The sequence below is a fragment of the Mya arenaria genome, chromosome 14 (genome assembly GCF_026914265.1).
Source record: "Mya arenaria isolate MELC-2E11 chromosome 14, ASM2691426v1".
Classification (NCBI taxonomy): domain Eukaryota; kingdom Metazoa; phylum Mollusca; class Bivalvia; order Myida; family Myidae; genus Mya; species Mya arenaria.
In genome coordinates, this window is record NC_069135.1 from 57,189,395 (window position 1) to 57,477,752 (window position 288,358).

The 288,358-nt window shown below is 37.0% G+C and overlaps 14 protein-coding genes across 18 annotated transcripts in view; 2 read left to right on the forward strand and 12 right to left on the reverse strand.

Annotated features, from left to right (window-relative positions):
• LOC128216284 (uncharacterized) overlaps window positions 1–3,971 on the reverse strand; it is a 4,883-nt gene extending 912 nt beyond the window's left edge. The window contains exons 1-3 of the mRNA XM_052922849.1: window positions 3,895–3,971; window positions 3,331–3,398; window positions 1,144–2,159 (exon numbers count right to left, since the gene is read on the reverse strand). Coding sequence (XP_052778809.1) covers window positions 1,144–2,140 — 997 coding nt within the window. The 5' untranslated portion in view covers window positions 2,141–2,159; window positions 3,331–3,398; window positions 3,895–3,971. The remainder of the gene's footprint in view (window positions 1–1,143; window positions 2,160–3,330; window positions 3,399–3,894) is intronic.
• Window positions 3,972–21,067: 17,096 nt separating this feature from the next.
• Window positions 21,068–26,478, reverse strand: LOC128217330 (uncharacterized). Its single transcript, XM_052924417.1, has 3 exons — window positions 26,378–26,478; window positions 25,956–26,072; window positions 21,068–22,390 (listed from the first exon to the last, which is right to left on the reverse strand). The coding sequence occupies exons 1-3, from the start codon at window positions 26,418–26,420 to the stop codon at window positions 21,528–21,530; spliced, it is 1,023 nt and encodes a 340-aa protein (XP_052780377.1). The 5' UTR covers window positions 26,421–26,478; the 3' UTR covers window positions 21,068–21,527.
• A 53-nt stretch (window positions 26,479–26,531) lies between these two features.
• On the reverse strand, window positions 26,532–28,679 carry LOC128216285 (transcription intermediary factor 1-alpha-like). Its single transcript, XM_052922851.1, has 2 exons — window positions 28,593–28,679; window positions 26,532–27,350 (listed from the first exon to the last, which is right to left on the reverse strand). Exon 2 carries the CDS (start codon window positions 27,336–27,338, stop codon window positions 26,532–26,534), a length of 807 nt encoding a protein of 268 aa, XP_052778811.1. The 5' UTR covers window positions 27,339–27,350; window positions 28,593–28,679.
• Window positions 28,680–58,670: 29,991 nt separating this feature from the next.
• LOC128217328 (uncharacterized) lies at window positions 58,671–181,843 on the reverse strand. 3 transcript variants are annotated; one of them, XR_008258221.1, is made up of 6 exons: window positions 181,690–181,843; window positions 179,907–180,906; window positions 179,483–179,599; window positions 179,246–179,364; window positions 176,064–176,188; window positions 175,214–175,316 (listed from the first exon to the last, which is right to left on the reverse strand). XR_008258221.1 is itself a non-coding variant. In XM_052924413.1 (4 exons), the coding sequence occupies exons 2-4, from the start codon at window positions 70,267–70,269 to the stop codon at window positions 59,381–59,383; spliced, it is 1,452 nt and encodes a 483-aa protein (XP_052780373.1). In that variant the 5' UTR covers window positions 70,270–70,711; window positions 181,690–181,843; the 3' UTR covers window positions 58,671–59,380. The 3 variants fall into 3 exon arrangements, 2 of the variants coding, with proteins under 2 accessions (XP_052780373.1, XP_052780372.1); XM_052924413.1 differs by lacking the exons at window positions 175,214–175,316; window positions 176,064–176,188; window positions 179,246–179,364; window positions 179,483–179,599; window positions 179,907–180,906 and adding exons at window positions 58,671–60,228; window positions 62,659–62,775; window positions 69,783–70,711; XM_052924412.1 differs by lacking the exons at window positions 175,214–175,316; window positions 176,064–176,188; window positions 179,246–179,364; ... (1 more) ...; window positions 179,907–180,906; window positions 181,690–181,843 and adding exons at window positions 58,671–60,228; window positions 62,659–62,775; window positions 69,783–70,711; window positions 71,603–71,755.
• LOC128217326 (E3 ubiquitin-protein ligase TRIM33-like) lies at window positions 84,499–99,632 on the reverse strand. The gene is made up of 4 exons (XM_052924410.1): window positions 99,475–99,632; window positions 97,757–98,685; window positions 88,167–88,283; window positions 84,499–85,844 (listed from the first exon to the last, which is right to left on the reverse strand). Exons 2-4 carry the CDS (start codon window positions 98,682–98,684, stop codon window positions 84,976–84,978), a joined length of 1,914 nt encoding a protein of 637 aa, XP_052780370.1. The 5' UTR covers window position 98,685; window positions 99,475–99,632; the 3' UTR covers window positions 84,499–84,975.
• Window positions 103,465–103,992, forward strand: LOC128216286 (uncharacterized). The gene has a single exon (XM_052922852.1). It carries the CDS (start codon window positions 103,465–103,467, stop codon window positions 103,990–103,992), a length of 528 nt encoding a protein of 175 aa, XP_052778812.1.
• LOC128217329 (uncharacterized) lies at window positions 106,200–113,307 on the forward strand. Of its 2 annotated transcripts, none has more exons than XM_052924415.1 (7): window positions 106,200–106,286; window positions 107,320–108,061; window positions 110,394–110,459; window positions 110,955–111,044; window positions 111,643–111,687; window positions 112,043–112,062; window positions 112,604–113,307. In XM_052924415.1, exons 2-7 carry the CDS (start codon window positions 107,323–107,325, stop codon window positions 112,784–112,786), a joined length of 1,143 nt encoding a protein of 380 aa, XP_052780375.1. In that variant the 5' UTR covers window positions 106,200–106,286; window positions 107,320–107,322; the 3' UTR covers window positions 112,787–113,307. The 2 variants fall into 2 exon arrangements, with proteins under 2 accessions (XP_052780375.1, XP_052780376.1); XM_052924416.1 differs by having other exon boundaries at window positions 106,203–106,262.
• Window positions 118,121–135,433, reverse strand: LOC128216287 (germ cell nuclear acidic protein-like). Its single transcript, XM_052922853.1, has 10 exons — window positions 135,316–135,433; window positions 132,974–133,069; window positions 130,224–130,366; window positions 129,984–130,062; window positions 128,895–129,127; window positions 127,110–127,278; window positions 126,625–126,833; window positions 123,905–124,016; window positions 120,576–120,811; window positions 118,121–119,010 (listed from the first exon to the last, which is right to left on the reverse strand). The coding sequence occupies exons 1-10, from the start codon at window positions 135,431–135,433 to the stop codon at window positions 118,906–118,908; spliced, it is 1,500 nt and encodes a 499-aa protein (XP_052778813.1). The 3' UTR covers window positions 118,121–118,905.
• LOC128217325 (E3 ubiquitin-protein ligase TRIM33-like) lies at window positions 150,598–161,235 on the reverse strand. The gene is made up of 4 exons (XM_052924409.1): window positions 161,086–161,235; window positions 154,383–155,386; window positions 154,044–154,160; window positions 150,598–152,113 (listed from the first exon to the last, which is right to left on the reverse strand). The coding sequence occupies exons 2-4, from the start codon at window positions 155,377–155,379 to the stop codon at window positions 151,257–151,259; spliced, it is 1,971 nt and encodes a 656-aa protein (XP_052780369.1). The 5' UTR covers window positions 155,380–155,386; window positions 161,086–161,235; the 3' UTR covers window positions 150,598–151,256.
• Window positions 181,844–217,584: 35,741 nt separating the features above from the next.
• Window positions 217,585–218,487, reverse strand: LOC128216288 (uncharacterized). Its single transcript, XM_052922854.1, has one exon. It carries the CDS (start codon window positions 218,485–218,487, stop codon window positions 217,585–217,587), a length of 903 nt encoding a protein of 300 aa, XP_052778814.1.
• A 4,784-nt stretch (window positions 218,488–223,271) lies between these two features.
• LOC128216711 (uncharacterized) lies at window positions 223,272–237,194 on the reverse strand. 2 transcript variants are annotated; one of them, XM_052923356.1, is made up of 4 exons: window positions 237,044–237,194; window positions 229,743–230,757; window positions 229,336–229,443; window positions 223,272–224,752 (listed from the first exon to the last, which is right to left on the reverse strand). In XM_052923356.1, the coding sequence occupies exons 2-4, from the start codon at window positions 230,743–230,745 to the stop codon at window positions 223,896–223,898; spliced, it is 1,968 nt and encodes a 655-aa protein (XP_052779316.1). In that variant the 5' UTR covers window positions 230,746–230,757; window positions 237,044–237,194; the 3' UTR covers window positions 223,272–223,895. The 2 variants fall into 2 exon arrangements, with proteins under 2 accessions (XP_052779316.1, XP_052779317.1); XM_052923357.1 differs by having other exon boundaries at window positions 223,274–224,752; window positions 229,749–230,757.
• Window positions 237,195–244,369: 7,175 nt separating this feature from the next.
• LOC128218360 (E3 ubiquitin-protein ligase TRIM33-like) lies at window positions 244,370–256,483 on the reverse strand. The gene is made up of 4 exons (XM_052926020.1): window positions 256,347–256,483; window positions 250,012–251,015; window positions 249,590–249,706; window positions 244,370–245,737 (listed from the first exon to the last, which is right to left on the reverse strand). The coding sequence occupies exons 2-4, from the start codon at window positions 251,006–251,008 to the stop codon at window positions 244,866–244,868; spliced, it is 1,986 nt and encodes a 661-aa protein (XP_052781980.1). The 5' UTR covers window positions 251,009–251,015; window positions 256,347–256,483; the 3' UTR covers window positions 244,370–244,865.
• A 7,896-nt stretch (window positions 256,484–264,379) lies between these two features.
• LOC128216289 (uncharacterized) lies at window positions 264,380–265,824 on the reverse strand. Its single transcript, XM_052922855.1, has 2 exons — window positions 265,743–265,824; window positions 264,380–265,098 (listed from the first exon to the last, which is right to left on the reverse strand). The coding sequence occupies exons 1-2, from the start codon at window positions 265,822–265,824 to the stop codon at window positions 264,380–264,382; spliced, it is 801 nt and encodes a 266-aa protein (XP_052778815.1).
• Window positions 265,825–269,600: 3,776 nt separating this feature from the next.
• LOC128216290 (KIN17-like protein) lies at window positions 269,601–273,732 on the reverse strand. Its single transcript, XM_052922856.1, has 3 exons — window positions 272,736–273,732; window positions 272,330–272,440; window positions 269,601–270,457 (listed from the first exon to the last, which is right to left on the reverse strand). The coding sequence occupies exons 1-3, from the start codon at window positions 273,730–273,732 to the stop codon at window positions 269,601–269,603; spliced, it is 1,965 nt and encodes a 654-aa protein (XP_052778816.1).
• Window positions 273,733–288,358: the final 14,626 nt, after the last annotated feature.

A 288,358-nucleotide genomic window follows, 5' to 3' on the forward strand; every position in this document is an offset into this window, starting at 1 on the left:
TTTTAAAATGAATAATAATAATAATAATAATAATAATAATAATAATAATAATAATAATAATAATAATAATAATGGTGGGAGGGCAGCATCAAAGTCACCTTATGTATCGAATAATCTTAGTTAGGTTTGACATAAAGAGACCAAACTTGGTATTATTACATCGTTATTGTATTCTAAGTCAAAGCGGCGTAGTCGAGCGCGCTGTCTTACGACGGCTCTTATTGATAAATACATTTGCTTTTTATTGCTTCATATTGACCCTAATCAGTTTATACCATCACTGCTACAGCAATGATGATTCATATTTTTTGTTAAACCTATTTTAAAAAGTAAAAAAAAACATAATGAAAGTTCATATGTATAAAAGTTGACTGATTCAAACATATTTTATTGCCTTTTTTCTTTCAACATAATCGGTATTTACAACAATAATATAGAGTATACAAAAAGCAAATGGTTTGGACACAAGTTCTAACAACATAAGAAACGTCTTCCCCTGTATAAAAGTTAATAGTCCACAGAACACATTCCAAAAACAATTTTACACTGCACAAAGTGAATGTTTATAGACCATTGCGCTATTGTAAGAAGGTTTCGTTGAAATGAATTGTTGGATGAATCGTTAAAAAGAGTGCTAACTATTTCCCAAAATAATGTAATGTTATAGATATTTTTCAGTAAAATGATCAAATAGATACCTTATATATCATATGTCCTCGACTGACCAGTGTGCTTTAAGATGTTTTTTAATTACATTGTATTCAATGAAAACTCGTTATGCGAAAATTGACGCATACTTTTATTATTATTTTTAAAATAGATAGGCAACTATTTATAATTTCGCCTGGAAATATGACGGTTGTATATTAAGTAAAATATTTATACCGTATTGTTATACCTAAACAAGTATATATCATTCGAAATTATATTGCTTAAGTTTATTTGAATCTTAATTTATATAAGAAATATCATTTGTCGAAGTATTTCATTCTGCCATTTTTGTAAAGCACTTGGTGAACTTTACAACATAGTTTTTAACGTAACGTTAACGTGCTTGGTTAACTTGAGCGACGTAAAAAAACAACAGACTTATAAACTGCATTACTAAGGAAATGTCAAATTAGTTAGTGGTTGTACGCAAACCTTTTTGTAACACAGCTTTAATCTGTTTTTGGTGTTGTTGCATCGTATCCTGTTGCCGTTGTTCCTGCTTCGTTTGCTGTTGTCGGTGTTGTTGCCCTAACGCCGACGAGGATTCGCCCTCTTCCAACCGTCCTATTGCATTTTCAGCAGCTTTTATCTGCTCAATTACGGGGTCCCTGTGAAACTTGTATCGGGGAACTTTACTCCTCCTGCTCACCTCTCCCAGGGCTGCCTGGAGACTTGCCAGTTCTTTTATAGCTCGCTTTCCTACTATTAATATCTGGTTGCTGTTGTCGTTCTGTGCTTGTAGCTCTGACTTTAGTTTCTCAATGGATGATTTCATGTTTGTGCATTTTGATATCAGTTCATTTAGCAGTGTCTTGGATGTTCGTTTCTTCTGATCAATTTCTGCAAAGAGTTCATTTTCCCTTTTATCCAGGTACTGGTTAATTTCAGTCCTGAATTTGCGAAGTTCATTTATATTGGTAAGGCTTTCTTCATCAACTGATTTCATGATCGCCTGCATGTCGTGTGACAGTTTGCCAATGTCAGTGGCCGTCTGGACAAGTCCTGTTTTCAGGCTGTTGTATTCTGCACCCTCCTTGTACCGCTTTGAGACTTGAGAAACCCTTTCAATATTACATAATCGATGAGCTTTCTCAGCCAAGCAGTCTCCACACAGAATTGCCTCATGATTAAGACAGTAATATTTTATGAAATCTTGAGCATGACGATGACACGTTTCATTAAATTTTTCATCTTCACTCTCTTCGCGGAATGAGGAAGGCATACTGTCCTTGTCCTGGAGGGCGTGAGTTTTGGTTATTTTCTGGTTCCGGTGTACTCGTGCACAGGTGGAACAAAGAAACTCCTTACAGACGGGACAGAAGGCCTCGGGGACGATTTTCTTGCCGTCCTCCGCGCATGGCTGGCAGTAGGTGAGGTCAGGCGCCGATCCAGATGTCACTTGTGCCTTTCGTCCGGGAACTGCATCCATCCTTCCGAGTGCCTTAAATCTTTATAATACAAGAACCATGAAGTTGTTAATACGGAAAAGAAATTGATTCCATAACTTTCACTTCTCTGTCTGGCTCTCTAGCTCTCTCTCCCTCTCTTTTTCTCTCCCCATCCCCTCTCCGTCCCTCTCCCCTCTTTTTTCTTTCTTTCTCCCTTGCTCTCTCCCTCTGTCTTTCTCTCTTCCCCCCTCTCTGTCTCTCTCCCATCTCTTATTATTTCGCTTCCCATCATATTTCATCCTAACTATCTCTCCAACTGTTTCCCTCTCTGAACCCCCCCCCCTCTCTCTTTATTCCGTCTCTCTCTTTCTATTTATCTCTCTGTGTCCCTTTGTCTCTCTCCCTATTCCCTCTCTCTTTCTCCCTTTCTCCTCTCTCACTCTCTCTCTCTCTTCCTCTATCTATCCCCATCACCTCTCCGTCCCTCTCCCCTCTTTTTTCTCTCTCTCCCTGTCTTTTTCTCCCCCCCCCTTTCTCTCCCTCTGCCATTTCATATCTTTCTCTCTCGCTCTCCATCCATTTTCATCCTATATCTATCTCCATCCGTTTCTCTCTCTGAACCACCCCCCTCCCCTATTTTACCCCTCTCTCTCTTTCAATTTATCTTTATGTGTCCCTCTCTCTATTCTCTCTCTCTCTCTCTCTCTCTCTCTCTCTCTCACTATTTTCAATTGTTATGCTTTATTATGTTCAACTTTTTTTGACTTACTTGACTTTCAGTGGAAGCCTTTATAAAGGAATTTTTAGTTTATAGGTACGTGGCCACAATTTCCCAAATAGGGCTAAAATATCGCGAATAGTTTTCATACGTTTACGGTTTGATAGCTGCGTGGTCGATCTGTATTGATTTAAGTTTGGAATGTAAAAGGTCGAAGTCAAATATCCTTTTGTAAGAATAAACAAATATTGGTTGGACTGTTGGGTGGTCGTATGATACGGTAGGCCATAAATAGTTCTCCTCATTCACGGTATTACAACGTATTTACAGTATATGTTTTTTTGTAAAACAACGTTTTAAAAAATAAACTTGAAAGTTAATTTAACCGGGAAATCCAGTCACCGTTTTGTATTATTCTGACAAATACGATTAAGTTGAATTCAATATTTCAAGAAATAACTGAACAAATTGTAGAGTATATATCTTCTTTACAATTTGGTGAAAACTGTTTACTGTTTTGTCCAATTCCCGTTTTTCGACAGATTTTGTTCGGTGTGGACAGGCTGCCAAATCAATTTTGTCTGAAAGACAGAACACAGGTCATTAATAGACCAAAAATTGTACGTTTACGGATTTTTTTTTTCGATTTTTGATATGGCAAATGTAAGGGATTGGAAGAATCCCGTATAACACGTCTAATACTTTAGACTAGAAAGTACCTAAACAATCAAAGCGACCAGCTTTGAAAACACAAACTACAATATTTCTATTTAAAAATGAAGATGGCCAAAATGTTTTAGGGCGGTCCAATACCCCAAATAGTTGTGACCCTTTTAATTCGTTTCTGGTGAAGCCGGGCTGCACATTCTTATTTTTGACCCCAAAATCAGGTCCATATAAATATATGTCAATAGTCTTTATAAGATATTTATGATGGCCACATATAAACATAACAATGCCCACTGCCATGATATAAAAGTATTTCGGAACGCCAATTATTGTGGCTATCCCAAATGTGCACTCAATAACTTTAAATCCTGGCACCGCCCCGCAGAAAAAATACTGTTTTAAACTTACTTTTGTTGACTGTTGAAAGCCAGTCCGTTCCCATAGTTAATCGAATATCTTAAGTACACAACTTATTCCTTTCAAATGTGGTTGTCGCCTATGATTTTAATATTCGCTGTTTGGAGAGATAAGGGCCAACGTATTTCGTGTGAGTTCAAAAACTAAAGTAGCAACTTTCTTGATAAGAAATAAGGGAGGTTATCATTGGTAGTGCTAAAACCCGGTATCCGGTATCCGGTTATGTTGATACCGGGCTGAGTGATCAATAGTTTTAGCATGGAATTATAACTATTCTGGTTTCCCAAAGCTAATCCTCCGATTCAAACAAAATTATGCCGTTTTAATATACACACGTTACTTCGGAAATAATAGAGTCATTGGTCTGTTATATGAATTTCAATATGAGCTCAAAATTCACCTTTATTTTCAATGTCAATATTATTTTTATACTCTACATTGTATGCATTTCTTAACAATCCTTCTTTGTGTATTGGTTGTGTACGGGGTTCTACCAACACATTATTATAACGGAAGTCTATAATGAAGAATTATTGTTTGGTATATGTTACGAAATTTTCCCGTTTATCTGATGCCATTAAAGTTAATTACATTTATGTGGATTTACTAATGACCAGTATGATTTACAATTTATAATTTCTTTAATTTCATAAAAAAATAGAGTTATACTTTGCCAGTGAATTTTAAATTCAGAGTTAAGCTTCAGCCGGCTATTAATAACTGTTCATACAAAACTTGTTCAAGCACCTAATTTAGCTCGTAAATTATTCACTGGAAAATGTGCTTATTTTGGAAATAGAATATGAGATAGAATACTTTAAATAGGTTGTTTTGAATAATTTATGTCATTAAAATATTATATAGTAACTTACCTACGGGCTTGTTATAAAATTGTTTAGCTTTGTCTTCTAATTGATTTAATAACCAAATTGAACTGTGCTATGTATATTAATATTCATATTTTACAAACTATTCTTGGGTCGACGTACAGCGGAAGTCTATCCTGAAGACTGATTGGCTGAAGGCCGCGTCATACCTAAAGACGTTTAAAGTAGCTCCCTTGCCTGACGCTCGGCATTTAAATGGTAGTGCTAAATGGTAAAATGGTGTATTCAACCCAGGAATGTTGTATCCCGTGTATCGGTGCTTTACATCGAGCACGTTAAATAAACCAAAGGGTCTCTTTGCAAAGAGCTAGGGTATCGCAACCCGGATCTCTTGTATCTCACTCTGTTTCGTTAAGTCTTCCAGTGTCTGGATTTGACTGTGAATTGCTATCACTTTTATCTCATGTCACTTATGGCAATAAAACACAATTTAAGTCGTGATTGCGCCACGGCGGGGACAATCCATAATGCAGCCTATAGGCACGGGCAGACCTTGATAAACTCAAATAAACTAACAAAAAACATACTTGGACCTGTTTTTTATATCTTTTTAAAAACCGAATGAATCATTTTCTTGAAAGTATCTGTCCTCAAACGATTTCTTCACTTTTTTATTTCCGACGTCAGCTTTGTTGAGTCAGTGCGTGGATTCCCCAAGGACCATTCACGTTTTTTTTTACAGTTGGTTCTCTATTTAAAACTATTGATTGTTCCTGAGATTTGAATTTTCTCTGTTGATCAAGTTTATAGAGTTAGAAATCATTTACTTGTCTTAAGAGGTTTTATTTTTATTTTATGATACTCAACTGTTGATTGTGAGACTCGGCGAAATTATTTGAAGCTGACAAAGGCACTTATAGTTTCCTATTAATACAGTATTTTTGCCATTCAAATGACTTGAATTAAGAATTAATTGTATTGAAAATGAACACATCTCAGTCGATATTTACTAACAACCTTTGCCCTTTGTCGAACCTGGGAATTCATGTAACCGCCCGTGCGGCTACCACCACTCGTTAGATAAGACGGTTCGGTTACAGTTACAGTTGCACAGAGGGTATACCAATGCCTGTTCTAATTGGTTTTACTGTTTTAATATCAGGTCATATAAGGAAAAGGGTCATGACAACATCTGTACAGTTTAAGGATGTGAGGATCATATCAATCCCTGAACAATTGATGTCGATGGTGCGGGGCGTATAGTCTAAAATAAAAGACGTGTTATACGCAATTCTTTCAATCCCTAACGTACGTAAAGGATTTTCCATATAAAAAATTGTAATAAATCTGTAAACGTACAATTATTTAGACTTCGGAGGTGAATCAGCGCTAAAAGGCCTAGTTGAAGCCTTCTATAAGTCCCCCTCCCTCCATAAAAAGAAAAAGAAAAAAAAATATGTGTACAATACACAACTTCTGATTATTGATCTGAATCCTATTGCCTTGTGCCCTCTTACCCCTAATGCGATCTGAGTATCCTGCTGTGCAGTTTTGGATGTTTAATTATAAAAATCACACAAATGGACCCTTAATGGCCCTGAGCCAATACACAAATGCACAGGAAATTGGCCCCTACTGTGACACCAGTGCAATTAGCAGGAGATGCACAGCAGAGGATTATCTTGCCAAACATATTACAGTGAGGGTATGCCAACATGTGTTTAGAGCAATATCTGGGATACTTGTTAATTGTCAAAGTTGATTAATTATTCGACGTGTTTTTGTACTGAGCGGGCACGTTACAGATATTAAAAAATACCGTAAATACGAAATGTACGTATGATTAACATCTCGAAAACACCCCCTATAATGACAAGTGAACACATCTTTTTATGATAAATGTACAGTAACTTACTCGTAGTATTGAACGATCTGTTTACGGATGAATGCCCGTTTTCTTTGAGCGTTTTCGTTTCGTGTAGACTTAATTCTGCCGAATATGTTTTTCGTTCTGCAAAGCGAAACAGGGGGAGTAGACCCGTCACGTGAATAAACAGACATTTAAAACGAAACTATAAACTTCCTGTCAAAGGGAACTTACTGTGTAAGGCAACATATGTTCTTGTTTTTTCGTTGTTTGCCCTTGACGGTGTTTGTGCAATTATTTCTATGATTACAGATGTGGAACCCACTTAGAATGATAATATATTCTTTAAAACAATAGTCAGATGACATTAATTAAAATCCTAATGATTTTAATGGGTGGAGTGAGCGCAGCAAAGGGGACCTTCCTAATCATTAAGCTATTAGATCTGACTTCGAATACAACATCTTTTGCTGATATATTAGTGTCAAAACAAAATCTGACGCAAAGATTGTTTTTTGGATAAATGGCAATGGTTGGACCTTCATTCATCCTCGAAAGTTAAAATGCTTATAGTGACCATTTTATTCAAAATCAACGCATGCACTAGTATTAAAAACAAACATTTTGAGTGATAAAACTTTACCTACTTTCTGAATAATGCATTTATGGAAAATATTATTTACTGAAAACCAGATTGTAATTGTGTATTTAACAGATGACAACGCAAAAATATTAAATGATTGGTGAATGCTAAAAGATTAACTGTGATCGACTTTGGTCTCAAAAGGTAGAAATAACGTGTTATCTGCACCTTAATTTCAAATTCAAGTCGGTATCCTTCATAAGAACAGTTGTTTTCGACATTTATTCATTCGTTTTAGTATATTAAAACAATTGTATTAATTTTGATTAATAGTGACACTGTAATGTAACATTAGGGCTCGTAACGTCATTGCTGATGCAGAAAATATGGGGCGTAGTGTCACTGATGGTGTAGCATTAGGGCTCGTAATGTCTTTGCTGATGCAGGAATAATGGGGCGTAATGTCACTGATGAAGCAGCATTAAGGGCTCGTAACGTCATTGCTGATGCAGGAATTATGGGGCGTAATGTCAATGATGTTGCAGCATTAAGGGCTCGTAATGTATTTGCTGATGTAGGAATTATGGGGCGTAATGTCAGTGATGATGCAGCATTAAGGGCTCGTAATGTATTTGCTGATGCAGAAATTATGGGACGTAATGTCACTGATGATGTAGAATTAAGGGCTCGTAACGTCATTGCTGAAGCAGGAATTATGGGGCGTAATGTCACTGATGATGCAGCATTAAGGGCTCGTAACGTCTTTGCTGATGCAGGAAATTATTGGACGTAATGTCACTGATGATGCAGCATTAAGGGCTCTTAACGTCTTTGCTGGCACAAGTGTTGCTTCAACACCATGACAATACACAAGTGATGCTCCAACACCTAGCCAATACATAGTTAATTTTCCAAGACCAAGGCAATACACAAGTTATGCTCAAACACCAGGGTATTACAAAAAGGATGCTCCAAGACCAGGGCAATACACAAGTGATGTTCAAATACCCAGGAACTGCAAAGGTGATGCTCGAACACCATGGTTATTCGGTATAGATGCTCAAACACACTGGTGATGATCCAACATCAAGACAATATACAAGGCATATTCCAGATCAAAAACACATGATGCTCCGACATAAGGGCAATACACAGCTGTTACAGTCCTTAGGATTAACAAACTATACATGCCTTTTACCAGGTGCTAAATATACATACAAGTCGCGTATAACAGAACTTAGCTGAAGTTTAAAGACTTGCGATCGAAATAATTTTATGATAGTTAAGATAATTTTTTCTTATTTCGTACAATAAATATCAAATAACATTTCTTTTGCTATATCTTTTGTAAGTGGCTAAAGCTTGATATGATTTAGTTTTTCAAAATATGCCTATACATTAAATGAATGACATGCAACCACAATGTGGGATTCGTTATTATAATTTGTATGAAAAGCTTATTAAAACACCGCAAACAAAGTAAATGCATTTAAATATTCAGTTTAAAACTTAAACAGGTTATTGATTTACCACTTTTATAATGTGTTTGATTAAACCGCCGTCACAGAGTAGATGTGATTTATATATTGCTACCCATAGTAGATTATCGATAAAGTTGAGTTGAGGTTTAAAGCCGTCCTTCTGAACTTTACCAATTTCAATTGAATTCGGAATGAAAATTGACAAAGTGTGCAGGTAATAAAGATATCCGATATAAACGTATGTTGAATTTTGTTTTGTGTTTTGTTTTAGTAATGTTTAAATGTTATAAGTATTACTTTTCCAAAATAAATTAACCTGTAGTGTCGCAAGCGTTTTGCACGTTTTATTGGTAAATGCACACTTTTAACTTTTTAACGGCAGCATAGGGTTTGAGATTATATTTTGTCGAGTGACAAAGCCTTAGTATAATTATACTGATTCTACTTATTTAAACCAATAATGGCAGACTGTCTATTCACGAAAATAATTGTACGGCAGAGATGAACAATTGTGTCATCTCATTATACAAATAACGATCATTTTGTAACTATTAACGTGTCTACCAATAGAAGATGCACCTGAATAAAGTGGGAGTAATTGGAAAGCTTAATAAATTCGTGAAAATATTTCAATCTATAGTTCTTTCTCTCCTCCCCCCCCCCCAAACTTTGACCTTACGACTGATCCGATCAACAAGTGATCGATGGCAAAGGGTTTGATTTTTTCCCTTGGCCGTTACTTAATAACTAGTTCTCAGAAGTAAGAACGGCTTTATTTCGTCGTAGGCACGACTTGCTAATCTCGCGGCCACGACATACCAAATTGTGGAAACGAGCTAGTAAATCGTGAAATTATGCCACGAGATTACTAAATCGTTGGATCGGAATAGAAATCCAGCCATGACTAACTAATATGTTGAAACGAGATATGTATTCACAAACGTCACATAGGACTATGCCATCGAAGCTTGTATATCATTTCTTTGATAGACACTTGAAGGTACATATTAACAAAATCAATTGATACATTTTATATGTGTATATTAATTTTTGCATCATATATATCTTTTGATAAGATAAAGAAAAGTATATTAATCAAACAAGTGTCTATCAGAAAGAAATTGAATTGGCTTCAATTGCCAATCAATAATTTTTGCTCAAAGTCTAGAGTCTATCACAGATTGTTCATTGGCACATTGAAGTTTTAAATGAATATGTTCAATGAACAATTGTAATAATCAACTGTTAACACTAGCGGATCCAGGGGCCAGGGGTGGGGGGGGGGCACATCCGGCACATGCCCCACCCTTAAATTATCAAAGTTTGCTTTCTATTTCAAAGGAGTGGAACTTAATAAACTACACCTTTCAAATTCAATCATGTGCAGGCCACGTGAACTCATAAAAACAACAAATTCAAACAGCACAACTTCGTTTAATTACGTCGTCTTGATGTTTCTTCATCCGTAAATAAACAACAGTTTCCTCGTCTTCAAATAATTTCTAATACTGATGAAAATGTATCGATGATCATCCGTGTGATATTTGTTGAAAACAAGAAAAGCATACATGCCATAAAACTGAGAAAAAAAGTTCTTTTCTCCAGTCTTGTAGCAGAACGCAATACTTGAACATGTGTAAGATATGCCATGAAGTCAATATCACCACTACTTGTAGGCCACCGATGTGTTACGTCCACTTTTATGTGAAGTATTTTCTTTCCGATTTATCCACAAATTGCTTTGAACTAGTGGACCCTGGGGGGGGGGGGGGGTACCCTTAGGTATGCCCTTTTTAACGTCTATTCCAGAATCCTCCCCTGCTTTTTAGATAAACTTTCATAACCAGTATCACTTATTTATGGTGGCATACTTCTGCCACCAGATAACCATATAGCTAAATAGTTAATTAAGTGGTAAACTGGTTACGTAATTAGTTAACCACATGTGACTAACTAGTTAATAATGGGGTTAACTAACCACTTAACATTAAGCTACTTAAATAATACAAGAATGGCAGTAGGAGGCACAAACTAACGTCGGACGTTTATGACGCAATTTATCACTAGGTATACATACACTGTATATGATACATCTAAGTGTTCATTTTCCTTAAGTTATGCTTGTTTATTATTCATCGATTGATGAACGCAATTGCCGAAAGGCAGTTCGTTTAAGGAGTGGAAGTTGAGGTGTAAATATTGATTGATTGATTGATTGATCGATCGATGATTGATTGATTGATTGATTGATTGATTGATTGATTGATTGATTGATTGATTGATTGATTGGTTGGTTGATTGATTGATTGATTGATTGATTGATTGATTGATTGATTGATTGATTGATTGATTGATCGAAAAGTTGCTTACCTCTAGGTAGTCCACATAAATGGCCGGCAACGAGTCTTTTGACGATGTTTTTACTATGTCTGACAGCGATACATAAGAAATGTCAAAATAATACAAACGTAATCCTGATCGCTCGTTTTTGTAGCTATGAGAGGATGATGCATTTCAAACGGTTAAGCTATTAAGGCACAAGCCTGATCAAGCATCATCCTCGATCCGCCCCTCCTTTCGCATTTTTTGCGTATTTTTCCAATTCGAAATTCACTGGGTTTTTTTACCACGGTACACGTGACTTTCGCATACTAAATATACATACTATAAACTGGAAACCATTATGCGTAACTTTAAACGGATTAAATCACCTGAGACAGCGACGGAATGTGCTTTCAATCATGTAAATTGTGTTATAAATTATCGGCCTCATACTAGCTCATATTGGCAACTCTAGGCATGTCTTGTGAAAGTAATGTACTTGCCGATTTTGAAACTATCTGGTTGTTGCTCTTTTATTGGCATTATAAAGACATTGTATGCTAGTCCTGGAGGCCGTTGGTTTTGACTGTTTTCATATTCCTGTGTACCCGCCCACAGTTGGTACACAGGCACTTTTTGCAGGCGGGACAGAAGGCATCGGGAAGGATCTGCTGCCAAGACATGCTGAACGCGAGGCCAAAAACTGATCTTGAAGCCTGTGGTGCCTTCTTTCCGGGGACTGCATCCATCCCTAATATGCAATTACAATTGTTAGATCTACATCTGCATACGCTTTACAAAGTTTTTATCCGTCCGGCCCGATTTCGTGTCCATTCCATAACTGTGTCTTTCACTTAATGTGTGATTTCGAAATATTTGTTATTATTAAAACCAATAGAGAACGTGTTGCTTATGAAAGCTGTTCATGTCCAGTCCATAACATCTTCATGGCTGGATTTAAATCCACTGTAAGATGACGACGGACCGCACACCACACCTTGGTCCTTAGCTACATATTCAAGGTCTATACGTGCCTCTGAAAAATGTTAGTTTTTCTATATAAGCCTAACTTATAATAGAGGTTTGTGTCCAGTCCATAGCTGTCATGCAGAAATAAATTCCAAATAATGTGGCATAAGTGACCGCTGTTAGACGACACTAGAGTTATTTTGATTCAAGGCGAATGCCAATCTTATGACTGGGTCAATGTCTTTGCGCGAGACTTAGTGAGGTGCCCTTGAAGCGATGTTGTTCTAAAAAAAAGGAAACATGTTTACCTATTGTCAATCGGCAAATTACTTGCTAACACGTTCGACCTTTATGAACATTATTTAAAACTTTCATTTAATAAATGACGGTGTAGTAATTTGGACATGTATTTATACCCCGTTTAATCAAAAAGTGCTTTCGTTCATTTACTATATTTTTTGGAAACAAAGATGCATTAATAAAAATTCATTTCTGAATGTTCATAAACGTTTGCACTAAACGATATTAGAGAATTTTGTGTCCATGAGCGAGAAATAGAAACATTAACAGCTACGTCATCAGCGCCCAACAGGTAGCGGCGAAGAAAACACTATTTTCAAACAAGGGGTATTTAGAAAAAATAAAATAAAATACTGATAAAACTCCGAAATAAGCATAAAAGAAAGGTAAATTTTGTTGATTTCAGTGAAAGATCGTATTTCATTTCACTCGTGTTCATGAAAAATCCATATTTTCATGAGTGGCGAGGTATCCTCTATTTATATTAATAGTAGAATAATTAGGAATAATAGTAGTTGGTGAGATTTTAACCTATATGTGCTCACATGCAAAACCTTGACCAGAATTTCTAAGTCGCATAATAAAGGGACAAAAACTATATGATATGCAAGATAGAGTTATTGTACTTCATTAATTAAGAAGGTTGAATGGTTTGGAGCCTGTCTATAAAGTTTCAATGCAATACGTTATGTAATTACTGAGGTATTGACTTAAAAGTGGTTTGATGCAAAACCCTGACAAGAATTTCTGTCAAATAAAAAGGGCCATTTTTTGAATGCAATGCCAAATAGAGTTATCTTACTTGATTTATTAAGTAGGTTTGATGGTTGTGTACCATTGTATAAAGTATCAAAGCAATATATCAAGTAGTTCTGGGATATTAACCTGTATGTGCTTACATGCAAAACCTTAACCAGAATAACCAATAATAATAACTCTGGGTGAAAGCGTTCTTTGATATTGAATTGAAACCATTTTCCAGGTTAAGGTCACCGACAACATATTGTTTTTTTTACCTGAAGGTTACTGCGACCATAACTTTTAACCTTCTGATCTCAAAAAGTTTTTTTAAAGGTTATGTCTAACTTGCATACTAAGTAAAAAGCTCCTGGGCCGAAAAGATTTTCAGTTATTTGGCCGAAATCGGTTTTTCACATCAAGGTGACCTTTAACCTTCTTATCTCATAATCAGTAGGGTTTATCTACCAGTCATGGCCAAACTGCATACATAGTATTAAGTTCCTGGTTCTAAGTGTTCTCAAGTTATTAAGCGGAAACGAAGTGTGGCGTACTGACTGACTGACAGGGCTTAAGCAATAATAATAATAAGAAGAAGAAGAAGAAGAAGAAGAAGAAGAAGAAGAAGAAGAAGAAGAAGAAGAAGAAGAAGAAGAAGAAGAAGAAGAAGAAGAAGAAGAAGAAGAAGAAGAAGAAGAACGACGACGACGACGACAACGACAGCAACGACAACAACGACAACAACAACAGCAGACAAAACTTAATTAAGTAATGTCCTTGTCTTTCTTTATATTCCCTTAAAATAAGTTTAAACTTCATTTATTTTTTACACTGACTATGACGATTTTTTTTAAATATGCCAAGTCACTTTCGTTGGAACGACATTTGGAGAGATTATGGTCTTGTATAGGCCCATACTTACAATATTTTAAAGTGTTCTACATTATCTTGTGTAAACTACCCTCTTACTGGGCTAGCCAGTTTTTGAATCTACAGCTTCACCTGATTAAAATAAATAACGGCTGATTGCAGATTTAGTAAAATATATAAATTTGAAATCTCTAAGAAATACCGTTTTTTATCATCATGGATCATGGTGACCACTAACAATGATTAGAAACAATTAAAATAATGTCCTCCGCCAAATTGTTCGTGGATCAAAATGGATAATTATTATACATTCATTATTAAACAGGTTGCATATCTTATTTCACAAATCATGACTGCAATAAGAATTAGATAAAACAAAAAGCAGTCTAGCAAGCAAAATGGCACTGAAAATTATTGTAAACGCTTTGTTAATGTTGTGTTCTGGACAGAAGGGCTTTTATTCACAATTAAAAATGAGTTGAGCGTTTTATAAAGAATATAACTGAACGGTTTAGAGATAGCATTAATGTTACTTATATACTTATATTTCATTCAATAACTTATATATAGAATATCAATGTAATAATTCAATCACTTATTTATAAAATGTCAATGTAATAATTCGATCACTTATTTATAAAATGTCAATGTATTAATTCAATCACTTATTTATAGAATATTATTGTAATAATTCAATCACTTATTTTTAAAATGTCAATGTAATAATTCAATCACTTTTTTATAGAATATCAATGTAATAATTCAATCACTTATTTATAAAATGTCAATGTAATAATTCAATCACTTATTTATAGAATGTCAATGTGATAATTCAATCACTTATTTATAAAATGTCAATGTAATAATTCAATCACTTATTTAAAAATTGTCAATGTAATAATTCAATCACTTATTTATAAAATGTCAATGTAATAATTCAATCACTTATTTATAGAATGTCAATGTAATAATTCAATCACTTATTTATAAAATGTCAATGTAATAATTCAATCACTCATTTATAGAATAATAATGTAATAATTAAATCACTTATATAAATATAATTACAATGTTATTTTTCAATCACTCATTTATAATGTACAGTTGAATGATCAATTTTTTGGAAATATAAAAACGTATGATAGAGTGTCTACTGTTTAAGATATAAACACTATAAGACCACAAGTTTTTGACTCAATGTTCGGATATAAACTATATTTTTTAAATTTTAAACATCGGTAAAACACTGATTTTTAACATATACCATGTACTTGATTATAGACAACAAACCACTTATGAGTGGTATTTTGAAAAAAAAAATCATCACAAAAAAAAGCTTATGTAAGATTAAAACTGTAGATTTGTAAAATGCAGTAAACCAATACTTCTTTTTTTTATTCTCATGTCCCTATATTGGTAATTTTAATCCATATAATTTATTCAGATAACTGCAGCCATACTTGAAAACAGCATGAACTGGTGGTAGATATATTATTATATGTGCATTGATATTGGATGATATTAAAACCATTTAGCTGATCAAACTACCAGCCTACATACCACAGATAGTCATATTACAATTATTACAGAATCAGCTCTTTAAGAATCACTTGAAAACATTCATTTTCATAAAAGCATATACCACATTTTAACAATGACATCAATTTATGTCAAAGTGGATGCAGTTGTCACGCAACTTGGACAACTTTCACGAAATTCTCGTCACGTCTGTTATCAGGTCTGCAGGTGACAAACATCATCTTCTTCAGTGGACAGTAAGCCACACAGACTGGCCTATCTATCCCCTCCTCCTTCCCCAGCAGTTGGGTTATCTTGCCGGTGAGCGTGTCTAGTAACAGTATGTTGTGACTGTCCTCCCCACACACGAGCAGCTGGTTGTCCCCCACGGCTGTTAGACCACGTGGTGATTTCAGTATCGGGTCTTGGTATGTATGGAGCACCTCTAGTGAGATGCTCAGCTTGGTAATTGTGTTGGTGCGCCAGTCTGAGAAGTATATGACCGGAGGAGTGCGGTTCTCCCTGGTCACTGTCAGATATGACGGATAATGAAACAAAGGTTTTCCAGTGCTGTCTTTGTCAGCACTCTTCTTCATCTTTCGCTTCATGTCCATCAACACAACCTTGGCTGGGTTGGTAGAGGACACTATCAGGTTGTCATCACAGTAATCTATTCCACGACATTCTCCATCTACTTTCACAACATCCTGTAGTGTGACATTTCCCTGAGATGATACGAACTGTATCTTCGTCACCAAAGGCAGATTGATCGAAGCCCTGTCCCCGGGCAGAAGACACTGGTCCCACGGCTCACCTGGCAGTTTCTCCTGGGACACCATCGTGTTGGTAGTGGTGTCCTCAAGCTTTACTAAGTTATTGTTGATGTCAGCCAGTAGGAGCCTGTCTCCTGGCAAGAGGGCCAAACTGTTCAGGAAGCAGTCCCGGTTGTTTGTTGATGCCTTCAATGGGATGTAAGGCAGCTTGCTAAACAGGAACTGGCTCAGGTCTGTACGGCTCTGTTTTGCTGGAAGATCGCAAAAGAACTGTTGTTGATGAACAACTACTTGCACTAGTGTTTCTTAATTGATATCCACATCACTATAATTCAACATTTTGCAAACTAAGATCTGTTCATAGTAAACGCATGTATTATGATCTTGATGGAACTTAGATGCATAAACAAAATATAGCATGGGCATGTACGCAAAGAGATATTTTTGAAGCTTTATAATACATATTCATGGGTCGTTTTCAAATCTTAAGTAAGGTAATTGTATGAACATAATTAATATAATAAACTACACATGCCGAGTGTTGTGTTTGAAACTTATTACTTAGTTTTGGTGATAAAAATGTTGTTTACTCAAATGATATAAAATAAAATCATACTTAAAAGCAAATTCCGATTAAGCCTCTATTTTGAACATGAATTTGAATTTAAACCCACGTTTTGAATGAAATCAGAATACCGTAATTATTTTACAAAACAGTTTGATTCCGATCCCCCCCTTCCCTTCTTTTTTCCGCCCGTCATTTTTTTTTCAATGATCACACAGACTCTAAAATACTTTCGCCCTCTCTCATGACTTTAATAATCACAAACAGAGTATTTTTATGAAGAAACAGTCTTCAAAGGGGAAGTATCAGCCAGGGAAGTATACGGCGTCATCATCGGGGACAGTACCAGTCAGAGAAGAAATTCCTACTTAGTTCCGCCCATGATTCCTTTTATTTTTTATGATTATCAGCTGCTTTTTCTAGATGGGCATCTAAAAAGTGATAATAGGGGGTAGTATCATTCAGAGAAGTACATGGTGTAACCATAGGGGGCAGTATCAGTCAGAGAAGAATATAGTGTAATTATAAGGGGACAATCGGTCAGATAAATATATGATGTAATCATAGGGGACATAATCAGCCAGAGAAGTATATGGTGTAGTCAAAGGTGGCAGTATCAGTCAGAGAGGTATATGGTGCAATTATACGGGAAAAATCGATTAGAGAAATATATGGTGTAACCAAAGTGGGTAGTATCATTCAGAGAAATACATGGTGTAGCCATAGGGGGCAGTATCAGCCAGAGAAGTAACCAATGTAGCCTGTGGGGCATTATCAGTCAGAGTAGAATATGGTGTAACCATAGGGGACAGCACTAACCAGAGAAATATACAATACAACCATACGGGGCAGTATAAGCCAGAGAAGTAAACGATGTAGCTTAGGGGGCATTATCAGCCAGAGTGGAATATGGTGTAACCATAGGGGGCAGCACTAACCAGAGAAATATACAATACAACCATACGGGGCAGTATAAGCCAGAGAAGTAAACGATGTAGCCATAGGGGGCATTATCAGCCAGAGTAGAATATGGGGTAACCATAGGGGGCAGCACTAGCCAGAGAAATATACAATATAACCATAGGGGGCAGTATAAGCCAGAGAAGTAAACGATGTAGCCGTAGGGGGCATTTTTAGCAAGAGTAGAATATGGTGTAACCATAGGGGGCAGAACTAGCCAGAGAAATATACAATATAACCATACGGGGCAGTATAAGCCAGAGAAGTATACGGTGTAACCATAGGGGAAGTATAAGCGTAGAGAAGTATACGGTGTAACCATAGGGAAGTATAATACAGAGAAGTATACGGTGTAACAATAGGGGGGCAGTTACAGCCAGTGAATAATACGTTTTAATCATAGGGGACAGTCTCAGTCAAAGAAGTACATGGTGTAACCATAGAGGCCAGTACCAGTCAGAGAAGTACATGGTGTAACCATAGTGAAGCAGTAGGCAGTTTCAGCCATGGAAGTATATGGTGTAACCATAGTGGGCAGTATCATTCATAGAAGTATACGGTGTAACTATAGTGGTCAGTATCAATCAGAGAAGTATATGGTGTAATCATATGGCATTGTATCAGCCAGGGCAGTATACGGTGTAACCATAGGAACAGTATCAGTCAGAAAAAGTATACGGTGTAACCATAGGGGCAGTATCAGTCAGAGAAGTATTCATTTGACCAAAGGGAACAGTATCAGTCAGCGAGGTATTTGGTGTAAGCATTGGGGCAGTATCAGCATGGGAAGTATACGGTGTATCAATAGGGGGCAGTTTTAGCCAGGGAAGTATTCAGTGTGACATTAGGTGGCAGTATCAGCCAGGGAAGTATTTGGTGTAACCATAGGGAACAGTATCAGCCAGGGAAGTGTTCGGTGTAACCTTAGGGGAGCAGTATCAGCCAGGGAACTAAACAATGAGGCTTTGTGCATAATAGTTAATTATGAAAAAACAGCTATGGTAAATAAAAAAAAACGCTTATATGTTAATAAATATAGATATAAAATGCTTAACAACCTCTGAGTGATACTGCCGCAAGCAATGAAATAAAACAGGGACCTTCATACTTCAAATCGTACAAATACATCTCAAACAATCTCTTGTGAAGAGCTATCAGCATATTTAACAATATCCTGCCTAAAACGATTTGTGAGCCGTGATCTCTTTGGATTATTTTGAACCGAGATTACATCCTTAACTTTTTGGCCATTTCCGCAACGCATGAGATGTGTCTCAGGCGACTTATCAAGCTGCTGGATTTCGCCTTATAAATTATCCATGAGTACGAGATTTTTACAGCTGATTTGTCCAGGGTATCATATATGTTACGATGCGCTGGGTTGCCGAGGATGCCAAGACAGATTAAACTAAAGCGCAGACATTTATTTATTTTTACTCTTGTGTCGAAAACTGCATCGTTTGCTATTAGGACGGGGTGGTTAAATTCGTTCAACCACTCGGAAAATTAAGACAGGCCAGTAAACACGACCGTAGACTCAACCAGTGTCTTGTAATAAAACATTTGCTCTCTATGTATCGTGATTCCGGTAAGCTATTTGATGGATGTCAGAATACGGCCACCTGCGGGTATGACGCCTTTACCGGTTTTATTGAGACGGTTCACATGAACGAGTCCCTTTCAATTACACATTTTTTAAGCTAATGGAGTTACATTTTTTGAGTCAGTTAGATAACATCAAGCTAAATCCAAATGATTGAGAATGGCTTTATCGCTGACGCCATTACATGTTGCGTGCATTTCCATGTGCGATAAAGCGAGTTCGCAGATGTGCGAATATGTGCGCGAGTCACAGGGGTTGGTCCGGCAGTGTTTTCGAGCTACACCGAAATCTTGCATTGGTCGCAGAGCAATGTTTTCACAAAACCAAATCAATCAATGTAAAGCGGCAGATACAAATTGAAAGAGATTTAGATATGTGATCAATAATCAATAAAAACCTCAAAATGAAAATGATTTATTTTCAGTTGACACCGCAACATTAAAATATTAAATCGGTGGCAAAGGCCGAATAAGCGTATCGAATTCAACGTTAAAAATACATTTTGAACGCATTGTTTTCAATCAATTGCTAAATTAAATTAAATAAAACTTACCCTGAAAATTCATATATTTTATTGCATAACTCGAAAGGCTGAATTTCAGACTAGAAAATAGTACACAAAAATATAGGAAGTGCCAGGCATTTAACGAAGAAATGTTCACCCTATTAAATGTCAGTCGATGGGCGTAAAGAAACGCACAATTATCCAAAGACACACATCTTATCTTCCGCAATCTAGATAATTTACCCACGTTTTTAAACTTGGTAATGTTATCGCTATATAATTTAATTTAGGCACCTCTAAACCAATTTCTTTTACTTTATGATGAAATATCGGTGGTCGAGATGCGCCAAATGTATCTGTCAATGTGAAAAATCGTATGGTGCTAGATAACATCTTTTTGCACTTACCGAAGTGTAGAAGGTGTTTTAGAAAAAATGGGGGGGGGGGGGGAATCTGACACTTCTCTCTTGCAATTTACAAACAAAATGAAATATATTTTATGTTGAACGTCAATTGGACATAGGTAATGTCTTCCATGCCGGTCAATGCCCGTTATGATACGCAGGACACACAATAACAGTTGTTTTTTAAAGGACTTGTGCATGGTTTGGAGAATGCACTTCTTCGGATTTATGTTCATACGAATTTAAGTGTTTGCTATCATCAGGAGTATTAAACTATGACAGCTACACCTCTTAAACATATGTTGATATATACTAAACAAATTGTCTTTGAATTCAACGATTTCCACACCCGTTACAAATCAGCTAAAGGCTGTTGTGAGATTGGTTGATTGATATTATCACGCGAAGCTTTCAATTAATTTAAGAAAGGTTCGGATATCCCGAAACTTGAGAATCAGTTCGAGTGGTCGAGTTATCGATTTTCTAAAAATATTTGGGCCTTGCCAGCGGGGGATTTTCACATTAATAATGCTGCCTAATAAGACCAGATGTTCTTTATATACAGTCAAACCCCGTTGGCTCGAACTCACAGGGACCGTCGAAAATACCTCGAGCCTCGAAAATTCGAGCCAAGCGGGAATGCTTATCTTCAGTATAATGAAATCGGTCGTTTACATCAGTTCGAGCTAACAAGGAATTCGAGCCAAGCGAGTTCGAGCCAACGGGATTCGACTGTACTTTGATTGTATCCTTTGCTGTAATTAAGGTTTCAAACAGTAAACTAATAATACGATAACTCATTTCAGATGTCAATGTCTATAGAATTATTCATTCAATAAACATGCATAAAGATACGAACTTGTATGTTTTTAATTTAATTTTAATATAAACACTTAAACATCGTATTTACTAACTACAAACTGTATGAAAAAGACACATCGTGTCTACAACTCTGTAATCTATATTCTGAATCATTCTATTACACAATTACATTGTTTAATTAAACATTCACAAGTAAGAAACCAACTTTTTGGTATATTTCATACACAATCAGCTACAAACATTTCAATTAATAATACACATTCTCAAACTCGTATATTATTCTCTGATAACACATTACTACACTACTTGTCACTAATGATAACTGTTAGAATTCAAAATAATTTAAAAGTCAAGTTTCCGTCAAACACTCTCACAGTAATTGAATCGCTCGATATGTGAAATAAAGCATTGTATAAGCGTATTGTCAGTATGATACTTTATATTAAAATTATTCTTAAACATTACAATTACTTCACACCTGATACAGATTTCACTCATATTAATTGGTAGACTTGATCTATACTGAGTAGAATACTTTTACGATATTATCCGAATAACATCTGCCATAGTGCCAGCAGGTGACAAACAACATCTTCTTCAGTGAACAGTAAGTCACGCTTTGTGGCATCTCTATCTCCTCTTCCTCTCCCAGCAGTTGGGTTATCTTGCCAGTGAGCGTGTCCAGTAACAGGATGTTGTCACTGTCACTCCCACACACGAGCAGCTGGTTGTCCCCCACGGCTGCCAGACAACGTGGGTATTTCAGTATCGGGTCTTGGTACGACTGGAGGACCTCTAGTGAGATGTTCAGCTTGATAATGGTGTTGGTGTCTATGTCCGAGACATATATGACCGGTGGAGTCTGACTCTCTCTAGTCACTGTCAGATACTCGGGTTTCTGAAACAAAGGTTTTCCACTGCTGTCTTTGTCCACACTCTTCTTCACCTTTCCCTTTATGTGAATCAACACAACCTTGGCTGGGTTGGTAGAGGACACTATCAGGTTGTCATCACAGAAGAAATCTATTCCATGACATTGTCCATCTACATTAACAACTTCCTGAAGTGTGATATTTCCCTGAGTAGATACGAATTGTATCTTCTTCACCCAAGGTAGAGTGACGGCTGCTCTGTCCCCGGGCAGGAGACACATGCCCCATGGCTCACCTGGCAGTTTCACCTGAGACATCATATTGTTAGTAGTGGTGTCCATGAGCTTTACTGAGCAATTGCGGCAGTCAGCCAGTAGGAGCCTGTCTCTGGACAGGAGGGCCATACTGGCCAGGAAGCATTCACTGGTGTCGGCTGCCGTCTTCACTGGAATGTAAGGCAGCTTGCTAAACTGGGATTGGCTTAGGTCTGCTCGGCACTGGTTTAAAGCTGAAATATCGAAATAAAACTTAAAATAGTGTTTATTCATGTCCGCTTCGCTTGTATTTAACATTTAACAAACGAAGATATGTTCATAGTAAACGCATGTATCTAAAGATGTGCTTATGACCTTGATGGAATGTGCATGTATGAAACAATATAAAAACTGGGCATGTACACAAAGAGATATTTGAAGCTTTAAAATACATTTTCTTGGACTGTTTGCAAATCTATAATTAAATTGTATAAACATATATTTGAAACTTAGTTTTGGTGATAAAAATGTTGTTCACTCAAATGTTTTAGAATTATACTTTAAAGAATATCAAGATTAAGCCTCTATTTGGAACATGAATATGTATTTAATCACACTTTCTGAATGAAATAAAAAGACAATTACAGGAAATATCAGTATCAGTCATACATATATTATGTAACCATAGGGGGCAATTTAAGTCCGAGACGTATACAGTATAACCATAGGGGGCAGTATCTGGAAGAGGTATGCTGGGCAACCCTTGGGGCAGTATCAGTCAAAGAATATACGTTGTAGCAAAAGGGGACAGTTTCAATCGGAGAAGAATACGTTGTATATAGTATGTATACGTTGTATGCATAGAGGGCAGTATCCGAATGAGGTGTATACAGTGTAACCATAGGTAGCAGTATCAGCCAGAGGAGTATACGATGTAACCATAATTAGCAGTATAAGCCAGAGAATTATACGGTGTAACCATAGGTAGCAGTATTGGCCAGAGGAGTATACGATGTAACCATAATTAGCAGTATAAGACAGAGAAATGTACGGTGTAACCGTACGTAGCAGTATCAGCAGGGGATATATACGGTTTAACCATAGGTAGCAGTATCAGCCAGAGAAATATACGGTGTAACCATAGGTAGCAGTATCAGCAAGGGAAATATACGGTGTAACATAGGTAAACGCTAATATGTTCATAATAATATATAAATTACTTAACAACCTCTGACTGAAACTGGCGCCTGTGCTAGATATGATATAATACAGGACCTTCTTACCACAATTTATATAAATATATATAAACAATCTTTAACTAGTACTGCCGCCTATGATAGCAATGGTGTAACACAGAGACTGTCTAATAAATATATCAAGCAATCTCTGACTTATACTGTCGCCTATGACAACAACAATATAACAGTGAGACCTTCTAATAGTAGATTTATATCTCAAACAATCTTTAACTAGTACTGCCGCCTATGATAGCAATGGTGTAACACAGAGACTGTCTAATAAATATATCAAGCAATCTCTGACTTATACTGTCGCCTATGACAGCAACAATATAACAGAGAGACCTTCTAATAGTAGATTTATATCTCAAACAATCTTTAACTAGTACTGCCGCCTATGATAGCAATGGTGTAACACAGAGACTGTCTAATAAATATATCAAGCAATCTCTGACTTATACTGTCGCCTATGACAGCAACAATATAACAGAGAGACCTTCTAATAGTAGATTTATATCTCAAACAATCTTTAACTAGTACTGCCGCCTATGATAGCAATGGTGTAACACAGAGACTGTCTAATAAATATATCAAGCAATCTCTGACTTATACTGTCGCCTATGACAGAAACAATATCACAGAGAGACCTTCTAATAATATAAACATCTCAAACAATCTCTGACTGATTTTGTCTCCAATGATAGCAGCTATGTAACAAAGGAACCAACTATATCAAACAATTTCTGACTTAAAATATCGCCATTGATGTAACACAGAGATCTTCTGATAATGTCTGAGGATGTTAAATGAACCAGTTCAGGTAAAAGACTTTCATAATTCATTGATTTTTATTGCTTTTTTAGATTGATTTGGATTTTTTTCTAAAGAGCGAGAAAAATATTGTTAATTTAGCTTTGGGAATGAGTCCGATAGTCGGACCCGTTGGTACTATAGAAAAAAGCCTGATATATACCAAAATATCACATACAAATACTGCCGCCTATGATGTCATCGATGTTTGTACCATCTTAAAAAGTGTGATAATGTAAAATATTTCTTTTGATGTTTCAAACGAACAAAGTTTGTATTTACACCAAGACCTGCGCTAGTAACGAAACACCGTAGATAAATATTTAAATATTGAACAAAAACTAACAGCCGATGAACCTGAAGAGATGTTTGGAATGATCAATTAAACTTGTTAAAAAAGTTATTTGTTCTTGTAGATAACCAGTCTATGCTTTGTAAAAATTGTAAGGCTGATTTGAAAATGATGTCATTTTGTTCTCATTTCCTATATTCACATAACGTTTTAATCAATACATACACACAGATTCAGTTCTAAGTAAAATATAATAACAATTTCGAGAAGTTACTTTAAGAGTACATACACTGTAACACAAGAAATGCACAAACACACACTAGTAAAAAGCTACAGAAACAAGCTCAGTAGCAAAAAGTTTAAACATAAATCCGGTTTACTGGCACTGTGTTAACGCCAAAGACATAGAACATAAAATCACAAACAAGAAGTGATATTCATGTTTCGCCAGCGCTCCGTCAGACGGCCGTATTGTGAAACTGAATGAAACTAATCACCCTATCAAACTTCGGTATTAAAATGAAGGCGGGGCTCTTTAAGCGGCACATACTGCCCTTTGTTTTACTTATAATGGTGTAGTAAAATAAAAGTTATCTTTGATTGTATTCTTTATTTTAAGCAAAATGTTGCCTTCCGACGTAGCATATATGACGTAATTTATCATGTGGTATGCACACACTGAATACGATATTCCGGATAAAAGAGAAATATAAGTTAGCCTTTTATTAATTATATTCCTGCCTAAATGTCACATGTTTTCATTATAAATGCAATTTTAATTACGCAATATTGTGTTTAATGACGTCATTTCAACATTCTCATATTTCTTTCATTTGGAGATCCTCGTTTTTCCCCCTGAAAACAACCTCGGATGTATGCTGGTATATCAGTAGAAGAAGTTCGTATTTTTTAATTAAATAATCAATGAAATTCTGTGATTCAGAGTTTTATCAATTATCTAAGTTTAAATTGATTGCCAGTGAAGTGTATTATTGCAAACAAAGTAAAGATTCCCAAGAGTCTTAAGTCATTAACTGCTAAATTAAATAACTACTCGATCTACTTGCAGCAAACATTCCAATTTTGAGTATGTTTACAGTCGATATACATCCGAGGTTGTTTTCGATGAAAATGGCCGAGGAGTTCCGAATGCATTTTTGTGATCTGACGTCAGCAGAGTAGAATACAGCCATGTTGTACTGACAGAAGTGGAATACCGTATAAATACCGTATTGTAATTCCCCCAAAATATGGTTTACAGCATAAAATATATGCCTTAAGTTTATTTGGATCGTTATTTATTTGCGCAATATTATTTGTCGTAGTATTTAATTATTTTGCTTTTGTTTAGTACTTTACAACATATTTTTTTAACTCAGCGTCAACGTGCCTGGTTATCTTGAGCGACATTAAAAGGCTTTTGAAAACAGACTGTACTACATAGGGCAATGTCAAATTTATCTGTGGTTGTACACAAACCTTTTGGTGATAACTCTTGCATGTGTTTTTGTTGTTGCTGCATAGTCTCGAGTTGCCGTGGTTGTTGCTCCTTCTGTTGTTGTTGTTCTTGCTGCCCTGCAGCAGCAGTTGATTCGCCTGGAATTATGATTGGTACAGCTAAAGAATATACACTTATTATTTTACCTTAACAATAAAGTATATATCATTCAAAATAGATGCCTTAAGTTTATTGGTATCTCAATTTTAGTTGCGAAATATTATTTGTCCACAATATTTCATTATGTCATTTTTGTAAAGCACTTGATGAACTTTACACCATGGTTTTTAACGTAACGTTAACGTGCCTGGTTAACTAATGCGAAGTCAACAGTCTTTTGAAAACAGACTAATCAACTGCATTACTTAGGAAATGTCAAATTAGTCATTGGTTGTACCCAAACCTTTTTGTGATACAGCTTTCATCTGTTTTTGGTGTTGTTGCATCGTCTCCTGTTGCCGTTGTTCCTGCTTCGTTTGTTGTTGTCGGTGTTGCTGTCCTAACGCCGACGTTGAAGCTATTATCTTCTCAGTTTCGGGGTCCCTGTGAAACTTGTATCAGGGAACTTCATTCCTCCGGCTCACATCTTCCAGGGCTGCCTGGAGACCTGCCAGCTCTTTTATAGCTCGTTTTCCTACTATTAATAGCTGGTTGCTATTGTCGTCCTGTGCTTGTAACTCCGACTTAAGTTTCTCAATGGATGATTTCATGTTTGTGCATTTTGATTTCAGTTCATCTAGCAGTGTCTTAGATGTTCGTTTCTTCTGATCAATGTCTGCCAAGAGTTCATTTTCCCTTTTATCCAGGTACTGGTTAATTTCAGTCCTAAATTTGCGAAGCTCATTGATATTGGTAAGGCTTTCTTCGTCAACTGATTTCATGATCACCTGTATGTTGTGTGATAGTTTGCCAATGTCAGTGGCCGTCTGGACAAGTCCTGTTTTCAGGCTGTTGTATTCTGCACCCTCCTTGTACCGTTTTGCAACTTGAGAAATCCTTTCAATATTGCATGAGCGATGAGCTTTTTCAGCCAAGCAGTCTCCACACAGAAGTGTCTCATGATTAAGACAGTAATATTTTATGAACTCTTGAGCATGACGCTGACATGTTTCTGTAAACTTTTCATCTTCACTCTCTTCGCGGAATGAGGAAGGCATACTGTCCTTGTCCTGGAGGGCGTGACTTTTGGTTATTTTCTGGTTTCGGTGTACTCGGGCACAGTTAGAACACAAGAACTCCTTACAGACGGGACAGAAGGCCTCAGGGAGGATTTTCTTGCCGTCCTCCGCGCATGGCTGGCAGTAGGTGAGGTCAGGCGCCGATCCAGATGCCATTTGTGCCTTTCGTCCGGGAACTGCATCCATCCTTTCGAGTGCCTTAAATGTTTATAAATATAAGAACCATGAATTTGTTAATACGGAAAAAGAAATATTGATTCCATAATTTCCACCTCTCCATCTCTCTCTATCCCTCTGTCTCTCTCTCTCTCTCTCTATCCCCATCCCCTCTCCCCTCTGTTTTCTCTCTCTCCCTCGCTCTCTCCCTCTCTTTCACTCCCCTCCCCCACCTCTCTCTCTCTCTCTCACTCTCTCTCTCTCTCTCTCTCTCTCTCTCTCTCTCTCTCTCTCTCTCTCTCTCTCTCTCTCTCTCTCTCTCTCTCTCTCTCTCTCCCATCTCTTTCACCCCATCTCATTTCATCCTATCACTCTCTACATCTTTTTCACTATCTGAACCGCAACCCCCCCACCCCCTTTATCCCGTCTCTCTCTTTCTATTTATCTCTCTGTGTCCCTCTCCCTATTCCCTCTCTTTCTCTCCCTTTCTCTCTTTCTATGTATCTTTCTGTGTCCCTCTCCCTATTCCCTCTCTTTTTCTCCCTTTCTCTTTCTCTCTTATTCTCTCTCCTATCCCCCTCTCTCTCATCCCCTCTGTACCGCCACCCCCCATTTCCCCCCACTCTCTATTTCTATCTGTGCCTCTATCCTCATCCCCTCTCCGTCCCTCTCAGTCCTTCACCTCCTATTTCTTCTCTCTCTCTCTCTATTTATCTCTCTGTGCCCCTCTCACCATTCTCTCTCACCAAACCCCCTCTCTCTCACCCTCTCTCTCTCTCTCTCTCTCTCTCTCTCTCTCTCTCTCAAATTTAAAACATGTTTCAATTGTTATGCTTTATTATGTTCAACTTATTTGACTTACTTGATTAAACCAAATAAGGCTCAGAGTTGTGTACCATTAAAACAGTTAAGCCTTTATAAAGGGATTTTTAGTTTATAGCTACGTGGCCACAATTTTCCAAAAAGGGCTAATATATCGCTAATATTTTTCATACGTTTACGGTTTCATAGCTGCATGGTCGATCTGTATTGATTTAAGTTTGGTAGTAATGGTGGAGGTCAAATGTCTTTTTGTAAAAATATACAAATATTGGTTGGATTGTTGGGTGGTCGTAAGATACGGTAGGCTATATATAGTTCTCCTCACTCGCTTTATTACAAAGTATCTATATGTTTTTTGTTAAACAATAAACTTGAAAGTGAATTTAACAGGGAAATCCAGTCACCGTTTTGTATAATTCTGATAAATACGATTGATTTACTACTGAGTATATATCTACTTACCTAATATGGAGAAAACTGTTTTCTGTTTTGACCGATTCCCGTTGTTTCGACAGATTTTGTTCGGTCTGGACAGACTGCCAAATCAATTTTGTCTGAAAGACAGAACACAGTTGATGAATAGACCAGCCTTTTGAAATCGAAACGAACATCTTTCTGTTTATAGTTTCATGATTGTGTTGAAAGGGGACTTATCGCTTAAGCTAAGTAAAGTTGTTCTTTGCTTTACTTCCCTTTTATAAATGACAGTTTAGCACATTCATGATGGCAGGGGACATTGTTTTACATATTTACCCGATGGCTGAAGTAATACACACAGATGATAGTTCCGGATATTGACTGAATGGCAGAGCCTCTATGTGTTTATGGAGACGAAGTGCGGGTGCGCGTACGTGTGTGTGTGGGGGGGGGGGGCAGGTATAGCTTGTGTTCGTACGTGTGTGTTGGGAGAGGAGGTACGTGTGGGCGTGCGCGGAGATGGAGTGCGTATGCGCATGCGTGTTTGTGTGGAAATAGAATGCGTTGTGTGTGTGTGTGGAAATGGAGTGCATATGTGCGTCTGTTTGTGTGTAGAGATTGGGTGCTTGTGCGCGTACGTTTTTGTATGTGAGTGTCGAAATGGAGTGCATGTGCGCTTACATGTATATGTAGCGATGGAATGCATGTGTGCGTAAGTGTGTGTGGAAATGGAGTGCGTGTCCGTGTACGAGTGTGTGTGTGTGTAGAGATGCAGTGCGTGTGCGCTTACGTGTGTGGGGAAAACTGAGCGCGAGTGTACGTAAGTTTGTTTGTAGAGAGGGAGTGGGTGCGCGTACGTGTGTGTGCGGAGAGGAATTGCGTGCTTGGGGAGGGGGAGTGCGTGTGCACGTACAAGTGTGTGCATAGAGGGAATTTGTGTGCTCAAACGTGTCTGGGGGAGAGGGAGTGCGTATGCGCGTACGTGTGTGGGGAGAGGGAGTGCGTATGTGCGCACGTGTTTGTGTGGAAATAGAATGCGTATGCGCGAACGTGTTTGGGGGGAATTGAATGCATATGCGTGTTCGTGTGTGTGTGTGTGTGTGTGTGTGTGTGTGTGTGTGTGTGTGTGTGTGGAGAGGGAGTGCGTACGCACGAACGTGTGATGTATTACGCGTGTGTGTGTGGAGATGCAGTTCATGTGCGCTTACGTGCGTGGGGAGAGGGAGTGTGTGTGCGCTTACTTGTGTGTGTGTGTGTGTGTGTGAAGATGGAGTACATGTGCGCGAACATGTGTCTGGAGAGAGGGAGTGTGTGTATGCGTAGGTGTGTTGGGTTAGAGTAAGTGTGTGTGCACTTACGTGGGTGGAGATAGAAGGCATTTGCGCGTACGCGTGTTGGGGTAGAGGTTGTTAGTGTGTGTGGGGAAAAGGAGTGCGTGTGCACGTACGGGTGTTCGGGGAGATTGAGTGCGTGTAGGCGTACGTGTGTGAGGGATAGGGACTGTTGTACGCGTACGTGTGATCGGGAAGATGGAATGCGTGTGCGCGTACGCGTGTTGCGTAGAGGGAGAGTTTATGCGCGTACGCGTGTTTGGGAGAAGCAGTGTGTGTACACGTCCGAGTGTTCGGTGAGAGGGTTAGCGTGTGCACTTATGCTAATAACCGTCTTTTTTAGTTCTTATGCGAGTACTGGTATATATATGTTTTCAATACTTACACGCATGCTAATCTGTATTAGATTTTAGGTTCCCATTTTGGCCTGGTAAATAATAGTGTTCCTTCCGGTATTGATGAATGTTTTGAATATATATATCATAGAGCATTAGAGCTAGTGTACTCTCTTTGACTGTTCTTAATACCATTGAATATATGCGTGTACTTAAATTGATATGAGTGAAACTACACCGCTTTAGGCAATAACTTACTGCCGTATATGATTTTAATGCTGGTATGCTTGTTTATTTATCACACTACAGTGGTACATGTGACATGACGATTGGTGACCGATATCTTTAATATTTATACTTATCACAAGATACAAGTTACATAATACACTATTCTTTATTTAAAGCCGGGTATATGACAACAAGAAACATTAACTGAATTAGCTATTATCCGATTAAACATCTCACCTAAGCCATTGTTAAACGTAACTTAAGCCTAAAAAGAAATGTGTGTTTATCAAATGCTTTTACAAAAGTTTAGATAGGGTCGGCTTTAGTTTATAAATTATTTAACACAGAAGTTAGTCATATTAATATTACCATTAGTTTAATCGAAACTTATTTATTTTACAACGATTGTAAAACAAGCAATTGCAACTTATATTAATCACGATCGGAACGATGTTGCGCGAGAGTGTGGTGTTGTGGGGGAAATCGGAGGAAACCTACTTGTACGACTTTGTAACCACAAACCAAACTCGCATGTGGCCAAGCCGGGAATCGAAACATAGTCGCCTATGTGAGAAGCGAGTGCACCAACCACTGCGCTAACCGGACAACCTAATTGGTATTAATATTAACATTCGCACTTCAATAAAAGTTCGTACATATAATAATCTTTAATAACGAATTTCAATTATTTCCTGAACTGTGAAGTTCTACAAAGAAAAAATGCAATAGTCAGAATATTTAGTTGTTAGGGTTACATTCACTTTATGTGATAACTAAAATTGATCATACGAAAGGTAGCGCCTTATGATTTCAAACAAATTTTATGCCACGTTTTCTTATTGAAATGATTTTTTTTTAAGTATCGGAATTATTGTAAAACAGCGAAGCGTGGAGACCGTATGTGTTACGCGAGGTAAATTATTTATAAAAATTCATGGCCGCAATTATGTTTTGCCTACGTTATCTAACTAACAAGAGGCGAGTTTCAACAGTTAAGCGACTTCATAGCTACACGGTCAATCCGTTTTATCAGAGTTTTGAAGGTCAAATATCGAGTTTAAGTGTCAACATTGAAGGATAAATCATAAAGAAAATGTTTGTTTAGGTAATCCGACCCGGTCGACCAACTAAAATTAAATGTCATTAATTTATGACATATTAAAGCTCCATAACAACAGCAATATATTGATGACGTTTGTAAAAGAGAGCACTATTTGCAAGAAAATAATCTTTTTTTATTCATAAAAAAGTATATTTGAATAAAAAAGGTGAATATATACCTACCAAACAAAGTGTTTTTTATACCTTATCCTAATCAAATATTTGTTTGACCTAAGCAGGTATGTGTTGGTTTAAAGGATGCTTATAAAGTACTTTTGACCAAATATTGTCCGCTATGGCCGCCCACAAATGAATTTTGTCTGAAAAAACAGAACATAAGTCATGGATAGACAAGCATTTTGAAAACGAAACTAACAACTTCCTGTTTATAACTTCCCGATTGTGAATGGAAGGGAACTAACCGTTAAGGCTAAGTTATGATGTTATTTTGCTTTACTTCCCCTTGATTAATAATAATAATAAAAGTATTGTCGCCAAGGTCATAAACACAGGTGAAAGTTTGCATCTCCTTCGATGGACGAGGTCACACATATAGGTGGTAGTTTGAATCTCACCCGATGGACGTGGTCACACCAACAGGTGGAAGTTTCGCAATTTAAACCGACTGCCGAGGCCACACACAAAAAAAGTGGCAGTTTTATACTTTCACCCGATAATCGCGGTCATACAAACATGTGGCAGTTTTACACTTTCCACCCGATAATCGTGGCCATACAAACATAGAGTAGTATCGCAATTTCAGCCGATGGCCGAGGTCTTACACACAAGAGCGGCAGTTATTTTATAATAATAACTACAGTAAAACTGCGATCGCTCGAGGTCGCCAGGGACCGAGCCAAAACCTCGAGGGAACCGATGTTTCGAACGACCCAATCTTCAATTTTCCAGTTTGATATGAAATATCTTTCAGTGTATTTTAAGTTTGAAGTCGTCAAACAGACTGTTTACCAAGACACCGATTATGTGTTGCGTTGTAGAAATCGCTAATATGTTCAAAGTTTGTCTTAAACTAAATGTAAAACGCAAAAGAAAAAAAAACAATAAATGAATAAATAGACATGTTTATTTTAACAAAAAAGCACATTTTCGTAACAAGCAACATTTGTATCACAGTACATATTGTGGCATTAGTCAGATTTAAGTTTCGCAAAATCAAGGATTGTTGATTGGCGCATCTTGTGACAAGATGTCGGTTTCGCGAAACTGTTCAATCCGATGTTGAATTGATATGGTAGTGTTTTATTCATATTTTTATTACTCATTTAAATTTCTCACAATTAACTTCTTATCAGTAACTTCTCATAATTATCATCTCAAATGCCCATATCAACAAATATCGGTCATGCGTTAACAATGAAAAACGGTTTTTCACACCTTATCAAATTGCCTTTCAACTGTCATTGCAATGTTTACAACATGCGAAAATTTTAACACCTAGCAAATGTTTGTTTATTTTGGAACACGCGTTCGGGAAAAAGTGTGAAATTATGTCCTCGAGGGAGCCATCAGGTTTTGTGCACGATTTGTGTACTTGGGACCGAGGATATTGCTCGACTGCTCGACATAATTAGGTTTCGAGGCAGCGTGGGTATATTTTATATGAAAATAGAAGGAAAAAAGTTCGGGACCAAGCTCCGACCTCGAGGGAACGCCGGTTCTCGAGCCACCGCTTGTTCGAGGGAACGCAGTTTCACTGTATATTTAAGTATATTTTGTCCTGTTCTGTCATTTTCTTCAACTAATATTCCGCCTATTATACTATATTGAATGATCTGCCTGTTTATGTAAATAAATGTCCATCTTTCGCTGATTTGTATTGTATATGTAAACGTTTACGTTTAAATTCAGCATAAAGCCATGCTTCACCTTGTTTTAAGCTTATGAAGAATTCTTAAAGAAACACGACAAGGGGGTACATGCAGGGGGATGCTCCTACATCAGGGGGCAAAACACACGAGATTACCTGACATCTGGGCTTTACACAGGGGACAATATACAGGCTACTCTCTGATATCAGTACAATATACCGGGAACTCTCCGACACCAGGACAATATACCGGGAACTCTCCGACACCAGGACAATATACAGGGTACTCTCCGACATCAGTAAAATATACCGGGAACTGTCCGACATCAGTACAATATACCGGGGACTGTCCGACACCAGGACAATATACAGGGGACTGTCCAACATCAGTACAATATACAGGGGACTCTCCGACACCAGGACAATATACAGGGTACTCTCCAACATCAGTACAATATACCGGGAACTGTCCGACATCAGTACAATATACCGGGATACACCACGACAATACAATAAAAAGGGGACTCTCAGACCTAAGGGCATTGAATAGGACATCCTCTTACACCAGTGGGAAAATAAAGAGAATGCTCAGACGCAATGGCACTTCAAAGGGGATGCTGTGAAACAAGGGCAATACACAGTGAATCACCGACACCAGGGCAATACACAGTGATTCACCGACACCAGGGCAATACACAGTGATTCACCGACACCAGGGCAATACACAGTGATTCACCGACACCAGGGCAATACACAGTGATTCACCGACACCAGGGCAATACACAGTGATTCACCGACACCAGGGCAATACACAGTGATTCACCGACACCAGGGCAATACACAGTGATTCACCGACACCAGGGCAATACACAGGGGTTCTCCGACACCAGCGCAATACACAATGGGGTTTATCCGACACCAGGGCAATACATTGTGATTCACCGACACCAGGGCAATCCACAGGGATTCACCGACACCAGGGTAATACACAGTGATTCACCGACACCAGGGCAATACACATTGATTCACAGACACCAGTGCAATACACAGTGATTCACCGACACCAGGACAATACACAGTGATTCACCGACACCAGGGAAATATACAGTGATTCACCGACACCAGGGCAATACACTGTGATTCACCGACACCAGGGCAATACACAGTGATTCACCGACACCAGGGCAATACACAGTGATTCACCGACACCAGGGCAATACACAGGGGTTCTCCGACACCAGCGCAATACACAATGGGGTTTATCCGACACCAGGGCAATACATAGTGATCCACCGACACCAGGGCAATACACAGTGATTCAACGACACCAAGGCAATACACATTCATTCACCGACACCAGGGCAATACACAGTGATTCTACGACACCAGGGCAATCCACAGTGATTCACCGACACAAGGGTAATACACAGTGATTCACCGACACCAGGGCAATACACATTGATTCTACGACACCAGGGCAATACACAGTGATTCAACGACACCAGGGCAATACACATTGATTCACCGACACCAGGGCAATACACAGTGATTCACCGACACCAGGGCAATACACAGGGGATTCACCGAAACCAGGGCAATACACAGGATTTCTCCGACACCAGGGTAATACACAGGGGTTCACCGAAACCAGGGCAATAGGAAAGGGTTCACCGAAACTAGGGAAAAATACAGTGATATTTGGACACCAGGGTAATACACAGTGTTTCTCGGTCTCCAGGGCAATACACAATGATTAACCGACACCAGGGCAATACACAGGGGATTCTCCGACACCAGGGCAATATTTAGGCGATCTACGCCACCAGAGCAATACACAGGGGTTTTCCGACCCAAGGGCAATAAGGAGGGGTTTCTCCGACACCAAGGCAATACATAGTGATTCACCGACACAAGGGCAAAACACAGTAATTAACCTACACCAGGGCAATACACAGTGATTCACCGACACCAGGGCAATACACAATGATTTACCGGCACCAGGGCAACACACCGGGGATTCTCCCACACCAGGGCAATACTTAGGCGATCTACGACACCAGAGCAATACACAGGGGTTTCCGACACAAGGGCAATACGGAGGGGTTTCTCCGACACCAAGGCAATACATAGTGATTCACCGACACCAGGGCAAAACACAGTAATTGACCTACACCAGGGCAATACACAGTGATTCACAGACACCAGGGCAATACACAGTGAATCACCGACACCAGGCCAATACATAGTGAATCACTTACACCAGTGCAATACACAGTGATTCACCGACACCAGGGCAATACACAGTGATTCACCGACACCAGGGTAATACACAGTGATTCACAGACACCAGGGCAATACATAGTGATTCACCGACACCAGGACAATACACAGTGATTCACCGACACCAATGCAATACACAGGGATTAACCGGCAACAGGGTAATAGAGAGGGAATCACCGACACCAGGCCAATACACAGGAATTTTCCAACACAAGGGCAATAGACAGGCGTTCTCCGACACCAGGGCAATACACAGGGGTTCTCCGACACCAGGGCATTACACAGGGGTTCTCAAACACAAGGGCAATAGACAGGCGTATCCGACACCAGGGCAAAACACAGTGATTCACCGACACCAAGGTAATACACAGGGATTCACCGACACCAGGGCAACACACAGGGGTTCTCAAACACAAGGGCGATAGACAGGCGTTCTCCGACACCAGGGCATTACACAGGGGTTCTCCGACACCAAGGCAATACACAGTGATTAACAGACACCTGAGCAATATATTGTGATTTCTTGGACACCAGGGTAATACTCTAGGATTCTCCGACACCAGGGCAATACACAGTGATACTTGTACACAAGAGCAATACTCAGAGATACACCGACACATGGGCAAAACACAGGGATTCACCGACACCAGGGAAATATACAGTGATTTATGGACACCAGGGCAATACATAGTGATTCTCAGGGACCAGGGCTATACACAATGATTTAAGGCAATGCATAGTGATTCACCGACAAGAGGCCAATACACAGTGATTCACCGACACAAGGGCAATACACAGTAATTCACCGACACCAGAGCAATACACAGTGATTCACCGACACCAGGGCAATACACAGTGATTCACCGAAACTAGGGAACTACACAGGGGTTCTCCGACACCAGGGTAATACACAAGGGTTCACCGAAACCAGGGCAAAAGGAAGGGGTTCATCGAAACTAGGGAAATAAACAGTGATTTTTGGACACCAGGGTATTACACAGTGTTTCTCGGACTCAAGGGCAATACACAATGATTAACCGACATCAGGGCAATACACAGGGGATTCTCCGACACCAGGGCAATACTTAGGCGATCTTCGACACCAGAGCAATATACAGGGGGTTTCCGACACAAGGGCAATACGGAGGGGTTTCACCGACACCAGGGAAAAACACAGTAATTAACCTACACCAGGGCAATACACAGTGATTCATCGACATCAGGGCAATACACAATGATTTACCGACACCAGGACAACACACCGGGGATTCTCCCACACGAGGGCAATACTTAGGCAATCTATGACACCAGAGCAATACACAGGGGTTTTCGACACAAGGGCAATACAGAGGGGTTTCTCCGACACCAAGGCAATTCATAGTGATTCACCGACACCAGGGCAAAACACAGTAATTGACCTACACCAGGGCAATACACAGTGATTCACAGACACCAGGGCAATACACAGTGAATCACCGACACCAGGCCAATACATAGTGAATCACTTACACCAGTGCAATACACAGTGATTCGCCGACACCAGGGCAATACACATTGATTCACAGACACCAGCGCAATACATAGTGATTCACCGACACCAGGGCAATACACAGTGATTCACCGACACCAGGGCAATACGCAGTGATTCACCGACAACAGGGCAATACAGAGGGCAATATGCATAGGTTGCACTGTCGCAAGGGCATTACAAATGGTATATTTGTACACCAGGGCAATAAAAGGGGGATTCTCAGACCCAAAGGCATTGTATAAGGGATCATCTGACACCAGGATAATACAAAGAGGATCCTTAAACCCAATTACATTAAATAGGGGATGCTCCGAAACCAAGGCAATTACCAGTGGGTTTTTCGAAACCAGGGCTTTACTAGGGGATGCAAACGACACCAGGACAATAATACACACAGTTTTAAAAAAGGCGTATAATTAATATGAAACAATATGCCAACGTTTTTCTTTGTTTGATCCATAGGAAATAAGTATTTAACAAATAAGTGTTTGTTCTTTAATAGTTATATTACTGATATATTTCTATCCTCTTAATACATGGTCAACATTGTTATATCTAAATTGTGACGCATTCGATAGGAAAAAAACACTCCAAGGTCCGGTGGATGTGTTGTACGGCTCCCGCCTATCATATAAAATATATAGCACTACTCTTATTCTTATTATAAAGCATTGCACAGGGGACTTCCGACACTAGGGCAATATACAGTGATTGGCCGAAACCAGGGCATTACACAGGGGTTCTCCGACACCAGGGAAATATACAATGATTCACCGACAACAGGGCAATATACAGGGGATTCTCCGACAGCTGGGCAATACACAGGGGTTCACCGCCACTAGGACATTGCACAGTGACTCACCGATACCAGGGCAATACTCAGCGATTCACCAACAGACGAGCAATACACAGGGGTTCTCCAACACCAGGACAATAAATAGTGATCCACTGACACTAGGGCAATGCATAGTGGTTCTTAGAGACACGGGGGATGCTTCGACGCCAGAGCAATATGCATAGGTTGCACCGTCGCAAGGGCAATACAAATGGTATGCTCGTACTCAAGGGCATTTAATAAGGGTTAATCTGACACCAGGATAATACAAAGGGGATCCTCAAACGCAATTACATTAAATAGGGGATGCTCCGAAACAAGGCAATTACCAGTGGGTATTTCGAAACCAGGGCTTCACTAGGGGATGCATACGACACCAGGACAATAATACACACAGTTTTTAAAAAGGCGTATAATTAATATGAAACAATATGCATAGCCAATGTTTTTCCTATTTGACCCATAGGAAATAAGTACTTAACAAATAAGAGTTTGTGCCTTAATAATTTTATAACTGATATATATCTATCCTCTTAATACATGGTCAACATTGTTATATCTAAATTTTGACGCATTAGATAAGAAAACACCCTCCAAGATCCAGTGTATGTTTTGTACGGCTCCGCCTATCATATAAGACGTATAGCACTACTCTTATTCTTATTATAAAGCATTGTTATCATAGTTTTTTTTAAATATTGTTTAAAATAATGGACCAATATCAAACTCAGACAATGTCATTTGCTTATTTCTAAAATGAAATCCCCAGAATTGCACAGCAGGACACTAAGAACTGAGATCTGATAGGCAGCAGACAGCAATAAAGATTAAGATCAATGCACAGAAATTGTGAAATATACACGGGATTGGGAGAGGGTAAGTCACTTTATAAAGGCTTACACTAGGTCTTGTATTTGTTTTTGTTTTACGTTAAATGAAGGTGTCTACTTCAACGAAGGGATCAAACAGAACACAATGCATATCTTGGTCGTTACATTGACAAGCCATAGTGTTAAATTATCAAATATAACCCCGGTTTAGAGACAAAACCCTTTCAAGTATTGTCACCACAATCATGTTAGAGCGAATCAATCATAGGCGGATTAATTACCATGTAAAGCTGACTGTAGCTGCCCGTCACAAGTAAGTTTTGGGGGATCAGAAGGACGGAAGATCATGGCAAACGTTTTGCTGACCTCTTACCATCAGCGTTCACATATACAAGCTTGCGGTCAGTAATGCTTTTGGAACCAGAATGTTAGAAGATATCAGTGTTCACAAATCGATTTCAATACACTTTGGAAAATACTATCATGAACATTCATGATCCAAGTTTCTCGACAATTCTCTGGTATATATACACAACTGAGCTCGTTAATGTTAAGGAAAAGGAATTAAACGTTTCTTATAGCAGAGTGATGTTTTAATATTACGTATATAACCAATATCGTGTGTACTTAGTAATGTCCTTTAATATACAACACAAAACTGAGCACTCAAGTACATTTCTTGCGCAAAATACAGGTTGATGAAAAAGCATTATTGTTTTTAGTTTTAATGCATTATCGTGTTAAAATCATGTGAATTAAATAATAAAAAAGATTAAGATACAGATAAAAAAATTGGGAAAGTTTGATGATTTTAAACTAGGTTATTTATGGCCACTTGGTTAATAATTGAAAACAATAAATCATTTATTAAGCTACTTTTATATCTGTACCTAAACCTTATGCGATTATGTTTTAATCATTTAAGTTACATAAGTTGAACATAAACATGCATTAATCTTGAAAATATATTTTACATCAACCTATATTCAGCTCTTTAAACCTTTATTCATTTCTTTACCTAAAGATTCATCAAGATGACCCAGAGAACATATTTATACCAAAATATGATATCTTAAACCATGCTACGATATTAACGAATTGAAATGATTTAAGGTACTGATTGAATTCTTTGGCTTGCTATATTTAAATAAACGGTTATCATATGCTATAATGCCCATGATCAGTACATACTGTATTAAAAACCAGCCAAGAATAATAGTGTGTTTAACATTGTGTCCATAGATAGTATCCTGCGGATTGCCTTTGTCAGTAGACGTTAGGTATTGTTTGTGTGATCGTGTGAAGTTTCGTCAATTATTAACATACAATGATTTTATCAAAGGTCATGAAACTAATAACATCGATTAAACTATTTGTTATGAATCAGTATAAAAACAGTGTTTTTTTTCTAAATATTCCTCTTCAAAGAAACTCATGGTTGGATATAAACGAAGGCCCCCAGTTGCATTTGACTAGTAGCTGACCAATTCTATTGTCACGGGCAGTAGGTCGAATGTTAAGGTTATGGCCAATCATTATGAATGGCAACTACGTCAAATGTTAGGGTCACACTGACTTAGTGACAGATTGTTTACACAAGCTCTTCAGCGGGTTGGTTTTGATCAATAGATGACTCTGGGTAGGAAGGTCAAAGTTCAAAGTCGCAGACATCGTATTTGTGAATATTTATGAATATATAGAGTAACGATAAATTGATATTAAATCTGAGGTATATTTGTTTAACTTTTTACAACAAAATAAACATATATTACCTATAGTTAGTCACTGTAAATGAAAGTATGTTGTACGAGAGTGTGTTGTCTTGGGCTGCAGAAGAAACCGGATAACGCAGAGATAACCGACTTGTCCGGCTTGGTGACCATCAACCAAACTCACATACGCCCAGGCCGGGAATCGAGCCAAGGAGCACTAACCGGTCAACTGAAATAAAAAAAAAATGTCCAAGTGTAACATTTACCAATGATGATATGTTCATAGGGGTTTGGTGTTTGTTTTGACTCGACCATCGTGTCTTAAACAGGATTCTGGCTACATTTGATGTTATGGGGTTTATTTCGTAGCAGTTTGTGTCTCTAGTTTGATGTTTGTTGGCCTCGATCTTGTGTTTTTAATCAGGATCTTGATCATGTTTGAGACTACGGGGTTGTCTCTGTAATTTCAATTGTTGTATTGGACGCAGGAATAATATACAGTTTGTGCTTAAGAATAATGGTGCTCCAAGGTTAATGTTCACTACATAAAAATGACATCATACACCTGTGTACTCGTGCATATAATCGTAAAGTATGTGTTTGATACGAGTTCTACTTCAAGTTATAAATACACATGCTTCAACTATTGGGCATACTTTAACGTATGTTAAGGTAGCACACACCTAATGAAAACTTTAACTTGAAACTCTTAAATTTGTTCATCACATGTCTATTAATCGTTTGAGGGTTTCAAGGTAGAGGTTAGAATTCACATAAAAGCACAAATATCATTGTTTTAATTCTTTGTTCTCATTTACTATCTATTTTACAAAAGATGATGTGAATAATGCCTTTTTGTACATCAATACATTTTACTTCTTGCTGCCTGGCTAAAATAGGTATTTCGCAATTTCAAACCCTATGCTATCTAAAACGATACCTTTTTAGCATAATGCTTCCAAAAAGTTAAAGTTATTCATTTATGAACAACAGCTCATGATTATTTCTAGAACTGGTTGATTTTGCAACAAGACGTTGATGTTCCAATCTATACGCGGACAAAACAGTATGTAAAGACTGAAATGCCATTAGGATATTTTCAGTGGAGTTTAAATATATTTGTTGATGATGTGATAAATAAAGTATTATTTCTTAAGCAAAATTATATTTGTTACTATGATACCAAAATATTACCAAAATGTTGAACACTAAATAAAACAAAGGATTTTAATAAGAAATTATGAAGCTTATCACAATTTGAAATGATGTTCATTAGGGTCTTTTTACCTAATGGTTTATTTACAATTTTACGTTTTCCCTTAAAATGTAAAATGCAATGACTTTGATAATACATATTTCGACTAAAGTCTTTCTTTTCTCTAACATGAATTTGAATGTATGCGATTTAATTACTGATTTGATATCAAAATCTTCCACCGTATTAATTTAGTCTGCTATATCTCCATTCAATTCTTCAAATCACATTCGTGAGTATAGAAATTGTACGATCTACCAATTGCGTGAATTGTTGAATAATCATTGTATTAGGTTTTGTTCTAAATAATTGTATGTAGTTTGAAAGACCTGTGGTTCAAATTTCATTTGATATTGAAAATCTTATTTGTACATGTTAAAACTTAAATCCAAACATTCATCATTTATATATTAAGAAAATTCACACAAGTAAATCAATGCATTAGACACAGGTTGTAAAAGGATTTGAATGACGTTTATGTTTAAACGTTCGTCTACTTGTCTTGTTTCTGTAGTTTTTCATACACAAATATTGATGTTAAAATGAGCGCAATTTTTCGCGCCACGTTTGACGTACGCCCCTCCTTCATAATTATATAAATGAAATGCTGCATGGGGGCATGTCCAATATTAACTTAAAATATTCATAGTGGCAATTATTGATAATGGGGGCGTCGGGAACCTCCTCATCTCTGAAATAGCTAATTCTTTTAGGAGATACAGTGTTCTTTCAAATAAAATATTATCAAAATGCATCGCCTCATATGACAAAACCATTTATTTCGTTAAGCGCAAAAACATTTATTTATTAATTTTTATTAAGTTTTAATCATGATGTGTCAGACACGATCCCGCCTTAAAGCTGCACTCTCACATATTTACCGGTTTTTCCAACTTATTTTTTGTCTTGGAATTAGCCAATGTTTGCGTAAATATCTGCAAATTAGTTATGAAAGACTGCTGGCAAAAGATCAGATATCAGATTTTCATTATTTACATTTTAAGTTTAATGTTTTATGGCTTAAACCGTTACTAACGGTTTAAGAAAAATGTATTAAACATCACTTTTGGAGCGGAAATACGAAACTCTGTGATCTGATATTTTGTCACGAGTCTTTTATCACTGGTTTGCATATATTTACGCAAACATTTGCTCTTTTTAAGACAAAAAATAAAAAAAAGTTGTCAAAACGTTCAGTCTGTGAAAGGGCAGCTTTAAGGACAAAAAATAATAATATTAAGCGCATGATTTCGAACATTTATTCCGACGTCCATTTTGATATTAAATTTCCTATTTTAAATCGAATAATACAATTTGAAAAAAATCTAAACAAAATGTTAACTAGAATCTTAATGTATAGTATACTTACAAATGGTATGAGACAATCTGATGACTGTCCAATGCCAGAATTTATTCGGTGTAACCTTTTGGTTCTACTAAAAACTAACTTCTGTCACTAAACAGATTGTAAACATGAATGGGCAAATCTTTCGGAAACGAAACTAGTAACTTCCTGTTTCAGGGTAGAGATTAACTTTTAAGCTAAGTAATGTGTTTGCTTAGCCTTACCTCCATCTAATTATTGTTTTAAACTAAGTATATTGGGTTAGCGCAAACAAATACATACACACATAAGCACTACTTACTTCTCTTTGCTTTAAAACATTGTTACCATTCAGTTAACAAGGCGCGCTCATAGACAGTGCTGCCTGCTTTGCAAGCTCCACCTAGCGTGCTATATGTATTCAATGGAACCTTAGAACTGTTTTCTAATTAGCCATAACACATTATGATGTGAGCTAATATGTAACAATGGAAATCTACAACAGGTCAATAATAGTTCATTATAAAGTACGTGAAAGTCAGTAATTTTCGGCCGTTTTACAATCTTCCCACATACTTTCACAATACGAAGCACAGGGCAGCTGTATATGGACATCTCGACAAATTGAAGCTGGCAAGTAGAGTAATGTTTCGTGCGTTGAACGGAAAAACCTCTGTATGATGAACCTCAGTTGCAGTTACTGTTTTGCGGATGATGAGCGCACAGCAATCATTAACTCATCCTGCTAACTAATCGAAACGGACAACACCTGTGTTCCGGGATGGGACAGTATAGCCAAAAAACACTCCCGGGAAGCTGACCTGGGCTTATGACTACTGCCCATCCCCATTTTCCTGGATGCCCATGGTCGGCCTCGTTCTGTACCTCGTCACCTTTACCCCAGGTCTGCAGATGTTGAGCTTGTCTTTATATAACTAACCACATTTGAGTCATGTTTTGTGTGTCGAAGTGTAAATTGTCACTCTTAATCCAGATCTGCATGTTTATTTGTTTGCCTTCAGTTAATCTATTGCTCTAGATTTGCAGATGTTGCATATCTTTGAGTACCTTGTCATATGTTGTCTAAGTTTGTGTCAACCTAATCACCATATCCAGATCGGCAGATGTTGCATATCGGTATAAACCTTGTAACCGATGCACTAGGTCTGTTCATGATGTGTGGCTAAATATATCTTGTCACGTGTACACAACTGTGGCTGTATTAACCTTCTCACCTGGTCACCAGGTTTGTAGATGCCGTGTGTGTTTGTCTGTATATACATTGTCACCTAAATACCTTGAATGCAGATGATGTGTGTGTTTGCATATACCTTTTCTCCTGAATACCTTGTATGCAGATGATGTGTGTGTCTGTATATACATTGTCGCCATACAGCAGGTCTGCATATGTTGCGTGACTGAAAACACCTTGTCAACTATACACAAGGTCTGCAGATGATGTTTGTGTCTGAACATATTTTGAACTGTTAACCATATATGCAATGTATGTGTGTGTCTGAATATACCTTATCACCATACATCATATCTGTATATGTTGTGTGACTGTAAACACCAAGTCAACTATACCGAAGGTCTATATTGTTCACCATAAATGCAGATGATACGTGTGTTTGAATCTATCTTAAGAACTGTACACCACATATGCAGATGACGATGATAACCGTAAAAGTATGCGTTTTAACCCTTATAAAACAGTACTATTTTATGATTTCCATGCCGGTATGGGTCCAATGCCTTGGACTATAAACTTCGAGATTTACCCTCTCTGGTGTCGTAGTTCAGCTTTCTCAGTGGCAACATTCACAAACTTGATCTTCAACCTTCTCGTCTCCATCACATTTATAACTCTAATGGAAAACCTCACGCGATTCGATTACAATGATATCACAATTATGTCTTTAACAAAAACACTCACACGATTTAGTAATGATTAAATAATCTTCATTCTCTCCAGGAAATCTTTTAAACTTTGGTAAACAAAATATCACCCTCATTGCTCTCACTGGAAACATCACCGATTTGATAACAATAATATAGCCATTGAAAAATATATCCTCCATGTAAATTATTCTTAAATTCCGTTTCCACGATAAATATATACACGTAAATGTATTTGTTTGAGGCACATGTATGCTGTATGCGGGTCGGGCAGAGTTGAGGGGCTAAATTCTATACAAGTTCTCATTTCAGGCACTGTTTTGGTGTATACTTGGGTGACAGTGTTTGGGGCCTTAGTTCTATATATCTGGCTACCGGAAACCACGGGGAAAGGTCATGAGGAGGTCGAAGGTCTTTTTGCCCAACCTTGGTGCGGCACTGTTAATGGTGACTACAATACCAAGACGATACAATATGTACACATCCGGGAACTCAATAGAGACGGCCGAGAGTCGGAACATGACTCGCCAGAGTGTCATGTCCATCCAAAGTGTTGCGCGATGAAAGTCACGGGCTAAAACAACAAATTGATAAAGTATGAATCTTACAAGAGACGCATGGAAGCCAGAATTTGACTCATAAGAGTAAGCTAAAGGAAATATAGAAATGTATAGCAAACGTTAAAACAACCTGTAAAATGACTAGGATGTTTCCACTTAAGGTTTTATCGTTTTTATTTAGTTTTTATTATTCATATGATATGGACAATAACATATTCCAAATGTGATAACGATATTTTCAAGTTTGACATTATGACTGTGGATATATATGTATGTAAATATATACAGGAGTGGTCATCTAATAAGAAAATAAATTACCAAGTAAATTCGAATACATAACAGATATTTGTTGATTTCAGTGTAAGATCGGGTGTTATTTCACGAGACATCAGTGTCATAGAAAACAATTTTTCACCTGTAAAAAATAATGTATTTTTTCTATGATCACGAATGAAATGAAGTACGACCTTACACTGAAATCAACAATTTTCTGTTTCTTATTCCGGAATTTTATAATTATTATTATTATTTAATTTTCTAAATACCCCTTTTTGAAGAGTGTTTTCTTCGTCGCTATCCGTGGGACGCTCCTCACGCAAAAATATAGCTTATGACGTATCTGTCAATTTACTTTTAACAAACTGTTAATTGATTTTACAAAGTATACATTTATTTTTCCTTATGCTACCTTTTTAAAAACACAATGGGTTTTTAAAGTAGTTCTTAAAGTTGATATTTTAAGTCCTTAATACGCAGGTGGATAGTTTTAATGCCAAATGATTTAATGTAATAATATGTTATTGTTAATTGATATATATTATTGTTTTATTTCCAAATCATTGAATGCTATTTTATGCTTCAAATGCTGTAACGCCTTTGTTATGATTTTCAGAAAATTGTGACTGTTCAAGTAAAATATAGCATGTACAGTTTATAATAATTCTGTTGTTTAAGACTTCTTTTTCCTTTGGAAAAGGCCGTATCTCTTTTCAACATATTAAAATCTATTATCCAGTTTTGTTTTGTCTTTTCCGACTTGTTGGGGGAGAAACCAGCATATATTGTTTGGTATTGAACTGAAAAATGGTAAACAACTTTTTAAGTCATTTCCTACTTCTAAAACCTACTTGATTTTTTTGTGAAAAATGGTGATTGGGTAGATATTTTTTCTTTATTCGATAACTCTGTTCACAAATTCCCTAATTAGACTAAAGAACTGCTTATCCATAATCAAATGAATCGTTGCGGACGACTTCAGATTGTCTGATGGTAATTAACATTTAAAAAAAAACCTTAAACTGTAAACTATCAACGAGAATGTTAAAAAAAACACAGACCAGAAATTATGTTGACTTCTTTCCTTGATGCAATAACAATGTGAACATGTTGTAATGTTTATCATTTCTGATTGAAAAAAGAAGTTCATTGTCTTTTAATATGAATATGTTAACTTGATGAATAAACATGTTTAGGTGTCTTTTGTCTCTAAATGTGAACATGTTGAGATTCTCCATTTCATTATGAAATACGCATGTTTAGGTGTCATTTTTGTCTCTAAATATATATATATATATATATATTGAGATGCTCCCATTGAAAATGTAATACGCATGTATAGGTGTCACTTTTGTCTCTGAATGTGAACATGTTGAGATTCTCCCTTTCACGATGTAATACGCATGTATAGGTGTCATTTTTGTCTCTGAATATAAACATATTGAGATGCTCCCATTGAAAATGTAATACTTGCGCATAGGTGTCACTTTTGTCTATGAATGTGAACATATTGAGATTCTCCATTTGATGATAAAATGCACAAATATATATGTTTTGCTTGTCTCTGAATGTGATTATGCTGATATGTTCCTTCTCACGATAAAATACTTGCGTATAGTTCTTTTCATTTATTTATTCCTTTTACGTTATAATGAGCGTCTATTAAGAGCATTATCTTCGTCTGCTGTACAGCTTCGACTGTTTAACGCAGTGCTCCGACGGCGGCAACAACAACATCCGAGCATTTAAGAAATGAAGTTCATATTCAATATATTTTGGAAGATAAAAAATAATTTCTAGCTCGTACTTCCAGGAAAGATTACTTAGCATAGCTTTAAACTATACTTGAAGCTATAAATGTGAAAATGGCTTACACTACAGCTTAGTAATTTGCCTCTTGAGTCAAAAGATGCATTTTGTGCAATTAAGACGGGGTGGTTAAATTTCTTCAAACACTCACAAAACGATGACAGGCTAGAAAACACGTCCGTAGACTTAACCAAACAGTTTTTGTCACGCGACTGACCGTAATTGTGCGTGCATGTCGGCGAGCGATAAAGCAGGTTTCATAGAAGTGAGTTTATGTACATGCGTGCACGTGTTTGTGCATGAGTCTCAGGGGATGGCCCGGAAGTATTTTCGAGATACACCGAAACCTTACATTGAACGCTGCCATGTTAATCAATTGATAAATCGACAGATGCATATTAAAAACTATTCAGGTATGTTATTAAAACCAAAATCAATAAAAACTTGACAGGTGACACCGGAACATTAAAATATTTAATCGGTGGCGAAGACCGAGTGGTAAGCGAATCAAACTTATGATCAGAGAGTCCCGTGTTTGATCCCCGCTCGGAGCATCATTATCATAAATGAATGTTATAGGGGATATTTGTACATTTCAGTGTAAGATACTCGTATAGCATATTTTCACGAGTGGCGAAGTAAACATATAGCTTTTCTATGATCAAGATCTTACACTGAAATAAACATATTTTCTGTTTCTTTTATTCACTTTTTTGGAGTTTCATTAGTATTTTAATAATTAGAAAAAGGGTGTTTCCACTCTGCCACCCGGACGCTCCTCACAAAATTGTAGCTGCTGAGGTGCTGTAAATTTTCTTATTTCAAGTTTGTTGAGAATTTTTTTTTTTTAAATTTTAAATGTATTTTACCAACATATCTTTCCTTTTTGTTTGCTTTACGTTACTTCAACATTTCGTAAGTAACTATAATACATGCCATTCTCTTGGCATTCATTTCTTTAAAATATCACAATTTAACGCCGGCATTAACGTCAATAAAGTTAACAATACATTTTTGAACGCATTGTTATAAATTGGTTGCTAAAATATTTAAAACTGAGCCCGAAACCCTATATATTTTATTGCATAACTCAAAAGAATGAATATTAGGCTAGACTAAAGTATACAAAAATAAGAAAGTTCCAAGCAATTAAATAAGTTATTTTCACCTCAATGCCAGTAGGTGGACGTAAAGAAACGTGCACAATTATCTTAAGACACAGAGCTTATCTTCCGCAAACTCAATGATTTACACAAGTTTGTGTATATTAGGTTGTTCATAGTTATATATCTATATTGAGGCATCTTTAAGCAATTTACACCTTTATGATAAAAAACGTTAGTCGAGTGTCGCTAAATGTATCACTCGATGTAAAAAATGATATGGTATTATATGTCGTCTTTTTGCACTAACCGACGACGCGTATGTAAGTTATTATAGCAATAATGAGGACAAATATCTGACATTCTGGCCAATTTACAAAAACAATATTTATATATTTTATGTTGAACGTCCATTAGACATAGGTGATGCATTCGACGCCGGACAAATGCTCGTTATGATACGAAGGACACACAATAACAGTTGTATATTAAAGGGACTCGTTCATAGTTTGGAAAATGCACTTCTGCTAATGCATTTCCTTTCATACGATTTAAAGTGTGTCAAATCATCAGGACTGTTTAAACTATGACAGATGCACCTCTTTAACAATTGCTGATATATACTAAACAAATTGTCTTTGAATTCCACGATGTCCACACCCGTTACAAATCAGCTAAAGGCTGTGTAGCTAAATTGATTGATTGGTATGTACTTCAGGAAGAATAGAAAATGCAGAAACTTATTTATGAATTCGAGTTGCCGAGTTATCGATTTTCTAAACATATTAGGTCTGTCTTGGGCTGTACCAGCGTGGATTTGCTGCCGAATAAGACCAGATTATCAAGTGTTTATTTAAGAAAGGTAAGATTGGCCAGAAATTTACATACGCGTCCAAGTTGCCGAGTAGTTAAGCTGTTGATAATCTATTTATTCTTGGCTGTACAAGCGTAGGTATCATTCAGACTAAAAGCCCATTTTTCTTACCAAACTTTAATTATATTTTTGCTGCAATTAAAGTATCAAAAAGTAAACTAATTAATACGATAAGTCAGTTTAGATGCAATACTTGAAAACTATTTTTAGTCCAAACACTTTAGCTAGTCCTCTTTTTACATCTGTTTGTGTCTGTTTAATCATTTAATCAATATGTTAGGAAACCACTTTAACTTTGGTCACTGTCTGTATAATTAATTCACTCAAAATGATTGAAAACAATTCACACTGAGGTTAAAGAAATTTTCAATCGATATACATGCACGAGGGATGCGTATGTTAACTTTAAATTAAACACATAATGGACATCAAATTTACTGAATACAAACTGCGTGAAAAAATGACAAACCGTGTATATTACTCTTTTTACATGTGTACCTTAACATTCAACAACGCAAAAACAATGTTTGATTTAATACAATTATTCACGTTTTGAACAATATATACAATATTGATTTCAGGAGATTGGTTCAAGTACCCGTGATACTTCAGTATTCAGGTGGATTAATTTGGCGGGACACTAGTAACATGATTTCCTCGTGTTTTTGTTGGTTATATGGGGAAAACTATTCTGTTTTCGTAACTCGAGGTTTTGTATTTGGTGACATTAGAAGGTATTTTACGATGTCTGAAAGTGAAGATATAAATTTGATCATATTATCCGCCCATCCCATCCCTATTTTCAGGTTGAATTTGCTGTACCATGTGTTCTATTAAAATGTATATTTATTTCATTTCACTGTGGGTGTCATAACATAAGTTAGTAACTTATTTGTTACGTTTATGATTTGAGATTCACCGTATATTCAGTTTCGTTCCAGTTGCTTCATGATGTTTTCCAAGATTCCGTTAAAGTTGTTACTGACTCTAATGGCAACGTGGCCACGATTGACCAAGGTTACGATCCAGATGTGCTTAGACGCTATTACCAATCTTCCAGCATCCGAATACTGTCTTTTCCTGTGTACATGCTCACCAAATACATTGCCAATTCCTAAACTGTTTGTGTTGTTGTATTTTGAGATTAGTGAACAATTAGTTTACTTACGTATTGAGTGAGTCATTCACATGTTTTACCTAAACTGCTCGTGTGAAAAGAAGCCAACTTGTTGGTATATTCCATACAATCAGCTACTTACATTTCAATTAATGATGCACATTTCCATACTCGTATATTTATGCCGTATAACAAATTACTACACGACTTGACACTTATGAAAACTGTGGGAATTCAACATAATTTAAACGTCAAGTTCCATCATAAAATTATACTTTCACAGTAATTGAATTGCGCGATATAAGAAATTAGGCATTGCATAAACGTATTGTCAGTATGATACTATATATTTGAATTATTTTTTAACATAACAATCACTTCACACCTGATACAGATTTCACTCATATTAATTGACCGTCTATACTCAGTTGAATACTTTCATGAAATTATCCAATTCAGGTCTGCCATACTGCCTGCAGGTGACAAACACCATCTTCCACAGTGAACAGTAAGCCACACTGTGTGGCCCTTCTTCCTTCCGAAGCAGTTGGGTTATCTTGCCGGTGAGTGTGTCCGGTAACAGGATGTTGTCACTGTCCCTCCAACACACGAGCAGCTGATTGTCCCCAATGGCTGTCAGACCATATGGTGATCCCAGTATCGGATCTTGGTAGGTCTGGAGCACCTTTAGTGATATGCTCAGCTTGACTATTGTGCCAAAGTCCGAGACATATATGACAGGGGAGTCTGGCTCTCCCTGGTCACTGTCAGATACCAGGGATTCTGATACAAAGGTTTTCCATTGTTTTCTTTGTCTACACTCTACTTCACCTTTCGCTTCATGTCCATCAACACAACCTTACAAGGACACTATCAGGTTGTCATCACATAAATCTATTCCACGACATTCTCCATCTACTTTAACAACATCCTGTAGTGTGACATTTCCCTGAGTTGATACGAACTGTATCTTCATCACCAAAGACAGAATGACCGAAACCCTGTCCCCGGGCATGAGACACAGGTCCCATGGCTCACCTGGCAGTTTCTCCTGGGACACCATCGTGTTGGTAGGGGTGTCCACAAGCTTTACTGAGTTATTGTTGAAGTCAGCCTGTAGGAGCCTGTCCCCAGGCAATAGGGCCAAACTGTTCAGGAAGCAGTCCCGGTTGTCTGTTGATCCCTTTACTGGAATGTCAGGCAGCTTGCTAAACAGGGACTGGCTCAGGTCTGTACGGCTCTGGTTTAAGGCTGGAATATCGCAAAAGGACTGTTGATGAACAATTACTTGCATTAGTGTTTCTTAATTTATATGCACATCACTATAATTCAACATTTTGCAAACTAAGATCTGTTCATAGTAAACGCATGTATGATGAACTTGGATGCATTAACAAAATATAGCATCGGCATGTACGCAAAGAGATATTTGAAGCTTTATAATACATATTCATAGGTCGTTTTCAAATCTGAACTAAGGAAATTGTATGAACATAATTAATATAATAAACTACACATGCCGAGTGTTGTGTTTGAAACTTATTACTTAGTTTTGGTGATAAAAAAGTTGTTTACTCAAAAGAGATAAAAAAAAAAATCATACCTAAAAGCATATTGCGATTAAACCTCTATTTTGTACATGAATTTGAATTTAAACACACGTTTTGAATGAAATCAGAATACCGTAATTATTTTACAAAATCTTGGTTTTATAGTAATTGAAACACACCCAATAAGACGTAAAAAAGCAGTTTGATTCCGATCCCCCCCTTCCCTACCTTTTCCACCCGTCATTATTTTTCAATGATCACACAGACTCTAAAATACTTTCGCCCTCTCTCATGAATTTAATAATCACAAACAGAGTAATTTTTATGAAGGAACAGCCTCCATAGGGGGGAGTATCAGCCATGGAAGTTATACCGCGTCATCATAGGGGACAGTACCAGTCAGAGAAGAAAAAAGTAAATATTTTGCAAATTCTTGGTTTTATAGTTCGTTCAACACCCAATAAGATGAAACAAAACAGTTTCTTTCTGGTTTTCCACCCTTACTTAGTTCCGCCCGTCATTACATTTATTTTTTATGATTATCAGCTGCTTTTCTTGATTATCATCTAAAAAGTGATAACATAGACACGAAAATACTTTCTTCCTCTCTTATTTGTTTCTCAATCACAAATAAGTCTTATTAAAGTTAGTTTTATAAACAAAAAGCCACCATATGGTACATAGAAGTAAAAGGTGTCATCACAGGGGGCAGTATTAGTCAGAGAAGTATACGGTGCAACCATAGGGGGTAGTATCATTCATAGAAGTACATGGAGTAACCAAAGGGGGTAGTATCATTCAGAGAAGTACATGGTGTAACCATAGGGGGCAGTATCAGTCAGAGAAGAATATGGTGTAACTATAAGGGGTAGTATCATTCATAGAAGTACATGGTGTAACCAAAGGGGGTAGTATCATTCAGAGAAGTACATGGTGTAACCATAGGGGGCAGTATCAGTCAGAGAAGAATATGGTGTAACTATAAGGGGAAAAATCGATCAGATAAATATATAATGTAATCATAGGGGACATAATCAGCCAGAGAAGTATATGGTGTAATCAAAGGTGGCAGTATCAGTCAGAGAGGTATATGGTGTAATTATTAGGGAAAAAATCGGTTAGAGAAATATATGGTGTAACCAAAGTGGGTAGTATCATACAGAAAAATACATGGTGTAACCATAGGGGCGCAGTATCAGTCATAGAAGTATACGGTGTAACTATAGTGGTCAGTATCAGTCAGAAAAGTATAAGGTGTAACCATAGGGCATTGTATCAGCCAGGGAAGTATCCGGTGTAACCATAGTGGGCAGTATCAGTCAGAGAAGTATTCAGTTGACCAAAGGAAACAGTATCAGTCAGTGAGGTATTCGGTGTAACCCTAGGGGGCAGTATCAGCCAGGGATGTGTTCGGTGTAACCCTAAGGGGCAGTATCAGCCAGGGAAATGTTCGGTGTAACCCTAGGGGGCAGTTTCAGCCAGGGAAGTGTTCGGTGTAACCCTAGGGGGCAGTATCAGCCAGGGAAGTGTTCGGTGTAACCCTAGGTGGCAGTATCAGCCAGGGAAGTGTTCAGTGTAACCCTAGATGGCAGTATCAGCCAGGGAAGTGTTCGGTGTAACCCTAGGGGGCAGTATCAGCCAGGGAAGTGTTCGGTGTAACCCTAGGGGGCAGTATCAGCCAGGGAAGTGTTCGGTGTAACCCTAGGGGGCAGTATCAGCCAGGGAAGTGTTCGGTGTAACCCTAGGGGGCAGTATCAGCCAGGGAAGTGTTCGGTGTAACCCTAGATGGCAGTATCAGCCAGGGAAGTGTTCGGTGTAACCCTAAGGGGCAGTATCAGCCAAGGAAGTGTTCGGTGTAACCCTAGGGGGCAGTATCAGCCAGGGAAGTGTTCGGTGTAACCCTAGGGCCCAGTATCAGCCAGGGAAGTGTTCGGTGTAACCCAAGGGGGCAGTATCAGCCAGGGAAGTGTTCGGTGAACCCTAAGGGCAGTATCAGCCAGGGAAGTGTTCAGTGTAACCCTAGGGGGCAGTATCAGCCAGAGAAGTGTTCGGTGTAACCCTAGGGGGCAGTATCAGCCAGGGAAGTGTTCGGTGAAACCATAGGGGGCAGTATCAGCCAGGGAAGTGTTCGGTGTATCCATAGGAGGCAGTATCAGCCAGGGAAGTGTTCGGTGTAACCCTAGGGGGCAGTATCAGCCAGGGAAGTGTTCGGTGTAACCCTAGGGGGCAGTATCAGCCATGGAAGTGTTCGGTGTAACCCTAGGGGGCAGTATCAGCCAGGGAAGTGTTCGGTGTAACCCTAGGGGGCAGTTTCAGCCAGGGAAGTGTTCGGTGTAACCCTAGGGGGCAGTATCAGCCAGGGAAGTGTTCGGTGTAACCCTAGGGGGCAGTATCAGCCAGGGATGTGTTTTGTGTAACCCTAAGGGGCAGTATCAGCCAGGGAAGTGTTCGGTGTAACCCTAGGGGGCAGTATCAGCCAGGGAAGTGTTCGGTGTAACCCTAGGGGGCAGTATCAGCCAGGGAAGTGTTCAGTGTAACCCTAGGGGGCAGTATCAGCCAGGGAAGTATTCAGTGTAACCCTAGGGGGCAGTATCAGCCAGGGAAGTGTTCGGTGTAACCCTAGGGGGCAGTATCAGCCAGGGAAGTGTTCGGTGTAACCCTAGGGGGCAGTATCAGCCAGGGAAGTGTTCGGTGTAACCCTAGGGGGCAGTATCAGCCATGGAAGTGTTCGGTGTAACCCTAGGGGGCAGTATCAGCCATGGAAGTGTTCGGTGTAACCCTAGGGGGCAGTATCAGCCATGGAAGTGTTCGGTGTAACCCTAGGGGGCAGTATCAGCCATGGAAGTGTTCGGTGTAACCCTAGGGGGCAGTATCAGCCAGGAAAGTGTTCGGTGTAACCCTAGGGGGCAGTATCAGCCAGGGAAGTGTTCGGTGTAACCCTACGGGGCAGTATCAGCCAGGGAAGTGTTCGGTGTAACCCTAGGGGGCAGTATCAGCCATGGAAGTGTTCGGTGTAACCCTAGGGGGCAGTATCAGCCATGGAAGTGTTCGGTGTAACCCTAGTGGGCAGTATCAGCCAGGGAAGTGTTCGGTGTAACCCTAGGGGGCAGTATCAGCCAGGGAAGTATTCGGTGTAACCCTAGGGGGCAGTATCAGCCATGGAAGTGTTCGGTGTAACCCTAGGGGGCAGTATCAGCCAGGGAAGTGTTCGGTGTAACCCTAGTGGGCAGTATCAGCCAGGGAAGTGTTCGGTGTAACCCTAGGGGGCAGTATCAGCCAGGGAAGTGTTCGGTGTAACCCTAGGGGGCAGTATCAGCCAGGGAAGTGTTCGGTGTAACCCTAGGGGGCAGTATCAGCCATGGAAGTGTTCGGTGTAACCCTAGGGGGCAGTATCAGCCAGGAAAGTGTTCGGTGTAACCCTAGTGGGCAGTATCCTCCAGGGAAGTGTTCGGTGTAACCTTAGGGGGCAGTATCAGCCAGGAAAGTGTTCGGTGTAACCCTAGGGGGCAGTATCAGCCAGGGAAGTGTTCGGTGTAACCCTAGGGGGCAGTATCAGCCAGGGAAGTGTTCGGTGTAACCCTAGGGGGCAGTATCAGCCAGGAAAGTGTTCGGTGTAACCTTAGGGGGCAGTATCAGCCAGGAAAGTGTTCGGTGTAACCTTAGGGGGCAGTATCAACCAGGAAAGTGTTCGGTGTAACCCTAGGGGGCAGTATCAGCCAGGGAAGTGTTCCGTGTAACCCTAGGGGGCAGTATCAGCCAGGGAAGTGTTCAGTATAACCGTAGGGGGCAGTATCAGCCAGGGAAGTATTTGGTGTAACCCTATGGGACAGTATCAGCCAGGGAAGTGTTCAGTGTTACCCTAGTGGGCAGTATCAGCCAGGGAAGTATTTGGTGTAACCCTAGGGGACAGTATCAGCCGGGGAAGTGTTCAGTGTAACCTTAGGTGGCAGTATCAGCCAGGGAACTAAACAATGAGGCTTTGTACATAATAGTTTATTATGAAAAAAACATCTATGGAAAATGAAAAGGCTCTGGTATGTTTATAAATATAGATATAAAATATTTAACAACCTCTGAGTGAAACTGCCGCAAGCAATGAGATAAAACAGGGACTTTCATACTTCAAATCATACAAATATATCTCAAACAATCTCCTTTGTGAAGACCTATTAGCATATTTAACAATATCCTGACTGAAACGATTTGTGAGCCGAGATCTCCTTGGATTATTTCGAACCGATATTACATCCGTAACTTTTCGGTCATTTCCGCAACGTGTGTCTCAGGCGACTAATCAAGCTGCTGGATTTCGCCTTATAAATTAGTCATGAGTACGAGCTTTTTACAGCTGATTTGTCCAGGGTATCATATATGTTACGATACGCTGGGTTGCCGAGGATGTCAAGACAGATTATACTAAAGCGCAGACATTTATTTATTTTAACTCTTGTGTCGAAAGCTGCATCGTGTGCTATTAGGACGGGGTAGTTAAATTTGTTCAACCACTCGGAAAATTAAGACAGGCCAGTAAACACGACCGTAGACTCAACCAGTGTCTTGTAATAAAACATTTGCTCTCTATGTATCGCGATTTCGGTAAGCGATTTGATGGATGTCAGAATATGGCCACCTGCGGGTATGACGCTGTTACCGGTTTTATTGAGACAGTTCACGGTGTCGACAAAAACTGCGCGTTGAATTTTCTAAACCATGAACGAGTCCCTTTAAATTACATTTTTTAAGCTAATGGAATTACATTTTGAGTCAGTTAGATAACATCAAGCTAAATCCAAATGATTGAGAATGGCTTTATCGCTGACACCATTACATGTTTCGTGCATGTCGATGTGCGATAAAGCAGGTTAGCAAATGTGCGTGTATGTGCATGCGTGCACGTATATGTGCGGGAGTCACAGGGGTTGGTCCGGCAGTGTTTTCGTGCTATATCTAAATCTTGCATTGGTCGCCGAGCAATGTTTTCACAAAACTACCTTATTAATCAATATAAAGAGGCAGATGCTAATTGAAAGAGATTTAGATACATGATCAATAATCAATAAAAACCTCAAAATAAAAATGATTTATTTTCAGTTGACATCGCAACATTAAAATATTAAATCGGTGGCAATGGCCGAATAATAGGCGTATCGAATTCAACGTTAAAATACATTTTGAACGCATTGTTTTCAATTAATGGCTAAATTAAATTAAACTAAACTTACCCCGAAAATTCATATATTTTATTGCATAACTCGAAAGGCTAAATTTCAGACAAGAAAATAGTACACAAAAATATAGGAAGTGCAAGGCATTTAACGAAGAAATGTTCACCCTAATGTCAGTCGATGGACGTAAAGAAACGCACAATTATACAAAGACACACATCTTATCTTCCGCAATCTAGATAATTTACCCACGTTCTTAAAATTGGTAATGTTATAGTTATATAATTTAATTAAGGCATATCTAAACCAATTTCCATTACTTTAGGATGAAATATCGGTAGTCGAGATGCGCCAAATGTATCACTCGATGTGAGAAATCGTATGGTGTCAGATAGCATCCTTTAGCACTAACCGACGACACGTATATAAGTTATTTTAGCAAAAATGCGAAAAAAAAACTGACACTTCCTTCTGGCCAATTTACAAAAATAATGAAATATATTTTATATTGAACGTCAATTAAAACTATGACAGCTGCACCTCTTAAACAAATGTTGATATATACTAGTAAACGAGTTGCCTTTGAATTCCACGATTCCACACCTGTTACAAATCAGTTAAAGGCTGTTGTGTGATTGGTTGATTGATATTATCACGCGAAGCTTTCAATTAATTAAGGAAAGGTTTGAAAATCCAGAAACTTGTGAATGAGTTCGAGTGGTCAAATTATCGATTTTCTAAAAATATTTGGACTGTGCCAGCGGGAGGGTGATTCACATTAAGTATGCTGCCAAATAAAACCAGACTTTCTTTTTATACAGTCGAACCCCGTTGGCTCGAACCCCCAGGGACCGTCGAAAATACCTCGAGCCTCGAAAAATTCGAGCCAAGCGGTAATGCTTTCCTTCAGTATAATGAAATCGGTCGTTTACTTCGAGCTTACAAGGAATTCGAGCCAAGCGAGTTCGAGCCAACGGGATTTGACTTTACTTTAATTATATCTTGAGCTGTAATTAAGGTTTCAAACAGTTAACTAATAATATGATAACTCAGTTCAGATGCATTACTTTGGAAATATGTTTTGGTCCAAAAACATAAGCGAGTCCATTTAAACACTTTTTTGACATTAGTTACATCTAGAACACCAATGTTTGTATAATTTATTCAATAAATATATGAGGAATCAAGTTGCACATTGGTCAATGTCGGTTTAATCATTTAATTCATATATGAGGAAACAATTTGAACTATGGTCAATGTCTGTTTAATTATTCAACTAATATTGGAGGAAACTATTTTAACTATGGTCAAAGTCTGTTTAAACAATTCAATCCATCTTTTTGGAAACAATTCACATTAAGGTCAATGTCTATAGAATTATTCATTCAATATACATGTATAAGGATACGTACATATATGTTTAATTTCAATATAAACACATTATAAACTTCATATGTACTAAATACAAACTGCATGAAAAAATGAAACACCGTGTCTATAACTCTATAATCTATATTCTGAATCATTCTTTTACACAATTACATTTTTTGATTAAACATTCACAAGTAAGAAACCAACATGTTGGTATATTTCATACACAATCAGCTACTAACATTTCATTTAATAATACACATTCTCATACTCGTATATTATTTTCTTATAACACATTACTACACGATTTGTCACTAATGAAAACTGTTAGAATTCAATATAATTTAAAAGTCAAGTTTCCGTCAAATACTCTCACAGTAATTGAATCGCGCGATATGTGAAATAAAGCATTGTATATGCGTATTGTCAGTATAATTTTATACATTAGAATTATTCTTGAACATTACAATTACTTCACACCTGATACAAATTTCACTCATATTAATTAACTGACATGAACTATACTAAGTTGAATACTTTTACGAAATTAACCGAATCAGGTCTGTCATTGGCATAGCAGGTGACAAACAACATCTTCCTCAGTGAACAGTAAGCCACACTGTATGGACCCTCTATCCCCAACAGCTGGGTTATCTTGCCGGTGAGCGTTTCCAGTAATAGGATGTTGTTACTGCCCTCCCCACACACGAGCAGCTGGTTGTCCCCAATGGCTGCCAGATCACGTGGGTATTCCAGTGTCGGGTCCTGGTACGACTGGAGCACCTCTAGTGAGATGCTCAGCTTGGTTATGGTGTTGGTGAACCTGTTTGAGACAAATATGACTGGATGAGTTTGGCTCTCCCTGGTCACTGTCAGATATAAGGGACACGAAAACAAAGGTTTTCCACTGCTGTCTCTGTCCACACTCTTCTTCACCTTTCCCTTCATGTTCATCAACACAACCTTAGGTGGGTTGGTAAAGGACACTATCAAGTTGTCATCACAGAAATCTATTCCACGACATTCTCCATCTACTTTAACAACATCCTGTAGCGTGACATTTCCCTGTATAGAAACGAATTGTATCTTCTTCATCCAAGGCAGAGTGACGGCTGCCATATCCCCGGGCAGGTGACACAGGTCCCAAGGCTTACTTGGCAGTTTCACCTGGGACACCAGCTTGTTATTCTTGGTGTCCACCAGCTTCAACGAGCAATTCATGTGATCTACCAGTATGAGCCTGTCCCCGGTCAGGAGGGTCATATTGGTTAGGCAGCATTCCCTTCTATCACCTGATGTATTCACTGAAATGTCAGGCTGCCTGCTGAACTTGGCCTGGCTTAGGTCTGCTCTGCTGCTGAAGTGGGCTGAAAGTAAACCTTACCATAAATAAAAAAAATGTTTTTTTCATCACATTTTAAAATGAATAATAATAATAATAATAATAATAATAATAATAATAATAATAATAATAAATATTTTTATTCAAAATTTTATGATAAATCCTATTGTCGATAGTCTATATATTTCACCGCAATGATATACAAAATGACGTATAATATTATAAGTAGTTGCCTATCTATTTAAATAAAAGAAAAAAAGTATGCGTCAATTTTCGCATAACATATCATTGAAAACAATGTAATTAAAAAACATCTTAAAGCACACTGGTCAGTTGAGGACATATAATATACAAGATAACTATTTGATCATTTTACTGAAAAATATCTATAACATTACATCATTTTGGGAAATAGTTAGCACTCTTTTTAACGATTCATCCAACAATTCATTTCAACGAAACCTTCTTACAATAGCGCAAATGTCTATAAACATTCACTTTGTGCAGTGTAAAATCGTTTTTGAAATGAGTTCTGTGGACTATTAACTTTTATACAGGGGAACACGTTTCTTATGTTGTTAGAACTTGTGTCCAACCCATTTGCTTTTTGTATACTCTATATTATTGTTGTAAATACAGATTATGTTGAAAAAAAAGGCAATAAAACATGTTTAAATCAATTAACTTTTATACATATGAACTTTCATTATGTGTTTTTTACCTTTTTAAAAAAGGTTTCAACAAAAAAATATGAATCATCATTGCTGTAGCAGTGATGGTATAAACTGATTAGGGTCAATATGAAGCAATAAAAAGCAAATGTATTTATCAATAACTAATTGGTTTATTAGTGATGCGCTTTGGTCTGGAAGGTTGTATTAGAATGGAGCGGATATTTGCATATTTGGATTTCATGAGGCGCAAGGCCACTGAAATTAATATCTGCAAGAATCCACGAAAGTCGAATACGATATACCGGATCAAAACGCTATATTAGTTACCCTTATCATGTATATATATATATTTATAATATATTAGTGGCTTAGTCACTTAAAAGACACATATTTTTATTATAAATGCAATATTAATTACGCAACATTTTGTATTATGACGTAATTTTAGCAGAGTCTCATTTGTTTATGATGTGACGTCAGCAGAGTAGAATACAGCCGTGCTGTACTGACTGAAGTTGAATACGGGTTACCGAATTTTACGATATGTATAGCGCCTGGAATTATGACTGTTTTGTAATACCAACACACCACAGTATATAACATTCAAAAAGATACGCCTTAATGTTTGTAAGTGTGCTATAACAACCGTTAACAAAATGAGCTTATAAAAACCATTTAAAGTGTTCATTTATAAACAGTGCTATACTGATAAGATCATGTTTACTATTCAGATTTCAACATATTTTTTGCGAAAATGCATGGAAACCAGTTACATAAGACTGCTGACTTAGATGGCATATTTTTATATTGAAATTTAAAAAATTAAAGTTTTATGCATTTTTCTTAAACCGTGAGTAACGGTTTAAGCCATAAAACCTTAATTTTCGAAAGGAAAAATGAAAATCTGCGATCTGATCACCATTGGTTTGCAGGTATTTACGCATATATTTGCTCTTTCCAAGATAAAAAAATAATAAAATAAAAACGATAAATCTGTGAGAGTGCAGCTTTAAACAAAACTTAACTCTTAAATTACATTAACAGTGTTTCGTAACGTCATGGTTAACGTTTCAATACAATACGTTTAAAAATACGTTAGTTTGTTTAATATTGGGCAAAAACGAAGTCGGTAAGGTACACTTTCGTTATCAAGCGATTTATAATAAAACATTGAATGCATGCATTTATAACAAGAAAGGCGCACTTGTTTCAGCGAAACACGATGGCGTTTTTCCCGCAAAAAGTGACGTTTTATACGAAATTCAAATTAAAAACGTAAAACAAGAGAAAGAAAAAATATATGTCCGCGAATGTTTTCATAATATGTACTTGAGGTGGAAATTTCATAGCAATGAACGAACAATTGATGAATATATCGGTTGTTATAGCTGGAACGCCACAAAAAATGACAGACGTCTCAAAATTAACGTCAGTGGTATTTTTTGAAGACTCGTAGTTTCAAAAGATTCCGAATATTGAAAAAGTAAAAACAGTCCCTTACTGGACATATGTTCTTCTATTCGTATACCAATTTTCAGACACTAACTCGAAAATTCTCGCAGAGTCGCGTTACACCTTAGATTATTTGGATCTTAATTTTATTTGAGGAATATGATTGTCGTAGTATTTAATTATTTTACTTTGTTAAGTACTTTACAGCATAGTTTGTTAATGTACTTTCATCGTTCCTGGTTAGCATGAGTGACGTCAACACGATTTTGAAAACAGATTCATCAACTGCAATAAAGAAATGTCAAAATTGTCTGCGGTTGTACACCGACCTTTCTGTGATACACCTTGCATGTGTTTTTGTTGTTGCTGCATCGTCTCTAGTTGCCGAGGCTGCTGCTCCTTTTGTTGTTGTCGTCCTTGCTGCCCTACCGCCGAAGTTGATTCGCCTGGAAATATGATGGGTATAAAATTTAGTAGAATATATATATATATATATATATATATATATATATATATATATATATATATATATATATATATATATATATATATATATATATATACCGTATTGTTATACCTAAACAAGTTTGTATCATTCAAAAATGTATGCCTTAAGTTTATTTGTATCTCAATTTTATTTGCGAAATATTATTTGTCGAAGTATCTCATTATGCCATTTTTGAAAAGCACTTGGTGAACTTTACAACATGGTTAACGTGACTGGTTAACTTGAGCGACGTCAACAGGCTTTTGTAAACAGACTAATAAACTGCAAAATTTGGAAATGTCAATATTTTTAGTGGTTGTACGCAAACCTTTTTGTGAAACAGCTTTCATCTGTTTTTGACAGATGTATACAGTGTAATCGTAAGGGGAAGAATCAGAGAACTACACAGTGTGATGGGGCAGTTTCAGTCAGAGGAGTACAGAGTGTAGTCATAGGGTGCAGTTTTAGTCAGAGAAGTATGCGGTGTAACCATAGGGGGCAGTTTCAGTCAGAAAAAGTATAGGATGTAACCATAGGGGACATTTATATTCAGAAATGTATATTGTGTAACCATAGGGGGCAGTTTCTGTCAGAGAAGTAAACGGTGTAACGATAGGGGGACGTTTTAGTCAGAGAAGCCTTCGGTGTAACCATAGGGGGCAGTTTCAGTCAAAGAAGAACACAGTAAAAGCATTGGGGGCAGTTTCAGCAAAAGTATTTTACCATGTTACTACTAGTGACAGTATAAGTCAGAGGAGTTTAGAGTGTATCAATAGTAGGCAGTATCAGTCAGAGAAGTATTCGGTTTAACCATAGGGGACAGTGTCAATTAGAGATGTTTTCAATGAAAGCATTGGAGGCAATTTTAGTCAGAGTTTTTAGCGGTGTAACCACACATGCCAGTATCAGTCAGAGAAATTCACAGTGTATTAATAGGGAACAGAATCAGTCAATATACATAAATGGTGCAACCAAAAGGAGCAGTATCAGTCAGAGAAGAATACGGCATAACAATAGGGAAGACAGTGTCAGTCAGTGAAGTATGCTATGTAACCATCTGGGCAATGTCAGTTAGTAAAGTGCGTAACTATAAGGGAAAGTATTAGTTAGAGAAGAATACGGCGTAACCAAAAGGGAAAGTATCCGTCAGATAAGTGTACGGTGTACCCGATAAGTATACGGTGTAACCATTGGTGACAGTTTCAGGGAGAAAAGTATAATGAAGAAACCATTTTGGGCAGTATTAGCTAGCTAATATATAAAATAGTGTAACCAGTGGGCGCATTGCCAGTTCAAAAAGTATACGATGTAATCAAAGGGGCAGTTTTAGTCAGAGAAGTTTAGGCTGTAACAATAGAGGACAGTATCAGTCAGAGATGTATATTATTTTACCATAGGGGGCATAATCAGCTAGAGTAGTATAACGGTGTAGCCATAGGGGCAGTTTCATTCAGAGAAGTATAGGTTGTAACCATAAGGGGCAGCATCAAACAGAAAAGTATATCATTTAATCATAGGGGGCAGAATCAGCTAGAGAAGTATAACAGTGCAACAATAAGGGCAGTTTCAGTAATAGAAGTATAGGTCGTAACTATAAGGGCAGTATCAATCAGACAAGTTTATCATTTTACCATAGAATCAGCTAGATTGATATAACGCTGCAACCATAGGGGACATAATCTGCAGGAGTAGAATAACGGTGTAACCATAGGGGGAAGAATCAGCTAGAGTAGTATTACATTGCAACCATAGGGGGCAGAATCAGCAAAACTGTATAACTTTGTAACCATAAGGGGGCAGAATCAGTTAGAGTAGTATAACATTGTAACCATAGGGGCAAGAATCAGCTAGAGTAGTACAACGCTTTAACCATAGGTGGCAGAATCAGCTAGAGTAGTACAACGCGTTAACCATAGGGGGCAGAATCAGCTAGAGTAGTACAACGCTTTACCAAAGGGGGCAGAATCAGCTAGAGTAGTACAACGCTTTGACCATAGGGAGCAGAATAAGCTAGAGTAGTACAACACTTTAACCATACGATGCAGAATCAGCTAGAGTAGTACAACGCTTTAACCATGGGGGCAGAATCATCTAGAGTTGTACAATGCTTTAACCATTGGGGCCAGAATCAGCTAGACTAGTACAACGCTTTAACCATAGGGGCCAGAATCAGCTAGAGTAGTACAACGCTTAAACCATAGGGGGCAGAATCAGCTAGAGTAGTAAAACGCTGTAACCATCTGCCAATCAGCTACATAAATTTATCGGTGTATTTATAGAGGGCTGAATCAGCTAGATTACTAAAACGGTTTAACCATAGGGGGCAGAATCAGCAAGAGTATTATAACGGTGTTGCCATAGGGGGCATAATCAGTCAGAAGTAGAATAACGGTGTAGTTATAGGGGGCAGAATCAGCTAGAGTTGTTTAACAGTGTAACCATTGAGGGCAGAATCAGATAGAGCAGTATATGGGTGTTAACATAGGGGGCAGAATCAGAAAGAGTAGTAGAACGGTGTTACACAGGGGGCAGAATAAGAAAAGTAGTATAACAGTATAACCATAGGGGCAGAATCAGTCAGAGTAGTATAACGGTGTAAAAACAGTCAGGGTAGTATTACGTTGTTACCATAGGCGGCAGAATCAGCTAGAATAGTATAACGATGTAACCATAGTGGGCAGAATCTGCAAAAGTAGTATATGGGTGAAACCAAATGGGGCAGTTTTAGCCAGAAAAGAACTGCGTACCTAGAAACCATAGGGGGCAGTGTCAGCCAGAGAACAGGGCTTTTTTGCCCATTTCGGAAAAAAGACTCTAGACATTTTGGGGAAATTTGCATTGTGAAATATGTCCAAATTGTGAAATTTTACAGTCAAAGAACAAGCTTCCTTACAGTCTCCTGCGAATGTGGAAATTATTAAATATGAGTTTCTTTTCCCTTTTAAATGAACTGAAAGGGCTGAAATATCAAACCTTGTGGTGAACATATCTATTGCAATAAATTATGGCAGATAATAATTCACATGATCTCTGAATGTGACGAAATTCAATGATTTCTTAATTCTGATAATTATCCCCAAAACTTTACATCACATGATTTTTTTAGGATTTTGAATGAACCAGTAAAGATAAAAAACTTTCATAAGATATAAAAATTTATAAAAAGGATTTTGATTTTTTTTTGGCAGATTGGGAAAGATAATATATTTTGCATTGGGAACGGGTCGGATAGTCGGACCTGTGTATACTTTAGAAAAGGTCCCAGAGATGTACTCAGTGTTGCCATTGTGGGCAGTATTAAATACAAAAATATACGGTGTAACCTTTGACAGCAATATCAGTCAGAGAAGAATACTGTTTAACCATAGGGGGCAGTATCAGTCAGAGAAGAGTAATGTTTAGCCAAAGGGGGCAGTTCCAGTCAGAGATGTGTACATATGTTGTTATCATAAAAATTGCATCCCATGATACAGATTATGTAAAAATACAGTAAAGATAACAATATAATACAAAACAAATAACAAAAAGGCCCTGATATGTTTATAATAATAGACCTTATATAATTAACAATGTCTGACCGAAACTGTCGTCTATGCTAGCAATAAAATGATGCAGATACCTTCATATTATAATTATACTAACTATATGGAACAATCTCTTAAGAGTATCAGTCAGAGAAGTAAACGGTGTTACAATTGTGTGTAGTATAAGTCAGAGAAGTATACGGTGTAACCATTTGGGCAGTATAAGTCAGAGAAGTATACAGTGTTACCATAGGGGGCAGTTTTAGTCAGAGAAGTATACGGTGTAACCATTGGGGGCTCTATCAGCTTGAGAAGTATACGTTGTTACCATTTGGGCAGTATCAGTCAGAGAAGTATACGGTGTTACCATTGGGGACAGTATCTGTTTGAGGAGTGTTCAGTGTAACCATAGGGGGGGCAATATCAGTCAGAGAAGTATACAGTGTAACCACAGGGGACAGTATCAGTCAGAGACGTATACGGTGTAACCATTGTGGGCAGAAGTAGACAGAGAAGTAGATGGTGTAACCATTGTGGCAGTAACAGTCAGAGAAGAAGGCGGTGTAACCATTGTGGCAGTATCAGTCAGGGAAGTAGACGGTGTAACCACAGGGGACAGTATCAGTCAGAGACGTATACGGTGTAACCATTGTGGGCAGAAGTAGACAGAGAAGTAGATGGTGTAACCATTGTGGCAGTATCAGTCAGAGAAGAAGGCGGTGTAACCATTGTGGCAGTATCAGTCAGGGAAGTAGACGGTGTAACCATAGGGGCAGTATCAATCAGAGAAGTATACAGTGTTACCATAGGAGGCAGTATCAGTCAGAGAATTATACGGTGTTACCATTGGGGGCAGTATCTGTCAGAGAAGAATACCGTGTTACCATTGGGTGTAGATTCTGTCAGAGAAGTATACAGAGATTACATTGGGGCAGTATTAGTTAGAGAAGTATACAGTGTAACCATAGGGACAGTATCAGTCAGATAAGTATACGGTATAACCATAGGGGCAGTATCAGTCAGGGAAGTATACGGTGTAACCATTTGGGCAATATCTGTCAGAGAAGTATACGGTGTTACCATTGGGGCAGTATCAGTCAGAGAATTATACAGTGTTACCATGGGGGACAATATCAGTAAGAGAAGTATACGGTGTAACCATAGGGGACATTATCAGTAAGAGTTACTGGAAATATATTGAAGTAACCACTGATGGCAGTATCAGTAATGGAAGTATACGGTGTTACACTTTCGGCAGTATAAGCCAGAGAAGTATAACGAAGTAACTGTTGAGGGCAGTGTAAATCATAGAAGTGTACGGTTTTACTATTGGGGCAGTATCTGTAAGAGAAGTATAATGAAGTAACCATCGAGGGCAGTATCAGTCAGAGAAGTAGACGGTGTAAACATTGGGGCAGTATCAGTAAGAGAAATACAATGAAGTTACCATTAGGGCAGTATCATTCAGAGAAGTATACGGTGTAACCATTTGGGCAGTATAAGTCAGAGAAGTATACGGTGTAACCATTGGGGCATTTTCAGTCAGAGAAGTATACGGTGTAACCATTGGGGCATTTTCAGTCAAAAAAGTATACGGTGTAACCATTAGTGCAGTATCATTCAGAGAAGTATACGGTGTAACCATTGGGGCAGTATCATTCATAAAAGTATACGGTGTTACCAAAGGGTGCAGTATCAGTAAGAGAATATCAGTATACGATGTACCCGGTTACCATAGTCAGCTAGAGAAGTATAATGTGGGCATATTAGGTAGAGATAGATAATGGTGCAACCATAGGTGGCAATGTCACTCTAAAACGTAAACAGTGTAACCGTAGGTGGCAGTAGCATTCAGAGAAGTAAGCGGTGTAACAATAGATGGCAGCTTCAACCAGAGAAATATATGGTGTTACAATGGTAGACAGTGTTAGTTACAGAAATATACGGTGTAACCCTAGGGGGGCAGTATCAGTCAGAGAAGTGTACAGTGAGGATTTAAGGCATATATACATGTTTGTGGTTTTTTATCTTATAGAAATTGCATACTGGTTATGATAACAAAAGGATACCCAAAAGATATAAAAAAAAACTGCTGATATGTTTAAAATGATAGATATAATGTATTAAATACTCTCTACCTGATACTTCCGCCTATGTCAGCAATGCTACAACAAAGAAACCTGTTATCATAATAAATATCAATATATATATATATATATATATATATATATATATATATATATATATATATATATATATATATATATATATATATATATATATATATATATATATATATATATTGCTACAACAAAGAAACCAGCTATCATAATAAATATCAATATAAAATAAATATCAATATAAACCAATCTCTGACTGATATTATCAACTATGATGCAACGATGTAACAGAGAGACCTTTTGATAACAGATATAAATTTAGCATACAATCTCTAACTAGTATTGTTGCCTATGACAGTAACGATAAAACACAGAGACCTACTAATGGTATATATAATATTGCAAAGAATACTATATCAAACACAACGCACATTACAAATTCGTGCTTAAGCTGAAAGTAACATACTACACGTACACACAAGAGCAAGCACACACATACCCAGGGCATACATACAAGCAAACACAACAACACACAAATCACACAAAACATACAAACACACCCACGTGCACGTACTAACATGCATATAACTCAACTATAAACATACACACCTAAGCACACATTGCACAAAACATACAGACACAGACACGTGCACGCACTCACATGCACACAACGCAAGTATAAACATACACACATAAGCACACATCGCGCGCTCGCACACACGTACGCACACACACGCACACACACACAAACAAACACCAAACACACGTTCAAGCAAACACACCCACATATTGCATACATCGCACAAACCCAATATGCATAAATATTCTAAAAGGCACATAGCACATGTTCACACATACAAACCCATGGCACAATCGCACAAAATGTACACGCATAACAACCGTACAAACATACACACCAACGGGTCACTCATATATCTTTTAAAACGCACTAACACATACTCGCATGAATTCACAGACACAACATACCTTTAAACATATTCACTTACGAAAAATTCTTACAAACCCACATTCGTACATGCATTTGAATCACACACGCGCACACGCACACACGCACACACACACACACACACAATTGTGAAATAACTTCTGTTAAGGAAACTGATATAATATATAAAATCCCAATTTATTGGGGCATTGAAATCGGAAACAACATGTTTTATATTATTTCAAAATATATTGAATTAAACCTGGAGTAAGGATGGCAATAAAGTAACATGGTGTTAACTGAAACAAAAATTAAACGTGAAACCTAACTGATATCGTAAAACCTTACTGTGATATGATTGCTTTGTGTTGCTTACCTGGCCGCTGAGGTTGTTTCTGCTGGTCTGCCAAATCTGACGCCACCTGGTCCACTCTGCCAACTGCTGTGTTTGAGTACAGCAGCTGTCCCGTTGCTGGGTCCCTACTGAATTTGGAGTGTGGAACTTTATCCCTTCTCCTGATGTCATCAAGTGATGACTGCAGACCGACTAACTCCTTGATCGCCCTTGTTCCAGATACAAACAGCTGGTTGTTGTTGACCTCCTTAGCTTGTAGCTCGGCCTTGAGCTTCTCAGTGGCAGTTTTCATGTCTAGACAGTTTGCTTTCATTTCGTTTAGCAGCGTCTCGGATTCCCGTTTCTTCCGATCAATTTCTTCCAATAACTCGTTCTCCCTCTTATCCAATAACTGGATGATCTCATGTTTGAATTTTCGAAGCTCATTTATATTGGTAAGACTTTCCTCTTCAACTGATTTCATGCTCACCTGTATGAACGATAAATAGTTCTCAATGTCACTGACCATCTGCACAATACCTGTTTTCAGACTTTTGTATTCTGCACCCTGTTTGTATTGTTTTGCCAATTGAGAAATTTTCTTTACTTTACAAGAGCGATGTTCTTCATAATCAACTACGCTTTCTCCACACAGAAGTGCTTCATGGTTGGGACAGTAATACTTTATAAACTAATTCGCATGGAACTGACATGTCTCTGTAAACGTCTCATCCTCACTTTCAGCATGGAATGAGGAAGGCATACTGCTCTTGTCCTGGAGGACGTGGCTCTTGGTCAGCTTCATGTTCCTGTGTACTCGGGCACAAGTGGAACACAAAAACTCCTTGCAGACGGTACAGAAGGCATCAGGAAGGATCCTCTTCCCATCCTCAGCACATGGCTGACAATAAGTGTGGTCATGGGACGACCCTGTAGCCTCGGGCGCGATTCTCCCTGGAACTGCATCCATCCTGTGTTCAAAAACATATTTTCATTGTCAAATATACTTTTTGCTTATTTAGTTCTTATTGAGGAATGGTCTTTAATATAAAAAAACAACATTTTCTCATTGTCAAATTAACACTTGGCTAATCCAGTTCTTTACGAGGTATAGTCTTTATTATAAGTAAAAAAAACTTCTATTTGATGGTAGAAAATGATTATTAAATTGGAAACACTAGCGGTTCCTGAGGCGTTGCTCCATCCATCTATTCATCCATCCCATCTATTCATCTATCCATCCATCCATAATCCAACCATCCATCCATCCATCCATCCGTCCGTCCGTCCGTCCATCCATCCATCCATCTATCCATCCATCCATCATCCATCCATCCATCCATCCATCCATCCATCCATCCATCCATCCATCCATCAATTAATGTCAAACACCTACTCTGGGGTCCTAGACATTAAGCTGCAAGAATGTCAGTAAAAGTTGTGAAAGAAACAGAACTTTTTTAAAAACAAAGTTAAAATAAGGATGTACAGATTAGGTATAAAAAATACCTAAACCATCAAAGCGACCAGCTTTGGAAACACAAACTACAATATTTTTATTTCATAATAAAGGTGGCCGAAATGTTTAAGGACGGTCCAATACCCAAATAGTTGTGAGCCTTTTTATTCGTTTCTGATGAAGCCGGGCTGCACGTTCTAATTTTTGACCCCAAAATCAGGTCCATATAAATAGATGTCAATAGTCTTTATAAGATATTTATGATGGCCACATATAAACATAACAATGCCCACTGATATACAAGTTTTTCTGAACGCCAATTATTGTAGCTATCCCAAATGTGCACTCACTAAATTTAAATCCTGGCACCGCCCCTGAGAGAAAAATACTATTTTATACTTACTTTTGTTGACTGTTGAAAATCAGTCCGTTCCGATAGTTACTCGAATATCTTAAGTACACAACTCATTACTTTCAAATGTGGTTGTCGCCAATGATTTTAATATTCGCTGTTTGGAGAGAGAGGTAGAGTCAACGTACATGTAATTCATGTGACTTCAAAACCGAAAGAAGCAACTTTCTTGATAAGAAATAAGGGAGGTTATCATGATGTATTGCTAAAACCCGGTATCCGTCATCCGATTATGTTGATACCGGGCTGAGTGATTAATAGTTTTAATCCGGAATAATAAATATTCTGGTTTTCCAAAGCTAATCCTCCGATACAAACAAAATTATACCGTTTTAATATAAACACGTTACTTCGGAAACAATAGAGTAAGAGGTATGTTATATGAATTTTGACCATTTTTGTGACAAAAATCTTTTTACATTTGTATTTACAGAATATGCTTTTTGTAAATTCTGACGTATACGCCCAATTGAGACCGCGAAATATTGACCGGAAGGAACGTCATCCTGGTGCACGGGAACGGAATTCTAACAAGCGCCAACGTTTGCAAGACAAACGTAAATTACCACCAGAGAATGCTCCAAGGTCACGGGCAAAAGAACCTCAGTTTCACCCAACTTACAGTCATGACTCAGCAGTGAAGGATTTCGGTCGACATGAGACCTGCTCTGAGCAGAATGAACAACAAAAAGTGACGTCATATTACCAGGAACTCTCAACCATTGAGGCTATCCGAAAAAGTATTGATAAAACCTCACGTGCAAAGTCTGCACCATCAGCTAATGTTCCAAACTGGATGCTGAATTTAGACATTAATCTTGATATATCTTCAGTTGATATAATTCCACCATATGTTGACGATGTAACGTTAAAATCTCGCGCGTCCGAAACTTTTTCAGAGCGCGCCTCTTTGACATTTGTTGACAATAATTCAGAAGACAATATCGACAATTTAAGTGATTCTGAAAAAGATTATCTAAAGGCAGTCCCAAACGAAAACATACACCAAGAAAAGGCTAAAATTGTTTCAGTCCCCAATAACAGAAAGAGAGAAGTATACGCTGACACCTCAGTTTGGCCAAGACAAAACAAGAGTGCTCGCCCCTTACCAAATACGTTCAGAATAGCGACACCATTTTCCACTGGGTGGACAAAGTCGGAAGATACAGGTATATTTTTTTCTTATTAAGATACAGATCCGATGTTTAAAAGATATATCAAGTGCAATATATTCCGTAATTTAAGATTCTGATGTCGGAATTCAACAACACCTTATACATAGTATACCTTTAGGCTACTTAAGAGAATTAAACAAAAGTTACAGAAATATGTAATAAAATTCGTTTTGTACAGAAGCTTGTTTCTATCTCACATAATAAATGACACGACAGAAGAGTTATCATTGTGTTAATCATGACTTATGGCAGGCTTCCAGAAGCTATGCTGGAAAGGGAGACCTCTATCCAGGAAATAGTGTTTTAGAAACATATATTGATTAGATATGACCCATATCATACACATACGTATTTTTACGCTAATACTTTGAACATCTTGACACATAGCAGGCACGCAGACGCTTCTATAAAGTATTTGTCAGACTTGACCCATATTATACACATATGTGTTTAATTTCTATCTCATAAAGATAAAAAATATACTGAATATTATGAGTGATAAGGAAAAAAGAACAATGTGGCCTCTGTGTAGAGTGTCAATAAGTACTTTATCTTATATGTGACCTCGTTCCAGAGGGTTTCGCCCGACTTCAGTCTCTACCAAACTTGTTTCCAAGCAGTTTGCTTATCTCTGATCATCAACTTGATTTATAAATGCCAAATATTGAGACTTAATTTCAAACAACGAATAATCACGTATTTTACCAGACATGACTCATATTGAAATCTGGCATACGCAACATAAACACATCATTTCGGAAGTATTTATTGTAGACTTTTACCTTAAAGTATATATGAATACAAGATACAGTACGAGTATCTGAAGAAATATTTTGCATTTTTAATACAAAAAGGGGAATTTAATCAATAGTGTTCACTATTTTATTGAAATATTTCATATTAGATTCTGTAGTCTTGAGCATTTGACACCAAACCATATTTATATTGTCGACAAACTTTAAACAGCAATTGATAAAACTATTTATTATTGTAGGTATATTCTTACAATCTTTAACTACAACAAAGAAAGTAATTGCGCTTTTTTTCGTTAAACCTATCAATCTTGTATACAATAGATTTCCTTTTATTTACAAACTGTGTATCGAAATGTTTGTATTTTTATCAATGTTATCAACTATTCAAACTGAATAAACTGATTTCCATCAAACAGCTTTTCAATATTTATCTGTTAGTAAAACAAACTCTTTTGTGAGCTATCAGCAGCAAACTATTGACGTTTCAAAAGTTTGCCATGTTTGTTTTTAGCACAAGTGTTATCACCCGTTTTTAATTAATTTCGCCCCATTAGACTTATCCTGGCAGCGAAAGCCAAGAGTAATACAATTTGGCTGACGATAAATACAAAATTATCAACTTGTATTTGAACATGCTGGAGGCAATGGGTTTTTTTAAAGGGATTTCGATTGAACAAATTGTGGATTAAATTTTAAAATATTTGCTACAGATGTACATGCATGAGTAAAACTTAATTTTATTAAAACGTGCTGACATTCTTCAAAGAAAATGCTTATTAAGTTTTGCTTTTTAAAAAAGGATTACGCAAATGGCTCAATTTGCATTGAATGTTATAAATATATGAGACTTCTGAAAACGATGGGCATTTTCTTAATGTCATGTCATATGTTGTTTCTTTATTTATTTCAGCTATGCAGCCGAAAGCTAAGAAATATATTAACCAGATGTTAACTTTTCACCATATGAAACACCATGAAAAGAAAATAAGGCTGGCAAAACGTAAGCAAACCAATTGTGAAAAAAGTGAAAAGGCTTAGTGGCGAACATTCTGTATTGTAGCAACATAACTAAAATGATAATTACTTCTGCCTCTACAGATGAGCAGAATCAAGAACCATTATATTAAGTTCGTTAACTCAAATCATGATAAACATATTTAACAACGGCAATCATAATAACAGTTTAGTGTTCGAAATTAGCTTTTGTTCAATGGAATGGCCTTTTTTATACAACAGGAAGTTGGGTAAATCAGCAATTAGCCGTTATTGATTTTACTCAGCTAAATCGGAAGATTTAAACAGAGTCATGATAAGTTAAACTAGAATCTTAAACACCAAGTTGGTTAAAGGGTTGTAAAATGTATTTACCGAAATAAATAGGTCAAATAACTTAATTATTGTTTTAATCTATGTTTCAAGTTAAAATAGTATGCATGTGATCACACTTCGTTTTTTATATTGTTTTATAACAGCATGAATTTGTAAGATTTGTAATAGTTTTCATTTGTTATATAACTATGTGGGTTTTTTTTTTTCCATTTTATACACAGCCGCCATTGACAGCAAGATGCCGAATACCTTTAAATATGCATTAGGTACATATTTATTTACTTGAGGTTCCGTACAATAACAAGAGTAATTAATAATTTTAAAATATGACTTAAGGACCCAACAGAACCGTTATTTAAGGCACTGTGTATAAAAATGTTTCTTATTTCATATGGATATAACTCATACCTATACGAATTATTTGTTCGTTAAAATTTAACACACGGCAGTACATTACTTACAATACAAGTATGGTATATACATGATTACTGGTGAACCCTCGTCTTTACAAGATAGTAAATATTTGTCTGTTGACCCTCACCAATATGCCCTACAGTGCTTTGATTTTCCTGATGTCTCTTTTTCAGACCGGAAGCGGTTGATTGATGTAAGTTTAAGATCAGATCATTAACAGCAATGAAGTTTTTGTTTGATAAACAATTCAAGGTAAACCTTTTGGAATACATTTTGTCATAGATTTGTTTATGATTTATGTTTCGTTCAGAGGATTTAACCAACAATCTTATATCATGGAAATTGTGAGGGATTTGCTTTAAAACTCCATATAATAAGTGTATTATGCCCAAAATATATAACAATACGTTGACACACTTAGAAGTTATTAAAAGATCCCCTAACATTCTTACAGCCTTCATTATTTTTGACTGGCTTTCGAGACTCTTTATTTTACAAAAAAACCTGAGATTATGAAAGAAAGCAAATAAAAGTCAATTAATTGCTAGGGTAATTCTACTGTGATATGTTATATCCTTAGCAACGGATAAGCGACTGTTGAAGATATTTAAGAAATACAACATTTTACAGCCTTCATATTTTAGCTGGCTTCGAGTACATTTGCATACAATAAAGAGATAATCATACAAACCAAAATGAAATCATATCACTTTTAAGGCAATTTTACTTTGTTTTTATTTGCTTAGCAACGGAAAAGCGACTCTTGGAGCAAATCAAGCAATTCTCCTACGCCAATGCCTCAGAGGAGTTTCAATGACGACAAGAACGTGACGTCATCCGATTCGCAAAATGTGACGACACGAAGAAATATAATAAATGAAGACACAAGCGAACCAAAACAAACTAAATACGTTTTAAAGAACAGATAGCATTTGTGACGTTTATTACATTAATACTATTTGTGGAAAACCGTAAACCATCGCGACACTAGATAGAGTGACGATTTTCTAAAGGATGCTTTTGACCACTATAATATTAAAAACACTACTTTATATTGAAGTGCATACCAACGGGAAATATGAAACAAATATTGCAATGGCATGCGTTATTTTGTGGGTCATTTTGGCCATATCCTTGTGATTCTAGAATGGTATTCAATATGAACGTAAACCTTCCTTATGGTCATAAAGGATTGATTTGTTTAACGGTAAAGGTCAGTTATTTATATCACGCAATCCGATTAGCTATATTATTCTGAGATCCAATTAAGATCAATATTGAATAGCGTGTTTGATTATGTGCCAATTTAGTAGTTATGTTCAATTCGTCAAATTTCTTTTTATGTTTGGAAAGGTTATCATAATGTTGTTTAATAACTTGGCGATTGTTGATATATATTTTATCTGTTTATTATATTCAGAAATATTTATTTAAATCCCATAAAAAGGTTTTGGTCGATTACAAACTTATGATTGCAAAAAACAAACCAGCGATATTGTCCTGTTTGATTGTGAAAATTTGGAAGTACAGTAGCTTCATCCGATTTTTTTCAAAACATTTTTCGTTTTCTACAATGTAGAAACCAATGATAGTGTCGTGTTTGAAATGTCAAGAGAAGATAACCCTGGTGGGGCTGGAATCCATAACCTCTTAGATGAGAGGTCAAGAGAAGATAACACTGGTCGGACTGCAATCCATAACCTCTTAGATGAAAGGTAAAGAGAAGAAAACCCTGGTGGTACTGAAATCCAAAACCTCTTAGATGAGAGGTCAAGAGAAGATAACTCTGGTCGGACTGGAATCCATAGCCTCTTAGGTGATAGGTCAAGAAAAGATAACCCTTGGGGGTGGGGGCTGGAATCCAAAACATCTGAGATGAGAAGTGAATCCATAACCTCTTAGGTGATAGGTCAAGAGAAGATAACCCTGGTGGGGCTGGAATCCATAACCTCTTAGGTGATAGGTCAAGAGAACATAACCCTGGTGGGCTTGAATTCAAAAACCTCTTAGATGAGAGGTCAAGAGAAGATAACTCTGGTCGGCTGGAATCCATAACCTCTTAGATCAGAGGTCAAGAGAAGATAACCCTGGTTGGGCTGGAATCTATAACCTCTTAGATGAGAGGTCAAGAGAAGATAACCTTGGTTGGGCTGGAATCTATAACCTCTTAGATGAGAGGTCAAGAGAAGATAACACTGGTCAGGATGGAATCCATAACCTCTTAATTGAGAGGTCGAGAGAAGATTACCCTGGTCGGGCTGGAATCCATAACCTCTTAGATGAGAGGTCAAGAGAAGATAACTCTGCTAGGAAGGAATCCATAACGTCTTAGATCAGAGGTCAAGAGAAGATAACCCTGGTGTGGCTAGAAACTATAACATCTTATGTGAGGGGTGAACTTCTTAGCTTCAATACCACTTTCATTATTTGTAAGCTTTATTTTTACTAAAGCAAGCTAATTGTAAGCCGATTTTTTTTCACATGTATTATTTGAACATGGCAAATATTAGCTATGTATGCAACACGTTATTAACACTAAAAGTGATTCATTTTCCTCAGCATCCCGATTTCTTCAAAACTTATTGCTTTTCATAAGGAGCCATTGCTCTTCAAATTACAGGATTTAATAATTTTCCCTGAGTGGCACATAGGGGCGGGAATATATTTTCTCTACATAACTTCAGACCCATTTATTTTGATAGTGGGGCTGTTATATGGGTCAAATTTCGCCCTTTGCAACGGATTTTCCATTTAAAAGATTTGAATTAAACACTTGATCTTTAGTGTTCGTTCCAAATAGTAACAACAAAGGAAGCATAAAAATAAAGCGTTAAATCAGATAGAATCATAAGCTAAATGTACAAATACAATAAAAGATGGTATATTGTAAAATTAAAAATGAAGTGATAAGTTGAAAAAAATATACAAGTATATTCAAATTCAAATTCAAATTTTTCATTTCGTACATTTTTTTGGTATTTGAATGCTAAAATAAATACCCAAAGCATGAATCCTAAATCTAGAATTAATAAGACGATGAATTAAACTGCTTTTTTGTGTTAAACTCATTTTATTATTTGTATTTGTTTTTTTTAAAGCGAACAGAAATGACATCGCTAGATTTAAAACACGTTTAGAGTTGGATTAGTGAAGAATCGTAACTGTTCGTTGAAGAAGACTCTTATAGATTAAGCTTTATCTGCACATATGCATCTAGCCACGCCTTTTGTTTTCATATGCAAGTGCACAATTTTAGTGTCAACACTGATTTAAACACGTCACAATATCATGGGGGAAGGGAGGAGGGGGTATGCAGTGATTGACAGTCGGACGGCATAATTTTAGTGATGCAATTTTGGAGTGGCAAACACTAAGTCAGAAAGGAGTTATTGATTAACGTCTCCGTAAATAAGAAAAGATGAAAGACATAAATAAAATCAAACCTAAATTTAGTATTTGATTTTTAGACTGATGATTTGTAAACGGCATCCTATTATTGCCTTGACATGACAAGTCGCTTTCGACATGGCATAATGTTTATATTTATAATGGCAACGGCAAAACTACTCTAAAGTTATTGGTAAGGAATGCATACTTTGTCCCAGTGACTTAGTTAAACTGTTTATACCAAATATTATAACTTAACTTTGGCTTGTGACAAAATTTGATAGGAATTCGATAAGCAGAAATCCAACTCGCCTGTATTACTTATCCGATTTTCTGTGTTATGAAATGAATAACACATTTTCGAGTTTGATATAAAATCTTTTCTGCCTATCAATGATGACAATAACTTGTTATGTATACATTGGGATGACAGAGTGTAAAGAATAATATTTTCTGGATTGGCCTGATGGTCTATTAATATCAGATGATTCACAAATTACTTAACCTACATATTACACAAACAAACAACGTTCTAAAGATTCATTTCTAGTTTGGTTTAAATACAAAAATGGAACGGATTGTTCTTGTTTTTGATCAAGTTTGACCTTCAATTAAAACTATTGTTGATAGTAAAATCATACATATCGGGTAAAATAAGCTTGCTATAGTAAAACAAATAAACATTAACACAGGATGACAGTGGTTTGGTTGTTAAGAAGACCACCTCGCGCATATAAGGTCGTGGGTTCTAACCACACCAGGGGTATCTTCTCTTAGGCTTTTATACAGGACAATATCACTGGTTTTACCAAGAAAACAGACTGAAGTTTGAGGTATAGTAAAATTCTTCTCCAAAGTCTATTAAGACAATTAAACACAGCAAGTATGTTGAGTTTTTTCCCTTAAAGTGAACATGATGAGATTTTCCATTTCATGATGAAATACACTTTTCTCTTTTTTCTTTGAATGTGAACATGTTGCGACGTTCCCTTTTCAGGATGAAATAAAAATGTTTAGGTGTATTGTTCACTTTTTACATTCGCTATGACAATAAACTTGGAAAAAAGTGTCTTTTTGTCTCTGAATATGAATTGTTGTAATGAGAATAAACATGTTAAGCGGTCTTCTATATACCTGGAAGTAAACGTGTTGAGATTATTCATTTTCTATGAGAATAAAGATGTTTAGGTGTCTTTTTTCACTTTTTTCCTTTCACTATGAGAATAAATTTGAATAGGTGTATTTTTGTCTCTGAATGTGATCATGATGAAATGAGAATAAACATGTTCAGTGGTCTTCTTTATACCTTAAAGTAAACATGTTGAGATTATCCATTTAACTGTGATAATAAAAATGATAAGGGGTCTTTCTTGTCTCTGAATGTGAACATGTTGTGATGTTCCCTTGCATGATGAAATGTATATGTTTCGGTGTCCTGTTGGGCTCTGACTCTAAATATGTTGAGATTATCTCTTTCATGATGAAATATACATGTTTATGTGTCCTTTTTGTCTCTGAATGTCAACTTTTAGAGATGTTTCCTTTCGCTATGAGCTTAAATATGTTAAGGTTTCTCTGTTGTCTCTAAATGTGAACATGTTGTGATATCCACTTAGTTTCTAAAAATAAGATGTTATCTCCCAATGAACGAGGAATGAGAATTTAATTTAAAGATTTTTTTTTCGTGCGTTATGCAGTATGAACGCTCGGCCGCGAATTTGCAACTCCATAGAGTGTAACATTGTCCATTTCCTCTCTGATTGTAATGGGGTTAGATTGTCCTTTTCGATTCTGAGAACGATAGAAATGCATCCCCTCTGAGTGTGTTTTATTTATCCCATAGTCTCTGATTGTGATACTGCTGTTTTGTCCCTTTTGTCTCTGAGTGTGAAAATAGTAGATTGTACCCTTTGTCTCTAAGCGTGGTAATGTTAAAATGCTCCGTTTTTATCTCTGAGTGTGAGTGTTGTATTTATTCGAAGTGTGATTCTGATAAATTGGCCTCTTTCTTACTGATTGTGACAATGATTAATTTCCCTTTTGTCTCTGCTCGTTTCCGTTAGTCACTGAGTTTTTCTATGTGAAACGATGTTAAAATATTTCCTTTTATATATTGGTGTGATCATGTTAAACATTCCGTTTGGTGTCCGTGTGTGATGATGTTAAAATTAAACTCCCATTTCTGAATCAGATCATGTTGAATAGCCCCCTGTGTCGGATTGTTAGCATGTTGAATTGTTATTTTGTTTCTGAGTGTATTAATATAGCGTTTTCCTATTGTCTCCGAGTGCGATCATGTTGAAATTAAACACACATTTCTGAGTCAGATTATATTTAATAGCCTCATGTGTCTGATTGTTTACATGTTGAATTGTTCTTTTGTTTCTGAGTGTATTAATATAGAATTGTCCTATTGTCTGCGAGTGTGATCATGTTGAAGTTAAATAGCTCCCTTTGTTTCTGAATGTGACTGTTGTTGAATTGTTCCCATTGTTTTGGAGCGTTATAATATAGTGTTCCCTTTCCTATGTCTGAGCGTGATTATGTTGATGTTTTTCCAATTTTCTCCTGGTATGATTGACATCTTGATATGTTCCATTTATCTGCATCCCATTTGTTCTGACATTAGTTTGTTATGATATAATTTATTGTTTGTTAAAATAAATTTGATTAATTAGGAGATGTTCAAAATTGTTATAACTGCAATATTTGTGTCTGTATCTTAAGATATTGGTTTGTCATCAAGTATAGAAGAGTACTGTTAATGTAGATAGACACCATACATGTAAAAATAAAATAAAAAATAAAAATGAAATACTTGAATGAAGTTTTATCTCCCCAAACTTCATCTTAAAATTTAAATACATTGTAATTGTGATTCATCTGATGAGATGACCTGTGTTTAAGCGTATGCTTAGTGTAAAAAAATCAAAATGCTTATCAACCATTGTTTTGCTATTTTTGGAATAAACTGTTGTGAATTTTGACCATCATTTGGTTTGTGTGTTCGAGTTTAGCTAAATGTAGTGGGAGTATGTTGCTCATCACAATTTCGTGGTCAATATGAAATATTTTCTAGATGCACTTAAATGGGCAGCATAAAGTGGTAGGCTTGCTTTAATCATTGATGTGAAAAAAATAGCTTACCGATGAAGTTTGTGGAAAACATCGTTATCATAAAAGGCACCATAATTTCTTTAATTTCATCCTGAATGGTGTCAACAAATATTGAAATTTTATCGAAAACCCCATTGATAAAAGATATTTTAATATTTGCAAACAGAGGTAAGATAAATCTTAAATATCAAAATAACTCGCATTTTTCATATTTTGTTTTGTTCAACATCAAAAGATGAACAAGCTAGTAGTAAATATTCGACTCAGAAAGTAAATGGTGAAGCTACGGTTGGTTTTGTCGATTTACTCTTATATGTGTTTTAAAACTTCTGGCTAAAGACTACATTTATCTGCCCCCCCCCCTCCCGTTGATATGGATGTTAATGCAGAAAACACAGTATCAATATTTTGTTAAAGTTGTATGAAGGAAAAGAAAGGGATGCTCTTTTTGCATAACGCTGAACATAATTTGACACTGTTTTGCAAAAAATGATAGTATCCAGTGTGAAAATCTCTTTGCTGGTGGAACTGTGTTAATTGGTTGAATGTAGCTCTTTTATGTCTTGACCTCAGGGTCATGTATATCTACTCAATTTTGTGAGATATGGCAAAAGTTAACCTTATGTTTTCTTGTGATTAAATTTTGTGTCTTTGATTGTTCTTCAGCAGCGTTACTTGTTCATTTGGGGCTGCTTTAAAGTGAAAAGCCAGGTTAATATTTATATGAAAAATATAGTAAAAGAACTGTGGTCTTCTAACAATCCATCGCACCCGGAACCATGGTACGCTACTTGGAGCCACTTCCCGCCCAGTCAAGTACAGCCCTTATTGCTTCAGCTATTAATACTACTGTTGCAGTTATATACATATGTCCAAAAGTAGTTCTTTTTATTCTTTATTCTTTATTCATGTAACGTTAAAATGAGCATCTCCTAAGAACGTAGTCTGAAGCTTCTGCGGTAGAACGTCGACTGTTCGTAGCAGAGCTCCAAGAGTGGCAACATCAACGTCCGTACCGTGAGCATTTTTCGACCAATGAAATAGCCGATAACAAATGGATCGAATCGCCTTTGTGAAAAGCTGTCAGCATATTTAACAATATCCTGCTTAAAACGATCTGTGTACCGTGATCTCATTGGATTATTTCGAACCGAGATTACATCCGTAACTTCTTGGCCATTTCCGGATTTCACCTAATTACTTATCCATGAAGACGAGATTTTTACAGCTGATTTTCCCAGGGAATCATATAGGTAATGATACGCTGGGTTGCCGAGGATGCCAGGAAAGATTAAACTACAGCGCATGCAGACATTTATTTATTTGTACTTTTGTTTCAAAAGCTGCATCATGTGCTATTAGGACGGGGTGGTTAAATTTGTTTAGAAACGAAGACAGGCCAGTAAACATGCCCGTAGACTCAACCAGTCTCATGTAATAAACATTTGCTCTCTATTCATCGCGATTCCGGTTAGCGATTTGATGGGTGTCAGAATACGGATACCTGCGGGTATGACGCTGTTACCGGTTTTATTGAGACAGTTCACGGTTTCGACAAAAACTGCACGTTGATTTTTTTAAACCATGAACGAGTCCCTTTAAATTACACATTTTAAGCTGATGGAGTTACATTTTAAGGCTGTTATATAACATCAAGTGAAATCCAAATGATTGAGAATGGCTTTATCGCTGATGCCATTGCATGTTGCGAGCATATCGGTGTGCGATATAGCGGGTTCGCATATGTCCGTGTATGTACATGCGTGTGAGAAATCGTATGGTGTCAGATAGCATCCTTTAGCACTAACCGACGACGTGTGTATAAGTTATTTTAGCAAAAATGCGGAAAAAAATCTGCCACTTCCTTCTGGCCAATTTACAAAAATAATGAAACACATTTTATATTGAACGTCAATTAAAACTATGACAGCTGCAGCTCTTAAACAAATGTTGATATATATTAGTAAACGAATTGTCTTTGAATTCCACGATTTCCACACCAGGTACAAATCAGCTAAAAGCTGTTGTGAGATTGGTTGATTGATATTATAACGCGAAGCTTTCAATTATTAAGGAAAGGTTCGAAAATACAGAAACTTGTGAATGAGTTCGAGTGGCCAAATTATCGATTTTCTAAAAATATTTGGACTGTGCCAGCGGGAGGGGGGTTCACATTAATTATGCTGCCAAATAAGACCAGAATTTCTTTTTATACAGTCGAACCCCGTTGGCTCGAACACCCGGGGGCCATCGAAAATACCTCGAACCTCGAATAATTTGAGCCAAGCGGGAATGCTTTCCTTCAGTATAATGAATCGGTCGTTTACATCAGTTCGAGCTAACAAGGAATTCGAGCCATGCGAGTTCGAGCCAACGGGATTCGACTGTACTTTAAATGTATCTTTTGCTGTAATTAAGGTTTCAAACAGTAAATTAATGATACGATAACTCAGTTCAGATGCATTACTTGGGAAATGTGTTTTGGTCAAAACATGAGCGAGTCCATTGAAACCCTTTTTTGACATTAGTTACATCTAATGTTGTACATTGGTCAATGTCTGTTTAATCAATCAATTCATATATGAGGAAACTATTTTAACTATGGTCAATGTCTGTTCAAACAATTTAATCCATCTTTTTGGAAACAATACACACTTAGGTCAATGTCTGTATAATATTCACTCAATATACATATATAAGGATACGTACATGTATGTTTAATTTCAATATAAACACATTATAAACATCATATTTATTAAATACAAACTGCATGAAAAAATGACACATCGTGTCTATAACTCTATAATCTATATTCTGAATCATTCTATTACACAATTACATTATTTTATTAAACATTCACAAGTAAGAAACCAACTTGTTGGTATATTTCATACACAATCAGCTACTAACATTTCAATTAATAATACACATTCTCATACTCGTCTATTATTTTCTTATAAAACATTATTACACGACTTGTCACTAATGAAAACTGTTAGAATTCAAAATAATTTAAAAGTCAAGTTTCCGTCAAATACTCTCACAGTAATTGAATTGCGCGATATCTGAAATAAAGAATTGTATATGCGTATTGTCAGTATAATGTTATACATTCGAATTATTCTTGAACATTACAATTACTTCACGCCTGATACAAATTTCACTCATAGTTATTGACTGACATGATCTATACTAAGTTGAATACTTTTACGAAATTATTCAAATCAGGTTTGCCATAGTAATTGCAGGTGACAAACAACATCTTCTTCAGTGAACAGTAAGCCACACTCTGTGGCCACTCTATCCCCTCTTCCTTCCCCAGCAGTTGGGTAATCTTGCCGGTGAGCATGTCCAGTAACAGGATGTTGTAACTGCCCCACCCACACATGAGCAGCTGGTTGTCTCCCACGACTGCAAGACCACGTTTGTTTTTCAGTATCGGGTCTTGGTACGACTGGAGGACCTCTATTGAGATGCTCAGCTTGGTTATGGTGTTGGTGCCGCAGTCCGAGACATATATGACGGGAGTTCGGCTCTCCCTGGTCACTGTCAGATAGTTGGGATACTTAAACAAAGGTTTTCCACTGCTGTCTTTGTCCACACTCTTCTTTACCTTTCCTTTCATGTCCATCAACACAACCTTATCTGGGCGGGAGAAGGACACTATCAAGTTGTCATCACAGAAATCTATTCCATAACACTGTCCATCGACTTCAACAACTTCCTGTAGTGTTAAATTTCCCTGAGTAGATACGAATTGTATGTTCTTCATCAAAGGTAGAGTGACGGCTGCCATATCCCCGGGCAGGTGACACAGGTCCCAAGGCTTACTTGGCAGTTTCACCTGGGACACCAGCTTGTTATTCTTGGTGTCCACCAGCTTCAACGAGCAATTAGTTTGATCTACCAGTACGAGCCTGTCCCCGGTCAGGAGGGTCATATTGAATAGCAAGCAGTCACTTCTATCACCTGATGTATTCACTGAAATGTCAGGCTGCCTGCTGAACTTGGCCTGGCTTAGGTCTGCTCTGCTGCTCAAGTGGGCTGAGAGTAAACCTTACCATAAATAAAAAAAATGTTTTGTTTAATCACATTTTAAAATGAATAATAATAATAATAATAATAATAATAATAATAATAATAAATATTTTTATTCAAAATTTTATGATAAATCCTATTGTCGATAGTCTATATATTTCACCGCAATGATATACAAAATGACGTATAATATTATAAGTAGTTGCCTATCTATTTAAAAAAAAAAAGAAAAAAAGTATGCGTCAATTTTCGCATAACATATCATTGAAAACAATGTAATTAAAAAACATCTTAAAGCACACTGGTCAGTTGAGGACATATAATATACAAGATAACTATTTGATCATTTTACTGAAAAATATCTATAACATTACATTATTTTGGGAAATAGTTAGCACTCTTTTTAACGATTCATCAAACAATTCATTTCAACGAAACCTTCTTACAATAGCGCAATGGTCTATAAACATTCACTTTGTGCAGTGTAAAATCGTTTTTGAAATGAGTTCTGTGGACGTTTCTTATGTTGTTAGAACTTGTGTCCAACCAATTTGCTTTTTGTATATTCTATATTATTGTTGTAAATACCGATTATGTTGAAAAAAAGGCAATCAAACATGTTTAAATCAATTAACTTTTATACATATGAACTTTCATTATGTGTTTTTTACCTTTTTAAAAAAGGTTTCAACAAAAAAATATGAATCATCATTGCTGTAGCAGTGATGGTATAAACTGATTAGGGTCAATATGAAGCAATAAAAAGCAAATGTATTTATCAACAACTAATTGGTTTATTAGTGATGCGCTTTGGTCTGGAAGGTTGTATTAGAATGGAGCGAATATTTGCATATTTGGATTTCATGAGGCGCAAGGCCACTAAAATTAATATCTGCAAGTATCCACGAGAGTCGAATACGATATTCCGGATCAAAACGCAATATTAGTTACCCTTATCATGTATATATATATATGATGTGACGTCAGCAGAGAGGAATACAGCCGTGTTGTACTGACAGAAGTTGAATACGGGTTACCGAATTTTACGATATGTATAGCGCCTGGAATTATGACTGTTTTGTAATACCAACACAGCACAGTATATAACATTCAAAAAGATACGCCTTAATGTTTGTAAGTGAGCTATAACAACCCTTAACAAAATGAACTTATAGAAACCATTTAAAGTGTTCATTTATAATCAGTGCTATATTGATAAGATCATGTTTACTATTCAGATTTCAACATTATTTTTGCGAAAATGCATGGAAACCAGTAACATAAGACTGCTGACTTAGATGGCATATTTTTATATTGAAATTTAAAAAATTAAAGTTTTATGCATTTTTCTTAAACCGTGAGTAACGGTTTAAGCCATAAAACCTTAATTTTCGAAAGGAAAAATGAAAATCTGCGATCTGATCTTTTGCCATCAACCTTTTACCATTGGTTTGCAGGTATTTACGCATATATTTGTTCTTTCCAAGATAAAAAAAAAATAAATAAAAACGATAAATCTATGAGAGTGCAGCTTTAAACAAAACTTAACTCTTAACAGTGTTTCGTAACGTCATGGTTAACGTTTCAATACAATACGTTTAAAAATACGTTAGTTTATTTTATATTGCGCAAAAACGAAGTCGGTAAGGTACACTTTCGTTATCAAGCGATTTATAATAAAACATTGAATGCATGCATTTATAACAATCAAAACTTAAACGAACCTTTTCTTCACAAATTAAGAAAGGCGAACTTTTTTCAGCGAAACACGATAGCGTTTTCCCCGGAAAAAGTGACGTTTTATACGAAATTCAAATTAAAAACGTAAAACAAGAGAAAGAAAAAATATGTGTCCGCGAACGTTTTCATAATATGTACTTGAGGTGGAAATTTCATAGCAATGAAAGAACAATTGATGAATATATCGGTTATTATAGCTGGAACGCCACAAAAAAATGACAGACGTCTCAAAATTAACGTCAGTGGTATTTTTTGAAGACTCGTAGTTTCAAAAGATTCCGAATATTGAAAAAGTAAAAACAGTCCCTTACTGGACATATGTTCTTCTATTCGTAAATCAATTTTCAGACACTAACTCGAAAATTCTCTCAGAGTCGCGTCACACCTTAGTTTATTTGGATCTTAATTTTATTTGAGAAATATGATTGTCGTAGTATTTAATTATTTTACTTTGTTAAGTACTTTACAACATAGTTTGTTAATGTACTTTCATCGTTCCTGGTTAGCATGAGTGACGTCAACACGATTTTGAAAACAGATTCATCAACTGCAAATGAAGAAATAAAGAAATGTCAAAAGTGTCTGCGGTTGTACACCGACCTTTCTGTGATACACCTTGCATGTGTTTTTGTTGTTGCTGCAACGTCTCTAGTTGCCGAGGCTGCTGCTCCTTTTGTTGTTGTCGTCCTTGCTGCTCTACCGCTGAAGTTGATTCGCCTGGAAATATGATGGTTATAAAATTTAGTAGAATATATATATATATATACCGTATTGTTATACCTAAACAAGTTTATATCATTCAAAAATATATGCCTTAAGTTTATTTGTATCTCAATTTTATTTGCGAAATATTATTTGTCGAAGTATCTCATTATGCCATTTTTGAAAAGCACTCGGTGAACTTTACAACATGGTTAACGTGACTGGTTAACTTGAGCGACGTCAACAGGCTTTTGAAAACAGACAAATAAACTGCATTACTTAGGAAATGTCAAATTAGTTAGTGGTTGTACGCAAACCTTTCTGTGAAACAGCTTTCATCTGTTTTTGACAGATGTATACAGTGTAATCGTAAGGGAGAGAATCATTTAGAGAACTACACAGTGTAAGGGGGCAGTTTCAGTCAGAGGAGTATAGAGTGTAGTCATAGGGTGCAGTTTTAGTCAGAGAAGTATGCGGTGTAACCATAGGGGGCAGTTTCAGTCAGAAAAAGTATAGGATGTAACCATAGGGGACATTAATATTCAGAAATGTATATTGCGTAACCATAGGGGGCAGTTTCTGTCAGAGAAGTATACAGTGTAACGATAGGGGACAATTTTAGTCAGAGAAGCCTTCGGTGTAACCATAGGGGGCAGTTTCAGTCAAAGAAGAAAACAGTAAAAGCATTGGGGGCAGTTTCAGCAAGAGTATTTTACCATGTTACTACTAGTGACAGTATAAGTCAGAGGAGTTTAGAGTGTAACCATAGTAGGCAGTATCAGTCAGAGAAGTATCCGATTTAACCATAGGGGGCAGTGTCAATTAGAGATGTTTTCAATGAAAGCATTGGGGGCAATTATAGTCAGAGTTTTAAGCGGTGTAACCACACATGCCAGTATCAGTCAGAGAAATTCACAGTGTATTAATAGGGGACAGAATCAGTCAATATACATAAATGGTGCAACCAAAAGGAGCAGTATCAGTCAGAGAAGAATACGGCATAACAATAGGGAAGACAGTGTCAGTCAGTGAAGTATGCTATGTAACCATCTGGGCAATGTCAGTAAGTAAAGTATACTGCTTAACTATAAGGGACAGTATTAGTTAGAGAAGAATACGGCATAACCAAAAGGGAAAGTGTCCGTCAGATAAGTGTACGGTGTACCCGGTAACCATAGGGGCATATTCAGCCCGAGAAGTATACGGTGTAACCATTGGTGACAGTTTCAGGGAGAAAAGTATAATGAAGAAACCATTTTTGGCAGTATTAGCTAGCTAATATATAAAATAGTGTAACCAGTGGGCGCATTGCTAGTTAAAAAAGTATACGATGTAATCAAAGGGGCAGTTTTAGTCAGAGAAGTATAGGCTGTAACAATAGAGGACAGTATCAGTCAGAGATGTATATAATTTTACCATAGGGGGCATAATCAGCTAGAGTAGTATAACGGTGTAGCCATAGGGGCAGTTTCATTCAGAGAAGTATAGGTTGTAACCATAAGGGGCAGTATCAAACAGAAAAGTATATCATTTAATCATAGGGGGCAGAATCAGCTAGAGAAGTATAACAGTGTAATTAAGGGCAGTTTCAGTAATAGAAGTATAGGTCGTAACTATAAGGGCAGTATCAATCAGACAAGTCATTTTACCGTAGAATCAGCTAGATTATCATAACGCTGTAACCATAGGGGACATAATCTGCATGAGTAAAATAACGGTGTAACTATAGGGGCCATAATCAGCTAGAGTAGTACAACGCGTTAACCATAGGGGGCAGAACCAGCTAGAGTAGTACAACGCTTTAACCATAGGGGCCAGAATAAGCTAGAGTAGTACAACGCTTTAACCATAGGGGCCAGAATCAGCTAGAGTAGTACAACGCGTTAACCATAAGGGGCAGAATCATCTAGAGTAGTACAACGCTTTAACCATAGAGGCCAGAATCAGCTAGAGTAGTACAACGCTTTAACCATAGGGGCAAGAATCAGCTAGAATAGTACAACGCTTTAACCAAAGGGGGCAGAATCAGCTAGAGTAGTACAACGCTTTAACCATGGGGGCAGAATCAGCTAGAGTAGTACAACGCTTTAATTATAAGGGGCAGAATCATCTAGAGTAGTACAATGCTTTAACCATAGAGGCCAGAATCAGCTAGAGTAGTACAACGCTTTAACCATAGGGGCCAGAATCAGCTAGAGTAGTACAACGCTTTAACCATAAGGGGCAGAATCAGCTAGAGTAGTAAAACGCTTTAACCATAGGGGCCAGAATCAGCTAGAGTAGTATAACGCTTTAACCAAAGGGGGCAGAATCAGCTAGAGTAGTACAACGCTTTTACCAAAGGGGGCAGAATCAGCTAGAATAGTAAAACGCTGTAACCATAGGGGGCAGCTGCCAATCAGCTACATAAATTTATCGGTGTATTTATAGAGGGCTGTATCAGCTAGATTACTATAATGGTGTAACCATAGGGGGCAGAATCAGCTATAAAAGTAAAACGGTGTAACCACAGGGGGCAGAATCAGCAAGAGTATTATAACGGTTTAACCATAGGGGGCAGAATCAGCAAGAGTAGTATATCAGTGTAACCATAGGGGTCAGAATCAGCTTCAATAGTAAATTGGTGTAACCTTAGGGGACAGAATCAGCAAAAGTAGTATAATGGTGTTACCATAGGGGGCAGAATCAAAGAGAAGTATTACTGTGTAACAATTAGGTGCAGAAACAAAGAAACTAGTATGACGGTGTAACCAAACGGGGCAGAATCAGGAAGAGCAGTATGACGGTGTTGCCATAGGGGGCATAATCAGCAAGAGTAATATAACGGTGTGACCATAGGGGGCAGAATCAGTCAGAAGTAGAATAATGGTGTAGCCATAGGGGGCAGAATCAGCTTGAGTAGTATAACGGTGTAAACTTAGGGGGCGGACTCAGTCAGAAGTAGAATAACGGTGTAACCATAGGGGGCAGAATCAGCTAGAGTTGTTTAACTGTGTAACCATTGAGGGCAGAATCAGGTAGAGCAGTATATGGGTGTTAACATATGGGGCAGAATCAGAAAGAGTAGTAGAACGGTGTTACACAGGGGGCAGAATCAGCAAAGTTGTATAACTGTATAACCATAGGGGCATAATCAGCCAGAGTAGTATAACGGTGTAAAAACCATAGGGGGTATAATCAGTCAGGGTAGTAGAACAGTGTTACCATAGGCAGCAGAATCAGCTAGAATAGTATAACGGTATAACCATAGGGGCAGAATCAGCCAGAGTTGTTTAACTGTGTAACCATTGAGGGCAGAATCAGGTAGAGCAGTATATGGGTGTAAACATAGGGGGCAGAATCAGAAAGAGTAGTAGAACGGTGTTACACAGGGGGCAGAATCAGCACAGTAGTATAACAGTATAACCATAGGGGCAATCAGTCAGAGTAGTATAATGGTGTTAAAACAGTCAGGGTAGTATTACGGTGTTACCATAGGCGGCAGAATCAGCTAGAATAGTATAACGGTGTAACCATAGTGGGCAGAATCTGCAAAAGTGGTATATCGGTGTAACCAACGGGGGCAGTTTTAGCCAGAAAAGAACTGCGTACCCAGAAACCATAGGGGGCAGTGTCAGCCAGAGAACAGGGGTTTTTTGCCCATTTTGGAAAAAAAGACTCTAGACATTTTGGGGAAATATGCATTGTGAGATATGTCCAAATTGTGAAATTTTACAGTCAAAGAACAAGCTTCCTTACAGTCTCCTGCGAATGTGGAAATTATTAAATATTAGTTTCTTTTCCCTTTTAAATGAACTGAAAGGGCTGAAATATCAAACCTTGGAGTGTACATATCTATTGCAATAAATTATGGCATATAATAATTCACATGATCTCTGGATGTGACGAAACTCAATGATTTCTGAATTCAGGCCAGCATTTTTTAATAATATGGTTTACGGGAGCACCGACCCTTTTTTGTCAAAACCAAATAAAAACAAGAGCCGTCGTAAGAGCTCGACTGCGCCGCTTTGACTGAGAATACAATAACGATGTAATAATACCAAGTTTGGTCTCTTTATGTCAAACCTAACTAAAATTATTCGATACAGAAGGTGACTTTGATGCTGCCCTCCCACCAGCCCGCCCAAGCAATGTCACAAGTCATTCAAATAACTTGATTTCCAATTACGAAGATGTGGTTAAGAATATACAAATATGCCTTTCAAAAGAAATTTAAAAAAAACAAGGGCCATAATTTGTATTTAGGCTTAAAAAGGAGTTATGTTTCTTGTTGTTAGATGGTCGTAAATAATTTTGAATTTTGTTAAGTGCATTAAATGAACGGTATAGAAGTTTTTTATTAAAATCCCAACTTGCCCTTAACTTTTACTTGCCTAAAACTTTAACTTAAGTCAATCAGGAACCATAACTTGTATTAAGGATATGGATTTATGTAACCCTTATGGGTGATGGTCCTGAACAATTGTGTGAAGTATTAAGTCAATTGAATTAAGGGTATAGAAATTATTCAACAATATCCCAACCTGCCCTAAAACTTTAACCTAAGTTCCATAGTCAATCAGGGGCCATAATTTGTATAAAAGATAATATGGAGTTATCTAACCTCATTATGTGATGGCTCTGAACATTTGTGTGAAGTATTAAGTCAATTGAATGAATGGTATTGGAGTTTTAAGTGAAAATCCCAACTTGCCCTAAAACTTTAACCTGCCCTAAAACTTTAACCTAAGTCAATCAGGGGCCATAACTTGTATTTAGGATAATATGGAGTTGTGTAACCTCACTGTGTGATGTGCCTGAACAACTGTGAGAAGTATTAAGTCAATTGAACAAAGGATATAAAAGTAATTAATAAATATTCCAACTTGCCCTAAAACTTTAACCTAAGTTCCATGGTCAATCAGGGGCCATAATCTGTGTAAAGAATAATATGGAGTTATCTAACCTCATCATGTGATGGCCCTGAACAACTGCGTGAAGTATTAAGTCAATTGAATGTAGGGTATTTGACTTATAAGTGAAAATCCCAACTTGCCCTAAAACTTTAACCGGACGCCGACGCTGAGGCGAGTAGAATAGCCCACATATTCTTCAAATAGTCGAGCTTATAAAAGGGCTAACATATCATACCTTGGGGTGTACATATCTATTGCAATAAATCTTGACAGATAATAATTCACATGATCTCTGAATGTGACGAAATTCAATGATTTCTTAATTCTGATAATTATCCCCAACACTTTACATCACATGATTTTTTTTTAGAATTTTGAATGAACCAGTAAAGGTAAAAAAACTTTCATAAGATATACAAATTTAAAAAAAAAAGGATTTTTTTTTTTTTTTTTTTTTTTTTGGCAGATTGGGAAAGATAATATATTTTGCATTGGGAACGGGTCGGATAGTCGGACCTGTGTATACTTTAGAAAAAGTCCCAGAGATGTACTCAGTGTTGCCATTGTGGGCAGAATTAAATACAAAAATATATGGTGTAACCCTTGGCAGCAATATCAGTCAGAGAAGAATACTGCTTAACCATAGGGGGCAGTATCAGCCAGAGAAGAGTAATGTTTAGCCAAAGGGGGCAGTTCCAGTCAGAGAAGAGTAATGTTAAGCCATAGGGGCAGTTCCAGTCAGAGAAGAGTACCGTTTAGCCATAAGGGTCAGTATCAGCCAGAGAAGAGTAATGTTTAGCCAAAGGGGGCAGTTCCAGTCAGAGAAGAGTAATGTTAAGCCATAGGGGCAGTTCCAGTCAGAGAAGAGTACCGTTTAGCCATAAGGGTCAGTATCAGCCAGAGAAGAGTAATGTTTAGCCAAAGGGGGCAGTTCCAGTCAGAGAAGAGTAATGTTAAGCCATAGGGGCAGTTACAGTCAGAGAAGAGTACCGTTTAGCCATAAGGGTCAGTATCAGCCAGAGAAGAGTAATGTTTAGCCAAAGGGGGCAGTTCCAGTCAGAGATGTGTACATATGTTGTTATCATAAAAATTGCATCCCATGATACAAATTATGTAAAAATACAGTAAAGATAACAATATCATACAAAACAAATAACAAAAAGGCACTGATATGTTTATAATAATAGACCTTATATAATTAACAACGTCTGACCGAAACTGTCGTCTATACTAGCAATAAAATGATGCAGATACCTTCGTATCATAATTATACTAAATATATGGAACAATCTCTTAAGAGTATCAGTCAGAGAAGTAAATGGTGTTACAATTGTGTGTAGTATAAGTCAGAGAAGTATACAGTGTAACCATAGGGGGCAGTATCAGTCAGATAAGTATACAGTGTTACCATAGGGGGCAGTATCAGTCAGAGGAGTATATGGTGTAACCAAAGGGGGCTCTATCAGCTAGAGAAGTATACGTTGTTACCATTTGGGCAGTATCAGTCAGAGAAGTATACGGTGTTACCATTGGGGACAGTATCTGTTTGAGGAGTATTCAGTGTAACCATAGGGGGCAATATCAGTCAGAGAAGTATACAGTGTAACCACAGGGGACAGTATCAGTCAGAGACGTATACAGTGTAACCATTGTGGGCAGAAGTAGACAGAGAAGTAGATGGTGTAACCATTGTGGCAGTATCAGTCAGAGAAGAAGGCGGTGTAACCATTGTGGCAGTATCAGTCAGGGAAGTAGACGGTGTAACCATAGGGGCAGTATCAATGAGAGAAGTATACAGTGTTACCATAGTAGGCAGTATCAGTCAGAAAATTATACGGTGTTACCATTGGGGCAGTATCTGTCAGAGAAGAATACCGTGTGACCATTGGGTGTAGATTCTGTCAGAGAAGTATACAGAGATTACATTGGGGCAGTATTAGTTAGAGAAGTATACAGTGTAACAATAGGGCAGTATCAGTCAGATAAGTATACGGTATAACCATAGGGGCAGTATCAGTCAGGGAAGTATACGGTGTAACCATTTGGGCAATATCTGTCAGAGAAGTATACGGTGTTACCATTGGGGCAGTATCAGTCAGAGAATAATACAGTGTTACCATGGGGGATATTATCAGTAAGAGTTACTGGAAATATATTGAAGTAACCACTGAGGGCAGTATCAGTAATAGAAGAATACGGTGTTACACTTTCGGCAGTATAAGTCAGAGAAGTATAAAGAAGTAACTATTGAGGGCAGTGTAAATCATAGAAGAATACGGTTTTACTATTGGGGCAGTATCTGTCAGAGAAGTATAAAGAAAAAATCCTTGTGGGCAGTATCAGTTAGAGAAGTATAATGAAGTTACCATCGAGGGCAGTATCAGTCAGAGAAGTAGACGGTGTAACCATTGGGGCAGTATCAGTAAGAGAAATACAATGAAGTTACCATTGAGGACTGTATCATTCAGAGAAGTATACGGTGTAATCATTTGGGCAGTATAAGTCAGAGAAGTATACGGTGTAACCATTGGGGCAGTTTCAGTCAGAGAAGTATACGGTGTAACCATTGGGGCAGTTTCAGTCAGAGAAGTATACGGTGTAACCATTGGGGCAGTTTCAGTCAGAGAAGTATACGGTGTAACCATTGGGGCATTTTCAGCCAGAGAAGTATACGGTGTAACCATTAGGGCAGTATCATTCAGAGAAGTATACGGTGTAACCATTGGGGCAGTATCATTCATAAAAGTATACGGTGTTACTAAAGGGTGCAGTATCAGTCAGAGAATATCAGTATACGATGTACCCGGTTACCATAGTCAGCTAGAGAAGTATAATGTGGGCATATTAGGTAGAGAGAATAATGGTGCAACCATAGGTGGCAATGTCACTCTAAAACGTAAACAGTGTAACCGTAGGTGGCAGTAGCATTCAGAGAAGTAAGCGGTGTAACAATAGATGGCAGCTTCAACCAGAGAAATATATGGTGTTACAATGGTAGGCAATGTTAGTTACAGAAATATTCGGTGTAATCCTAGGGGGCAGTATCAGTCAGAGAAGTGTACAGTGAGGTTTTAAGGCATATATACATGTTTGTGGTTTGTTATCTTATAGAAATTGCATACTGGTTATGATAACAAAAGGATACCCAAAAGATATAAAAAAAACTGCTGATATGTTTAAACGAATAGATATAATGTATTAAATACTCTCTGCCTGATACTTCCGCCTATGTCAGCAATGCTACCATAAAGAAACCTGCTATCATAATAAATATCAATATATATAGATATATATATAAAACAATCTCTGACTGATATTATCAACTATGATGCAACGATGTAACAGAGAGACCTTTTGATAACAGATATAAATTTAGCATACAATCTCTAACTAGTATTGTTGCCAATGACAATAAAACACAGAGACCTTCTAATGGCATATATAAATATTGCAAAGAATATATCTCAGACCGATACTGCCGTCTATGAAAGCAACAATCAATCATTCCGAAATGTTTGTACCATCTTAAAAAAGTGATAATGTAAACTACTTGGCATTGATGCTATGTTTAAAACAAACACATGTTGTGTGTATACAAAGACGCTTCAATTGAAACACCATAGATGATTAATTTAATATTTAAAAAACCGCACAAATGATTCCTCACAAACACAACGCACATTACGAATTCGTGCTTAAGCTGAAAGTAACATACTACACGTACACACAAGAGCAAGCACACACATACCCAGGGCATACATACAAGCAAACACAACACACAAATCACACAAAACATACAAACACACCCACTTGCACGTACTCACATACATATAACTCAACTATAAACATACACACCTAAGCACACATCGCACAAAACATACAGACACAGACACGTGCACGCACTCACATGCACACAACGCAAGTACAAACATACACACATAAGCACACATCGCGCGCTCGCACACACGTACGCACACACACGCACACACACACAAACAAACACCAAACACACGTTCAAGCAAACACACCCACATATTGCATACATCGCACAAACCCAATATGCATAAATATTCTAAAAGGCACATAGCACATGTTCACACATACAAACCCATGGCACAATCGCACAAAACGTTCACGCATAACAACCGTACAAACATACACACCAACGGGTGACTCATATATCTTTTAAAACGCACTAACACTAACACATACTCGCATTCCCAGACACAACATACCTTTAAACATATTCACTTACGAAAAAATCTCACAAACCCACATTCGTACATGCATTTGAGTCACACATGCAAACACGCACGCACGCACGCACGCACGCACACACACACACACACAAACACACACAATTGTGAAAAAACCTCTGTTAAGGAAACTGATATAATATATATAATCCCAATTTATTGGGGCATTGAAATCGGAAACAACATGTTTTATATTATTTCAAAATATATTGAATTTAACCTGGAGTAAGGATGGCAATAAAGTAACATGGTGTTAACCGAAACAAAAATTAAACGTGAAACCTTACTGATATCGTGAAACCTTACTGTGATATAATTGCTTTGTGTTGCTTACCTGGCCGCTGAGGTTGTTTCTGCTGGTCTGCCAAATCTGACGCCACCTGGTCAACTCTGCCAATTGCTGTGTTTGAGTACAGAAGCTGTCCCGTTGCTGGGTCCCTACTGAATTTGGAGTGTGGAACTTTACCCCTTCTCCTGATGTCATCAAGTGATGACTGGAGACCGACTAACTCTTTGATCGCCCTTGTTCCAGATACAAACAGCTGGTTGTTGTTGACCTCCTTAGCTTGTAGCTCGGCCTTGAGCTTCTCAGTGGCAGTTTTCATGTCTAGACAGTTTGCTTTCATTTCATTTAGCAGCGTCTCGTATTCCCGTTTCTTCCGATCAATTTCTTCCAGTAACTCTTTCTCCCTCTTATCCAATAACTGGTTGATCTCATGTCTGAATTTTCGAAGCTCATTAATATTGGTAAGACTTTCCTCTTCAACTGATTTCATGTTCGCTTGTATGAACGATAAATAGTTTTCAATGTCACTGACCATCTGCACAATACCTGTTTTCAGACTTTTGTATTCTGCACCCTCTTTGTATTGTTTTGCCAATTGAGAAATTTTCTTTACTTCACAAGAGCGATGTTCTTTATAATCAACTACGCTTTCTCCACACAGAAGTGCTTCATGGTTGGGACAGTAATACTTTATAAACTCATTCGCATGGAACTGACATGTCTCTGTAAACGTCTCATCCTCACTTTCAGCATGGAATGAGGAAGGCATACTGCTCTTGTCCTGGAGGACGTGGCTCTTGGTCAGCTTCATGTTCCTGTGTACTCGGGCGCAAGTGGAACACAAAAACTCCTTGCAGACGGTACAGAAGGCATCAGGAAGGATTCTCTTCCCATCTTCAGCACATGGCTGACAATAAGTGTGGTCATGGGACGACCCTGTAGCCTCGGGCTCGATTCTCCCTGGAACTGCATCCATCCTGTGTTCAAAAACATTTTTTAATTGTCAAATATACTTTTTGCTAATTTCGTTCTTATTGTGGAATGGTCTTTAATATAAAAAAACAACATATTCTCATGGTCAAATTAACACTTGGCTAATCCAGTTCTTTACGAGGTATAGTCTTTATTATAAGTAAAACTAACTTCTGTTTGATGGTAGAAAATGATTATTAAATTGGAAACACTAACGGTTCCTGAGGCGTTGCTCCATCCATCTATTCATCCATCCCATCTATTCATCCATCCATCCATCCATCCATCCATAATCCATCCATACATCCATCCATTAATGTCAAACCCCTACTCTGGGGACCTACACATTAAGCTGCAAGAATGTCAGTAAAAGTTGTGAAAGAAACAGTACTTTATTAAAAACAAAGTTAAAATAAGGAGGTACAGATAAGGTTTAAAAAGTACCTAAACCATCAAAGCGACCAGCGTTGAAAACACAAACTACAATATTTCAGAATGAAAGGTGGCCAAAATGTTTTTCGGACGGTCCAATACCCCAAATAGTTGTGAGCCTTTTTATTCGTTTCTGGTGAAGCCGGGCTGCACGTTCTAATTTTTGACCCCAAAATCAGGTCCATATAAATAGATGCCAATAGTCTTTATAAGATATTTATGATGGCCACATATAAACATAACAATGCCTACTGATATAAAAGTTTTTCTGAACGCCAATTATTGTGGCTATCCCAAATGTGCACTCACTAAATTTAAATCCTGGCACCGCCCCTGAGAGAAAAATACTATTTTATACTTACTTTTGTTGACTGTTGGAAGCCAGTCCGTTCCGATAGTTACTTGAATATCTTAAGTACACAACTCATTACTTTCAAATGTGGTTGTCGCCAATGATTTTAATATTCGCTGTTTGGAGAGAGAGGGAGAGTCAACGTAATTAATGTGACTTCAAAACCGAAAGTAGCAACTTTCTTGATAAGAAATAAGGGAGGTTATCATGTCATGGGTATTGCTAAAACCCGGTATCCGGTATCCGATTATGTTGATACCGGGTAGAGTGATCAATAGTTTTAGTCCAGAATAATAAATATTCTGGTTTTCCAAAGCTAATCCTCCGATACAAACAAAATTATACCGTTTTAATATACACACGTTACTTCGGAAACAATAGAGTAAGAGGTCTGTTATATGAATTTCAATATGAGCTCGAAATTCACCTTTTATATTTACCGGCATAGCAAAATTCAGTTACATGAATTCCTTGCTATATATATTAGATCAGATGATCGATACCGGTATCACAAGGTCCGATACTTATTCTTAATAAAAGTCATGGTTATCGGATAACGATCGTTGGTATTATAGGCATATTTTAAGGTTTTGAAAATACTATTTTAAACTTCATTTTGTTGACTGTTGAAAGCAAGTCCTTTTTGATAGTTTCTCGAATATCTTAAGTATACAGCTCATTTCATTCTAATGTGGTTGTCGCCAATGATTTTAACATTTGCTGTTTGGAGAGAGAGAGAGAGTCAACGAATTTTAGGCGTCTTCAAAAACGAAAGTAGCAACTTTATTGATAAGGGAGGTTATCCAATTTAAATTATTTGAAATGAGGTTCTTGTCATTATTTAAACAAAACAAAAACAATCGATTTTGTTTTAATTCTTAATTAAAGCAAAATTCAAAGTAAGAGTGAATAATCTATTCTTCACTTGACTTAAACCATACACATAATAATGTATTGATTTAAACAATAAAATTGCAATGTCATTATTATTCTTCATACTCTACATTGTATGCGTTTCTTAACAACCTTCTTTGTGTATGTTGTATGCAAAGTTGAAAACCCTTCTTTGCCAATGTTGTATGCGTTAGTCTATTTCTTTGTTGTATGCATTTCATTCTGCACCAACGCCGTGAAATACATGTATGTTAAACATTATTATTAAGATTGAAATTTAGAATGCAAGATTGGTTGTGTACGGGGTTCTACCAACACAATATAACGGAAGTCTATAATGAAAACTGATTGTTTGATATATGTTACGATATTTTTCCGTTTATCTAATGCCATAAAAGTTAATTACATTTATCTCGATTTTACTCATGTTTAGTATGATTTACAATTGATAATTTCTTCAATTTCATAAAAAAATAAGTAATACTTTGCCATTGAATTTTACATTAAGAGTTAAGCATCAGCTGGCTCTTAATAACTGTTCATGCAAAACTTGTTCAAGCATCTAATTATCCATTGGGAAATGTGCTTAGTTTGAAAATAAAATATGAGATAGAATACTTTAAATAGGTTGATTTGAATATTTATGTCATTAGAATATTATATAATTACTTACCTACGGGCTTGTTATAAAATTGTTTATCTTTGTCTTTTAATTGATTTAATAACCAAATTAAACTATGCTATGTATATTTATATTCATATTTTACAAACCATACTTGGGTCGACCTACAGTGGAAGTCTATTCTGAAAACTGATTGGCTGAAGGCTTGCCTGACGCTCGGCATTTAAATTGTAGTTCTTGGTAAAATGGTGTATTCAACCCAGGAATGTTGTATCTCGTGTATCGGTGCTTTAAACCGAGCACGTTAAAAAACCAAAGGGTCTCTTCGCAAAGAGCTAGGGTAACGCACCCGGATCTCTTGTATCATATTCTGTTTCTCAAAGTCTTCCAGGGTCTGGATTTGACTGCGAATTGCTATCTCTTTTATCTCATGTCACTTATGGCATTTAAACACAATTTAAGTCGGGATGGTGCCACGGCGGGGACAAGCCATAATGCAGCCTACAGGCACGGGCAGACATTGATAAACTCAAATGATCAAACAAAAACCATACTTGGACTGGTTTTTTATCTACTTAAAAGCCGAATGAATCATTTTCTTGAAGTTATCTTTCTTCAGACGATTTCTTCACTTTTTTATTTCCGACTTCAGCTTTTTTAAGTAAGTGCGTGGATTCCTTATGGACCATTCACGTTGTTTTACAGTAGGTATTCAATATAAGACAATTAATTTTTCCTGAAATTAGATTTTTTTCTGCTGATCAATTTTATACTGTTTAATCATTTACTTTAGAGGTTTTTTTCATTTTATGATACTCAACTGTTGACTGTGACACTCGGCGAAATTATTTGCAGCTGACAAAGGCACTTATAGTTTCCTATTTACATAGTTAACTTATTATTGCCATTCGAATGAATTGAATTTTCAACTGACTGTATTGAAAATGAACACATCTCAGTCGTTTTTCACTCCCAACCTAAGCCCTGTGTCGATGCTGAGGGTTCATGTAACCGCCCGTGCGGCTACCATAACTCGTTAAATAAGACAGGTCGGATACAGTTGAAAAAAGGGTATAGCAATGCCTGTTCTGATTTTTGTACATGTTTCACTGTTGTAATATTAGTTGTTACCAATACACATGTTGTGACATAGATTGAGCATGGTCATATAAGAAAAGGGTCATGACAAGATCTGTACAGTTCGAGGATGTGAGGATCATATCAATCCTTGAACAATTCATGTCGATGGTGCGGGGCGTATAGTCTAAAATAAAAGACATGTTATACGCGATTCTTCTAATCCCTAACGTACGTGAGGGATTTACCATATCAAAAATTGTAATAAATATGTAAACGATCAATTAATTTGACTACAGTGGATTCAATCAGCGGTAAAAGGCCCAGTTAAAGCCCTCTATAAGTCCTCCTCCCTCCAAACAATGAAAAAAAAAGAAATAAAGAAAAAAATCTGTATACCATGTCCTCTTACCACTTATGCGATCTGAGTATCCTGCTGTGCAGTTTTGGGGGTTTTATTATAAAAAATCACACAAATGGACCCTAAATGGCCCTGAGCCAATCCAAAAATGCACAGGAAATTGGCCCCTATTTTGACACCAGTGCAATTAGCAAGAGATGCACAGCAGAGGATTATCTTGCCAAACATATTACAGTGGGGGTATTCCAACATGTGTTCAAAGCAATATCTGGGACATTTGTAAATTGTCAAAGTTGATTAATCATTCGACGTGTTTTTGTACTGAGCAGGCACGTTACAGATATTAAAAAAATACCGTAAATACGAAATGTACGTATGATTACTATCTCGCCCCCTATTATGGCAAGTGAACACATCTTTTTATGATAAATGTACAGTAACTTACTCGTAGTATTGAACGATTTGTTTACGGATGAATGCCCATTTCCTTTGAGCGTTTCCATTTCGTGTAGACTTAATTCTGCCGAATATGCTTTTCATTCTGCAAATCGAAACAGGTGGAGTAGACCCGTCACGTGAATAAACAGACGTTTAAAAACGAAATTATAAACTTCCTGTCAAAGGGAACTTACTGTGTAAGGCAACATATGTTCTTGTTTTTCCGTTGTTTGCCCTTGACGGTGTTTGTGCAATTATTCCTATGATTACAGATGTGGAACACACTTAGAATGATTAGATATTCTTTAAAACAATAGTCAGATGACATTAATTAAAATCTTAATGATTTTAATGTGTGAAGTGATCGCAGCGAAAGGGACCTTCCTAATCATTAAGCTATTAGATCTGACTTCGAATACAACATCTTTTGCTGATATAATAGTGTCAAAACAAAATCTGACACAGGGAATTCTCGGTTTTCAACATTTATTCATCCTTTTTAGAATATTAAAAACATTGAATTAATATTTATAAATCTTATATTAGGGGCGTATTGTCGCTGTAATGTAGCATTAAGTGCTCGTAATGTCTTTGCTAATACAGGAATTATGGGACGTAATGTCACTGGTGGTGCAGCATTAAGGGCTCGTAATGTCATTGCTGATGCAGGAATTATGGGGCGTAATGTCACTGATGGTGCAGCATTAAGGGCTCGTAACGTCATTGGTGGGGCAGCATTAAGGGCTCGTAATGTCACTGGTGGTGCAGCATTAAGGGCTCGTAATGTCACTGGTGGTACAGCATTAAGAACTCGTAATGTCACTGATGATGCAGCATTAAGGGCTCGTAATGTCACTGATGATGCAGCATTAAGGGCTCGTAATGTCACTGGTGGTGCAGCATTAAGGGCTCGTAATGTCACTGGTGGTGCAGCATTAAGGGCTCGTAATGTCACTGGTGGTACAGCATTAAGGGCTCGTAATGTCACTGCTGGTGCAGCATTAAGGGCTCGTAATGTCACTGCTGGTGCAGCATTAAGGGCTCGTAATGTCACTGATGGTGCAGCATTGAGGGCTCGTAATGTCACTGCTGGTGCAGCATTAAGAGCTCGTAATGTTGTGGTGGTGCAGCATTAAGGGCTCGTAATGTCACTGGTAGTGCAACATCAGGACTCGTAATATCACTGTTGGCGCAGCATTAATGGTTCGTAATGTCATTGCTGATGCAGGAATTATGGGGCGTTATGTCACTGATGGTGCAGCATTAAGCGCGCATAATGTCACTGAAAGTGTAGCATTTATGGGGCGTTATGTTCCTGAGGATGTAACGTACAACAACATATGTTGCATTATTCAGGTGGCCATTTTGCAGATTCACCAGATGGCTGAGTTCATACACATAAAGGTGTCCGTTTCGCATATTTATTCGTTAGCCGAGGTCGTGCAAACAGGCGGCCGTTTTGTACATTCACCTAATGGCCGAGGTCATACAAACAATTGGCAGTTCCGCACGTTCGTCCGTTGGTCGGGGCAAACACCTAGATGGCCGTTTCGCACATACACCCGATGGCCGAGGTCAAACAAAAAGATGGCAGCTCAGCACATTCACCAGGGCAATAAACAGGTGATTTCCGTCTTAATAGTGATACAGATGGAAAAAAAAAACTGACACCATGGCAACACACATGGGATATTCCGACACCAGGACAATACACCAGAGAATATCCTACACATCGGATTCACATGAGGGATGCTCCAACATCAGGGCTATAAGCAGGGGTTTATCAAACGTCAAACAATACAAAGTGGTTTCTCCGACACCAGAACAGATCCAAGATGATGTCTTGTAAAGAGGACAATACATAGGGCATTCTTCAACCTCGAGCAATACAAAGGGGTTTTCCGACTCCACCTGGGCAATCAATACAAAGATTATGCTCCAACACAAAGGCAATACACAGGTAATAATCCAACACAAGGGCAATACACAGGTGGTGCTCGAACACAAGGGCAATACACAAGTAATGCTCCAACACAAGGACAATACACAGGTGATGATCCAATACCAGGGCAATACACACGTGATACTCAAACATCAGGGCAATACACAGTAGATGCTCCAAAACAAGGGCAATATACAGGTTATGTTCAAACACAAGGGCATACACGAGTGATGCTCAAACACCAGGGCAATACACAAGTGGTGCTCCAACACCTAGGCAATACACAGGTGAAGCTCCAACACCAGGGCAAAACACAAGTGATGCTTCAACACCATGGCAATACACAAGTGATGCTTTAACACCATGGCAATACACAGGTGATGTTCCAACACAAGGGCAATACACAGGTAATGCTCCAAGACCAGGGCACTACACAGGTGATGCTCCAACACCAGGGCAATACACAAGTGATGCTCCAATACAAGGGCAATACAAAAGGGATGCCCCAACACCAGGGTAATACACAAGTGATGTTCAAACATCTAGGCAATACACAGGTGATGCTCCAACACCATCGGTTTACAGTGTAAATGCTCCAACACCTGAGTAATATACATGTGATGGTACGATATCTGGGAAATACACTGGTGATGCTCCAACACCATCGGTTTACAGTGTAAATGCTCCAACACCTGAGCAATATACATGTGATGGTACGACATCTGGGAAATACACTGGTGGTGCTCCAACACCATCGGTTTACAATGTAGATGCTCCAACACCTGAGCAATATACATGTGATGGTACGACATCTGGGAAATACACTGGTGATGCTCCAACACCAAGACAATATACAAGGCATATTCCAAATCAAACACACATGATGCTCCGACATAAGGGCAATACACAGTTGTTACATTGCTTAGGATTAACAAGCTATACATTTCTTTGGCCAGGTTCTAAGTATTCATACAAGTCCCGTATAACAGAATTTGGGTGAAAGTGACTTGCGATCGAAATTATTTTATGATAGTTACGATTAACTTTTCTTATTTCGTACATTAAATTTCAAATAATTTTTTTTGCCTATATGATTTGTAAAGGGTTTAAGCTTAATATGATTTAGTTTAAAAAATGCAACGCAACTATAATGGAACATGATCAATTCAATTTGAATAACATACAACCACAATGTTGGATTTGTTATTTAAATGTGTATGAAAAGCTTATCAAAACACCGCAAACAAAGTAAATGCATTTAAATATTAAGTTTAAAACCTAAACATGTTATTGATTTACCACTTTTATAATGTGTTTGATTAAACCGCCGTCACAGAGTAGATGTGATTTATATATTGCTACCCATAGTAGATTATCGATAAAGTTGAGTTGAGGTTTAAAGCCGTCCTTCTGAACTTTACCAATTTCAATTGAATTCGGAATGATAATTGACAAAGTGTGCAGGTAATAAGGATTTCCGATATAAACGTATGTTGAATTTTGTTTTGTATTGTGTTTATGTTGTAATGTTTAAATGTTATAAGTATTAATTTTCCAAAATAAATAAACCTATAGTGTCGCAAGCGTTTCGCACGTTTAATTGGTGAATGCATACTTTTAACTTTTTAACGGCAGCATAGGGTTTGAGATTTTATTTTGTCGAGTGATAGTATAATTATACTGATTCAACTTTTTTAAATCAACAATGACAGACTGTCTATTCACAAAAATAATTGTTCGGCAGATGTGAACAGTTTTGTCATTTCATTATACAACATAACACCATTTTTGTACAATTATTAAAGTGTCTAAAACTAGAAGATGCAGATTCATTCTTCCAAAATGACATGTGAATAAAGTGGGAGTAATTGGAAAGCTTAATAACTAACTCCGTGGCAATTTTTCAATCTATAATTCTCCCCCCCCTCCCCCTAGCTTTGACCTTACGACTGATCCGATCAACAAGTGATCGATGGCATAGGGGTTGATTTTTCCCTTGGCCATGACTTAATAACTAGTTCTCAGAAGTAAGAATGGCTTAATTTTGTCATACCCACGACTTGGTAATCTCTAAGTCGCGGCCATGACGTACCATGTTGTGGGAACGAGTTAGTAAATCGTTGAATTATGACACGAGATTACTAAATCGTAGGAACTAGGTAGAAAGCCGTGGCCATGTCGCACTAAGTCGTGGAAACGAGATAAATATATATTTCACAAATGTCACATCTATGCCATCGAAGTTTGATGTGAAAATGGAGGAATGTCCTTTATATCGTTGCCTTTTAGTTGCAATAATGACCTATAAAGCACTCAAATTGATTTGTCCTGTGGATAATGTAAATGATGTCTGTCATTTTTACATTTCATTTGAAAAACTTCTATAGCATTTATATTAACAAAATATGCTAATTGTAACATCTGAAGTATACGCCAAACTATCGAGGGGATATTTAGTGTTTATGTTATTTGCTCTTTTGACAATTCTTATGACAAACTTCTTTTACGTTTGTATTTACAGAATATGCTTTTTGTAAATTCTGACGTATACGCCCAATTGAGGCCGCGAAATGTTGATCGGAAGGAACGTCATCCTGGTGCACGCGAACGGAATTCTAACAAGCGCCAACGTTTGCAAGACAAACGTAAAATACCACCAGAGAATGCTCCGAGGTCACGGGCAACAGAACCTCAGTTTCACCCAACTTACAGTCATGACTCAGCAGTGAAGGATTTCGGTCGACATGAGACCTGCTCTGAGCAGAACGAACAACAGAAAGTGACGTCATATTATCAGGAACTCTCAACTATTGAGGCTATCCGAAAAAGTATTGATAAAACCTCACGCGCAAAGTCTGCACCATCAGCTAATATTCCAAACTGGATGCTTACTTTAGACATAAATCTTGATGTTTCTTCAGTTGATATAATTCCACCATATGATGACGGTGTAACGTTAAAATCTCGGGCGTCCGAGACATTTTCCGAGCGCGCCTCTTTAACATTTGTTGAAAATAATTCAGAAGACAATATCGACAACTTAAGTGATTCTAAAAAAGATTATCTAGAGGCAGTTCCAAACGAAAACGAAAACATACACCAAGAAAAGGCTAAAAGTGTTCCAATCCCCAATAACAAAAAAAGAGAAGTTTACGCTGACACCTCAGTTTGGCCAAAACAGAACAAGAGTGCTCGCCCCTTATCAAATACGTTCAGAATAGCGACACCATTTTCCGCTGGGTGGACAAACACGGAAGATACAGGTATATTGTTTTCTTATTAAAATACAGACCCGATGTTAAAACACGTATATCAAGTGCAATATATTCCGTAATTTAAGATTCGGTTGCCGGAATTCACAAGACCTTATACACAGTATACCTTCATGCTACTAAGAGAATTAAACAATATTTACAGAAATTAATAATAAGTTCGTTTTGTACAGAAGCTTGCTTCTATCTCCAAGAAAAATTACACGACAGAAGAGTTATTATTGTGTAAATCATTACTTATGGCAGGCTTGCAGAAGATATGCTAGAACGAGGGAGGTCTCTATCCAGTAATCAGGGTTTTATAAAAGAAATGGCTTAACTGTATATTAGATATGACCCATATCATACACATATATGTATTTTTAACTCAAATACTCTGTAAATCTTGTCCCATAGCAGACACGCTGAGGCTTGTATAAAGTATTTGTCAGACCTGACCCATATTATACGTACGTCAATAAGTACTTGCTCTTATATGTGACCTCGTTCCGGACAGTTCCACCCGACTCGACTATCTATCAAACTTGTTTCAAAGGAGTTTGCTTATCTTTGATCATCAACTTGGTTTGTAAATTCCAAATATTAACACTAAATTTCTAACAACGAATATTCATTATTTATACCAGACATGACTTATATTGAAACCAGACTTATGCTACATATACCCATCATTTCAGAAGTATTTGTTGTAGATTATTACCTTCAAGTATATATGAATACACGATACAGTACAAGTATTAAAAGAAATATGTTGCAGTTTTAATACAAAAAAATGGGAATTTAATTCACTAATGCTCACTATTTTAATAAATTTATTAAATATTTGATTCTGTAGTCTGGAGTTTTTGACACCAAACCCTATTTATATTGTCGACAGACTTTGTGCAACAATATATAAAACTATTTATTATTGTAGGTATATACAATGTTTAACCACAACTAAGAAAGCGCTTGCGCTTTTATCATTTAAGTTGTCAATCTCGTATACAATAGATTTCCTTATATTTACAAACTGGGTATTGAAATGGTTGTATTTTTATCAATGTTATCAATTATTCAAACTGAATAAACTGACTTCCATCAAACAGCTTTTCAATATTTATCTTTCATTTTTATTAAAACAAACACTTTTGTGAGCTATCAGCAGCAAACTATTGACGTTTCAAAAGTTTGCCATGTTTGTATTTAGCAAAAGTGTTATCACCAGTTTTTAATTAATTTCGCTCCATTAGAATTATCGTGGCAGCGAACGCCAAAAGTATTACAATATGGCTGACGATAAATACAAAATTATCGACTTGTATTTGAAAAGACTTGGGCCAACAGTTTCTGTTAAAGGGATTTCGATTGAACAAATTGTGGATTAAATTTTAAAATATTTGCTACAGATGTACATGCATGAGTAAAACTTAATTTTATTAATGAAACGTGCTGACATTCTTGAAAGAAAATGCTTATTACGTTTTGATTTTTAAAAAAGGATTACGCAAATGGCTCAATTTGCATTGAATGTTATGAATAGATGAGACTTCTGAAAACGATGTGCATATGTTAATTTTTTTGTTATAAACGTTACAAACTTGTGTGTTTTTATTTTATGTTATTGTGGTTTTTGAACATCATGGATGAATACGATTTGCTGTTCAGTAAGAAATGTTGATAACAATTTTCCTTGGTTTTTAAATTAAAAATAAAAATGGTAATATAATGATCAAAACAATTGTTTTAAAATTGATTTGCTCGTTTTCACTTTCTGTTATAATTAAATTAATTCGTTTACCTTTTTATTCTTGAATGATTCTTATCTTATTAATCATTCAAGTAAGGTAATTCATTTACGTCTTTATTTCTACAATGATTTTCTACTTATATAATTAATATATCAATCTATGTATTCATTAACCTCTTTATTTCTTCATTTACGTTCTTTTTATCTTATGCGAGGACAAACGATAAAAGTCAATGCTGTAGATTAATCAAATCACTCAAAACAAGACAGAAATACATCAACATTTAAAAAAATGTTTTAGCGCAGATACTCATCAATATTAATTATGTAGCAGAAAACATGTGTAATACAACAACAATTAATTCAATGTCGCAAATATGTGTTTAAATATTGAGCTTCATTCAGACGCTTGAAATTATATTTGTCTACAAAATATCATTGAGTTCGTTTACCTTTCTTGGCATGCGCTGTTACCAAGGCGATTAAAGATGGTGCCGATGCAACAGAGTGGAATAATAATATAGGACAAGTCCATTTAATTACATGTTCCTACCAATTTAATACACCTGCTATGATATAGATTAACTTTTTAAGGTCCGCGTCGTTACCAAGGCGATAAGAAGGTGATGTCTATGCAACAAGGTGGAATCAGGAGTACCCGTATGTAGCTATTTTCAGATGATTAACATATTTAAACAAGACAGAGCCTCATTCGTGTACCAAAATCATACCATATTATAACATTATTCTGATTTGATACGGTTTACAATTGAAATATCACGAATTTGCAAATAGAGCCCGGTGAACATAAATGGGAAATTTTGATTCCTGGTTATCCCATATTAATTAGGTATCATTCGAAAAGGCTTAATGTGTAGATGAAGAAAATTTAAATAATGAGCCGATGGACATATTATACAAACGCTGTTAGGCCCCGAAACATTGAAAATTCGCTCAATGTTCTTCCGATTTCTGTTAAAAAATACATCTGCATTAGCTATATATGCAATATATGTTATTGAACGAGAATATCATGTTTCATTACTCCTGTAACAGCTCTAGTTCAGTGTTTCAATTTTAAATTTGAGTTTTGATTATTTTATTGTTTGGGCATTTTTAATGTCATGTAATGTATTGTTTCTTTATTTATTTCAGCTATGCAGCCGAAATCTAAGAAATATATTAACCAGATGTTAACTTTCCACCATATGAAACACCATGAAAAGAAAATAAGGCTGGCAAAACGTAAGCAAACCAATTGTAAAAAAGTGAAAATGCTCAGTGGCGAACATACTGTATTGTAGCAACATAAATAAAATGATAATTACTACTGCCTCTGCAGACGAGCAGAATCAAGAACCATTATATTAAGTTCGTTAACTCAAATCATGATTAATTTATTTGACAACGGCAATTATAATAACAGTTTAGTGTTCGAAATTAGCTTTTGTTCAATTGAATGGCAGTATTTATACAAGAGGAAATTGGGTAAATCAGCAATTAGCCGTTATTGATTTTACTCAGCTAAATCGGAAGATTTAAACAGAGTCATGATAAGTTAAACTAGAATCTTAAACAACAAGTTGGTTAAAGGGTTGTAAAATGTATTTACCGAAATAAATAGGTCAAACTACATAATAATTAACTTTAACTATTACTTTACTACAATTTGATCGCTTTTATATAAGTGAGTTTCTTAATCTATGTTTCAAGTTAAGACAGTATGCATGTGTTCACACTTCGTTTTCATATTGTTTTATAGCAGCATGACAATTTTGAATTTGTAAGATTTGTAAAAGTTTTCATTTGTTATTTGACCATGGCATTTCCATTTTATACACAGCCGCCATTGACAGCAAGATGCCGAACACCTTTAAATATGCATTAGGTAGGTATGTTTTCACTAAGTTCCATGCAATAACAAGTGCAGTTGATTTGCTATGTCAACTTTTGAAATATAACTTAAGGACCCAATAAAACCGGTTTTCAATGAACTGTGTATTAGAAATTGTTTCTAATTTCAAACAGATATAACTCGTACCTATAACCATTATTAGTCTTTTTAAACTGTTACACAAACTTAAAACAAGGCATGAACTTACTTACATTACAAAACTTTCGTATAGCATAAATATACATAAGAACAGATGAACTCTCTTCTAAACAAAATATTGAATACTTCCCTGTTGATCCTCCCCCTAATGCACTTCGGTGCTTTGATTTTCGTGTTGTCTCTTTTTCAGACCGGAAGCGTTTGGTTGATGTAAGTTTAAGTTGAGATTATTAACAGCAAATAAGTTTTTGTTTGATATACAATTCAGTGATTGTTTTTATTACATTCAGTTACCGGTCAATTTCACAAGTAATTGTGAACATTTCATTCGATTCATATTCAAGGCCAAATAAACTACTTGTGTACATGTCATTGATATAAGCTATTATACATTGGCTCTTCAAGAACCTAAAAGACTTGTTTATGATTTATTTTTCGTTCAGAGGATTTAACCAAAATTCTTATCTCATGGAAATTGTGAGGAATTCTGCTTTAAAACTCCATAGAATAAGTGTATTATGCCCTAAAGAAATTAAAATCAAATTATTTTGAGCGTAATTCTACTTTGTTGTTATATCTTTAGCAACGGATTAGCGACTCTTGGAAGTTTTTTTTAAGAATTCCACTAATATTTTACAGCCTTCATATTTTAGCTGGCTTTCAAGAAACTTTGTTAAAAATGAGATAACCATAAAACCAAAATGTAATCAAAACATTTTAAGGCAATTCTACTTTGTTTTTATTTCCTTAGCAACGGATAAGCGACTCTTGGAGCATGTCAAGCAATACTCCTACGCCAATGACTCAGAGGAGATTTCATAACGACAAGAACGTGACGTCATCCGATTCGCAAAATGTGACGACACGAAGAAATGTATCAAATGAAGACACAAGCGAAACAAAACAAACTAAATACGTTGTAAAAAACAGATAGCATTTGTGACTTATAACATTAATTTTTATTAAAAAACTGTAAACCATCGCGACATTAGATTAGAAGTAACGATTTTCTAGAGAATGCTTTTGAACACAACAATATTAAAAACACTATTTTATATTGAGGTGCATACCAACGGGAAATATGAAACAAATATTGCAATGGCATGCGTTATTTTTGCTTCTAGAATAGTATTCAGTATGAAACTAAAGCCTTCTTTATGGTCATACAGGATTGACTTGTTTCACGGTAAAGGTCCGTTATTTATATCCCGCAATCCGATTGTCTATATCATTCTGAGATCCAATTAAGATCAATATTGAATACCACCCCTGAACAGCGTGTTTGATAATTGTTGTTTTTATCTATAGTCCTGCTCCTGTATTTGTCAATTAAGTATTTATGTTCCAGGCGTTGACATTGCTTTTAAAATTTGGAAAGGTTATCAAAATGTGGTTTAATAACTTGATGATACATATTTTGTCTGTACATTATATTCAGAAATATTTATTAAAATCCCATAATAAAATTGTTGGTCTTTGTCACGATAACAAACTTATGATTGCGAAAACCTTGCAAGAAGAATTGACCGATCTTTATCAAACTTGGAACAAACCAGCTATATGGTCCTGTTTGATTGTGAAAAAAAACTTGGAACAAACCAGCAATATTGTCCTGTTTGATTGTGAAAAAACTTGGCTGAAAGGTAACTTTACTAGATCTCTATCTTTCTCCATTTTCTGTGTAGATACCAATGATAATGTCAAGTTTGTAATGTCAAGAGAAGATAACCCTGGTGGGGCTGGAATCTATAACCTCTTAGACGAGAGGTGGACTGCTTAACAACAAGACCATTTTCAGTATATGTAAACTTTTATTTTTGTAACTATACCAAGCTTATTGTTAGCTTTTCATAGTTAGTTTTTTTTTTCATTTTATTATTAAGACTAGTTGTAGTTGAAGGTCACCGTCATAGAAGGTCAACTAGGTCATTGAGTTAAATACAAGAAAAATCCCTGTTTCCCTCGACATCTCCGTTTTACCAAACTAGTTATTAATCTTTAGAACGATGTTTTCCTTTGTTATATAAAGGTAAAGTATAAAAGTATAACATTTGATGAAAAAAAGTTATGAGGCTAACCCAGAGAAGAGCATGCTTAACATTATTATCCCCATGTTAACCAGTTATTTGTAACAAATTATTGCCATCATTCATAGGCAGAAGTGATTTTATATTGAACTCGAAAGTTAGTCATTTCATTTATAACGCAGGAATTAAGTTGGATTTCTGCTGACATAGTTTCAAATCACTAAACAACATTTTTGAATAGTCTTTTTGGTCACAAATCATAATAAAGTTCAAATAATTGGTATAAACTTTACAACTAGGTCACTAGGCAAAAGACTTGAAGCATTACATGTTTGCATTTTCCTCGTGTTTTAAGCCTTATTGCACTCCTCATGATAACCTTTAGAGCAGTTTTTTATGATATATAAAAGGTCACTAAGTCTAAAACAGAGATTTTAAAAAGGTCATTGAACTTCATGTCAAGTCATGTCAAGTCAAAAGTGAAGTAATTTTCCATGTCAGGGCTAGAATAGCATGTCGTTTGTTCATTAATATGATGAAAAGTACATGGAAAACTCATGCCCCATGTGTACCAGCCAGGTATTGTCATCATTCATAGAAGAGAAAATGGGTCATTCAATTCATAACACAGGAATAAGGTTATATAATGCAAACGAGGTTCAGTTTTCCGAATTTCTATCAAACCACTACTAATTAATTTTGAATTTCCTTCATTTTTCACAAGTAAAATTTAAGTTCACATATTTGTATTATATTATAATACTACGTCACTAGGCAAAAGGCTGGAAAAAATACATATTCACATCATCCTCGTGTTTTGACCCTTTCAATGAGTTCCTAACCTTTACTTAGAGAATGTATGTCCTTATTGTATGAAAATAGGTCACTCAACCTAATACAGAGGTACTGGGACTTAAATCCTTATTGTATAAAAATAGGTCACTCAATCTAATACAGAGATACTGGGACTAAAATCCTTATTGTATGAAAATAGGTCACTCAATCTAATACAGAGATACTGGGACTTTAATCCTTATTGTATGAAAATAGGTCACTCAACCTAATACAGAGATACTGGGACTTAAATCCTTATTGTATGAAAATAGGTCACTCAATCTAATACAGAGATACTGGGACTTTAATCCTTATTGTATGAAAATAGGTCACTCAACCTAATACAGAGATACTGTGACTTTAATCCTTATTGTATGAAAATAGGTCACTCAATATAATACAGTGATACTGGGACTTAAATCCTTATTGTATGAAAATAGGTCACTCAATCTAATACAGAGATGCCGGGGCTTTAATCCTTATTGTATGAAAATAGGTCACTCAATCTAATACAGAGATACTGGGACTTTAAACCTTATTGTATGAAAATAGGTCACTCAACCTAATACAGAGATACTGGGACTTAAATCCTTATTGTATGAAAATAGGTCACTCAACCTAATACAGAGATACTGGGACTTAAATCATTATTTAATGAAACCAGGTCACTCAATCTAATACAGATATATTGGGACTTTAATCCTTATTGTATAAAAATAGGTCACTCAACCTAATACAGATATATTGGGACTTTAATCCTTATTGTATGAAAATAGGTCACTCAACCTAATACAGATATATTGGGACTTTAATCCTTATTGTATAAAAATAGGTCACTCAACCTAATACAGATATATTGGGACTTTAATCCTTATTGTATAAAAATAGGTCACTCAACCTAATACAGATATATTGGGACTTTAATCCTTATTGTATGAAAATAGGTCACTCAACCTAATACAGATATATTGGGACTTTAATCCTTATTGTATAAAAATAGCTCACTCAACCTAATACAGAGATACTTGGACTTAAATTCTTATTTAATGAAACCAGGTCACTCAATCTAATACAGATATATTGGGACTTTAATCCTTATTGTATGAAAATAGGTCACTCAATCAAATACAAAGATACTGGGACTTTAAACCTTATTGTATGAAAATAGGTCACAACCTAATACAGAGATACTTGGACTTAAATTCTTATTTAATGAAACCAGGTCACTCAATCTAATACAGATATATTGGGACTTTAAACCTTATTGTATGAAAATAGGTCACTCAACCTAATACAGAGATACTGGGACTTTAAACCTTATTGTATGAAAAGAGGTCACTCAACCTAATACAGAGATACTGTGACTTTAAACCTTATTGTATGAAAATAGGTTACTCAACCTAATACAGATATACTGGGACTTTAAACCTTATTGTATAAAAAGAGGTCACTCAACCTAATACAGATATACTGGGACTTTAAACCTTATTGTATGAAAATAGGTTACTCAACCTAATACAGATATACTGGGACTTTAAACCTTATTGTATGAAAATAGGTCATTCAATCTTATACAGAGATACTGGGACTTTAAACCTTATTGTATGAAAATAGGTCACTCAACCTAATACAGATATATTGGGACTTTAAACCTTATTGTATGAAAATAGGTCACTCAACCTAATACAGATATATTGGGACTTTAAACCTTATTGTATAAAAATAGGTCACTCAACCTAATACAGATATACTGGGACTTTAAACCTTATTGTATGAAAATAGGTTACTCAACCTAATACAGATATACTGGGACTTTAAACCTTATTGTATAAAAATAGGTCACTCAACCTAATACAGATATATTGGGACTTTAAACCTTATTGTATGAAAATAGGTTACTCAACCTAATACAGATATACTGGGACTTTAAACCTTATTGTATGAAAATAGGTTACTCAACCTAATACAGATATACTGGGACTTTAAACCTTATTGTATAAAAATAGGTCACTCAACCTAATACAGATATACTGGGACTTTAAACCTTATTGTATGAAAATAGGTTACTCAACCTAATACAGATATACTGGGACTTTAAACCTTATTGTATAAAAATAGGTCACTCAACCTAATACAGATATATTGGGACTTTAAACCTTATTGTATGAAAATAGGTTACTCAACCTAATACAGATATACTGGGACTTTAAACCTTATTGTATGAAAATAGGTCACTCAACCTAATACAGATATATTGGGACTTTAAACCTTATTGTATGAAAATAGGTCACTCAACCTAATACAGATACTGGGATTTTAAACCTTATTGTATGAAAATAGGGCATTCAATCTTATACAGAGATACTGGGACTTTAAACCTTATTGTATGAAAATAGGTCACTAAATCTAATACAGAGGTACTGGGACTTAAATCCTTATTTAATGAAACTAGGTCACTCAATCTAATACAGATATATTGGGACTTTAATCCTTATTGTATAAAAAAGGTCACTCCATCTAATACAGAGATACTGGGACTTTAAACCTTATTGTATGAAAATGGGTCACTCAATCTATTACAGGGGTACTGGGACTTGAATACTTATTGTATAAAAAAGGGTCACTTTATCTAATACAGAGATACTGGGACTTTAATCCTTATTGTATGAAAATAGGTCACTAAATCTAATTCAGAGGTACTTCGACTTTAGTCACGAAAAGTTGTCCTCAGCCAAGCGTGACGATTCGTTACAGACAAAAAATAAACAATTTGAAAATCTAGCGCCCTTGATTGACTGCAAAATGTAGTTCAAACACTATCCCTGTTTAGATGCGCAAAGAAAGTGCAGTAGACTTTGAACGAGTACAAACAAACAAAACACCACAAACAGATCATATACACGAGTCAAAGCAAATAGTGTACTTTTTCTTCTTTTTTTATTGCAAAGCAAAATAAAAACTATCATGGGGGCGACACATTTTAGAATTCAGCAATACATTTACAGATAATTTTTACATGTATTGTTTGAACATGGCAAGCATTAACTATGTATGCAATCTATCATTAACAATATTCGCGATTTATTATTCTCAGCATCCCGATTTCTACAATACTTATTGCTTATCCGGAAGAGTCATTACTCTTCATTTGGAAGGATTTAATATTGCACCATGAGTTTCACCTAGGGGCGGGGCTATATTTTCTCCACATAATTTCAGACTCATTTAATCTGATATTGGGGCTGTTATGTGGGGGAAATATCGCCCTTTTACAAAGATTTTTCATATAATAGATTTTAATTGAACTCTTGTTGTTAAGTATTCGTCTACTTTGGTAACACAAAAAGTAACATGATGATAAAGCGTTAAAGGCAGACAAAATATTAAACTCAGTGTTTACATATATAATGAAAGGTAATGCATTGTGATTTTTAACAATGAAATGAAAAATAAACAGAACCCAACTATAAGAGAAGAAAATGCATAATTCTTGTCCACTTCTTATAAATTATTTTTCGGTATTTGAATGCTAAAATAAATAACTATAAAGCATGATTCATAAATCATGAAATGAAAACAAGATGAATTGAACTGCTTTTTGTGTATTTGTCTCATTTTATTATTTTTGTTTGCTTTTTTAAATGCAAACTTAAAAGGCATCAAAACACATTAACGGGTATTAAGGCGCAGATCAAAGCTTTGAAGAACCGCTTCAATTTCCATGACTTTTAAACACATAACTCGTACAATATAAGTTTGTATGGCACTTTAAACATGTTATTCTTAATTTACATATTTTATATAATTAAAACACAAAATATAATGTTTGAGAGATGAGATGTTTTAACATACCGAATAAGTAAGGGGATTTTTGAATTATTAACTCATTAGCATACATATAACATCAGTAGCTAGACATCTCCTGAAATGCTACCACAAAGTCACAAAATAATTGTAGTGTTAGCTTTCGTTTTGTTTTCTTTTATTTGTAGTAATGATACTAACTATGTCCACAACAAAAGCGTATTTACAATTATCAAAACGTATTTTTAGGTATACACGCTTGACGATTTCTTAAAGCTTTGTTTGGTAAATTATTTATCCTTATATCAGTTTGATATTTGTTATTCATTCGTGATTGACAATAACTTTGCAAGCAATTACACTTTGTTGTTTTTAACTTTGTTCCGTCTTAAAGAATAACGCAACATGCAACTTCGTCAGCACTTTCCGACGAGCGGTTCTTTATAAGCGGGGAAGATTCCTTCGACGGTTTTGATGCCGACGTCGTCGGGATCTGAAATTGGTAAATATTTTAAAATCAAATTGAGATATTTGGAAAATCATTGAAAAGGCCTAATATTCATAAATAAATAAAAATACATAAGTTGCATTAGTAAAGAACTCCTGCTCTGGTTTCATATGACCTGTAAAACTTTTAGTGATTTTAACCTAAAAATATAAAACATAAAATATTCAGATAAATCAGATTTTTGGTAAAGTTGAACCTTACCAAAAATCTAGCACAAGAAATGAGTTACTGCAGTTTAAAAATCAAAGTCAGAAAATTTCGAATTATTTAAAAGAAAAATAATTTCAATTTGATCGAAAAGTTTTGAGTACGAAAAACATGCCAAGAAAAGTATCCAAATAAAAAGTTGAAAAGAATCATGAAGTCTACATGCATATTTTGTATTACCCTCGAATCGTTCAAAACAACCAAAATCCTGCTCTGAACATGCTGTCTAGTTGAAAAAAAATGTTCAAGTTTCCGAAAGTATCTCAAAAGAAATTCTCAACACAGCGATTCGGTTCACTGACCAACACTATGTAGAGTTACAAGGGACTGTACTCCTGTCATATGACACCACCATTCGGAACTCCTCTGCCATTTTTTTTCCAAAAACAAACTAGGATGTATGCCGGTACATCAGTTGAAGTAGTTCGTATTTTTTTTAATTATATCGTTAATTAAACTTAGTGTTTTAGAGTTGTATAAATTGATCTAAGTTTAAATTGATTACCAGTGAAGTGTATTATTGCAAACATAATTAAGATTTCCAAGAGTAAAGAAATAAAGTTTAACTGTTAAATATAAAATCACTACGCGATCTACTTGCAGCGGACTAAAACGTACCTCTTTTTAAGAATGTAAACCGTCCAAATACATCCGAGGTTGTTTTTGAAAAAAATGGCCGAAAAGTCCGATTGATGACACCACATTTGTAACGCGTCGGCCATTTATACCAAAACAACCTCGGTTGTATATGGACGGTTTAAATACTCAGAAATAGGTATGTTTAAGTCCGCTGCAAGTAGATCGCGTAGTGATTTAATGCAGTAGTTAAACTTAATGACTTAACTCTTAGAAATCTTAATTATCTTTGCAATAATACACTTCACTGGCAATCAATTTGAACTTAGATCAACACATACAAGCTAAAACACTTCGTTTAATTAATGCTATAATTTAAAATTATACGAACTACTTCTACTGATGTACCGGCATACATCCGAGGTTGTTTTTGATAAAAATGGCCGAGGAGTCCTGAATGATGACACCAAAGCAGGAGAGCATTCCCATCAAATACTAGTATATAGATTTTTGATTGGTTGATGTAAACAATTTAAAATCATGCATTTAAACAATATAATACCAAAACGGCTCTTCTGTTATTTTCGTGTGTACCAATGCAATGGACTTTATTTTCATTACAATTAAATACTCAAAGAAATAGGTCAGATTTTGAAGAACTATATTTTTATGCCAATAACTAAAATAACCGTACGAAACAAAACACTTTAAAGCGAAGGGACATGCCAGTTAGACGAGAACATGTACAGAAATGTGTTCCTGCAGACCTGAATAAAGTTGACGTTGTCGAAATTCGTCTGGAATCCACTCTGAAAACTTTTCAGCGAAAATTTGTCATTTTCTTCCTCCTTCAGAGTCTGTTCGTAAAGCGGATTGCACGTGATATTCAGGTCCCGACGGGCGCTGGCATCAAACAGCACCTCGTCCTCCTTGTCGTCGTCGATCAGCAAGTCCATGGGGATCTGTATGGGTCCATCGCTCTCCAGAACCGTCGGATATAAAACTGGAAACGTAATTATACATAGAATAATGTGCTGGTTACACTGTTAAAATCCAACTGTACTGGAAACGTGATTAAAATACATGCAGACGTGGATAACACTACAAATATACGGCAAACGTGGTTTAAATACATGGAAACGTGGATAACACTATAAGTATACGGGAAACGTGGTTTAAATACATGGAAACGTGGATAAAACTACAATTGTACTGAAAACTTGGTTAAAATATATGGAAACCTGGATAACACTACAATTGTACTGTAAACGTGGTTAAAATACACGGAAACGTAAAAAACGCTACTATGGTACTTGAAATGTGGTTAAAATACATGGAAACGTGGATAAAACTAAAAATGTAATGTAAATGTTGTTAAAATACATGGAAACGTGGGTAAAACTAAAATTGTTCTGTAAACGTGGTTAAATTACATGGAAACGTGGATAAAACTACAATTGTATTGTAAATGTGGTTAAAATACATTTGTACTAGAGTTGTAAATGAGAAACAATTGTACCGAAAACGTGATAACAACACAATAGTTCTGGAAACGGGATATTAAAGTACATACAATTCTTTAGTTATTTCAGTTTAAACTGAGCTATAATGCCTTATTATGTCATCTTCGAAGGTCATTTATGTATTATTTTGGTTAAAAACAACACCATTCTACACACACAAAAATTGAAGTTGTAACAAAATACTTTGTAGTCACCATGCATCCATAATTGACATTATTTTGCATGTATTGGATCTCAAACACCATGGCTGGTATTCAATATTGGTCTTAATTGGATTTATGAGAGATGTAGCTAATCGGATTACTTGTTATCAATAACTGACCAATAGAATGAATGAAGTCAATGATGGATGGCCGTAAAATTAACTTAAGTTGAATATTGAATACCACGTACCCCAGGCCAATATTGAAAGCATTTTGACTAAATTAATATTAACCAATACCCTGATTGTTTCAGACGTTTTCAAATCAAAGCAAACCTCACCTTCTCGTATGGGTTAATTTTACAGCATAATCACAATAAATGCAACATTATAAAATATCCTTCACTTTACACGAAAACACATCTAAACCAGTCCAGTTGAAACCACTCATAGAGCTTCACAACTACGGAGCTTCGAATACAGTTTATGCCGGAAAAACAAATAAATCGGTGGTGAACACCTATTAACCAGGCACCTGTTATCTTAAGCCTGATGTTTCTCATTGAGATTTCCCCAAGAAACTTTTGACAGATACACTCTGCATTATTCAAAAGTAGCGATTTTTGCTTAAGAAATAATTACAAATTTTTGAATTAACGGTTTACGCATTCTTTCAAGTAATGTAATTTCGAGGGTTAGGGTAAATATTTTTTTTATTTTAAAAAACTCGCAGAGCAAGAAACAGATATTGTCAATGCATACCAAAGAGTATTACTTCAACAAGTACTTAAGCCATTATGATGCGACTAGAAGTTGAGTTCAATGTACCCTTAAACCCCCAGTCAACATCTGTTTCGTTAATTGTCCAATGCGGTATTAAAGGGGCTGAACACCAGATGATACAAAACCGAAAAATACATTAATTCAACAAAGCAAGCCTAGAATAATGAGGCCGAGACTAAATAAAAGAATATTTTATCTCTGTATCAGCTGAGTTTGTGTACCCGTTTAAAAACTTCCGCATAATGGTTTTCCAGTTTGTAGTGATTAAATTTAGTAAACAAAAGTCACGTGATGGGTACTTATAAATATTTTTAAATTAAATTGGATGTACGTGGTAGACAAAGCCTGCAAATTTAATGAAAAAAATACGCAAAAACTGCGAAAGATAGATGTATCGTTAGCGAAGTGATACATCAGTAAAGAGAGATTCAATGCGATACCATTGCTATGTTAGTTTTTGACAATGTTCTGTCTTTTTTCCAATTCTATCATCTGGTGTCTAGTTCCTTTAACCAAAACATTTTTAGTAAAGATATTACGATGTTTGTGCTGACTTTGTTGTTGTAATTGTGTGTCTCTTGCTAAGCCAAAACCGTGTGCTTCTAAATAATGGGCCGATTGTTCTGGAAGTTGTCAAAGTTTACAACCTAGTTAACTCATCGTTGTTAACTTTAAAGTCATTACTGCATTGTAAGTTTCAAGGATACATTTGTGATCTGCCGTACTTTTAACAAGATTTGACAAAAAATATTTCAGCTGTGCTTGTTTAATATAAACATGTTAACATATCTTCAACTAGTTCACGTTTAAAAGTTAACAACAATTTTGTTAATCACGTTGTTAACTTTAACAAAGTTCTGAACAATCAACCCATTGTTTGGCTAATGGTCAAGTTGTTTAAAAATTATAATGGCCTAACCGGCATAATTACATTGTACATTTTGAAAGTTTTTTCTTCAATGAATGCTACTTTTAAACAATCCATTTACATCATCCGAGACTACCCCCCCACTCCCTCAAACCCTGCTCTCTCCCTCGCCCTCTCAACCCTGGATTGCAATTATGAACATAATTGAGTTTAATTTGCATGGTAAAATCTTGTGAGATGAAGTAAACGACCATAGTGGACGCTTATGACCGATGACAAAGTCACAAATGACTTCACCGGTGATAGGGCTATTACAGATCGAAATGACCAATGTTTAAGTTTTTGAACGATGATGAAGTCAAAGGTGACGTAACTGGTGATCAACCTTTGACATAACTGTAAATGACCAACGTTTAAGTGTTTGAACGATGATGAGATCACAGATGACGTCACTGGTGATCAACCATTGACATATGTAAATGACCAACGTTTAAGTTTTTAAACGATGATGAGGTCACAGATGACGTCACTGGTGATCAACCTTTGACATATGTTAATGACCAACGTTTATGTTTTTGAACGATTATGAGGTCACAGATGACGCCAGTTGTGTTCAACCTTTGGCATATGTATGTGTATGACCAACGGTTAAGTCACAGATGACGTCATAGATGACGTCACTGTCGATCAGTCTTTGGCAATTCCTACTATTATTGTCTGCAGTAAAAAGCAACCAACCAACTAAACAATTTTTGAATTGAAATTCGAGTTTATACTTACAAGAGCCTGCTGTTGTTTGCCTTTGTAAATCTTTGATGGCCGAAAGTTCGCCCTCACAGTTATTGAGTTCCAGTTGAGAAAGGTCAAAAATAATGTCGTCCTCTTCCTCCTCCTAAAACAATTATGTATCTTTCTTTTTATTTATTTCAACTATTCAAAGCGCTTATGAAACAAAAACGTTTTTTAAAAGCACAATCCGTGTTAAATATATTACTGAAATGGTGTGCGATTTTGACAATAATTGGTGCTTCACGATGTATGCATTTATTCTGCTGATAATTGTATATATATATGTATTAAATATATGAATTTTATAAATGAAATTGTTTTGAAATTCCAGAAACCTCGGATCTACTTATTGTTTTTGAATTTAAAATAGAAAACAGCTGTTACATCAATGGCATTTATAGTCGATGGCATATTTTGTAAACAAGTTTCACTGGGAGGTAAATATTTAAATAAAAATTGCCACTTGATGATAACAAAGGATTATTGGTGCAGTGTGTTTTAAAACCAAAAAAATATCGGACTATTTGAGCTACGAAATTAGATTTATCGATACTTTAAATCAATATATTCAAACGGAATACACAAAAGAAAAAAAGAAGAAAAAAATAGTATATAGAGCATGAATTAAACACACAGCAATAAAATAAAATGATAAGGGTTATTGTTGATATTGTTTAAATCGTAAGTAGTATCAACCGGTAAATTGCAAAGTAGTCTATCTAAAATAGCATATATTAGATTAGTTGTGAATCAAGAGGCCCATGAGGGCCTACGCTATACTGGCATGTATTTCTGGTGTGTTTTTATCCCAAGAATTAACATACTCAGTGTGTGTATATCATGTGAAAAACGGCGTCATACATGCTACATGGCAAGGTAATACATTGCTACGAATGAAGACTTTAAACAAAGATAACTTCACTATTTTTCACTATTTCAAATGAAACATAGCGCAGTTTACGTCGCTTACGTAGCCCCGCTTTCGGTCTTCACCAGAGTTTGATTGAGAGTTAAGTTTCTTAAACACTTCGACAAACCTTTCCTCATACGATCGTATGACGGAGCGCTGTCAAAACATTATTTTGGAAACAGGTTTGTCGAAGTGTTTGATAAAAAATAATCACCTAGTGAAACTCTGTTAATAAAACGAAGGCGGGGCCCCTTAAGCGGCATAGACTGCCTTTGTTGCATTTAAAATGGTGTATTAAAAGAAAAGTTATTTTTGTTTTAAGTCTTCATTTTAAGCATAATGTTGCCTTCCGACGTAGCATATATAACGTAATTTATCACGTGGTTTAAACACACTGATACTGATAACATGCAATTTTATAATCAGTGAACCATATGTTTCACAAAGGGCAAAGGGATATAATCAAAACAATAATACACAGCTCTCTGTATAAGTTATCTCCCTCTTACTTTTATACTCATACAATTGAAAAGGCTACACCATTTCAAGGGCTGTTATACAGTCATGCATGGGCGGATCTGGCTGAATTAGGAAAGGATTTCTGAGCGTTCATGGAAATCTAACCACTGTATACAATCATAACTGAGGAAGGTATCGCGTTTACATACAATAGCTTATAGGGGACGCAAGGACAGACAAACATACGACAGACACAACGCCATAGCATTGGCTCTTCAGTCCTTTTAAAAATAACACTCTTTTCTAAAAGCACGGGAAAAACTGTATTCATTTCTAAAAGCAAGGGAGAAAACTGTACTCTTTTTCAAAAGCAAGGGAGAAAACTGAACTCTTCCATATACAAGGGAGAAAACTGTACTCTTCCAAATGCAAGGGAGAAAACTGTACTCTTTTTCAAAAGCAAGGGAGAAAACTGAACTCTTCCAGATGCAAGGGAGAAAACTGTTCTCTTTTTCAAAAGCAAGGGAGAAAACTGTACTCTTTTTCAAACGCAAGGGAGGAAAACAACTTCACTTTGTCACAACATGTTTTCTCTCTAAGTCGTTCAAGGAAGTGAATAAGAAAAAATATTTCTTCAACCACTTAATAGGTGTTGTCTTTGTATTTCTTAAAGCTGCACTCTCACAGATGGAACGTTTTGACAACTTATTTATTTTTTGTCTTGGAACGAGCCATTTTTTTTGCGAAAATCCATGGAAACTAGTTATATAAGACTGCTGACAAAAATTTGTTCGCAGATGTTTATATAAAAGTTCAAATATTGATGTTTTATGCATTTTTCTTAAACGGTTTAAGCCATAAAACATTAATTTTCGAACGGATATATGAAAATCTACGATCTGATTTTTTGTAAGCAATCCTATATCATTGATTTGCAGATAAATACGCAAAAATTTGCTCTTTCCAAGACAAAAAATAAAAAAGTTGCAAAAATGGCATATCTGTGAGAGTGCAGCTTTAACAGGCTATTTTGATCATTTCAAGGGCAATACTCCCGTAATGAATGGACGGATATGACTGGTTAAACAATGGGACCCAGCTCTCATGAATAACTAACCACTTTATAAGTTTGATTAAGATAAATAAAACTTCAGACATTATCGCGTTCTCAAGCAGTTGTTTACGGACGAGCAGACATACGGACGACCGCACCACGCCATGGCATAAGGCCATAAACTAATCCATCCTTTGGCCATTAGAGCTAAAAATTAACATGAAAGTGTGTTAAAGTGTCTATGAAAAAATGACCGATTCTATTTTCGGAATCATCATCTCGACATACCAATTTGAGAAATCGATCTGGCCCTGAAAGTTGTCCAATGTCATCTTCACCTTTCCGAGCCACATCCCCTTCTTGACTTGGGGCCACACCCGACTCCGTTTCCATGGATACCATTTCGGCGTCCCTAGCAACAGGGTCGTCGGTTTTGAGGCCGGAAACTTCTGCTTGGGCAAGCTCTTCAGAGAGTGGGAGATATCCATCGCCGATTTCTGAAAGATTTAGTTGATAAAAAGGCAACATGTTATAGAGTAATCATTTATGTAGGACTAAATTCATTTGCTAATATTAAATAACCAAGCTCTCTCCATTTCATATAATTATTTTATGGCAAAAAGCAACTAATTAAACAATATCAAATATTGAAATAGTCCGATTTTTGAAAATGAGTTTGTTGAAGTATTTCAAATCATGCTTAAAAATTATCAAATCAAAATCTAGCGGACTTCGGCGAACTTTTTAAAAAACAACATGTTCAAAATTATTACCGATAATATCTTGTTTCTCTTCATTTAGATCGATTTCCTCAAACTGTTCTTCGAATTCATCAAGAATAGCCCGCTCTTCCTTTTCCAGTGACGTCACATTATCGATGACATCATCAACGTTGCAATTTTCGACATCAGACACGTTTTGGACGCTTTCTGCTTGACTGATCTAAATCAAGTACGTATTAATTAATTATTTATTAAGAATTTAAATAGTTTAATTCAGACATTTATCAGAAGTGGCCTTCGTACCGTAGTTTGGTACTAGTTTTGGCGTCAAATGTGTTCAGGCTCACAAGAAGTGTCTAATAGAAAAGTTGTAATAAAATAGAAAATAATGGGAGAAAAAAGTTATTTGCTTAAAGCTGCACGCTCACAGTTTTACCGTTTCTACAACTACTTTTTGTCTTCGAATATGAAAAAGTTTGCGTAAATATTTGCTAACCAGTGGCGAAAGACTGCTGACAAAAGATCGCAGTTTTTCATATTTCCGTTCCAAATTTAATGTTTTGGCTTCAACTGTTACTAACGGTTTAAGAAAAGTGCATAAAACATCAATTTTGGGACGGAAGTATGAAAAGCTGCGAACTGATCTTTTGACGATAGTCGTTTACCACTGGTTTGCAGATATTTACGCAAAAAAATTGCTCGTTCCAAGACAAAAAAGTTGTCAAAACGTTCAATCTGTGAGAGTACAGCTTAAAAAAGTAGCAATATAAGGAATTTTGTATAACATTTTAAAGCTGCACTCTCATAGATTGACCGTTTTGATAACGTATGTTTCGTGTTTGACTTGGAATGAGCCAATTTCTGCGTAATTGTCAGGAAACCAGGATACAAGATTACTAACAAACAAACAAACGATCTCCTAATTGATGTTTTATGACTAACACTTTATGAAAGTGTTTGGCAGTTGTTTAAACAATTGAAATCTGTTTTATTGTGAACTATGTTATGATTGAATTGAAGACATGGATACCAAAATCAGCTGATTCTGGTACAAAAGAAACATAACGAACGACCGAAAGCTTATTCAATGAAAGGCCTCCAGCCTAAAACCATAAAAACATGAATATAATCAAAACTGTCAATCTGTGAGAGTGCAGCTTTAAAAGCCTAGTTTAAGTCCCACGCCCACCCCCCCCCCCCCAAAAAAAAACAAAAAACAGCAACAACAAGAACAAAAAACAACAACAACAAAACTTGTATTTGTACACATCCAGTAACCTGCTGTGCAGTTTTCGATGTTTTATTATAAAAAATGGACCCTAAATTGCACTGAGCCAATAAACAAATACACAGGAAATTGGCCCCTACTGTGACAACAGTGAAATTAACAGGAGATGCACAGCAGGGGATTATCATGCCATGCATTCCTTAAACTATGCCTTTAAGATCATTATTCAACTATGTTCAATCCCTCTAACATGTTTTAATAGTGTCTACTTTACCAAATAACAGACTCAAGAGTTTGAAAAGTAATATCACTATCAGGCCATCTCGGGGCTGCAATATTTCGATTGACTTATTTGGCTGTTTAAAAGAAAACTGCAATCGAATTTGACTTACCGCGTTTGGGCATGTCAGTAGCGCCGCTCATTTCTTTAAGGATATTACAAGTGACAAGGTTTTGGTCCGAAATTGAAATTTTTGCCAGGATTTGATTTTAAATGACTTAAATCTATCATTTCAGACCAATCACTGAGTCAAATTCCTGTTGCTCAAACCGGTCCTTTGTTGAAAACTTTTAATTTTGAAAGTAAACAACCAATCAATTCCAAGTACCGTATCAGAGCAGGAGATTAACCCTTCGTCTGTTTCCGATTCATCTGCAGCAGCAACGTCATCTGTGCTGACGTCATCAGAAGCATCGTCGTCAATGATGTCATCATGGTCGTTGTCATTCACTTGACCATTTGCAGTGGTGACGTCATAGGAAGTGTCGTCAATGACGTCATCGAACATACCAGAATCGTGACTGTGCGTTCGTGATAGCTCACCTTTCTTTATTCTGTCGACTATAAAATAAACTGTTTTAGATTTTAGGATATGTTTTTTTGTCATTATCAAACTATGTTAGAAAATTGAGGGGGTACGGCTCATTAAAAGAATCAGAATTTCTAGCATGGTTAAAATTTTTTGAACTACTTATCTGAGGTGAGAGAAACTTATATTCTAGCACACCGGATAGGCATTTCCGGTTATTTTAGCACATGCCAGATGAGTCACGCGCTGTGACGTAATATTTTTTATTTCTTTTATATATACTTTATGTTAGCATAACTATAAGATTTCAATAGATAAGTTCCATTAAGTTAACATTAACTTGACACGTAATAGCTCAAAATAACACTTAAAAGACGTGATATTGAAAGAATTTCTTGACGTATGCAGTGAATAAAAATTACTGCGCGTCATGACGTCAGTTAACATCATCGCATGCGCTGCTACGTGAAATGCACTATTTAAAAATGCGTTTTTATTTTATTTTCTACATAATATTCTCACAAAAAAGTAATTTAAAATATGCTAGGAAAAATATCAAGCATGTGTGTCCGGTCTGGATGGAGAAATCCTAATCGAACATTAAATTAAAGCGACTGTACCCCAGATTGGCACCAAAAAAGTTTTTTTTCTGTAACGAATCTCAGGACAGTTATCTAATAGAAGTGTTACGCTTTGATATCATAATTGTAAAAAAGTACCAAAATGTAAAAAAAAAATGTGTCGGAGACCGGGTTCGAACTTGTGTCGCCAAAATTGCAATCAAGCGTCGTATCCACTGAGCTACGACGGCTTACTCTAATCAGCCCCTTTAACTTTTTTAATCCTTCAATCTAAGAATGCTGAAATAAAAACAATTTAACTACTGACCATTCGGGTTGTCAATGGAGTCGTTGTCTGATGGCATGTCCACTTCACAACCGCTGTCCAGCCTGGCCTTGACCGCTGACTGGATGGAAAGAAGAGTTGTTAGTTTTGAATGAGTAGTTGGCCTAAATTTTTAGATGGCCGTCCATCTAGATAGTTATAAAATTGTATTTTAGGAGTAACATACGAACACTTTTTTTTGTAATCAATCGTTATTAAACAAGGAGCGTAACCGATTTTTACCAAGTTTTCACTGCTGTTGTACAGCGAATCCTTGTCCGATTCCTTGTCGCCATGTTTCCGGCCGGAAGTGACGTCATAAACGAACACAGGATCTTCTAGATCTACACATGTCACGAGAGGGTACTTTCGCTTTGGGGCAACATCTGCAATATACCGCGTGACGAAAAAAAGGTTTCATATGATAATTATGTAAATAATTCTTAATGTGCTGTAAAAGTGATAGTTTTACAATTATGGCAACTCGAAAATGAGTTTACAACTCTCTTTTTAAATTAAAGAAACAAACAACGTCATATTTAAATAAAAACGTATTGTCGATTTATATTTAAGAATAAATAAGTCTTATGGGGTCCTAATAAATGTTTTGAAACCAAAAGCAATAAACTGAATTAGGAAATAAACAAAAACAAATAGAGCGAACAGCAAACTCCAACGTGATCTTAAAAAAATAATCTCCATTATCTATGATCTGGAGATCCAAAAAATCCGCCAAAAAAAATCATGCATAGATTCAGTGTGGATTTTCTGGATTAAATTCTCTACGGACGCACATTTTAACACCATTGGCTCGAACTCGAAGGGACCAGCGAAAATACCTCGAGCCTCGGGAAATTCGAGCCAAGCGGGGAATGCTAACATTCAGTAGAATGAAATCGGTCTTTAAAGCTGCACTCTCACAGATTGAAGGTTTTGACAACTTTATATTTTTCGTCGTGGAACGAGCCTTTTTTGCAAAAATTCATGGAAAGCAGTGTAATATGACTGCTGACAAAAATTGGATCGCAGATTTTTATATTTAAGTTCAAACATTAATGTTTTGTGCATAGTTCTTAAACCGTTAGCAACGGTTTAAGCCATAAACATTGATTTTCGATCGGAAATATGCAAATTTGCGATCTGATTTTTTTGTCAGCAGTCTTATGTCATTGGTGTGCAGATATTTACTCAAACATTTGCTCTTTCCAAGAAAAAAATAAAAAACGGTAAAAACGGTAAATCTGTGAGAGTGCAGCTTTAATATCCAGTTCGAGCAAACGGGGAAATCGAGCCAAGCGAGTTCGAGCCAAATGGGTTTGCCTGTTGTTCGTTACGAACTCAAACCGGTAAAAAAATATATGCGGAACTAAATGGGCTTTCTTAAGTTTTATACAGTTAAACAATCGTAATATTTGAATAGGGTGGGAATTCACATAGAAGAGTCTGTATTATTCAAAATTAATTCATTGCAAGTATTGCAAGTTTCCTTTAAATTTCATTTCAGACTAGATCTTATTCCTTCGGGCCATTCATACTAATATTTCTTCTTATGAATAACATGGGTTCAGTATTATCGCACGGGGGCTTGTGCAAGTCTGGAAAGTTTGTAAAGCGCGCGTAACTGCGTTTGTGACCCAGACATGAATTACATACTTGAACAAAAACAATGCATTTTAGTGAAACTGCGTGGTATTTAATTGCATTCTGAACTCCTCGGCCATTTTTATCGAAAAGAACGTTTCGATAAAATAGCCGAGGAGCTCCAAACTATCATCGTACTGTCGCGTTTTCATCATCGTACTATCGCGTTTTCATCATCGTACTAGCGCGTTTTCACCAACGTACTATCGCGTTTTCATCATCGTACTGTCGTGTAAAGTACAATGATGAAAACACGACAGTAAGATGGTGAAAACACGACAGTACGATGATGAAACGCGACAGTACGATGATAAATACGCGATAGTACGATGATGAAAACACGACAGTATGATGATAAAAACGCGATAGTACGATAGTAGGATGGTGAAAACGCGATAGTACGATGATGAAAACACGACAGTAAGATGATGAAAACGAAATAGTACGATGATGAAAAACGAGACAGTACGATAGTACGATGATGAAAACGCGAAATCACGATATAACGACGGTGAAAACTCGATAGTACGATAGTGAAAACACGATAGTTTATCGCATTATCATCATCGTACTGTCGTATTATCGCGTTTTCGTTAATGTACTGTCGCGTTTTCACCATCGTACTGTCGCGTTTTCACCATCGTAGTTTCGTGATTTCGCGTTTTCATCATCGTACTATCGAGTATCGCGTTTCAGATCAACACATTCACAGGCGATGGCCCTAACGGCATTCTGTAATTTTCTGAGTTGTCTGGTGCTTAAACATATTTTTTGCCACAAACTTATTGTCTTTAGCGCGCAGAAATCGAAGAACTTTTCTACCTCTTAAACTATTGCATGAGTCGATTGTAACCATGCCGTCCGCAGGTCCGGGAAATAGCGGGGGCTTTGACTTTCGGTCCAGCCAATCCCGGGTAACATTCCCGCCTTGTGTCGACAAACTGTTTGTAAAATCCCTGCCAAATACCCCCGCACCCCGGGGACATTATAGGTTATAGTCTATTAGGCCAATTTCCCGCTATTTCAGCGCGAAAAAAACCCACCGCATTTCCCGGCATGCGGGGCCACCCGGACGGTTAAAAAAAGGCCGAGTTTCCCCGCTATCCCCCGGACCTCGGGGGGGGGGGGGGGTGGGGTCGTGACTACAGCTGACTGGTGCATAGCTGTACTGTCAAAAATATTTTGAGGTCTAAAAAACATGGTTATTGGTACCAAATATTAAAGGATTTTATAGGAGTACTTGAAATTCGAGAACATGATACGCGGTACGCAAAAACTCAAACTTAGAAATTATTCGGTACGCATATATATCATTGAATTTCTTAGTTCCCAGCTTCATGAACTAGACTCACCTTTGATGTACTCGAAGTCGGGCATAAAGGATGTTACCACGAATTGAGGGTCAGTCTTATAGTCGGCAGTGACCTTCGACTTCTTTTTTCCCTGGCCTGAAATAAAATTAAATATACATAACATGTTTTATCTTTAACACGAATTTCAAACCATGCCAAACACAAATAAACGAAATGTACTTTATACATTTACAGGCGAACAGCGTTGGCTCGACCTCGCTTGACTCGATTTCCTCGTTAGTTCGAACTGGATGTAAAGGGCGGATTTCTTTTTTAAGAATGAAAGCATTCCCGCTTGGCTCGAATTTTTTCGAGGCTCGAGATATTTTTGCCGGTCCCTTTGAGTTCGAGCCAACGGGGTTTTATTGGTCCGTAATTCTTGATATATCTGTATAACTGGATATGTGGCCTCAGTTTTCGAAAAAAAACTTAATTAATCTATAACTAACTGAACTCTTTATACCACATAACGGCTCATTATCGAACATTTTAACTGTTTTAAAATCATATTCTCTCATATATTATAGTGATATATTGTTTTACAAAAAATGGAAGAAAATTTGTTTTAGATCAAGAAAAAGGCACAAAATATGAGTTGATGCATTGTTTATGCATTATCAAGTTAAACTCATTTCACTTCAATGATCAAAACATAAAAGACATTTGATTTATGTACATATAAAATATTAGCTATATTGTTGAGCTTGGAGTTAGTGGCCACGTAGCCATTAATTGCAATTTCTTTTTATAATAAAGCTTAATTTTGTTTTAGATGTACCGAAATCATATGTTTTTGTGGTATTAATCATTTCAGTCAAATTAATTCAACATAAAAAACATTAAAATAAAGAGATATAATGTTTGCATCTACCAATGGTGTGTGCCTTTAAGTAATTACTCATTTGTGTAACAGTTCATTTTTTTGCATATTTATTCGCATTGTAACGGAGATTAACGCACACAATTTTGTTTAAAGATTCATTCTTACTCCCAAATAAGATTTACCACAATTAGTAATATTGGTTTAATATTTTATAAAGGATGAATAAATGTGGAAAACAATGGTTCTTATGAAGGATACCGAGTTTAGTTTGAAAAAAAAAAACATCAGCATATAATACGATATTTCTACCTTATGAGACTAAAGTAGACACAGTAAATCTTTTAGCACTCACCAATCGTTTACTATTTTTGCGCTTTCTGCTATTACATACACAGTTACAATCTTGTTATCAGTAACTAATATTTTCCATCAACGCATTATTTAGTAAGTAGTTAAAGGTTTATCACTCAAAATTTATGTTTGTTATACAAGAGGAAATGCAATATTCTCGAGGAGGAAACATGTAAGACTCGTTCTCGCAGAAACGAGCAAGGGGACCATAGGGACCTATGTCACTGTGTAGCCGAGACCTGGCCCTAGGTGATGGCACATGTGAATACCCTAGGATTTTAGGCAGGCTATGCGGGATAGGGACATGAACTCGATCCCCAATGCCAATTTGGCCCATATTCAGACACTGTTATGGTGCGGATGCCTTAAAAACGAGCAAGGGGACCAATGACACTGTATCCAAGGGTTACCTGGTGGTGTGATACATTCGGGGAAACTGTTAATACTACGAGGATTTTAGTCTAGCCCCGTCCTTAGCCCAACATTGTGCATATATGGGCAATATAAGCCCTACCGACCCCTACCATACATGTAAGACTCGTTCTCGCAGAAACGAGCAAGGGGACCATATGGACCTATGTCACTGTGTAGCCGATACCTGGCCCTAGGTGATGGCATATGTGAATACCCTAGGATTTTAGGCAGGCTATGCGGGATAGGGACAAACTGACCCGAAAATGCTACCGAGGGGACATAACGATCAGTGTAGGGATGAACTAGGCCACGAGGCTTACTTTATGATCAATATATATCGCTGGAGCTGTTGTACTGAATAGCCGAAAATAGAGCTCGAAAAAATCGAACTTTGCTGCTGCAAGAGCCATTTTTGGGACGGACTGACCCGATTATTCGACTTAGGGGTCCTTAACGGACAGTGAAGTGATAAACTAGGTTCAGGGCCTATAATGTGAACTATAGATAATAATAACACGTTTTCATGGCTCATGTTCTAGGAATTGACACGTTTGCTTAAAATTATCATGGCTATTGCCACTATGCTAGAGTGTTCGGCATTTGGAATCTCTTCAACCTCAAATATACCATTGTATTCGGAAAAGTCTGGTTTGAGCACATTAACACATTAACACGTGAGCATTGCCTTATGCCTCAATAGGCTGGCTATATGATGGCTCATGTTCGAGGCAATCACGAGTTTATGTTCAATTACCATGAATATTGCCAGAGTGGTAGGAATTTGGAATCACTTCAACCTCACATAGGCCATTGATCTGGGAAAACTCTGGTCGGAGCATATTGAACGAACACATGAACATTTCTTTATACATCGCTAAGGTGTTTGAGCACACAACATGAAAACCCCGTGTCAATAGAAAAAAAACGTTATTTTGGTAAATGAAATGTAAATTATTTGTAAACGTACTTAGAAAGTATACATAACTGCATCCCATGCAAATGCAGTGATCTATTCTGCTTGTTAATGGAGGACACTGCATTGGAGATTGATTAACACCGGGTTGCAGACATCAGGTTTAAAGCTGCCCTCTCACAGATTTACCGTTTTTCCATTTTTTTTATTTTTTGTCTTGGAATTGGAAAATATTGCGTAGATATCTGCTAACCAATGATTAAAGACTGCTGACAAAAAATCAGATCGCAGATCTTCATATTTTTATTCCAAATTTAATGTTTTATGGCTTAAACCGTTCCTAACGGTTTAAGAAAAATGCATAAAACATCAATTATGGGACGGTAATATGTAAAGCTGCGATCTGATCTTTTGTCAGCAGTCTTTTATCATTGGTTTGCAGATATTTACGCAAAAAAAATCTCGTTTCAAGACAAAAAAATAAAAAAAAGTTGTCAAAACGTTCAATCTGTGAGAGTGCAGCTTTAAAGCTTAGCTTCAGATTTGAAATTGAGGGTGTTTCTAGCACAGTTTCGAATTTAAATTGCCCTATATAAGAATCAGGCGTAACATATTACCTGTTTAACAAAAACAATAGCTTTATATTTTTTAAAGACAGATATTGCCGAAATTTTATCTCAATGCCTTATAGACAGAAATTTGCAATCCCCGATTCGCACCTTACGATCAACAATCGAATGATCAACAAACGATTGACTGCTATCGAACATCCGTATTAACGGAGGGTACACAGGGCTAACATTTTGGACCGTATAAGAGGTGCAGGAGAGAAAACAGTGATTCTCCTGAAAGGATACCGAGTTTAATAGTAGATCACATTAAATATTTTAGCACACACCAATCATTTATCCTTTTGCGTTTTCAAAACACTGTTACAATATTGTTATCAGTAAATAATATTTCCATAAATGCATTATTTAGTAAGTAGTTGAAGGTGTATCACTCAAAAATAATGTTTGTTATACATGTGTTTTTATTAATTTCACTTTAAAGTGTCTACAAATGGAGGTTGCACCTTCATTTTTCAAACATGGCATGTGAATAAAGTGGGAGTAATTGGAAAGCGTAATAACTCCGTGGCAATTTTTCAATTTGCAATTCTTTATCCCCCCACCCCCAACTTTGACCTTACGACTGATCCGATCAAACACGTGATCGATGGCATAGGGGTTGATTTTTCTATTTCCATGACTTAATTACTAGTTCTCAGAAGTAAGAATGGCTTTTTTTTTGTCGTAGCCACGACTTGGTAATCTCTAAGTCGCGGCCAAGACGTACAAAGTTGTGGGAACGAGTAAGTAAATCGTGGAATTATGACACGAGATTACTAAATCGTGGGATCGGGATAGAAAGCCGTAGCCATGACACACTAAGTTGTTGAAACGAGATAAATATATAGTTCACAAATGTCACATCTATGCCATAAAAGTTTGATAAGAAAATGAAGGAATGTCCTTTATATCGTTGCATGTTAGTTGCTATAATGACTTATAACGGACTGAAATTGTTTCGTATAGGGTATAATGTTTATGTCATCTGTCATTTTACCTTTCATCTGAAAAACTTCTTTTGCATTTATATTAACAAAATATGCTAATTGCATACGCCAAATTATCGAGGGTGATTTAATGTTTATGTTATTTGCTCTTTTACTATTTTTGTGACAAAAATATTTTACATTTGTATTTACAGAATATGCTTTTTGTAAATTCTGACGTATACGCCCAATTGAGGCCGCGAAATGTTGATCGGAAGGAACGTCATCCTGGTGCACGCGAACGGAATTCTAACAAGCGCCAACGTTTGCAAGACAAACGTAAAATACCACCAGAGAATGCTCCGAGGTCACGGGCAACAGAACCTCAGTTTCACCCAACTTACAGTCATGACTCAGCAGTGAAGGATTTCGGTCGACATGAGACCTGCTCTGAGCAGAACGAACAACAGAAAGTGACGTCATATTATCAGGAACTCTCAACTATTGAGGCTATCCGAAAAAGTATTGATAAAACCTCACGCGCAAAGTCTGCACCATCAGCTAATATTCCAAACTGGATGCTTAATTTAGACATAAATCTTGATGTTTCTTCAGTTGATATAATTCCACCATATGATGACGGTGTAACGTTAAAATCTCGGGCGTCCGAGACATTTTCCGAGCGCGCCTCTTTAACATCTGTTAAAAATAATTCAGAAGACAATATCGACAACTTAAGTGATTCTAAAAAAGATTATCTAGAGGCAGTCCCAAACGAAAACATACACCAAGAAAAGGCTAAAAGCGTTCCAATCCCCGATAACAAAAAAAGAGAAGTTTACGCTGACACCTCAGTTTGGCCAAAACAGAACAAGAGTGCTCGCCCCTTATCAAATACGTTCAGAATAGCGACACCATTTTCCGCTGGGTGGACAAACACGGAAGATACAGGTATATTGTTTTCTTATTAAAATACAGACCCGATGTTAAAACACGTATATCAAGTGCAATATATTCCGTAATTTAAGATTCGGTTGCCGGAATTCACAATACCTTATACACAGTATACCTTCATGCTACTAAGAGAATTAAACAATATTTACAAAAATTAATAATAAGTTCGTTTTGTACAGAAGCTTGCTTCTATCTCCAAGACAAAATTACACGACAGAAGAGTTAGTATTGTGTAAATCATTACTTATGGCAGGCTTGCAGAAGATATGCTAGAACGAGGGAGGTCTCTATCCAGTAATCAGGGTTTTATAAAAGAAATGGCTTAACTGTATATTAGATATGACCCATATCATACACATATATGTATTTTTAACTCAAATACTCTGTAAATCTTGTCCCATAGCAGACACGCTGAGGCTTGTATAAAGTATTTGTCAGACCTGACCCATATTACGTACGTCAATAAGTACTTGATCTTATATGTGACCTCGTTCCGGACAGTTCCACCCGACTCGACTATCTATCAAACTTGTTTCAAAGGAGTTTGCTTATCTTTGATCATCAACTTGGTTTGTAAATTCCAAATATTAACACTAAATTTCTAACAACGAATATTCATTATTTATACCAGACATGACTTATATTGAAACCAGACTTATGCTTCATATACCCATCATTTCAGAAGTATTTGTTGTAGATTATTACCTTCAAGTATATATGAATACACGATACAGTACAAGTATTAAAAGAAATATGTTGCATTTTTAATACAAAAATGGGAATTTAATTCACTAGTGCTCACTATTTTAATGAATTTATTAAATATTTGATTCTGTAGTCTAGAGTTTTTGACATCAAACCATATTTATATTGTCGACAGACTTTGTGCAACAATATATAAAACTATTTATTATTGTAGGTATATACTTACAATGTTTAACCACAACTAAGAACGCGCTTGCGCTTTTGTCATTAAAGTTGTCAATCTCGTATACAATAGATTTCCTTATATTCACAAACTGGGTATTGAAATGTTTGTATTTTTATCAATGTTATCAATTATTCAAACTGAATAAACTGACTTCCATCAAACAGCTTTTCAATATTTATCTTTCATTGTTATTAAAACAAACACTTTTGTGAGCTATCAGCAGCAAACTATTGACGTTTCAAAAGTTTGCCATGTTTGTATTTAGCAAAAGTGTTATCACCAGTTTTTAATTAATTTCGCTCCATTAGAATATCGTGGCAGCGAACGCCAAAAGTATTACAATATGGCTGACGATAAATACAAAATTATCGACTTGTATTTGAAAAGACTAGGGCCAACAGTTTCTGTTAAAGGGATTTCGAGTGAACATATTGTGGATTAAATTTTAAAACATTTGCTACTTATGTACATGCATGAGTAAAACTTAATTTTATTAATGAAACGTGCTGACATTCTTCAAAGAAAATGCTTATTACGTTTTGCTTTTTAAAAAAGGATTACGCAAATGGCTCAATTTGCATTGAATGTTATGAATAGATGAGACTTCTGACAACGATGTGCATATGTTAATTTTTTTGTTATAAACGTTTAAAACTTGTGTGTTTTTATTTTATGTTATTGTGGTTTTTGAACATCATGGATGAATACGATTTGCTGTTCAGTAAGAAATGTTGATAACAATTTTCCTTGATTTTTAAAATAAAAATGGTAATATAATCATCAAAACAATTGTTTTAAAATTTATTTGCTCGTTTTCACTTTCTGTTATAATTAAATTAATTCGTTTACCTTTTTATTCTTGAATGATTCTTATCTTATTAATCATTCAAGTAAGGTAATTCATTTACGTCTTTATTTCTACAATGATTTTCTACTTATATAATTAATATATCAATTTATGTATTCATTAACCTCTTTATTTCTTCATTAACGTTCTTTTTATCTTATGCGAGGACAAACGATAAAAGTCAATGCTGTAGATTAATCAAATAACTCAAAACAAGACAGAAATACATCAACATTTAAACAAATGTTTTAGCGCATATACTCATCCATACTAATTATGTAGCAGAAAACATATGTAATACAACAACAATTAATTCAATGTCGCAAATATGTGTTTAAATATTGAGCTTCATTCAGACGCTTGAAATTATATTTGTCTACAAAAAATCATTGAGTTGGTTTACCTTTCTTGGCATGCGTTGTTACCAAGGCGATTAAAGATGGTGTCGATGCAACAGAGTGGAATAATAGTATATGACAAGTCCATTTAATTACATGTTCCTACCAATTTAATACACCTGCTATGATATAGATTAACTTTTTAAGGTCCGCGTCGTTACCAAGGCGATAAGAAGGTGATGTCTATGCAACAAGGTGGAATCAGGAGTACCCGTATGTAGCTATTTTAAGATGATTAACATATTTAAACAAGACAGAGCCTCATTCGTGTACCAAAATCATACCATATTATAACATTATTCTGATTTGATACGGTTTACAATTGAAATATCACGAATTTGCAAATAGAGCCCGGTGGACATAAATGGGAAATTTTGATTCCTGGTTATCCCATATTAATTAGGTATCATTTGAAAAGGCTTAATGTGTAGATGAAGAAAATTTAAATAATGAGCCGATGGACATATTATACAAACGCTGTTAGGTCCCGAAACATTGAAAAATCTCTCAATGCACTTCCGATTTCTGTTAAAAAATACATCTGCATTAGCTATATATGCAATATATGTTATTGAACGAGAATATCATGTTTCATTACTCCTGTAACAGCTCTAGTTCAGTGTTTCAATTTTAAATTTGAGTTTTGATTATTTTATTGTTTGGGCATTTTTAATGTCATGTAATGTATTGTTTCTTTATTTATTTCAGCTATGCAGCCGAAATCTAAGAAATATATTAACCAGATGTTAACTTTCCACCATATGAAACACCATGAAAAGAAAATAAGGCTGGCAAAACGTAAGCAAACCAATTGTAAAAAAGTGAAAATGCTCAGTGGCGAACATACTGTATTGTAGCAACATAAATAAAATGATAATTACTACTGCCTCTGCAGACGAGCAGAATCAAGAACCATTATATTAAGTTCGTTAACTCAAATCATGATTAATATATATGACAACGGCAATTACAATAACAGTTTAGTGTTCGAAATTAGCATTTGTTCTATTGAATGGATGTATTTATACAAGAGGAAATTGGGTAAATCAGCAATTAGCCGTTATTGATTTTACTCAGCTAAATTGGAAGATTTAAACAGAGTCATGATAAGTTAAACTAGAATCTTAAACTTGGTTAAAGGCTTGTAAAATATATTTACCGAAATAAATAGGTCAAACTACATAATAATTAACTTTAACTATTACTTTACTACAATTTGATCGCTTTTATATAAGTGAGTTTCTTAATCTATGTTTCAAGTTAAGACAGTATGCATGTGTTCACACTTCGTTTTCATGTTGTTTTATAGCAGCATGAAAATTTTGAATTTGTAAGATTTGTAAAAGTTTTCATTTGTTATTTGACCATGGCATTTCCATTTTATACACAGCCGCTATTGACAGCAAGATGCCGAACACCTTTAAATATGCATTAGGTAGGTATGTTTTCACTAAGTTCCATGCAATAACAAGTGCAGTTGATTTGCTATGTCACCTTTTGAAATATAACTTAAGGACCCAATAAAACCGGTTTTCAATGAACTGTGTATTAAAAATTGTTTCTAATTTCAAACAGATATAACTCGTACCTATAATCTATATATATGCTATACTAAAGTTTTGTAATGTCAGTAAGTTCATGCCTTGTTTTAAGTTTGTGTTACAGTTTAAAAATACTAATATATATATATATATATATACACACACAATAACAGATGAACTCTCTTCTTAACAAAATATTCAATACTTCCATTTTGATCCCGACCCTAATGCCCTACGGTGCTTTGATTTTCGTGTTGTCTCTTTTTCAGACCGGAAGCGTTTGGTTGATGTAAGTTTAAGATAAAAATTATTAACAGCAAATAAGTTTTTGTTTGATATACAATTCAGGGATTTTTTTTTTATTACATTCAGTTACCGGTCAATTTCACAAGTAATTGTGAACATTTCATTCGATTATTCAAGGCCATATAAACTACTTGTGTACATGTCATTGATATAAGCTTTTATACATTGGCTCTTCAAGAATCTTATAGACTTGTTTATGATTTATTTTTCGTTCAGATGATTTAACCAAAATTCTTATCTCATGGAAATTGTGAGGAATTCTGCTTTAAAACTCCATAGAATAAGTGTATTATGCCCAAAATAAATTAAAATCAAATTATTTTGAGCGTAATTCTACTTTGTTTTTATTTCCTTAGCAACGGATAAGCGACTCTTGGAGCATGTCAAGCAATTCTCCTACGCCAATGACACAGAGGAGTTTCCATAACGACAAGAACGTGACGTCATCCGATTCGCAAAATGTGACGACACGAAGAAATGTATCAAATGAAGACACAAGCGAAACAAAACAAACTAAATACGTTGTAAAGAACAGATAGCATTTGTGACTTTTATAACATTAATTTTAATTAAAAAACTGTAGACCATCGCGACATTAGATTAGAAGTAACGATTTTCTAGAGAATGCTTTTGAACACAACAATATTAAAAACACTATTTTATATTGAGGTGCATACCAACAGGAAATATGAAACGATTTTCTAGAGAATGCTTTTGAACACTACAATATTAAAAACACTATTTTATATTGAGGTGCATACCAACAGGAAATATGAAACAATATTGCAATGGCATGCGTTATTTTTGCTTCTAGTGAATAGTATTTAGTATGAAACTAAAGCCTTCCTTATGGTCATACAGGATTTACTTGTTTCACGGTAAAGGTCCGTTATTTATTTCACGCAATCCGATCCAATTAAGATCAATATACCACTCCTAAACAGCGTGTTCGATTATTGTTGTTTTTATCTATAGTCCTGTCCCTGTATTTGTCAATTAAGTATTTATGTTCAAGGCGTTGATATTGCTTTTAAAATTTGGAAAGGTTATCAAAATGTGGTTTAATAACTTAGCGATTGATGATACATATTTTATATGTACATTATATTAAAAAATATTTATTAAAATCCCATAAAAAAATGGTTGGTCTTTGTCACGATTACAAACTTATGATTGCGAAAAACATGCTAGATAAAAATGTCCTATCTTGATCAAACTTGGAACAAACCAGCGATATTGTCCTGTTAGATTGTGAAAAACTTGGAACAAACCAGCGATATAGTCGTGTTCGATTGTGAAAAACTTGGAACAAACCAGCGATATAGTCCTCTTTCATTGTGAAAGACTTGGTTGAAAAGTAACTTGACACGATTTTTTTTAAAATCTTTCTCCATTAGAAACCAATGATAGAGTCGTGTTTGGAAGGTCAAGATAAGATAACCCTGATCGGGCTGCAATCCACAACCCCTTAAATGAGAGGTCAAGAGAAGATAACCCTGGTGGGGATGGAATTTATAACCTCTTAGATGAGAGGTCAGGAGAAGATAACCCTGGTGTGCTGGAATCTGTACCCCTCTAGAGGAGGGGTCAAGAGAAGAAAAACCCTGGTGGAGATGGAATCCACAACCTCTTAAATGAAAGGTTAAGAGAAGATAACCCTGATGGGGCTATCGAAGAGGTCAAGAGAAGAAAACCCTGGTGGGCTGGAATCTATAACCTCTTAGATGAGAGGTCAAGAGAGGATAACCCTGGTGGGGCTGGAATCAATATTCTGTAAGATGAGAGGTCAAGAGAAAATAACCCTGGTGGGGCTGGAATTCACAACCTCTTAGATGAGAGGTCAAACGAAGATAACCCTGGTCGGGCTGGGACCACAACCTCTAAGGTGAAAGGTGGACATATTAACCACAAGACCACTTTCAATATGTGTAAACGTTTATTTGTGTAGCTTAAGCAAGCTTTTTTAGCCGATGTTCTATCATTTTATTATGAAGAATAGCTGTAGTTGAAGGTCACAGGCATAGAAGGTCAATTAGTTCATAACGTTAAATACAAGAAAAATCTCTGTTTCCCTCTTTTTTACCAAACTAGTAATGAATCTTTAGAATACTGGTTGCCTTTGTTATGAAGGTCAATTATAACAGTATAACATTTTATTAAAAATAGGCCATGGTGTTAACCCAGAGAAGAGCATGCTTTACACTTTATTATCACCATTATTTTCATCTTTCATAGGCAGAAGGGATTTTATATTGAACTCGAAATTTGGTCATTTCATTCAAAACGCAGAAATAAGGTTGGATTTCTGCTGACAGAGTTTCAAGTCACTGCGAAACATTTGTTAATATTCTTTGTTGTCACAAACCAAATTAAGTTAAAAAAATAGTATAAACTATACAACTAGGTCATTAGGCATAAGACTGGAAACAATACACGTTAGCTTTGCCCTCTTGTTTAAAGCCTTATTGCACTCCTCATTATCCCATTTAGAGCAGTTTTGCCCGTATGATATAAAAAAGGTCACCCAGTCTAAAACAGAGATTTTAAAAAGGTCATATATTCATCATGTCAAGACAAATGCGAAGTAACTTGCCATGCCAGGGCTAGAATAGCTTGTAGTTTGTTCATTAACATAATGAAAAGAACAGGGACAAACACATATGCCCCATGTGTACACAATCAGCTATTCTCATTCTTCATAGGAGAGAAAATGGGTCATTTAATTCATGACACAGGTATAAGGTTATATAATGCAAACAAGTTTCAGTTTTCCGAATTTCTACCAAACCACTACGAAACATTTTTGAATATTCAAATTAGTTATATTTTACTATAAAACTACCTCACTAGGCAAAAGGCTGGTAAAATATATATTCAATCAACCTCGTGTTTTGACTCTTTCAATGAGTTCCTCATAATCACCTTTAGAGAAATTATGCCCTCATTGTATAAAACAATGTCACTCAATATAATACAGAGATACTGGGACTTTAATCCTTATTGTATGAAAATAGGTCACCCAATATATTACAGATATACTGGGACTTTAATACTTACTGTATGAAGATAGGTCACGCAATCTAATACAAAGGTTCTGGGACTTTAATCCTTATTTTATGAAAATAGGTCATTCAATCTAATACAGAGATACAGGGACTTTAATCCTTAATGTATGAAAATAGGTCACTCGATCTTATACAGAGATACAGGGACTTTAAACCTTAATGTATGAAAATAGGTCACTCGATCTTATACAGAGATACTCGGACTTTAAACATTATTGTATGAAAATAGGTCACTCAATCTTATACAGAGATACTGGGATTTTAATTCTTATTGTATAAAATAAGGACACTAAGTCTGATACAAAGGTTCTGGGACTTTAATCCTTATTGTTTGAAATTAGGTCACTCAGTCTGACACAAAGGTTCTGGGACTTTAATCCTTATTGTATAAAATAAGTCATTCAGTTTGATACAAAGGTTCTGGGACTTTAATCCTTATCGTATGAAATAAGATGACTTAGTCTGATACAAAGGTTCTGGGATTTTAATCCTTATTGTATGTAACGATTCGTAACAGATAAGAAAATAAACATTTTGAAAATCTAGCGCCCTTGATTGACTGAAAATGTAGGGCAAACACTATCCCAGTTGAGATGAACAAGGAGAGAGCATTAGACTCTGAACGAGTGCAAACAAACAAACATCACAAACAGACTATAAACACGAATTTAAACAAAAAGTATACTATTTGTTATTTTATTTCAAGAGCAAGAAAACACTATCATGGGGGCGACACAATTTAGAATTCAGCAATACATTTACCTAAAATTTTAACAAGCATTATTTAAACATGGCAAGTATTAGCTATGTATGAAACCAATCATTAACACTATAAGTGATTCATTTTGCTCAGCATCCCGATTTCTACAAAACCCATCGCTTTTCATAAGGAGCCATTGCTTTTCAATTTAAAGGATTCAATAATGCTCCCTGAGTGGCACATAGGGGCGGGGCTATATTTTCTCTACATAAATTCAGACCCATTTAGTTTGATAGTGGGGCTGTTATGTGGGTCTAATATCGCCCTTTACAAAGAATTTTCATTTGAAAGATTTTTGTTAAGCACTCGATGTATAGTGTTCATTTCAAATGGTAACAAAACGGAAGCATAAAAATGAAGCGCTAAATGAGATAAAATCATTAGATAAATATACATATATAATAACAGATAGTATATTGTAATTTTAACAATGAAATGATAACTTAAGTATACGAGTAAATGCATCTTTTATATGTACATTTCGTACATTGTTGTGGTATTTGAATGCTAAAACAAATAACTAAAGCATAAATCATAAATCAACAATTAAATAGACGATGAATTAAACTGCTTTTTTGTGTCGTTTACTCATGTTTCATAAATGCGAACAAAAATGGCACTGCTAGGTTTTTAACACGTTTAGATTTTAAACTGATTAGTGAAGAATCGTAGCTGATCGCTGAAGACTCTTCAAGATTAAGCTTTAGCTGCACAGCTGCATATAGCCACGCCTTCTGTTTACATATGCAAAGGCACAATTTAAGTGTCAATGCTGACTTAAATCACGTCAAAATATCCTGGGGAGGAGGGGGAGGGCATGCAGTGATTGACAGTCGCACGGCATAATGAAACTGATGATTTGTCAACGGCATCCTATTATTGCCTTGACATGGCAAGTAACTTTGCTCTCGTAATGACATAATGTTTAAATTTATAAGGGCAACGGCAAATATGCTCTTAATTTATTGGTGAGAATTCCATTTAAAGGCTTAAACACGAGGATAATGCCCAAATCTCGTTGTTCCAGTGTTTTTGCCCCATGACATAGCTAAACAGTTTATACAAAATATTAGAACTTAACTTTGGCTCGTAACAAAAAGAATATTCAAAAATATTTCGTAGTGATTTGATAGGAATTCGGTAAGCAGAGTTCCAACTCGTCTGTATTTTTAAACCTTTTTTTCTGCGTTATGAATTAAATTACACATTTTCGAGTTCGATATATAATCTTTGCAGACTATCAATGCTGACAATAACTTGTTATGTATACATTTGGATGACAGAGTGTAAGACATAATATTGGCCTTGGTTGGCCTGATGACCGATTGTTATCAGATGATTCAGAAATCACTTAACCTACATCTTTCACAAACGAAAAGCGTTCGAAAGATTCATATCTAGTTTGGTTTTAATATATACGTCAAGGGAAACGTAATTTTCTTGTTTTTGACTAAGTGACCTAGTTTGACCTTCAATTAAAACAAAACTATTCTTGATAGTAAAATTATACATATCGAGAAAAATAAGCTTGCTATAGTAATACAAATAAACATTAACACAAGATGACAGTGGTTTTATTTTTAAGAAGTCCACCTCGCACATATACGTTCGTGGGTTCAAGCCACACCAGAGGCATCTTCTCTTAGGCTTTCATACAGGACAATATAACTGGTTTCTACCAAAAAAAGCGGACTGAAGTTTGATAAAGATTGGGTAAAATTATTCTCTTAAGTTCATTAAGACAAACAAAGCAAGTATGTTTCAGGGTGTTTTGTCCCTGAATGTGAACATGATGAGATGTTACATTTCATGATGAAATACACATTATATTTTTTCTCTGAATGTGATCATGTTGCGATGTTCCCTCTCAGGATAAAATAAACATGTTAAAGTGTATTTTTCACTCTTTCCTTTTACTTTGAGAAAAAAAAAACTTGTATCTTTTTGTATCTAAATGTGAACATGTCGTTATGAGAATAAGCATGTTAAGCGGTCTACTTTATACCTCAAAGTAAACATTTTGAGATTATCCATTTTACTATGAGAATAAATATGTTTAAGTGTCTTTTTTGTCTCTGAATGTGAACATGTTGGGATGTTCCCTCTCAGGATGAAATAAACATAAAAGGGTATAGTTTTCACTTTTTCCTTTCACTATGAGAATAAAGTTGAATAGGTGTCGTTTTTCTCTCTAAATGTGATCATGTTGTAATGAAAACAAACAAACAAACATGTTAAGCGGTCATCTTTATACCTGAAAGTAAACATGTTGAGATTATTCATTTTACTATGATAATGAAATGATAAGGTGTCTTTTTTGTCTCTGAATGTGATCATACTGAGATATTACCTTTCATCACGAAATTAACATGTTCAGAAGACTTTTTGTACCTGTTTGTGAACATGTTGAGATGTCACCTTGCATGATGAAATATACATGTTTCGGTGTCTTGTTGGTGTCGGACTCTAAATATGTTGAGATGTTCTCTTTTATGATGAAATATACATGTCTATGTGTCCTTCTTGTCTCTGAATGTCAACATTTTGAGATGCCCTCTTTCGCTATGAGATTAAATATGTTAAGGTTTATCTTTTGCCACTAAATGTGAACATGTTGAGATGTTCCCTTGAATGATGAAATATACATGTTTCGGTGTCTTGTTGGTGTCTGACTCTAGATATGTTGAGATGTTCTCTTTCATGATGAAATGTACATATTTATGTGTCCTTGTCTCTGAATGTCAACATTTTGAGATGCCCTCTTTCGCTATGAGTTTAAATATGTTAAGGATTCTCTTTTGCCACTTAATGTGAACAAGATAAGGAAGAGTATTTATTGGGCATAGTTACGCACCCTAAATGGAACAAGCAATTGTAAACAGTGAGTAACACAAACATAGCTTAAAAGTTATATCAAAATGCATAGTAATTTAGGGATGGATAACAATTAGAGACAGAACTTAAAGTGATGGCATGTTTATTCAAACTGTTAAACCATTTAAATTCGATAATAATTATAATATCAGTCAAGCAATTTTAATCGATTAGCGCCTTGTGCTAAATGAAGCCAATCAAACAAATCAAGGTGTGAGATTCATAACTTAACCCGCGAATATGACATCGACCCAAGCAAACAAATCAAAGTGTGAAATTCTTGTTTGGGGCCGCGAAAACGACTTTGAGCGTGGAGAAATATCGACCCTCAAGATATCGAGCCATCCGATCGAAATTTATATGAACAAAGAGTAAATAAAAATCGGTCCTTTTAATTTGGTTCGAGCCAACAAGGATATCGAGCCATGAGATATCGAGCCAACGAGTTTCGACTGTAACGGGATTAGCTGTGTTGATAGAATATGATTATTGTAAGCTAATGGAGTTACATTCTAAGTCAGTTGGATAACATAAAATGAAATTATTATTATTGAGAATGGCTCTTTCGCTACAAACTCATATATAACGTTTTCGAGCAAATGTTTTAGTCGCGCCACTTACCCTGATTTTGCGAGCATGTCGTCACGCAATAAAGCGGATTTGCAGATGTGCGTGTATGTGCATGCTTTCACGTTTTTGTGCGTGTGTCTCGAGGAGGGCCCAGCAGTGTTTTCAAGCTACATCGAAATCTAACAGAGACCGCAGAAATAATATTGTTTTTACAAGACTGCCATTTTAACAATTGATTAAGCGACCGATGCCTATTGAAAAAGATTCAGATATCTGATGAAACAAAAATCAATAAAAAATTCAAAATAAAAATGATTAATTTGCAGTTGACACCGGAAAAGTGAAATATTTAATCGGTGGCGAAGGCCGAGTGATAAACGTATCATCCGCTTGATTAGAGGGTCCCATGTTTGATCCCCATTCGGAGCATCATTATAATTCAGGAATGTTAAAAGTGTTTATGAGGTTATTAACCACATGTATATAACACATCTTGAAACTGCTATGTAACATTTTCATCTTTAGAAGATCATCGCGAGGTCAAATAAATCATAGTTTTACCATTACGTGTGTACAAGTACATTCATAATCTCCATTGTTCACGAACCGATACATTTATAAATCATTAATGCAAATCCATCAAAAACACCTTTTGATACAGAACAACATCTTTCCGTTTCATTTGCTTAACGTTACTATAACATTTCGTTATTGTTCCAAGAATACATGACGTTCGTTTGGCCTTCATTTCCTCAAAATATCACTATTTGACGTCAACATTACGACAGCGGACACCAAAACAACGTTGACGTCATTATTGAACGCATCTTTTTCAATTGATTGCTAAATTAAAAAAAAACTTTCCCAGAAAACTCATATATTTTATTGCATAACTAGAAAGACTGAAAATCCAGAAACTTCTGAATGTGTTCGAGTGGCCAAATTATCTATTTTCTAAAAATATTTGGACTGTGCCAGCGGGAGAGGGGTTCACATTAATTATGCTGCCAAATAAGACCAGAATTTCATTTAAATACCCCGTCGAACCCCGTTGGCTCGAACCCCCAGGGACCGTCGAAAATACCTCGAGCCTCGAAAAATTCGAGCCAAGCGGTAATGCTTTCCATCAGTATAATGAAATCGGTCGTTTACATCAGTTCGAGCTAACAAGGAATTCGAGCCAATGGGATTTGACTGTACTTTAATTATATCTTTTGCTGTAATTAAGGTTTCAAACAGTAAACTAATGGGAAATATGTTTTGGTCCAAAAACATGAGCGAGTCACTTTAAAACCTTTTTTTGACATGAGTTACATCTAGTACACCAATGTTTGTATAATTTATTCAATAAGTATATAAGAAAATAAGTTGCACATTGGTCAATGTCTGTTTTATTAATCAATTGAAATATAAGGAAACTATTTAACTATGGTCAATATCTGTTCAAACAATTCAATCCATCTTTTTGGAAACAATTCACACTTCCGTAGAATTATTCATTCACTATACATGTATAAGGACACGTACTTGTATGTTTAATTTCAATATAAACACATTATAAACAACATATTTACTAAATACAAACTGCATGGAAAAATGACACACCGTGTCTATAACTCTATAGTCTATATTCTGAATCATTCTATTACACAATTACCTTTTTGATTAAACATGTTCAAGCAAGAAACCAACTTGTTAGTATATTTCATACACAATCACCTACTATCATTTCAATTAAAAATACACATTCCCATACTCGTATATTATTTTCTTATAACACATTACTACACGACTTGTCACTAATGAAAACTGTTAGAATTCAAAATAATTTAAAAGTTTCCGTCAAATACTCTCACAGTAATTGAATTGCGCGATATGTGCAATTAAGCATTGTATATGCGCATTGTCAGTATAATATTATACATTAAAATCATTCTTAAACATTACAATTACTTCACACCTGACACAGACTTCATTCATATAAATTGACAGACTTGATCTAAACTAAGTTGAATACTTTCACGAAATTCTTCAATCCAGGTCTGCGACGCTGATTGCAGGTGACAAACATCATCTTCTTCAGTGAACAGTAAGCCACACTGCATGGACTCTCTATCCCCTTTTCCTTCCCCAGCAGTGGGGTTACTTTGCTGGTGAGTGTATCCAGTAACAGAATGTCGTCACTGTCCCTCCCACACACGAGCAGATGGTTGTCCCCAATGGCTGCCAGACCATGTGGTGATCTCAGTATCGGATCTTGGTACGTCTGGAGCACCTCTAGTGATATGCTCAGCTTGGTTATGGTGTTGGTGCCCCAGTCTGTGACATATATGACGGGAGTTCGGCTCTCTCTGGTCACTGTCAGATAACCAGGATACTTAAACAAAGGTTTTCCACAGCTGTCTTTGTCCACACTCTTCTTCAGCTTTCCCTTCATGTTCATCAACACAACCTTGGCTGGGTTGGTAGAGGACACTATCAGGTTGTCATCACAGAAATCTATTCCATGACACTTTCCACCTACTTTAACAACTTCCTGTAGTGTGACATTTTCCTGAGTAGAAACGAACTGTATCTTCCCAATCCCTTGCAGAGTGACGGCTGCCCTGTCTCCGGGCAGGAGACACAGGTCCCACGGTTTACCTGGAAGTTTCACCCTAGACGACAGCTTGTTGTTTTCGGTGACCACCAGCTTCAATGAGTAAGTATTGCGATCTACCAGTAGGAGCCTGTCCCCGGTCAGGAGCAACACACTGGTCAGGTAGCAGTCATAGGTTTCATCTAATGTATTCACTGAAATGTCAGACTGTCTGATGAACTTTGCCCGGCTAAGGTCTGCACTGCCTTTGAAGTGTGCTGAAAATAAAAATAATAATAAAAATAATCATAATAAACTTAGTAATCATATATGTTATTTTTATTAAATTAATACTTTCGATTGTCCATATATTTCAGCGGAAAGATATACAAAATGACGTTTAGTAAGTAGCTGCCTATTTATTTTTACATAAAATATAAAAAGTATCCGATATTCATTTTTGCATAACGAGTTTTCATAGATTACAATGTATTCAAACGCATCTTAAAGTAAACTGGTCAGCCAGAGACATAACATATATCAGGGTACCATTCAATTTTTTTTTCAATGATCGATAACATTTTAATATGTTGGGCAACAGTTAGAAGAGTTGTCCTCTTCTTAACGATTCATCCAACATTTAAACGAAACCTTCTTAAAGTTGCGATATGGTCTATAAACATTAATTTCGGTATTGTGCAGTCCAAAATCGGTTTTGGAATGAGTTCTGTATACTATATAATTGTATACATATGCACTTTAATTATATATATATATACATATATATATATGTGTGTGTTATTTTGTTCTTTCGAGAACACTTGTACATGGATCAAACTTTGTGAAACGGTTCCAAAATAATTATATGAATCATCATTGCTGTAGCAGTGTTGGTATAAAATAATAAGGGTAACTATACAAAGCAAATCTCCTTGCATCATAAAATAATGGGTTTATTAGTGCTGCGCTTTCGTCTATTGTTGTATTAGAATAGAGCGGATGTTTGCAGATTTTGATTTCGCGAGGCGCAAGGCAATTGAAATCAATATCTACAAGAAACCACGAGAGTCGAATACCAGTGTGTGCATACCATGTCATAAATTGCGTCATAAATGCTATGTCAGAAGGCAATATTTTGCTTCGAATAAATACTTTAAACAAAGATAAATTCACTATTTCTTCACCGTTTTAAATGAACCATAACGCATTCTACGCCGCTTACGGAGCCCCGCCTTTGGTCTATTACCAGAGTTTGAGAGTTGAGTTTCTTAAAACACTTTAAAAAAACCTTATTTAATATGGTGTAGTAAAAGATAAGTTATCTTTGATTTTAGTCTTTATTTTAAGCAAAATGTTGCCTTCCGACGTAGCATATATCACGTAATTTATCATGTGGTATGCACACACTGAATACGATATTCCGGATAAAAAAGCAATATAAGTAAGGCTTTTATCAATTATATTCCTGGCTAAATGTCACATGTTTTCATTATAATGCAATTTCAATTACGCAATATTGTGTTTAATGACGTCATTTCAACATTCTCACATTTCTTTCATTCAGAGCTCCTCGGTTTTTTTCCCCGAAAACAACCTCGAATGTATGCTGGTGTATCAGTAGAAATAGTTATATTTTTAATTAAATCATCAATTAAATTTAGTGATTCAGAGTTTTATCAATTATCTAAGTTTAAATTGATTGCCAGTGAAGTGTATTATTGCAAACAAAGTAAAGATTCCCAAGAGTCTTAAGTCATTTACTGCTAAATTAAATTACTACGCTATCTACTTGCAGCAAACATTCCAATTTTGAGTATATGAATAGTCGATATAAATCCGAGGTTGTTTTCGATGAAAATTGCCGAGGAGTTCGGAATGCATTTTTTGTGATGTGACGTCAGCAGACTTGAATACAGCCATGTTGCACTGACAGAAGTGGAATACCGTATAAATACCGTATTGTAATACCCACATAATATGGTTTATAGCGTTAAAAAATATATGCCTTAAGTTTATTTGGATCGTAATTTATTTGCGCAATATTATTTGTCGTAGTACTTAATTATTTTGCTTTTGTTTAGTACTCTACAACATATCTTTTAACTCAGCGTCAACGTGCCTGGTTATCTTGAGCGACATCAAAAGGCTTTTGAAAACAGATTGTACTACATAGGACAATGTCAAATTTGTATGTGGATGTACACAAACCTTTTGATGATACCCCTTGCATATGTTTTTGTTGCTGCTGCATAGTCTCGAGTTGCCGTGGTTGTTGCTCATTCTGTTGTTGTTGTTCTTGCTGCCCTGCAGCAGCAGTTGATTCGCCTGGAATAATGAATGGTACAGATAAAGAATATACACTTATTATTTGTCCCAAGTTTCTCATTCTGTCGTTTTTGTAAAGCACTTGATGAACTTTACAACATGGTTTTTAACGTAACGTTAACGTGCCTGGTTAACTAAAGCGGGGACAACAGGCTTTTGAAAACTGACGAATAAACTGCATTACTTAGGAAATGTCAAATTAGTAATTGGTTGTACCCAAACCTTTTTGGGATACAGCTTTCATCTGTTTTTGGTGTTGTTGCATCGTCTCCTGTTGCCGTTGTTCCTGCTTCGTTTGCTGTTGTCGGTGTTGCTGCCCTAACGCCGACGTTGATTCGTCCTTTTCCAACCGTCCTATTGGTTTTTCGGAAGCTATTAACTTCTCAGTTTCGGGGTCCCTGTGAAACTTGTATCGGGGAACTTCATTCCTCCTGCTCACATCTTCCAGGGCTGCCTGGAGACCTGCCAGCTCTTTTATAGCTCGTTTTCCTACTATTAATAGCTGGTTGCTATTGTCGTCCTGGGCTTGTAGCTCCGACTTTAGTTTCTCAATGGATGATTTCATGTTTGTGCATTTTGATTTCAGTTCATTTAGCAGTGTCTTGGATGTTCGTTTCTTCTGATCAATTTCTGCCAAAAGTTCGTTTTCCATTTTATCAAGGTACTGGTTAATTTCAGTCCTAATTTTGCGAAGCTCATTGATATTGGTAAGGCTTTCTTCGTCAACTGATTTCATGATCGCCTGTATGTCGTGTGACAGTTTGCCTATGTCAGTGGCCGTCTGGACAAGTCCTGTTTTCAGGCTGTTGTATTCTGCACCTTCTTTGTACCGCTTTGCCACTTGAGAAATCTTTTCAATAGTGCATGAGCTGTGTTCTTTCTCAGCCAAGCATTCTCCACACAGAAGTGTCTCGTGATTGGGACAATAGTATTTTATGAACTCTTCGGCATGGCGTTGACATGTTTCCGTAAAATGCTTATTCTCACTCTCTGGTTGGAGTGAAGAAGGCATGGTGCTCTTGTCCTGGAGAGGGTGCATTTTGGTAAACTTCATGTTCTTGTGTACTCGGGCACAGTTGGAACACAGGAACTCCTTGCAGACGGTACAGAAGGCATCAGGTGGGATGTTCTTGCTATCGTTCGCACATGGCTGGCAGTAGGTGTGGTCAGTGACCGATCCTGTTCCCTCGGGTGCCTTTTTCCCTAAGACTGCATCCATCTTGAGTCTAAAATCATAATTTGATTGTCAAATATACACTCGGTTTACCAAGTTCTAAACGGTTTACAGGAGCGGTCCCAGGAGTTGATGTTCGAGGGGCAAAACAAAGGAAAGTAACATTTTGACATGCGTGACTCCCTCAGAACCGAAATTTATTTGAATTAAATTGTTGACAGGGGAGATGGGGGTACTCCCTACAGAAAGTTTTATAAATTTCAAAGCCGCAATGGTGCAATTTTTGCATATTTTATTACCTTCTTCTCCTATATTGAAATAAAAAAAAAACTTTGACAAATTAAGTGAGCATGCGCCCGGTGCTACCTTACCCAGGATGTGCTGGTGATCCCAACTTGCCCTAAAACTTTAACCTGCCCTAAAACTTAGTCCATACAAAGGCCAGGATTTCTTATTAGCTTTTCCCGTACGGCAAACTATTGGTAACATGGAAACATAAAAATGTCGGAATGAAATGAAAGTCTTTCTGAGTCCTGTGACATTGATACCGGGCTTATCGATACTGGGATTTCTAAAGAGAGTATTATATTACCCGGTACCGACTGTGACGTAAAACCCGGTACCAACATAATCCGGAATCATAAACTGTGTCATTTTCAAGTTACTATAACCTAAATTAATGATGATATGAAGCCCTTTTATGACACATGTCACACGTGTTTCCAATTAATGGATGTGTGAGCGCCAGTGTCGGGATGTTCATTCAATTCTTTAATTAAATCAAACAATAAAATGTTTTTTTTTAGATTTATTTATTTTACATATATACCACTTTATAATAGAAAGTTCCGATTTCTTTTTAAACCTGAAGAAAATGTTTTAATAAAATATTATGCTACACCGAATTGTTTTTAACATTATAACAGTATGCAATTAGCTAATTTGCTAATATTATGAAAAATGTTATATGATTTAAGTGTCTTGTTTATTCATTACAAAATATGTTGCTTTGAGTTTTGCTTAGATCGATGTATTTTGGAAATACTAAAAGAGATACATGTTCTGTTACAATTATGCACAATCACATAGATGTGTGAACACCAGTGTCGGGATGTTCATTCCATTCTTTAATTGCATCAAACAATAAAATGCTTTTTTTAGATTTATTTATTTTACAAATATATCACTTTATAATAGAAAGTTCTGATTTCTTTTTAAATCTGAAGAAAATGTTTTGATAAAATATTATGCTACACAGAGTTGTTTTTAACATTATAACAGTAAGCAATTAGCTAATTTGCTAATATTATGAAAAATGTTATATGATTTAAATGTCTTTTTTATTCATTACAAAATATGTTGCTTTGAGTTTTTCTTAGATCTATGTATTTTGGAAATACTAAAAGAGATACATGTTCTGTTACAATTATGCACAATCACATGATTTACACAATATTTCATTTCTTGATGTATTTGAACATTTCTGTTAAGGGAGTAATTTGTGCACCGAAAACAAGGCATGTTGTGAAGTAAGTTTTCAGAACAGCATTTTTGAATGAGTCCACAAATGACATAGGGTTTAAGGCAGCAATAAGATACATCAATAAGCCCTTTGATTAGTCTTTTATGACATGTTCTTTCATGGGTCAGTATAACTGATTACTTCAGAGCCCGTAAACGTCAGATCATAATTGTTTATTTATTAAAACACTTATTTGTTTATTACTCTGATTAATTCATTTAGTTATGTATATTGTTTGTACAATAATTTGATATATAAGTCGGACAATGAGATTGTCTTCTCTGAAAGTGTCAACTTTAAAAAGCCATGTACCAATTAACAGACACACAGGAAAATGACCCCATGCTGTGAGACAAGTGCAATAAACAAGGGATGCACAGCGGGGAGTTATCATGCCGCATATACCTGAAGTTAAAACTGTACTTATAATTTCCTCATGTTTGGAATGAACAGAACCTTTCTCAGATAAGCATGTTTGTACCTGTTATATTTGAAATCAGACCAGAACAGACTATTTATTTTGATGTAAGCATCACAAGCTCATTGCCATAATACCACATACACCAGCAACATGTTTTTAAGGCATGTAGACAACAGAATTGCAAATTTATTGTATACGATTTTGCATACATATAAGACCTATAACGCTTTAACTTTTAAAGATCAACACACACTGGATGTTCATTAAAATGAATTATTGCTTTCCAAATCTATTCCCCAAATATCACACTAGAATTAAAAGACAATTACTATTGAAATAAAATATATTGTATTTCAGATTTACAGCTTGATAAAAGTGTTATTTTAAAGTGACTGTCAACCTACTAATACATGTTAATCATTGCCAACTTTGGAGCTTATCAGGGCAACGACGGTCTCTAATGATTTCTCCTCTCAGTGCAATAGAAGCGTTAAGATACGCTAGTTTAGCACTTATTTATCTACTGGACGCAGTGTAAGATTAAGGCAGATAAGAAATACAGAATTTATGAGGGTCATAAAGTTGACCCGTCCTTTTATTATAAGTTTCGATAAAAAAATCAGTTATGGACGATTTTAGATTTAGCCATAATTAGGTAGAGCTGTTCTATAGGGGGAACGTTAGTTGATAAAGTACTGAAATATCAAATCATATCTGATAAACTTATTTCTTTTACAAATTACATTCCGTGTCTTGAACGTTTATCAAGACATTTAATTCGGGCCGTTTCCACACCTTTATTTTAACAGTTTAGTATTTTTCTAATAGCAGTGTAACACAAAATTGGGTGTGTTATTTCGGATGGAAACAGCTAAAATGAAATATTGACTGCAGTTTCTATCATTTTGTACCGGTCTTTAACGATACAAGTCAAGTAAAATGTCATTAATGTTGTATTGACAATAAGACAGGTATACCCTTTTATTCCATAACAACACGTTGTTTTAATGGCATTTTGACACGTTATGAAAACCTAGTGCAATCGTTACTAAAAATATGCTGACAAATTTTCATGTAAGATATTTCTTGCCTAATCAAAATATTTATATTTACGCTAAATTCATAAAAATGTTTGGTTGAGTGCAAAATGGTAGACCAAAATGTTTACCATTAAGAATTAGAACTTAAGCAATACTAATGAACATGTTAACTCGATGTGGATATGTAAATTATTATCTTTGAATACCCTTATTTATTATGTTTCATAGCCCATATGTATTTCCAAAATTGCCAATGAAACTCGAAACATTAATATTAAATATAAGAAAAGAGTTACGTATTAACTGTCTGTAATAGTGATTGGGAATAATTTTTGCTAAATATATTACTTCCTTTTTGTTTTACACAAAAACAATATATGACATTTCTTAAGTACTAATGTACTAATGTTACTAATGAATTATCGAGTACCATACATAATTTCAATTAAATAATAGTGATAAAAGGGAAAAAATCGAAATAGTTATGGAATAATTTTATTGCTATAAATGACAAACATCGTTGCAAATGTCATACCCAGTGTCATAACCTTGCCGATGGATTATTTCTATACTGCTGTGAATACGCCGCTTCGTGGGCCATAAAATCATTATCGTACAGTTGAATACACAATTTCTGGGCATCGATTTTCTACAAAATTTACATAAATGTTCAAAAACGGACCAAAAGATATTTAAAAAATCATTATTTCGAAAAGTGCATTTGAAAGAGAAAACAATTCTGCATCGTTATCCGCTGAAAGCTAAGCGATCGGATGACTATAATAACTTAGAAAATAGCAAAACATTTTTTTTTACCTCCTTCTTATTTCAATGTAACTTTTAATGACCAACAAAACCCTTAAAAAGGACCAAAATGTAAAAATCATACACTTAATACAAAACCATCATCTTCAAGGGCAAGAATTATCCTAACATATATGTAGGAAGTAAGTTGATCTGTTGAAAGACTAAGTCGTAAGAACTGTTTAAACATATTTTCCCTATATAACTCTATAGGCACTTCCGATTCAGCGGATTTCTCCAAAGTTGGCAATGTATACTATTTTTCGTTCTTGAAATCAAACTCTCTTTTCTGTTGTTTTTTAAGATATTCAAAGTCATAGTTGATTATTGTGGACATTGTTACCGGGCCTATCGATACCGGGATTTCTTTAGAGAATGTTATATTTACCAGTATCGACTATGACGAAACACCCGATATCGACCTAATCAGGTATCATAAACTGAGATACCGGATTTTCCCAATATCGATACCGGGTACCGGGTTTAATCACCACCCGAAAAAAATACTATTTTATACTTACTTTTGTTGACTGTTGAAGAAAGTCCTTTCCGATAGTTATTCGAATATCTTAAGAACACAAATCATTACTTTCAAATGTGGCTGTATTATTTAAATAGTTGCATTTTGGATAGTCAACGAATTTCAGGCGTCTTCAAAAACGAAAGTAGTAACTCTTTTTAAAAGTATTTAATATTTTCGAGCATCTAGGACCACAAGGCTTCAGAAAAGGATAAATAATTCGCAAATCTGACGCAGTTGTATATAAGATCACTGTTTTAGATTGCACACAACGTCACAAGTGAAAACACCGATGTTATACTTGAAATCAGGTAACATCTTGCAATGTTATTTTCTTGAATAATCTACAATATTAAATTAATGAGCAATAATATCATGACTTGTATATATCCCAACTTTATTTCTCCCCAGCAGATGTTATACGGTGGAAATCTCCAACTGGTGATTCCTCCAACTTCTGTGATCACCAACTTCTGTGATCTCCAATCGGTAGCTTTTATCAATAGAAATTGACTGTGGAATTCTCCAATTGGAATTTTCCCCAATTGGAGAGCCGCTTTTACAAAACCATAATTTTTGATTATTTATTAGATTTTAATTATGTTTATGAATCTAGTACTACAGACATACATAGAAATGTAATTTTCTGTTCCAAATTGTAATATTTGATTTTTTTCAAATAGCTGATTTTTTCCCCCGTTTCGGCTCATATGGAAAATTCTCCAATTGGAGTTTGCCAAAACCCCGCTGGGGACCTAAAATCCAATTGGTGGCCAACGGGAGAAATCAATTTTGGAATAAAAATTTTCATATTTCTTAAAACTGTTTTTTTTAATTTTACTTAAAATATTTCTTATTTAATGGGCAAACTTTCTATGTGTCGCTTTTGAAGTTGATATCTAAGATAACAAAAAAACTAAGTTTGCAAGTAAACTGGATTTACAAACTTATACCGGATGCTGTTTGTTGCTAATCAAGTTCTTACCAAGGTATGGCCCTTATTCGTTTTATGGCCACAATAATTATTAAATTGGAAACACTTGCGGATCCTTGGACGTTCCAACGTCCTTATACCATCACTAACCTACCACTAAACCATCCAAGCGACCATCTTTGGAATACACAAACAACAATATTTTTATTTCAGACTGAAAGTGGTTAAAATATTTAAGACGATCCAATACCCAAAATAGTTCGGAGCCTATTTATTCGTTTCTGGTGAAGCCGGGCTGCACGTTCTTATTTTTGACCCCAAGTTCAGGTCCATATAGATAGATGCCAATAGTCTTCATTAGATTTTGGTGTTGACCACATATAAACATAACAATGTCCACTGATATAAAAGTATCTGCAATCGGCATATTATGACTGACCCAGGTGCGCATTTAATAACATTAAATCCTGGCACCGCCCCTCAGAAACGCAAACATTATTTTATACTTACTTTTGTTGACTGTTGAAAGCTAGTCCTTTCGATAGTTACCCGAATATCTTAAGTACACAACTCATTACTTTATTATGTGGTTGTCGCCAATGATTTTGATATTCGGTGTTTGGAGAGAAAGTGTCAACGAATTTCATGTGACTTCATAAACGAAAGTAGTATTAAACTTCCTTGATAAAAAAGGGAGATTATCATGGGTGGTACTATAACGCGGTATCCGGTACCCTGATAAAGTTTATACCGGACTGCGTGATCAATCAGATCAGATAATCAATCCCGGTATCACATGGTCCGTTATATATTGCCAAATGAAGTAATGGTTATCGTATAACGATCGCTGATTTAATAGGCATATTTTAAGGTTTAAGCACCACCCGTTAACCATCATTAATCCACTGATACATTTAAGTGTTTATTTGACTTATGCATGCTTGTTCTATAGAGAAGTATACTTATTAGCATACCAAATAAGACCGACCCGATATAAACAATAAATGATGGATTTTGTTGTTGTTTTAAGTCGCATTCGAATTAAATGATATCAATACGAGTATTTGCGTTAAGCGTTTTGCTGTGCCATATTCCTTCCACGGTTATGCGATTATATCTACCATCTTTGCTAATAAATACACATTTTGTCTAGGTATTATTATTTTTCATGTGATACATTTTATACTTAAATTCATTTCTCATTAATTGCCAGAATTTGTCAAGGTAATTTTATCTTGATGCGCTTCATTTACCAGATGATACAAATGCAAGAAAAAAAAGAAAATTGTCTAAAACGCACAGCTAACGACAGATGTATCTTAACGCGGGTGGATCCCCGGGTCACACTAAATCGTTCTAGTTTAATTTTTATTTCGATATAGGTTGAAAAACACACCCAAAACTCCACATTTCGGAATATAAATTTTTAAAATGATTCTGTGGGAGTACCCACATTCCAATACTTTAAATCATATAAAATTGGGTTCTAAGATCCACGATCTGACCATGCTCTAGCATTTTTAGCGTATTTTTTCAATTCGAAATTTACTGTGTTGTTTACCACGGTAAATGTAGCTGTACTAATCATATGACTTTCACACGCTAAATATACAAACTATAAACTGGAAATCATTATGTGCTATTTTTAAACGGATAAACAAAGCTGGGATCGCGTGGAAATATTATTTTAATCATGTAAAATGATTTTAAAAATTATCGGCCCCATACTAGCTCGTTTTGACAATTCTATGCTTGGCTATTGAACGTAATGTATTTGCCGATTTTGAAACTATCTGGTTGTTGCTCTTTTATTGAAATGATGAAAAGACGTTGTATGCTAGTCCTGGAGGCCGTTGGTTTTGACTGTTTTCATATCCCTATATACCCGAACACAGTTGGTACACAGGAACTTATTGCAGACGGGACAGAATGCATCGGGAAGGATGTTCGTCCAATCTGCTGCCAAGGCATGCTGAACGCGAGGCCAGAAACTGGTCGTGCAGCCTGGGTGCCTTCTTTCCGGGAACTGCATCCACCCCGAATATGCAATTACAATTGTTAGATATACATCTGCATAGGCTTTACAAAGTAATGTAGGGCATGATTTGAATCGCACTCGTCGCCACTTTTATCCGTCCGGCCTGCTCCCATGACTTTGCCATTCACTTTATATGTCATTTCGAAGAAATTGGTCACTATTAAAATCATTAGAAGATGACGTGTTGCTTATCATATCGGTTTATGTCCAGTCCATAACATGATTGTCATGATTTGTTTTTAAAAGATCTTTGCATTTGTTACTATTATTTTATAACGACGCATTGCACACCATACGTGAGTTATTGGCGTCAATTTCTACGCGTGCCTCTGAAAATTGTAAGTTTTGCTATTTAAGCCTTACTTTTAACAGAGTTTTTTGTTCAGTCCATAATTGTCATGCAAAGTTAAATGGCCACCATAAAACGACACTCTAGTTATAATGCTTCAGTGTCAATACCAATCGCATAGCTTGGTTTAGGTCTCTGCGCGAGACGGCATGAGACGGTGCCCTTGAGGCGATGTTTTTCAATGTTTCTTTAATGTTTATCAGTTGCTAAAGTAAAACCTTACCATTAAATCTAATTTTAGCATATCGGCGAAATTGAAGTCCCTCATATAGATGATCATGGGACAATAAGAATTGATATCCTTCTTATTATATTTAAACACCTAGTAAGAATTTTATATTCAATATTTGCCTTAGTCAAGTACATGTAATACCATCGTGGGTATCCATCACTTCTGTTATAGCTCTTCTTTACTTTCGAATTTAATTTATTATCTCGACTTAATTTTATTTCAATTTCAATAACGATCATTCATTCAGAACTATTAGCGGATTCGGAATTCCCGTATAATTAGTTGACGTGAACCCATCCTATACCCTGTTAAATACAGGTCGACGCAAACTTGAAAAGAAACATTAGGCTCAAACTTAAATACAAATCCCATGTATGGAGCCTATATCTGGCTACTTTGGGGCTGTTTGTCCTAATTTCGGGCTCCTTTCTTCGCAAATGTCAAATCCCGGTCCGCCACTACGAAAACTAGGCACTTTCACTGTACCTTAATTATATTCTTTCCAATGGTCACTCAAATATCTTAAGAAAACAATACTTAATTTAAACTGTGGAAATATTCTGATTATTATATTTGTTATAATAAATTGGAGAAAACATATTAATTTTCAGAATTTCAAAAAAAAAAAAAAAAGAAAATAATGACTTCCAGGTCAAGAACTAAGAAATTTAATTAGTTTAAACTCAATTCATTCAACGTTCATTTCATATTTATGTTTGTAGAATGATATACTTAGACAAGATCGACATGTGCAACAGGTTTTCACCCCCGGTTAACTCGTGTTCCAGTAAACTCGTGTTTACTGATTGTTCCAATGCGATTTTCTCCCATCATTTATTAATGCATATGTCGTCTCTTTGTGGCGTATTTACGACTGCGTGGTTTCGGCCTTTACTGTGTTCCCCTTATATTGTTTATATTCGAAATTTTGACCACGGGGCTTGTCCCTGTATTTTTCATTGTATCATTAACATTAAATTGTATTGTATGTAGAGTTAACACATATTAAGAGTTTATATAAATGTCTAATTCTGTGATTAAATTATAACATCTTGTACACAAACCACTATAACTTAAAGTAAACTCTCGAATAGCTTCCTTTTGTTTTTAACGTGTTTAATGTTTTGAATATTTAAAACAGCAATGCGGATAATTTTACTATTGTTTACATGGGGATTACTACAGAAGTCTTACTTATTATTGTTTTTGGACTAGGGCACTTGTGACCTAGTTCATAGCCGTAATCGCGATGTCTGCATTTTCAAGCCGAATCTGGTTATTGATCTCATTCGGTTGTGTGCTCGATTTCTTCCGAGTTGCACGGGTACTCCCTAATCGCGCTCTCGGTTGATTGGTTTAGCACGTGACCTCGAGCAACCATGTTGTCATGCGCTGGTCACTGTTCATTATTTTATAGATAGTTTTTTAAAGATTTATATGATTGATATGCTTTAGGGAAAACACGATAATAGTTTTGAAAGACACAGTCAGCTAATGTATTGTTTTGCAATGTTTAAACATGTTATAGTTCTAAATATGTGACGTGTTTTGTGTGTTATTAGACGATCCAGTTTTAAAAAAGCATATGCGTGCATATATATTAACATTTTACCAAGGGTCGGTAAGAGAATGGATATACATGTACATTAATTGCTGAAAATGCTGAAAAGTTGTTTCTACATGTATCCTAGATTTTACATATTTGATTCATTGCAAATTATTATTATCCTCTGTTACACTGTTATATTTATGCAACTTGTTTATTGAATAGGGTCAGGCCATTTAAGGAATGAATTGCGGAATTGATGTCATTATCCCCGATAATGACATCAATTCATTACTCATATTTACACCAATAGTGCATTCAAGAATTGTTAAAAATAAACTTTATTTAAGAATTTTTTTTTAGTTATCCTTTCTTACCCATTCTGTAAATAGAACGACCCGACTGTAACCGGAAACGTTTTATCAAATGACGTCACGATAACGTGGGAAAAGATCAACAACTTGAAATCACTTATAAACGTAAAATTGAAGCACTTATGGCAACGATACATTTAACATATCACAATTTAACACAACTTTCTAAAATGCTTATTTATATTTTATGGCACCTGCTGACACAATACAAACGATAACAAGATCAAAACATTTCATGTATATTTGATGCAGTGCAAATTATAATGACCGTATGTGCAATTTGTGTATTGGTTTGGGTCAGGCCAAATTGATTCAATGTTTAGCATCATAAGATAGGAAGGTTTTTAAAGTGAGACAAGGTTTAATTTACTGCAATCTAAATTAAGCAAAAAAAAATTAGATATTTTCGAGGTTGATATCTTAAATAACAAAAATTTGTTTCATCATAATATATTAAACAAGGAGAGATATTTACTTGTATAAATGTGTGAGCCTGCATATGTTTATGATGTATTTCATTATCATGGCACTTTATAACATGCATTTGATGTACATATTTTGTCATGGTAGATTTCTACAATAATTGATAGTGTTCATATGATACATACAGGATCCCAACTTGATATGGAAATTCTAAGTTTATCTGAACCTAAAAATGTATAAGATGATTTTCATGAAATTTGCTATCAGGTCAAAACAATTATTATATACTGGGAGGGGTTAACTTGTTTTAATGAACCTGCATATGTATATGATTACGTTCCATGTGAGAGCGGGTAAAATAGGTTCATCCCAACCCGGGCGTAGGGTGTTTTCCAGAAACGTGATTTACCGAGTTTCCACAGAACACCCTGTGCGAGGGTTGGAATGAACCTAACTTACATGAGCGTCTATCGTGGGAACTTTTTTGTGCGTAGTGAAAATGAATGCGTATAGATGTGTGACAGTTAATTGTTGTCATGAATATGTGCCCAGTGATTCAGATTATGTTAATAGTCAAATCGTTCTTGAAATAGTACTGAGTAGAGTGCAGCATTATTTTTTGAATGGCGAGTGAAAACATATGGTGCCATTTGTAGCGAAAACTAATTAGTAAGGTTTTTAAATATTGCCACAAGACAAAATTTTCATGATGCTACAGAAAACGGTCTTCAACAAGGGAGGTAATTGTGTGATGACAATAAAAAAGGAGTGGGCAAGATAACAATTTCTAGCATGGTAAAATTTGGGATCTACTTATCTGAGGAGGGAGAAAGAACGTTATCATGAGCTCAAAAAATAGCTCTTTTCTTAACTGATATAAATTTTGTCAAGAAGTGTTCATAACGCTATTGAAAATTTGGTTACAGTATTATTTTTTGTTTTAATCTGTTAATGATTCCTTTTGAAAAACATAAAACATGTAATACGAAAAATAATGTTTTGCATTTATTTGTTACTGAGGCGATATAAATATAATTTCTTAAGTCATTTCCTAACTTAAGTCATTTTCCTAACTTTATATGTAGCTCCCTTATATGATATAATACGTTAATATTGACAATATCTTAAATGCTTGATATTCAACCAATTTATTAAAATTTCGTTATTTATGGTAAAACGCATCTACTTTTCTTTTGATTTGACTATGAAACAAGGAAAGCGACTTAAGATATATCTTAAGAAGCTTTATGGATGTTGCCCCTGTATTTCTGTGTTAAATTGACTTGATTGTGAATCCATACAAGACCATGGAAATAAAGTGAAATATCTGCCGACGTTGACTTTGTACATTTAGATAATTCTTGAACTTTCAACAATAGGCTGATTGCTTGAAACTTTGTTATTAAGAAGCGACAACATTTTAAACGACATTGTTGTTCACTTTCAAATCTCAATATTACTCACGAAGTTTCATGGACACGCCTGTTATCTGTAGACCTTCGGAAGAATTTGGAGACAAATGTACCATCTACATACATGAGCTATTTCTAAGAGGCTTCCCAGGGGATTTGGGTCTGAACTTCGGGGGAGTTTGGTCTGGGTCCAGGGGAATTTGGTCTGAACTCCAGGGGATTTTGATATTAGACCAGGGCATTTTTACAAGAACAAGTTAAACAAACCTTGCATTTTGCATGTTTTTACTTTGAACAAGACATGCTATAGGTCACAAGAAAAGATTACTATCGTTATATTCCTTTTATCATTTCCATGTTTAAACGAACCGCTTTAAGTTTGAAGTGACACTCGTATTTAAAGTCAATACATACACTTGTACAACAAAGATAAGATTTGATTGATAAACTTTAAACTACTTACAAAACAAGATCTGTCACAGAGACAGCGCGCTCAACTATTCCGCCGCTTTTTTAGTGTAAGGATTGAAAAGTTTTGGCGAAACATCACTGTTAGATTAGATTTTAATGCAATACACGATGTGCTGAGATATTTACATAAATGTGCTTACATGCAAAATTTTAACCAGAATAAAGGGCCATTATTTGCAAATTACAGTAATCTAACTTGGTTATTCAATTAGGTTGGGTGGTTGAATACCATTGTATAAAGTCTCAATGGTGGTTAAGTGGTTACATGCAAAACCTTAACCAGAATTTCTATGTCGAATAAAAAAGGGGCCATTATTTGAATTTAATGCAAACTAGAGTTGTCTTACTTGGTTTACTTATTTAAGTAGATTCAATGGTTGAGTACCATTGTATAATGTCTCAATGCAATACATCAGGTAGTTGCTGAGATATTAACCTATATGTGCTTACATGCAAAACCTTAACCAAGGTGTGACGCAGACGCCGACGCTTGGGTGAGGAGTATAGCTATTCTTACTCTGCGAATAGTCGAACAAAAACTGCGTTTATAGAAAATATCAACTGATAACAAGATTGTTACCTTATAAATCATATCTAAACACTCACATATATTAAATGACCGATGGGTCTTAGATCTGTCAAGATGACTGCATATGACTTAAGGCATATTCTTCTATGAACAGTAAGGCACACTTGTTGGCATACCAGAGCTAACATATAACTATTATTTCAGCAGTTCAACATTATTTCAAACAATCGGCAAAATAATTAAATCATAAAACAATTGATACATAAGTAACATTTGAAAACATGTGCATTTTCATAAATGAATATACCATATTTAACAATGACATAAATTTATGTTTAAGTAAATGCAATTGTTATGCGACTTTGAAGACTTTCACGAAATTCTCGATTTCAGGTCTGTTATCTGGACTACAGGTAACAAATGTCATCTCCTCAAGTGGACAGTAAACCACACTGTATGGACCCTCTATCCCCTCTTTCTTCCCCATCAGTTGGGTTATCTCGCCTGTGAATGTGTCCAGAAATAGGATGTTGTCACTGGCCCTCCCACATAGTAGCAGCTGGTTGTCCCCCACGGCTGCCAGACCGCGTGGTGATCTCAGTATCGGGTCCTTGTAGGTCTGGAGCACCTCTACTGAGATGCTCAGCTTGGTTATGGTGCTGGTGCCCCAGTCTGTGACATATATGACTGGAGGAGTCTGGCTCTCTCTGGTCACTGTCAGATACTCAGGATACAAAAACAAAGGTTTTCCACTGCTGTCTTTGTCCGCACTCTTCTTCACCTTTACCTTCATGTTCATCAACACAACCTTAGGTGGGAAGGAGAAGGACACTATCAAGTTGTCATCACAGAAATATATTCCATGACATTCTCCATCTACTTTAACAACTTTCTGTAGACGTGTAACATTTCCCTGAGTAGATACGAACTGTATCTTTTTCTCCTTAGGCAGAGTTACAGCTGCCCTGTCCCCGGGCAGGAGACACAGGTCCCACGGCTCACCTGGCAGTTTCTCCTGGGACACCATCGTGTTGGTAGGGTTGTCCACAAGCTTGACTGAGTTATTGTTGAAGTCAGCCAGTAGGAGCCTGTCCCCTGGCAAGAGGGCCAAACTGTTCAGGAAGCAGTCCCGGTTGTCTGTTGATCCCTTTACTGGGATGTCAGGCAGCTTGCTAAACAGGGACTGGCTCAGGTCTGTACGGCTCTGGTTTAAGGCTGGAATATCGCAAAAGAACTGTTGATGAACATATACTTGCATTAGTGTTTCCTAATTTATATCCACATCACTATAATTCAACATTTTGCAAACTAAGATCTGTTCATAGTAAACGCATGTATCATGATCTTGATGGAACTTGGATGCATTAACAAAATATAGCATCGGCATGTACGCAAAGAGATATTTGAAGCTTCATAATTCATATTCATGGGTCGTTTTCAAATCTGAACTAAGGAAATTGTATGAACATAATTAATATAATAAACTACACTTGCCGAGTGTAGTGTTTGAAACTTATTACTTAGTTTTGGTGATAAAAAAATGTTGTTTACTCAAATGATATAAAATAAAATCATACATAAAAGCATATTCCGATTAAGCCTTTATTGTGAACATGAATTTGAATTTAAACACACGTTTTGAATGAAATCAGAATACCGTAATTATTTTACAAAATCTTGGTTTTATAGTAATTGAAACACACCAAATAAGACGTAAAAAGCAGTTTGATTCCGATCTCCCCCCTTCCCTACTTTTTTTCCGCCCGTCATTATTTTTCAATGATCCCACAGACTCTAAAATACTTTCGCCCTCTCACATGTGTTTAATAATCACAAACAGAGTATCTTTTTGAAGAAACATCCTTTATAGGGGGAGTATCAACCATGAAAGTATACGACGTAATTATAGGGGACAGTACCAGTCAAAGAAGAAAAAAGTAAATATTTTGCAAATTATTGGTTTTATAGTTCGTTCAACTCCCAGTAAGATGTAAAAAAAAAGGTTATTTCTGGTTTTCCGCCCTAACTTAGTTCCGCCCGTCATTACTTTTATTTTTTATGATTAGCAGCTGCTTTGTCTAGATGGGCATCTAAAGAGTGATAACATAGACACGAAAATACTTTCTCCCTCTCTTAATCGTTTCTCAATCACAAATAAGACTTATTAAAGTAAGTTTTATAAAGAAAAAGCCACCATATGGTACAGAGAAGTAAAATGTGTCATCATAGGGGCAGTATTAGTCAGAGAGGTATACGGTGTAACCATAGGGGGTAGTATCATTCACAGAAGTACATGGTGTAACCATAGGGGGTAGTATCATTCAGAAAAGTACATGGTGTAACCATAGGTGGCAGTATCAGTCAGAGAAGAAGATGGTGTAATTATAAGGGGAAAAATCGGTCAGATAAATATATGGTGCAATCATAGGGGACATAATCAGCCAGAGAAGTATATGGTGTAATCAAAGGTGGCAGTATCAGTCAGAGAGGTATAGGGTGTAATTATTAGGGGAAAAATCGGTTAGAGAAATATATGGTGTAACCAAAGTGGGTAATATCATTCAGAAAAATACATGGTGTAACCATAGGGGCGCAGTATCAGTCATAGAAGTATACGGTGTAACTATAGTGGTCAGTATCAGTCAGAAAAGTATAAGGTGTAACCATAGGGCATTGTATCAGCCAGGAAAGTATACGGTGTAACCATAAGGACAGTGTCAGTCAGAAAAGTATAAGGTGTAACCATGGAGGGGGCATTATCAGTCAGAGAAGTATTCTGTTGACCAAAGGGAACAGTATCAGTCAGCGAGGTATTCGGTGTTAAGTGTAACCTTAGGGGGCAGTTTCAGCCAGGGAAATATATATGGTGTAACCATAGGGGGCAGTATCAGCCATAGAAGTATATGGTGTAACTATAGTGGCCAGTATCAGTCAGAGAAGTATAATGTGTAACCATAGGGAATTGTATCAACCAGGGAAGTATTCGATGTAACCATAGAGGGCAGTGTCAGTCAGAAAAGTATACGGTGTAACCGTTGCGGGGGGGGGGGCAGTATCAGTCCGCGAGGTATTCGGTGTTACCATTGGGGGCAGTATCAGCCAGGGAAGTGTTCGGTGTAACCTTAGGGGGCAGTATCAGTCAGGGAAGTGTTCGGTGTAACCTTAGGGGGCAGTATCAGCCAGGGAAGTGTTCTTTGTAACCCTAGGGGTCAGTATCAGCCAGAGAAGTGTTCGGTGTAACCCCAGGGGGCAGTATCAGCCAGGGAATTGTTCGGTGTAACCCCAGGGGGCAGTATCAGCCAGAGAAGTATTCGGTGTAACCCTAGGGGACAATATCAGCCAGGGAAGTGTTCGGTGTAACCCCAGGGGGCAGTATCAGCCAGGGAAGTGTTCGGTGTAACCCCAGGGGGCAGTATCAGCCAGGGAAGTGTTCGGTGTAACCCTAGGGGGCAGTATCAGCCAGAGAAGTATTCGGTGTAACCCTAGGGGACAATATCAGCCAGGGAAGTATTTGGTGTAACCTTAGGGGCCAGTATCAGCCAGGGAACTAAACAACGAGACTTTGTACAGTATATTTAATTATGAAAAAACAACAGCTATGGACAATAAAAAAGCAGTGCTATGTTTATAAATATAGATATAAAATGTTTAACAACTTCTGAGTGAAACTGCCGCAAGCAATGATATAAAACAAGGACCTTCATACTTCAAATCATACAAATATATCTCAAACAATCTCCTTTGTGAAGAGCTATCAGCATATTTAACAATATCCTGCCTAAAACGATTTGTGAGCCGTGATCTCTTTGGATTATTTCGAACCGAGATTACATCCGTTACTTTTCGGCCATTTCCGCAACGCATGAGGTGTATCTCAGGCGACGAATCAAGCTTCTGGATTTTGCCTTATAAATTATCCATGAGTACGAGCTTTTTACAACTGATTTGTCCAGGGTCATATATGTAACGATACGCTTGGTTGCCGAGGATGCCAAGACAGATTAAACTAAAGCGCAGACATGTATCTATTTTTACTCTTGTGTCGAAAGCTGCATCGTGTGGACGGGGTGGTTAAATTCGTTCAACCACTCGGTAAATTAAGACAGGCCGGTAAACACGACCGTAGACTCAACCAGTGTCTTGTAATAAAAAAATTGCTCTCTATGTATCGCGATTCCGGTAAGCGATTTGATGGATGTCAGAATACTGCCACCTGCGGGTATGACGCTGTTACCGGTTTTATTGAGACAGTTCACGGTGTCGACAAAAAATGCACGTTGATTTTTTTAAACCATGAACGAGTCCCTTTAAATTACACATTTTTTAAGCTAATGGAGTTACATTTTGAGTCAGTTAGATAACATCAAGCTAAAAACAAATGATTGAGAATGACGGTTAGCAGATGTGCGTGTATGCGCATGCGTGCACGTGTTTGTGCGTGAGTCACAGGGGTTGGTCCGGCAGTGTTTTCGAGCTCCACCGAAATCTTGCATTGGTCGCAGAGCAATGTTTTCACAAAACTACCATATCAATCAATGTAAAGCGGCAGAAGCAAATTGAAAGAGATTTAGATATGTGATCAATAATCAATAAAAACCTCAAAATGAAAATGATTTATTTTCAGTTGACACTGAAACATTAAAATATTAAATCGGTGGCAAAGGCCGAGTAATAGGCGTATCGAATTATACGTTAAAAATACAATTTGGACGCATTGTTTTCAATTAATTGCGAAATAAAATTAAACAAAACTTACCCCGAAAATTCATATATTTTATTGCATAACTAGAAAGGCTGAATTTCAGACTAGAAAATAGTACACAAAATATAGGAATTGCCAGGCATTTCACGAAGAAATGTTCACCCTAATGTCAGTCGATGGGGGTAAAGAAACGCACAATTATCAAAAGACACACTGCTTATCTTCCGCAATCTAGATAATTTACCCACGCTTTTAAAATTGGTAATGTTATCGTTATATAATTTAATTTAGGCATCTCTAAACCAATTACCATTACTTTATGATGAAATATCGGTAGTCGAGATGCGCCAAATGTATCACTCGATGTGAGAAATCGTATGGTGTCAGATAGCATCCTTTAGCACTAACCGACGACGCGTATATAAGTTATTTAAGCAAAAATGCGAAAAAAAAATCACACTTCCTTCTGGCCAATTTACAAAAATAATGAAATATATTTTATATTGAATGCCAATTAAAACTATGACAGCTGCACCTCCTAAACAAATGTTGATATATACTAGTAAACGAATGGTCTTTGAATTCCACGATTCCACACCCGTTACAAATCAGCTAAAGGCTGTTGTGAGATTGGTTGATTGATATTATCACGCGAAGCCTTCATTTAATTAAGGAAAGGTTCGAAAATCCAGAGACTTGTGAATGAGTCCGAGTGGCCAAATTATCGACTTTCTCAAAATATTTGGACTGTGCCAGCGGGAGGGGGGTTCACATTAATTATGCTGCCAAATAAGACCAGAAATTCTTTTTATACAGTGGAACCCCGTTGGCTCGAACCCCAGGGACCGTCGAAAATACATCGAGCCTCGAAATATTCGAGCCAAGCGGTTTCCTTCAGTATAATAAAATCGGTCGTTTACATCAGTTCGAGCTAACAAGGAATTCGAGCCAAGCGAGTTCGAGCCAACGGGCTTTGACTGTACTTTAATTATATCTTTTGCTGTAATTAAGGTTTCAAACAGTAAACTACTAATACAATAACTCAATAACTAGTTCAGATACATTACTTGGGAAATATGTTTTGGTCCAAAAACATGAGCGAGTCCATTTAAACACTTTTTTGACATTAGTTACATCTAGTACACCAATGTTTGTATAATTTATTCAATAAATATATGAGGAATCAAGTTGCACATTGGTCAATGTCGGTTTAATCATTCAATTCATATATGAGGAAAGTATTTTAACTATGGTCATGTCTGTTCAAACAATTCAATCTATCTTTTTGGAAACAATTCACACTTAGCTGAATGCCTATAGAATTATTCATTCAATATACATGTATAAGGATACGTACATATATGTTTAATTTCAATATAAGCACATTATAAACATCATATTTACTAAATACAAACTGATTGAAAAAGACACATCGTGTCTATATCTCTATAATCTATATTCTTAATCATTATATTACACAATTACATTTTTTTATTAAACATTCACAAGTAAGAAACCAACTTGTTGGTATATTTCATACAAAACGAGCTACTAACATTTCAATTAATAATACACATTTTCATACTCGTATATCTTATAATACATTACTACACGACTTGTCACTAATGAAAACTGTTAGAATTCAACATAATTTAAAAGTCAAGTTTCCGTCAAATACTCTCACAGTAATTGAATTAGGCGATATGTGAAAATAAGCATTGTATATGCGTATTGCCAGTATAATATTATACATTAGAATTAGTTCACACCTGATACAAATTTCACTCATATAAATTGACTGACATGATCTATACTAAGTTGAATACCTTCACGAAATTCTCCAATTCAGGTCTTTTATACCGACTGCAGGTGACAAACATCATCTTCTTCTGTGAACAGTAAGCCACAATGCGTGGACTCTCTATCCCCTCCTCCCTACCCAGCAATTGGGTTATCTTGCCGGTGAGCGTGTCTAGTATTAGGATGTTGTAACTGTCCATCCCACACACGAGCAGCTGGTTGTCCCCCACGGCAGTCATACCACGTGGTGATTTCAGTATCGGGTCTTGGTATGTATGGAGCACCTCTAGTGAGATGCTCAGCTTGGTTATGGTGTTGGTGCTCCAGTCTGAGACGTATATGAATGGAGGAGTCAGGCTCTCCCTGGTCACTGTCAGATAGCAGGGATTCTGAAACAAAGGTTCTCCACTGTTGTATTTGTACACACTCTTTTTCACCTTTCCTTTCATGTCCATCAACACAACCTTACCTGGGCAGAAGGACACTACCAAGTAGTCATCACAGAAATCTATTCCATAACTGTATCCATCTACTTTAACACGATCCAGTAATGTTACATTTCCCTGAGTAGATACGAATTGTATCTTATTCTTCAAAGGCAGAGTGACGGCTGCCCTGTCCCCGGGCAGGAGACACATGTCCCACGGTTGACCTGGAAGTTTCACCTGGGACAACATCTTGTTGGAAGTGGTGTCCACAAGCTTTACTGAGCAATTGTGGCAGTCAGCCAGTAGGAGCCTGCCTCTGGACAGGAGGGTCATACTGGTCAGGAAGCATTCACGGGTGTCGGCTGCCTTCTTTACTGGAATGTCAGGCAGTTTGCGAAACTGGGATTGGCTTAGATCTGCTCGGCATTGGTTTAAGGCTGAAATATCGAAAAAAAAATGTTCATGAACAACAACTTGAACTAGTGTTTATTTATGTCCGCTTCGCTGGTATTTAACATTTAGCAAACGAAGATATGTTCATAGTAAACGCATGTATCTAAAGATGTGTTTATGACCTTGATGGAACGTGCATGAATGAAACAATGGGAAAAATGGGAATGTACACAAAGAGATATTTGAAGCTTTAAAATACATCTTCTTGGATTGTTTGCAAATCTATAATTAAATTGTATAGATATATTTGAAACTTAGTTTTGGTGATAAAAATGTTGTACACTCAAATGTTATCAAATTATACTGAAATGAATATATAGATTAAGCCTAGGAGGAGTATCCTTAAGAGGTATGCGGCGCAACCCTTGGGGCAGTATCAGTCAAAGAAGCATACGTTGTGGCAAAAGGGGACAGTTTCAATCAGAGAAGTACGTTGTAACCATAAGTGGCAGAATCAGTCAGAAAGAATACGTTGTAACTATAGGGGGCAGTATCAGTCAGAGAAGTTAACATCGTGACCATTAGGGGAGTTATCGGTAAAAGAAGTATATGTTGTATGCATAGAGGGCAGTATCCGAAAGAGGAGTATACGGTGTAACAATAGGTAGCAGTATCAGCCAGAGGAGTATACAGTGTAACCATAGGTAGCAGTATCACCCAGAGAATTATACGGTGTAACCATAGGTATACGCTGATATGTTCATAATAATATATATACAATACTTAACAACCTCTGACTGAAACTGCCGCCTATGCTAGATATGATATATTCTGGCACACTGGATAGGCATTTCCGGTGAATTCAGCCGTGCTGGAAAACTCCATCTGGCATCCCCCATGCCAGAAGAGTCACGCGCTGTGACGTAATAATTTAAATTTCTTTTATAATACACTTTATGTAATCATAATTATGAGATTTAAATAGATGAGTTTTATTAACATTAACTTCACAAAAATATACTTTAAAAAACAAAACAAAATAACCCTTAAAATACGTGTTGTCGAAGGAACTAATTGACGTATGCAGTGAATACAAATTACTGCGCCTCATGACGTCAGTTAACATGATCGCACGCGCTTTTTGGTGATAGGTACAAAAATGCGCTTTTTATGTATTTTCTTAACCAAAAAATATAATGCATGTATGCTAGAAAAAATATCTATCATGTGTGTCCGTTCCTGATAGAAAAATACGACCCTCGGGCACGCTGCGTAGCCGGTAACTCGGGAAGCCTCGTTACCTGGCAACGCAGGTGCCCTCGGGTCGTATTTTTCTATCCGCAACGGGAACACATCGTCACCTTAGTGCAAGAACTCAATATCTGCTTCTATTTCTATATGCAGTTATTGAGTTATTGCACCAAGGTGACGACATGACATATATTATTAATACAGCGGCTTCTTATCATAATTTATATAAATATATAAAACAACCTCTGACTGAAATTGCCGCCTATGCTAGATATGATATAATACAGGACCTTCTTACCATAATTTATATAAATATATTAAACAATCTCTGACTGATACTGTCGCCTATGACAGCAACAATATAACAGAGAGACCTTCTAATAGTAGATTTATATCTTAAAAAATCTTTAACTAGTACTGCCGCCTATGAATGCAATGGTGTAACACAGAGACTGTCTAATTATTATATCAAGCAATCTCTGACTGATTTTGTCTTCAATGATAGCAGCTATGTAACAAAGAAACCAAATATATCAAACAAATTCTGACTTAAAATATCGCCATTGATGAGATCTTCTGATAATAGAAATAAACAGGGCTTTTCTGCCCATTTTCGGAAAAAGACTCTAGACATTTTGCGGAATAAAAAGGGTTGTTACGAAAAATGCCTGAACTTGGAACTTTTAAAGTTAAAAGAACAAGCTTTTCAGATTGGAACTTTTAAAGTTAAAAGAACAAGCTTTTCACACTCTTGCGAATGAGGTAATTATTAAATATTAGTTTCTTCTCGCTGTCAAATGACCTGAAACGGTTGAAATATCAATCCATTGGGTGTAAATGTATATTGCAATAAATCATGACAGATAATATTACATACTGATCCCTGAATGTGATGAAAATCAACGATTCAGAATTAAATAATCCACACAACTTATCATCACATAATTATCAAGATGTTAAATGAACAAGTTCAGGTAAAAGACTTTCATAATTCATTGATTTTTATTGCTTTTTTAGTTTGATTTGGATTTTTTTTCTAAAGACTGAGAAAAATATTTTTAATTTTGCTTTGGGAATGTGTCCGATAGTCGGACCCGTTGGTACTAAAGAAAAATGCCTGATATACACCAAACAATCACAGACAAATTCTGCCGCCTATGATGGCAACGATGTTTGTACCATCTTAAAAAAAGTGTGATAATGTAAAATATTTCATTTGATGTTTCAAACAAAAAAAACCAAGACCTGCACTAGAAACGAAACACCGTAGATAATTAATTAAATATTGAACAAAAACTTACAACCGATGACCCTGAAGAGATGTTTGGAATGAACAATTAAACTTGTTTTAAAAAAGTTATTTGTTCTTGTAGATGACCAGTCTATGCTTAGTAAAAATAGTATTAAGGCTGATTTGAAAATGATGTCATTTTGTTCTCATTTCCTATATTCACATAACGTTTAAATCAATACATACACACAGATTCAGTTCTAAGTAAAATATAGTAACAATTTCGAGAAGTTACTTTTAGAGTACATACACTGTAACACAAGAAAAGCACAAACATTCACTATTAAAAAGCTACAGAAACAAGCTCAGTAGCAAAAAGTTTAAACATAAACCCGGTTTACTGGCACTGGGTTAACGCCAAAGACATAGAACATAAAATCACAAACAATAAGTGATATTCATGTTTCGTCAGACGGCCGTATTGTAAAACTGAGTGAAACTAATCACCCTATCAAACTTCGGTATTAAAATGGAGGCGGTGCTCTTTAAGCGGCACATACTGCCCTTTGTTTTACTTATAATGGTGTAGTAAAATAAACGTTATCTTTGATTGTAGTCTTTATTTTAAGCCAAATGGTGCCTTCCGACGTAGCATATATGACGTAATTTATCATATGGTATGCACACACTGAATACTATATTCCGGATAAAAAAGCAATATAAGTCAGCCTTTTATTAATTATATTCCTGGCTAAATGTCACATGTTCTCATTATAAATGCAATTTTAATTAAGCAATATTTTGTTTAATGACGTCATTTCAACATTCTCACATTTATTTCATTCGGAGCTCCTCGGCCTTTTTTCCGAAAACAACCTCGGATGTATGCTGGTGTATCAGTAGAAGTAGTTCGTATTTTTTTAATTAAATCATCATAAATTTAGTGATTCAGAGTTTTATCAATTATCAAGTTTAAATTGATTACCAGTGAAGTGTATTATTGCAAACATAGTAAAGATTCCCAAGATTTTAAGTCATTAACTGCTAAATTAAATTACTACGCGATCTACTTGCAGCAAACATTCCAATTTTGAGTATGTGAACAGTCGATATAAATCCGAGGTTGTTTTCGATGAAAATGGCCGAGGCGTTCCGAATGCATTTTTTTGTGATGTGACGTCAGCAGAGTAGAATACAGCCATGTTCCACTGACAGAAGTGAAATTCGTATAAATACCATATTGTAATACCCACATAATAATGGCTTATAGCATTCCAAGATATATGCCTTAAGTTTATTTGGATCTTAATTTCATTTGCATAATATTATTTGTCGTAGTACTTAATTATTTTGCTTTTGTTAAGTACTTTACAACATATCTTTTAACTCAGCGTCAACGTGCCTGGTTATCTTGAGCGACATCAAAAGGCTTTTGAAAACAGACTGTACTACATAGGGCAATGTCAAATTTATCTGTGGTTGTACACAAACCTTTTGGTGATACACCTTGCATGTATTTTTGTTGTTGCTGCATCGTCTCGAGTTGCCGTGGTTGCTGCTCATTCTGTTGTTGTTTCATTCTTGCTGCCCTGCAGCAGTAGTTGATTCGCCTGGAATTATGATTGGTACAGATAAAGAATATACACTTATTATTTTACCTTAACAATAAAGTATATATCATTCAAAATAGATGCCTTAAGTTTTTTTTGTGTGTGGCTGTACACAAACCTTTTGGTGATACACCTTGCATGTGTTTGTGTTGTTGCTGCATCGCCTCGAGTTGCCGTGGTTGCTGCTCCTTCTGTTGTTGTCGTTCTTGCTGCCCTGCAGCAGCAGTTGATTCGCCTGGAATTATGATTGGTACAGATAAAAAATATACACCGTGTTGTTTTACCCAAACAATAAAGTATACATCATTAAAAATAGATGCCTTAAGTTCATTTGGATCTCAATTTTATTTGCGAAATATTATTTGTCGAAGTATTTCAATCTGCTATTTTTGTAAAGCACTTGGTGAATTTACACCATATTTTTTTTTAACGGAACGTTAACGTGCCTGGTAAGCTTGAGCGACGTCAACGGGCTTTTGAAATAAGACTTATAAACGGCATTACTTAGGAAATGTAAAATTAATCAGTGGTTGTTCGCAAACCTTTATGTGATTCAGCTTTCATGTGTTTTTGGTGTTGTTGCATCGTATCCTGTTGTCGTTGTTCATGCTTCGTCTGCTGTTGTCTTTGCTGCAGCCAAAACGCCGATGTCGATTCGCCCACTTCCAGCCATCCTATTGCTATTTCTGAAGCTATTAACTGCTCAGTTGCAGAGTCCCTGTGAAACTTGTATCGGGGAACTTCACTCCTCCTGCTCACCTCTTCCATGGCTGCCTGGAGACCAGCCAGCTCTTTTAAAGCTCGCTTTCCTACTATTAACAGCCGATTGCAGTTGTCGTCCTGTTCTTGTACCTCCGAGTCTTAAGTTTCTCGATGGATGATTTCATGTTCGTGCATTGTGATTTCAGTTCATTTAAAAGTGTCTTGGATGTTCGTTTTATCTCATCAATTTCTGCCAAGAGTTCGTTTTCCCTTTTATCCAGGTGCTGTTTAATTTCATTCCTAAATATGCGAAACTCATTGATATTGGTAAGGCTTTCTCCGTCAACTGATTTCATGACCGCCTGTACGTCGTGTGATAGTTTGCCAATGTAATTGGCCGCCTGGACAAGTCCTGTTTTCAGGCTGTTGTATTCTGTACCCTTGTCGTATCGTTTTGCAAGTTGAGAAATCCTTTCAATAATACATGAGCGGTGGGTTTTGTCAGCCAAACATTCTCCACATAGAAGTGCCTCGTGATGGAGACAGTAATATTTAATGAAATCTTTAGTATGGAACTGACATGTCTCTGTAAACGTATCATCCTCACTATGAGCATGGAATGAAGAAGGCATACTGCTCTTGTCCTGAAGGACGTGGCTCTTGGTCAGCTTCATGTTCCTGTGTACCCGGGCGCAAGTGGGACACAAAAACTCATTGCAGACGGTACAGAAGGCATCAGGAAGGATTCTCTTCCCATCCTCAGCACATGGCTGACAATAAGTGTGGTCATGGGAAGACCCTATAGCCTCGGGTGCGATTCTCCCTGGAACTGCATCCATCCTGTGTTCAAAAACATATTTTCATTGTCAAATATACTTTTTGCTAATTTAGTTCTTATTGAGGAATGGTCTTTAATATAAAAAAACAACATATTCTCATTGTCATATTAACACTTGGCTAATCCAGTTCTTTACGAGGTATAGTCTTTATTATAAGTAAAACTAACTTCTATTTAATGGTAGAAAATGATTATTAAATTGGACAAATAGCGGTTCCTGAGGCGTTGCTCCATCCATCCATCCATCCATCCATCCATCCATCCATACATCATCCATCCATCCATCCATCCATCCATTAATGTCAAACCCCTACTCTGAGGACCTAGACATTAAGCTGCAATAATGTCAGTAAAAGTTGTGAAAGAAACAGTACTTTTTTTAAAACAGATTTAAAATAAGGAGGTAGAGATTAGGTATAAAAAGTACCTTAACCATCAAAGCGACCAGCTTTGGAAACACAAACTACAATATTTTTATTTCAGAATGAAGGTGGCCAAAATGTTTAAGGACGGCCCAATACCCCAAATAGTTGCGAGCCTTTTTATTCGTTTTTGGTGAAGCCGGGCTGCACGTTCTAATTTTTGACCCCAAAATCAGGTCCATATAAATAGATGCCATAGTCTTTATAATATATTTATGATGGCCACATATAAACATAACAATGCCCACTGATATAAAAGTTTTTTTTCTGAACGCCAATTATTGTGGCTATCCCAAGTGTGCACTCAATAAATTTAAATCCTGGCACCGCCCCTGATAAAAAAAAATACTATTTTATACTTACTTTTGTTGACTGTTGAAAGCCAGTCCGTTCCGATAGTTACTCGAATATCTTAAGTACACAACTCATTACGTTCTTATGTGGTTGTATTATTTAAATAGTTGCAGTTTGGATAGTCAACGAATTTCTGGCATCTTCAAAAACGAAAGTTGTTACTTCCTTGATAACAAATAAGGGAGGTTATCATGGTTGGTGCTAAAACCCGGTATCCGGTACCCGAGTTATGTTGATACCGGGCTGCGTTATCAATAAGATCAGATGATAAATCCCGGTATATCATGGTCCGCTATTTATTACCGATTGAAGTAATGATTATTCGATTTGTCGGTTTTTAGAAAGCCTGCTTGAAGATTTACTTGTTTTAATGTATAAACCTGCATATGTAACCGAACCTCAACGAGTGGTAGTAAGCCGCACGGGCGGTTACAAAAACCCTCAGGTTCGACACAGGGCAAAGGCAGGGAGGTAGGGCGTGAAAAACAACTGAGATGTTTTCATTTTTTTTTTATACAATCTATTCAAGAATTTAAGTTCATTAATTATATTCAAATGGAAATAACACAGTAAAACAAAAACAACTATGAAACTAACAAATGTCCAAGCTACACCTAGCTGCTCAGGCAAGCCATAATGCAACTTTATGTTGTAAGGTTAAAACAATTCTGTAGTGTCAAATATTGATAAACACAGTTTAAAAAGCTAAACTCCAAGTAATTTATTTATAATTATCAAAAATTAGAAAACTTTCACATCTCAGTTACAATAATCAAGTTTTAAATTAATAAACCTATATGAAAATGTGAGTGGCCCACAGGAAAACCACACACTACCTTGACAGAGTCCAAAAATGTAAAAAGGGTGAAGATACCGTCAGAGGACAGATAACTTCCTGAAAACGAATTCAGTCGGTCTTTAAATAGAAAGAAAAACCAATCCAAGTATGGTTTATAAAATATGAATATTAATGCAAGTAGCATAGTTTAATTTGATTATAAAATCAACCAAAAGACAAAGCTAAACATCTTTATAACAAGCCTATAGGTTGCTAATTATAAAACATTTTAATGATATACTTTATTCCAAACAAGCTACTTAAAGAAAACTAATCCATTTATATATTAATAATAAACACTTTTCCCAATGAATCATTTACTTCCGTCATAGTGAATTGGTAGAACCCGTTACACATATGTGCATGATGACTTTCATTGGTAAAATCTGCTATCAGGTCAAATGTGGTTGTCGTCAATGATTTTAATATTCGCTGTTTGGAGAGAGAGGGAGAGTCAACGTAATTAATGTGACTTCAAAACCGAAAGTAGCAACTTTCCAAACTCCGCGCAGTGTTACTTCCCTTGCAGTACAGTAATCACTGCCACCACAAGATTTTCATCCAAAATTGGATGAAAACTTTTAATGGCATTTTTTTTAATCATATATATTTATTCTTATATCCTTTCTTAAATAATTACTTTACGCCAGTTGATAGGCATAATATGTTTTATAAAAAAATAACAATTAAAAAAAACATTCGGAAATGTTCGGTCTTTTTTCAAATTGAAAGTAGGATTTACAAATTACAATATCAACATGGATGTGTTGTTAGCTATTCAGACATGTATCGAACGTTTTGCATTTTTTCCTTTTATGGAATAAAATCGTTTATTTTCTAAACAAATGAAACATGTTGCTGGAATTTCTTTTAAAGGTGTTCCGTCCATTTTGTAAATTGCAATCACGTGCCGTTTCTATCATTATTATTACTGTACTGCAAGGGAAGTAACACTGCGCGGAGTTTGGCCACTTTCTTGATAAGAAATAAGGGAGGTTATCATGGGTATTGCTAAAACCCGGTATCCGGTATCCGATAATGTTGATACCAGGTAGAGTGATCAATAGTTTTAGTCCGGAATAATAAATATTCTGGTTTTCCAAAGCTAATCCTCCGATACAAACAAAATTATACCGTTTTAATATACACACGTTACTTCGGAAACAATAGAGTAAGAGGTCTGTTATATGAATTTCAATATGAGCTCGAAATTCACCTTTTATATCTACCGGCATACCAAAATTCAGTTATGTGAATTCCTGGCTATATATATTAGATCAGATAATCGATATCGGTATCACAAGGTCCGATATTTATTCTTAATAAAAGTCATGGTTATCGGATAACGATCGTTGGTATTATAGGCATATTTTAAGGTTTTGAAAATAATATTTTAAACTTCATTTTGTTGACTGTTGAAAGCAAGTCCTTTTTGATAGTTTCTCGAATATCTAAGTATACAGCTCATTTCATTCTAATGTGGTTGCCGCCAATGATTTTAACATTTGCTGTTTGGAGAGAGAGAGAGAGTCAACGAATTTTAGGCGTCTTCAAAAACGAAAGTAGCAACTTAATTGATAAGGGAGGTTATCCAATTTAAATTATTTGAAATGAGGTTCTTGTCATTATTTAAACAAAACAAAAACAATCAATTTTGTTTTAATTCTTAAAGCAAAATTCAAAGTAAGAGTGAATAAACTATTCTTCATTTGACTTAAACCATAAACATAATAATTTATTGATTTAAACAATAAAATTGCAATGTCAATATTCTTCATACTCTACATTGTATGCGCTTCTTAACAACATTCTTTGTGTATGTTGTATGCAAAGTTGAAAGCCCTTCTTTGCCTATGTTGTATGCGTTAGTCTATTTCTTTGTTGTATGCATTTCATACTGCATCCAATGTCGTGAAATGCATGTATGTTAAACATTATTATTAAGATTGAAATTTAGAATGCAAGATTGGTTGTGTACGGGGTTCTACCAACACAATATAACGGAAGTCTGTAATGAAAACTGATTCTTCGGTATATGTTACGATATTTTTCCGTTTATCTAATGACATAAATGTTAATTACATTTATCTCGATTTTATTCATGTTTAGTATGATTGACAATTTATAACTTCTTTAATTTCATAAAAAAATAAGCTATTTTTTGCCATTGAATGTTACATTCAGAGTTAAGCATCAGCTGGCTATTAATAACTGTTCATGCAAAACTTGTTCAAGCATCTAATTCTGTTCGTAAATTATCCATTGGGAAATGTGCTTATTTTGGAAATCAAATATGAGATAGAATACTTTATATAGGTTGTTTTGAAATTTTTATGTCACTAGAATACTATTTAATTACTTACCTTGTTATACAATTGTTTAGCTTTGTCTTTTAATTGATTTAATAACCAAATTAAACTGTGCTATGTATATTTATATTCATATTTTACAAACCATACTTGGGTCGACGTACAGCGGAAGTCTATTCTGAAAATTGATTGGCTGAAGGCCGCGTCATACCGCAAGACGTTAAAAGTAGCTCCCTTGCCTGACGCTCGGCATTTAAATGGTAGTTCTTGGTAAAATGGTGTATACAACCCAGGAATGTTGTATCCTGTGTATCGGTGCTTTACACCGAGCACGTTAAAAAAGGGTCTCTTCGCAAAGAGCTAGGTTATCGCACCCGGATCTCTTGTATCTCATTCTGTTTCTCAAAGCCTCCCAGTGTCTGGATTTGACTGCAAATTGCTATCTCTTTTATCTCATGTCACTTATGGCATTTAATCACAATTTAAGTCGTGATGGCGTCACGGCGGGGACAAGCCATAATGCAGCCAATAGGCACGGTCATACCTTGATAAACTCAAATAAACAAACAAAAACCATACTTGGACTGGTTTTTCTATCTACTTAAAAACCGAATGAATCATTTTCTTGAAGTTATCTGTCCTCAGACGATTTCTTCACTTTTTCATTTCCGACTTCGAGCTTTGTTTAGTAAGTGCGTGGATTCCCTATGGACCATTCACGTTGTTTTACAGCAGGTATTCAATCTAAAACTATTTATTGTTCCTGAGATTTGAAATTTCTCTGCTGATCAATTTTATGCAGTTAGAAATCATTTACTTAAGAGGTTTTTTTTTATTTTATGATACTGAACTGTTGATTGTGACACTCGGCGAAATTATTTGAAACTGACTAAGGTACTTATAGTTTCCTATTTATAACTTTGATACATTATTATTGCCATTTGAATTACTTGAATTTTGAATGGATTGTATTGAAAATGAACACTTCTCAGTCGTTTTTCATTCCCAACCTTTGCCCTGTGTCGAACCTGAGGGTTCATGACACCGCCCGTGCGGCTACCACAACTCGTTAAATAAGACGGTTCAGTTACAGTTGCAAAGAGGGTATAGCAATGCCTGTTCTGATTTGTTTCACTGTTTTAATATCAGTTTTGACCAATATACATGTAGTGACATAGGATGGGCGTGGTCATATAAGAAAAGGGTCATGACGACATCTGTACAGCTCAGGATGTGAGGATCATAATCTTAATGATTTTAATGGGTCGAGTGAGCGCAGCGAAGAGACCTTCCTAATCATTAAGCTATTAGATCTGACTTCGAATACAAAATCTTTGGCTGACATATTAGTGTCAAAACAAATCTGACGCAGAGGTTGTTTTTCGGATAAGTGGCAGTGAGTGGACCTTCATTCACCCTCGAAAAGTGAAATGCTTATAGTGACCATTTTTATTTTTTTAAATATGCACTTGTATTAGAAACATACATTTTGAGTGATAAAACTTTAACTTCTCTGAATAATGCATTTATGGAAAGTATTAATTACTAATAACAGGATTGAAATAGTGTATAAAATAGCTGACAACGCAAACATATTAAATATGGGAATGCTAAAAGATTTTCTGTGCTCTACTTTGGTCTCATAAGGTAGAAATAACGCGTTATCTGCAAATTCAAGTCGGTATCCTTCATAAGAACAGTTGTTTTCGACATTTATTCATTCTTTTTTATAATATTAAAACATCGTATTATTTTTAATAAATCATATGTTAGGGGCGTATTGTCATTGTAATGTAGCATTACGGGCTCGTAATGTCTTTGCTGATACAGGAATTATGGGGCGTAATGTCACTGGTGGTGCAGCATTAAGGGCTAGAAGCGTCATTGCTGATGCAGGAATTATGAGGCTCGTAATGTCACTGGTGGTGCAGCATTAAGGCTTAATGTCACTGATGATGCAGCATTAAGGGCTCGTAATGTCACTGGTGATTCAGCATTTAGGGCTCTTAATGTCACTGGTGATGCAGCATTAAGGGCTCGTAATGTCACTGGTGGTGCAGCATTTAGGGCTCGTAATGTCATTGGTGGTGCAGAATTAAGGGCTCGTAATGTCAGTGGTGATGCAACATTAAGGGCTTGAAATGTCACTTATGGTGTAGCATAAAGGGCTCGTAATGTCACTGATGATGCAGCATTAAGTGCTCGTAATGTCACAGGTGCTGCAGCATTAAGGGCTCGTAATGTCACTGATGGTACAGCATAAAGGGCTCATAATGTCACTGATGATGCAGCATTAAGGGCTCGTAATGTCAATGGTGGTGCAGCAATAAGAGCTCGTAATGTCACTGATGGTTCAGCATTACGGGCTTGTAATGTCATGGTGGTGCAGCATTAGGGGTTCGTAATGTCACTGTTAGTACAGCATCAGGGCTCGTAATTTCACTGTTGGCGCATCATTAAGGATGCGTAATGTCATTGTTGAAGCAGGAATTATGGGGCGTTATGTCACTGATGGTGCAGCATTAAGTGCTCGTAATGTCACTAAAAGTGCAGCATTTAGGGGGCATTATGTTCCTGCGGATGTAACGTACAACAAAATATGTTGCATTCATTCAGGTGGTCGCTTTGCAGATTCAGCCGATGGCTGAAATCACCCACACTCAGGTGGCCGTTTTGCAGATTCACCAGATGGCTGAGTTCATACACATAAAGGTGGCCGTTTCGCATATTTATTCGTTACCCGAGGTCGTACAAACAGGCGGCCGTTTTGTACATTCACCTAATGGCCGAGGTCATACAAACAATTGGCAGTTCCGCACGTTCGTCCGATGGTCGGGGCAAACACCTAGATGGCCGTTTCGCATATACACCCGATGGCCGAGGTCAAACAAAAAGATGGCAGCTCAGCACATTCACCAGGGCAATAAACAGGTGATTCCCGACTTAATAGTGATACAGATGGGAAAAAGACACCATGGCAACACACATGGGATATTCCGACACCAGGACAATACACCAGAGATTATCCTACACATCGGATTCACATGAGGGATGCTCCAACATCAGGGCTATAAGCAGGGGTTTATCAAACGTCAAGCAATACAAATTAGTTTCTCCGACACAAGAACAGATCCAAGGGGATACCTTGTAAAGAGGACAATACATAGGGCATTCTTCAACCTAGAGCAATACAAAGGGGTTTTCCAACTCCACCTGGGCAATCAACACAAAGATTATGCTCCAACACAAAGGCAATACACAGGTAGTACTCAAACACAAGGGCAATACACAGGTGATGCTCCAACACAAGGGCAATACACAAGTAATACTCCAACACAAGGACAATACACTGGTGATGATCCAATACCAGGGCAATACACACTTGATACTCAAACACCTAGGCAATACACAGGTGAAGCTCCAACACCAGGGCAAAACACATGTGATGCTTTAACACCATGGCAACACACAGGTAATGTTCCAACACCAGAGCAATACACAGGTAATGCTCCAAGACCAGTGCACTACACAGGTGATGCTCCAACACCAGGGCAATACACAAGTGATGCTCCAACACCAGGGCAATACACAAGTGATGCTCCAACACAAGGGCAATACAAAAGGGATGCCCCAACACCAGGGTAATACACAAGTGATGTTCAAACATCTAGGCAATACACAGGTGATGCTCCAACACCATCGGTTTACAGTGTAGATGCTCCAACACCTGAGCAATATACATGTGATGGTACGACATCTGGGAAATACACTGGTGATGCTCCAACACCATGACAATATAAAAGGCATATTCCAAATCAAACACACATGGTGCTCCGACATAAGGGCAATACACAGGTGTTACATGGCTTAGGATTAACAAGCTATACATTTCTTTAACCAGGTTCTAAGTATTCATACAAGTCCCGTATAACAGAATTTGGGTGAAAGTGACTTGCGATCGAAATTATTTTATGATAGTTACGATTAACTTTTCTTATTTCGTACATTAAATATCAAATAACAATTTTTGCCTATATGAGTTGTAAAGGGCTTAAGCTTAATATGATTTAGTTTTCAAAAAAACCCAAAACGCCTAGACATTAAATGCAACGCAACTATAATGGAACATGATCAATTCAATTTGAATAACATACAACCACAATGTTGGATTTGTTATTTAAATTTGTATAAAAAGCTTATCAAAACCCCGCAAACAAAGTAAATGCATTTAAATATTTAGTTTAAAACCTAAACAGGTTATTGATTTACCACTTTTATGATGTGTTTGATTAAACCGCCGTCACAGAGTAGATGTGATTTATATATTGCTACCCATAGTAGATTATCGATAAAGTTGAGTTGAGGTTTAAAGCCGTCCTTCTGAACATTACCAATTTCAATTGAATTCGGAATGATAATTGACAAAGTGTGCAGGTAATAAGGATTTCCGATATAAACGTATGTTGAATTTTGTTTTGTGTTTTGTTTATGTTGTAATGTTCAAATGTTATAAGTATTAATTTTCCAAAATAAATAAACCTGTAGTGTCGCAAGCGTTTCGCACGTTTAATTGGTGAATGCATACTTTTAACTTTTTAACGGCAGCATAGGGTTTGAGATTTTATTTTGTCGAGTGACAGTATAATTATACTGATTCAACTTTTTTAAATCAACAATGACAGACTGTCTATTCACAAAAATAATTGTACGGCAGATGTGAACAGTTTTGTCATTTCATTATACAAAATAACACCATTTTTGTACAATTATTAAAGTGTCTAAAACTAGAAGATGCACCTTCATTCTTCCAAAATGACATGTGAATAAAGTGGGAGTAATTGGAAAGCTTAATAACTCCGTGGCAATTTTTCAATCTATAATTCTCCCCACCCCCTCCCCCTAGCTTTGACCTTACGACTGATCCGATCAACAAGTGATCGATGGCATAGGGGTTGATTTTTCCCTTGGCCATGACTTAATAACTAGTTCTCAGAAGTAAGAATGGCTTAATTTTGTCATACCCACGACTTGGTAATCTCTAAGTCGCGGCCATGACGTACCATGTTGTGGGAACGAGTTAGTAAATCGTTGAATTATGACACGAGATTACTAAATCGTAGGAACTAGGTAGAAAGCCGTGGCCATGTCGCACTAAGTCGTGGAAACGAGATAAATATATATTTCACAAATGGCACATCTATGCCATCGAAGTTTGATGTGAAAATGGAGGAATGTCCTTTGTATCGTTGCCTTTTAGTTGCAATAATGACCTATAAAGCACTCAAATTGATTTGTCCTGTGGATAATGTAAATGATGTCTGTCAATTTTACCTTTCATTTGAAAAACTTCTATAGCATTTATATTAACAAAATATGCTAATTGTAACATCTGAAGTATACGCCAAACTATCGAGGGGTTATTTAGTGTTTATGTTATTTGCTCTTTTGACCATTCTTATGACAAACTTCTTTTACGTTTGTATTTACAGAATATGCTTTTTGTAAATTCTGACGTATACGCCCAATTAAGGCCGCGAAATGTTGATCGGAAGGAACGTCATCCTGGTGCACGCGAACGGAATTCTAACAAGCGCCAACGTTTGCAAGACAAACGTAAAATACCACCAGAGAATGCTCCGATGTCACGAGCAACAGAACCTCAGTTTCACCCAACTTACAGTCATGACTCAGCAGTGAAGGATTTCGGTCGACATGAGACCTGCTCTGAGCAGAACGAACAACAGAAAGTGACGTCATATTATCAGGAACTCTCAACTATTGAGGCTATCCGAAAAAGTATTAATAAAACCTCACGCGCAAAGTCTGCACCATCAGCTAATATTCCAAACTGGATGCTTAATTTAGACATAAATCTTGATGTTTCTTCAGTTGATATAATTCCACCATATGATGACGGTGTAACGTTAAAATCTCGGGCGTCCGAGACATTATCCGAGCGCGCCTCTTTAACATTTGTTGAAAATAATTCAGAAGACAATATCGACAACTTAAGTGATTCTGAAAAAGATTATCTAGAGGCAGTCCCAAACGAAAACAAAAACATACACCAAGAAAAGGCTAAAAGTGTTCCAATCCCCGATAACAAAAAAAGAGAAGTTTACGCTGACACCTCAGTTTGGCCAAAACAGAACAAGAGTGCTCGCCCCTTATCAAATACGTTCAGAATAGCGACACCATTTTCCGCTGGGTGGACAAACACGGAAGATACAGGTATATTGTTTTCTTATTAAAATACAGACCCGATGTTGAAACATGTATATCAAGTGCAATATATTCCGTAATTTAAGATTCGGTTGCCGGAATTCAACAATACCTTATACACAGTATACCTTCATGCTACTTAAGAGAATTAAACAATATTTACAGAAATAAATAATAAGTTCGTTTTGTACAGAAGCTTGCTTCTATCTCCAAGACTAAATTACACGACAGAAGAGTTATTATTGTGTAAATCATTATTTATGGCAGGCTTGCAGAAGATATGCTAGAACGAGGGAGGCCTCTATCCAGTAATCAGGGTTTTATAAAAGAAATGGCTTAACTGTATATTAGATATGACCCATATCATACACATATATGTATTTTTAAATCAAATACTCTGTAAATCTTGACCCATAGCAGACACGCTGAGGCTTGTATAAAGTATTTGTCAGACCTGACCCATATTACGTACGTCAATAAGTACTTGATCTTATATGTGACCTCGTTCCGGACAGTTCCACCCGACTCGACTATCTATCAAACTTGTTTCAAAGGAGTTTGCTTATCTTTGATCATCAACTTGGTTTGTGAATTCCAAATATTAACATTAAATTTCTAACAACGAATATTCAATATTTATACCAGACATGACTTATATTGAAACCAGACTTATGCTACATATACCCATCATTTCAGAAGTATTTGTTGTAGATTATTACCTTCAAGTATATATGAATACACGATACAGTACAAGTATTAAAAGAAATATGTTGCATTTTTAATACAAAAATGGGAATTTAATTCACTAGTGCTCACTATTTTAATGAATTTATTAAATATTTGATTCTGTAGTCTGGAGTTTTTGACACCAAACCATATTTATATTGTCGACAGACTTTGTGCAACAATATATAAAACTATTTATTGTTGTAGGTATATACTTACAATGTTTAACCACAACTAAGAAAGCGCTTGCGCTTTTATCATTAAAGTTGTCAATCTCGTATACAATAGATTTCCTTATATTTACAAACTGGGTATTGAAATGTTTGTATTTTTATCAATGTTATCAATTATTCAAACTGAATAAACTGACTTCCATCAAACAGCTTTTCAATATTTATCTTTCATTTATATTAAAACAAACACTTTTGTGAGCTATCAGCAGCAAACTATTGACGTTTCAAAAGTTTGCCATGTTTGTATTTAGCAAAAGTGTTATCACCAGTTTTTAATTAATTTCGCTCCATTAGAATTATCGTGGCAGCGAACGCCAAAAGTATTACAATATGTCTGACGATAAATACAAAATTATCGACTTGTATTTGAAAAGACTTGGGCCAACAGTTTCTGTTAAAGGGATTTCGATTGAACATATTGTGGATTAAATTTTAAAATATTTGCTACAGATGTACATGCATGAGTAAAACTTAATTTTATTAATGAAACGTGCTGACATTCTTCAAAGAAAATGCTTATTACGTTTTGCTTTTTGAAAAAGGATAACGCAAATGGCTCAATTTGCATTGAATGTTATGAATAGATGAGACTTCTGAAAACGATGTGCATATGTTATCTTTTTTGTTATAAACGTTTAAAACTTGTGTGTTTTTATTTTATGTAATTGTGGTTTTTGAACATCATGTATGAATACGATTTGCTGTTCAGTAAGAAATGTTGATTTCAATTTTCCTTGATTTTTAAAATAAAAATAAAAATGGTAATATAATCATCAAAACAATTGTTTTAAAATTTATTTGCTCGTTTTCACTTTCTGTTATAATTAAATTAATTCGTTTACCTTTTTATTTTTGAATGATTCTTATCTTATTAATCCTTCAAGTAAGGTAATTCATTTACGTCTTTATTTCTACAATGATTTTCTACTTATATAATTAATATATCAATTTATGTATTCATTAACCTCTTTATTTCTTCATTAACGTTCTTTTTATCTTATGCGAGGACAAACGATAAAAGTCAATGCTGTAGATTAATCAAATCACTCAAAACAAGACAGAAATACATCAACATTTAAAAAAATGTTTTAGCGCATATACTCATCCATACTAATTGTGTAGCAGAAAACATATGTAATACAACAACAATTAATTCAATGTCACAAATATGTGTTTAAATATTGAGCTTCATTCAGACGCTTGAAATTATATTTGTCTACAAAAAATCATTGAGTTCGTTTACCTTTCTTGGCATGCGTTGTTACCAAGGCGATTAAAGATGGTGTCCATGCAACAGAGTGGAATAATAGTATATGACAAGTCCATTTAATTACATGTTCCTACCAATTTAATACACCTGCTATGATATAGATTAACTTTTTAAGGTCCGCGTCGTTACCAAGGCGATAAGAAGGTGATGTCTATGCAACAAGGTGGAATCAGGAGTACCCGTATGTAGCTATTTTCAGATGATTAACATATTTAAACAAGACAGAGCCTCATTCGTGTACCAAAATCATACCATATTATAACATTATTCTGATTTGATACGGTTTACACTTGAAATATCACGAATTTGCAAATAGAGCCCGGTGAACATAAATGGGAAATTTTGATTCCTGGTTATCCCATATTAATTAGGTATCATTTGAAAAGGCTTAATGTGTAGATGAAGAAAATTTAAATAATGAGCCGATGAACATATTATACAAACGCTGTTAGGCCCCGAAACATTGAAAATTCGCTCAATGTACTTCCGATTTCTGTAGAAAAATACATCTGCATTAGCTATATATGCAATATATGTTATTGAACGAGAATATCATGTTGCATTACTCCTGTAACAGCTCTAGTTCAGTGTTTCAATTTTAAATTTGAGTTTTGATTATTTTATTTTTTGGGCATTTTTAATGTCATGTAATGTATTGTTTCTTTATTTATTTCAGCTATGCAGCCAAAATCTAAGAAATATATTAACCAGATGTTAACTTTCCACCATATGAAACACCATGAAAAGAAAATAAGGCTGGCAAAACGTAAGCAAACCAATTGTTAAAAAGTGAAAATGCTCAGTGGCGAACATACTGTATTGTAGCAACATAAATAAAATGATAATTACTACTGCCTCTGCAGACGAGCAGAATCAAGAACCATTATATTAAGTTCGTTAACTCAAATCATGATTAATTTATTTGACAACGGCAATTATAATAACAGTTTAGTGTTCGAAATTAGCTTTTGTTCAATTGAATGGCAGTATTTATACAAGAGGAAATTGGGTAAATCAGCAATTAGCCGTTATTGATTTTACTCAGCTAATTGGGAGGTTTAAACAGAGTCATGATAAGTTAAACTAAAATCTTAAACACCAAGTTGGTTAAAGGGTTGTAAAATGTATTTACCGAAATAAATAGGTCAAACTACATAATAATTAACTTTAACTATTACTTTACTACAATTTGATCGCTTTTATATAAGTGAGTTTCTTAATCTATGTTTCAAGTTAAGACAGTATGCATGTGTTCACACTTCGTTTTCATATTGTTTTATAGCAGCATGAAAATTTTGAATTTTTAAGATTTGTAAAAGTTTTCATTTGTTATTTGACCATGGCATTTCCATTTTATACACAGCCGCCATTGACAGCAAGATGCCGAACACCTTTAAATATGCATTAGGTAGGTATGTTTTCACTAAGTTCCATGCAATAACAAGTGCAGTTGATTTGCTATGTCAACTTTTGAAATATAACTTAAGGACCGAATAAAAAAAACAACCGGTTTTCAATGAACTGTGTATTAGAAATTGTTTCTAATTTCAAACAGATATAACTCGTACCATTATTAGTCTTTTTAAACTGTTACACAAACTTAAAACAAGGCATGAACTTACTTACATTACAAAACTTTCGTATAGCATATATATACATAATAACAGATGAACTCTCTTCTAAACAAAATATTAAATACTTCCCTGTTGATCCTCACCCTAATGCCCTTCGGTGCTTTGATTTTCGTGTTGTCTCTTTTTCAGACCGGAAGCGTTTGGTTGATGTAAGTTTAAGATGAGATTATTAACAGCAAATAGGTGTTTGTTTGATATACAATTCAGGGATTTTTTTTATTACATTCAGTTACCGGTCAATTTCACAAGTAATTGTGAACATTTCATTCGATTCATATTCAAGGCCAAATAAACTACTTGTGTACATGTCATTGATATAAGCTATTATACATTGGCTCTTCAAGAACCTATAAGACTTGTTTATGATTTATTTTTCGTTCAGAGGATTTAACCAAAATTCTTATCTCATGGAAATTGTGAGGAATTCTGCTTTAAAACTCCATAGAATAAGTGTATTATGCCAAAAGAAATTAAAATCAAATTATTTTGAGCGTAATTCTACTTTGTTGTTATATCTTTTGCAACGGATAAGCGACTCTTGGAAGTTTTTTAAGAATTCCACTAATATTTTACAGCCTTCATATTTTAGCTGGCTTTCAAGAAACTTTGTTAAAAATGAGATAACCATAAAACCAATATGTCGCGAATGAAAATGGTTCGTCTCTCAGGGCGACTGGAATTATCCAAATACACTTTTATAAAGAAATGAAACAATAAAGTTTCCAAATTTATCCAACGATGTTTACGTCTCCATCGACAAAATATGAGTGCTAATACATCAAATTACACAAAAGACAAATTCACACAATGCCAACATGTATATTATAGTAATAAATCATACCTGGAATTATCCAAATACACTTTTATAAAGAAATGAAACAATAAAGTTTCCAAATTTATCCAACGATGTTTACGTCTCCATCGACAAAATATGAGTGCGCTGTGCACGAGGAAAATACCGCCACCAGCTGTGCACGAGGCGAACTACTTTAATAAATATAGAAAGTGAAAGCGAAAATGAAAGTGAAATTAATATATGAATTAGTGAATGATAGGAATGACTGAAAGGAATGGAAGAATAGGAAAATGGATTATCAAAAGAAAGATGGACTTGGAAAGTACGTGTACTGGATAAACATACATGTAGACATATGACACTAACACAAACATATAGAGCAGGGCAAATTGACCCCGCGACACCCTCCCCGCTTCGGGTAAATGGCGTCCCGACATTTCAAATTCAGTACATAGTTTACTGTCCATAGTTACTAACATGAAAACAAATGCTGTCAGAGCACAAGCTTGTCTACTTAGGTTTACCGTAATTAGCAACTGCAAGCTAAATGAATACCTTAACATTCCATACAGTAACTACTACTACATTCTATACTTAAGTGCACTGTTAAACACTAGCTACACATATACATACAAACTAAATAATCATACAAAAAAAACAAACTGAAATAGGCCTATTTCCATGCAATACCAGACCCTGCCTTTATGGCGTAGTCTGAATTAAGACATGCTCAATGTCTTAAACAGAATGATGCACATTATGTTTTCATCATATATTATACAACTGGCACAAAAGCTGTATAAAAACATATCACGGAAAATCTGGTCAGAAGATTTTACCAAAATTTCTTCAAGTGTATTAAAAAAAATCTCAATCCGCACAAAAAAAACACACTATTATTGTAAATGATGTGAATCCTTTGATGTCTCTATGTTATTTCATTGTTGGTGTAACGGTAAATGGTGACTATGTGACCCACGTGTCACTCTGCATCCAAGTAGGGCGCTGAGTGATGCGTCTCGTCCTCCGCTGTGGTATCACATACCTTGGCGATGGCGTTGACAAACTAGGTAATACATCCGCTTGTGTCAAATCCGGTAAGTTGTCGCATTGAACGGCAGTATTAGCTACAGCTGCAGTAGGTGACAATGAACTCTGCGGTAATTCTTGCTGAGCCTCACTTATATTGCCAGAACAATCTGTATCGTCGGTTACATCGATGCCAGACAGATCCCTTGAATCAGGGGAACGAAGAGGTGCAAGAAGTGGAATGCCAGACAAAGGCAGGATAAGGTTCCTGTGAAGGGTTCGCACTGGACCTCTAGCAAACTCTTTCCTCACTCGAAAGACGGGGATATCAGGATTCGGCTGACTGATGACGACATACACGTCCCTGCACCACCGATCCGCAAGCTTGTGGCGACCCCTGATACCAACCATCTTGACAAGAACCTTATCGCCAACCGCTACTTTCGCTTCCCGTACTCTTGTATCGTAACGTCTCTTGTGACGACGTGCTTGGCGTCGAGCCTCGCGAGTCGCAGCTTTGTAGGCAAACCCAAGACGCTCCTGAATACCCTGAATAAAAGTTGACCTATCTGAAGAAGAAAAATCTGGCTCAATGCCCAAGAACGCATCTATAGCTAGTCTCGGATGTCTCCCGAACATCAAAAAGTATGGCGTCATGCCGGTACTCTCATGCCGAGTAGCATTGTAAGCGTGTACCAATGTTGGTAAGTGGGCTTTCCAGTTCTGTTTTCTCTCATCATCGAGTGTCCCAATCATGTTCATAAGTGTTTGATTGAAACGTTCGGCCATGCCGTTGCATTGTGGGTGATACGGGGTCGTACGACTTTTCTCGACCTTTGCAATGTCGCAAAGTTCCCTTATAATAGCACTCTCAAAGTTGCGTCCCTGGTCACTATGTAGACGACTTGGGAACCCGTAATGTACAATGAACTGCTCAAATAGCGCTTTGGCAGTGGACCGAGCTGTTTCATTTCTCATTGGTATGGCCTGCGCATACCGAGTGAAATGGTCTGTGATGACCAACACTTTCTCAAATCCTCCTTTGGACATATCTAAGGTAAGAAAGTCAATGCATACAAGTTCGAGAGGGTACGTGGTTTCGATGGAAACCAATTCTGCAGAGACCTTTTCTCTTGTCTTACGACAAATGCACCTCTCACAGAGCCTGATACGTGTTTCAACAAACGAGTCGAGACATGGCCAAAATAATCGAGATTTTATCAAAGAAAGTGTACGTTCTTTGCCCTGGTGACCTGCCTCATCATGAAGACCCGCAAATATAATATCGTAAAAGACGTCTGGAACAACCAACTGGTCTACAGGATGACCATTTGACATACCATGACGGTACAACAAACCATCCCGAAAGAATAACATGTTCCGCTCCCTCAGCAACTTCCTGACTGACTCATCTTCTAAGCACATCTGGCGCCGAGTCAGTCTAGAACTTGACTTCAAAATCTCTGCCACCCTACTGATAGCTCTATCCCGAGCCTGTTCAACTTTCCAATCAATATCAGCTAATGGAGTGTCAAGATCAACCTCGTCCCTTGGTGTCTGAGCTGCCGTTTGTGAGAATGACAAACACTCAATAATAGGACAAACTCTCACTAGATGGTAATCAAACAAAGCTTTGATGACGTCCGGAAACATAACGTTCTCCTCACTCCGCGAAACACCAGGAAGACGGGAAAGAATATCTGCATCTATATTCTCTTTTCCTGAACGGTAGACAATATTGAAATTGAAGGCTGACAACGCTGCTAACCATCTGTGTGACAAAGCGTCAAGTTTCGCTGATTTGAACGCATAGGTCAAGGGGTTATTGTCGGTGCGAACGCAAAATTCATTACCATAAAGGTAATCGTAAAATTTGTCCACGACAGCCCATTTGAGTGACAAGAACTCAAGCTTATGAGCAGGGTAGTTGCGTTCACCACCGCGTAACCCACGAGACGCGTATGCGACGACCTTTTCAACCCCGTCAACTTTCTGATATAGAACAGCTCCAAGACCAACACTGCTTGCATCAATGTTGAGAATAAATGGCTTAGAGAAGTCTGCATATGTAAGAACAGGAGCCGAACACAAACGATCGATAATGATCTCAAATGCCTTCTGATGGATTTCACCCCACTCCAAAGGCTGACGTTCTCTGCTTTTCTTCTTCTCCTTCTTGTCCTCAACAAGCAAATCGTTGAGTGGTTTGGCGAGATGGGCAAATTGGGGAATGAACCGCCTGTAATACCCCGCAAACCCGAGAAAACTCCTCAACTCCTTCAGATTAGAGGGCACCTTCCACCTCCTCAATACTTCAATCTTCTCAGGATCTGTCTGCACTCCATACTCACTCACAACATGACCCAAGTACTTCACCTCTCGCTGAAAGAACTCGCACTTACTCCCTTTCAGTTTCAATCCAGCAGACTCCAAGCGCTGAAAGACAGATTCAAGACGTCTGAAATGACTATCAAGAGAATCACTAAATATGATTATATCATCTAAGTAGATGAGACACTCCTTCAAGTGCAGTTCTCCCATGCTACGTTCCATGAGCCGCTGAAATGTGGCTGGGGCGTTGGTTAAACCAAAGGCCATCCTGTTACACTCAAAGAAGCCGAGAGGCCCCACAGAAAAAGCAGTCTTGGGCTTATCAGCCTCTTTCATGGCAACCTGCCAATAGCCGGAACGTAAGTCAAGCTTACTGAAATACTTGGAGCCAGCGAGAGCGTCAATTGTCTCGTCAATACGAGGAAGAGCGTAAGCATCCTTAATAGTTTTACTATTAAGGCGCCGGAAGTCAATACAGAAACGCAAAGACTTATCTTTTTTTCTAACGAGAACCACATTGGAAGAGAAAGGAGATTTAGATTCTCGAATAGCTCCTGCATCTAACATCTCACGCAAATGCTCCCCCACCTCTTCAAACATCCCAGGTGGAATCCGTCTATATGGCTCTTTGAATGGAGTAGAATCTGTAAGGTTAATCTCATGCTGAACCAAAGACGTACAACCCAAGTCAGTAATGTCTGTTGAAAACAAGTGTTTCCACCGAGAAAGAAAAGTTCTGGCCTGTTCCTGCTCACCATGTGTCAATGTACCGCTGGGGACACAAATGCCTAGCTCTTTAAGAGTCTTATCAGCGTTACGTGTTTTGGGAATGGAACCCTCCGAGGGATCAACCTTCCTAACAACATCGACCTCATGAAGAGAGCAAATGACAGACTTGGGAATGATAGATAAAGTCTTAACACAGAGATTGCAAATTCTAACAGGAATCTTACTGAACGACGTGTTTGGATTAACCCGGACAACTCTGGGGCTAACACTCAATCCTTGTGACCGCTCGTCAGTGTCTGTCATGCCATCAGTAAAATCTCCAACTCCTCTGACCAAACCGGTAACTGTCTTAGTCTCATTCGGCCGAATTATGATCGGTTTCTTTGAAAATGCCTTCACAGAAAGTGTGGTAACTGTTGTCAAAGAAGACAATACATCTTGCCATACAGGAGGCATATGCTGTAATTGTGAAGATGACTTGACATAGTTGATAACATTGGTACCTACCAGCATAGGAACACTGGATGAATAAGCTGTGTCAGGTATGATTAGTACCGGTACAGAAACAGGAACAATATCCAGCGACGGAAATGTCATATCAATCAAACAGTATCCACAATATGGAACCTTCGCATCATTTGCACCAGAAATATCAAGTTCAAAATCTTTTAGACTATAAAGTGTAGGCCTAGGGTAAAGAGAGCTATAAAAACGTTGGCTTAGAGTAGTAACCATTGAACCCGTGTCAAGCAAGGCAGAACAGGATGTGCCATTCAAAAGAACAGTCGTCTCATTCGGTCTACCAATCAAGGGCGCTGTGTGAATGGGCACCGGACCTCCTATCGGCTCCCTTTCGATGAAGGTCCGTTCTTGTTTAAACCCACCACAGGCTTATTCTCATTGACGGGAGAAGCTGGGGCATTTCTGTTTGTATTGGGCTGGTTCTGTCCCTTCTTGATGACGCTGAAGTCTTTCTCTATATTAGACACCCTAGTGTTTAACAACTTGAACTGAGCAGTCATATCTTGCATCTGCTGCAACAATCTGCTCTCGACTACATTCATTTGCTGGACAGCAGGCTCAACAATCTGTTGCTTTGGCTGCATGTCCAACTCCATCTGACGTAGCTCTTTGCGGAATTTGTTAAAACCAAGAGCAGTCTCGTATTTATATCGAGACATGTTGTGCAGCTCAGAGTTACGTAACCCAGCCCACAATCTGTTTCGCAGCATTTCATCTTTAGTTGCTGAATCAAAAGTGATGTTAGACAAGATCTGCTCTAAACGAAGACTATACTCAGCAACCGACTCACCAGCTCCCTGCCTTGCATTATAAAACTTCTCTTTGAGTTTCTCACTGGAGTGAATATTACCATAGACAGCCTCCAGTTCATCAACAATATCTTCTACAGTGGCTGACTCGCCAACATGTAAAAGTACCAAACGAGCCCTACCCTTAAGACTCTTTCGAATGGCTTCAAGAATAATTGGTGTAGAATAAACCTGACTACGCAACAAACACTTCAAGTCATAAAGCCAAAGGTCAAATTCATCTGGTTTCTCACCAGAAAACTCAACAAGTTTTGGAACCTTGAATGCGCTATCTTTGCGATCGTTCGTAAACTTCAGTGAATCAAAAGGATCAAAAACAGGATCTGAGCGAGCAACTGGTGGTTGAAATGAAGACTTAACAGCAGCAACCACTGGCTTAGGCTTGTCATCCAGAAATGGGTTGTTGGGAGAAAATGAAAGAAGTTTCTGGCGAGTGCCTCCGCCTGACTCTGTATCAAAATCAAACTGTCGCAACTGACGCACAACTTTCTCAGGAGTTGGCGTAAGGACACGAGTTGTGTCTGCATCAAAATGAGGAGAGCTAGAAGTTTCAAATACCCTGTACCTCCCTGATTTTCGTAGCTGCTCTGCAAAATAATTCAGCTCCTCATCTTGGATCCCAGTGATCTCACCAGTAGTGTCCATTGTATCAACAACTGAATGAATATTTCCAAATGTTCAAGTTGTATGAACAAGAAAATTGGAATCTATTCAAACTGGGTACATATATGACTATGAGTTTGAATGAATTTAAATAATGGTAATTATATTGAATTGAGAATTTTAAGTGTTTAAAATCAACACTGTTTTTTATTGATGTTATCAAATGGTTTGACAATGTTTATCACTAGATAAATGTGTAAAACTATTATGTCAATGAATATATGTATCACTATGAAGATGACCAACTGTGTGCAGTATACTGTATAGTTAAATAACCAGATTTGCAAACTTAAATTATACTGTAAATTGAATTAATTAAATGAAAAATTATTTCATTTAATTAACTTCAAAACCTTCATAATACCTTCTATGAGAGCGCTCTCAAAATAATACTGTTCTTGTATTTTCAAAATAAAAGATCAGTATTCTGAACCTAGAAAAATATGGCAATAAAAATGACTACTAAAGAGACCTAGATACTACATACATTACTACTACTATGTTCAACTGCAATCTCTCCTCTACGTACACAGTGTAAACACTAAACTTTGCTAAAAGCTAAACAACTATGTGTCTATCTGTATGAAGTAAGACAAAAAGAACCTAGAAAATCTGACCAAGATTTATGCTTTTTTTTTTTTTTTTTTTTTTTTTTTTTTTTTTTTTTTTTTTTTACAAAATATATAAATAACACAGGGGTATAATAGGGGTATAATATACCGGTGGACTCAAAGACAAAGTGAAAAACAGACACAAGGGACTTGTAGAAAGAAAGAGAAGAATGGATTTATTCAAGTCAATCAAATGCCTTTATATTATCAATAAGTTGTTAAGTAAATGAATGTAATGCGATGTTAATTGCTCACCAACACCTTTGTTATGCTACAACTGCAACAGGATGTGTAAGAGCTGCATGCTGTGCTGTGCCCAGGTATGTTCACTCAAAATACTATCTGAAACATTACATCAAAAATTTAAACAATTGAAAAATAAATTCATAAAGCAATCAATCAAAATATCAAAATTAATTAATTAAATATTCAAAACACTAAATAAATTGTCCATGTAGTATGAAGTCTGAAGTCCTAATGTGTAATGTTGATCAATGTAGAACGTCACCGATGAAATGCTTATGTTGATTTAATCAGCTGTCAAATCAAGGAAACTGCTATTTAAATAGTCTAAGTTTCACTTCCAATGAAATAATGCACTAAATAGTGTCAATATTCTCACAAGACACGTATATCTATCAAAAACAACCACGCACTTATTATATAAGTGTCAAATGAAATATAAATAAGACGAAACGTCACCAAAATCGTCTGTCAATTTAAAACCGGATGTTTACAACCATTCACTGTTGACCACTGGTTCCCGGTCTCGTCCCGGAAGACCTATAACATGTGCTCGCCATGTGCCTGATCACGTGTGTAGTCATGTGACCGCGCTCGACGAAACGATCAAACCGTGCAGAATGAGCTGGATTATGACCCCAAGCCGAAACCCAAAAGCTACACTGGCCACCAATGTCGCGAATGAAAATGGTTCGTCTCTCAGGGCGACTGGAATTATCCAAATACACTTTTATAAAGAAATGAAACAATAAAGTTTCCAAATTTATCCAACGATGTTTACGTCTCCATCGACAAAATATGAGTGCTAATACATCAAATTACACAAAAGACAAATTCACACAATGCCAACATGTATATTATAGTAATAAATCATACCTGGAATTATCCAAATACACTTTTATAAAGAAATGAAACAATAAAGTTTCCAAATTTATCCAACGATGTTTACGTCTCCATCGACAAAATATGAGTGCGCTGTGCACGAGGAAAATACCGCCACCAGCTGTGCACGAGGCGAACTACTTTAATAAATATAGAAAGTGAAAGCGAAAATGAAAGTGAAATTAGTATATGAATTAGTGAATGATAGGAATGACTGAAAGGAATGGAAGAATAGGAAAATGGATTATCAAAAGAAAGATGGACTTGGAAAGTACGTGTACTGGATAAACATACATGTAGACATATGACACTAACACAAACATATAGAGCAGGGCAAATTGACCCCGCGACACAATATGAAATCAAAACATTTTTAAGGCAATTCTAATTTGTTTTTATTTCCTTAGCAACGGATAAGCGACTCTTGGAGCATGTCAAGCAATTCTCCTACGCCAATGACTCAGAGGAGATTCCATAATGAAAAGAACGTGACGTCATCCGATTCGCAAAATGTGACGACACGAAGAAATATATCAAATGAAGACACAAGCGAAACAAAACAAACTAAATACGTTGTTAAGAACAGATAGCATTTGTGACTTATAACATTAATTTTAATTAAAAAACTGTAAACCATCGCGACATTAGATTAGAAGTAACGATTTTCTAGAGAATGCTTTTGAACACAATAATATTAAAAACACTATTTTATATTGCGGTGCATACTAACGGGAAATATGAAACAAATATTGCAATGACATGCGTTATTTTGCTTCTAGAATAGTATTCAGAATGAAACTAAAGCCTTCCTTATGGCCATATAGGATTGACTTGTTTCACGGTAAAGGTCCGTTATTTATAACCCGAAATCCGATTGTCTATATCATTCTGAGATCCAATCAATATTGAATATCACCCCTGAAAAGCGTGTTTGATAATTGTTGTTTTTATCTATAGTCCTGCTCCTGTATTTGTCAATTAAGTATTTATGTTCAAGGCGTTGACATTGCTTTTAAAATTTGGAAAGGTTCTCAAAATGTGGTTTAATAACTTAGCGATTGATAATTATACATATTTTATCTGTACATTATATTCAGAAATATTTATTAAAATCCCTTAATAAAATTGTTGGTCTTTGTCACCATAACAAACTTATGATTGCGAAAACCTTGCAAGAAGAATTGACCGATCTTTATCAAACTTGGAACAAACCAGCGATATGGTCCTGTTTGATTGTGAAAAAAACTTGGAACAAACCAGCAATATTGTCCTGTTTGATTGTGAAAAAACTTGGTTGAAAAGTAACTTTACTAGATCTCTATCTTTCTCAATTTTCTGTGTAGATACCAATGATAATGTCAAGTTTGTAATGTCAAGAGAAGATCACCCTGGTGGGGCTGGAATCTATAACCTCTTAGACGAGAGGTTGACAGCTAAACAACAAGACCATTTTCAGTATATGTAAACTTTTATTTTTGTAACTATACCAAGCTTATTGTAAGCTTTTCATAGTTAGTTTTTTTCATTTTATTATTAAGACTAGTTGTAGTTGAAGGTCACCGTCATAGAAGGTCAACTAGGTCATTGAGTTAAATACAAGAACAATCCCTGTTTCCCTCGACATCTCCGTTTTACCAAACTAGTTATTAATCTTTAGAACGATGTTTGCCTTTGTTATATAAAGGTAAAGTATAACAGTATAACATTTGATGAAAACAAAGTTATGAGGCTAACCCAGAGAAGAACATGCTTAACATTATTATCCCCATGTTAACCAGTTATTTGTAACAAATTATTGCCATCATTCATAGGCAGAAGTGATTTTATATTGAACTCGAAAATTAGTCATTTCATTTATAACGCAGGAATATGGTTGGATTTCTGCTGACATAGTTTCAAATCACTAAACAATATTTTTTAATAGTCTTTTGGTCACAAATCATAATAAAGTTCAAATAATTGATATAAAGTATACAACTAGGTCACTAGGCAAAAGACTTGAAACATTACATTTTTGCATTTTCCTCGTGTTTTAAGCCTTATTGCACTCCTCATGATAACCTTTAGCAGTTTTTTATGATATATAAAAGGTCACTAAGTCTAAAACAGAGATTTTAAAAAGGTCATTGAACTTCATGTCAAGTCATGTCAAGTCAAAAGCGAAGTAACTTGCCATGTCAGGGCTAGAATAGCATGTCGTTTGTTCATTAATATGATGAAAAGTACAGGGAAAACTCATGCCCCATGTGTACACAACCAGGTATTGTCATCATTCATAGAAGAGAAAATGGGTCATTTAATTTATAACACAGGAATAAGGTTATATAATGCAAACGAGTTTCAGTTTTCCGAATTTTTATCAAAACACTACTAAACAATTTTGAATTTCCTTTATTTTTCACAAGTAAAATTTAAGTTCACATATTTGTATTATATTTTAATACTACGTCACTAGGCAAAAGGCTGGAAAAAATACATATTCACATCATCCTCGTGCTTTGACCCTTTCAATGAGTTCCTAACCTTTACTTAGAGAATGTATGTCCTTATTGTATGAAAATAGGTCACTCAACCTAATACAGGGATATTGGGACTTAAATCCTAATTGTATGAAACTAGGTCACTCAATCTAATACAGATATATTGGGAATTTAATCCTTATTGTAAAAAAATAAGTCACTCAATATAATATAGAGATACAGGGACTTTAAACCTTATTGTATGAAACTAGGTCACTCAATCTAATACAGAGATACTGGTACTTAAATCCTTATTGTATGAAAATAGGTCACTCAATCTAACACAGATATATTGGGACTTTAATCCTTATTGTATGAAAATAGGTCACTAAATCTAAGACAGAGATACTGGGACTTTAATCCTTATTTAATGAAACTAGGTCACTCAATCTAATACAGATATATTGGGACTTTAAACCTTATTGTATGAAAATGGTTCACTCAATAAATTACAGATATACTGGGACATTAAACCTTATTGTATGAAAATAGGTCATTCAATCTTATACAGAGATACTGGGACTTAAAATCTTATTGTGTGAAAATAGGTCACTAAATCTAATACAGAGATACTGGGACTTAAATCATTATTTAATGAAACTAGGTCACACAATCTAATACAGATATATTGGGACTTTAATCCTAATTGTATGAAAATAGGTCACTCAATCTAATACAGATATACTGGGACTTAAATCCTTATTGTATGAAACTAGGTCACTCAACATAATACAGATATATAGGGACTTTAAACCTTATTGTATGAAAATAGGTCACTCAATCTAATACAGATATACTGGGACTTTAAACCTTTTTGTATGAAAATAGGTCACCCAATCTAATACAGAGATATAGGGACTTTAAACCTTATTGTATGAAAATAGGTCATTCATTCTTATACAGATATACTGGGACTTTAAACCTTATTGTATGAATATAGGTCACTAAATCTAATACAGAGATACTGGGACTTAAATCCTTATTTAGTGAAACTAGGTCACTCAATCTAATACAGATATATTGGGACTTTAAACCTTATTGTATAAAAATGGGTCACTCAATCTATGACAAAGGTACTGGGACTTGAATACTTATTGTATAAAAAAGGGTCACTTTATCTAATACAGAGATACTGGGACTTGAAACCTTATTGTATGAAAATAGGTCATTCAATCTTATACAGAGATACATGGACTTTAAACCTTGTTGTATGAAAATAGGTCACTCAATCTAATACACAGATACTGGGACTAATATCCTTATTGTATGAAAATAGGTCACTCAATCTAATACACAGATACTGGGACTTAAATCCTTATTGTATGAAAATAGGTCACTCAATCTGATACAGAGATACTGGGACTAAAATCCTTATTGTATGAATATAGGTCACTCAATCTAATACACAGATACTGGGACTTAAATCCTTATTGTATGAATATAGGTCACTCAATCTAATACAGAGATACTGGGACTTTAAACCTTATTGTATGAAAATAGGTCACTCAATCTAATACAAAGATACTGGGACTTTAAACCTTATTGTATGAAAATAGGTCACTCAATCTGATACAGACTGGGACTTTAAATCCTTATTGTATGAAAATAGGTCACTCAATCTTATACAGAGATACAGGGACTTTAAACCTTATTGTATGAAAATAGGTCATTCAATCTTATACAGAGATACTGGGACTTTAAACCTTATTGTATGAAAATAGGTCATTCAATCTTATACAGAGATACTGGGACTTTTAACCTTATTGTATGAAAATAGGTCACTCAATCTAATACAGAGATACAGGGACTTTAATCCTTATTGTATGAAAATAGGTCACTCAATCTTATACAGAGATACTGGGACTTTAAACCTTATTGTATGAAAATAGGTCACTCAATCTAATACAGAGATACTGGGACTTTAAATCCTTATTGTATGAAAATAGGTCACTCAATCTGATACAGATATACTGGGACTTTAAACCTTATTGTATGAAAATAGGTCATTCAATCTTATACAGAGATACTGGGACTTTAAACCTTATTGTATGAAACTAGGTCACTCAACCTAATACAGAGATACTGGGACTTAAATCCTTATTGTATGAAAATAGGTCACTCAATCTAACATAGATATATTGGGACTTTAATCCTTATTGTATGAAAATAGGTCACTCAATCTAATACAGAGATATAGGGACTTTAAACCTTATTGTATGAAAATAGGTCACTCAATCTTATACAGAGATATAGGGACTTTAAACCTTATTGTATGAATATAGGTCACTAAATCTAATACAGAGATATAGGGACTTTAAACCTTATTGTATGAAAATAGGTCACTCAATCTTATACAGAGATACTGGGACTTTAAACCTTATTGTATGAAAATAGGTCACCCAATCTAATACAGAGATATAGGGACTTTAAACCTTATTGTATGAAAATAGGTCACTCAATCTAATACAGAGATACTGGGACTTTAAACCTTATTGTATGAATATAGGTCACTAAATCTAATACAGAGATACTGGGACTTAAATCCTTATTTAATGAAACTAGGTCACTCAATCTAATACAGATATATTGGGACTTTAAACCTTATTGTATGGAAATGGGTCACTCAATCTATGACAAAGGTACTGGGACTTGAATACTTATTGAATAAAAAAGGGTCACTTTATCTAATACAGAGATACTGGGACTTGAATCCTTATTGTATGAAAATAGATCACTCAGTCTAATACAGAGATACTGGGACTTAAAACCTTATTGTATGAAAATAGATCACTTAATCTTATACAGAGATACTGGGACTTTAAACCTTGTTGTATGAAAATAGGTCACTCAATCTAATACAGAGATACTGGGACTTTAAACCTTATTGTATGAAAATAGGTCACTCAATCTTATACAGAGATACTGGGACTTTAAACCTTATTGTATGAAAATAGGTCACTCAATCTAATACAAAGATACTGGGACTTTAAACCTTATTGTATGAAAATAGGTCACTCAATCTAATACAAAGATACTGGGACTTTAAACCTTATTGTATGAAAATAGGTCACACAATCTAATACAGAGATACTGGGACTTTTAACCTTATTGTATGAAAATAGGTCACTCAATCTAATACAGAGATACTGGGACTTTAAACCTTGTTGTATGAAAATAGGTCACTCAATCTAATACAGAGATACAGGGACTTAAATCCTTATTGTATGAAAATAGGTCATTCAATCTTATACAGAGATACTGGGTCTTTAAACCTTATTGTATGAAAATAGGTCACTCAATCTAATACAGATATACTGGGACTTTAAACCTTATTGTATGAAAATAGATCACTCAACCTAATACAGAGATATAGGGACTTAAATCCTTATTGTATGAAAATAGGTCATTCAATCTAATACAGAGATACTGGGACTTTAAACCTTATTGTATGATAATAGGTCACTCAATCTTATACAGAGATACAGGGACTTTAATCCTTATTGTATGAAAATAGATCACTCAACCTAATACAGAGATATAGGGACTTAAATCCTTATTGTATGAAAATAGGTCATTCAATCTAATACAGAGATACAGGGACTTTAAACCTTATTGTATGATAATAGGTCACTCAATCTAATACAGAGGTACTGGGACTTTAAACCTTATTGTATGATAATAGGTCAAACAATCTAATACAGATATATTGGGACTTTAATCCTTATTGTATGAAAATAGGTCACTCAATCTAATACAGATATATAGGGACTTTAAACCTTGTTGTATGAAACTAGTTCACTCAACCTAATACAGATATATAGGGACTTTAAACCTTGTTGTATGAATATAGGTCACTCAATCTTATACAGAGATACTGGGACTTTAAACCTTGTTGTATGAAAATAGGTCACTCAACCTAATACAGAGATATAGGGACTTTAATCCTTATTGTATGAAAATAGGTCACTCAATCTGATACAGAGATACTGGGACTTTAAACCTTATTGTATGAATATAGGTCACTCAATCTGATACAGAGATATAGGGACTTTAAACCTTATTGTATGAAAATAGGTCACTCAATCTAATACAGAGATACTGGGACTTAAATCCTTATTGTATGAAAATAGGTCACTCAATCTGATACAGAGATACTGGGACTTAAATCCTTATTGTATGAAAATAGGTCACTCAATCTGATACAGAGATACTGGGACTTTAAACCTTATTGTATGAAAATAGGTCACTCAATCTAATACAGAGATACTGGGACTTAAATCCTTATTGTATGAAAATAGGTCACTCAATCTGATACAGAGATACTGGGACTTAAACCCTTAATGTATGATAATAGGTCACTCAATCTAATACAGAGATACTGGGACTTAAAACCTTATTGTATGATAATAGGTCACTCAATCTGATACAGAGATACTGGGACTTAAATCCTTATTGTATGAAAATATGTCACTCAATCTAATACAGAGGTACTGGGACTTTAAACCTTATTGTATGATAATAGGTCAAACAATCTAATACAGATATATTGGGACTTTAATCCTTATTGTATGATAATAGGTCACTCAATCTAATACAGAGATACAGGGACTTTAAACCTTGTTGTATGAAACTAGGTCACTCAATCTAATACAGAGATACTGGGACTTTAATCCTTATTGTATGAAAATAGGTCACTCAATCTAATACAGAGATACTGGGACTTTAATCCTTATTGTATGAAAATAGGTCACTCAATCTAATACAGAGATACTGGGACTTAAAACCTTATTGTATGAATATAGGTCACTCAATCTAATACAGAGATACTGGGACTTTAATCCTTATTGTATGAAAATAGGTCACTCAATCTTATACAGAGATACTGGGACTTTAATCCTTATTGTATGAAAATAGGTCACTCAATCTGATACAGAGATACTGGGACTTTAATCCTTATTGTATGAAAATAGGTCACTAAATCTAATACAAAGATACTGGGACTTAAATCCTTATTTAATGAAACTAGGTCACTCAATCTAATACAGATATACTGGAACTTTAAACCTTATTGTATGAAAATGGTTCACTCAATCTATTACAAAGGTACTGGGACTTAAATACTTATTGTATAAAAAAGGGTCACTTTATCTAATACAGATATACTGGGACTTTAAACCTTATTGTATGAAAATGGTTCACTCAATCTATTACAAAGATACTGGGACTTAAATACTTATTGTATAAAAAAGGGTCACTTTATCTAATACAGAGGTACTCGGACTATAAACCTTATTGTATGAAAATAGGTCACTCAATCTAATACTGGGACTTGTTATTTATTGTCCCAGGAAGCAGTTGTCAGACCTGTACAACAAGGCGTTCAAACTCTGGACAGGACAATGCAGTCTCAAAGTGGCCGAAATCCACAAACATTTTCTACAATGGCACAGGTAATATCATCATCTTTAATACATACTTCTTACTTATGTTTGCAAATGAGCTTAGCAAAACCAATACGTCATTCATATAAAAATGTACGTTCATGTAATATAACAGATGATACATGGTGTGAGTTTAAAATAATGAAAAGACAGCTACACCAGTTAAGTATCAATACATGTTCATTTTGCAATGGTTTTACATTAACTGGCCATAAATTGTGTGTTAAATTACACTCGTAAAAAAACGTGGTTACAAACAAAACAGTTTCAAGAACTAAAACTGACTGCCTAAATTCGCTTGTTGAGGCGGTCAAGCATGTTTTCTAAAGTTTGATTGCAAACAGTAGTATAAGGTCAATTCTATAATGTTTATTAATAAAAACAGCAAATTAACACATACATCTACACATACACGTAGGTATCTAGGCTATATAAATTTAATTGATTTTGTGAGTCAGGCAAGTGATTTACCTCTTAGTACAGCGGTTTTAAGAGTCTGGCACGTGATTTTCATCCGAAAAGTGGGACTTTGTGAGATATGTAAGTAATTTTCCTCTGGGTACTGTGATTTTGTGGGCCATGCATGCGATTTTTCATCTGCCTTCTGTGATTTTGTAAGATAGGCAAGTGATTTTCCTCTTAGTACTGTGCTTTTGTAAAATAGGCAAGTGATTTTCCTCTGGGTACTGTGATTTTGTGAGCCAGGCAATTGGTTTTCATCTGGGTACTGTGATTTTGTGAGCCAGGCAAGTGATTTTCCTCAGGGTACTGTGATATTGTGAGCCAGGCAACTGATTTTCATCTGGGAACTGTGATTTTGTGAGCCTGGCAAGTGATATTCCTCTGGATACTACGATTTTGTGAGCCAGGCAAGTGATTTTCCTCTGGCTAGTGTGAATTTGCGGGCCAGGCAAGTGGTTTTCATCTGTTCAAACAAGTGATTTTCCTCTGGGTACTGTGATTTTGTGAGCCAGGCAAGTAATTTTCCTCTTGGTACTGTGATTTTGTGAGCCAGGTAATTGATTTTCCCGTGTACTGTGATTTTGTGAGCCAGGCAAATATAATCCTATTGAAATGCGTTTAACTAACAGTACTGCATTTTGCTGTAGATAATTTGCTTGGAAAGCTAATAAACATGCGAAAAAAAGTGAGAACAATCTAGTTAAATCGCTTCATACTATGCTTAGAATACAGAGAACATCGAAAAAAAATTAAACGGTTTATTACAAATCAATTAATCAACATTTAAATGGTTCATTACAAACCAATTAATCAACATTTAAACGATTTATTCAGAACCCATTAATGTAAATTTAAACGATTTATGCCAATCCATTCTTGTAAATTTAAACGATTTATTCAGAATCCATTTATGTCAACTGAAATGATTTTTTCGGAATCCATTAATGTATATTTAAACGATTTATTCAGAATCCATTAATGTAAATTTAAATGATTCATTCAGAATCCATTAATGTAAATTTAAACGATGAATTCAGAATCCAATAATGTAAATTTAAACGGTTTATTCAGAATCCATTCACGTCAATTTAAACGATTTATTCAGAATCCATTAATGTAAATTTAAACGATTTATGCCAAATCAATTAATGTAAATTTAAACAATTTATTCACAATCCATTAATGTAAATTTAAACGATTAATTCAGAATCCATTAATGTGGATTTAAACGATTTGAGCCGAATTCATTAATGTAATTTAAACGATTCATTCAGAATCCATTAATGTAAATAAAACGATTTACCGGTATTTAGAATCCATTAATGTGATCTTAAGGAAATAGCCAGGAATTCAGCAGCGGAATCATACCAAATGACATTTTAATGACCCATTTTAATGTGTTGTATGATTGTTATTTTGACATCGCACAATGAATTCAGTAGATTAGAATATGGCCGTATTGCACAGGAGGGGAATATTAACTACCATATTTTGAGATATGTATTGTGTGTGGATTTATTAGGGGATGTAAAGATGTTGACTCAGGCACAAGTTTGGGAACATATGGCTCATAGCTTGAGGGACTCTGTGATATTTCCTGAACTTCTGAATACACATTTATTATATAGATATTTGTTTTTATTTTATTTATGATTTATATGCTTTACGGAAAACACTGAAATAGTTATGAAAGAAACAAGATTATATATTGTTTTGCAATGAAATATGTTTAAACATGTTAGAGTTCTGAATATGTTACGTGTTTTGTGTGTTTTAAGCTGATCCAGCTTTAAAAAGTATATGCGTAAACATGTATTAACATTTTACCAAGGGTTGGTAAGAGAAAAGATATACATGTACATTAATTTCTGAAAAGGTTGAAAAATTGTTTCTACATGTATCTTGTTTTTTTACATATTTGATTCAGTGAACATTATTATGATCCTCTGTTACACTGATACATATGCAACTTGTTTATTGTTTCGGGTCTGGTCATATTTGAATGATGCAGTGCAAATTATTATGAATGTATATGCAACTTGTTCATTGGTTCGGGTCAGGCCATATTTGAACGAACCAGTGAAAATTATTATGAACGTATATACAACTTGTTTATCGGTTCGGGTCAGGCCATATTGATTCAATGTTTAGCATCCTGAGACAGGAAAGTTTTCAACTTTTAGAGTGAGACAAGCAATATTTTCCTCAATCTGCTTTTTTAAGCAAAGAAATTTGTTATTCTCGAGGTTGATATCTTAAATAGCAAATATATGTTTAAACATGATGTTTTTCATTACCATGGCACTTTATTACATACATTTGAGGTACATATTTTGTCATGGTTGAATTCTAATATAATTGATACTGTACATATGATACATACAGGATCCCAACTTCATGTGGAAATTGTAAGCTGAACCTAAAAACAAATAAGATGATTTTTATGAGATTTGCTATTAAGTCAAAACAATTATTATACACTGGGAGAGCTTAACTTCGCATCTTTGTTTTTTCCTGAATATTGGTAGATTTTTAAAATGGGGCTTGATGCTAAAAATTAAATCAGTTTGGCATGGTCATATGAGTGTCATGTATCTTTATTCTATGAAACAGATCTGCAGGCCCAAGTCTCTTGAAAAAATCTTTTAAGTCCCTTTTAACAGGATTAGGCTTTAATAACACACTATAATTGTATAATCAAATTATGTTCTCATTTAGTTTCCAAAAAATGCAATTATCTTTATGATGGTCATATGATGGTCACAATAATTTTGATTTTGTTTTTATTCAAATTTAATTTAAGTTATTTGGTTCAATAAAAAATATACTTAAGCTGACCTGACTAATGATTTTTCGAGTAATTAGAGCCAGTTCTATATATTAAACAGGATCATAGCTGTAATGTTATAAAAATATCATTCGTGATTTTTAATAGATTTAAATAAATAAAAAATAAATATTCAATTAAAATTTAAGCTTTAAATTGACTCATTTACATTTTTAAAGGGCCATACATCGAACAAAAACATTTGTGTGAAATGTGAGTAAAATGCTTGCAACATGATTATAAGTATCTTTCATGACCGAGAGTGTAAGAAAGGTTCATCCAAACATGAGCGTATTGTGTTTTGAGAAAACGAGGTTTACCAATTTTCCACAGAACATCCTGCGCGAGAGTTGGGATGAACCTATCTAACACAAGCGGCAATGGTAGATGCTTTTTCTCCCACCTCAGTTAAACAAAATAAAGTAAAATTGTATTTTTTCGTTGGAACTTTTTTGTGCCTAGTGATAATAAATGCGTATAGATTTGTGCTAGTTCTTGGTTGTCATGGATATGTGCGCAGTGATTCAGATTATGTTAATAGTCAAATCGTTCTTGAAATAGTTCTGCGAAGAGTGCAGCATTATTTCTTGAATGGAGTGTAAAAAAAAATATGGCGCCATTTGAAGCGAGAAATAATTAGTCAGGTTTCTAAATATTGCTGCAAGACAAAGTTTCCATGATGCTACATAAAACGGTCTTCAACAAGGGAGGTAATTGTGTAATGACAATAAAAAGGAGTTCCATATGGGTAGTTGTTTTACCTTTGCTCGTGGGCAAGATAAGAATTTCTAGCATGGTCAAATTTTGGGATCTACTTATCTGAGGTGGGAGAAAGAACATTATTATGAGCTCAAAAAATAGCTTTTTTCTTAACTGATATAAAATGCAATACAAAATTTTGTCAAGAAGTGTTTATAACGCTATTGAAAATTTGGTTACAGTATTATTTTTTGTTTTAATCTGTTAATGATTCCTGTTGAAGAACAAAATACATGTAATATGGAAAAAAATGTTTTGCATTTATTTGTTACTGAGGCGATAATAATATAATTTCTTAAGTCATTTCCTAACTTAAGTCATTTTCCTAACTTATGTAGCTCCCTTATATGATATAATACGTTAATATTGAAAATATCTTAAATGCTTGATATTCAACCAATTTATTAAAATTTCGTTATTTATGTTAAAACACATCTTCTTTTCTTTTGATTTGACTATGAAACAAGGAAAGCGACTTAAGATATATCTTAAGAAGTTTTATGGATGTTGCCCCTGTATTTCTGTGTTAAATTGACTTGATTGTGAATCCATACAAGACCATGGAAATAAAGTGAAATATCTGCCGACATTGACTTTGCACACAAGATAATTCTTGAATAGGCTGATTGCTTGAAACTTTATTATTAAGAAGCGACAACATTTTAAACGACATTGTTGTTCACTTTCAAATCTCAATATTACTCTCGAAGTTTCATGGACACGCCTGTTATATGTAGACCTTCGGACGAATTTGGAGACAAATGTTCCATCTACATACATCAGCTATTTCTAAGAGGCTTCCCAGGGGATTTGGGTCTGAACTTCGGGGGAGTTTGGTCTGGGTCCAGGGGAATTTGGTCTGAACTCCAGGGCATTTTTACCCAACAGAATTAGGCAGATGCCCATTTCAAGCTTTTTTCATAAAAAAACTACCTCTCATTGGTAACAAGAACAAATTAAACAAACCTTGCATTTGCATGTTTTTACTTTCAACAAGACATGCTATAGGTCACAAGAAAAAAATATTATGGTTATATTCCTTTTATCATTTCCATGTTTAAACGAACTGCTTTTAGTTTGAAGTGACACTCGTATTTAAAGTCAATACATACACATGTATAACAAAGATAATATTTGATTGATAAACTTTAAACTACTTGCAAAACAAGAGCTGTCACAGAGACAGCGCGCTCAACTATTCCGCCGCTTTTTTAGTGTAAGGATTGAAAAGTTTTGGCGAAACATCACTGTTAGATTAGATTTTAATGCAATACACGATGTGCTGAGATATTTACATAAATGTGCTTACATGCAAGATTTGTACCAGAATAAAGGGCCATTATTTGCAAATTACAATAATTTAACTTGGTTATTCAATTAGGTTGGGTGGTTGAATACCATTGTATAAAGTCTCAATGGTGGTTAAGTGGTTACATGCAAAACCTTAACCAGAATTTTTATGTCGAATAAAAAAGGGGCCATTATTTGAATTTAATGCAAACTAGAGTTGTCTTACTTGGTTTACTTATTTAAGTAGATTCAATGGTTGAGTACCATTGTATCATGTCTCAATGCAATACATCAGGTAGTTGCTGAGATATTAGCCTATGTGTGCTTACATGCAAAATCTTAACCAAGGTGTGACGCAGACGCCGACGCTTGGGTGAGGAGTATAGCTATTCTTACTCTGCGAATAGTCGAACAAAAACTGCGTCTATAGAAAATATCAACTGATAACAAAATAGTTACCTTATAAATCATATCTAAACACTCACATATATTAATTGACCGATGGGTCTTAGATCTGTCAAGATAACTGCATATGACTAAAGGCATATTCTTCTGTGAACAGTAAGGCACACTTGTTGGCATACCAGAGCTAACATATAACTATTATTTCAGCAGTTCAACATTATTTCAAACTATCGGCAAAATAATTAAATCATAAAACAATTGATACATAAGTAACATTTGAAAACATGTGCATTTTCATAAAGAATATACCATATTTAACAATGACATAAATTTATGTTTAAATAAATGCAATTGTTATGCGACTTTGAAGACTTTCACGAAATTCTCGATTTCAGGTCTGTTATCTGGAATACAGGTAACAAATGTCATCTCCTTAAGTGGACAGTAAACCACACTGTATGGACCCTCTATCCCCTCTTTCTTCCCCATCAGTTGGGTTATCTCGCCTGTGAATGTGTCCAGAAACAGGATGTTGTCACTGGCCCTCCCACATAGTAGCAGCTGGTTGTCCCCCACGGCTGCCAGACCGCGTGGTGATCTCAGTATCGGGTCTATGTAGGTCTGGAGCACCTCTACTGAGATGCTCAGCTTGGTTATGGTGCTGGTGCCCCAGTCTGTGACATATATGACTGGAGGAGTCTGGCTCTCTCTGGTCACTGTCAGATACTCAGGATACAGAAACAAAGGTTTTCCACTGCTGTCTTTGTCCGCACTCTTCTTCACCTTTACCTTCATGTTCATCAACACAACCTTAGGTGGAAAGGAGAAGGACACTATCAAGTTGTCATCACAGAAATATATTCCATGACATTTTCCATCTACTTTAACAACTTTCTGTAGTGTAACATTTCCCTGAGTAGATACGAACTGTATCTTTTTCTCCTTAGGCAGAGTTACAGCTGCCCTGTCCCCGGGCAGGAGACACAGGTCCCACGGACCACCTGGAAGTTTCACCTGGGACACCATCTTGTTGGTAGTGGTGTCCACATGCATTACTGAGTTATTGTTGAAGTCAGCCAGTAGGAGCCTGTCCCCTGGCATGAGGGCCAAACTGTTTAGGAAGCAGTCCCGGTTGTCTGTTGATCCCTCCACTGGGATGTCAGGCAGCTTGCTAAACAGGGACTGGCTCAGGTCTGTACGGCTCTGGTTTAAGGCTGGAATATCGCAAAAGAACTGTTGATGGACAAATATTTGCATTAGTGTTTCCTAATTTATATCCACATCACTACAATTCAACATTTTGCAAACTAAGATCTGTTCATAGTAAACGCATGTATCATGATCTTGATGGAACTTGGATGCATAAACAAAATATAGCATCGGCATGTACGCAAAGAGATATTTGAAGCTTCATAATTCATATTCATGGGCCGTTATCAAATCTGAACTAAGGAAATTGTATGAACATAATTAATATAATAAACTACACTTGCCGAGTGTAGTGTTTGAAACTTATTACTTAGTTTTGGTGATAAAAAAATGTTGTTTACTCAAATGATATAAAATAAAATCATACTTAAAAGCATATTCCGATTAAGCCTCTATTTTGAACATGAATTTGAATTTAAACACACGTTTTGAATGAAATCAGAATACCGTAATTATTTTACAAAATCTTTGTTTTATAGTAATTGAAACACACCAAATAAGACGTAAAAAGCAGTTTCGATCTCCCCCCTTCCCTACTTTTTTCCGCCCGTCATTATTTTTCAATGATCCCACAGACTCTAAAATACTTTCGCCCTCTCACATGTGTTTAATAATCACAAACAGAGTATTTTTATGAATAAACAGCCTTCATAGGGGGGAGTATCAACCATGAAAGTATACGGCGTAATCATAGGGGACAGTACCAGTCAGAGAAGAAAAAAGTAAATATTTTGCAAATTCTTGGTTTTATAGTTCGTTCAACTCCCAGTAAGATGTAAAAAAACAGTTTATTTCTGGTTTTCCGCCCTAACTTAGTTTCGCCCGTCATTACTTTTATTTTTTATGATTAGCAGCTGCTTTGTCTAGATGGGCATCTAAAAAGTGATAACATAGACACGAAAATACTTTCTCCCTCTCTTATTCGTTTCTCAATCACAAATAAGACTTATTAAAGTAAGTTTTATAAAGAAAAAGCCACATATGGTACAGAGAAGTAAAATGTGTCATCATAGGAGGCAGTATTAGTCAGAGAGGTATACGGTGTAAACATAGGGGGTAGTATCATTCATAGAAGTACATGGTGTAACCATAGGGGGTAGTATCATTCATAGAAGTACATGGTGTAACCATAGGTGGCAGTATCAGTCAGAGAAGAATATGGTGTAATTATAAGGGGAAAAATCGGTCAGATAAATATATGGTGCAATCATAGGGGACATAATCAGCCAGAGAAGTATATGGTGTAATCAAAGGTGGCAGTATCAGTCAGAGAGGTATATGGTGTAATTATTAGGGAAAAAATCGGTTAGAGAAATATATGGTGTAACCAAAGTGGGTAGTATCATTCAGAAAAATACATGGTGTAACCATAGGGGCGCAGTATCAGTCATAGAAGTATACGGTGTAACTATAGTGGTCAGTATCAGTCAGAAAAGTATAAGGTGTAACCATAGGGCATTGTATCAGCCAGGGAAGTATACGGTGTAACCATAAGGACAGTATCAGTCAGAAAAGTATAAGGTGTAACCATGGAGGGGGCATTATCAGTCAGAGAAATATTCTGTTGACCAAAGGGAACAGTATCCGTCAGCGAGGTGTTCGGTATTAAGTGTAACCTTAGGGGGCAGTTTCAGCCATAGAAGTATATGGTGTAACTATAGTGGTCAGTATCAGTCAGAGAAGTATAATGTGTAACCATAGGGAATTGTATCAACCAGGGAAGTATTCGGTGTAACCATAGAGGGCAGTGTCAGTCAGAAAAGTATACGGTATAACCGTTGCGGGGGGGGGGGGCAGTATCAGTCCGCGAGGTATTCGGTGTTACCAATGGGGGCAGTATCAGCCAGGGAAGTGTTCGGTGTAACCTTAGGGGGCAGTATCAGCCAGGGAAGTGTTCGGTGTAACCCTAGGGGGCAGTATCAGCCAGGGAAGTGTTTGGTGTAACCCTAGGAGGCAGTATCAGACAGGGAAGTATTCGGTGTAACCTTAGGGGGCAGTATCAGTCAGGGAAGTGTTCGATGTAATCTTATGGGGCAGTATCAGCCAGGGAGTGTTCTTTGTAACCCTAGGGGTCAGTATCAGCCAGGGAAGTGTTCGGTGTAACCTTAGGGGGCAGTATCAGTCAGGGAAGTGTTCGATGTAATCTTAGGGGGCAGTATCAGCCAGGGAGTGTTCTTTGTAACCCTAGGGGTCAGTATCAGCCAGGGAAGTGTTCGGTGTAACCCTAGGAGGCAGTATCAGCCAGGGAAGTGTTCGGTGTAACCCCAGGGGGCTGTATCAGCCAGGGAAGTGTTCGGTTTAACCCCAGGGGGCAGTATCAGCCAGGGAAGTGTTCGGTGTAACCCCAGGGGGCAGTATCAGCCAGGGAAGTGTTCGGTGTAACCCTAGGGGGCAGTATAAGCCAGAGAAGTATTCGGTGTAACCCTAGGGGACAATATCAGCCAGGGAAGTATTTGGTGTAACCTTAGGGGCCAGTATCAGCCAGGGAACTAAACAACGAGACTTTGAACAGTATATTTAATTATGAAAAAAACCAGCTATGGACAATAAAAAAGCATTGATATGTTTATAAATATAGATATAGAATGTTTAACAACCTCTGATTGAAAATGCCGCAAGCAATGATATAAAACAAGGACTTTCATACTTCAAATCATAAAAATATATCTCAAACAATCTCCTTTGTGAAGAGCTATCAGCATATTTAACAATATCCTGCCTAAAACGATTTGTGAGCCCTGATCTCTTTGGATTATTTCGAACCGAGATTACATCCGTAACTTTTCGGCCATTTCCGCAACGCATGAGGTGTGTGTCAGGCGACTAATCAAGCTGCTGGATTTCGTTTTATAAATTATCCATGAGTACGAGCTTTTTACAACTGATTTGTCCAGGGTCATATATGTTGCGATACGCTGGGTTGCCGAGGATGCCAAGACAGATTAAACTAAAGCGCAGACATTTATTTATTTTTACTCTTGTGTCGAAAGCTGCATCGTGTACTATTAGGACGGGGTGGTTAAATTCGTTCAACCACTCGGTAAATTAAGACAGGCCGGTAAACACGACCGTAGACTCAACCAGTGTCTTGTAATAAAAAAAATGCTCTCTATGTATCGCGATTCCGGTAAGCGATTTGATGGATGTCAGAATACTGCCACCTGCGGGTATGACGCTGTTGTCGGTTTTATTGAGACAGTTCACGGTGTCGACAAAAAATGCACGTTGATTTTTTTAAACCATGAACGAGTCCCTTTAAATAACACATTTTTTAAGCTAATGGAGTTACATTTTGAGTCAGTTAGATAACATCAAGCTAAAAACAAATGATTGAGAATGGCGGTTAGCAGATGTGCGTGTATGCGCATGCGTGCACGTGTTTGTGCGGGAGTCACAGGGGTTGGTCCGGCAGTGTTTTCGAGCTCCACCGAAATCTTGCATTGGTAGCAGAGCAATGTTTTCACAAAACTACCATATTAATCAATGTAAAGCGGCAGAAGCAAATTGAAAGAGATTTAGATATGTGATCAATAATCAATAAAAACCTCAAAATGAAAATGATTTATTTTCAGTTGACACCGAAACATTAAAATATTAAATCGGTGGCAAAGGCCGAGTAATAGGCGTATCGAATTCAACGTTAAAAATACATTTTGAACGCATTGTTTACAATTAATTGCTAAATAAAATTAAACAAAACTTACCCCGTAAATTCATGTATTTTATTGCATAACTCGAAAGGCTGAATTTCAGACTAGAAAATAGTACACAAAATATAGGAATTGCCAGGCATTTCACGAAGAAATGTTCACCCAAATGTCAGTCGATGGGCGTAAAGAAACGCACAATTATCAAAAGACACACTGCTTATCTTCCGCAATCTAGATAATTTACCCACGTTTTTAAAATTGGTAATGTTATCGTTATATGATTTAATTTAGGCATCTCTAAACCAATTTCCATTACTTTATGATGAAATATCGGTAGTCGAGATGCGCCAAATGTATCACTCGATGTGAGAAATCGTATGGTGTCAGATAGCATCCTTTAGCACTAACCGACGATGCGTATATAAGTTTAAGCAAAAATGCGAAAAAAAAAATCACACTTCCTTCTGGCCAATTTACAAAAATAATGAAATATATTTTATATTGAATGTCAATTAAAACTATGACAGCTGCACCTCCTAAACAAATGTTGATATATACTAGTAAACGAATTGTCTTTGAATTCCACGATTCCACACCCGTTACAAATCAGCTAAAGGCTGTTGTGAGATTGGTTGATTGATATTATCACGCGAAGCCTTCATTTAATTAAGGAAAGGTTCGAAAATCCAGAAACTTGTGAATGAGTTCGAGTGGCCAAATAATCGACTTTCTAAAAATATTTGGACTGTGCCAGCGGGAGGGGGGTTCACATTTATTATGCTGCCAAAGAAGACTAGATTTTCTTTTTATACAGTCGAACCCCGTTGGCTCGAACCCCAGGGACCGTCGAAAATAACTCGAGCCTCGAAAAATTCGAGCCAAGTGGTTTCCTTCAGTATAATAAAATCGGTCGTTTACATCAGTTCGAGCTAACAAGGAATTCGAGCCAAGCGAGTTCGAGCCAACGGGATTTGACTGTACTTTAATTATATCTTTAGCTGTAATTAAGGTTTCAAACAGTAAACTACTAATACAATAACTAGTTCAGATACATTACTTGGGAAATATGTTTTGGTCCAAAAACATGAGCGAATCCATTTAAACACTTTTTTGACATTAGTTACATCTAGAACACCAATGGTTGTACAATTTATTCAATAAATATATGAGGAATCAAGTTGCACATTGGTCAATGTCGGTTTAATCATTCAATTCATATATGAGGAAACTATTTTAACTATGGTCAATGTCTGTTCAAACAATTCAATCCATCTTTTTGGAAAAAAATTCACACTTAGCTGAATGTCTATTGAATTATTTATTCAATATACATGTATAATGATACGTACATATATGTTTAATTTCAATATAAACACATTATAAACATCATATATACTAAATACAAACTGATTGAAAAAAGACACATCGTGTCTATATCTCTATAATCTATATTCTGAATCATTCTATTACACAATTACATTTTTTTATTAAACATTCACAAGTAAGAAACCAACTTGTTGGTATATTTCATACACAATCAGGTACTAACATTTCAATTACTAATACACATTTTCATACTCGTATATCTTATAATACATTACTACACGACTTGTCACTAATTATTTGAAAACTGTAAGAATTCAACATAATTTAAAAGTCAAGTTTCCGTCAAATACTCTCACAGTAATTGAATTAGGCGATATGTGAAAATAAGCATTGTATATGCGTATTGCCAGTATAATATTATACATTAGAATTATTTCACACCTGATACAAATTTCACTCATATAAATTGACTGACATGATCTATACTAAGTTGAAAACCTTCACGAAATTCTCCAATTCAGGTCTTTTATACCGACTGCAGGTGACAAACATCATCTTCTCCTGTGAACAGTAAGCCAAAATGCGTGGACTCTCTATCCCCTCCTCCCTACCCAGCAGTTGGGTTATCTTGCCGGTGAGCGTGTCTAGTAATAGGATGTTGTAACTGTCCATCCCACACACGAGCAGCTGGTTGTCCCCTACGGCAGTCATACCACGTGGTGATTTCAGTATCGGGTCTTGGTATGTATGGAGCACCTCTAGTGAGATGCTCAGCTTGGTTATGGTGTTGGTGCTCCAGTCTGAGACGTATATGACTGGAGGAGTCAGGCTCTCCCTGGTCACTGTCAGATAGCAGGGATTCTGAAACAAAGGTTCTCCACTGTTGTATTTGTACACACTCTTCTTCACCTTTCCTTTCATGTTCATCAACACAACCTTACCTGGGCAGAAGGACACTACCAAGTAGTCATCACAGAAATCTATTCCATAACAGTATCCATCTACTTTAACACGATCCAGTAATGTTACATTTCCCTGAGTAGATATGAATTGTATCTTATTCTTCAAAGGCAGAGTGACGGCTGCCCTGTCCCCGGGCAGGAGACACATGTCCCACGGTTGACCTGGAAGTTTCACCTGGGACACCATCTTGTTGGTAGTGGTGTCCACAAGCTTTACTGAGCAATTGTGGCAGTCAGCCAGTAGGAGCCTGCCTCTGGACTGGAGGGTCATACTGGTCAGGAAGCATTCACGGGTGTCGGCTGCCTTCTTTACTGGAATGTCAGGCAGCTTGCGAAACTGGGATTGGCTTAGATCTGCTCGGCACTGGTTTAAGGCTGAAATATCGAAAAAAAATTGTTCATGAACAACAACTTGAACTAGTGTTTATTTATGTCCGCTTCGCTGGTATTTAACATTTAGCAAACGAAGATATGTTCATAGTAAACGCATGTATCTAAAGATGTGTTTATGACCTTGATGGAACGTGCATGAATGAAACAATATAAAAAATGGGCATGTACACAAAGAGATATTTGAAGCTTTAAAATACATCTTCTTGGATTGTTTGCAAAGCTATAATTAAATTGTATAAATAAAATTGAAACTTAGTTTGGTGATAAAAATGTTGTACACTCAAATGTTATCAAATTATACTGAAAAGAATATATAGATTAAGCCTAGGAGGAGTATCCTTAAGAGGTATGCGGCGCAACCCTTGGGGCAGTATCAGTCAAAGAAGCATACGTTGTAGCAAAAGGGGACAGTTTCAATCAGAGAAGTACGTTGTAACCATAAGTGGCAGAATCAGTCAGAAAGAATACGTTGTAACTATAGGGGGCAGTATCAGTCAGAGAAGTTAACATTGTGACCATCAGGGGAGTTATCAGTAAAAGAAGTATATGTTGTATGCATAGAGGGCAGTATCCGAAAGAGGAGTATACGGTGTAACCATAGGTAGCAGTATCAGCCAGAGGAGTATACAGTGTAACCATAGGTAGCAGTATCAGCCAGAGAATTATACGGTGTAACCATAGGTATACGCTGATACGTTCATAATAATATATATACAATACTTAACAACCTCTGACTGAAACTGCCGCCTATGCTAGATATGATATATATTATAGCACACTAAATAGGCATTTCCGGTGAATTCAGCCGTGCTGGAAAACTTCATCTTGCATCCCCCCATGCCAGATGAGTCACGCGCTGTGACGTAATAATTTCAATCTCTTTTATAATACACTTTATGTAATCATAATTATGAGATTTAAATAGATGCGTTTTATTAACATTAACTTCACAAAAATATACTTTAAAAAACAAAACAAAATAACCCTTAAAAGACGTGATGTCGAAGGAACTAATTGACGTATGCAGTGAATACAAATTACTGCGCCTCATGACATCAGTTAACATGATCGCACGCGCTTTTTGGTGATAGGTACAAAAATGCGCTTTTTATGTATTTTCTTAACCAAAAAATATAATGCATGTATGCTAGAAAAAATATCTATCATGGGTGTCCGTTCCTGATAGAAAAATACGACCCTCGGGCACGCTGCGTACCCGGTAACTCGGCAAGCCTCGTTACCTGGCAACGCAGGTGCCCTCGGGTCGTATTTTTCTATCCGCAACGGGAACACATGACATATATTATTAATACAGGGGCTTCTTATCGTAATTCATATAAATATATAAAACAACCTCTGACTGAAATTGCCGCCTATGCTAGATATGATATAATACAGGACCTGCTTACCATAATTAATATACATATATTAAACAATCTCTGACTCATACTGTCGCCTATGATAGCAACAATATAACAGAGAGACCTTCTAATAGTAGATTTATATCTTAAACAATCTTTAACTAGTACTGCCGCCTATGATAGCAATGGTGTAATACAGAGACTGTCTAATAATTATATCAAGCAATCTCTGACTGATTTTGTCTTCAATGATAGCAGCTATGTAACAAAGAAACCAAATATATCAAACAAATTCTGACTTAAAATATCGCCATTGATGTAACACAGTGATCTGATAATGTAAATAAACAGGGCTTTTCTGCCCATTTTCGGAAAAAGACTCTAGACATTTTGCGGAATAAAAAGGGTTGTTACGAATAATGCCTGCAATTGGAACTTTTAAAGTTAAAAGAACAAGCTTTTCAGACTCTTGCGAATGAGGTTATTATTAGATATTAGTTTCTTCTCGATGTCAAAAGACCTGAAACGGTTGAAATATCAATCCATCGGGTGTAAATGTATATTGCAATAAATCATGACAGATAATATTCCATACTAACCCCTGAATGTGATGAAAATCAACGATTCAGAATTAAAGTATCCACAAAAAATATCATCACATAATTATCAGGATGTTGAATGAACCAGTTCAGGTAAAAGACTTTCATAATTCATTGATTTTTATTGCTTTTTTAGTTTGATTTGGATTTTTTTCTAAAGATTGAGAAAAATATTGTTAATTTTGCTTTGGGAATGGGTCCGATAGTCGGACCCGTTGGTACTATAGAAAAAATGCCTGATATATACCAAACAATCACAGACAAATACTGCCGCCTATGATGGCAACGATGTTTGTACAATCTTAAAATGCGTGATAATGTAAAATATTTCATTTGATGTTTCAAACGAACAAATTTTGTATTTACACCAAGACCTGCGCTAGTAACGAATCACCGTAGATAAATAATTAAATATTGAACAAAATCTAACAACCGATGGACCCTGAAGAGATGTTTGGAATGATCAATTAAACTTCTTAATTTTTTTATTTGTTCTTGTAGATGACCAGTCTATGCTTTGTAAAAATAGTAAGGCTGATTTGAAATGATCTCATTTTGTTCTCATTTCCTATATTCACATAACGTTTAAATCAATACATACACACAGATTCAGTTCTAAGTAAAATATAGTAATAATTTCGAGATGTTACTTTTAGAGTACATACACTGTAACACAAGAAATGCACACGCATACAGTAGTAAAAGCTACAGAAACAAGCTCAGTAGCAAAAAGTTTAAGCATAAACCCGGTTTACTGGCACTGGGTTAACGCCAAAGACATAGAACATAAAATCACAAACAAGAAGTGATATTCATGTTTCGTCAGACGGCCGTATTGTAAAACTGAGTGAAACTAATCACCCTATCAAACTTCGGTATTAAAATGAAGGCGGGGCTCTTTAAGCGGCATATACTGCCCTTTGTTTTACTTATAATGGTGTAGTAAAATAAAAGTTATCTTTGATTGTAGTCTTTATTTTAAGCCAAATGTTGCCTTCCGACGTAGCATATATGACGTAATTTATCATGTGGTATGCGCACACTGAATACGATATTAAGGATAAACAAGAGTGACACTCACAAAATACGCCCATCAATAATTTCTTGGATTCTAAGAAAAATTTCTGTCACATTGGCCCTTTGAGAAGCAAGCTTTTCAAGAAGCAAATGATTTGGCACAATATGGCATTAACAGTAGAAAAAAATATTTTAATTCAAGGGCCATAATCCTGAAGAGCCTGGCTGGTTATAGAACTTTGCCAAGAATATATACCAACAAACATTTATAGTAGCAAGTTTGGTGAAATTCGGATAAAAACTGTTCAAGTTTGAAAGTAGACAAAGCTAAAATGGCCAATTTTGATAAATTCAGGGGGCCATAACTCTGGAGTGCCTAAAGCGATTAGGCTGGTTATCGAATTTGACCTAGATATTTCACCAACAAACACTTTCATGAAGTTTGGTGGAAATTGGATGAGAAATGTTCAAGTCAGAGAGCGGACAAAGCTAACATGGACAATTTTGACAAATTCAGGGGGCCATAACTCTGGAGTGCCTAAAGCGATTTGGCTGGTTATTGAACTTGACCGAGATATTTCACCAACAAACACTTTCATGAAGTTTGGTGGAAATTGGATGAGAAATGATTAAGTTAGAGAGCGGACAAAGCTAAAATGGCCAATTTTGACAAATTCAGGGGGCCATTACTCTGGAGTGCCTAAAGCGATTTGGCTGGTTATCGAACTTGACCTAGATATTTCACCAACAAACACTTTCATGAAGTTTGGTGGAAATTGGATGAGAAATGTTCAAGTTAGAGAGCGGACAACATTGTGGAGCCGCCCGCCCGCCGCCCGCCCGCCATGGGTGTTCCCATAATACGGCCATCGTAAGATGGGCGTATAAAAAGCAATATAAGTAAGCCTTTTATTAATTATATTCCTGGCTAAATGTAACATGTTTTCATTATAGATGCAATTTTAATTACGCAATATTTTGTTCAATGACGTCATTTAAACATTCTCACATTTCTTTCATTCGGAGCTCCTCGGCCTTTTTTCCCAAAAACAACCTCGGATGTATGCTGGTATATCAGTAGAAGTAGTTCGTATGTTTTTTATTGTTTTATATTGATTGCCAGTGAAGTGTATTATTGCAAACAAAGTAAAGATTCCCAAGAGTCTAAAGTCATTTACTGCTTAATTAAATTACTACGCGATCTACTTGCAGCAAACATTCCAATTTTGAGTATGTGAACAGTCGATATACATCCGATCATTTTTTGTGATGTGACGTCAGCAGAGTAAAATACAGCCATGTTGCACTGACAGAAGTAGAATACCGTAGAAATATCGTATTGTAATACCCCATAATATGGTTTATAGCATTAAAAATATATATGTCTTAAGTTTATTTGGATCGTAATTTATTTGCGCAATATTATTTGTCGTACTTCTTAATTAGTTTGCTTTTGTTTAGTACTTTACAACATATCTTTTAACTCAGCGTTAACGTGCCTGGTTAGCTTGAGCGACATCAAAAGGCTTTTGAAAACAGCCTGTACTACATAGGGCAATGTCAAATTTGTATGTGGTTGTACACAAACCTTTTGGTGATACGTGTTTTTGTTGTTGCTGCATAGTCTCGAGTTGCCGTGGTTGCTGCTCCTTTTGTTGTTGTTGTTCTTGCTGCCCTGCAATAGCAGTTGATTCGCCTGGAAATATGATTGGTACAGATAAAGAATATACACTTATTATTTTACCTTAACAATAAAGTATATATCATTCAAAATAGATGCCTTAAGTTTATTTGTATCTCAATTTTAGTTGCGAAATATTATTTGTCCGAAGTATTTCATTATGTCATTTTTGTAAAGCACTTGATGAACTTTACACCATGGTTTTTAACGTAACGTTAACGTGCTTGGTTAACTAAAGCGAGGTCAACAGGCTTTTGAAAACAGACTAATCAACTGCATTTCTTAGGAAATGTCAAATTAGTCATTGGTTGTACCCAGACCGTTTTGTGATACAGCTTTCATCTGTTTTTGGTGTTGTTGCATCGTCTCCTGTTGCCGTTGTTCCTGCTTCGTTTGCTGTTGTCGGTGTTGTTGTCCTAACGCCGACGTTGATTCGTCCTCTTCCAACCGTCCTATTGTTTTTTCGGAAGCTATTAACTTCTCAGTTTCGGGGTCCCTGTGAAACTTGTATCGGGGAACTTCATTCCTCCTGCTCACATCTTCCAGGGCTGCCTGGAGACCTGCCAGCTCTTTTATAGCTCGTTTTCCTACTATTAATAGCTGGTTGCCATTTTCGTCCTGTGCTTGTAGCTCCGACTTTAGTTTCTCAATGGATGATTTCATGTTTGTGCATTTTGATTTCAGTTCATCTAGCAGTGTCTTGGATGTTCGTTTCTTCTGATCAATTTCTGCCAAGAGTTCGTTTTCCCTTTTATCAAGGTACTGGTTAATTTCAGTCCTAAATTTGCGAAGCTCATTGATATTGGTAAGGCTTTCTTCGTCAACTGATTTCATGATCACCTGTATGTCGTGTGACAGTTTGCCAATGTCAGTGGCCGTCTGGACAAGTCCTGTTTTCAGGCTGTTGTATTCCGCACCCTCCTTGTACCGTTTTGCAACTTGAGAAATCCTTTCAATATTGCATGAGCGATGAGCTTTTTCAGCCAAGCAGTGTCCACACAGAAGTGTCTCATGATTAAGACAGTAATATTTTATGAACTCTTGAGCATGACGACGACATGTTTCTGTAAACTTTTCATCTGCACTCTCTTCGCGTAATGAGGAAGGTATACTGTCCTTGTCCTGGAGGGCGTGACTTTTGGTTATTTTCTGGTTCCGGTGTACTCGGGCACAGTTAGAACACAGGAACTCCTTGCAGACGGGACAGAAGGCCTCAGGGAGGATTTTCTGGCCGTCCTCCGCGCATGGCTGGCAGTAGGTGAGGTCAGGCGCCGATCCAGATGTCATTTGTGCCTTTCGTCCGGGAACTGCATCCATCCTTCCGAGTGCCTTAAATGTTGATAAATATAAGAACCATGAAGTTGTTAATACGGAAAAGGAAATTGATTCCATAACTTTCACCTTTCTCTCTAGCTTTCTCTCTCTCTCTCTCTCTCTCTCTCTCTGTGTCTCTCTCTCTCGCTCTCTCTCTCGCTCTCTCTCTATCTCGCTCGCTCTCTCTCTCTCTCTCTCTCTCTCTCTCTCTCTCTCTCTCTCTCTCTCTCTCTCTCTGTGTCTCTGTGTCTCTATCTCTCTCTCTCTCTCTCTCTCTCTCTCTCTCTCTCTCTCTCTCTCTCTCTCTCTCTCTCTCTGTGTGTCTCTTTCTCTCTTTCTCTCTCTCGCTCTCTCTCGCTCGCTTGCTCTCTCTCACTCTCTCTCTCTCTCTCTCTCTCTCTCTCTCTCTCTCTCTCTCTCTCTCTCTCTCTCTCTCTGTGTCTCTGTGTCTCTGTCTCTCTCTCTCTCTCTCTCTCTCTCTCTCTCTGTGTCTCTCTCTCTCTCTTTCTCTCTCTCTCTCTCTCTCTCTCTCTCTCTCTCTCTCCGTCCCTATCAGTCCATTTCCCCTCTTTTTCACTCTCTCCCTCGCTCTCTCCCATCTCTTTCTCTCTCGCTCCCCATCCCATTTCATCCTTTCTCTCTCGCCATCTGTTTCTCTCTCTGAACCACCACCCCCTCTTTATCCCTATTCTCTCTCTTTCTATTAATCCCTCTGTGTTCCTCTCCCTATTTCCTCTCTCTCTCCCTTTTCCCCCTCTCTCTCTCTCTCTTTCCCTCTCCTATCAACCTCTCTCTCTCACCCTCTCTGTACCGCCAACCCCTCTTCCCCCCTTCTGTATCTATATTTATATCTGTATCTCTATCCCCATTTCCTCTCTGTCCCTCTCAGTCCCTCACCCCCTATTTTTCCCTCTCTCTATTTATCTCTCTTTGGCCCTCTCTCTCTATTCTCTCTCTCCAAACCCCTCTCTCACCCTTTCTCTCTCTTTTAAATATAAAACATGTTTCAATTGTTATGTTTTATTATGTTCAGCCATCGGCTACAAGCAACTATTAAAAGTATGCCAGGGGCAGTCGTTGGGAACTGCATCATACATTCAAGTCTCTGTTGCCATACACACGGGTGTCAGTTTCGAATATTCACCCGATCGCCGAGGTAATGCATACAGATGGCAGTTTCGTGTTGTCACGCAATGACCTACTAGTATGTCATACATATAGGACACAGTTTACAAATATCATCCGAAAACCGAATTCATGCAAACATGTGGCATTTCCGCACTTGAAATCAATGGCATACACATACCTAGTAGTTTTGCACTTTTTTCAGATGCCCGAAATCATGAAAACGGCTGGCAGTTTAGCACTTGAATAAGATAGCCGAGGTTATACACACAGGTGGCAGTTTCGGCGCACATTCACCCAACAGCAGATGACATACACACAGGTGACAGTTTCTTACTTTCATTCGATGACCGATGTGTAACACACACGTGGCAGTTTCGCACTTTCATCAGATATCCGAGGCCATACACACAGGTGGCAGTTTCACACTTTTACCAGATGGCCGAGGTTTCCTCGACCTGACCTTTATTGTGATCTTGCTCCCCTCCCCGTTGTTGCATCCCCAAAACGTTAAATGAATAATAAGCAAATGTTTTCACATGTGAAACCAGCAAATACAACGAAAAAATCATTTCTGCACATCCGGATCGAATAAAGGTGGAATCACAAATAACTTTGCTGACAAGGCCACTTTTGGTATGGTCTTTATAATATTGCCCAGCCTTTATCTGTACACAGTCTTACCGTAATGAGTTAAAGAAGTGTATTTCAAATGTAGGACCTAGACCCAAGAACTAAAGATGCAGCTCAATATTTGTCTTTAGATTATTACCTGTATTGTAAGCCAATTAAATAAGCCTGCAAAACATAACATATTTCAAAGTTACAGCAAGCGTGCATGAGTAGTTTAATTTTAATTTGACTAGATCATTGATTAAGATCTTTAATATTTCCAGCAATTGACGTAAGATATGTGTACAAGCGTGTGTGCGTGTGCGCGTACATGTGTTAATGGAGATGGAGTGCGTGTGCGCGTTCGTGTGTGGGGGAAAGGGGTTAGCATGTGTGCATATGTGTGATGGGGAGATGGAGTGCGTGTGCGCCTCTATGTGTTAATAGAGACGGAGTGCGGGTGCGCGTACGTGTATGGGGGATAGGGTTAGCTTTTGTTCGTACGTGTGTGTTGGGAGAGGAGGTACGTGTGAGCGTGCGCAGAGATGGAGTGCGTATGCGCATACGTGTATGTGTGGAAATAGAATGCGTTGTGTGTGTGTGGAGATGGGGTGCTTATGCGCATTACTTTGTGTATGTGTGTGTGGAAATGGAGTGCATGTGCGCTTACATGTATATGTGGAGATAAAATGCATGTGTGCGTACATATGTGTGGAAATGGAGTACGTGTCCGTGTACGTGTGTGTGTGTGGAGATGCAGTGCGTGTGCGCGTACGTGTGTGGGGAAGATTGAGCGCGAGTGTACGTACGTTTGTTTGTAGAGTGGGAGTGCGTGTGAACGTACGTGTATGTGCGGAGAGGGATTACATGTGCACGTATTTGTTTGGGGAGGGGGAGTGCGTGTGCACGTACAAGTGTGTGCATAGAGTGAATTTGTGTTCGCAAACATGTGTGGGGGAGAGGGAGTGCGTATGTGTGTACGTGTGTTGGGGACAGGGATTGCGTATGCACGTACGTGTGTGGGGGAAGGGAGTGCGTATGCGCGAACGTGTGTGGGGGGAGAGGGAATGCGTATGCGCGTACGTGTGTGTGTGTTTGTAGAAGGTTGCGTACGCGCAATTGGTGTGTGTGGGGGTGAGGGAGGGAGTACATGTGTGCTAACGTGTGTGTGTGGAGATGGAGTGCATGTGCGGGTACGTTTGTGTGTGTGGAGATGCAGTTCGTGAGCGCTTACGTGCGTAGGGGAGAGGGAGTGTGTGTGCGCGCACCTGTATGTGTGTGAAGATGGAGTGCATGTGCGAGTACGCGTGTTGGGGTAGAGGGAGTGCGTGTGCACTTACGTGTGTGTAGATGAGGGTATGTGTGTTCGCGTACGCGTGTTTGGGGAAAAGGGAGTGTGTGTGGGCGTACGCGTGTTCGGGAGAGGGTGTGAGTGTTTGCGTACGTGTGTGTGGGGAGAGGGAGTGCGTGTGCGCGTACGTGTGTTCGGGGAGAGGGCGTGTTGAGGCACGTACGTGTGTTTGGGGAGAGGGAGTGCGTGTGTGCGTAAGTGTGTGGGGGAGAGGGAGTGCGTGTGCACGTACGTGTGTTCGGGGAGAGGGAGTGCGTGTGCACGTACGTGTGTTCGGGGAGAGGGAGTGCGTGTGTACGTACGCGTGTTCGGGGAGAGGGTGAATATGTACCCGTACGTTTGTGGGATATAGGGAGGGCGTGTGCACGTACGTGTGTTCGGGGAGAGGGAGTGCGTGTGTTCGTACATGTGTGGGGGGGGAGAGGGAGTGTATGTACGCCTACGCGTGTTTGGTAGAGGGAGAGTTTTTGCGCGTACGCGTGTTTGGGAGAGGCAGTGTGTATACACGTCCATGTGTTCGGTGAGAGGGTATACGTGTGCACGTGTGCTAATAACCGTATTTTTTTAGTTGATGCGAGTACTAGTTTATATATATATATATATATATATATATATATATATATATTTATTTCATTTAAAGTTCCCATTTTGGCCGTGTAAATAATAGTGTCCCCTTCCGGTATTCATGAATGTTTTTAAATATACATAATTATATCATAGACCATTTTTAATTATTGTGAACGCTTGTGTATATACATTCAATTAAAGTAAACAGTCAATATAAATCACTCGCGAATCCGTTCAGTACGCCCGTGTTTCCATTTCGATAGAACATGAGATTATTTCCCCGGTGGGGCTTGAACCCACAACATCTTGGGTGAAAGGTGGATACCTGTACCACTAGTGCACTCTCTTTGACCGGTCTTAATATCAGTATATATATGCGTGGATATGAGTGAAACTGCAGCTCCTTAGGCAATAACTTGTTGCCGTATATGATTTTTATGCTGGTATATTTGTTTATTTATCACACTACGGTGGTACATGTGACATGACGATTGGTGACACATTTTTGCGATATCTTAAATATGAATTATTATCACAAGATACAAGTTACATATTGCATTGTGTTTTAGTGGGTTGTATGTCGTGGTCGTGGATGGTTGGAGAGGGTTGGGGAAGTCGGAGGAGGGGAGTGGCTAAAACTCGGACACGTCTTTAATTTACGTTCGTCTAACTTGTTTAATACTGCATTTTCTTAGGTTGTAGGTCGTTGTTGTAAGTGGTTGTAGATGGGAGGGGAGGTCGGAGGGGGGGGGTTCTATGAAGAAATCTCATATACATACTTTAGATACATTTCAAAGTGTTGATGTGTTGTACACTAGGGCTCATATTATACCCTTTGTGGGGTGAGAATGCTGTGTGTGTCTGTGAGGGGTGGGGGGGGGGTCTCGGAAGAAGCGGGGATGTCGGGGGTGATGGATTTTGGCGAGACGTTTTATAATGCTAACTTTTTTTCTTTGCCTATCGTTTAAAATATTGTGCGCGAAGGGATGGTGGTGGCTGGGGCTACTATACTATACTTTGTATGCGAGGAGTTGGGGTTGATATGGGCAAGACGTTTGTAAAGAAGGAGCAATTCAAAGGGTTCAAAAACTACAGATAATTACTGGGAACCAGTTCCATTACTGCGCGATGGGGGCGGGGGGATGCGCTCTGGCTCATACTTCATTCTATATGAGGGCGTATGTCGTGCGTGGGTTGGGGTGGGTGATGAGTGGAAAGAAAGCTTGAGGGGGTAGGCTATAAAATGCATCAAATGCTACAGTTAACTACTGTAAAACACTTTTGTTTTCCCCAATAGTTCGTTAGGGTGTTGATAAAGCTGATGTTTACAAAAGCCAGAGGAGGAGGGTTGTGGCTATTATAATATTAAATGGTTAAAATGATACAGCGAGTTATCGTATTTTTTTCATGTTTATCATTTTACTGGCCAGTTACGTATATTACATTGTGTTTATTATGTGTCTTAAGAATTTAACACTAATTGTATTAAATATACATGAATCATAACATTTTGAGCCGGTAGTCGATAAGTTTGACTGGGGTTTGTGATTCTATTTCGGTCAAAATACATCCTCACGCCGGCCAAATCCTAATAGCCTCTTATAAAACAATACCGTACTCAAGTTGTTAAATTAAACGACTTGATTACGGTATTGTTCTATAAGAGGCTATTAGGATTTGGCCGGCATGAGGAAAATATTTAGCTGATGGGGAACTAAGAAATATAGTTAGTACATTTATACTTGATGTTTTCAATCTTTAAACATAATTCAAGAGTGTGGTTTAGATAGTTAAATATTGTTATCAAGGAGATTGTTCATAAACAATATCAAAGATATAATGCTTAGCTTAGTTAATTAATAATAATATTTTTCATAGTTAAGAAGATCGTGTCAATACTTAATAATAAACTATTATTGAAATTTTTGTTTTATTTTTGAAAAGTGTCATAATAAACAAAATGAGATGAAGCGTTAAACCTAAGAAACATGCACTATAAAAAGATTTTTCCGAAAATTAACAAAGTCATTGCTCCTCTGTATTTCATGCTTGTCGTAATGGCCATTAAATGAAATGAATTAGCTGTTACAGCAGATAACTGATAAAAATTACATGGAGAACCAAGTCAGCCCTTTAACCCTTAGCACAAAACCACTGAATGGAACATAATGCATATGCTGCTAAAATCCAGGTATATGCTGACATACAGGGGTTTCCTTCTTAATCGAAATTGGATAGGCATGGCCCCCAACCTCCTCCGACTTCCCCACCCCTCTCCAACCACCCACAACCACGACATACAACCACGAAAACACAATGCAGTATTAAACTCCGGCGTACAAACCACATCGATTACTCTCTTGTATAAACTTTAAAAAAAATACGGGTTTTCCGGGATTTCCGGGATTTTCTTGTTTTCGGTAATTCCACCGACTTAGTGTGTTCGTTTTCGAGGGAGCAGGGCCGCGCGTTCTAATTTGTGCCCCATGTTATTAGTCCATACAAAGGCCAGGATTCATTATAAGCTTTTTTTGTTACGGCAATCTGGTGGCAACATGGAAATATAAACATGTCGGAATGAAATGAAAGTCTTTCTGAACGCCAGTTATTGTACGTGACTCAGAAAAACTACTCTTTAATACTTACTTTTGGTGACTGTGGAACGAAAGTCCTTTCCGATAGTTACTCGAATATCTTAAGTACACAACTCATTACTTTCACATGTGGTTGTATGATTTAAATAGCTGCAGTTTGGAAAGTCAACGAATTTCTGGCGTCTTCAAAAACGAAAGTAGTAACTTCCTTGATAGGAAATAAGGGAGGTTATCATGGTTAATGCTAAAACCCAGTATCCGGTACCCGTGTTTTTTTTTATACCGGGCTGCGTGATCAATAAAATCAGATGATATATCCCGGTATATCATTATCCGCTATTTATTGCCGATTGATGTTATGATAATTCAATAACAGAATGTGGTTTTAAAGTTATATGGTAAAGCTTTAGCACCTCCGTTAATCTTTATGAATCCTATGATACATTTAAGTGTATATTTCCCTTCTGATTGTTCGATAGAAAAGTATATTATTGGGTCAGGCCATATTTAATATTAAGCATCATTGGATGGGGAGGTTTTCAAATTTAATAATGAGACGAGCAACATTTATCGAAATCTAAATTAAGCAAACAAATATAATATGCTGGAGGTTAATGACTTACATAATAATGAGCTGGATAAAAACTATGACACACTGGGAGTCTCAGGGATTCCAAACGTTTAAGATTCGATCGATCCGGGCTAAATGAAAAACAACAAACCGGTTTCAATTTTCAATTTCCGAACAAATGTTTCGGTCCGGCAAAGCCTGGAAGTTGGCAATGTGTCATTTGATGTACAGATATGAGATCCGATTTGTTTTTCCTGCATGTTGGTATGTTTTGAAAATGGAGCTCGACGCTAAACATTGAATCAGTTTAGCATGGCTATATGTGCTATCTTTTATGTGTATTCTATAAAAAGATCTGTAGGCCCCATGCAGTTTCTCGAAAAGTCTTATAGTACCTTTTAACGGGATGAAGCTTTAATAGTACACTATGTTTTTGTATAATCGAATTATATTCTCTTTTTTTTTCAAAACATAGAAATTATCTTTATAATGATCACAATAGTTTTGATATTTGTTTTTGTTTAATTCAAGTTTAAGTTAAATTATTTTGTTTAATGAAATAAGATTCTTAAGCTTACCAGGCCTATTATATATAATACGAGTTTTGGAGGAATCGGGGCAAGTTTTATATATATATTTATTTAACAGGATCATAGCTGTAATGGTATAAAAAATATCATTTTGATATTCATGATTTGAAGAAATGTTCATAAGAAAAATATTCCATCATAAATCAACCATAAAAGGGATTTATTCACATTTTAAAAGGGTCATACATCGAAAATAATAATTCGTGTGAAATGTGAGCCAGACGCTTGCAACATGATAAAAACATTATAATGAGCTCAAGAAATAGCTTTTTTGTTAACAGATATAAAAAACATGCAATACAAAATGCTCTTTCTTGGCAAGAAGTGTAAGTGACGCTAACTAATCATACGGACTTAAAAAATACTTTCTCACTCTCTTATTTGTTTATTAATCACAATCAAGTCTTATTTAAAGCTATTTTTATGACAAAACAGCCTCCATAGGGGGCAGTATCAGCCAGGGAAGTATACGGTGTAACCATATGGGTCAGTATTAGTCAGAAATGTACACAGTGTAACCATAGGGGGCAGTATTAGTCAGACATGTATATGATGTAATCACAGGGGGGCAGAATCAGTCAAGCATGTATACAGTGTAACCATTGGGGGGCAGTATTAGTCAGAGATGTTTACGGTATAACTGTTGTGAACAGTAAACCACATTGTGTTGATTCTCTACCACCTCTTCCTTCCCCAGCAGTTTGGTTATCTTGCCGGTGAGCGTGTCCAGTAACAGGATGTTGTAACTGCCCCACCCACACACGAGCAGCTGGTTGTCCCCAACGGCTGCCAGACCAGATGGGTATTTCAGTAACGGATCTTGGTACGACTGGAGCACCTCGAGTGACATGCTCAGCTTGGTTATGGTGTCGGTGTTCCCGTCTGTGACACATACGACGTTAGTTTGGCTCTCCCTTGTCACTGTCAGATACGACGGATTCAGAAACAAAGGTTTTCCACTGCTGTCTTTGTCCACACTTTTCTTCACCTTTCCCTTCATGTCCATCAACACAACCCTACATGGGTAGTAGAAGGACACTATCAAGTTGCCATTACAGAAATCTATTCCATAACATTGTCCATCTACTTTAACAACTTCCTGTAGCGTGACATTACCCTGGGTGAAACGAACTGTATATTTTTCAAGTCAGGCAGAGTGACGGCTGCCCTTTCCCCGGGCCGGAGACACAGGTCCCACGGCTCACCTGGCAGTTTCTCCTGGGACACCATCGTGTTGGTAGGGGTGTCCACAAGCTTTACCGAGTTATTGTTGAAGTCAGCCAGTAGGAGCCTGTCCCCTGGCAAGAGGGTCAAACTGTTCAGGAAGCCGCCCCGATAGTCTGTTGATCCCTTCCCTGGGATGTCAGGCAGCTTGCTAAACAGGGACTGGCTGTACGGCTCTGGTTAAAGGCTGGAATATCAAAAAAGAACTGTTGATGAACAACAACTTGCACTAGTGTTTCTTAATTTATATCCACATCACTATAATTCAACATTTTGCAAACTAAGATCTGTTCATAGTAAACGCATGTATCATGATCTTGAAGAGATTTGCATGCATAAACAAAATAATGCATTGGCATGTACACAAAGAGATATTTGAAGCTTTATAATAAATATTCTTGGATCATTTTCAAATCTGAACTTCCCTACTTTTTTCCGCCCGTTTTTATATTTCAATGATCACACAGACTCTTAAATACTTTCGCCCTCTCTCATGAGTTTAATAATCACATACAGAGTATTTTCATGAATTAACAGCCATCATAGGGGGGAGCATCAGCCAGGGAAGTATACGGTGTCATCATAGGGGGAGTATCAGCCAGGGAAGAAAAAAGTAAATATTATGCAAATTCTTGGTTTTATAGTTCCTTCAACACCCAGTAAGATGTAACAAAACAGTTTCTTTCTGGTTTTCCGCACTAACTTAGTTCCGCCCGTCATTACTTTTATTTTTATGATTATCAGCTGCTTTGTCTAGATGGGCATCTAAAAAGTGATAACATAGACACGAAAATACTTTCTCCCTCTCTTATTTGTTTCTCAATCACAATTAAGTCTTATTAAAGTTAGTTTTATAAAGAAAAAGCCACCATATGGTACAGAGAAGTAAAAGGTGTCATCACAGGGGGCAGTATTAGTCAGAGAAGTATACGGTGTAACCATAAGGGGTAGTTTCATTCAGATAAGTACATGGTGTAACCACAGGGGGCAGTATTAGTCAGAGAAGTATACGGTGTAACCATAGGGGGTAGTATTATTCATAGAAGTACATGGTGTAACCATAGGGGGTTGTATCATTCAGAGAAGTACATGGTGTAACCATAGGGGGTAGTATCAGTCAGAGAAGAATATGGTGTAATTATAAGGTGAAAAATCGGTCAGATAAATATATGGTGCAATCATAGGGGACATAATCAGCCAGAGAAGTATATGGTGTCACCAAAGGTGGCAGTATCAGTCAGAGAAGTATATGGTGTTATTATTAGTGAAAAAATCGGTTAGAGAAATATATGGTGTAACCAAAGCGGGTAGTATCATTTAGAGAAATACATGGTGTAACCATAGAAGGCAGTATCAGTCATAGAAGTATACGGTGTAACTATAGTGGTCAGTATCAGTCAGAAAAGAATAAGGTGTAACAATGAAGGGGGCAGTATCAGTCAGAGAAGTATTCAGTTGATCAAAGGGAACAGTATCAGTCAGCGAGGTATTCGGTGTTACAGTGTAACCTTAGGGGGCAGTTTCAGCCAGGGAAGTATATGGTGTAACTATAGTGGTCAGTATCAGTCAGAGAAGTATAATGTGTAACCATAGGGAATTGTGTCAACCAGGGAAGTATACGGTGTAACCATAGGGGACAGTATCAGTCAGAAAAGTATACGGTGTAACCATTGCGGGGGGGGGGCAGTATCAGTCCACGAGGTATTCGGTGTTACCATTGAGGGCAGTATCAGCCAGGGAAGTGTTCGGTGTAACCTTAGGGGGCAGTATCAGCCAGGGAAGTGTTCGGTGTAACCTTAGGGGGCAGTATCAGCCAGGGAAGTGTTCGGTGTAACCTTAGGGGGTAGAATCAGCCAGGGAAGTGTTCGGTGTAACAATAGGGGGCAGTATCAGCCAGGGAAGTATTCGGTGTAACCCTAGGGGACAGTATCAGCCGGGAAGTGTTCGGTGTAACCCCAGGGGGCATTATCAACCAGGGAAGTGTTCGGTGTAACCCCAGGGGGCAGTATCAGCCAGGGAAGTGTTCGGTGTAACCCGAGGGGGCAGTGTCAGCCAGGGAAGTGTTCGGTGTAACCCTAGGGGGCAGTGTCAGCCAGGGAAGTGTTCGGTGTAACCCCAGGGGGCAGTGTCAGCCAGGGAAGTGTTCGGTGTAACCCCAGGGGGCAGTGTCAGCCAGGGAAGTTTTCGGTGTAACCCCAGGGGGCAGTATCAGTCAGGGAAGTGTTCGGTGTAACCCTAGGGGGCAATATCAGCCAGGGAAGTGTTCGGTGTAACCCTAGGGGGCAGTATCAGCCAGAGAAGTATTCGGTGTAACCTTAGGGGACAATATCAGCCAGAGAAGTATTCGGTGTAACCCTAGGGGAGAGTATCAGCCAGGGAAGTGTTCGGTGTAACCTTAGGGGGCAGTATCAGCCAGGGAACTAAACAACGAGACTTTGTTCAGTATATTTAATTATGAAAAAAACAGCTATGGACAATAAAAAGGCGCTGATTTGTTTATAAATATAGATATAAAATGTGTAACATCCTCTGAGTGTAACTGCCGCAAGCAATGATATAAAACAGGGACCATCATACTTCAAATCATACAAATATATCTCATACAATCTCCTTTGTGAAGAGCTATCAGCATATTTAACAATATCCTGCCTAAAACAATTTGTGAGCCGTGATCTCTTTGGATTATTTCGAGATAACATCCGTAACTTTTCGGCCGTTTCCGCAACGCATGAGGTGTGTCTCAGGCGACTAATCAAGCTGCTGGATTTCGCTTTATACATTATCCATGAGTACGAGATTTTTACAGCTGATTTGTCCAGGGTATGATATATGTTACGATACGCTGGATTGCCGAGGATGCCAAGACAGATTAAACTGAAGCGCATACATTTATTTATTTTTACTCTTGTGTCGAAAGCTGCATCGTGTGCTATTAGGACGGGGTGGTTAAATTCTTTCAACCACTCGGTAAATTAAGACAGGCCGGTAAACATGACCGTAGACTCAACAAGTGTCTTGTAATAAAACATTTGCTCTCTATGTATCGCGATTCCGGTAGCGATTTGATGGATGTCAGAATACGGCCACCTGCGGGTATGACGCTGTTACCAGTTTTATTGAGAGAGTTCACGGTTTCGACAAAAACTGCACGTTGAATTTTCTAAACCATGAACGAGTCCCTTTGAATAACACATTTATTAAGCTAATGGAGTTACATTTTATGAGTCAGTTAGACAACATCAAGCTAAATCCAAATGATTGAGAATGGCTTTATCGCTGACACCATTACATGTTGCGACCATGTCGATGTGCGGTAAAGCGGGTTCGCAGATGTGCGTGTATGTGCATGCGTGCACGTGTTTGTGCATGCGTGCACGTATATGTGCGTGAGTTACAGGGGTTGGTCCGGCAGTGTTTTCGAGCTACACCGAAATCTTGCATTGGTCGCAGAGCAATGTTTTCACAAAACTACCATATCAATCAATGTAAAGCGGCAGATGCAAATTGAAAGAGATTTAGATATGTGATCAATAATCAATAAAAACCTCAAAATGTAAATGATTTATTTTCAGTTGACACCGCAACATTAAAATATTAAATCGGTGGCAAAGGCCGAGTAATAGGCGTATCGAATTCAACGTTAAAAATTCATTATGAACGCATTGTGTTCCATTTATTGCTGAATTAAATTAAACAAAACTTAAACCGGAAATTCATATATTTAACTCGAAAGGCTGAATTTAAGACTAGAAAATAGTACACAAAAATATAGGAAGTGCCAGGCATTTAACGAAGAAATGTTCACCCTAGTCAGTCGATGGGCGTAAATAAAACGCACAATTATCCAAAGACACACATCTTATCTTCCGCAATCTAGATAATTTACCCAAGTTTTTAAAATTGGTAATGCTATCGTTATAAAACTTAATTTAGGCATCTCTAAAGCAATTTCTATTACTTTATGATGAAATATCGGTAGTCGAGATGCGCCAAATGTATCACTCGATGTGAGAAATCGTATGGTGTTAGATAGCATCCTTTAGCACTAACCGACGACGCGTATATAGGTTATTTTAGCAAAAATGCGAAACAAAATCTAACACTTCCTTCTGGCCAATTTACAAAAATAATGAAATATATTTTATATTGAACGTCAATTAAAACTATGACAGCTGCGCCTCTTAAACAAATGTTGATATATACTAGTAAACGAATTGTCTTTGAATTCCACGATTTCCACACCCGTTACAAATCAGCTAATGGTTGTTGTGAGATTTGGTGATTGATATTTTCACTCGAAGTTTCAATTAGTAAAGGAAAGGTTCGAAAATCCAGAAACTTGTAAATGAGTTCGAGTGGCCAAATTATCGATTTTCTAAAAATATTTGGACTGTGCCAGCGGGAGGGGGGTTCACATTAATTATGCTACCAAATAAGACAATAATTTCTTTTTATACAGTCGAACCCCGTTGGCTCGAACCCCCAGGGACCGTCGAAATTACCTCGAGCCTCGGAAAATTCGAGCCAAGCGGTAATGCTTTCCTTCAGTATTATGAAATCGGTCGTTCACATCAGTTCGAGCTAACAATGAATTCGAGCCAAACGAGTTCGAGCCAACGGGATTTGACTGTACTTTAATTATATCTTTGGCTGTAATTAAGGTTTCAAACAGTAAACTTATAATACGATAACATATTTCAGATGCATTCCTTGGGAAATATGTTTTGGTCCAAAAACATGAGCGAGTCTATTTAAACACTTTTTGTGACATTAGTTACATCTAGTACACAAATGTTTGTATAATTTATTCAAAAGATATATGAGGAATCAAGTTTCACATTGGTCAATGTCGGTTTAATCATTCAATTCATATATGAGGAAACTATTTTAACTATGGCCAATGTATGTTCAAACAATTCAATCCATATTTTGGAAAGAATTCACACTCAGGTCAATGTCTATAGAATTATTCATTCAATATACATGTATAAGGATACGTACATGTATGTTTAATTTCTATATAAACACATTATAAACATCATATTTACTAATAACAAAGTGCATAAAAAATGACACATCGAGTCTATAACTCTATAATCTATATTCTGAATCATTCTATTACACAATTACATTTTTTTTTTAAAAACATTCACAAGTAAGAAACCAACTTGTTGGTATATATATTTCTTACACAATCAGCTACTAACATTTCAATTAATAATACACATTTTCATACTCGTATATTATTTTCTTATAACACATTACTACACGACTTGTCACTAATGAAAACTGTTAGATTTCAAAATAATTTAAAAGTCAAGTTTCCGTCAAATACTCTCACAGTAATTGAATAGCGCGATATGTGAAATAAAGCATTGTATATGCGTATTGTCAGTATAATATTATACATTAGAATTATTCTTGAACATTACAATTACTTCACACCTGATACAAATTTCACTCATATTAATTGACTGACATCTATAGATCTATACTAAGTTGAATACTTTTACGAAATTATTCAAATCAGGTATGTCATATGAATTGCAGGTGACAAACAACATCTTCTTCAGTGAACAGTAAGCCACACTGTATGGACCCTTTATCCCCTCTTCCTTCCCCAGCAGTTGGGTTATCTCGCCGGTGAGCGTGTCCAGTAACAGGATGTTGTCACTGTCCCTCCCACACACGAGTAGCTGGTTGTCCCCAATGGCTGTCAGACCTTGTGGTGATCTCAGTATCGGGTCTTGGTAGGACTGGAGCACCTCTAGTGATATGCTCAGCTTGGTTATGGTGTGGGTGTACCAGTCTGAGACATATATGACTGGACGAGTCTGACTCTGAGTTCGGCTCTCCCTGGTCACTGTCAGATAGCAGGGATTCTGAAACAAAGGTTTTCCACTGCTGTCTTTGTCCGCACTCTTCTTCACCTTTCCCTTCATGTTCATCAACACAACCTTACCTGGGTCGATGAAGGTCACTATCAAGTTGTCATCACAGAAATCTATTCCATGACATTGTCCATCGACTTGAACAACATCCTGTAGTGTGACATTTCCCTGAGTAGATACGAACTGTATCTTTTTCTCAAAAGGCAGAGTGACGGCTGCCCTGTCCCCAGGCAGGAGACACAGGTCCCACGGACCACCTGGAAGTTTCACCTGGGACACCATCTTGTTGGTAGTGGTGTCCACAAGCTTTACTGAGTTATTGTTCCTGTCAGCCAGTAGGAGCCTTTCTCCGGACAGGAGGGTCACTCTGGTCAGCGTGCATTGGTCGGTGTCGGCTTCCGTTTTCACTGGAATGTCAGGCAGCTTGCTAAACTGGGATTGGCTTAGGTCTGCTCGGCACTGGTTTAAGGCTGAAATATCGAAATAAAACTGTTCATGAACAACAACTTGAACTAGTGTTTATTTATGTCCGCTTCGCTAGTATATATCATTTAGCAAACGAAGATATGTTCATAGTAAACGCATGTATCTAAAGATGTGTTTATGACCTTGATGGAACGTACATGTATGAAACAATATAAAAATGGGCATATACACAAAGAGATATTTGAAGCTTTAAAATACATCTTCTTGGATTGTTTGCAAATCTATAATTAAATTGTATAAACATATATTTGAAACTTAGTTTTGGTGATAAAACTGTTGTTCACTCAAATGTTATAAAATTATACTTAAAAAAATATAAAGATTAAGCCTCTATTTGGAACATGCATATGTATTTAATCACACTTTCCGAATGAAATCAAAAGACAGTTACAGGAAATATCAGTATCAGTCAGAAATATATTATGTAACCATAGGGGGCAAAATAAGTTCGAGACGTATACAGTGTAACCATAGGGGGCAGTATCTGGAAGAGGTATGCTTGGCAACACTAGGAGGGAGTATCCGTAAGAAGTATGCGGTGCAACCCTTGGGGCAGTATCAGTCAAAGAAGTATACGTTGTAGCAAAAGGGGACAGTTTCAATCAGAGAAGTACGTTGTAACCATAGGTGGCAGAATCAGTCAGAGAAGAATACGTTGTAACTATAGGGGGCAGTATCAGTCAGAGAAGTTAACATTGTAACTATTAGGGGAGTTATCAGTAAAATAAGTATATGTTGTATGCATAGAGGGCAGTATCCGAAAGAGGAGTATACGGTGTAACCACAGGTAGCAGTATCAGCCAGAGAGGTATAAGGTGTAACCATAGGGGGCAGATTCAGCCAGAGAAATATACGGTGTAACCATAGGGGGCAGTATCAGCCAGAGAAATATACGGTGTAACCATAGGTGGCAGTATCAGCCAGAGAGGTATACGGTGTAACCATAGGGGGCAGTATCAGCCAGAGAAATATACGGTGTAACCATAGGTAAACGTTGATATGTTCATAATAATATATATAAAATACTTAACAACCTCTGACTGAAACTGCCGCCTATGCTAGATATGATATAATACAGGGGCTTCTTATCATAATTTATATAAATATATTAAACAACCTCTGACTGAAATTGCCGCCTATGCTAGATATGATATAATACAGGACCTTCTTAACACAATTTATACAAATATATTAAACAATCTCTGACTGATACTGTCGCCTATGACAGCAACAATATAACAGAGAGACCTTCTAATAGTAGATTTATATCCCAATCAATCTTTAACTAGTACTGCCGCCTATGATAGCAATGGTGTAACACAGAGACTGTCTAATAAATATATCAAGCAATCACTGACTTATACTGTCGCCTATGACAGCAACAATATAACAGAGAGACCTTCTAATAGTAGATTTATATCTTAAACATTCATTAACTAGTACTGCCGCCTATGATAGCAATGGTGTAACACAGAGACTGTCTAATAATTATGTCAAGCAATCTCTGACTAATACTGTCGCATTTGACAGCAACAATATAACAGAGAGACCTTCTAATAATATAAACATCTCAAAAAATCTCTGACTTATTTTGTCTCCAATGATAGCAGCTATGTAACAAAGGAACCAAATATATCAAACAATTTCTGACTTAAAATATCGCCATTGATGTAACACAGAGATCTTCTGATAATGTAAATAAACAGGACTTTTCTGCCCATTTTCGGAAAAAGACTCTAGATATTTTGCGGAATAAAAAGTGTTGTTACGAATAATGCCTGAACTTGGAACTTTTAAAGTTAAAAGAACAAGCTTTTCAGATTGGAATTTTTAAAGTTAAAAGAACAAGCTATTCAGACTCTTGCGAATGAGGTATTTATTAAATATTAGTTTCTTCTCGCTGTCAAAATACCTGAAACGGTTGAAATATCAATCCATGGGGTGTAAATGTATATTGCAATAAATCATAACAGATAATATTCCATACTGATCCCTGAATGTGATGAAAATCAACGATTCAGAGTTAAATTATCCACAAAAATTATCATCATATAATTATCAGGATGTTGAATGAACACGTTCGGGTAAAAGACTTTCATAATTCATTCATTTTTATTGCTTTTTTAGTTTGATTTGGACTTTTTTTCTAAAGATTGAGAAAAATATTGTTAATTTTGCTTTGGGAATGGGTTCGATAGTCGGACCCGTTGGTACTATATAAAAAAGCCTGATATATACCAAACAATCACAGACAAATACTGCCGCCTATGATGGCAACGATGTTTGTACCATCTTTAAATGTGTGATATTGTAAAATATTTCATTTGATGTTTCAAACGAACAAATTTTGTATTTACACCAAGACCTGCACTAGTAACGAATCACCGTCGATAATTAATTAAATATTGAACAAAATCTAACAACCGATGACCCTGAAGAGATGTTTGGAATGATCAATTAAACTTCTTAATTTTTTTATTTGCTCTTGTAGATGACCAGTCTATGTTTGTAAAAATAGTAAGGCTGATTTGAAATGATCTCATTTTGTTCTCATTTCCTATATTCACATAACGTTTAAATCAATACATACACACAGATTCAGTTCTAAGTAAAATATAGTAATAATTTCGAGATGTTACTTTTAGAGTACATACACTGTAACACAAGAAATGCACACACATACAGTAGTAAAAGCTACAGAAACAAGTTCAGTAGCAAAAAGTTTAAACATAAACCCGGTTTACTGGCACTGGGTTAACGCCAAAGACATAGAACATAAAATCACAAACAAGAAGTGATATTCATGTTTCGTCAGACGGCCGTATTGTAAAACTGAGTGAAACTAATCACCCTATCAAACTTCGGTATTAAAATGAAGGCGGGGCTCTTTAAACGGCATATACTGCCCTTTGTTTTACTTATAATGGTGTAGTAAAATAAAAGTTATCTTTGATTGTAGTCTTTATTTTAAGCCAAATTTTGCCTTCCGACGTAGCATATATGACGTAATTTATCATGTTGTATGCGCACACTGAATACGGTATTAAGGATAAAAAAGCAATATAAGTAAGTCTTTTATCAATTATATTCCTGGCTAAATGTCACATGTTTTCATTATAAATGCAGTTTCAATTACGCAATATTTTGTTTAATGACGTCATTTCAACATTCTCACATTTCTTTCATTCAGAGCTCCTCGGTTTTTCCCCCGAAAACAACCTCGGATGTATGCTGGTATATCAGTAGAAGTAGTTCGTATTTTCTTAATTAAATCATCAATAAAATTTAATGATTCAGAATTTTATTAATTATCTAAGTTTAAATTGATTGCCAGTGAAGTGTATTATTGCAAACATAGTAAAGATTCCCAAGAGTCTTAAGTCATTAACTGCTAAATCAAATTACTACGCGATCTACTTGCAGAAAACATTCCAATTTTGAGTATGTGAACAGTCGATATACATCCGAGGTTGTTTTCGATGAAAATGACCGAGGAGTTCCGAATGCATTTTTTGTGATGTGACGTCAGCAGAGTAGAATACAGCCATATTGCACTGACAGAAGTAGAATACCGTAGAAATACCGTATTGAAATACCCACATAATATGGTTTATAGCATTAAAAAATATATGACTTAAGTTTATTTGGATCGTAATTTATTTGCGCAATATTATTTGTAGTAGTACTTAATTATTTTGCTTTTGTTTAGTACTCTACAACATATCATTTAACTCAGCGTCAACGTGCCTGGTTATCTTGAGCGACATAAAAAGGCTTTTGAAAACATACTGTACTACATAGGACAATGTCAAATTTGTATGTGGCTGTACACAAACCTTTTGGTGATACGCCTTGCATGTGTTTTTGTTGCTGCTGCATAGTCTCGAGTTGCCCTGGTTGCTGCTCCTTCTGTTGTTGTTGTTCTTGCTGCCCTGCAGCAGCAGTTGATTCGCCTGGAATAATGAATGGTACAGATAAAGAATATACACTTATTATTTTACCTTAACAATAAAGTATATATCATTCAAAATAGGTGCCTCAAGTTTATTTGTATCTCAATTTTATTTGCGAAATATTGTTTGTCCCAAGTATCTCATTCTGTCGTTTTTGTAAAGCACTTGATGAACTTTACAACATTGTTTTTAACGTAACGTTAACGTGCCTGGTTAACTAAAGCGGGGACAGCAGGCTTTTGAAAACTGACTAATAAACTGCATTACTTAGGAAATGTCAAATTAGTCAGTGGTTGTACCCAAACCTTTTTGGGATACAGCTTTCATCTGTTTTCGGTGTTGTTGTATCGTCTCCTGTTGCCGTTGTTCCTGCTTCGTTTGCTGTTGTCGGTGGTGCTGCCCTAACGCCGACGTTGATTCGTCCTCTTCCAACCGTCCTATTGGTTTTTCGGAAGCTATTAACTTCTCAGTTTCGGGGTCCCTGTGAAACTTGTATCGGGGAACTTCATTCCTCCTGCTCACATCTTCCAGGGCTGCCTGGAGACCTGCCAGCTCTTTTATAGCTCGTTTTCCTACTATTAATAGCTGGTTGCTATTGTCGTCCTGGGCTTGTAGCTCCGACTTTAGTTTCTCAATGGATGAGTTCATGTTTGTGCATTTTGATTTCAGTTCATTTAACAGTGTCTTGGATGTTCGTTTCTTCTGATCAATTTCTGCCAAAAGTTCGTTTTCCCTTTTATCAAGGTACTGGTTAATTTCAGTCCTAAATTTGCGAAGCTCATTGATATTGGTAAGGCTTTCTTCGTCAACTGATTTCATGATCGTCTGTATGTCGTGTGACAGTTTGCCAATATCAGTGGCCGTCTGGACAAGTCCTGTTTTCAGGCTGTTGTATTCTGCACCTTCTTTGTACCGCTTTGCCACTTGAGAAATCTTATCAATTGTGCATGAGCTGTGTTCTTTCTCAGCCAAGCATTCTCCACACAGAAGTGTCTCGTGATTGGGACAATAGTATTTTATGAACTCTTCGGCATGGCGTTGACATGTTTCCGTAAAATGCTTATTCTCACTCTCTGGTTGGAGTGAAGAAGGCATGGTGCCCTTGTCCTGGAGAGGGTGCATTTTGGTAAACTTCATGTTCTTGTGTACTCGGGCACAGTTGGAACACAGGAACTCCTTGCAGACGGTACAGAAGGCATCAGGTGGGATGTTCTTGCTATCGTTCGCACATGGCTGGCAGTAGATGTGGTCAGTGACCGATCCTGTTCCCACGGGTGCCTTTTTCCCTGAGACTGCATCCATCTTGAGTCTAAAATCATAATTTGATTGTCAAATATACACTCGGTTTACCAAGTTCTAAACGGTTTACAGGAGCTGATGTTCGAGGGGGCAAAACAAAGGAACGTAACATTTTGACATGCGTGACTCCCTCAGAACCGAAATTTATTTGAATTAAATTGTTGACAGGGGAGATGGGGGTACTCCCTACAGAAAGTTTTATAAATTTCAAAGCCGCAATGGTGCAATTTTTGCATATTTTATTACCTTCTTCTCCTATATTGAAATAAAAAAGAAAACTTTGACAAATTTAGTGAGCATGCGCCCGGTGCTACCTTACCCAGGATGTGCTGGTGATCCCAACTTGCCCTAAAACTTTAACCTGCCCTAAAACTTAGTCCATACAAAGGCCAGGATTTCTTATTAGCTTTTTCCGTACGGCAAACTGTTGGTAACATGGAAACATAAAAATGTCGGAATGAAATGAAAGTCTTTCTGAGTCCTGTGACATTGATACCGGGCTTATCGTTACCGGGATTTCTAAATAGAGTATTATATTACCCGGTACCGACTGTGACGTAAAACCCGGTACCAACATAATCCGGAATCATAAACTGTGTCATTTTCAAGTTATTATAACCTAAATTAATGATGATATGAAGCCCCTTTATGACACATGTCACACGTGTTTCCAATTAATGGATGTGTGAGCGCCAGTGTCGGGATGTTCATTCAATTCTTTAATTGCATCAAACAATAAAATGTTTTTTTTTAGATTTATTTATTTTACATATATACCACTTTATAATAGAAAGTTCCGATTTCTTTTTAAACCTGAAGAAAATGTTTTAATAAAATATTATGCTACACCGAATTGTTTTTAACATTATAACAATATGCAATTAGCTAATTTGCTAATATTATGAAAAATGTTATATGATTTAAGTGTCTTGTTTATTCATTACAAAATATGTTGCTTTGAGTTTTGCTTAGATCGATGTATTTTGAAAATACTAAAAGAGATACATGTTCTGTTACAATTATGCACAATCACATGATTTACACAATATTTCATTTCTTGATGTATTTGAACATTTCTGTTAAGGGAGTAATTTGTGCACCGAAAACAAGGCATGTTGTGAAGTAAGTTTTCAGAACAGCATTTTTGAATGAGTCCACAAATGACATAGGGTTTAAGGCAGCAATAAGATACATCAATAAGCCCTTTGATTAGTCTTTTATGACATGTTCTTTCATGGGTCAGTATAACTGATTACTTCAGAGCCCGTAAACGTCAGATCATAATTGTTTATTTATTAAAACACTTATTTGTTTATTACTCTGATTAATTCATTTAGTTATGTATATTGTTTGTACAATAATTTGATATATAAGTCGGACAATGAGATTGTCTTCTCTGAAAGTGTCAACTTTAAAAGGCCATGTACCAATTAACAGACACACAGGAAAATGACCCCATGCTGTGAGACAAGTGCAATAAACAAGGGATGCACAGCGGGGAGTTATCATGCCGCATATACCTGAAGTTAAAACTGTACTTATAATTTCCTCATGTTTGGAATGAACAGAACCTTTCTCAGATAAGCATGTTTGTACCTGTTATATTTGAAATCAGACCAGAACAGACTATTTATTTTGATGTAAGCATCACAAGCTCATTGCCATAATACCACATACACCAGCAACATGTTTTTAAGGCATGTAGACAACAGAATTACAAATTTATTGTATACGATTTTGCATACATATAAGACCTATAACACTTTAACTTTTAAAGATCAACACACACTGGATGTTCATTAAAATGAATTATTGTTTTCCAAATATATTCCCCAAATATCACACTAGAATTAAAAGACAATTACTATTGAAATAAAATATATTGTATTTCAGATTTACAGCTTGATAAAAGTGTTATTTTAAAGTGACTGTCAACCTACTAATACATGTTAATCATTGCCAACTTTGGAGCTTATCAGGGCAACGACGGTCTCTAATGATTTCTCCTCTCAGTGCAATAGAAGCGTTAAGATACGCTAGTTTAGCACTTATTTATCTACTGGACGCAGTGTAAGATTAAGGCTGATAAGAAATACAGAATTTATGAGGGTCATAAAGTTGACCCGTCCTTTTATTATAAGTTTCGATAAAACAAATCAGTTATGGACGATTTTAGATTTAGCCAAAATTAGGTAGAGCTGTTCTATAGGGGGAACGTTAGTTGATAAAGTACTGAAATATCAAATCATATCTGATAAACTTATTTCTTTTACAAATTACATTCCGTGTCTTGAACGTTTATCAAGACATTTAATTCGGGCCGTTTCCACACCTTTTTTTTAACAGTTTAGTATTTTTCTAATAGCAGTGTAACACAAAATTGGGTGTGTTATTTCGGCTAAAATAAAATATTGACTGCAGTTTCTATCATTTAGTACCGGTCTTTAACGATACAAGTCAAGTAAAATGTCATTAATGTTGTATTGACAATAAGACAGGTATACCCTTTTATCCCATAACAACCCTTTGATTTAATGGCATTTTGACACGTTATGAAAACCTAGTGCAATCGTTACTAAAAATATGCTGACAAATTTTCATGTAAGACATTTCTTGCCTAATCAAAATATTTATATTTACGCTAAATTCATAAAAATGTTTGGTTGAGTGCAAAATGGTAGACCAAAATGTTTACCATTAAGAATTAGAACTTAAGCAATACTAATGAACATGTTAACTCGATGTGGATATGTAAATTATTATCTTTGAATACCCTTATTTATTATGTTTCATAGCCCATATGTATTTCCAAAATTGCCAATGAAACTCGAAACATTGATATTAAATATAAGAAAAGAGTTACGTATTAACTGTCTGTAATAGTGATTGGGAATAATTTTTGCTAAATATATTACTTCCTTTTTGTTTTACACAAAAACAATATATGACATTTCTTAAGTACTAATGTACTAATGTTACTAATGAATTATCGAGTACCATACATAATTTCAATTAAATAATAGTGATAAAAGGGAAAAAATCGAAATAGTTATGGAATAATTTTATTGCTATAAATGACAAACATCGTTGCAAATGTCATACCCAGTGTCATAACCTTGCCGATGGATTATTTCTATACTGCTGTGAATACGCCGCGTCGTGGGCCATAAAATCATTATCGTACAGTTGAATACACAATTTCTGGGCATCGATTTTCTACAAAATTTACATAAATGTTCAAAAACGGACCAAAAGATATTTAAAAAATCATTATTTCGAAAAGTGCATTTGAAAGAGAAAACAATTCTGCATCGTAATCCGCTGAAAGCTAAGCGATCGGATGACTATAATAACTTTAAATAGCAAAACATTTTTTTTTACCTCCTTCTTATTTCAATGTAACTTTTAATGACCAACAAAACCCTTAAAAAGGACCAAAATGTAAAAATCATACACTTAATACAAAACCATCATCTTCAAGGGCAAGAATTATCCTAACATATATGTAGGAAGTAAGTTGATCTGTTGAAAGACTAAGTCGTGAGAACTGTTTAACCATATTTTCCCTATATAACTCTATAGGCACTTCCGATTCAGCGGATTTCTCCAAAGTTGGCAATGTATACTATTTTTCGTTCTTGAAATCAAACTCTCTTTTCTGTTGTTTTTTAAGATATTCAAAGTCATAGTTGATTATTGCGGACATTGTTACCGGGCCTATCGATACCGGGATTTCTTTAGAGAATGTTATATTTACCAGTATCGACTATGACGAAACACCCGATATCGACCTAATCAGGTATCATAAACTGAGATACCGGATTTTCCCAATATCGATACCGGGTACCGGGTTTAATCACCACCCGAAAAAAATACTATTTTATACTTACTTTTGTTGACTGTTGAAGAAAGTCCTTTCCGATAGTTATTCGAATATCTTAAGAACACAAATCATTACTTTCAAATGTGGCTGCATTATTTAAATAGTTGCATTTTGGATAGTCAACGAATTTCAGGCGTCTTCAAAAACGAAAGTAGTACTTTCATTTACTCTTTTTAAAAGTATTTAATATTTTCGAGCATCTAGGACCACAAGGCTTCAGAAAAGGATAAATAATTCGCAAATCTGACGCAGTTGTATATAAGATCACTGTTTTAGATTGCACACAACGTCACAAGTGAAAACACCGATGTAATACTTGAAATCAGGTAACATCTTGCAATGTTATTTTCTTGAATAATCTACAATATTAAATTAATGAGCAATAATATCATGACTTGTATATATCCCAACTTTATTTCTCCCCAGCAGATGTTATACGGTGGAAATCTCCAACTGGTGATTCCTCCAACTTCTGTGATCACCAACTTCTGTGATCTCCAATCGGTAGCTTTTATCAATAGAAATTGACTGTGGAATTCTCCAATTGGAATTTTCCCCAATTGGAGAGCCGCTTTTACAAAACCATAATTTTTGATTATTTATTAGATTTTAATTATGTTTATGAATCTAGTACTACAGACATACATAGAAATGTAATTTTCTGTTCCAAATTGTAATATTTGATTTTTTTCAAATAGCTGATTTTTCCCCCGTTTCGGCTCATATGGAAAATTCTCCAATTGGAGTTTGCCAAAACCCCGCTGGGGACCTAAAATCCAATTGGTGGCCAACGGGAGAAATCAATTTTGGAATTAAAATTTTCATATTTCTTAAAACTGTTTTTTTTAATTTTACTTAAAATATTTCTTATTTAATGGGCAAACTTTCTATGTGTCGCTTTTGAAGTTGATATCTAAGATAACAAAAAAAATAAGTTTGCAAGTAAACTGGATTTACAAACTTATACCGGATGCTGTTTGTTGCTAATCAAGTTCTTACCAAGGTATGGCCCTTATTCGTTTTATGGCCACAATAATTATTAAATTGGAAACACTTGCGGATCCTTGGACGTTCCAACGTCCTTATACCATCACTAACCTACCACTAAACCATCCAAGCGACCATCTTTGGAATACACAAACAACAATATTTTTATTTCAGACTGAAAGTGGTTAAAATATTTAAGACGATCCAATACCCAAAATAGTTCGGAGCCTATTTATTCGTTTCTGGTGAAGCCGGGCTGCACGTTCTTATTTTTGACCCCAAGTTCAGGTCCATATAGATAGATGCCAATAGTCTTCATTAGATTTTGGTGTTGACCACATATAAACATAACAATGTCCACTGATATAAAAGTATCTGCAATCGGCATATTATGACTGACCCAGGTGCGCATTTAATAACATTAAATTCTGGCACCGCCCCTCAGAAACGCAAACATTATTTTATACTTACTTTTGTTGACTGTTGAAAGCTAGTCCTTTCGATAGTTACCCGAATATCTTAAGTACACAACTCATTACTTTATTATGTGGTTGTCGCCAATGATTTTGATATTCGGTGTTTGGAGAGAAAGTGTCAACGAATTTCATGTGACTTCATAAACGAAAGTAGTATTAAACTTCATTGATACAATTAAGGGAGATTATCATGGGTGGTACTATAACGCGGTATCCGGTACCTTGATAAAGTGTATACCGGACTGCGTGATCAATCAGATCAGATAATCAATCCCGGTATCACATGGTCCGTTATATATTGCCAAATGAAGTAATGGTTATCGTATAACGATCGCTGATTTAATAGGCATATTTTAAGGTTTAAGCACCACCCGTTAACCATCATTAATCCACTGATACATTTAAGTGTTTATTTGACTTATGCATGCTTGTTCTATAGAGAGTATACTTATTAGCATACCAAATAAGACCGACCCGATATAAACAATAAATGATGGATTTTGTTGTTGTTTTAAGTCGCATTCGAATTAAATGATATCAATACGAGTATTTGCGTTAAGCGTTTTGCTGTGCCATATTCCTTCCACGGTTATGCGATTATACCTACCATCTTTGCTAATAAATACACATTTTGTCTAGGTATTATTATTTTTCATGTGATACATTTTATACTTAAATTCATTTCTCATTAATTGCCAGAATTTGTCAAGGTAATTTTATCTTGATGCGCTGCATTTACCAGATGATACAAATGCAAGAAAAAAAAGAAAATTGTCTAAAACGCACAGCTAACGATAGATGTATCTTAACGCGGGTGGATCCCCGGGTCACACTAAATCGTTCTAGTTTAATTTTTATTTCGATGTAGGTTGAAAAACACACCCAAAACTCCACATTTCGGAATAGAAATTTTTAAAATGATCCTGTGGGAGTACCCACATTCCAAACATTCCAATACTTTAAATCATATAAAATTGGGTTCTAAGAGAATGGTGCAGTTCAAAGAGTAATATTCCCAAGTTACGCCAAATCTAACTTCAAATCCATGATCTGACCATGCTCTAGCATTTTTAGCGTATTTTTCCAATTCGAAATTTACTGTGTTGTTTACCACGGTAAATGTAGCTGTACTAATCATATGACTTTCACACGCTAAATATACAAACTATAAACTGGAAATCATTATGTGCTATTTTTAAACGGATAAACAAACCTGGGACCGCGTGGAAATATTATTTTAATCATGTAAAATGATTTTAAAAATTATCGGCCCCATACTAGCTCGTTTTGACAATTCTATGCTTGGCTATTGAACGTAATGTATTTGCCGATTTTGAAACTATCTGGTTGTTGCTCTTTTATTGAAATGATGAAAAGACGTTGTATGCTAGTCCTGGAGGCCGTTGGTTTTGACTGTTTTCATATCCCTATATACCCGAACATCGTTGGTACACAGGAACTTATTGCAGACGGGACAGAATGCATCGGGAAGGATGTTCGTCCATCTGCTGCCAAGGCATGCTGAACGCGAGGCCAGAAACTGGTCGTGCAGCCTGGGTGCCTTCTTTCCGGGGAATGCATCCACCCCGAATATGCAATTACAATTGTTAGATATACATCTGCATAGGCTTTACAAAGTAATGTAGGACATGATTTGAATCGCACTCGTCGCCACTTTTATCCGTCCGGCCTGCTCCCATGACTTTGCCATTCACTTTATATGTCATTTCGAAGTAATTGGTCACTATTAAAATCATTAGAAGATGACGTGTTGCTTATCATATCGGTTTATGTCCAGTCCATAACATGATTTTCATGATTTGTTTTTAAAAGATCTTTGCATTTGTTACTATTTTTTTTATAACGACGCATTACACACCATACGTGAGTTATTGGCCTCAATTTCTACGCGTGCCTCTAAATATTGTAAGTTTTGCTATTTAAGCCTTACTTTTAACAGAGTTTTTTGTTCAGTCCATAATTGTCATGCAAAGTTAAATGGCCACCATAAAACGACACTCTAGTTATAATGCTTCAATGTCAATACCAATCGCATAGCTTGGTTTAGGTCTCTGCGCGAGACGGCATGAGACGGTGCCCTTGAGGCGATGTTTTTCAATGTTTCTTTAATGTTTATCAGTTGCTAAAGTAAAACCTTACCATTAAATCTAATTTTAGCATATCGGCGAAATTGAAGTCCCTCATATAGATGATCATGGGACAATTAGAATTGATATCCTTCTTATTATATTTAAACACCTAGTAAGAATTTTATATTCAATATTTGCCTTAGTCAAGTACATGTAATACCATCGTGGGTATCCATCACTTCTGTTATAGCTCTTCTTTACTTTCGAATTTAATTTATTATCTCGACTTAATTTTATTTCAATTTCAATAACGAACATTCATTCAGAACTATTAGCGGATCCGGAATTCCCGTATAATTAGTTGACGTGAACCCATCCTATACCCTGTTAAATACAGGTCGACGCAAACTTGAAAAGAAACATTAGGCTCAAACTTAAATACAAATCCCATGTATGGAGCCTATATCTGGCTACTTTGGGGCTGTTTGTCCTAATTTCGGGCTCCTTTCTTCGCTAATGTCAAATCCCGGTCCACCACTACGAAAACTAGGCACTTTCACTGTACCTTAATTATATTCTTTCCAATGGTCCCTCGAATATCTTAAGAAAACAATACTTAATTTAAACTGTGGAAATATTCTGATTATAATATTTGTTATAATAAATTGGAGAAAACATATTAATTTTCAGAATTTCAAAAAAAGAAGAAGAAAATAATGACTTCCAGGTTAAGAACTAAGAAATATAATTAGTTTAAACTCAATTCATTCAACGTTCATTTCATATTTATGTTTGAAGAATGATATACTTAGACAGGATCGACATGTGCAACAGGTTTTCACCCCCGGTTAACTCGTGTACCAGTAAACTCGTGTTTACTGATTGTTCCAATGCGATATTCTCCCATCATTTATTAATGCATATGTCGTCTCTTTGTGGTGTATTTACGACTGCGTGGTTTCGGCCTTTACTGTGTTCCCCTTATATTGTTTATATTCGAAATTTTGACCACGGGGCTTGTCCCTGTATTTTTCATTGTATCATTAACATTAAATTGTATTGTATGTAGAGTTAACACATATTAAGAGTTTATATAAATGTCCAATTCTGTGATTAAATTATAACATCTTGTACACAAACCACTATAACTTAAAGTAAACTCTCGAATAGCTTCCTTTTGTTTTTAACGTGTTTAATGTTTTGAATATTTAAAACAGCAATGCGGATAATTTTACTATTGTTTACATGGGGATTACTACAGAAGTCTTACTTATTATTGTTTTTTGACTAGGGCACTTGTGACCTAGTTCATAGCCGTAATCGCGATGTCTGCATTTTCAAGCCGAATCTGGTTATTGATCTCATTCGGTTGTGTGCTCGTTTTCTTCCGAGTTGCACGGGTACTTCCTAATCGCGCTCTCGGTTGATTGGTTAAGCACGTGACCTCGAGCAACCATGTTGTCATGCGCTGGTCACTGTTCATTATTTTATAGATAGTTTTTTAAAGATTTATATGATTGATATGCTTTAGGGAAAACACGATAATAGTTTTGAAAGACACAGTCAGCTAATGTATTGTTTTGCAATGTTTAAACATGTTATAGTTCTAAATATGTGACGTGTTTTGTGTGTTATTAGACGATCCAGTTTTAAAAAAGCATATGCGTGCATATATATTAATATTTTACCAAGGGTCGGTAAGAGAATGGATATACATGTACATTAATTGCTGAAAATGCTGAAAAGTTGTTTCTACATGTATCCTAGATTTTACATATTTGATTCAGTGCAAATTATTATTATCCTCTGTTACACTGTTATATTTATGCAACTTGTTTATTGAATAGGGTCAGGCCATTTAAGGAATTAATTGCGGAATTGATGTCATTATCCCCGATAATGACATCAATTCATTACTCATATTTACACCAATAGTGCATTCAAGAATTGTTAAAAATAAACTTTATTTAAGAATTTTTTTTTAGTTATCCTTTCTTACCCATTCTGTAAATAGAACGACCCGACTGTAACCGGAAACGTTTTATCAAATGACGTCACGATAACGTGGGAAAAGATCAACCACTTGAAATCACTTATAAACGTAAAATTGAAGTACTTATGGCAACGATACATTTAACATATCACAATTTAACACAACTTTCTAAAATGCTTATTTATATTTTATGGCACCTGCTGACACAATACAAACGATAACAAGATCAAAACATTTCATGTATATTTGATGCAGTGCAAATTATAATGACCGTATGTGCAATTTGTGTATTGGTTTGGGTCAGGCCAAATTGATTCAATGTTTAGCATCATAAGATAGAAAGGTTTTTAAAGTGAGACAAGGTTTTATTTACTGCAATCTAAATTAAGCAAATTTTTTTTAGATATTCTCGAGGTTGATATCTTAAATAACAAAAATTTGTTTCATCATAATATATAAAACAAGGAGAGATATTTACTTGTATAAATGTGTGAGCCTGCTTATGTTTATGATGTATTTCATTAGCATGGCACTTTATAACATGCATTTGATGTACATATTTTGTCATGGTAGATTTCTTCAATAATTGATAGTGTTCATATGATACATACAGGATCCCAACTTGATATGGAAATTCTAAGTTTATCTGAACCTAAAAATGTATAAGATGATTTTCATGAAATTTGCTATCAGGTCAAAACAATTACTATATACTGGGAGGGGTTAACTTGTTTTAATGAACCTGCATATGTATATGATTACGTTCATTGGTAATACCTGCTTTCGTGGTCATTTTTGTAAGATATGAGATCTGATTTTTCTTCGCATCTTTGTTTGTTCCTGTATTTGGTAGATTTTTAAAAAGGAGCTTGACGCTTAAAATTAAATCAGTTTGGCATGGTCATATGTGCTGTCATGTATCTTTATTCTATGAAACAGATCTGCAGGCCCAAGTTTCTTGAAAAATCTTTTAGTTTCTTTTAACAGGACTATGCTTTAATAACACACTATATTTGTTTAATCGAATTATGTTCTTATTTTGTTTCCAAAAAATTTTTATGATGGTCACACGTTTTTTTGACTTTGTTGTTATTCAAGTTTTATTTAAGTTATTTGGTTCAATAAAAATATACTTAATAAAAAACTATCATTATGATATTCGCTAATTTGAATAAATGTAAATAAGAAAAATGTTCAATTAAAATTGATCCTTAATATTGACTCATTTACATGTTTAAAGGGTCATAAATCGAAACAAAACATTTGTGTGACATGTGAACAAAACGCTTGCAACATGTTTATAAGTATCTTCCATGTGAGAGCGGGTAAGATAGGTTCATCCCAACCCGGGCGTAGGGTGTTTTCCAGAAACGAGGTTTACCGAGTTTCCACAGAACACCCTGTGCGAGGGTTGGAATGAACCTAACTTACATGAGCGTCTATCGTGGGAACTTTTTTGTGCGTAGTGAAAATGAATGCGTATAGATGTGTGACAGTTAATTGTTGTCATGGATATGTGCGCAGTGATTCAGATTATGTTAATAGTCAAATCGTTCCTGAATTAGTACTGAGTAGAGTGCAGCATTATTTCTTGAATGACGAGTGAAAACATATGGTGCCATTTGTAGCGAAAAATAATTAGTAAGGTTTTTAAATATTGCCACAAGACAAAATTTTCATGATGTCATGATGCTACAGAAAACGGTCTTCAACAAGGGAGGTAATTGTGTGATGACAATAAAAAAGGAGTGGGCAAGATAAGAATTTCTAGCATGGTAAAATTTGGGATCTACTTATCTGAGGAGGGAGAAAGAACGTTATCATGAGCTCCAAAAATAGCTCTTTTCTTAACTGATATAAATTTTGTCAAGAAGTGTTCATAACGCTATTGAAAATTGGGTTACAGTATTATTTTTTGTTTTAATCTGTTAATGATTCCTTTTGAAAAACATAATACATGTAATACAAAAAATAATGTTTTGCATTTATTTGTTACTGAGGCGATATTAATATAATTTCTTAAGTCATTTCCTAACTTAAGTCATTTTCCTAACTTATGTAGCTCCCTTATATGATATAATACGTTAATATTGAAAATATCTTAAATGCTTGATATTCAACCAATTTATCAAAATTTCGTTATTTATGGTAAAACGCATCTACTTTTCTTTTGATTTGACTATGAAACAAGGAAAGCGACTTAAGATATATCTTAAGAAGCTTTATGGATGTTGCCCCTGTATTTCTGTGTTAAATTGACTTGATTGTGAATCCATACAAGACCATGGAAATAAAGTGAAATATCTACCGACATTGACTTTGTACATTTAGATAATTCTTGAATTTTCAACAATAGGCTGATTGCTTGAAACTTTATTATTAAGAAGCGACAACATTTTAAACGACATTGTTGTTCACTTTCAAATCTCAATATTACTTTCGAAGTTTCATTGACACGCCTGTTATCTGTAGACCTTCGGACGAATTTGGAGACAAATGTTTCATCTACATACATGAGATATTTCTAAGAGGCTTCCCAGGGGATTTGGGTCTGAACTTCGGGGGAGTTTGGTCTGGGTCAAGGGGAATTTGGTCTGAACTCAAGGGAATTTTGATATTAGACCAGGGCATTTTTACCCAACAGAATTAAGCAGATGCCGATTTCAAGCTTTTTTCATAAAAAAATTACCTCTCATTGGTTACAAGAACAAGTTAAACAAACCTTGCATTTGCATGTTTTTACTTTGAACAAGACGTGCTATAGGTCACAAGAAAAGATTACTATCGTTATATTTCTTTTATCATTTCCATGTTTAAACAAACCGCTTTTAGTTTGAAGTGACACTCGTATTTAAAATCAATACATACACATGTATAACAAAGATCAGATTTGATTGATTAACTTTAAACTACTTGCAAAACAAGAGCTGTCACAGAGACAGCGCGCTCAACTATTCCGCCGCTTTTTTAGTGTAAGGATTGAAAAGTTTTGGCGAAACATCACTGTTAGATTAGATTTTAATGCAATACATGATGTGCTGAGATATTTACATAAATGTACTTACATGCAAAATTTTAACCAGAATAAAGGGCCATTATTTGCAAAATACAGTTATCTAACTTGGTTATTCAATTAGGTTGGGTGGTTGAATACCATTGTATAAAGTCTCAATAGTGGTTAAGTGGTTACATGCAAAACCTTAACCAGAATTTCTATGTCGAATAAAAAAGGGGCCATTATTTGAATTTAATGCAAACTAGAGTTGTCTTACTTGGTTATTTAAGTAGATTCAATGGTTGAGTACCATTGTATAATGTCTCAATGCAATACATCAGGTAGTTGCTGAGATATTAACCTATATGTGCTTACACGCAAAACCTTAACCAAGGTGTGACGCAGACGCCGACGCTTGGGTGAGGAGCATAACTCTCCTTTCTCTGCGAATAATTAAGCAAAACATGCGTTTATAGAAAATATCAACTGATAACAAGATTGTTACCTTATAAATCATATCTAAACACTCACAAATATTAAATGACCGTTGGGTCTTAGATCTGTCAAGATAACTGCATGTGACAAAAGTTATATTCTTCTGTGAACAGTAAGGCACAATTGTTGGCATACCAGAGCTAACAGTATAATTATTATTTCAGCAGTTCAACAATAATTTAAACTATCGGCAAAATAATTAAATCATAAAACAATTGATACATAAGTAACATTTGAAAACATATGCATTTTTATAAATGCATATACCGTATTTAACAATGACATAAATTTATGTTTAAGTAAATGCAATTGTTATGCGACTTTGAAGCATTTCACGAAATTCTCGATTTCAGGTCTGTTATTTGGACTGCAGGTAACAAATATCATCTCCTCAAATGGACAGTAAACCACACTGTATGGACCCTCTATCCCCTCTTTCTTCCCCATCAGTTGGGTCATCTCGCCTGTGAATTGTCCAGTAACAGGATGTTGTCAGTGCTACCCCCACACACGAGCAGCTGGTTGTCCCCCACGGGTGTTAGACCATGTGGTAATCTCATCAGTATCGGGTCTTTGTAGGTCTGGAGCACCTCTAGTGTGATGCTCAGCTTGGTTATGGTGCTGGTGCCCCAGTCTGTGACATATATGACTGGAGGAGTCTGGCTCTCTCTGGTCACTGTCAGATACTCAGGATACAGAAACAAAGGTTTTCCACTGCTGTCTTTGTCCGCACTCTTCTTCACCTTTCCCTTCATGTCAATGAACACAACCTTGGCTGGGTTGGTAGAGGACACTATCAGGTTGTCATCACAGAAATCTATTCCATGACATTCTCCATCTACATTAACAACTTCCTGTAGTGTGACATTTCCCTGAGTAGATACGAACTGTATCTTTTTCTCCTTAGGCAGAGTTACAGCTGCCCTGTCCCCGGGCAGGAGACACAGGTCCCACGGACAACCTGGAAGTTTCACCTGGGACACCATCTTGTTGGTAGTGGTGTCCACAAGCATTACTGAGTTAAGGTTGAAGTCAGTCAGTAGGAGCCTGTCCCTTGGCAAGAGGGCCAAACTGTTCAGGAAGCAGTCCCGGTTGTCTGTTGATGCCTTCACTAGGATGTCAGGAAGCTTGCTAAACAGGGATTGGCTCAGGTCTGTACGGCTCTGGTTTAAGGCTGGAATATCGCAAAAGAACTGTTGATGAACAACTACTTGCACTAGTGTTTCTTAATTTATATCCACATCACTATAATTCATCATTTTGCAAACTAAGATCTGTTCATAGTAAACGCATGTATCATGATCTTGATGGAACTTGGATGCATAAACAAAATAAAGCATCGGCATGTACGCAAAGAGATATTTGAAGCTTTATAATGCATATTCATGGGTCGTTTTCAAATCTGAACTAAGGAAATTGTATGAACATAATTAATATAATAAACTACACGTGCCGAGTGTAGTGTTTGAAACTTATAACTTAGTTTTGGTGATAAAAAATGTTGTTTACTCAAATGATATAAAATAAAATCATACTTAAAAGCATATTCCGATTAAGCCTCTGTTTTGAACATGAATTTGAATTTAAAAACACGTTTTGAATGAAATCAGAATACCGTAATTCTTTTACAAAATCTTGGTTTTATAGTAAATGAAACACACCCAATAAGACGTAAAAAGCAGTTTGATTCCGATCCCCCTTTCCCTACTTTTTTTCCGCCCGTCATTATTTTTCAATGATCACACAGACTCTAAAATACTTTCGCCCTCTCTCATGAGTTTAATAATCACAAACAGAGTATCTTTATGAAGAAACAACCTTCATAGGGGGAAGTATCAGCCAGGGAAGTATACGGCGTCATCATAGGGGGAGTATCAGCCAGGGAAGTATACGGCGTCATCATAGGGGACAGTACCAGTCAGAGAAGAAATTCCTACTTAGTTCCGCCCATCATTCCTTTTATTTTTTATGATTATCAGCTGCTTTTTCTAGATGGGCATCTAAAAAGTGATAATAGGGGGTAGTATCATTCAAAAAAGTACATGGTGTAACCATAGGGGGCAGTATAAGTCAGAGAAGAATATGGTGTAATTATAAGGGGACAATCGGTCAGATAAATATATGATGTAATCATAGGGGATCAGCCAGAGAAGTATATGGTGTAGTCAAAGGTGGCAGTATCAGTCAGAGAGGTATATGGTGTAATTATAAGGGAAAAAGTCGATTAGAGAAATATATGGTGTAACCAAAGTGGGTAGTATCATTCAGAGAAATACATGGTGTAGCCGTAGGGGGCAGTATCAGCCAGAGAAGTAACCAATGTAGCCTGTGGGGCATTATCAGCCACAGAAGAATATGGCGTAACCATAGGGGACAGCACTAACCAGAGAAATATACAATATAACCATAGGGGGCAGTATAAGCCAGAGAAGTAAACGATGTAGCCTTAGGGGGCATTATCAGCCAGAGTAGAATATGGTGTAACCATAGGGGGCAGCACTAGCCAGAGAAATATACAATATAACCATAGGGGGTGGGGGCAGAATAAGTCAGAGAAGTAAACGATGTAGCCGTAGGGGGCATTTTTAGCAAGAGTAGAATATGGTGTAACTATAGGGGGCAGCACTAGCCAGAGAAATATACAATATAACCACACGGGACAGTATAAGCCAGAGAAGTATACGGTGTAACCATAGGGGGGGGGGGGCAGTTACAGCCAGTGAATAATACGTTTTAATCATAGGGGACAGTCTCAGTCAAAGAAGTACATGGTGTAACCATAGGGGCCAGTACCATTCAGAGAAGTACATGGTGTAACCATAGTGGAGCAGTAAGCAGTTTCAGCCAGGGAAATATATGGTGTAACCATAGTGGGCAGTATCAGTCATAGAAGTAAACGGTGTAACTATAGTGGTCAGTATCAATCAGAGAAGTATATGGTGTAACCATATGGCATTGTATCAGCCAGGGCAGTATACTGTGTAACCATAGGAACAGTATCAGTCAGAAAAAGTATACGGTGTAACCATAGGGGGCAGAATCAGTCAGAGAAGTATTCAGTTGACCAAAGGGAACGGTATCAGTCAGCGAGGTATTCGGTGTAATCATTGGGGCAGTATCAGCATGGGAAGTATACGGTGTATCAATAGGGGGCAGTTTTAGCCAGGGAAGTATTCAGTGTGACCTTAGGGGGCAGTATCAGCCAGGGAAGTATTTGGTGTAACCATAGGGAACAGTATCAGCCAGGGAAGTGTTCGGTGTAACCTTAGGGGGGGGGGCAGTATCAGCCAGGGAACTAAACAATTAGGCTTTGTGCATAATAGTTAATTATGAAAAAAACAGCTATGGGAAATAAAAAAAATCGCTTATATGTTAATAAATAAAGATATAAAATGTTTAACAACCTCTGAGTGAAACTGCCGCAAGCAATGAAATAAAACAGGGACCTTCATACTTCAAATCGTACAAATACATCTCAAACAATCTCCTTTGTGAAGAGCTATCAGCATATTTAACAATATCCTGCCTAAAACGATTTGTGAGCCGTGATCTCTTTGGATTATTTTGAACCGAGATTACATCCTTAACTTTTTGGCCATTTCCGCAATGCATGTGGTGTGTCTCAGGCGACTTATCAAGCTGCTGGATTTCGCCTTATAAATTATCCATGAGTACGAGATTTTTACAGCTGATTTGTCCAGGGTATCATATATGTTACGATACGCTGGGTTGCCGAGGATGCCAAGACAGATTAAACTAAAGCGCAGGCATTTATTTATTTTTACTCTTGTGTCGAAAGCTGCATCGTGTGGACGGGGTGGTTAAATTCGTTCAACCACTCGGAAAATTAAGACAGGCCAGTACACACGATCATAGACTCAACCAGTGTCTTGTAATAAAACATTTGCTCTGTATGTATCGCGATTCCAGTAGCGATTTGATGGATGTCAGAATACTGCCACCTGCGGGTATGACGCTGTTACCAGTTTTATTGAGACAGTTCATGGTTTCGACAAAAACTGTACGTTGAATTTTCTAAACTATGAACGAGTCCCTTTAAATTACACATTTTTTAAGCTAATGGAGTTACATTTTGAGTCAGTTAGACAACATCAAGCTAAATCCAAATGATTGAGAATGGCTGCGGGTTCGCAGATATGCGTGTATGTGCATGCGTGCACGTATATGTGCGTGAGTCACAGGGGTTGGTCCGGCAGTGTTTTCGAGCTACACCGAAATCTTGCATTGGGCGCAGAGCACTGTTTTCACAAAACTACCATATTAATCAATGTAAAGCGGCAGATGCAAATTGAAAGAGATTTAGATATGTGATCAATAATCAATAAAAAACTCAAAATGAAAATGACTTTTTTTCAGTTGACACCGAAACATAAAAATATTAAATCGGTGGCAAGGCCGAGTAATAGGCGTATCGAATTCAACCTTAAAAATACATTTTGAACGCATTGTTTTCAATTAATTGCTAAATCAAATTCAACAAAACTTACCCCGAAAATTCATATATTTTATTGCATAATTCGAAAGACTGAATTTCAGACTAGAAAATAGTACACAAAAATACAGGAAGTGCCAGACATTTAACGAAGAAATGTTTATCCTAATGTTAGTCGATGGGCGTAAAGACACGCACAATTATCCAAAGACACACATCTGATCTTCCCCAATCTAGATAATTTACCCACGTTTTTAAAATTGGTAATGTTATCGTTATATAATTTAATTTAGGCATCTCTAAACCAATTTCCATTACTTTATGATGAAATATCGGTAGTCGAGATGCGCCAAATGTATCACTCGATGTGAGAAATCGTATGGTGTCAGATAGCATCCTTTAGCACTAACCGACGACGCGTAATTAAATTATGTAGAAAAAATGCGAAAACAAATCTGACACTTCCTTCTGGCCAATTTACAAAAATCATCAAATATTTTTTTTTATATTGAACGTCAATTAAAACTATGACAGCTGCACCTCTTAAACAAATGTTGATATATACTAGTAAACAAATTTTCTTTGAATTCCACGATTTTTCTTTTTGGAAACAATTCACACTTAGGTCAATGTCTACAGAATAATTCATTCAATAAACATGTATAAGGACACGTACATGTGTGTTTAATTTCAATATAAACACATTATAAACATCATATTTACTTAATACAAACTGCATAAAAAAGACACATCGTGTCTATAACTCTATAATCTATATTCTTAATTATTCAATTACACAATAACAATGTTTGACTTATATGTGGTAAGAAGCAATCTTGTTAGTATAATTCATACACAATCAGCTACTAACATTTCAATTAATAACACACATTCTCATACTCTTATATTATTTTCTTATAAAAATTACTACACGACTTGTCACTAATGAAAACTGTTAGAATTCAAAATAATTTAAAAGTCAAGTTTCCGTCAAAAATCTCACAGTAATTGAATCGCGCGATATGTGAAATTAGGCAGTGCCACTAAACCGGGTTTATGTTTAACTTTTTGCTACTGAGCTTGTTTTTGTAGCTTTTTGCATATTAAATAAAGCTTTGTATATGCGTATTGTCAGTATAATATTATACATAAGAATTATTCTTAATATTACAATCACTTCACACCTGATACAAATTTCACTCATATCAATTGACTGACATGATCTATACTAAGTTGAATAATTTCACGAAATTCTGCAATTCAAGTCTGCGATACCGATAGCATGTGACAAACATCATCTTCTTCAGTGAACAGTAAGCCACAACGTGTGGACTCTCTATCCCTTTTTCCCTCCCCAGCAGTTGGGCTATCTCGTCCGTGAGCGTGTCCAGTAACACGATGTTGTCACTGTCCATCCCACACACAAGCAGCTGGTTGTCACCCACAGCTACCAGGCCACGTGGTGATCTCAGTATCGGGTCTTGGTAGGTCTGGAGGACCTCTAGTGAGATGCTCAGCTTGGTTATTGTGTTGGTGTACCAGTCCGAGACATATATGACGGGAGTTCGGCTTTCTCTGGTCACTGTCAGATAATACGGATACTGAAACAAAGGTTTTCCACTGCTGTCTTTGTCCGCACTCTTCTTCACCTTTCCCTTCATGTTCATCAACACAACCTTACCTGGGTCGATGAAGGTCACTATCAAGTTGTCATCACAGAAATCTATTCCAAAACATTGTCCATCTACTTTAACACGATCCAGTAATGTGACATTTCCCTGAGTAGATACGAACTGTATCTTCTTCAAATCAGGCAGAGTGACGGCTGCCCTGTTCCCGGGCAGGTGACACAGGTCCCACGGTCCATCTGGTAGTTTCACCTGGGACACCAGCTTGTTATTATTGGTGTCCACCAGCTTCAATGAGCAATTATTGTGATCTACCAGTATGAGACTGTCCCCGGTCAGGAGGGTCACATTGGTCAGCCAGCAGTCCCTGCTACCATTTGATGTCTTCACTGAAATGTCAGGCTGCTTGCTGAACTTGGCCTGGCTTAGGTCTGCTCTGCTGCTGAAGTGGGCTGAAAGTAAACATCACCATAAATAACACAAATCAAAAAAAATGTTTTGTTTCATCACATTTTAAAATGAATAATAATAAAAACAAAAAATAATAATAATAATGATAATAATAAAAATAATAATATTTATTCAAAATTTCATAATAAATCCTTTTGTCGATATCCCATATTATTTACCGCAATGATATATAAAATGCCGTATAGTTGCCTATCTATTTTTAAATAAAATATAACAGAATGAAAATCATTTTTGCATAACGAGTTTTCATTGATTCAGAATACAGTGTAATTCAAAAGTACCTTAAAGTACACTGGTCAGTCGGAAACATAAAAAATATCAGGTCACCGATTTAATTATTTTACTAAAAAAGATTTATAACATTAATTATGTTGGGTAATAGTAAGCCCTCTTCTTAACAATGCATTAAACTGTTCATTTAAACGAAACCTTCATACAATAGCGCAATTGTCTATAAGCATTAAATTCGGGATTGTGCAGTGTTAAGTCGTTTTTGGAATGAGTTCTGTAGTCTATTAAGTTGTATATACTTTAATTATGTGTTTTTACTTTTGAGAAACGGTTTTAATATATTATTATGAATCATCACTGCTGTAGCAGTGTTGGTATAAAATGATTAGGGTAAATATGACGTAATACAAAGCAAATACATTTATCAGAAACTAATAGGTTTATATTAGACCAGAGCGGATTTTTGCGTATTTGGATTACATGAGGCGCAAGGCCACTGAAATTAATATCTGCAAGAAAACGACATTTCGGATCAAAACGCAATATTAGTTTCCCTAATCATATATATTACTGGATTAGTCACTTAAGAGACACATGGTTTTCATAATAAATGCAATACCAATTACAATATTTTGTATCATGACGTCATTTCAGCATTTTCACATTTATTTATGATGTCACGCCAGTAGAGTAGAATGCAGTCGTGTTGCACTGACAGAAGTGGAATACGGACAACATATTTTACGATATAAATAGCGCCTGAAATTATGTAATACCAACGAATATAGTATATAGCATTCAAAAAGATACGCCTTAATGTTTGTACGTTAGCTTTAACAACCCTTAACAAAATGAGTTTATAGAAACTATTTATAGTCAGTGATATACGAAATTTAAAACCCCTGGAATTATGACGTGTACAGAATAAGTATAAATACTGTAATGTAATACCCACAAAGTAAAGTATATAGCAGTCAACGAGATACGCCTTAATATTCGTACGTGAGCTATAACAACCCTTAACAAAATGAGTTTAGAGAAACTATTGATAGTCAGTGCTATACGATATGTATAGCCCCTGGAATTATGACGTGTACAGAATAAGTATAAATACTGAATTGTAAAACCCACAAAGAATAGTATATAGCAGTCAACGAGATACGCCTTAATGTTTGTACGTGAGCTTTAACAACCCTTAACAAAATGAGTTTAGAGAAACTATTTATAATCAGTGCTATACGATATGTATAGCCCCTGGAATTATGACGTGTACAGAATAAGTATAAATACTGTATAGTAATACCCACAAAGTATAGTATATAGCAGTCAACGAGATACGCCTTAATGTTCGTACGTGAGATATAACAACCCTTAACAAAATGAGCTAAAAGAAACTATATTTGGAACCACAAATGATAGGAGGTTGGTTCTGCTCTACCCTACAAGATGCGCCTGTCGTAGTATTTAATTATTTTACTTTTGTTGAGTACTTTACAACATAGTTTCTTAACGTAACTTCATCGTGTCTGGTTAGCTTGAGTGACGCCAAAAAGCTTTTGAAAACATATTCATCAACTGCAATACTTAAGGAAATGTCAAATAGTCTGTGGCTATACACATACCTTTCTGTGATACACCTTGCATGTGTTTTTGTTGGTGCTGCATCGTCTCGAGTTGGCGTGGCTGCTGCTCATTTTGTTGTTCTTGCTGCCCTACCGCCGAAGTTGATTCGCCTGCAAATATGATGGTTATGCAATTTAGTAGAATATATATATACCGTTTTGTTATGCCTACACAAGTTTATATCATTCAAAAATATATGCCTTAAGTTTTTTGTATCTCACTTTTATTTGCGAAATATTATTTGTCAAAGTATCTCATTATGCCATTTTTGTACAGCACTTGGTGAACTTGACAACATGGTTAACGCGACTGGTTAACTTGAGCGACGTCAACAGGCTTTTGAAAACAGACTAATAAACTGCATTACTTAGGAAATATCAAATTAGTTAGTGGTTGTACGCAAACCTTTTTGTGAAACAGCTTTCATCTGTTTTTGGTGTTGTTGCATCGTATCCTGTTGCCGTTGTTCCTGCTTCGTTTGCTGTTGTCGTTGTTTCTGCGCTAATGCCGACGATGTATCGCTCTCGTCCAACCTTCCTATTGATTTTTCAGAAGCAATCAACTGCTCAGTTGCGGGGACCCTGTAAAACTTGTATCGGGAAACTTCACTCCTCCTGCTCACCTCTTCCATGGCTGCGTTGAGACCTGTCAGCTCTTTTATAGCTCGCTTCCCTACTATTAATAGCTGGTTGCTGTTGTCGTCCTGTGCTTGTAGCTCTGACTTTAGTTTCTCAATGGATGAGTTCATATTTGTGCATTTTGATTTCAGTTCATTTAGCAGTGTCTTGGATGTTCGTTTCTTCTGATCAATTTCTGCCAAGAGTTCGTTTTCCCTCTTATCCAGGTGCTGGTTAATTTCAGTCCTGAATTTGCGAAGCTCATTGATATTGGTAAGGCTTTCTTCGTCAACTGATTTCATGATCGCTTGTATGTCGTGTGAAAGTTTGCCGATGTCACTGGCCGTCTGGACAAGTCCTGTTTTCAGGCTGTTGTATTCTGCACCCTCTTTGTAACGTTTTGCCACTTGAGAAATCCTTTCAATATTACATAAGCGATGAGCTCTCTCAGTCAGGCAGTCTCCACACAAAAGTGTCTCATGATTAAGACAGAAATATTTTATGAACTCCTGAGAATGACGCAGACATGTTTCTGTAAATTTTTCATCTTCGCTCTCTCCGCGGAATGAGGAAGGCATACTGTTCTTGTCCTGGAGGGCGTGGCTTTTAGTTATTTTCAGGTTCCGGTGTATTCGGGCGCAGGTGGAACACAGGAACTCCTTACAGATGGGACAGAAGGCCTCGGGTGGGATTTTCTTGCCGTCCTCCGCGCATGGCTGGCAGTAGGTGAGGTCAGGCGCCGATCGAGATGTCATTTGTGCCTTTCGTCCGGGAACTGCATCCATCCTTCCGAGTGCCTTTAATGTTTATAAATATAAGAACCATGAAGTTGTTAAAACGATAAGATATTGATTCCATAACTTTCACTTCTCTGTCTGGCTCTCTAGCTCTCTCTCTCTCTCTCTCTCTCTCTCTCTCTCTCTCTCTCTCTCTCTCTCTCTCTCTCTCTCTCTCTCTCTCTCTCTCTCTCTCTCTCTCTCTCTCTCTCTCTCTCTCTCTCTCTCTCCCCATGCCCTCTCCGTCCCTCTCCCCTCTTTTTTGTCTCTCTCCCTTGCTCTCTCCCCTGTCTTTCTTTCTTCCCCCCTCTCTTTCCCTCTCCCATCTCTTTCTCTTTCGCTTCCCATCATATTTCATCCTATCCCACTCTCCAACTGTTTCCCTCTCTGAACCCTCCCTCCTCTCTTTCTCCTTTCCCTCTCTCTCTCTCTCTCTCTCTCTCTCTCTCTCTCTCTCTCTCTCTCTCTCTCTCTTCCTCCATCTTTCCCCATCCCCTCTCCGTCCCTCTCCACTCTTTTTTCTCTCTCTCCCTCTCCCATCTCTTTCTCTCTCGCTCCCCATCCTATTTTATCCTATATCTCTCTCCATCTGTTTCTCTCTCTCAACCGCCCCCCCTCCACGCTTTTACTGGTCTCTCTTTTTCTATTTATCTCTCAGTTTCCCTCCCCCTATTCTCTCTCTCTCTCTCCCTTCCTCTCTTATCCCCTCTCTCCCCTTTCCCCCTCCTATCCACCCTCTCTGTACCGCCACCCCCGCTTTTCCCCCTCCTAACCGTCTATTTCTATATGTGTCTCTATCCCTATCCCCTCTCCGTCCCTCTCAGTCCGTCACCCCCTATTTTTTCTCTCTTTCTATTTATCTCTCTCCATATCCTCCTCCAAACACCCTTTCACTCACCCTTTCTCCTTCTCTCTTAAATACAAAACTATTTTCAATTGTTATGCTTTATTATGTTCAACTTTTTTGACTTACTTGACTTTCAGTTTAAGCCTTTATAATGGGATTTTAAGTTTATAGCCACGTGGCCACAATTTCCCACAAAGGTCTAATATATCGCTAATATGTTTCATACATTTACGGTTTGATAGCTGCATGGTCGATCTGTATTGATTTAAGTTTGGTAGATCAAAGGTCGAGGTAAAATGTCCTTTTGTAAGAATATACAAATATTGGTTGGACTGTTGGGTGGTCGTACGATACGGTAGGTCATATATAAAGTTCTCCTCATTTACTTTATTACAACGTATCTATATGTTTCTTGTTGAACAAGGTTTTAACAAATTAACTTGAAAGAATATATAACAGGGAATTCCAGTCACCATTTTGTATTCTGATGAATGCAATTGAGTTAAAATATTTCAAGAAATAGCTGAACAAATTGTAGGGTATATATCTACTAACAAACACTATTGAGAAATCTGTTAACTGTATTGTCCAATACATGTTTTTGGACATATATATTTCGGTGTAGACTGGCTACCAAATAAATTGTTTCTGAAAAACAGAGCATAGGTCATGAAAAGACTTGCCTTTCGAAAACGATACTACCTACTTACTGTTTATAGCTTCCTGATTGGGATTAAGGCTAAGTAGTGTTGTGATTTTGTTTTCTAAGTTTTCCCAATCACACACCGTTTGAAGTTTTGCATGTTCATGCGATGGCAGAGGCTAAAGTCATATATACCGGTGATAGTTTCGCATCATTTCGAGGCCATACACACAGGTGACAGTTTTAAACATTCGCCCGATCGCTGAGGTCTTACACACAGGTGGAATTTTCGAGCATTCATCCGATTGCTGAGTCAAAAAAACAGGTGGAATTTTCGAACTACCATTCGATTGCTGAGATCATACACAGATATGGCAGTTTCGAACAATCACCCATTCGCTGAGGACATACACCCAAGTGGCAGTTTCGGACAATCGCCCATTCGCTGAGGACATACACCCAAGTGGCAGTTTCGGACAATCACCCATTCGCTGAGGACATACACCCAAGTGGCAGTTTCGGACAATCACCCAATCGCTGAGGACATACACCCAAGTGGCAGTTTCGGACAATCACCCATTCGCTGAGGACATACACCCAAGTGGCAGTTTCGGACAATCACCCAATCGCTGAGGTCATACACCCAAGTGGCAGTTTCGGACAATCACCCATTCGCTGAGGTCATACACCCAAGTGGCAGTTTCGGACAATCACCCATTCGCTGAGGACATACACCCAAGTGGCAGTTTCGGACAATCACCCAATCGCTGAGGTCATACACCCAAGTGGCAGTTTCGGACAATCACCCATTCGCTGAGGACATACACCCAAGTGGCAGTTTCGGACAATCACCCAATCGCTGAGGTCATACACCCAAGTGGCAGTTTCGGACAATCAACCATTCGCTGAGGACATACACCCAAGTGGCAGTTTCGGACAATCACCCATTCGCTGAGGTCATACACCCAAGTGGCAGTTTCGGACAATCACCCATTCGCTGAGGACATACACCCAAGTGGCAGTTTCGGACAATCACCCAATCGCTGAGGTCATACACCCAAGTGGCAGTTTCGGACAATCACCCATTCGCTGAGGACATACACCCAAGTGGCAGTTTCGGACAATCACCCAATCGCTGAGGACATACACCCAAGTGGCAGTTTCGGACAATAACCCATTCGCTGAGGACATACACCCAAGTGGCAGTTTCGGACAATCACCCAATCGCTGAGGTCATACACCCAAGTGGCAGTTTCGGACAATCACCCAATCGCTGAGGACATACACCCAAGTGGCAGTTTCGGAAAATCACCCATTCGCTGAGGACATACACCCAAGTGGCAGTTTCGGACAATCACCCAATCGCTGAGGACATACACCCAAGTGGCAGTTTCGGACAATCACCCATTCGCTGAGGTCATACACCAAAGTGGCAGTTTCGGACAATCACCCATTCGCTGAGGTCATACACCCAAGTGGCAGTTTCGGACAATCACCCATTCGCTGAGGACATACACCCAAGTGGCAGTTTCGGACAATCACCCATTCGCTGAGGTCATACACCCAAGTGGCAGTTTCGAACAATCACCCAATCGCTGAGGTCATACACCCAAGTGGCAGTTTCGGACAATCACCCATTCGCTGAGGTCATACACCCAAGTGGCAGTTTCGAACAATCACCCAATCGCTGAGGACATACACCCAAGTGGCAGTTTCGGACAATCACCCATTCGCTGAGGACATACACCCAAGTGGCAGTTTCGGACAATCACCCATTCGCTGAGGTCATACACCCAAGTGGCAGTTTCGGACAATCACCCATTCGCTGAGGTCATACACCCAAGTGGCAGTTTCGAACACTTGCCCAATCGCTGAGGTCATACACCCAAGTGGCAGTTTCGAACAATCACCCATTCGCTGAGGACATACACCCAAGTGGCAGTTTCGGACAATCACCCAATCGCTGAGGTCATACACACAAGTGGCAGTTTCGAACAATCACCCATTCGCTGAGGACATACACCCAAGTGGCAGTTTCGGACAATCACCCATTCGCTGAGGACATACACCCAAGTGGCAGTTTCGAACAATCACCCATTCGCTGAGGACATACACCCAAGTGGCAGTTTCGGACAATCGCCCAATCGCTGAGGTCATACACCCAAGTGGCAGTTTCGAACAATCACCCATTCGCTGAGGTCATACACCCAAGTGGCAGTTTCGGACAATCACCCATTCGCTGAGGTCATACACCCAAGTGGCAGTTTCGGACAATCACCCATTCGCTGAGGACATACACCCAAGTGGCAGTTTCGAACAATCACCCAATCGCTGAGGTCATACACCCAAGTGGCAGTTTCGAACAATCACCCATTCGCTGAGGACATACACCCAAGTGGCAGTTTCGGACAATCACCCATTCGCTGAGGACATACACCCAAGTGGCAGTTTCGAACAATCACCCATTCGCTGAGGACATACACCCAAGTGGCAGTTTCGAACACTTGCCCAATCGCTGAGGACATACACCCAAGTGGCAGTTTCGGACAATCGCCCATTCGCTGAGGTCATACACCCAAGTGGCAGTTTCGGACAATCGCCCATTCGCTGAGGACATACACCCAAGTGGCAGTTTCGAACAATCACCCATTCGCTGAGGTCATACACCCAAGTGGCAGTTTCGGACAATCACCCATTCGCTGAGGTCATACACCCAAGTGGCAGTTTCGAACAATCACCCATTCGCTGAGGTCATACACCCAAGTGGCAGTTTCGAACAATCGCCCATTCGCTGAGGACATACACCCAAGTGGCAGTTTCGGACAATCACCCATTCGCTGAGGTCATACACCCAAGTGGCAGTTTCGAACACTTGCCCAATCGCTGAGGACATACACCCAAGTGGCAGTTTCGAACAATCACCTATTCGCTGAGGTCATACACCCAAGTGGCAGTTTCGGACAATCGCCCATTCGCTGAGGTCATACACCCAAGTGGCAGTTTCGAACAATCACCCATTCGCTGAGGTCATACACCCAAGTGGCAGTTTCGGACAATCACCCATTCGCTGAGGACATACACCCAAGTGGCAGTTTCGGACAATCACCCATTCGCTGAGGTCATACACCCAAGTGGCAGTTTCGAACACTTGCCCAATCGCTGAGGTCATACACCCAAGTGGCAGTTTCGGACAATCACCCATTCGCTGAGGTCATACACCCAAGTGGCAGTTTCGAACACTTGCCCAATCGCTGAGGTCATACACCCAAGTGGCAGTTTCGAACAATCACCTATTCGCTGAGGTCATACACCCAAGTGGCAGTTTCGGACAATCACCCATTCGCTGAGGACATACACCCAAGTGGCAGTTTCGGACAATCACTCATTCGCTGAGGACATACACCCAAGTGGCAGTTTCGAACAATCACCCATTCGCTGAGGACATACACCCAAGTGGCAGTTTCGAACAATCACCCATTCGCTGAGGACATACACCCAAGTGGCAGTTTCGAACAATCACCCATTCGCTGAGGACATACACCCAAGTGGCAGTTTCGAACAATCACCCATTCGCTGAGGACATACACCCAAGTGGCAGTTTCGGACAATCACCCATTCGCTGAGGACATACACCCAAGTGGCAGTTTCGAACACTTGCCCAATCGCTGAGGTCATACACCCAAGTGGCAGTTTCGAACAATCACCCATTCGCTGAGGACATACACCCAAGTGGCAGTTTCGGACAATCACCCATTCGCTGAGGACATACACCCAAGTGGCAGTTTCGAACAATCACCCATTCGCTGAGGACATACACCCAAGTGGCAATTTCGAACAATCACCCATTCGCTGAGGACATACACCCAAGTGGCAGTTTCGAACAATCGCCCATTCGCTGAGGACATACACCCAAGTGGCAGTTTCGGACAATCACCCATTCGCTGAGGACATACACCCAAGTGGCAGTTTCGAACAATCACCCATTCGCTGAGGATATACACCCAAGTGGCAGTTTCGAACACTTGCCCAATCGCTGAGGACATACACCCAAGTGGCAGTTTCGAACAATCACCCATTCGCTGAGGTCATACACCCAAGTGGCAGTTTCGGACAATCACCCATTCGCTGAGGACATACACCCAAGTGGCAGTTTCGAACACTTGCCCAATCGCTGAGGTCATACACCCAAGTGGCAGTTTCGAACAATCACCCATTCGCTGAGGACATACACCCAAGTGGCAGTTTCGAACACTTGCCCAATCGCTGAGGACATACACCCAAGTGGCAGTTTCGAACAATCACCCATTCGCTGAGGACATACACCCAAGTGGCAGTTTCGGACAATCACCCATTCGCTGAGGACATACACCCAAGTGGCAGTTTCGAACAATCACCCATTCGCTGAGGACATACACCCAAGTGGCAGTTTCGAACAATCACCCATTCGCTGAGGTCATACACCCAAGTGGCAGTTTCGAACAATCACCCATTCGCTGAGGTCATACACCCAAGTGGCAGTTTCGGACAATCACCCATTCGCTGAGGACATACACCCAAGTGGCAGTTTCGAACACTTGCCCAATCGCTGAGGTCATACACCCAAGTGGCAGTTTCGAACAATCACCCATTCGCTGAGGACATACACCCAAGTGGCAGTTTCGAACAATCACCCATTCGCTGAGGACATACACCCAAGTGGCAGTTTCGGACAATCACCCATTCGCTGAGGACATACACCCAAGTGGCAGTTTCGAACAATCACCCATTCGCTGAGGTCATACACCCAAGTGGCAGTTTCGAACAATCACCCATTCGCTGAGGTCATACACCCAAGTGGCAGTTTCGGACAATCACCCATTCGCTGAGGACATACACCCAAGTGGCAGTTTCGAACAATCACCCATTCGCTGAGGACATACACCCAAGTGGCAGTTTCGGACAATCGCCCAATCGCTGAGGTCATACACCCAAGTGGCAGTTTCGGACAATCGCCCAATCGCTGAGGTCATACACCCAAGTGGCAGTTTCGAACACTTGCCCAATCGCTGAGGTCATACACACAAGTGGCAGTTTCGGACAATCGCCCAATCGCTGAGGACATACACCCAAGTGGCAGTTTCGAACAATCACCCATTCGCTGAGGACATACACCCAAGTGGCAGTTTCGAACAATCACCCATTCGCTGAGGACATACACCCAAGTGGCAGTTTCGAACAATCGCCCAATCGCTGAGGTCATACACACAAGTGGCAGTTTCGAACAATCACCCATTCGCTGAGGACATACACCCAAGTGGCAGTTTCGAACAATCACCCATTCGCTGAGGACATACACCCAAGTGGCAGTTTCGGACAATCGCCCAATCGCTGAGGTCATACACCCAAGTGGCAGTTTCGAACAATCACCCATTCGCTGAGGTCATACACCCAAGTGGCAGTTTCGGACAATCACCCATTCGCTGAGGACATACACCCAAGTGGCAGTTTCGGACAATCACCCATTCGCTGAGGACATACACCCAAGTGGCAGTTTCGAACAATCACCCATTCGCTGAGGTCATACACCCAAGTGGCAGTTTCGAACAATCACCCATTCGCTGAGGACATACACCCAAGTGGCAGTTTCGGACAATCGCCCAATCGCTGAGGTCATACACCCAAGTGGCAGTTTCGAACAATCACCCATTCGCTGAGGACATACACCCAAGTGGCAGTTTCGGACAATCACCCATTCGCTGAGGTCATACACCCAAGTGGCAGTTTCGGACAATCGCCCAATCGCTGAGGTCATACACCCAAGTGGCAGTTTCGAACAATCACCCATTCGCTGAGGACATACACCCAAGTGGCAGTTTCGAACAATCACCCATTCGCTGAGGACATACACCCAAGTGGCAGTTTCGGACAATCACCCATTCGCTGAGGTCATACACCCAAGTGGCAGTTTCGAACAATCACCCATTCGCTGAGGTCATACACCCAAGTGGCAGTTTCGGACAATCACCCATTCGCTGAGGACATACACCCAAGTGGCAGTTTCGGACAATCACCCATTCGCTGAGGTCATACACCCAAGTGGCAGTTTCGAACAATCACCCATTCGCTGAGGTCATACACCCAAGTGGCAGTTTTGGACAATCACCCATTCGCTGAGGTCATACACCCAAGTGGCAGTTTCGAACAATCACCCATTCGCTGAGGACATACACCCAAGTGGCAGTTTCGAACAATCACCCATTCGCTGAGGTCATACACCCAAGTGGCAGTTTCGGACAATCACCCATTCGCTGAGGACATACACCCAAGTGGCAGTTTCGGACAATCACCCATTCGCTGAGGACATACACCCAAGTGGCAGTTTCGAACAATCACCCATTCGCTGAGGTCATACACCCAAATGGCAGTTTCGGACAATCACCCATTCGCTGAGGACATACACCCAAGTGGCAGTTTCGGACAATCACCCATTAGCTGAGGACATACACCCAAGTGGCAGTTTCGGACAATCACCCATTCGCTGAGGACATACACCCAAGTGGCAGTTTCGGACAATCACCCATTCGCTGAGGACATACACCCAAGTGGCAGTTTCGGACAATCACCCATTCGCTGAGGACATACACACAAGTGGCAGTTTCGGACACTTGCCCAATCGCTGAGGTCATACACCCAAGTGGCAGTTTCGAACAATCACCCATTCGCTGAGGTCATACACCCAAGTGGCAGTTTCGAACAATCACCCATTCGCTGAGGACATACACCCAAGTGGCAGTTTCGGACAATCACCCATTCGCTGAGGACATACACCCAAGTGGCAGTTTCGGACAATCGCCCATTCGCTGAGGACATACACCCAAGTGGCAGTTTCGAACAATCACCCATTCGCTGAGGACATACACCCAAGTGGCAGTTTCGAACAATCACCCATTCGCTGAGGTCATACACCCAAGTGGCAGTTTCGAACACTTGCCCATTCGCTGAGGACATACACCCAAGTGGCAGTTTCGAACACTTGCCCAATCGCTGAGGTCATACACCCAAGTGGCAGTTTCGAACAATCACCCATTCGCTGAGGACATACACCCAAGTGGCAGTTTCGAACAATCACCCATTCGCTGAGGACATGCACCCAAGTGGCAGTTTCGAACAATCACCCATTCGCTGAGGTCATACACCCAAGTGGCAGTTTCGAACAATCACCTATTCGCTGAGGTCATACACCCAAGTGGCAGTTTCGGACAATCACCCATTCGCTGAGGACATACACCCAAGTGGCAGTTTCGAACACTTGCCCAATCGCTGAGGTCATACACCCAAGTGGCAGTTTCGAACAATCACCCATTCGCTGAGGACATACACCCAAGTGGCAGTTTCGAACAATCACCCAATCGCTGAGGTCATACACCCAAGTGGCAGTTTCGAACAATCACCCATTCGCTGAGGACATACACCCAAGTGGCAGTTTCGAACACTTGCCCAATCGCTGAGGACATACACCCAAGTGGCAGTTTCGAACACTTGCCCAATCGCTGAGGACATACACCCAAGTGGCAGTTTCGGACAATCACCCATTCGCTGAGGTCATACACCCAAGTGGCAGTTTCGGACAATCACCCATTCGCTGAGGACATACACCCAAGTGGCAGTTTCGAACACTTGCCCAATCGCTGAGGTCATACACCCAAGTGGCAGTTTCGAACAATCACCCATTCGCTGAGGACATACACCCAAGTGGCAGTTTCGGACAATCACCCATTCGCTGAGTACATACACCCAAGTGGCAGTTTAGAACAATCACCCATTCGCTGAGGACATACACCCAAGTGGCAGTTTCGAACAATCACCCATTCGCTGAGGACATACACCCAAGTGGCAGTTTCGAACAATCGCCCATTCGCTGAGGACATACACCCAAGTGGCAGTTTCGGACAATCACCCATTCGCTGAGGACATACACCCAAGTGGCAGTTTCGAACAATCACCCATTCGCTGAGGACATACACCCAAGTGGCAGTTTCGAACACTTGCCCAATCGCTGAGGACATACACCCAAGTGGCAGTTTCGAACAATCACCCATTCGCTGAGGTCATACACCCAAGTGGCAGTTTCGGACAATCACCCATTCGCTGAGGACATACACCCAAGTGGCAGTTTCGAACACTTGCCCAATCGCTGAGGACATACACCCAAGTGGCAGTTTCGAACAATCACCCATTCGCTGAGGACATACACCCAAGTGGCAGTTTCGAACAATCACCCATTCGCTGAGGTCATACACCCAAGTGGCAGTTTCGAACAATCACCCATTCGCTGAGGACATACACCCAAGTGGCAGTTTCGGACAATCACCCATTCGCTGAGGTCATACACACTGGTGGCAGTTTCGAACAATCACCCATTCGCTGAGGTCATACACCCAAGTGGCAGTTTCGGACAATCACCCATTCGCTGAGGTCATACACCCAAGTGGCAGTTTCGAACAATCACCCATTCGCTGAGGACATACACCCAAGTGGCAGTTTCGAACAATCACCCATTCGCTGAGGTCATACACCCAAGTGGCAGTTTCGGACAATCACCCATTCGCTGAGGACATACACCCAAGTGGCAGTTTCGGACAATCACCCATTCGCTTAGGACATACACCCAAGTGGCAGTTTCGAACAATCACCCATTCGCTGAGGTCATACACCCAAGTGGCAGTTTCGAACAATCACCCATTCGCTGAGGACATACACCCAAGTGGCAGTTTCGAACACTTGCCCAATCGCTGAGGACATACACCCAAGTGGCAGTTTCGAACACTTGCCCAATCGCTGAGGACATACACCCAAGTGGCAGTTTCGGACAATCACCCATTCGCTGAGGTCATACACCCAAGTGGCAGTTTCGGACAATCACCCATTCGCTGAGGACATACACCCAAGTGGCAGTTTCGAACACTTGCCCAATCGCTGAGGTCATACACCCAAGTGGCAGTTTCGAACAATCACCCATTCGCTGAGGACATACACCCAAGTGGCAGTTTCGGACAATCACCCATTCGCTGAGGACATACACCCAAGTGGCAGTTTAGAACAATCACCCATTCGCTGAGGACATACACCCAAGTTTTTTGGGTGATTGTCCGAAACTGCCACTTGGGTGTATGTCCTCAGCGAATGGGTGATTGCTCGAAACTGCCACTTGGGTGTATGACCTCAGCGAATGGGTGATTGTTCGAAACTGCCACTTGGGTGTATGTCCTCAGCGAATGGGTGATTGTTCGAAACTGCCACTTGGGTGTATGACCTCAGCGAATGGGTGATTGTTCGAAACTGCCACTTGGGTGTATGTCCTCAGCGATTGGGCAGTTTCGAACACTTGCCCAATCGCTGAGGACATACACCCAAGTGGCAGTTTCGAACAATCACCCATTCGCTGAGGTCATACACCCAAGTGGCAGTTTCGGACAATCACCCATTCGCTGAGGTCATACACCCAAGTGGCAGTTTCGAACACTTGCCCAATCGCTGAGGACATACACCCAAGTGGCAGTTTCGAACAATCAACCATTCGCTGAGGACATACACCCAAGTGGCAGTTTCGAACAATCACCCATTCGCTGAGGTCATACACCCAAGTGGCAGTTTCGAACAATCACCCATTCGCTGAGGACATACACCCAAGTGGCAGTTTCGGACAATCACCCATTCGCTGAGGTCATACACACTGGTGGCAGTTTCGAACAATCACCCATTCGCTGAGGTCATACACCCAAGTGGCAGTTTCGGACAATCACCCATTCGCTGAGGTCATACACCCAAGTGGCAGTTTCGAACAATCACCCATTCGCTGAGGACATACACCCAAGTGGCAGTTTCGAACAATCACCCATTCGCTGAGGTCATACACCCAAGTGGCAGTTTCGGACAATCACCCATTCGCTGAGGACATACACCCAAGTGGCAGTTTCGGACAATCACCCATTCGCTTAGGACATACACCCAAGTGGCAGTTTCGAACAATCACCCATTCGCTGAGGTCATACACCCAAGTGGCAGTTTCGGACAATCACCCATTCGCTGAGGACATACACCCAAGTGGCAGTTTCGGACAATCACCCATTAGCTGAGGACATACACCCAAGTGGCAGTTTCGGACAATCACCCATTCGCTGAGGACATACACCCAAGTGGCAGTTTCGGACAATCACCCATTCGCTGAGGACATACACCCAAGTGGCAGTTTCGGACAATCACCCATTCGCTGAGGACATACACACAAGTGGCAGTTTCGGACACTTGCCCAATCGCTGAGGTCATACACCCAAGTGGCAGTTTCGAACAATCACCCATTCGCTGAGGTCATACACCCAAGTGGCAGTTTCGAACAATCACCTATTCGCTGAGGACATACACCCAAGTGGCAGTTTCGAACAATCACCTATTCGCTGAGGTCATACACCCAAGTGGCTGTTTCGGACAATCACCCATTCGCTGAGGACATACACCCAAGTGGCAGTTTCGAACACTTGCTCAATCGCTGATGTCATACACCCAAGTGGCAGTTTCGGACAATCGCCCATTCGCTGAGGACATACACCCAAGTGGCAGTTTCGAACAATCACCCATTCGCTGAGGACATACACCCAAGTGGCAGTTTCGAACAATCACCCATTCGCTGAGGACATACACCCAAGTGGCAGTTTCGAACAATCACCCATTCGCTGAGGACATACACCCAAGTGGCAGTTTCGAACACTTGCCCAATCGCTGAGGACATACACCCAAGTGGCAGTTTCGAACAATCACCCATTCGCTGAGGACATACACCCAAGTGGCAGTTTCGGACAATCACCCATTCGCTGAGGTCATACACCCAAGTGGCAGTTTCGGACAATCACCCATTCGCTGAGGACATACACCCAAGTGGCAGTTTCGGACAATCACCCATTCGCTGAGGACATACACCCAAGTGGCAGTTTCGGACAATCACCCATTCGCTGAGGTCATACACCCAAGTGGCAGTTTCGGACAATCACCCATTCGCTGAGGACATACACCCAAGTGGCAGTTTCGAACAATCACCCATTCGCTGAGGTCATACACCCAAGTGGCAGTTTCGAACACTTGCCCAATCGCTGAGGACATACACCCAAGTGGCAGTTTCGAACAATCACCCATTCGCTGAGGACATACACCCAAGTGGCAGTTTCGGACAATCACCCATTCGCTGAGGTCATACACCCAAGTGGCAGTTTCGGACAATCACCCATTCGCTGAGGACATACACCCAAGTGGCAGTTTCGGACAATCACCCATTCGCTGAGGACATACACCCAAGTGGCAGTTTCGGACAATCACCCATTCGCTGAGGTCATACACCCAAGTGGCAGTTTCGGACAATCACCCATTCGCTGAGGACATACACCCAAGTGGCAGTTTCGAACAATCACCCATTCGCTGAGGTCATACACCCAAGTGGCAGTTTCGAACACTTGCCCAATCGCTGAGGTCATACACCCAAGTGGCAGTTTCGAACAATCACCCATTCGCTGAGGACATACACCCATGTGGCAGTTTCGGACAATCACCCATTCGCTGAGGACATACACCCAAGTGGCAGTTTCGGACAATCACCCATTCGCTGAGGACATACACCCAAGTGGCAGTTTCGAACAATCACCCATTAGCTGAGGTCATACACCCAAGTGGCAGTTTCGAACAATCACCCATTCGCTGAGGTCATACACCCAAGTGGCAGTTTCGGACAATCACCCATTCGCTGAGGACATACACCCAAGTGGCAGTTTCGGACAATCACCCATTCGCTGAGGACATACACACAAGTGGCAGTTTCGAACAATCACCCATTCGCTGAGGACATACACCCAAGTGGCAGTTTCGAACAATCACCCATTCGCTGAGGACATACACCCAAGTGGCAGTTTCGAACAATCACCCATTCGCTGAGGTCATACACCCAAGTGGCAGTTTCGAACAATCACCCATTCGCTGAGGACATACACACAAGTGGCAGTTTCGGACAATCACCCATTCGCTGAGGACAGACACCCAAGTGGCAGTTTCGGACAATCACCCATTCGCTGAGGACATACACCCAAGTGGCAGTTTCGGACAATCACCCATTCGCTGAGGACATACACCCAAGTGGCAGTTTCGGACAATCGCCCAATCGCTGAGGTCATACACCCAAGTGGCAGTTTCGGACAATCACCCATTCGCTGAGGTCATACACCCAAGTGGCAGTTTCGAACAATCACCCATTCGCTGAGGTCATACACCCAAGTGGCAGTTTCGAACAATCACCCATTCGCTGAGGACATACACCCAAGTGGCAGTTTCGAACAATCACCCATTCGCTGAGGTCATACACCCAAGTGGCAGTTTCGAACAATCACCCATTCGCTGAGGACATACACCCAAGTGGCAGTTTCGAACAATCACCCATTCGCTGAGGTCATACACCCAAGTGGCAGTTTCGAACAATCACCCATTCGCTGAGGACATACACCCAAGTGGCAGTTTCGAACAATCACCCATTCGCTGAGGACATACACCCAAGTGGCAGTTTCGAACAATCACCCATTCGCTGAGGACATACACCCAAGTGGCAGTTTCGAACAATCACCCATTCGCTGAGGACATACACCCAAGTGGCAGTTTCGGACAATCACACATTCGCTGAGGACATACACCCAAGTGGCAGTTTCGAACACTTGCCCAATCGCTGAGGACATACACCCAAGTGGCAGTTTCGGACAATCACCCATTCGCTGAGGACATACACCCAAGTGGCAGTTTCGAACAATCACCCATTCGCTGAGGACATACACCCAAGTGGCAGTTTCGGACAATCACCCATTCGCTGAGGACATACACCCAAGTGGCAGTTTCGGACAATCACCCATTCGCTGAGGACATACACCCAAGTGGCAGTTTCGGACAATCACCCATTCGCTGAGGACATACACCCAAGTGGCAGTTTCGGACAATCACCCATTCGCTGAGGACATACACCCAAGTGGCAGTTTCGAACAATCACCCATTCGCTGAGGACATACACCCAAGTGGCAATTTCGGACAATCACCCATTCGCTGAGGACATACACCCAAGTGGCAGTTTCGGACAATCACCCATT

Coding starts and splice junctions, on each gene's coding strand:
- LOC128217330 (XM_052924417.1), bottom strand. CDS start 26,420: ATGCAACAACACCAAAAACAGATGAAAGCTGTATCACAAAAAG. Junction 26,073..26,377: donor GAAAGCTGTATCACAAAAAG/GTTTGGGTACAA, acceptor TCATAATTCCAG/GCGAATCAACTGCTGCTGCA. Junction 22,391..25,955: donor GCAAGAGTTATCACCAAAAG/GTTTGTGTACAA, acceptor TCGATATTTCAG/CTTTAAACCAGTGCCGAGCA.
- LOC128216285 (XM_052922851.1), bottom strand. CDS start 27,338: ATGGATGCAGTTCCCGGACGAAAGGCACAAATGGCATCTGGATCGGCG.
- LOC128217328 (XM_052924413.1), bottom strand. CDS start 70,269: ATGGTCAGTGACATTGAGAACTATTTATCGTTCATACAGGTGAGCATG. Junction 62,776..69,782: donor GAAACAACCTCAGCGGCCAG/GTAAGCAACACA, acceptor TCATATTTCCAG/GCGAATCAACTTCGGCGGTA. Junction 60,229..62,658: donor GCAAGGTGTATCACAGAAAG/GTCGGTGTACAA, acceptor GTTTACTTTCAG/CCCACTTCAGCAGCAGAGCA.
- LOC128217326 (XM_052924410.1), bottom strand. CDS start 98,684: ATGGATGCAGTTCCAGGGAGAATCGAGCCCGAGGCTACAGGGTCGTCC. Junction 88,284..97,756: donor GAAACAACCTCAGCGGCCAG/GTAAGCAACACA, acceptor TCATATTTCCAG/GCGAATCAACTTCAGCGGTA. Junction 85,845..88,166: donor GCAAGGTGTATCACAGAAAG/GTCGGTGTACAA, acceptor ATTTATGGTAAG/GTTTACTCTCAGCCCACTTG.
- LOC128216286 (XM_052922852.1), top strand. CDS start 103,465: ATGGGACGTAATGTCACTGGTGGTGCAGCATTAAGGGCTCGTAATGTC.
- LOC128217329 (XM_052924415.1), top strand. CDS start 107,323: ATGCTTTTTGTAAATTCTGACGTATACGCCCAATTGAGGCCGCGAAAT. Junction 110,460..110,954: donor AGGTGGAATCAGGAGTACCC/GTATGTAGCTAT, acceptor TATTTATTTCAG/CTATGCAGCCGAAATCTAAG. Junction 111,688..112,042: donor CACCTTTAAATATGCATTAG/GTAGGTATGTTT, acceptor TCTCTTTTTCAG/ACCGGAAGCGTTTGGTTGAT.
- LOC128216287 (XM_052922853.1), bottom strand. CDS start 135,433: ATGTATAAAGAAATGTTCATGTGTTCGTTCAATATGCTCCGACCAGAG. Junction 130,367..132,973: donor CGACTTCGAGTACATCAAAG/GTGAGTCTAGTT, acceptor GGTATATTGCAG/ATGTTGCCCCAAAGCGAAAG. Junction 127,279..128,894: donor TAATCTCCTGCTCTGATACG/GTACTTGGAATT, acceptor TACTTGATTTAG/ATCAGTCAAGCAGAAAGCGT.
- LOC128217325 (XM_052924409.1), bottom strand. CDS start 155,379: ATGGATGCAGTCTTAGGGAAAAAGGCACCCGAGGGAACAGGATCGGTC. Junction 154,161..154,382: donor GAAAGCTGTATCCCAAAAAG/GTTTGGGTACAA, acceptor TCATTATTCCAG/GCGAATCAACTGCTGCTGCA. Junction 152,114..154,043: donor GCAAGGGGTATCATCAAAAG/GTTTGTGTACAT, acceptor TTTTATTTTCAG/CACACTTCAAAGGCAGTGCA.
- LOC128216288 (XM_052922854.1), bottom strand. CDS start 218,487: ATGCAAATATTTGTCCATCAACAGTTCTTTTGCGATATTCCAGCCTTA.
- LOC128216711 (XM_052923356.1), bottom strand. CDS start 230,745: ATGGATGCAGTTCCCGGACGAAAGGCACAAATGACATCTGGATCGGCG. Junction 229,444..229,742: donor TGTATCACAAAACGGTCTGG/GTACAACCAATG, acceptor TCATATTTCCAG/GCGAATCAACTGCTATTGCA. Junction 224,753..229,335: donor AAAACACGTATCACCAAAAG/GTTTGTGTACAA, acceptor TCGATATTTCAG/CCTTAAACCAGTGCCGAGCA.
- LOC128218360 (XM_052926020.1), bottom strand. CDS start 251,008: ATGGATGCAGTCTCAGGGAAAAAGGCACCCGTGGGAACAGGATCGGTC. Junction 249,707..250,011: donor GAAAGCTGTATCCCAAAAAG/GTTTGGGTACAA, acceptor TCATTATTCCAG/GCGAATCAACTGCTGCTGCA. Junction 245,738..249,589: donor GCAAGGCGTATCACCAAAAG/GTTTGTGTACAG, acceptor TCGATATTTCAG/CCTTAAACCAGTGCCGAGCA.
- LOC128216289 (XM_052922855.1), bottom strand. CDS start 265,824: ATGACGCCGTATACTTCCCTGGCTGATACTCCCCCTATGATGACGCCG. Junction 265,099..265,742: donor TGATACTTCCCCCTATGAAG/GTTGTTTCTTCA, acceptor GCGATATTCCAG/CCTTAAACCAGAGCCGTACA.
- LOC128216290 (XM_052922856.1), bottom strand. CDS start 273,732: ATGGATGCAGTTCCCGGACGAAAGGCACAAATGACATCTCGATCGGCG. Junction 272,441..272,735: donor GAAAGCTGTTTCACAAAAAG/GTTTGCGTACAA, acceptor TCATATTTGCAG/GCGAATCAACTTCGGCGGTA. Junction 270,458..272,329: donor GCAAGGTGTATCACAGAAAG/GTATGTGTATAG, acceptor GTTTACTTTCAG/CCCACTTCAGCAGCAGAGCA.